This window comes from Lutjanus erythropterus, chromosome 18, assembly GCF_056507025.1.
Source record: "Lutjanus erythropterus isolate fLutEry1 chromosome 18, fLutEry1.hap2, whole genome shotgun sequence".
Taxonomy (NCBI): domain Eukaryota; kingdom Metazoa; phylum Chordata; class Actinopteri; order Lutjaniformes; family Lutjanidae; genus Lutjanus; species Lutjanus erythropterus.
Genome location: NC_139334.1, coordinates 23,895,809 through 24,184,166, shown reverse-complemented (window position 1 = coordinate 24,184,166; position 288,358 = coordinate 23,895,809). Strand labels below are relative to the sequence as shown.

Below are 288,358 nucleotides of genomic sequence, written 5' to 3'. Positions count from 1 at the left end.
CAGTCTCCATTTGTATTCAGCCATGAAAAAGACTCTTCTGTAACTCTGGAGTGTGAACAAGATGATCAGTCATATACCTACATGTTCTGGTACAGACAGAGCAGCAGTATGGAAATGCAGCTGGTGACATTTTCTTCTGGTAAAGAGTCAGTGAAGACTGAAGCTCCTTTCAACAGCTCTAAATTCACCATGTCCAGACCTGAAGTACTGAAATCCTCCCTGCAGATTCATCCTGTTGAAGCTGCAGACTCAGCTGTGTATTACTGTGCGTCTAGTAGAGCACGGTGGTTCAGAAAGCCTCAGCAGCTTTACAATAACCTCTAGAAGAAACCAGGGAGGGAAGACAAGGAGGAGGGATGAATGAGGAGGGTTAATGTGTCGACATGACACAACAACAGATGAACATGAGACATGAAAAAATATATATGTAAAAAACAATATAAAAACTGAGAGAAAGTGGTAATTAATTAAAATTTTCAATAAATGCTTCTCACAATCCATGTTATTTCTGCAACAACACCACAAAGTTGTGGTGTCAGTTCAGATAAGTGAGCAGGTGTTAATATGGCAGATTATTACTGTCACATTCAGTGTTATTATTGTTTGTACAGTTTATCTAATCTGTGTGGAAAGAGTTACATGATAAGATGTTTTTTAAAAAATACAAATTATTCTTAAATTCATCACATAAAACTTTGATTTTAATTTCTCACTCCCTAAAACTTTTCCATAATAACTCAATATTATTGGTGCAAAATTTCAAAGTTTTACAGTCAGTCATTTCTGATTCTTTTAAGGTTTAAAACTACTACACTAGAAAAAATCAACACAATTCACTTGTGAGAAATAAAAGTGCAGAAGGAGGCATAAAAGTATTTTTGACATGATCAGCTGTGAGCAGAGGAAGAAGGTGGGGAGGAAGAGGAGGTGTGACTTATAAAGAAGGGAAGATATATTTGTTCATTTGATCTGTAATAAGTTTGTCAGACCAGAGGAACATGCAAATGCTCCTCCTCTCATACCAGACTTCAGTACATGCTGTAATTGTAAATTTGATATGGAAACAATCTTTGTATATTGATTATTTCTAACTGCTGCACAGGTCTTCATTTAATCAGTTGCAGGATGTCTCCACTTTTATTTGGATTTTTACTTCTCATGCTTACAAGTAAGCCTGACTCAATGTTATATGACTTTTCTCTCAATATATTACAATCTCTGTAACATCTGTACCACTGTGTTTTTATGGTACAACTTCAGTCTTTACCTCAACAATAACATGAATTGATTTTATTGACAGGAAAACTGGAGAGTGTCACATTTGAACAGTCCTCTGCTCAAGTCGTGAGAGACGGGACTGAGGAGGTCAGGATTAACTGCAGTCATGATGGCAGCAGCCTCCAAGTGATGCTGTGGTACCAACACAAACAGAGCAGTGGGTCTATGAGCCTCATTGGGTACACAGTCAATATGGGTGAACCAGTCTACGAGGACCAGTTTAAAGGCAGATTCCAGATAAAAAGAGAAGACACAGTGAAAGGATCTCTCATCATTCACACACTGAATTCATCAGACTCAGCTGTGTATTTCTGTGCTGCCAGCACACAGTGATGTGGTTTAATACCACTGCTTCACTAAAAACCTCCTGGAGACTAACAGCAGCTGTCACTCTGGGTTTTAGTTATACGAGAGCTGAAAATATGCTGTTTATTGTACAATTGTATTGTTGATTGTGTGATGTAAAGAATAACTGCAAAACATAGAAATATGTTTACCTATAATTTTCGACATACAATGTATGAAATCTAAGTATGTGTTTATTAAAGTTTAATTAAAAACTAAGGAGGTATGACTCATTTGGCTTCATCTTAAACTGTCAGACTATAGTTGCTGCAATATATATAAATATACACTGTAAAAATTAACTACTTGTTTCAACCTAAAATAAGAAGTGTGTGCGCTGCCTTTAAGGAACAGTTCAATACAGATTTTCTGACTTGTAGTATTTATCCATCCGTACTATTTTGGTGTGAGTTGCAGCAGGTTCTCATCATTCATGTTTTCCTCAAACTCTCTCTTTTACCTATTTAACTATTACACCATGCATGCAAATTTAGATAGAAGATAGGGGCGGCCAGATGGGACCCGCTGAAAGGTTTCATGTGACCCATGAGGCCATCACGAAAATAACAAAAGTTTAAAATCTAGCAAAAACAGTCAATAGCATTTTGCTTACCATTAAACTGTTATCAGACCTTTATTCTGAAATAAACTGAATCTTTTACATAAAATTGTAACTTCACTCCATGTTGTTGATGTTGTTATTCTTCTACTTACAATCTTTGCAACCTGTGTGCAGGATGCATGGTACACTGTAAAACCTCAAGTTTTGGACAGTGCCAACAAAATATTAGCTCACCTATTATTAGCCCTCCTTGTCCAACTTGAGGGCGTGTCGACCACCATCTAGGCGATGCACTGATTATGAATAGTGCCTCATACAACCCCACTTCAAATAATCTGAACTGTCCCTTTAACCTGCAGTTGCTGCTCAGTGGCCACTAGGAGACTGCAGCTGCACTGAGAAACTCTCACAGACTTTCTGGAAAAAGTCAAAAGAGAGAGAGAGCAGGAAGAGTCAGATCTTATTGGACTGTAGCTGTTCAGTCTGAAGACAGAGCTGTGATTGTGAATGTAGATGTGTCTGATATTTTCACTCTCATCAGTGTCAGGATGAAGCTGCTCATGGTCGCAGTTCTCATTTTCACCAGTGAGAACATTTAAATTCACTTGAAAGATTAATCTGATGTTTTATTCTTTATATATTTCCTCACTGAAGTTGTTAATTTACTTGTTTTCTTCTTTCTTACTCTCTAGATTCCTGCGTTGGTGTGAAAGTTATCCAGTCTCCATTTGTATTCAGCCGTGAAAAAGACTCTTCTGTAACTCTGGAGTGTGAACAAGATGATCAGTCATATACCTACATGTTCTGGTACAGACAGAGCAGCAGTATGGAAATGCAGCTGGTGACATTTTCTCCCGCTAAAGAGTCAGTGAAGACCGAAGCTCCTTTCAACAGCTCTAAATTCACCATGTCCAGACCTGAAGTGCTGAAATCCTCCCTGCAGATTCGTCCTGTTGAAGCTGCAGACTCAGCTGTGTATTACTGTGCGTCTAGTAGAGCACGGTGGTTCAGAAAGCCTCAGCAGCTTTACAACAACCTCTAGAAGAAACCAGGGAGGGAAGACAAGGAGGAGGGATGAATGAAGAGGGTTAATGTGTCGACATGACACAACAACAGATGAACATGAGACATGAAAAGATATATATGTAAAAAACAATATAAAAACTGAGAGAGAAAGTATTCATTAATTAAAATTTTCAATAAATGCTTCTCACAATCCATGTTATTTCTGCAACAACACCACAAAGTTGTGGTGTCAGTTCAGATAAGTGAGCAGGTGTTAATATGGTAGATTATTACTGTCACATTCAGTGTTATTATTGTCTGTACAGTTTTTCTAATCTATGTCAAAAAAGTTACACGATAAAATGTTTAAAAAATATGAATTACAATTATTTACAATTATAATAACTTGATATTATTGGTGCAACATTTCAAAGTTTTACAGTCAGTCATTTCTGATTCCTTTAAGTTTTAAAAGCACTACACTAGAAAAAATCACCACAATTCACTTGTGAGAAATAAAAGTGCAGAAGGAGGCATAAAAGTATTTTTGACATGATCAGCTGTGAGCAGAGGAAGAAGGTGGGGAGGAAGAGGAGGTGTGACTTATAAAGAAGGGAAGATATATTTGTTCATTTGATCTGTAATAAGTTTGTCAGACCAGAGGAACATGCAAATGCTCCTCCTCTCATACCAGACTTCAGTACATGCTGTAATTGTAAATTTGATATGGAAACAATCTGTGTATATTGATTATTTGTAACTGCTGCACAGGTCTTCATTTAATCAGTTGCAGGATGTCTCCACTTTTATTTGGATTTTTACTTCTCATGCTTACAAGTAAGCCTGACTCAATGTTATATGACTTTTCTCTCAATATATTACAATCTCTGTAACATCTGTACCACTGTGTGTTTATGGTACAACTTCAGTCTTTACCTCAACAATAACATGAATTGATTTTATTGACAGGAAAAGTGGAGAGTGTCACATTTGAACAGTCCTCTGCTCAAGTCGTGAGAGACGGGACTGAGGAGGTCAGGATTAACTGCAGTCATGATGGCAGCAGTCTCCAAGTGATGCTGTGGTACCAACACAAACAGAGCAGTGGGTCTATGAGCTTCATTGGGTACACAGTCCTCCAGAGTGATCCAGTTTATGACGACCGGTTTAAAGGCAGATTCCAGATAAAAAGAGAAGACACAGTGAAAGGATCTCTCATCATTCACACACTGAATTCATCAGACTCAGCTGTGTATTTCTGTGCTGCCAGCACACAGTGATGTGGTTTAATACCACTGCTTCACTAAAAACCTCCTGGAGACTAACAGCAGCTGTCACTCTGGGTTTTAGTTATACGAGAGCTGAAAATATGCTGTTTATTGTATAATTGTATTGTTGATTGTGTGATATAAAGAATAACTGCAAAACATAGAAATATGTTTACATATAATTTTCAACATACAATGTATGAAATCTAAGTATGTGTTTATTAAAGTTTAATTAAAAACTGAGGAGGTATGACTCATTTGGCTTCATCTTAAACTGTCAGACTATAGTTGCTGCAAATATATATAAATATACACTGTAAAAATAAACTACTTGTTTCAACCTAAAATAAGAAGTGTGTGCGCTGCCTTTAAGGAACAGTTCAATACAGATTTTCTGGCTTGTAGTATTTATCCATCCGTACTATTTTGGTGTGAGTTGTAGCAGGTTCTCATCATTCATGGTTTCCTCAAACTCTCTCTTTTAACTATTTAACTATTACACCATGCATGCAAATTTAGATAGAAGATAGGGGCGGCCAGATGGGACCCGCTGAAAGGTTTCATGTGACCCATGAGGCCATCACGAAAATAACAAAAGTTTAAAATCTAGCAAAAACAGTCAATAGCATTTTGCTTACCATTAAACTGTTATCAGACCTTTATTCTGAAATAAACTGAATCTTTTACATAAAATTGTAACTTCACTCCATGTTGTTGATGTTGTTATTCTTCTACTTACAATCTTTGCGACCTCTGTGCAGGATGCATGGTACACTGTAAAACCTCAAGTTTTGGACAGTGCCAACAAAATATTAGCTCACCTATTATTAGCCCTCCTTGTCCAACTTGAGGGCGTGTCGACCACCATCTAGGCGATGCACTGATTATGAATAAGAGCCTCATACAACCACACTTCAAATAATCTGAACTGTCCCTTTAACCTGCAGTTGCTGCTCAGTGGCCACTAGGAGACTGCAGCTGCACTGAGAAACTCTCACAGACTTTCTGGAAAAAGTCAAAAGAGAGAGAGAGCAGGAAGAGTCAGATCTTATTGGACTGTAGCTGTTCAGTCTGAAGACAGAGCTGTGATTGTGAATGTAGATGTGTCTGATATTTTCACTCTCATCAGTGTCAGGATGAAGCTGCTCATGGTCGCAGTTCTCATCTTCACTAGTGAGAACATTTAAATTCACTTGAAAGATTAATCTGATGTTTTATTCTTTATATATTTCCTCACTGAAGTTGTTAATTTACTTGTTTTCTTCTTTCTTACTCTCTAGATTCCTGTGTTGGTGTGAAAGTTATCCAGTCTCCATTTGTATTCAGCCGTGAAAAAGACTCTTCTGTAACTCTGGAGTGTGAACAAGATGATCAATTATATAACTACATGTTCTGGTACAGACAGAGCAGCAGTATGGAAATGCAGCTGGTGACATTTTCTTCTGGTAAAGAGTCGGTGAAGACTGAAGCTCCTTTCAACAGCTCTAAATTCACCATGTCCAGACCTGAAGTGCTGAAATCCTCCCTGCAGATTCGTCCTGTTGAAGCTGCAGACTCAGCTGTGTATTACTGTGCGTCTAGTAGAGCACGGTGGTTCAGAAAGCCTCAGCAGCTTTACAACAACCTCTAGAAGAAACCAGGGAGGGAAGACAAGGAGGAGGGATGAATGAGGAGGGTTAATGTGTCGACATGACACAACAACAGATGAACATGAGATATGAAAATATACATTTAAAAAACAATATAAAAACTGAGAGAGAAAGTATTAATTAATTAAAAGTTACAAGAAATGCTTCTCACAATCCATGTTATTTCTGCAACAACACCACAAAGTTGTGGTGTCAGTTCAGATAAGTGAGCAGGTGTTAATATGGTAGATTATTACTGTCACATTCAGTGTTATTATTGTCTCTACAGTTTTTCTAATCTATGTCAAAAAAGTTACATGATAAAATGTTTAAAAAATATTAATTACAATTATTTACAATTATAATAACTTGATATTATTGGTGCAACATTTCAAAGTTTTACAGTCAGTCATTTCTGATTCCTTTAAGGTTTAAAACTACTACACTAGAAAAAATCAACACAATTCACTTGTGAGAAATAAAAGTGCAGAAGGAGGCAGAAAAATATTTTTGACGAGATCAGCTGTGAGCAGAGGAGGAAGGTGGGGAGGAAGAGGAGGTGTGACTTATAAAGAAGGGAAGATATATTTGTTCATTTGATCTGTAATAAGTTTGTCAGACCAGAGGAACATGCAAATGCTCCTCCTCTCATACCAGACTTCAGTACATGCTGTAATTGTAAATTTGATATGGAAACAATCTTTGTATATTGATTATTTGTAACTGCTGCACAGGTCTTCATTTAATCAGTTGCAGGATGTCTCCACTTTTATTTGGATTTTTACTTCTCATGCTTACAAGTAAGCCTGACTCAATGTTATATGACTTTTCTCTCAATATATTACAATCTCTGTAACATCTGTACCACTGTGTTTTTATGGTACAACTTCAGTCTTTACCTCAACAATAACATGAATTGATTTTATTGACAGGAAAAGTGGAGAGTGTCACATTTGAACAGTCCTCTGCTCAAGTCGTGAGAGACGGGACTGAGGAGGTCAGGATTAACTGCCGTCATGATGAGAACAGCCTCAACTATATGCTGTGGTACCAACACAAACAGAGCAGTGGGTCTATGAGCTTCATTGGTTACACAGTCCTCCAGAGTGATCCAGTTTATGAAGACCAGTTTAAAAGCAGATTCCAGATAAAAAGAGAAGACACAGTGAAAGGATCTCTCATCATTCACACACTGAATTCATCAGACTCAGCTGTGTATTTCTGTGCTGCCAGCACACAGTGATGTGGTTTAATACCACTGCTTCACTAAAAACCTCCTGGAGACTAACAGCAGCTGTCACTCTGGGTTTTAGTTATATGAGAGCTGAAAATATGCTGTTGATTGTATGATTCATATATTGTATTGTTGATTGTATGATGAACATGTAGCTTGTATGCATATAAACAATAACTGCAAAAAAATATATGTTTACATATAATTTGGGACCTGTAATGTAATGTATATGAGTATTTTGGGTTGGTGAAACATCCCGAGCACAACAAACCAATGGGAAATAATAAGGAAATACAGGCAGTGTGAAGGGTCTTTACAAATATAGTTGCCACCACACACTTCTAGTGGGTCAGAAGAGATGACTGAATGTGACTTTGGTCAATCTGTATGTTGTTTTCTTTAGGAGAATGTTTCAGGTTATACATTTTATTACATTAAATTACAACTATGACATCATGACAGTTGTTAAATTCTGACCAATAACGTCATAGAGTTTAGCATTGTGATTTTATTGAAATAACCTGCCAATATTGTAATTTTATGGGTTCATTAGTCGGCTAATTACCCCATCTGTTGGTTATGTCTGTTGTATGTTGTTAACTCAAACTGAATGACAAAAGATGGTAACTGCAGCATTGATTTTATTAAAACAACACGCTACTTCTAATCAGCTGGGATTGTCTCCAGCCCCCCATGAACCTTCAAGGATAACATACAACCACACTTCAAATAATCTGAACTGTCCCTTTAACCTGCAGTTGCTGCTCAGTGGCCACTAGGAGACTGCAGCTGCACTGAGAAACTCTCACAGACTTTCTGGAAAAAGTCAAAAGAGAGAGAGAGCAGGAAGAGTCAGATCTTATTGGACTGTAGCTGTTCAGTCTGAAGACAGAGCTGTGATTGTGAATGTAGATGTGTCTGATATTTTCACTCTCATCAGTGTCAGGATGAAGCTGCTCATGGTCGCAGTTCTCATCTTCACCAGTGAGAACATTTAAATTCACATGAAAGAGTAATATAATGTTGTATTCTTTATATATTTCCTCACTGAAGTTGTTAATTTACTTGTTTTCTTCTTTCTTACTCTAGATTCCTGCGTTGGTGTGAAAGTTATCCAGTCTCCATTTGTATTCAGCCATGAAAAAGACTCTTCTGTAACTCTGGAGTGTGAACAAGATGATCAAACATATTTAAACATGTTCTGGTACAGACAGAGCAGCAGTATGGAAATGCAGCTGGTGACATATTCTTTTGGTAAAGATTTGGCGAACACTGAAGCTCCTTTCGACGGCTCTAAATTCACCATGTCCAGACCTGAAGTGCTGAAATCCTCCCTGCAGATTCATCCTGTTGAAGCTGCAGACTCAGCTGTGTATTTCTGTGCTGCCAGCACACAGTGATGTGGTTTAATACCACTGCTTCACTAAAAACCTCCTGGAGACTAACAGCAGCTGTCGCTCACAGTTTTAATGATTTAAAAACTGAAAATATGCTGTTTATTTTATGATTCATATATTGTATTGTATTGTATGTGTTTATTAAAGTTTAATTAAAATTAACCATGATTCCAAAAAAGTTGGGCACTGTTTAAGAGGTAAATAAAAACAGAATGATTTGCAAAAACGTTTCAACCTATATTTAATTGCATACAGTTCATATAGACGAGATATTTCAGTCTTAAACCGATAACCTTTTTGTAAATACACTCATTCTGACTTTGATGAATTCTCTTTTATTTATGTTTTACACAGCGTTCCAACATTTTTGGAAACAGGATTGTATGAAACTAAATGTAACCAAAAACAGCACAAATAGAGGCAACATCAATTTAAGATTCAGTATTTGTCTTCAAACAGTCCTTCCTCATAAATCATGTGATCATGGGAGGATGTGACCCTGTGTTTCCTTTGTGCTGAACAGAGTGAAGTTTGACTGCATCATTCAGCTGAAGAAGGTTCATCACCAACATGTTTGTCACAGTCCTTCATCTGTGGCTTCTTTTACACTCAGGTGGGTTTTGTGTTTTAACTCAGAATGGATGTACGAGCTGACCAGTACTTGAAGGGTCAACTTCACTCAGTGAATTCACTGTTCTGTGTATTGAGATGAGACATAATGAAACATCATCTTGTCTGTGCTGCAGGTCTGTCTGTTGTAGTTCTTCAGTCTGGAGATCAACTGTGTCACTCAGGAGTCAGAGTGACGTTGGAGTGCAGCATGGGTCAAGGGTTCGACATGAGTAGATACACCATGTACTGGTACAGACAAAAGTACTACGGAGCTCCAGTGGAGTTTCTCATCAGAGAGTATGATCAAACTGTCGGCCACTTCCAGTCATTTATTGACACATCAAATAACAACTTCTCTCTTCAAATTAATGAGCTGTTTGAGAATGACAGCAGCACCTACTACTGTGCTGCCAGTCACAGTGATGCACACTGAGCAGACACTCATACAAATAGTCACAGATGCAAACAGACAGGAAGGAGGTGTGGCTCATTTGGCTTCATGTAGATGTATGAATAGCACTACACTCCAGGGGGGAAATATGAATTTCTGGGGTGGGGTGAACTGTCCCTTTAATATTTTAAGTTGCCTGAATCTGAAAGACAAACTGAGGTAATTTGCTAATTATTTGACCCAAACTTTTCTAGTGACATAAACTTCATGTTGATTCAGTTGTACTTGAGAAAAAAATATTCATTAAAGTTAAGATTAAGTTGATATTTAGCTTATTTAACAATGGATTCCTATTGATGAAGCCTATGATATATTTTTAATATAATGCACACTTGACTAGATTTTTTTTTTGGTGGTTAAAATATTAAAATATGCTGGCCCTGTCCACAGTGGTGCACTGCTTAACTTCATCTTTGCTGCTGTGCCTTCTCCAAACTTGGAGGCGTGTCAACCTCCATCTACTGTAGATAATACACTAATTATGAATAAGTGCCTCATACAACCCCACTTCAAATAATCTGAACTGTCCCTTTAACCTGCAGTTGCTGCTCAGTGGCCACTAGGAGACTGCAGCTGCACTGAGAAACTCTCACAGACTTTCTGGAAAAAGTCAAAAGAGAGAGAGAGAGCAGGAAGAGTCAGTTCTTATTGGACTGTTGTTAAATTCATGACACAAAGCTTTGATTTTAATTTCTCATGTTGCTTAAAAGTGTTGCATAATAACTCAATATTACTGGTGCAACATTTCAAAGTTTTACAGTCAGTCATTTCTGATTCCTTTAAGGTTTAAAACTACTACACTAGAAAAAATCAACACAATTCACTTGTGAGAAATAAAAGTGCAGAAGGAGGCAGAAAAAATATTTTTGACATGATCAGCTGTGAGCAGAGGAAGAAGGTGGGGAGGAAGAGGAGGTGTGACTTATAAAGAAGGGAAGATATATTTGTTCATTTGATCTGTAATAAGTTTGTCAGACCAGAGGAACATGCAAATGCTCCTCCTCTCATACCAGACTTCAGTACATGCTGTAATTGTAAATTTGATATGGAAACAATCTGTGTATATTGATTATTTGTAACTGCTGCACAGGTCGTCATTTAATCAGTTGCAGGATGTCTCCACTTTTATTTGGATTTTTACTTCTCATGCTTACAAGTAAGCCTGACTCAATGTTATATGACTTTTCTCTCAATATATTACAATCTCTGTAACATCTGTACCACTGTGTTTTTATGGTACAACTTCAGTCTTTACCTCAACAATAACATGAATTGATTTTATTGACAGGAAAAGTGGAGAGTGTCACATTTGAACAGTCCTCTGCTCAAGTCGTGAGAGACGGGACTGAGGAGGTCAGGATTAACTGCAGTCATGATGACAGCAGCCGCCCAGTGATGCTGTGGTACCAACACAAACAGAGCAGTGGGTCTATGAGCCTCATTGGGTACTCAGTCTTCATGGGTGAACCAGACTACGAGGACCAGTTTAAAGGCAGATTCCAGATAAAAAGAGAAGACACAGTGAAAGGATCTCTCATCATTCACACACTGAATTCATCAGACTCAGCTGTGTATTTCTGTGCTGCCAGCACACAGTGATGTGGTTTAATACCACTGCTTCACTAAAAACCTCCTGGAGACTAACTTATTGTATGATTCATATATTGTATTGTTGATCATATGATGAACATGTAGCTTGTACTCATGTAAACAATAACTGCAAAAAATACAAATATGTTTACATATAATTTTGGACATATAATGTATGAACTATAAGTATGTATATATTAAAATTTAATTAAAAATAACCATGATTCCAAAAAAGTTGGGACACTGTTTAAAAGGTAAATAAAAACAGAATAATTTGCAAAAACGTTTCAACCTATATTTAATTGAATACAGTACATATAGACAAGATATTTCAATGTTAAACTGATAACCTTTTTGTAAATACACTCATTCTGAATTTGATGAATTCTATTTTATTTATGTTTTACAGAGCATTCCAACATTTTTGGAAACAGGATTGTATGAAAACTAAATGTAACCAAAAACAGCACAAATAGAGGCAACATCAATTTAAGATTCAGTATTTGTCTTCAAACAGTCCTTCCTCATAAATCATGTGATCATGGGAGGATGTAACCCTGTGTTTCCTTTGTGCTGAACAGAGTGAAGTTTGACTGCATCATTCAGCTGAAGAAGGTTCATCACCAACATGTTTGTCACAGTCCTTCATCTGTGGCTTCTTTTACACTCAGGTGGGTTTTGTGTTTTAACTCAGAATGGATGTACGAGCTGACCAGTACTTGAAGGGTCAACTTCACTCAGTGAATTCACTGTTCTGTGTATTGAGATGAGACATAATGAAACATCATCTTGTCTGTGCTGCAGGTCTCTCTGTTGTAGTTCTTCAGTCTGGAGATCAACTGTCTCACTCAGGAGTCAGAGTGACGTTGGAGTGCAGCATGGGTCAAGGGTTCGACATGAGTGGATACACCATGTACTGGTACAGACAAAAGTACTACGGAGCTCCAGTGGAGTTTCTCATCAGAGAGTATGATCAAACTGTGGGCCACTTCCTGTCATTTATTGACACATCAAATAACAACTTCTCTCTTCAAATTAATGAGCTGTTTGAGAATGACAGCAGCACCTACTACTGCGCTGCCAGTCACAGTGATGCACACTGAGCAGACACTCATACAAATAGTCACAGATGCAAACAGACAGGAAGGAGGTGTGGCTCATTTGGCTTCATCGTAAACTGTCAGACTATAGTTGCTGCAATATATATGAATGTACACTGTAAAATTAACTACTTGTTTTAACCTAAAATAGTAAGTGTGTGCGCTGCCTTTAAGGAACAGTTCAATACAGATTTTCTGGCCTGTAGTATTTATCCATCTGTACTGTTTTGGTCTGAGTGGCAGCAGGTTCTCATCATTCATGTTTTCCTCAAACTCCAAAAAAAGGGTCTCAGGAGAGTTTTAACTATCACATCATGCATGTATCATGTGTCTTTACAAACTTAATTTAATGAGTTAAGTGATCTGTACAGCCAGTTCATTCAACCCTAAGACATTAAGTTCTAAGAACTAATGTTTGCGAGTTTTGAAGTGTTCTGACAATAAATATTAGACGTTTTAAGTTAATTAACTTGATAAATAAAACTTGTATATTTAGTTTTATGAAATAAGATTAGTTGATTCCACTAAATTCCTGTATGATTTTTCTTACAGTGCATGCACTGCTTCCTGCTGTTCTCACACCTGGTGTGGCCATTTTCACTGATAAAACCTGGATTGGAAAAAAATCATGGAGAATATTCTGTTAATAAAATGAAAGAAGTCTTGTTAGAAAGTTTAGATAGAAGGTAGATGATAATTATACATGGAATATATCCTGAAAAACACATTCTGCAAAGGTTTAAGTTAAATATTAATATTACTGTTCTGATTTCTGTGGTTTAAACAAAAAAAAACACACACACACACATTGTATGTGTTCCCCAGTGTTTAAGATCAATAGACAGAACTTTATTTCTAGAAAAACTAGTCAAGTGGTCAGGCTGTAAAGTAGTGATGTGTTCATTTATTTTGAAATTAACTTGATGAAGATGTCATCACAAACATAAAATGAAATGGACAAATAGAAAAACAAAATTTACCTTACATCATCTTAATATTAACCTCTATTACAATTAATTGGTAAAACTGAAAAATAAAAAAGTAAACCTAGACAGGACAATATGTGAAAAAACTATTTACTTTCTGTCTTTCTTTTTTCCTCCCTCTATTGTTTCTTCTTCCTTTACTGAACCTTATTTATTTCATTTACTTTTTTATGTCATAATTGAATATCCTGGCAATTTGTTTCCTCGTTGTGTTCCTTGAAATTGTTTAAATGTTACCCTTGTTATCAATAAAGCTGCTAAAAAACAAAAAAACTTTGATAAAAGTGGAATCGTAGTGTTGCTCCCTGGACCGTCTACATCTGTCATGCAGAGCCTGTTAAAGCTGCTATAGGACTGTGTCAGTATTAGATGCTACCAGCAACACGACTGCTGGTGGCAAAATACATAAAAAGCTTATGAAAGGAACTTGATCGATTATTGATATCAAATCAGAGCCATATTCATGGTCAGTGGTGGACTCAAGCTGTCTGAGGGGCAGGGATGAATTTTCTTTTGTTTTGTTTTGTCTTTTGCAAGGGCCCTCTAGAGGACGCTTTATCGAGTTTCATCTGTGATTGAAGCAACCAAGAGGGCACTTTAGCATTTTTTAAAAAAAAAAAAAAACATGGAGGCACTGGACTCTTCTTAAGTTAAGTATTTCGTGAATCATGTCATGATGTGTTTGTCTGTTATTTATGCATTTATTTACTTTTACTGTCAAGTATTTCAGCTTGGTTAAGTTACATAGGCCAAGGGAAATGTTTTTATTTATTTACATTCAACAAAAATATCAATGTGATGCTTTTGTTTTTGATCCCATTTCTCATGAGTTGAAGTAAAAGATCTAAGATGTCTTCTATGCACACAAAAGGTTTATTTCTCCCAAATTTTGGTCAGAAATGTGTTAAAATCTGTGTAAGTGAGCACTTCTCCTTCGCCAATATAATTCCATCCATCTGACAGGTGTGGCATATACAGATGTTGATTAAACAGCATGATTAGTGCACAGCTGTGTCTTGGACTTGTCACAATAGAGGGGCACTCTAAAGTGTTTGATTGATGATTGATCAGGAAAAAAAAAAACATTTATTGGACACTGAACTATATTTCACATAGAGCAACAGAAAGTAAATGTTTTTCCTGGGAGGACAAACTCATGACCAGCCTTACTCTGCTTCTGATTGGCTAGTACTCATTGTCTTCGTTGGTTGGGTTGGTTAGGTTTAGGCATGAGGAGGGACTGCTCAGAACAGACCTGGGCAAAATGCAGCCGGGGGCAAGATGTGACCCGCTGAAAGGTTTCATGTGACCCGTGAGGCCACCATGGAAATATCAAAAATTTAAAATCAAGCAAAGACAATCAATAGTATTTTCCTCGCCATTAAACATTATCAAACCTTTATTTTGAAAGGGGTCAGTGCTGTGTTCATTTGTAATGATAATGAGTTGAATCTTTTACACAAAACTGTAACTTTACTCACTCAGTGCTGTACATCCATGTTGTTGATGTTATTTTCCTACTTTGGCTGCTACTATCTTTGCAACCTGTGTGTAGGATGCATGGTACACTGTAAGACATCAAGTTTTGGACATTGCCAACAAAATATTAGTTTACAGTTCATCACACTGCAATTCAGAAAGGGTGAGTAACAGAAGAACACTTCTGACTATTCTATGATTGAATTATTATTACTACTATAATTTGGCCATTATTAGGACCTTACATCATTTGTGTGTGGCCTGGTCAGCCTGTCATTACTTTGCTTCATCAGTGCTCCTCCTCCTTGTCCAAACTTAGGGTGTCTCGACCACCATGTACTGATTATGAATAAGTGCCTCATACAACCACACTTCAAATAATCTGAACTGTCCCTTTAACCTGCAGTTGCTGCTCAGTGGCCACTAGGAGACTGCAGCTGCACTGAGAAACTCTCACAGACTTTCTGGAAAAAGTCAAAAGAGAGAGAGAGCAGGAAGAGTCAGATCTTATTGGACTGTAGCTGTTCAGTCTGAAGACAGAGCTGTGATTGTGAATGTAGATGTGTCTGATATTTTCACTCTCATCAGTGTCAGGATGAAGCTGCTCATGGTCGCAGTTCTCATCTTCACCAGTGAGAACATTTAAATTCACTTGAAATAGTAATCTAATGTTTTATTCTTTATATATTTCCTCACTGAAGTTGTTAATTTACTTGTTTTCTTCTTTCTTACTCTCTAGATTCCTGTGTTGGTGTGAAAATTATCCAGTCTCCATTTGTATTCAGCCGTGAAAAAGACCCTTCTGTAACTCTGGAGTGTGAACAAGATGATCAAACATATTACAGCATGTTCTGGTACAGACAGAGCAGCAGTATGGAAATGCAGCTGGTGACATTTTCTTTTGGTAAAGATTCAGTGACGACTGAAGCTCCTTTCAACAGCTCTAAATACAACATGTCCCGACCTGAAGTACTGAAATCCTCCCTGCAGATTCATCCTGTTGAAGCTGCAGACTCAGCTGTGTATTACTGTGCGTCTAGTAGAGCACGGTGGTTCAGAAAGCCTCAGCAGCTTTACAACAACCTCTAGAAGAAACCAGGGAGGGAAGACAAGGAGGAGGGATGAATGAGGAGGGTTAATGTGTTGACATGACACAACAACAGATGAACATGAGATATGAAAATATACATTTAAAAAACAATATAAAAACTGAGAGAGAAAGTATTAATTAATTAAAAGTTACAAGAAATGCTTCTCACAATCTATGTTATTTCTGCAACAACACCACAAAGTTGTGGTGTCAGTTCAGATAAGTGAGCAGGTGTTAATATGGTAGATTATTACTGTCACATTCAGTGTTTTAAGGCTTAAAACTGCTACAGCAGGAAAATCCACCACAATTCACTTGTGAGAAATAAAAGTGCAGAAGGAGGCAGAAAAAATATTTTTGACATGATCAGCTGTGAGCAGAGGAAGAAGGTGGGGAGGAAGAGGAGGTGTGACTTATAAAGAAGGGAAGATATATTTGTTCATTTGATCTGTAATAAGTTTGTCAGACCAGAGGAACATGCAAATGCTCCTCCTCTTATACCAGACTTCAGTACATGCTGTAATTGTAAATTTGATATGGAAACAATCTGTGTATATTGATTATTTGTAACTGCTGCACAGGTCTTCATTTAATCAGTTGCAGGATGTCTCCACTTTTATTTGGATTTTTACTTCTCATGCTTACAAGTAAGCCTGACTCAATGTTATATGACTTTTCTCTCAATATATTACAATCTCTGTAACATCTGTACCACTGTGTTTTTATGGTACAACTTCAGTCTTTACCTCAACAATAACATGAATTGATTTTATTGACAGGAAAAGTGGAGAGTGTCACATTTGAACAGTCCTCTGCTCAAGTCGTGAGAGACGGGACTGAGGAGGTCAGGATTAACTGCAGTCATGATGACAGCAGCTTCTCTCGTATGCTGTGGTACCAACACAAACAGAGCAGTGGGTCTATGAGCCTCATTGGTTACACAGTCGGTGATCCAGTCTACGAGGACCAGTTTAAAGGCAGATTCCAGATAAAAAGAGAAGACACAGTGAAAGGATCTCTCATCATTCAGACACTGAATTCATCAGACTCAGCTGTGTATTTCTGTGCTGCCAGCACACAGTGATGTGGTTTAATACCACTGCTTCACTAAAAACCTCCTGGAGACTAACAGCAGCTGTCACTCTGGGTTTTAGTTATACGAGAGCTGAAAATATGCTGTTTATTGCATGATTCATATATTGTATTGTTTTTTCTCCCATGTCTTTTTTATTGAGCATTTATAACAAATATATATACACGCTTATACATTCTAGGCTCATTTGTCTACTTATGTGTTTACAGATTAAAGTCCATGACGGCTCAACTAAAGAGATAAGCACATAAGCAGTGTTTTACAAAAACGGAAATAAGAGAAAAGGAAGACACTGTACAAAGATAGAAACAGAGCAAATAACGCACAACAAAAAACACAATACACAAGAGGTTGACTGGGGGGACCATCCCTACCGGCTGCTCCCCTTCAGCCTTCCCATCCCCTAATCCCCATTACTCTAAACCCATCCTTCTCTCTCCCTCCCCCCACAAAGACCTTACTCTTAAATATGTCTAAAACTATGCAGAGTATGCTAAGAGATGGATTGCTGAGCTGAGTTTATATTTGCAAGGTATAGTATGAGGGGATGCCAAGTTTTATTGAAATGTTGGAGTCTATCTTTCAACACGTGTCTTATTCTTTCCAAATGAAGTGTATTAGTTATGCCCTCCAACCACATCTTAGATGTTGGAGCATTTACACTCTTCCATAATGTGAGAATCAGATTCTTAGCTATTATGAGGCCATATGAGATAAAACATTGTTGTGCTTTGGTTAACTTCTTAAAGGTTTCTGATACCCCAAGAATAATGAATAGAGGTTCTGGCTTAATCACAACCTTCATGACCTCAGACATTATGTTAAAAATATCAATCCAGAAAGACTGAATCTTCGGGCACAGGACATAACTATGAAGATGAGTTGCCACAGAACCTTTGCATTTATCACACATAGGTGATATCTCTGGATATATATTATGTAATTTTTCTTTTGAGAAGTGAAGCATATGTACGATTTTAAACTGAATAAGACAATGTCTTGTACTGTATGAACAGGTATTAATCTTCTCAAGGGCCCTGTCCCATTGATCATCTGTAATCAGTTCGCCAAGTTCTTTCTCCCACTTGCATCTATGTATATGGGCAGGGGGGAACTCAATGACAAGAGAGTATTATAAAAATGCGTTATCAACTTTGGTTCATTTGCTGGCAATTTCAAACAGTCCATAAATACATTGTATTGTTGATCATATGATGAACATGTAGCTTGTACTCATGTAAACAATAACTGCAAAAAGTACAAATATGTTTACATATAATTTGGGACATATAATGTTTAAAATATAAGTATGTATATATTAAAGTTTAATTAAAAATAACCACGTTACAAAAAAAGTTGTGAAACTGTTTTAAAGGTAAATAAAAGCAGAATGCAATGATTTGCAAAAACGTTTCGACCTATCTTTAATTGAATACAGTACATACAAACAAATATTTCATGTTCAGACTGATAACCTTTTTGTAAATACACTCGTTCTGAATTTGATGAATTCTGTTTGGTTGATTTTTTACACAGCGTTCCAACATTTTTGGAAACAGGGTTTTATGAAATTAAATGTCAGTGAAAACAGTAACAGCACAAAATACTGTAAATGTCAATTTAAGATTCAGTATTTGTCTTCAAACAGTCCTTCCTCATAAATCATGTGATCATGGGAGGATGTGTCCCTGTGTTTCCTTTGTGCTGAACAGAGTGAAGTTTGACTGCATCATTCAGCTGAAGAAGGTTCATCACCAACATGTTTGTCACAGTCCTTCATCTGTGGCTTCTTTTACACTCAGGTGGGTTTTGTGTTTTAACTCAGAATGGATGTACGAGCTGACCAGTACTTGAAGGGTCAACTTCACTCAGTGAATTCACTGTTCTGTGTATTGAGATGAGACATAATGAAACATCATCTTGTCTGTGCTGCAGGTCTCTCTGTTGTAGTTCTTCAGTCTGGAGATCAACTGTGTCACTCAGGAGTCAGAGTGACGTTGGAGTGCAGCATGGGTCAAGGGTTCGACATGAGTGGATACACCATGTACTGGTACAGACAAAAGTACTACGGAGCTCCAGTGGAGTTTCTCATCAGAGAGTATGATCAAACTGTCGGCCACTTCCAGTCATTTATTGACACATCAAATAACAACTTCTCTCTTCAAATTGAGCTGTTTGAGGATGACAGCAGCACCTACTACTGTGCTGCCAGTCACAGTGATGCACACTGAGCAGACACTCATACAAATAGTCACAGATGCAAGCAGACAGGAAGGAGGTGTGGCTCATTTGGCTTCATGTAGATGTATGAATAGCACTACACTCCAGGGGGGAAATATGAATTTCTGGGGTGGGGTGAACTGTCCCTTTAATATTTTAAGTTGCCTGAATCTGAAAGACAAACTGAGGTAATTGGCTAATTATTTGACCCAAACTTTTCTAGTGACATAAACTTCATGTTGATTCAGTTGTACTTGAGAAAAAAATATTCATTAAAGTTAAGATTAAGTTGATATTTAGCTTATTTAACAATGGATTCCTATTGATGAAGCCTATGATATATTTTTAATATAATGCACACTTGACTAGATTTTTTTTTTGGTGGTTAAAATATTAAAATATGCTGGCCCTGTCCACAGTGGTGCACTGCTTAACTTCATCTTTGCTGCTGTGCCTTCTCCAAACTTGGAGGCGTGTCAGCCTCCATCTACTGTAGATAGTACACTAATTATGAATAAGTGCCTCATACAACCACACTTCAAATAATCTGAACTGTCCCTTTAACCTGCAGTTGCTGCTCAGTGGCCACTAGGAGACTGCAGCTGCACTGAGAAACTCTCACAGACTTTCTGGAAAAAGTCAAAAGAGAGAGAGAGCAGGAAGAGTCAGATCTTATTGGACTGTTGTTAAATTCATGACACAAAGCTTTGATTTTAATTCCTCATGTTGCTTAAAAGTGTTGCATAATAACTCAATATTACTGGTGCAACATTTCAAAGTTTTACAGTCAGTCATTTCTGATTCCTTTAAGGTTTAAAACTACTACACTAGAAAAAATCAACACAATTCACTTGTGAGAAATAAAAGTGCAGAAGGAGGCAGAAAAAATATTTTTGACATGATCAGCTGTGAGCAGAGGAAGAAGGTGGGGAGGAAGAGGAGGTGTGACTTATAAAGAAGGGAAGATATATTTGTTCATTTGATCTGTAATAAGTTTGTCAGACCAGAGGAACATGCAAATGCTCCTCCTCTCATACCAGACTTCAGTACATGCTGTAATTGTAAATTTGATATGGAAACAATCTGTGTATATTGATTATTTGTAACTGCTGCACAGGTCTTCATTTAATCAGTTGCAGGATGTCTCCACTTTTATTTGGATTTTTACTTCTCATGCTTACAAGTAAGCCTGACTCAATGTTATATGACTTTTCTCTCAATATATTACAATCTCTGTAACATCTGTACCACTGTGTTTTTATGGTACAACTTCAGTCTTTACATCAACAATAACATGAATTGATTTTATTGACAGGAAAAGTGGAGAGTGTCACATTTGAACAGTGCTCTGCTCAAGTCGTGAGAGACGGGACTGAGGAGGTCAGGATTAACTGCAGTCATGATGACAGCAGCTTCCCTCGTATGCTGTGGTACCAACACAAACAGAGCAGTGGGTCTATGAGCTTCATTGGGTACTCAGTCTTCATGGGTGAACCAGACTACGAGGACCAGTTTAAAGGCAGATTCCAGATAAAAAGAGAAGACATAGTGAAAGGATCTCTCATCATTCACACACCGAATTCATCAGACTCAGCTGTGTATTTCTGTGCTGCCAGCACACAGTGATGTGGTTTAATACCACTGCTTCACTAAAAACCTCCTTTGAGCAGTCATAGAAATAGTCACAGATGCAAACAGACAGGAAGGAGGTGTGGCTCATTTGGCTTCATATAGATGTATGAATAGCACTACACTCCAGGGGGAAAATATGAATTTTTGGGATGTGGTGAACTGTCCCTTTAAAATTTTAAGCTGACTGAATCTGAAAGACAAATTGAGGTAACTTGCTAATACCATGAAAACTAAACAATCACTGCAAAAATACAAACACGTTTACATATAATTTGGGACATAAAATAGTTTTAAATTTTTGGTGCAACATAATTTAAATTTAATCTCTTTCTCGGCCTCCATCTACTGTAGATAATACACTGATTATGAATAAGTGCCTCATACAACCTCACTTCAAATAATCTGAACTGTCCCTTTAACCTGCAGTTGCTGCTCAGTGGCCACTAGGAGACTGCAGCTGCACTGAGAAACTCTCACAGACTTTCTGGAAAAAGTCAAAAGAGAGAGAGAGCAGGAAGAGTCAGATCTTATTGGACTGTAGCTGTTCAGTCTGAAGACAGAGCTGTGATTGTGAATGTAGATGTGTCTGATATTTTCACTCTCATCAGTGTCAGGATGAAGCTGCTCATGGTCGCAGTTCTCATCTTCACCAGTGAGAACATTTAAATTCACTTGAAAGATTAATCTGATGTTTTATTCTTTATATATTTCCTCACTGAAGTTGTTAATTTACTTGTTTTCTTCTTTCTTACTCTCTAGATTCCTGCGTTGGTGTGAAAGTTATCCAGTCTCCATTTGTATTCAGCCATGAAAATGACTCTTCTGTAACTCTGGAGTGTGAACAAGATGATCAATTATATTACTACATGTTCTGGTACAGACAGAGCAGCAGTATGGAAATGCAGCTGGTGACATTTTCTTCTGGTAAAGAGTCAGTGAAGACTGAAGCTCCTTTCAACAGCTCTAAATACACCATGACCAGACCTGAATTGCTGAAATCCTCCCTGCAGATTCATCCTGTTGAAGCTGCAGACTCAGCTGTGTATTACTGTGCGTCTAGTAGAGCACGGTGGTTCAGAAAGCCTCAGCAGCTTTACAACAACCTCTAGAAGAAACCAGGGAGGGAAGACAAGGAGGAGGGATGAATGAAGAGGGTTAATGTGTCGACATGACACAACAGATGAACATACATGAGACATGAAAATATATATATGTAAAAAAAAAAACAATATAAAAACTAAATGAGAAAGTATTAATTAATTAAAAGTTACAAGAAATGCTTCTCACAATCCATGTTATTTCTGCAACAACACCACAAAGTTGTGGTGTCAGTTCAGATAAGTGAGCAGGTGTTAATATGGTAGATTATTACTGTCACATTCAGTGTTATTATTGTCTGTACAGTTTATCTAATCTGTGTCAAAAAGTTACACGATAAAATGTTTAAAAAATATTAATTACAATTATTTACAATTATAATAACTCAATATTATTGGTGCAAAATTTCAAAGTTTTACAGTCAGTCATTTCTGATTCCTTTAAGGTTTAAAACTACTACACTAGAAAAAATCAACACAATTCACTTGTGAGAAATAAAAGTGCAGAAGGAGGCATAAAAATATTTTTGACGAGATCAGCTGTGAGCAGAGGAAGAAGGTGGGGAGGAAGAGGAGGTGTGACTTATAAAGAAGGGAAGATATATTTGTTCATTTGATCTGTAATAAGTTTGTCAGACCAGAGGAACATGCAAATGCTCCTCCTCTCATACCAGACTTCAGTACATGCTGTAATTGTAAATTTGATATGGAAACAATCGTGTATATTGATTATTTGTAACTGCTGCACAGGTCGTCATTTAATCAGTTGCAGGATGTCTCCACTTTTATTTGGATTTTTACTTCTCATGCTTACAAGTAAGCCTGACTCAATGTTATATGACTTTTCTCTCAATATATTACAATCTCTGTAACATCTGTACCACTGTGTTTTTATGGTACAACTTCAGTCTTTACATCAACAATAACATGAATTGATTTTATTGACAGGAAAAGTGGAGAGTGTCACATTTGAACAGTCCTCTGCTCAAGTCGTGAGAGACGGGACTGAGGAGGTCAGGATTAACTGCAGTCATGATGAGAACAGCATCAACCGGATGCTGTGGTACCAACACAAACAGAGCAGTGGGTCTATGAGCCTCATTGGGTACTCAGTCTTCATGGGTGAACCAGACTACGAGGACCAGTTTAAAGGCAGATTCCAGATAAAAAGAGAAGACACAGTGAAAGGATCTCTCATCATTCACACACTGAATTCATCAGACTCAGCTGTGTATTTCTGTGCTGCCAGCACACAGTGATGTGGTTTAATACCACTGCCTCACTAAAAACCTCCTGGAGACTAACTTATTGTAAGATTCATATATTGTATTGTTGATCGTATGATGAACATGTAGCTTGTACTCATGTAAACAATAACTGCAAAAAATACAAATATGTTTACATATAATTTTGGACATATAATGTATCAAATATAAGTATGTATATATTAAAGTTTAATTAAAAATAACCATGATTCCAAAAAAGTTGGGACACTGTTTAAAAGGTAAATAAAAACAGAATAATTTGCAAAAACGTTTCAACCTATATTTAATTGAATACAGTACATATAGACAAGATATTTCAATGTTAAACTGATAACCTTTTTGTAAATACACTCATTCTGAATTTGATGAATTCTATTTTATTTATGTTTTACACAGCGTTCCAACATTTTTGGAAACAGGATTGTATGAAAACTAAATGTAACCAAAAACAGCACAAATAGAGGCAACATCAATTTAAGATTCAGTATTTGTCTTCAAACAGTCCTTCCTCATAAATCATGTGATCATGGGAGGATGTGTCCCTGTGTTTCCTTTGTGTTGAACAGAGTGAAGTTTGACTGCATCATTCAGCTGAAGAAGGTTCATCACCAACATGTTTGTCACAGTCCTTCATCTGTGGCTTCTTTTACACTCAGGTGGGTTTTGTGTTTTAACTCAGAATGGATGTACGAGCTGACCAGTACTTGAAGGGTCAACTTCACTCAGTGAATTCACTGTTCTGTGTATTGAGATGAGACATAATGAAACATCATCTTGTCTGTGCTGCAGGTCTGTCTGTTGTAGTTCTTCAGTCTGGAGATCAACTGTCTCACTCAGGAGTCAGAGTGACGTTGGAGTGCAGCATGGGTCAAGGGTTCGACATGAGTGGATACACCATGTACTGGTACAGACAAAAGTACTACGGAGCTCCAGTGGAGTTTCTCACCAAAGAGTATGATCAGACTGTCGGCCACTTCCAGTCATTTATTGACACATCAAATAACAACTTCTCTCTTCAAATTAATGAGCTGTTTGAGAATGACAGCTGCACCTACTACTGCGCTGCCAGTCACAGTGATGCACACTGAGCAGACACTCATACAAATAAATGAGCAAGCAGACAGGAAGGAGGTGTGGTTCATTTGGCTTCATCGTAAACTGTCAGACTATAGTTGCTGCAATATATATGAATGTACACTGTAAAAATAACTACTTGTTTTAACCTAAAATAGTAAGTGTGTGCGCTGCCTTTAAGGAACAGTTCAATACAGATTTTCTGGCCTGTAGTATTTATCCATCTGTACTGTTTTGGTCTGAGTGGCAGCAGGTTCTCATCATTCATGTTTTCCTCAAACTCCAAAAAAAGGGTCTCAGGAGAGTTTTAACTATCACATCATGCATGTATCATGTGTCTTTACAAACTTAATTTAATGAGTTAAGTGATCTGTACAGCCAGTTCGTTCAACCCTAAGACATTAAGTTCTAAGAACTAATGTTTGCGAGTTTTGAAGTGTTCTGACAATAAATATTAGACGTTTTAAGTTAATTAACTTGATAAATAAAACTTGTATATTTAGTTTTATGAAATAAGATTAGTTGATTCCACTAAATTCCTGTATGATTTTTCTTACAGTGCATGCACTGCTTCCTGCTGTTCTCACACCTGGTGTGGCCATTTTCACTGATAAAACCTGGATTGGAAAAAAATCATGGAGAATATTCTGTTAATAAAATGAAAGAAGTCTTGTTAGAAAGTTTAGATAGAAGGTAGATGATAATTATACATGGAATATATCCTGAAAAACACATTCTGCAAAGGTTTAAGTTAAATATTAATATTACTGTTCTGATTTCTGTGGTTTAAACAAAAAAAAAAACACACACACACACACATTGTATGTGTTCCCCAGTGTTTAAGATCAATAGACAGAACTTTATTTCTAGAAAAACTAGTCAAGTGGTCAGGCTGTAAAGTAGTGATGTGTTCATTTATTTTGAAATTAACTTGATGAAGATGTCATCACAAACATAAAATGAAATGGACAAATAGAAAAACAAAATTTACCTTACATCATCTTAATATTAACCTCTATTACAATTAATTGGTAAAACTGAAAAATAAAAAAGTAAACCTAGACAGGACAATATGTGAAAAAACTATTTACTTTCTGTCTTTCTTTTTTCCTCCCTCTATTGTTTCTTCTTCCTTTACTGAACCTTATTTATTTCATTTACTTTTTTATGTCATAATTGAATATCCTGGCAATTTGTTTCCTTGTTGTGTTCCTTGAAATTGTTTAAATGTTACCCTTGTTATCAATAAAGCTGCTAAAAAACAAAAAAACTTTGATAAAAGTGGAATCGTAGTGTTGCTCCCTGGACCGTCTACATCTGTCATGCAGAGCCTGTTAAAGCTGCTATAGGACTGTGTCAGTATTAGATGCTACCAGCAACACGACTGCTGGTGGCAAAATACATAAAAAGCTTATGAAAGGAACTTGATCGATTATTGATATCAAATCAGAGCCATATTCATGGTCAGTGGTGGACTCAAGCTGTCTGAGGGGCAGGGATGAATTTTCTTTTGTTTTGTTTTGTCTTTTGCAAGGGCCCTCTAGAGGACGCTTTATCGAGTTTCATCTGTGATTGAAGCAACCAAGAGGGCACTTTAGCATTTTTTTTTTTTAAAAAAAACATGGAGGCACTGGACTCTTCTTAAGTTCACCAGTGTTGATGGTATTTCGTGAATCATGTCATGATGTGTTTGTCTGTTATTTATGCATTTATTTACTTTTACTGTCAAGTATTTCAGCTTGGTTAAGTTACATAGGCCAAGGGAAATGTTTTTATCTATTTACATTCAACAAAAATATCAATGTGATGCTTTTGTTTTTGATCCCATTTCTCATGAGTTGAAGTAAAAGATCTAAGATGTCTTCTATGCACACAAAAGGTTTATTTCTCCCAAATTTTGGTCAGAAATGTGTTAAAATCTGTGTAAGTGAGCACTTCTCCTTCGCCAATATAATTCCATCCATCTGACAGGTGTGGCATATACAGATGTTGATTAAACAGCATGATTAGTGCACAGCTGTGTCTTGGACTTGTCACAATAGAGGGGCACTCTAAAGTGTTTGATTGATGATTGATCAGGAAAAAAAAAAACATTTATTGGACACTGAACTATATTTCACATAGAGCAACAGAAAGTAAATGTTTTTCCTGGGAGGACAAACTCATGACCAGCCTTACTCTGCTTCTGATTGGCTAGTACTCATTGTCTTCGTTGGTTCGGTTGGTTAGGTTTAGGCATGAGGAGGGACTGCTCAGAACAGACCTGGGCAAAATGCAGCCGGGGGCAAGATGTGACCCGCTGAAAGGTTTCATGTGACCCGTGAGGCCACCATGGAAATATCAAAAATTTAAAATCAAGCAAAGACAATCAATAGTATTTTCCTCGCCATTAAACATTATCAAACCTTTATTTTGAAAGGGGTCAGTGCTGTGTTCATTTGTAATGATAATGAGTTGAATCTTTTACACAAAACTGTAACTTTACTCACTCAGTGCTGTACATCCATGTTGTTGATGTTATTTTCCTACTTTGGCTGCTACTATCTTTGCAACCTGTGTGTAGGATGCATGGTACACTGTAAGACATCAAGTTTTGGACATTGCCAACAAAATATTAGTTTACAGTTCATCACACTGCAATTCAGAAAGGGTGAGTAACAGAAAAACACTTCTGACTATTCTATGATTGAATTATTATTACTACTATAATTTGGCCATTGTTAGGACCTTACATCATTTGTGTGTGGCCTGGTCAGCCTGTCATTACTTTGCTTCATCAGTGCTCCTCCTCCTTGTCCAAACTTAGGGTGTCTCGACCACCATGTACTGATTATGAATAAGTGCCTCATACAACCACACTTCAAATAATCTGAACTGTCCCTTTAACCTGCAGTTGCTGCTCAGTGGCCACTAGGAGACTGCAGCTGCACTGAGAAACTCTCACAGACTTTCTGGAAAAAGTCAAAAGAGAGAGAGAGCAGGAAGAGTCAGATCTTATTGGACTGTAGCTGTTCAGTCTGAAGACAGAGCTGTGATTGTGAATGTAGATGTGTTTGATATTTTCACTCTCATCAGTGTCAGGATGAAGCTGCTCATGGTCGCAGTTCTCATCTTCACCAGTGAGAACATTTAAATTCACTTGAAATAGTAATCTAATGTTTTATTCTTTATATATTTCCTCACTGAAGTTGTTAATTTACTTGTTTTCTTCTTTCTTACTCTCTAGATTCCTGTGTTGGTGTGAAAATTATCCAGTCTCCATTTGTATTCAGCCGTGAAAAAGACCCTTCTGTAACTCTGGAGTGTGAACAAGATGATCAAACATATTACAGAATGTTCTGGTACAGACAGAGCAGCAGTATGGAAATGCAGCTGGTGACATTTTCTCCTGGTAAAGAGTCAGTGAAGACTGAAGCTCCTTTCAGCAGCTCTAAATACAACATGTCCCGACCTGAAGTGCTGAAATCCTCCCTGCAGATTCGTCCTGTTGAAGCTGCAGACTCAGCTGTGTATTACTGTGCGTCTAGTAGAGCACGGTGGTTCAGAAAGCCTCAGCAGCTTTACAACAACCTCTAGAAGAAACCAGGGAGGGAAGACAAGGAGGAGGGATGAATGAAGAGGGTTAATGTGTCGACATGACACAACAACAGATGAACATGAGACATGAAAATATATATATGTAAAAAACAATATAAAAACTTAGTGAGAAAGAATTAATTAATTAAAAGTTACAATAAGTGCTTCTCACAATCCATGTTATTTCTGCAACAACACCACAAAGTTGTGGTGTCAGTTCAGATAAGTGAGCAGGTGTTAATATGGTAGATTATTACTGTCACATTCAGTGTATGAGGCTTAAAACTGCTACAGCAGGAAAATCCACCACAATTCACTTGTGAGAAATAAAAGTGCAGAAGGAGGCAGAAAAAATATTTTTGACAAGATCAGCTGTGAGCAGAGGAAGAAGTTAAAGAGGAAGAGGAGGTGTGACTTATAAAGAAGGGAAGATATATTTGTTCATTTGATCTGTAATAAGTTTGTCAGACCAGAGGAACATGCAAATGCTCCTCCTCTCATACCAGACTTCAGTACATGCTGTAATTGTAAATTTGATATGGAAACAATCGTGTATATTGATTATTTGTAACTGCTGCACAGGTCTTCATTTAATCAGTTGCAGGATGTCTCCACTTTTATTTGGATTTTTACTTCTCATGCTTACAAGTAAGCCTGACTCAATGTTATATGACTTTTCTCTCAATATATTACAATCTCTGTAACATCTGTACCACTGTGTTTTTATGGTACAACTTCAGTCTTTACCTCAACAATAACATGAATTGATTTTATTGACAGGAAAAGTGGAGAGTGTCACATTTGAACAGTCCTCTGCTCAAGTCGTGAGAGACGGGACTGAGGAGGTCAGGATTAACTGCAGTCATGATGACAGCAGCCGCCCAGTGATGCTGTGGTACCAACACAAACAGAGCAGTGGGTCTATGAGCCTCATTGGTTACACAGTCGGTGATCCAGTCTACGAGGACCAGTTTAAAGGCAGATTCCAGATAAAAAGAGAAGACACAGTGAAAGGATCTCTCATCATTCAGACACTGAATTCATCAGACTCAGCTGTGTATTTCTGTGCTGCCAGCACACAGTGATGTGGTTTAATACTACTGCTTCACTAAAAACCTCCTGGAGACTAACAGCAGCTGTCACTCTGGGTTTTAGTTATACGAGAGCTGAAAATATGCTGTTTATTGCATGATTCATATATTGTATTGTTTTTTCTCCCATGTCTTTTTTATTGAGCATTTATAACAAATATATATACACGCTTATACATTCTAGGCTCATTTGTCTACTTATGTGTTTACAGATTAAAGTCCATGACGGCTCAACTAAAGAGATAAGCACATAAGCAGTGTTTTACAAAAACGGAAATAAGAGAAAAGGAAGACACTGTACAAAGATAGAAACAGAGCAAATAACGTACAACAAAAAACACAATACACAAGAGGTTGACTGGGGGGACCATCCCTACCGGCTGCTCCCCTTCAGCCTTCCCATCCCCTAATCCCCATTACTCTAAACCCATCCTTCTCTCTCCCTCCCCCCACAAAGACCTTACTCTTAAATATGTCTAAAACTATGCAGAGTATGCTAAGAGATGGATTGCTGAGCTGAGTTTATATTTGCAAGGTATAGTATGAGGGGATGCCAAGTTTTATTGAAATGTTGGAGTCTATCTTTCAACACGTGTCTTATTCTTTCCAAATGAAGTGTATTAGTTATGCCCTCCAACCACATCTTAGATGTTGGAGCATTTACACTCTTCCATAATGTGAGAATCAGATTCTTAGCTATTATGAGGCCATATGAGATAAAACATTGTTGTGCTTTGGTTAACTTCTTAAAGGTTTCTGATACCCCAAGAATAATGAATAGAGGTTCTGGCTTAATCACAACCTTCATGACCTCAGACATTATGTTAAAAATATCAATCCAGAAAGACTGAATCTTCGGGCACAGGACATAACTATGAAGATGAGTTGCCACAGAACCTTTGCATTTATCACACATAGGTGATATCTCTGGATATATATTATGTAATTTTTCTTTTGAGAAGTGAAGCATATGTACGATTTTAAACTGAATAAGACAATGTCTTGTACTGTATGAACAGGTATTAATCTTCTCAAGGGCCCTGTCCCATTGATCATTTGTAATCAGTTCGCCAAGTTCTTTCTCCCACTTGCATCTATGTATATGGGCAGGGGGGAACTCAATGACAAGAGAGTATTATAAAAATGCGTTATCAACTTTGGTTCATTTGCTGGCAATTTCAAACAGTCCATAAATACATTGTATTGTTGATCATATGATGAACATGTAGCTTGTACTCATGTAAACAATAACTGCAAAAAGTACAAATATGTTTACATATAATTTGGGACATATAATGTATCAAATATAAGTATGTATATATTAAAGTTTAATTAAAAATAACCACGTTACAAAAAAAGTTGTGAAACTGTTTTAAAGGTAAATAAAAGCAGAATGCAATGATTTGCAAAAACGTTTCGACCTATCTTTAATTGAATACAGTACATACAAACAAATATTTCATGTTCAGACTGATAACCTTTTTGTAAATACACTCGTTCTGAATTTGATGAATTCTGTTTGGTTGATTTTTTACACAGCGTTCCAACATTTTTGGAAACAGGGTTTTATGAAATTAAATGTCAGTGAAAACAGTAACAGCACAAAATACTGTAAATGTCAATTTAAGATTCAGTATTTGTCTTCAAACAGTCCTTCCTCATAAATCATGTGATCATGGGAGGATGTGTCCCTGTGTTTCCTTTGTGCTGAACAGAGTGAAGTTTGACTGCATCATTCAGCTGAAGAAGGTTCATCACCAACATGTTTGTCACAGTCCTTCATCTGTGGCTTCTTTTACACTCAGGTGGGTTTTGTGTTTTAACTCAGAATGGATGTACGAGCTGACCAGTACTTGAAGGGTCAACTTCACTCAGTGAATTCACTGTTCTGTGTATTGAGATGAGACATAATGAAACATCATCTTGTCTGTGCTGCAGGTCTGTCTGTTGTAGTTCTTCAGTCTGGAGATCAACTGTGTCACTCAGGAGTCAGAGTGACGTTGGAGTGCAGCATGGGTCAAGGGTTCGACATGAGTAGATACACCATGTACTGGTACAGACAAAAGTACTACGGAGCTCCAGTGGAGTTTCTCATCAGAGAGTATGATCAAACTGTGGGCCACTTCCAGTCATTTATTGACACATCAAATAACAACTTCTCTCTTCAAATTGAGCTGTTTGAGAATGACAGCAGCACCTACTACTGTGCTGCCAGTCACAGTGATGCACACTGAGCAGACACTCATACAAATAGTCACAGATGCAAGCAGACAGGAAGGAGGTGTGGCTCATTTGGCTTCATGTAGATGTATGAATAGCACTACACTCCAGGGGGGAAATATGAATTTCTGGGGTGAGGTGAACTGTCCCTTTAATATTTTAAGTTGACTGAATCTGAAAGACAAACTGAGGTAATTGGCTAATTATTTGACCCAAACTTTTCTAGTGACATAAACTTCATGTTGATTCAGTTGTACTTGAGAAAAAAATATTCATTAAAGTTAAGATTAAGTTGATATTTAGCTTATTTAACAATGGATTCCTATTGATAAAGCCTATGATATATTTTTAATATAATGCACACTTGACTAGATTTTTTTTTTGGTGGTTAAAATATTAAAATATGTTGGCCCTGTCCACAGTGGTGCACTGCTTAACTTCATCTTTGCTGCTGTGCCTTCTCCAAACTGGGAGGCGTGTCAACCTCCATCTAATGTAGATAATACACTAATTATGAATAAGTGCCTCATACAACCTCACTTCAAATAATCTGAACTGTCCCTTTAACCTGCAGTTGCTGCTCAGCGGCCACTAGGAGACTGCAGCTGCACTGAGAAACTCTCACAGACTTTCTGGAAAAAGTCAAAAGAGAGAGAGAGCAGGAAGAGTCAGATCTTATTGGACTGTTGTTAAATTCATGACACAAAGTTTTGATTTTAATTTCTCATGTTGCTTAAAAGTGTTGCATAATAACTCAATATAATTGGTGCAAAATTTGAAAGTTTTACAGTCAGTCATTTCTTTCTTATTGTATGATTCATATATTGTATTGTTGATTGTATGATGAACATGTGTTGTATGAATCTGTATGTTGTTTTCTTTAGGAGAATGTTGAAGATTATAACTTTTATTACATTAAATGACAACTATGACATCATGACAGTTGTTAAATTGTGACCAATAATGTCATAGAGTTTAGCATTGTGATTCTAGTGAAATAACCTGCCAATATCATAATTTTATGAGTTCATTAGTCGGCTAATTACCCCATCTGTTGGTTATGTCTGTTGTATGTTGTTAACTCAAACTGAATGATAAAAGATGTTAATTGCAACATTGATTTTATTAAAACAACACACTACTTCTAATCAGCTGGGATCGTCTCCAGCCCCCCATGAACCTTCAAGGATAACATACAACCACACTTCAAATAATCTGAACTGTCCCTTTAACCTGCAGTTGCTGCTCAGTGGCCACTAGGAGACTGCAGCTGCACTGAGAAACTCTCACAGACTTTCTGGAAAAAGTCAAAAGAGAGAGAGAGCAGGAAGAGTCAGATCTTATTGGACTGTAGCTGTTCAGTCTGAAGACAGAGCTGTGATTGTGAATGTAGATGTGTCTGATATTTTCACTCTCATCAGTGTCAGGATGAAGCTGCTCATGGTCGCAGTTCTCATCTTCACCAGTGAGAACATTTAAATTCACATGAAAGAGTAATCAGATGTTTTATTCTTTATATATTTCCTCACTGAAGTTGTTAATTTACTTGTTTTCTTCTTTCTTACTCTCTAGATTCCTGTGTTGGTGTGAAAGTTACCCAGTTTCCATTTGTATTCAGCCGTGAAAAAGACTCTTCTGTAACTCTGGAGTGTGAACAAGATGATCAAACATATTTCTACATGTTCTGGTACAGACAGAGCAGCAGTATGGAAATGCAGCTGGTGACATTTTCTTCTGGTAAAGATTCATCGACGACTGAAGCTCCTTTCAACAGCTCTAAATACACCATGACCAGACCTGAAGTACTGAAATCCTCCCTGCAGATTCGTCCTGTTGAAGCTACAGACTCAGCTGTGTATTACTGTGCGTCTAGTAGAGCACGGTGGTTCAGAAAGCCTCAGCAGCTTTACAACAACCTCTAGAAGAAACCAGGGAGGGAAGACAAGGAGGAGGGATGAATGAAGAGGGTTAATGTGTCGACATGACACAACAACAGATGAACATGAGACATGAAAAAATATATATGTACAAAACAAGATAAAAACTTAGTGAGAAAGAATTAATTAATTAAAAGTTACAAGAAATGCTTCTCACAATCCATGTTATTTCTGCAACAACACCACAAAGTTGTGGTGTCAGTTCAGATAAGTGAGCAGGTGTTAATATGGTAGATTATTACTGTCACATTCAGTGTTATTATTGTCTCTACAGTTTTTCTAATCTATGTCAAAAAAGTTACACGATAAAATGTTTAAAAAATATTAATTACAATTATTTACAATTATAATAACTTGATATTATTGGTGCAACATTTCAAAGTTTTACAGTCAGTCATTTCTGATTCCTTTAAGGTTTAAAACTACTACACTAGAAAAAATCAACACAATTCACTTGTGAGGAATAAAAGTGCAGAAGGAGGCAGAAAAATATTTTTGATGAGATCAGCTGTGAGCAGAGGAAGAAGGTGGGGAGGAAGAGGAGGTGTGACTTATAAAGAAGGGAAGATATATTTGTTCATTTGATCTGTAATAAGTTTGTCAGACCAGAGGAACATGCAAATGCTCCTCCTCTCATACCAGACTTCAGTACATGCTGTAATTGTAAATTTGATATGGAAACAATCTGTGTATATTGATTATTTGTAACTGCTGCACAGGTCTTCATTTAATCAGTTGCAGGATGTCTCCACTTTTATTTGGATTTTTACTTCTCATGCTTACAAGTAAGCCTGACTCAATGTTATATGACTTTTCTCTCAATATATTACAATCTCTGTAACATCTGTACCACTGTGTTTTTATGGTACAACTTCAGTCTTTACCTCAACAATAACATGAATTGATTTTATTGACAGGAAAAGTGGAGAGTGTCACATTTGAACAGTCCTCTGCTCAAGTCGTGAGAGACGGGACTGAGGAGGTCAGGATTAACTGCCGTCATGATGAGAACAGCATCAACCGGATGCTGTGGTACCAACACAAACAGAGCAGTGGGTCTATGAGCCTCATTGGGTACTCAGTCTTCATGGGTGAACCAGACTACGAGGACCAGTTTAAAGGCAGATTCCAGATAAAAAGAGAAGACACAGTGAAAGGATCTCTCATCATTCACACACTGAATTCATCAGACTCAGCTGTGTATTTCTGTGCTGCCAGCACACAGTGATGTGGTTTAATACCACTGCTTCACTAAAAACCTCCTGGAGACTAACAGCAGCTGTCACTCTGGGTTTTAGTTATATGAGAGCTGAAAATATGCTGTTTATTGTATGATCCATATATTGTATTGTTGATTATATGATGAACATGTAGCTTGTACGCATATAAACAATAACTGCAAAAAAATATATATGTTTACGTATAATTTGGGACCTGTAATGTAATGTATATGAGTATTTTGGGTTGGTGAAACATCCACAAGCACAAGCACAACAAACCAATTGGAAATAATAAGGAAATACAGGCAGTGTGAAGGGTCTTTACAGATACACACTTCTAGTGGGTCAGAAGAGATGGCTGAATGTGACTTTGGTGTTGTTTGAATGTTGTTGTTTTTTTCAGAGAATGTTGAAGATTATAACTTTTATTACATTAAATGACAACTATGACATCATGACAGCTGTTAAATTGTGACCAATAATGTCATAGACTTTAGCATTGTGATTTTATTGAAATAACTTGCCAATATTTTAATTTTATGGGTTCATTTGTCCATCTGTTGGTTATGTCTGTTGTATGTTGTTAACTCAAACTGAATGACAAAAGATGTTAACTGCAGCATTGATTTTATTAAAACAACACGCTACTTCTAATCAGCTGGGATCGGCTCCAGCCCCCCATGAACCTTCAAGGATAACATACAACCTCACTTCAAATAATCTGAACTGTCCCTTTAACCTGCAGTTGCTGCTCAGTGGCCACTAGGAGACTGCAGCTGCACTGAGAAACTCTCACAGACTTTCTGGAAAAAGTCAAAAGAGAGAGAGAGCAGGAAGAGTCAGATCTTATTGGACTGTAGCTGTTCAGTCTGAAGACAGAGCTGTGATTGTGAATGTAGATGTGTCTGATATTTTCACTTTCATCAGTGTCAGGATGAAGCTGCTCATGGTCGCAGTTCTCATCTTTACCAGTGAGAACATTTAAATTCACTTGAAAGAGTAATATAATGTTTTATTCTTTATGTATTTCCTCACTGAAGTTGTTAATTTACTTGTTTTCTTCTTTCTTACTCTCTAGATTCCTGTGTTGGTGTGAAAGTTATCCAGTCGCCATTTGTATTCAGCCGTGAAAAAGACTCTTCTGTAACTCTGGATTGTGAACAAGATGATCAATTATATAACTACATGTACTGGTACAGACAGAGCAGCAGTATGGAAATGCAGCTGGTGACATTTTCTCTTGCTAAAGAGTCAGTGAAGACTGAAGCTCCTTTCAACAGCTCTAAATTCACCATGTCCAGACCTGAAGTGCTGAAATCCTCCCTGCAGATTCGTCCTGTTGAAGCTGCAGACTCAGCTGTGTATTACTGTGCGTCTAGTAGAGCACGGTGGTTCAGAAAGCCTCAGCAGCTTTACAACAACCTCTAGAAGAAACCAGGGAGGGAAGACAAGGAGGAGGGATGAATGAGGAGGGTTAATGTGTCGACATGACACAACAACAGATGAACATGAGATATGAAAATATACATTTAAAAAACAATATAAAAACTGAGAGAGAAAGTATTAATTAATTAAAAGTTACAAGAAATGCTTCTCACAATCCATGTTATTTCTGCAACAACACCACAAAGTTGTGGTGTCAGTTCAGATAAGTGAGCAGGTGTTAATATGGTAGATTATTACTGTCACATTCAGTGTTTTAAGGCTTAAAACTGCTACAGCAGGAAAATCAACACAATTCACTTGTGAGAAATAAAAGTGCAGAAGGAGGCAGAAAAATATTTTTGACGAGATCAGCTGTGAGCAGAGGAAGAAGGTGGGGAGGAAGAGGAGGTGTGACTTATAAAGAAGGGAAGATATATTTGTTCATATGATCTGTAATAAGTTTGTCAGACCAGAGGAACATGCAAATGCTCCTCCTCTCATACCAGACTTCAGTACATGCTGTAATTGTAAATTTGATATGGAAACAATCGTGTATATTGATTATTTGTAACTGCTGCACAGGTCTTCATTTAATCAGTTGCAGGATGTCTCCACTTTTATTTGGATTTTTACTTCTCATGCTTACAAGTAAGCCTGACTCAATGTTATATGACTTTTCTCTCAATATATTACAACCTCTGTAACATCTGTACCACTGTGTTTTTATGGTACAACTTCAGTCTTTACCTCAACAATAACATGAATTGATTTTATTGACAGGAAAAGTGGAGAGTGTCACATTTGAACAGTCCTCTGCTCAAGTCGTGAGAGACGGGACTGAGGAGGTCAGGATTAACTGCCGTCATGATGACAGCAACCTGATCCGGATGCTGTGGTACCAACACAAACAGAGCAGTGGGTCTATGAGCCTCATTGGGTACTCAGTCTTCCCAAGTGATCCAGTTTATGAAGACCAGTTTAAAGGCAGATTCCAGATAAAAAGAGAAGACACAGTGAAAGGATCTCTCATCATTCAGACACTGAATTCATCAGACTCAGCTGTGTATTTCTGTGCTGCCAGCACACAGTGATGTGGTTTAATACCACTGCTTCACTAAAAACCTCCTGGAGACTAACAGCAGCTGTCACTCTGGGTTTTAGTTATATGAGAACTGAAAATATGCTGTTTATTGTATGATTCATATATTGTATTGTTGATTATATGATGAACATGTAGCTTGTACTCCTGTAAACAATAACTGCAAAAAAATATATATATGTTTACATATAATTTGGGACCTGTAATGTAATGTATATGAGTATTTTGGGTTGGTGAAACATCCCGAGCACAACAAACCAATGGGAAATAATAAGGAAATACAAGCAGTGTGAAGGGTCATCATGACAGCTGTTAAATTGTGACCAATAATGTCATAGACTTTAGCATTGTGATTTTATTGAAATGCTTACCATTGAACTGTTATCAGACCTTTATTCTGAGATAAACTGAAACTTTTACATAAAATTATAACTTTATTCACTTAGTACTGTATATCCATGTTGTTGAAGTTGTTATTCTTCTACTTACTATACTACTTACTATATTTTAGCCTCACTTCACTGGTTGCCCATCCATTTTAGAATCAGTTTTAAAATTATTTTATTTACTTTTAAATCCCTAAATGGTCTCGCCCCGCCCTACCTCTCCGAACTGCTGCAGCCTTATACCCCTCCGCTCTCTCAGGTCAGCTGATCAGCTGCTCCTGAGTGTACCTAAAACTAAGCGAAAGCTCAGAGGTGACCGTGCCTTTGCTGTAGCAGCACCTAAACTGTGGAATGATCTGCCTCTCCACATCAGACAGGCCTCCTCGCTGCCTGTTTTTAAATCACATCTTAAAACCCATCTCTTCTCCCTGGCTTTTAACATCATGTGAGATGTTGAATGTATTGTATGTATGTGCATATGTATGTGTATATGTATATATATATATATATATATATATATATATATATATATATATATATATATATATATATATATGTTTAATTTTATTTTTCTATTGCTTTAAATTGTATAGTTGTTTTATGTCTTTTAATCTGTTCTTGTATTTTATTTCTGTACAGCACTTTGGTCCACTGCGGTTGCTTATAAAGTGCTTTACAAATAAAGTTGGATTGGATTGGATTGGATTGGATACTATCTTTGCAACCTGTGTGCAGGATGCATGGTACACTGTAAAACATCAAGTTTTGGACATTGCCAACAAAATATTAGCTCATCTATTATTAGCCCTCCTTGTCCAACTTGAAGGCGTGTCGACCACCATCTAGGTGGTAACTGCAGCATTGATTTTATTAAAACAACACGCTACTTCTAATCAGCTGGGATCGGCTCCAGCCCCCCATGAACCTTCAAGGATAACATACAACCACACTTCAAATAATCTGAACTGTCCCTTTAACCTGCAGTTGCTGCTCAGTGGCCACTAGGAGACTGCAGCTGCACTGAGAAACTCTCACAGACTTTCTGGAAAAAGTCAAAAGAGAGAGAGAGCAGGAAGAGTCAGATCTTATTGGACTGTAGCTGTTCAGTCTGAAGACAGAGCTGTGATTGTGAATGTAGATGTGTCTGATATTTTCACTCTCATCAGTGTCAGGATGAAGCTGCTCATGGTCGCAGTTCTCATCTTCACCAGTGAGAACATTTAAATTCACTTGAAAGAGTAATATAATGTTTTATTCTTTATATATTTCCTCACTGAAGTTGTTAATTTACTTGTTTTCTTCTTTCTTACTCTCTAGATTCCTGTGTTGGTGTGAAAGTTATCCAGTCTCCATTTGTATTCAGCCGTGAAAAAGACTCTTCTGTAACTCTGGAGTGTGAACAAGATGATCAGTCATATTACTACATGTTCTGGTACAGACAGAGCAGCAGTATGGAAATGCAGCTGGTGACATTTTCTTCTGGTAAAGAGTCAGTGAAGACTGAAGCTCCTTTCAACAGCTCTAAATTCACCATGTCCAGACCTGAATTGCTGAAATCTTCCCTGCAGATTCATCCTGTTGAAGCTGCAGACTCAGCTGTGTATTACTGTGCGTCTAGTAGAGCACGGTGGTTCAGAAAGCCTCAGCAGCTTTACAACAACCTCTAGAAGAAACCAGGGAGGGAAGACAAGGAGGAGGGATGAATGAGGAGGGTTAATGTGTCAACATGACACAACAGATGAACATGAGACATGAAAATATACATAAAAAAAAAATAAAATACAAACCAAACTATCAGTTAATTAAAAGGTAGACAAAATGCTTTTCAGGAGCCATTTTTCTGCAACAACACCACAAAGTTGTGGTGTCAGTTCAGATAAGTGAGCAGGTGTTAATATGGCAGATTATTACTGTCACATTCAGTGTTATTATTGTCTGTACAGTTTCTCTAAACTGTGTCGCTCTGTGCTTTATTCTGCTGGTTTATTTTAATATAACTGTGAATCCTGGCAGGGTATAAGTATCAAGTATAAGATGCGGTCATACACTGACCTCTGCAGGGTTCATGTGGGATTACACTTAAAAAGAATAAAGTGCTTCTCAGAAGTCAGGATGTCAAAGGGAAGCCAGTCAAATAATGGTGTATAGTATTAGAAGTGCAACTTAAGCAGAAGCAGCCCTTGTAACATAATGCCTAGAAAGTTTGACAGTTACTGGAACAGATTTTTGCAAATATAATCAAACACCAACCGTTTGTTTGCAAGTTATAGGTTTTTATTTTTGAGATGACTTTTTTAAAAGCTTCAGTGAGTTGTATTATCTCAAATTCTTATTTATGTTTTTCCCAGACATTTTGTTTCATTAAATAGCCCAAACAGTATACATAATTAAGTGGATATTTAAAAAAAATCTTCCATAAAAATTATTTTTGTAGGTCACTTGATGTCATCCTACGGCTGTTGAGTGACATTTGAATGAGTTGGCGGTCATCCCGGTCAGTGGAAAGTCATTTTCATCCTCTGCCGGTCTGTAACTTTGTTGTCCTAAATGTCTGCTGCTTGACCTTGTCCTTATGAACCACCGTCTTTGAAATTTTAAGGATGGAAGCAACCAGACACTCACTGCAACCCTCTGCCAGTGAAGCCACAATTGAACCCTTCTCTTCCTCACTCAAAACCTTTCTTTTCAACTTCTTTGGCACAATCAATAGTTGTTTTTCGAGGTACTACAACACTGTTTTTCACATCCAGCTGGTCCTATTGTAAGAGGACACTGAGGACCACAGCAGTGGTTTTTAAACTCTTCCTCATTAAATGAGATTTGGTTCAGGTGATCACCTAATCAGTACCTCATTAAGCAGAAGGTGTGCTTGTGTTGGAATTCAACATACACTTGAATCGTATGCCTGCCATTCATGTAAAGAATTTTTTAAGAAATATTTAAAGTGGTCTCTTAATTTTTTCCAGAGTTGTACATGCACCTTTTCTGCATCAATTTAGAGTGGGAATATGTTTCTTTATGTAAAGGAAAACTCTAAATTCAGGCAGCAGGTGACAGTATAATGACATATAATGTAATGAGGCTCTCAGGGAAGTGGTTCATCAAAATAAAAGTCCTCTGCTACTTTCATGTTGGAACAGAAATCTACGCTAAGGCTTAGGATGCTGTCATAACTTAATTTAAATGGATATAATTGTTTTGAAGTCTGTTAATTTAATGACTGTTCTTTCATAAAATATAAATCTGCAGTAGAAAGTGATGCTTTATGATGTCAGAAGTGATGTAGCAGCTGATGTATAATGATAATATTGATTTTTAATATCATAACTCCCATTATGAGACACATTAGTAATTTATTTAATCATAAGATGAATATTTAGCGATGGATAATTTACACAAAAGACTTATGTTACTTCACATTGGAAGAAAAAAAAATGCACGATTCAAGGATCACCTTCAGTCACATGTGTCAGTGAATGTCACTCAGTGGTTGTGTGTCTGTGGGTGTGACCAGCAGAGATGACACCTCCTTTGAGGAGTGACAAACAAAACACAAACAAAGAGTTTCTCTTTTCCTCCCCTCTGTTCTTGCTTCTTTTCTTAGCCGTCACAGAAATAGCAGCCCGTCAGGTTGGGGCCCGTTTAACCCCGAGTCAACCCGACCTGAGCAGCTGCTCCCGCAGACAGGCAGACAGAGATGGAGGCTGAGATATGGAGGCGCTGGGTGGGGGAGGGAGGGACGAGAGAGAGAAAGAGACAGGAGGTTTTTGTATGACGATTTTTCAACGTGGGGACAGGGGGCCACGGTGATACAATCCCATAGAGCCGCCGTACAAAAACCTCCTCCCATTGACACCCATTGTTTTGACGGCTTCATGCTGCCTAAAACACTTTTTAGAGCAGAAAAATCAATAATCTGATGGGTTAAAGGACAGCAGGGCACTTTGGAAATAAAAAGTCACCTCATACGAAGAAAATCTGCTGGAAAATTTTTTTTTAAATGACTTTTAATTCATATGTTGAGATGTGGATGCCTCTTTTACTCATCTTGACATAAAACAGAATAACTTTGAACAATATGAAGCTCATCCTGCTGGTTTAAATCTTCTTCATCCTCTGGATTATAAAACTGTCTCAAATTGCTGATTATGTAAAGTTTTGTGACTTTTTGGTAGAGAAGACTTTCAGTGTGACACTGGAGCTGAAGCTTACTTTGGGAAGGGAACAAAACTCACAGTTTTGGGTAAGTTGGAGCTTTTACAACCTAAACTCACTAAAAACAAACTTTAAACAGTGTCAGTGTTCGTCTCAAAGCGACGGGAAAAAAATGTTGCTTTGAAAAAGTTGAAATATTGAGCTGAAGTGAAAACACTGTGAACTACAATGATCCTGCTTACTTTGGCCAAGGAACCAAACTCACAGTTTTGGGTAAATATTTCAGTTTATTACACTATTTTGACAAATGACATATTGCTTCAGAGTCTTTATATAAGCAGAAGTATTAGTGAAAATTGTGCAAAGATAATTCTTGTGGAGAATTACAAAGAATTCATGCTCAGTGTTTTTGCACTGTGACAATGCAAACGAAGCGTACTTTGGAAAAGGAACAAAACTGACTGTTTTGGGTAAGTTTGACTTTTTGCAACTTCACTTCACCGTAACAAATTTAAAACAGTTTAAATGTTGGTATAAGGAAAGAAAAAACTTTGTGGAAAGAAAATTTTAAATATTGAGCTGAAGTGAAGACACTGTGGCCAATAATCAACCGGCTTACTTTGGCCAAGGAACCAAACTGACGGTTTTAGGTAAATATGTCAATTTACTGCTTTATTTTTGTCAGATGTCACATTGCTGTAGAGCCCTGATAAGAACAGTATCAGTTCAAACTTTCCAGAGATAATTTTGAGAGAAAGAAACAAGAGTTTCATGCTCAGTGTTTCTGCACTGTGACAACACTGAAGCGTACTTTGGAAAAGGAACAAAACTCACTGTTTTGGGTAAGTCAGAGATTTTTCAAGTTCAGTTCACTGCAACAAACTTAAAATAGTTGAAACATTGATGTAAAAGTGAAGAAAAACAAGCTATCGTGAAAAAGCTGAAATATTGAGTTGAGGTGAAAACACTGTGACCAACACTCAGCCTGCTTTCTTTGGCCAAGGAACCAAACTGACGGTTTTAGGTAAATATTTCAGTTTATTACTGTATTTTGACAGATGTCACTTTGTTTTAGTGTCTGAACATAAGCAGAAGTATTAGTTAAAATTCTCCAAAGATAATTCAGACACAAGAGTTTCATGCTCAGTGTTTCCACACTGTGACAATGGTGAAGCATACTTTGGAAAAGGAACAAAACTGACTGTTTTAGGTAAGTTGGAGCTTTTTTTTAACTTTATTTCAGTGCAGCAAACTTAAAATAACTTACACTGATGTGAAACTAAAGGAAAAAAGTTGTAATGTAAAAGGGTGAAATATTGAGCTGAGGTGAAAACACTGTGACCTACACTGAGCCTGCTTACTTCGGCCAAGGAACCAAACTGACGGTTTTAGGTAAATATTTAATTTTATTTCTGTATTTTACTAAATGTGACATTTCCTTATGGTCATATTCATGTAGGCAGATGTATTAGTGAATAATGTCAAATAATTCTTGCTGAGAAAGACAGAAGAGTTTCAGGCTCAGTGTTTCTGCACTGTGACGGTGCAAGCGAAGCATATTTTGGAAAAGGAACAAAACTGACTGTTTTAGGTAAGTTGGAGCTGATTCAACTTTATTTCAGTGTAACAAACTTAAAATGGTTTACACTGGTATAAAAGTGAAGGAAAAAACAGTTGTTATGAAAAATTTGAAATATTGAGTTGAGGTGAAAACACTGTGACGACCTCTGATCCTGCTTACTTCGGCCAAGGAACCAAACTGACGGTTTTAGGTAAATATTATTTTTTTGTACTGTATTTTGACCGATGTCACATTGCTTTACAGTCTTGCTATAAACAGAAGTGTGAGTAAAATCTTTTCAAAAAATAATTCTGGTAGAGAGAAACACAGGAGTTTCATGCTCAGTGTTTCTGCACTGTGACAACGTCAACGAAGCGTACTTTGGAAAAGGAACAAAACTGACTGTTTTAGGTAAGTCAGGGATGAATAAGATTAATTAAATGCAATGCTATTTGTAATTCGAGTAGTGCAGTAAAAAATCATAATGTGTTTGGGTCTTTCTGGTTTAAGTTCAGCTCAGGGCTTTTTGATGTTAAGCTTTAGCTCTGTGCTGATTATGAAGCCTTTTTCGGCCCAGGAACTAAACTGACTGTCCTCGGTAAGTAAGACGTCAAAATTCCTCTTGACTGATTCACCTGTAAGAGAAGTAAAACATAAATAAGCTGGTTGTTTGTTCAGGGAAAGAAATGTTTTACTTTAAACTAGTAAAAACCAGACTGCAGTGTGGCCAATGTTAGTGCTGTATTTAGAGAATAGTGACATTCAATACAATATACCCTTTAAAAAGCAACTAAATATAAAGAAGCAAAGTAAAAGCAGCATGTTGAGCTGTTTTAAACATTGATCAGCTGCACTGTGTCACCAGTGGTGGTGAACCTGCCTTTGGTGGAGGAACAAAGTTAACAGTTTTAGGTAAGAAAAATATGTTTCCTGTCTTATATACAGTCTATGATAAAGTCTGTGATACGAAATGAAGGAAAAAAATGCAAAAGCACGGTAAACTGGAGTAGTTCTTAAACAAACTCATTGCAGTCAGACTCAAAGTTGAAGCTCTGCTCAGTGATTTTTTGCTCTCAAGCTTGAACACTGTGTCAGGGCGAAGCTTATTTCGGCCAGGGAACAAAACTGACCGTTCTTGGTAAGTAAGATGTCAAACTTTCTTCAGCTGTGTGATAAGAAAATCATATAGAAGCCTGACAGGTTGGTCACTGAGAGAAGCAGTGTTGTACTGCATGTGAAAAAAAAAATTGCAAAACAGTACGGTGCAGCAGCTGTATTTATTCGATAGCAAAGAAGCAAAGAAAAAGCAGCATGTTGGTCTGTTTTGAGCACTGATCAGGTGCACTGTGACTCTGGTTATGAAGCTTTCTTCGGTGGAGGAACAAAGTTAACAGTTTTAGGTAAGAAACTGAGCAAATGACAAAATTCACTGTAAGCTGAGTGTTTTATTTAAGAAACCTACTGCACTGAAGTCCAGTTTAGCTCAGAGGTTTAAAGTTTCGGTCAAGGCACAAAACTGACTTTTCTCTCCAAGTTAAAGTAAAGCCTAGGTGGTAACTGAAAGGTTTTTATTGCATACAACATATAAAAAATAGGCTCTAATTGTTGGTCTTAAAGGAAAGTCACATTTATTATATAATTAGAAATACAGAAGCAAAGTAAAAGCAGCATGTTGGTCTGTTTTGAGCACTGATCAGCTGCACTGTGACTCTGGTGGTCTAGCAGAGGCTTACTTCGGTGGAGGAACAAAGTTAACAGTTTTAGGTAAGAAATCAAACAAATGAAAAAATGCATTTTAATTGGAGCTTTTCTACAACAAACTTACTGCACTGGAGCACAGTTTAGATGCAGCTCAAAGGGTTTTGTTCTTAAGCTTAAAACTGACTGTTCTTAGTAATAAACATAAAGCTTAACAGGGTAGAGTAAAGCAGCGTGTTGGTCTGTTTTGAGCACTGATCAGCTGCACTGTGACTCTGGATCTTATGAAGCTTTCTTTGGTGGAGGAACAAAGTTAACTGTTTTAGGTAAGAAATCAAGCATTATAATTTGACTGTTAATTCAAGAAATGTATTGCATTTAAGTCCAGCTTAAATTTAGGTTTTTAAGTTTCGGCCAAGTTAACATAAAGGTTTACAGGGAAACCAAGAGGTTTGTGTTGCAATGAAATGAGGCTGTAGTTGTTGTTTTGAAAGTTAAGTTTATGTTCATTCCAAAATTAAATGTAAAGAAGGAAATTAAAAGCAGCATGTTGGTCTGTTTTGAGCACTGATCAGCTGCACTGTGACTCTGGTGGTGGTGCTAATGAAGCCTACTTCGGTGGAGGAACAAAGTTAACTGTTTTAGGTAAGAAATCAAACAAAATTTAAAATGCGTTGTGATTGGAGTTTTTATTTAATTCAGACATGTACTGCACTTCAGTCTAGTTTAAGTTTAGCTCATAGGTTTTTGTTCCTAAGCTTAATATTTTGGCCAAAGCAAAGACTGCTCTCAGTAAGTTAAGAGAAGATGACCAGGATGGTAACTGATTCTGAGGTTTGTGTTGCAGAAGACAGATTGTAGTTGCTGGTTTTAAAAGAAAGCCACATTAATTACAAAACTAGAAAGTAAAGAAGCGAAGAAAAAGCAGCATGTTGGTCTGTTTTGAGCACTGATCAGCTGCACTGTGACTCTGGTGCTGGTTATGAACCTGTCTGTGGTGGAGGAACAAAGTTAACTGTTTTAGGTAAGAAATCAAACAGTTTTTTCTAAAAAAAAAAACATGTGCGTATAACTTGTAAGAAAAAGGGTGTGGTTTTTTTTAAAGTAAAGTTTATGTTAATTCCAAAACAAATTGTAAAGAAGCAAAGTAAAGCAGCATGTTGAGCTGTTTTGAGCACTGATCAGGTTCACTGTGACTGGTGAGCGAGAAGCTTACTTTGGTGGAGGAACAAAGTTAACTGTTTTAGGTAAGAAATCAAACAATGTTGATAAAGTCTCATTTGAGTGTTGATTTAATTAAGAAACTTACTGTCCTCGAGTCCAGTTCAGGTTTAGGTCAGAGGTCTTTGTTCCTAAACTTAGCCAAGGCAAACAAAAAAACTGTTTCAGTTTACTGTTCTCAGTAACATAACATAAAGCGTAACAGGGTAATTGAGAGGTTTGTATTTCATATAACTTGTAAAAACAGACTGTAGTTGTTGCTTTTTAAAAGAGAGTTGCATTTATTACAAAACTAAAAGTAAAGAAGTAAAGTAAAGGAGCACGTTGGAAAGTTTTGAGCACTGATCAGGTTCACTGTGACACTGGTGTTAATGAACCTGTCTTTGGTGGAGGAACAAAATTAACTGTTTTAGGTAAGATTTTTTTTTTTTTTAAGTATTGTAATTTACTGCTCGTAAGTCCAGATTAATTTTGTTCTGAAGCTTAAACTCTGTGTCAGTATGAAGCCTATTCCAGCCAAGGCACAAAACTGACTGTTCTCTGTTAACATAAAGCCTCAAAGTTAATGGAGAGGTTTGTATTGAATTTAACTTAAAGGAAAGTTGTTGTCTATTTCAAAACTAAAAGTAAAGAAGTAAAGTAAAGCAGCATGTTGGACAGTTTTGAGCACTGATCAGGTTCACTGTGACTCTGGTGGAAAGGAAGCTTACTTCGGTGGAGGAACAAAGTTAACTGTTTTAGGTAAGAAATCAAACAAATTACAAAATGCATTTTAATTTGAGCGTTTATGTAAGAAAATCACTACATTCAAGTCCAGTTTAGGTTGAGCTCAGAGGTTTAACATCTCAGCCAAAAGCATAAAACTGACTGTTCTCTGTATGTCAACATAAAACAGTTAATTGAGAGATTTGTATTGCGAATAACTTAAAAACAGGCTGTAGTTGTAGGAGGAAACTTGTATTTATTAAAAAAAATAAATCTAAAGCAGCATGTTTTAAGCACTGATCAGCTGCACTGTGCCACTGATGGCAGAGAAGCCTTTTTTGGTGGAGGAACAAAGTTAACAGTTTTAGGTAAGAAAAATATGTTTCCTGTCTTATATACAGTCTATGATAAAGTCTGTGATATGAAGTCAGAAAGAAATGTAAAAGTCTTGTAAACTGGAGTAGTTCTTAAACAAACTCATTGTAGTCAGACTCAAAGTTGAAGCTCTGCTCAGTGACTTTTTGCTCTCAAGCTTGAACACTGTGTCAGTACGAAGCTTATTTCGGCCAGGGAACAAAACTGACTGTTCTTGGTAAGTAAGATGTCAAAATTTCTTCAGCTGTGTGATAAGAAAATCATACAGAAGCCTGACAGGTTGGTTAAACTTTGTATTCTGGCCAAGGCACCAAATTGACAGATATTAAATGTTAACCTAAAGCTTAATAGGTTGGTAATCAAAAGGCTTGTATTGCATAAAACTTGTTAGAACAGACTGCAGTTGGTTTTATAGAAAAGTTTCCATTTATCACAAAATTAGAAAATAAAGAAGCAAAGAAAAATCAGCATGTTGGTCTGTTTTGAGCACTGATCAGCTGCACTGTGACAGTAGTTTTGGCTCAGAGGCTCACTTTGGTGGAGGAACAAAGTTAACAGTTTTAGGTAAGAAATCAAACAATAAAAAAGTCATTTGAGTGTTTGTTTAATTAAGAAACTTACTGACCTCAAGTTCAGTTTAGGTTTAGCTCAGAGGATTTTGCTCTTAAGCTTAAAAATGGTCTGTTAGTAAGTAAGTTAATATCATGTTGTGTAATGATGAAGTTAAGAGGTTTGTATTGCATATAACTTGAAACCAAACGGGCTATCTTTTTTTTAAAAGTAAAGTTTATGTTTATTCCAAAACTAGATTGTAAAGAAGCAAAGTAAAAGCAGCATGTTGGACAGTTTTGAGCACTGATCAGGTTCACTGTGACAATGCTGGTAATGAAGCTTTCTTCGGTGGAGGAACAAAGTTAACTGTTTTAGGTAAGAAATCAAACAAATGAAAAAAAGCAGTGCAATTGGCGTGTTACAATAATGAACATATTACAAGTCCAATTTAGGTTCAGCTCAGAGGTTTTTGTTCTTAGGCTTAATATTTAAGGGAAGGAAAAAACACTGGCTGTTGTTGTTAACTTGCCATAAAGCTTAACAAGATAACTGAGAGGTTTTTATTTCATATAACTTGTAAACACAGACTGTAGTTGTTGCTTTTTAAAAGAGAGTTGCATTTATTACAAAACTAAAAGTAAAGAAGTAAAGTAAAGCAACACGTTGGAAAGTTTTGAGCACTGATCAGGTTCACTGTGACTCTGGTTCTGCTTCAGTTGCTTACTTCGGTGGAGGAACAAAGTTAACAGTTTTAGGTAAGAAATCAAACAAATTACAAAATGCACTTTAATTGGAGTGTTTATGTAAGAAACTTACTGCATTCAAATCCAGTTTAGGTTGAGCTCAGAGCTTTAACATCTCAGCCAAAAGCATAAAACTGACTGTTCTCTGTATGTTAACATAAAACAGTTAATTGAGACGTTTGTATTGCAAATAACTTACTTACCAACTAAACTAAAAGTAAAGAAGTAAAGTAAAGCAGCATGTTGGGCTGTTTTGAGCACTGATCAGGTGCACTGTGTCAGTGGTGGCTTTGAAGCTTTCTTCGGTGGAGGAACAAAGTTAACAGTTTTAGGTAAGAAAAATATGTTTCCTGTCTTATATACAGTCTATGATAAAGTCTGTGATATGAAGTCAGAAAGAAATGTAAAAGTCTTGTAAACTGGAGTAGTTCTTAAACAAACTCATTGCAGTCAGACTCAAAGTTGAAGCTCTGCTCAGTGATTTTTTGCTCTCAAGCTTGAACACTGTGTCAGGACGAAGCTTATTTCGGCCAGGGAACAAAACTGACCGTTCTTGGTAAGTAAGATGTCAAAATTTCTTCAGCTGTGTGATAAGAAAATCATATAAAAACCTGACAGGTTGGTCACTGAGAGAAGCAGTGTTGTACTGCATGTGAAAAAAAATCAAAAAACAAAACAGAGTTTTAGGTCAGAAATCAGAAAAATTGTACTTTGACTGTTGATTTAAGAAATATATTGCACTAAAGTCCAGTTTAAATTTAGGAGTTTTTTTGCTCTTAAGCTTAGTATTTCAGCCAAACCACCAAACTGACTGTTACAAGTATGTTAACCTAAAACTAGGGTAGGTAGTATATGTAGAGTGGTAATTGAAAGGCATATAACAGGCATATGTTTTGCATATAACTTGTTAGAACAAGCTGCAGTTGTTGATCTTAAAGGAAAATTGTATTTATTATATAACTAGAAAGTAAAGGAGCAAAGTAAAAGCATCATGTTGGTCTGTTTTGAGCACTGATCAGCTGCACTGTGACTCTGGTGTTGGTTCAGAGGCTTATTTTGGTGGAGGAACAAAGTTAACTGTTTTAGGTAAGAAATCAAACAATTTTTTAAAAGTATTGTCACTGTTTTGTTTGTTAAATTAAGAAACATACTGCACTTAAGTTTAGCTCAGAGGTTTCTGTTCTTCATCTTAAACACAAGACATATCTGACTGTTGTTGGTGTAAAGCCTAGCTGGTAATTGAATGGTTTGTTTTACATATAACCTGTGCTAACAGACTGTATTTGCCGATCTTAAAGGAAAATTGCATTTATTATATGACTAGAAAGTAAAGAATCAAAGTAAAAGCAGCATGTTGGGCTGTTTTGAGCACTGATCAGCTGCACTGTGACTCTGGTGGTGGTGCAGAGGCTTACTTTGGTGGAGGAACAAAGTTAACAGTTTTAGGTAAGAAATTTTAAAAGCATTGTGTCTGCTTTAATTTTTTTAATTAAGAAACATACTGCACTTAAGTTTAGCTCAGAGGTTTCTGTTCTTGAGGTTAAACACAAGGTACAAATCTGACTGTTGCTGGTATAAAGCATAGCTGGTAATTGAGAGATTTGTTTTGTATTTAACTTGTGCAAACAGACTGTTTTTGGTCAATTTAAAGGACAATTGCATTTATTATATAACTAAAAACTAAAGAGGCAAAGTAAAATCAGCATGTTGGTCTGTTTTGAGCACTGATCAGCTGCACTGTGACTGGTTTTGGCTCAGAGGCTCACTTTGGTGGAGGAACAAAGTTAACAGTTTTAGGTAAGAAAGTTCATTAAATATATTAAGTAATGATTTTGTAGAGATGTTTTTATACTTCAAAGCTCAAACGATTCCTCAACACCTGTGTTTTACCTATTCATAGAATAAATATTCATAAAATAATGACCAAAGAAAAACATGAGTACATGTGTAGATGATGAAAATAAGTCTAGGAGGATCTGACTGTTTTGTAAACTAAAAGTTAGAATCTTTACATGTAAGAGTGTCAAAATTGGAATAATTTCAAGGTGTCACAGATAAAGAGAGGCAGTGGGAAGAGGTTTTTGTTACAGTAGAAAGTCTCTGTGCTCCAACAGAGAGGCTTACTTTGGAGCTGGAACTAAACTCACTGTTTTAGGTAAGAAAACCTGCACAAAGAAAACTCTCTCACAGTGTAATCCACAGGTTATTTGCAATATGTGACGTAGAAAAAAAATACATAATAGAATTTAGACCATTAATTTGATGCTATAAACATAATATTCTCTGTATAAATAGTGAAAGATAGATTATGGTGGAAGTTTGTGCTTTAAAAATCAAGCTTTCCCTCCAGTAAAAAGTACTGCAGCAATGAGACATCTGGCTGTTGGCCCAGATTCTTACTCTCACTCGAGTTCTTATCAGCTCGGTGAAACACTGTGAGTTCACAGTCTGAAGCTTACTTTGGAGCTGGAACTAAACTCACTGTTTTAGGTAAGATAATTAAAATCTAAGGAGTAAGGAATCTAATTTGAAATGAATGTGTATCGTTATTACATTGTTGTAAGTGTGCATGTGTTTAGGTTATCTAAAACAGAGCACAAAGACAGTTTATGTTTTCAGTGCTGAAAGGTTGAGTAGTTTTTTCTGTAGCCTTGATCACTGTGACCAACTACGACCCTGCTTACTTTGGAAGCGGCACCAAACTGACGGTGCTCGGTAAGAAAACTATGAAAATCATACATATTAATGTTTCTTGTGAATCACTGTCGAGTTGAGTTTAGGGTTGTAAAAAACCTATGAACTGACATAAATGTCTTTGTTCTGTGGCAAAAAGTCTGGTGCCGGCTCAGTGCATTATCTTTAAACTGTAAAAAATGAATGTCCTAAAATGACCAGGTTAGAGTTGAGGGTTGTTTTTTAATTTCATGCTCTCAATCTGACCTTAAACCAAAAGTTTAATGCTGTTAATCGCAACAAATCTAATTTGGTTTGCATATTATTTAAATGTAATATAAATGTGTGCATGTTTTCAAAAAAAAGAGCATGAAGTTTAAGCTTTCAGTGAAGAATAGGTTGAGTAGTTTTTTCTGTAGACTTGATCAGTGTGAACCAGTACGACCCTGCTTACTTTGGCAGCGGCACCAGACTGACAGTGCTGGGTAAGAAAACCATAAAAAATCACACGTATTTATGTTTGTCTTGTGACTAATTTTAACTTAAATTTGACAATAATCAAGCTGTAAAAATAAGCATTCAGAGGATATCATAAAATAAGTTTAGTGCTGAGAAACTGATGCAACTCTATTTTGGCATGAATATTATATAAATGTAATATATAAATGTGTTTATATTACTGAAAAATGAGCACAAAGACAGTTTTCAGCTTTCAGCTCTGAAAGGTTGAGTAGTTTTTTCTGTAGCATTGATCAGTGTGAACGGCTACAACCCTGCTTACTTTGGCAAAGGCACCAAACTGACAGTGCTGGGTAAGAAAATTCCAAAAATCATACATATTAATGTTTGTCTTGAGAGCGTCTATAAGCCTAAATGTGAGGATTATTGCTGAGGTAAGTTTAAGGGTGTAAAAATTGCTGTTTTTACAGTCCTCTTCAGTCATCAGCACAGAGCTGCATTGTGTTTCTGTGTAGATCTGCAGTCAAAGCTGCAAAATAAAATGTAAAATTTGTTAATTCAGATAAATCTATTTGTTTGATGGGGGAAAAAAGGCTGTGTTTGTTCTCAATCATTAATTTCAAGCTGCAAAAATTGGCACTCAGAGGATGTCAGCAAATAATCAGTTTATAGAGTTGTTGAGGGTTGTTTATTTTAATTTGGCACAATTTGTAATATGTGTACATTTTGGCAAACATAAGCTTTTTACGTTATTGAAAAAAGAGCACAAACTTACTCTGCTGAAAGGTTGAGTAGTTTTTTCTGCAGCCTTGATCAGTGTGAACAACTACCCTGCTGAATTTGGTAGCGGCACCAAACTGACGGTGTTAGGTAAGAAAATTATAAAAATCATTTAATTGCTCTCTTAAATCTGGTGACTAATTGTTACCTATCTGAGAAATATTGTTCAGTTTTCTCAGTAAGTTTAGTCTTGTAAAAAAAAAAGTCCAAATTTGAAGTCCAAAATGCTGCAAAACAAAATTGTAAAATGTATGAATTGAGACAGATCCTTTCCATGGAAAAGTTTTGTCTCAGTACCAAACTTAATGCATTATTTTCAAGCTGTAAAAACTTTCAGAGTTCAAAAAACAATCAGTTTGGATTTGAGGGTTGTCTTTAACCTCATGCACCTTAATTATTCTTAAATTAGAAGTTAACTGTTATTAGCAACTAATCTAATTTGGTAAGACTATGAACCAGAAATGTGTTTTCAAAACAGAGCACAAAGGCAGTTTAAGCTTTCAGTGCTGAAAGTTTGAGTAGTTTTTTCTGTAGACTTTATCAGTGTGAACAACCTCGACCCTGCTTACTTTGGCAGCGGCACCAAACTGACAGTGCTGGGTAAGAAAATTCCAAAATTCATGCACATTAATGTTTGTATCATGACCTTCTTTTAACATAAATCTGAAAAATGTTGTTCAGTTTTCTTAACAAGTTCAGGCTTGTAAAGAAAATGTTTAAACGTCCTGTTTGCAGTCAGAACTGTGAAAGAAAAGGTAAAATGTATGGACTGAGATAAATCCTCAGTTCTTTGGCAAAAAAAGGCTGTGTTTCGTGTATGTTTCAGACTGAAAACATTATTTTAAGGTGTAAAAATCATGTAATTAAAATATTTATGATAGCCAAAGTCTTCTCAGTCCCTAAACAGCCGAGAAAATGTCCTTTCTTGCATCTAGAAGAACAGAAAGTCTTTTTAAACTGCATTAATGGTGATATGGTGATTGTACTTTATATGTAGTAGCCTGTGAAAAACTGCAGTAAAATGTTGGAGCAAAAGTAAGTTAGGTTGTAGATCTTTGTCAGTTTCTTACATGCGAGACAGCAGTGTGCTCAGCCTCTTATTCTCCTGTTTTTGGAGATGGAACCAGGCTAACAGTTCTTGGTAAGATCACTGTGATAAAAACTGATTATTTATCTGAAGAAATTGAAGTTGAATGACTGTCAGTGTGAGCTCTGCGAACTGTAATGGTCATTTTTTATTTGTTGTCTAATGTTCAGTGTGAAAATGTTCTCCTTTGTCTTTCTGTACCCTGATGTTCACGTCTGCATTCTGGTTTAAAGGTGTCACATTTACATTTTATTACACTGTAAAAAAAAAAAAAAAAAAAAAAAAAAAACATACAGGAATTTGTTGTTGAAACTCCAACAGGAGCAGCTGCGGTCAACTTAAAATTTTAGCCCAGAGACTATTTATTAAAGTTAAAACAAATAGTTTCACTATTTTCATAGTGATGCAGATTTAATTTAGTTATTTATGGCTTTTGTCCTTGCAGGAAGAGAAGTCGCCGAACCAACGGTGAAAGTCCTTCCACCTTCAGAAAAGGAGTGCCGAAACAAAAAAGACCCTCAGAAGAAGAAGAAGACCTTGGTTTGTGTGGCCAAGGATTTCTACCCAGACCATGTCAGTTTATACTGGCAGGTCGACGGGAAGAATGTCTCTGATGGCGTGGCGACGGACAACTTTGCCCAGCAGAATGAAACTTCAGAGCTATACAATATCACCAGCAGGTTGAGGGTCCCTGCCCAAGATTGGTTCACACCTGGCAAAGAATTCAAGTGCATCGTCAGCTTCATCCGCCCCAATGATACTCAGGAAATTTATTCAGCTTCAGTTGAGGGTGTAAAACGTATGTTTCTTTAGAGCTCATAAATGACTTAAACTGATCTTTTCACTATTGAATATCCATGCAATGTGCTAATCTGTCCTCTCTATCAATTTCTCAGCTCCAGACACAGGAGATGTCATGACAAGAGGTAAATATGTGGTTCTGTACACGTCAATGCATCAATTCTACCCTGGTTATCATCACACAAACAAACAATGTCCTGTGTATCTGAACAAAAAAAAATACACTCATTATTGTATTCACATGTGTATACAGTATGTATAAAATGAACACTCTCCACAAAGTGCACCAGATGTGTCTTCTTTGAATCAGTGTCACTCATCTGAATGTTTGAATTTTTTGCAGAGAAATTTCTGACGATATCACAGTCGGCCAAACTGTGCTACAGTGTTTTCATCGCCAAGAGCTGCCTCTATGGAGCCTTTGTGATGTTTTTGGTGTGGAAGCTTCAGGTTTGCATAGTTACTTATTTAAAAAAAAAAAAAAACTTTTAAAACTTTAAAACTTTTAAAATTTTATTGCTCCTTCAGAGTCTGTGATCACAACTGCATCCATAGGAATGGTCTGGTTGTCATAGTAATGGTCCGTTATTCAGAAATAACCGACTTAAGAAGCCAATAATTGACCAGTCAGAATCAACAGAAATCATTTTATAATACATGCAGATGCCATACTATACATTCAATATGATATATATGTAATAAGTGGTGAAATGTACAGTGAAGCGGTCATTATCGCAAAATAATCCCCTTCAGGGTGATTAAAAAAAACTCCTCTGCTTGCATCACCTTGACCTGCTCACTGTACATTAGCCCTACCTGTCTTTATATATATATATATATCCTTATAAAGAAAATCCACTGCATTTATATTTATATGGTGCAGTTATCCTGCTCGTACACTGCACAGTTTTACAGGAAAATATTTTTATGTTGCTATTACCATTATGTATGCAATTATGAAATGAAAGACGTATGTAGTGTATATGACTTATATGTAACTTTTTATACAATTTCTATTTTGTTTGGATTTTTTGCTTCATTTTCATTTATCTTATTTATAAGTACAACACACAGTAATCAACATTTACTCCTCTGTGACAGTGCTTTCAACTGCAATCCTTTATGAAGATGTTTTTAAATCATAAAACCTGTTTTTATTTAGCACTCACTCGCTCTACTTTTGACTCTTGAGCTGCTGTAACGAGTGAATTTCTGCAGTGTGGGATCACTTATCTTAATTGTGTTTTTTTTTTCTGTCTGTTGCAGGGTTCAACTGGAAAGCAGAATAACTGACAGCTGAGCTGAGGCCTGAACAGATGAGTTGTAGGAGATCAGTAGCGTTGGTGACTGTAAATAAACGTTTAAAACTTTGGCATCATATATCCATAACTTTGTACGCTGCAGTGCATTTGTATTTGTTACACAATTATATGATCTTGCCTTTGCATATCTTTACTTCATTAGAGGTTCCATCAAATGTATTTTATTTGCTGTATATCGATTTGTGTTCTGAATAGAAGGGACATTGTTAAATTAGACGATCTTGTTAAAATCTTAAAGCTTCTTTGGCATCACATTCTTAGTACTTATAAACATTATTTTGTGTTTGTGGTTTGTGAATTGCTTGTTTGCTTAATAAAAGTATTTCAGAGGATCTTGTCAGTCATGTTCGTCACTTCATAATGCTTGACAGAAAAAAAAAATCAGTTGCTCTAAATTGTTGCCAACTCCCCGTTTCTCACTTATCTCATCTCATGGGGTATTTTTAGTTGCTCGCTTATCTGCCTGTTTTCTGAGAAAGAAACTATTTTTCACCTACACACAGTTATCTTGAAACATCTCATTTCAGGAAAACTTCACGAAAGGCTTCATTTGGGTCTTAACAAGTTTTTCCAGTGAGCAAAACGAGAGGTGACTAAAGTTTCTCCAGTGACATTTGACTGATCAGTTAAATTCCATTGATTAATCTGTATCTGAATGTTCATTTTAAGAACTCATTTGACCTTATTAAAGTGTGTTTATTCAAGTCATATCTATCTTTACCATTTAGCTCAAATGAAAACAGATTATTACATTTTACATTTTCTTTACGAGGAAAACTCTCTTTAGTTCAAATACTGTCAGGAGGAAAGTAAATGTCAGAGTAAATGTGTGACTCTAACAGGAAATCATGGCTGTCATCCGTGTAGAGAAGAAGGTCAAAGCTGTTTTTGGCGAGGAGACAAACCTCCTGCAGAGGCGTAGAGAGCGACAGCAGAGGAGAGGATGTGGTCACAGTGCAGCCTGCAGAGCGGCTCTCTGTGCTGAGAAATGAGCTTCCACTTCACCGCAACCTCCGGCTCACACCTGCCCACACACACACACACACACACACTGCACATCTCTGAGCAAACAGCTGGGAAAACTTTTCTGTGTCAACTGAAGCTACACGCTGAACATGAGTGTGGGTTATATCTGGTACAACAGCTGCATCTTATTTTATTTTATTTTTTTAAGGTATGGATGAGAATGGTAACTTTAGTTGCAGTAGAGATTAAAACATTATTGCATAAACTTCAGAAAACTATCAACAGATTTTTTTTTAAAGAGACTGCAGAAGGATTATGTTCACTTGTAGTCCCATCATTTTCATGTGAATCACTATCTACTATATATTATAGAGGATAACTTAATTTATTAAATGCTTCTGTCTAAACAGTCCCTCATCAATAGTGGTGGAATCAGTATCCAGATCTTTTACTTAAATAAATTTAGTCATACCACAGTATAGAAATACTACATAAATAATACAATTTGCTTATTATATTTTGTATTCTAAATCTAAATCTCCAAAGTAACGTTATCAAATTATTGTGATGCAGTGAAAAGTACATTTTCCTCTAAACTGTAGAAATATAAAGTAGCAGAAATTGAAAATTGTACTTAAGCACTTTAGTAAATGTACTTAGTAACTTTGCACCACTGCTCATCAAAATCTGAATCAGAATTAAGTTTTAGGTTTTCAAATTCAGTGAATTTGCTTTGCTATATTTGTACATAACATAAACATAGTACAAGAAAAACATAAATATGAATGAAAGCAAGTCCTGACACTCAAGAAGCATGAAAAGAAAACTGACAATAACACATGAAAAAAATATAAAAACGACATGATGACAATATGTGCAATATGACAACCGTTATTCAAATGAAACACCTGCACAGTTTGTGCAGAAATGTGCAAAATATTGTCCAGGATTTATGTTTTGAGACCTCAGAGGGAAAAACATTGTCTACTTTTTCTTTTTTTTTCTTTTTTTTCCCTTAAAACACATGTTTGAGCTCACTGGAGTCACATAAACAGGAAACAACATCTGTGAGACGGCAACAGAAACATGACATGTTTGACATCTGTGAGCTAGATAATTATGTCTCCTACTGCAAATCCTCATCTTTAGATTCATTTATCATCTCTGTTCAGAAATAAAAAAAAAAAAAAAAAAAAAAACAGAATTTATTACACTCTTAAAACTCAGCTGTGGTTGTTTAAAACTCTCAGACAGACAGCAGTATTTGTACCAAAGCTTAAATAAACGTAAATCATAAAAACAGGAAAAAAAATAAAGTTTATTACATGTCTATCTGTGCTAACACGACAACATGCAGTACAAAACAGAACACATTATTTCTCCCAAAACCATATTGTGGGATGTAAAATCGTGCACAATATACAACCTGAGAATGTCCCCTTATAAATCTGAGATGTCCATATGTGAATTTAGCATTAAAGCAAAACTCAGAACCCTCTGTAGTTCTGTACTTGTGTTATACAGCTGCACTGAGCTGAAACAAAGACCAACAACCAAACAAAATGACCTGATGCCTCCAGTATAAATCAAGGTTGTCATGAAAATGTCTATTTTCACTGATATTCAAAGGTGAACAAAGAAAGGTAAAGATAAAAATATAACTATTACTGTGTAAATGCAAGCAGTACTTTGGAGTCATGAACTGCCTGTAAACTACAAGTTTAGTTCTGTTAGATCAACTACAGTCACAATTCCATAGTGATTCAAGTGGTTAAATTATGTTTTTTCTATGTTTATGTAATTAACTACAGAAACTACAGACAATTTAGGCCATAAAAGGAAAGGAATGAGTTTTTATTTTGACATTTCTTCCACTTTACCATGAATAGTGGGGTATTTATTTACTTTTTTGTTTTGTTTTGTTTTGTGTTGTTTTGTTTTGGTGTTTGCAATATAATTTGTTATAATTTTGTATCACATTTACAGTGTAAGTTAGCTCATTTCTCAGTGTAGCTTTGCTATAGGTCATCTCATTCCAACACTGCAGACAAGTAGGTGAAAATCTGTTTATACTGTAAAATTATATAATCCAATTGTTTCTGCATATTGTAATAAGAATAAAATAGTAAAAACTGTGCAGAGTGCAAAGACACTTCTGTAATAAATAATGAATGATGAATGTAAGGTTATTTTACATACATGAGGTAGGTGGTTATGTACAGTATGCATGTCTACATACAGATGCATGATCTATATCAGGCAGTGATGATGCTGATATTTACTATAAAATACATAATTTAATTAGTGTTAGACGGTTATTGCACAGGGACTGTTTTCAGACACTATATGACAGATATAATTGTTCATTATAGTGATGTCGAGAGGAAAGAAACTGTTGTCTGGTTATTTTGGCGTTCAGTGTCCTGCAGCGCCAACCAGAGGAGAGAAGTTGGAACAGGTTGTTGTCAGGGTTTGATCTATACTGTAATGAGAGTGCACCTGCCTTATATTACATTATTTCTTATATTTGCATCTTTGTTTATCCTCTATTTAAATTTCACCTGCCTTATACTGTCTCACCTTATTTCTTCTTTCTTTATATACAAACTTATTTCTTTTATTTAGCTGTATTGCTAAATACAATGGGAAACAGTCACTTAAATACATTTAGGAGTGTCATGTAAAGTGAGAGATAATTCTGGAATAATGAGTTAACAGAGATGAGCAACTGAATGCAAAGAAAAACTCATCCAGATGTTCAGTATGAAGCATTTGCATGAGACATTTCATTTGTCATGTTGAGCGACCCCTTGTGGTGCAAACTGGAACATCAAGTCATTCACACAATAATTCAAACCACCAGGAGCTTTTATCAAAATATTATTTTAATATCAAATAATTACATAAAATAAACAGAAAATACAGCGCTTTATCAGTGAAATGCCAAAATATAGATTTTTATAAAAGCAGTGGTCAAAACAAATCAGCAGGGATGGAATCATTTCACACGTGAAGGATGTACTGGATTTACCTGTTAAATCCTTTTACTGGTCGGAAAATAAAGTTATCATAATTCTCTAGAAAACAGAGAACGTGTACAGTAGGTCCAGTGAGTAAATAACTTATTTTAAAAACGTGGCAGAGGAAGAACAACAAAGAAAGTTTGACTTTTGCTTCATCACATTCAACAAACTTGACAGGTTTTCATGGTATAGTTAATTTTAGGCCGCCTGTTTAAAGGGATAGTTCAGAGTATTTGAAGTGGGGTAAGAGGTACGTCTCCATAGTCAGTGTATATTTACCTACAGAAGATGGTGATCGGTTTGGAGAAGCAGCAGGAACACTAGTGTAGAAAGCTGAGCAATGTACTGCTGTGGACAGGTCCTGCAGCAAAACAAATCTTAGCCACTTAAAAAAAATCAAGCTTAGTCAATCATTTTAAGTGTCTAGTATATTTAGAATATTTTCATTGTTTTACCTTGCTGCCAGACCTCTGTTATATAAGCCAAATATGACTCTCCAAAGCCGCTGACAGAAACAGCAACTTTACCTTGAAGAATATGGGAGTTGCTGGTCTGCCGCTGCCTTGATCGGTTAGTTTGTTTGTGTTATGTGTGAGGCAGCTGTAGACCAGCAACTCTTATGTTCTCAGTGGAGTCTGGTGGCATTGGAAAGAGTGACATTTGGCTTATATGACTATGGTTTCCTGTCGCAAAAGGCTGTCTGACATCAAGGTAAATTGGTGAAAATATTCTATATATAGCGTACACTTAAAGCGATACTGATTTTTTTAGGCGTCTTCAGTCCATTTTGCCGCTGACCCTGTCCACAGCTGTACATTGCTCAGTTTAAGCTGCAGCGTTAGCTCAGTCCATAAGGACTTGGCCAGGGAACTGAGGGGTTGCTGCTTTTTAGTCTAGAGGTGCCGAGGTGCCTTAGAGCCCTTGATCTAACTACTCAGGGAACCTGACTATATGTACTTGTATGTGTGCAGCCCTGTTAATCAATATTCAAGGGATAAATAAAGTACGCCTTCTTCCTACACATGGTATTCCTGCTGCTTCTCCAAACTATAGACAAGTCAACCACAAACTACTGTAGGTAATACACTAACTAAGGATAAGTACCTCTTATAACCCCACTTCAAAACTCCAAACATGCCTTTACTGTTTAATATTCAGTGTTTAATGCAGCAGTGTACCAACAGGCTCCCTGAACAAAGTGTTCACACTCTGTGACCTCCTGGTTCACAGCACCTACATCTACAGTCATCAGTCCCTTTATCGTCGCATTCTTGACTTGCTGATTCTGCACAACCTGGTCGGATTTGAGCGTTTTGCATCATTTCGGCAGCTGCAGAAGCTCAGCGTTGGAAGGTTTCTTAAAACGCGGTCCTCCGAAACATCTTCAGCGTTTGTCACACTGCCCTCCCCTCTCCTGTCCCCTCTCTCGCCCCCCTCTCCCACCCACATCCCAGAGTTTTCGACCCCTCTGCGGCCTCAGCCTAGCCGACCAAACCTGTCGTTCCTCTGCGAGTGCCTGGTGCAGCTGGCGCAGCAGAAGCTGGAGTAGTACGAGTTGGAGCAGAGTCGGGCGTAAACGATCAGCTCGCAGTTGGCAAGCTCGGGCTGGTCCACGCATTCTGGCGGTACGTCAACGCCTGAAACATCAGAGATGAAAGACAGAAACATTTAGAGTCTTTTTGTGCCTCATAAAATAAGTTCACAGAACATTGTGTGATGTTCTTCAAGATACTTAAAGCACAATCATTTTTTTATACTCTGTGTGTTTGCCTGCATGGTACAGATCTGAGAATGTTGTGTTGTATGAAAAAGTTTTTTGTTCCAACATCACTGAAGCCATCTGCTCATGAAATCTTTGTTCTGTGCCAAAACATCAGGATTATTATTCTCACCTTGTTGTGTGTCTTTTGTGACTCTGACTTCGGCCGTGGCGCTCACAGAGTAGATGCCAGTGTAAGCGTTACAGGTGTAGGTGCCCTCATCTGAAGGCTTCACATTATTCAGAATCAGGCTGCCGTCAGAAGACATCAGGATGTTACGACCGTCTGGACGCACCGGCACGCCGTTCCTGCAGCAAAAGAAGAGATTAGATAGATGGCAGATGTTTTGAGTTCTTACCAAGAATCAATAGCCTATTAAATGTGTTGTTTACAAAAAGCAATTCAGATCCACCTCAACTGAAGAAAAAGACCAAGTCGACATTATAAAACTCATATGTCTACATGAAAAACTCCATTTCCTCCTTGAATAACTCCATAGACAATATAACTTTTCAGAAGTTCAAGCTTCACTTATCGTATGTATATAACAGCTTCATGAACTTTGTGATCATGTAAATGTTTATGAAGACAATTAAACATTGTTTAAACATTAACTTGCCATTATTGATTTATTTCTTGATATTTTGAAAGGCAAATATCACCTACATCCTGCAAATAAAAATGATCACAAAGACCCTTTAAAGGACTTAAAAGGTATTTAGGTACTGCTGTCCTTTAAAGAGTAAAATTATTTTATTTGTGTCACTTTAACTGTGTTAAGATATTTGACTTTGAAACCAAACTCTGCACTTTGAGTGTTGTTCCTCCTTGTGTTGATTTTTATTGGGTGCAACATTAACTCTCTATGCTACAGTGTTGTATCTAAGTAACTCCCATTTTTGACCCTTCATGCAGCCTTTCAGACACGCTTCATCATCTCTTGCCACAAAAGCAGCCTGAAAATGTCCTTTTATGTCATTTTACAATCTGGAAAAAAACTGTTCACATTAATAGATCAGTAAAGTTCATTTCTAACTGTTTAATGTACTTTATCAGACATGGAAAACTGACATTTTTTGGTACTGTTTATAAGTTTATATGATGTTCAACCAATATAAGATGTAGAAGAAGGTGTAAAATTCAGTGATAACTATTTAATTTTCTTTTAACTCATAAGATCTAAGCCAAAGATGTCAGGAACACAACAACCTGCTATATGTCAGGAAAGATGCACACAAAAATAAAAACAAGCATTTAAATGAAATACAAATGATCAAACACTGAAATGTGACCCACTGTCTTGTTTTGAGGAGTTTGTGTTCATGTAAAATTTGCTTAAATATGCTGACACTCATTCATTCATAAGATGTTCCACATCCAGACAAACAATTCCAAGTGGCATAAATTTTAAACTGGTGAGGCAATAAAATATTTTCCATTACAACCTTAAACATTATTTATAAATTATGTTTACTTGGTCTACTTCATGACAAAAAAACATTACCAGCTGGCATCATAATTTGTATCATAAAGGGTTAAGCATCAATTGATCATTGTGTCTAACAGGATAAATATTTGAGATTGATAATTAAAGTTATTACCTGGACCAGCCTATATTGACGTTGTCTCCTGACACCACACAGGGGAGCTGAGCTGTGCTGCCTTCAGACACCTGGATGTTATTGGGAGCTGTGGTGATCTTCAGGTCCGCTGGACAACAAAACGACAATTAATTTATTCCAACCTAAAAATCTTTACACCCTCATACATTTACACTGAGTTCTTCTGGATGCCAGATACACTGACCTCTGCTGGGGATTATGTGAAACTACAAAGCCATGAACGAAACTCACTCTGGACTTTGAGTTGCAGCTGTTTCTGCTCCAGCTGCTGCTGATTGGAGGCTGTGCACGTGTAAACACCTGAGTCATCAGACTTCAGAGAGAGGATGACCAGCGTCCCGTCTGCGAGCTGTGAATACCTGCAACACAGCAGTACTCAGTATTCACATCCTTTACTTAAGTAGAAATAACACACTGCCAAAATACACTGAGAGTACAGTCAGAAGATGCTTCTGCTGCCTGGTGGGGATCTGCACTCTACTGAGTGACCTCTTCTACTTTACTATGCTAATTTACTAGATAGTGTGTATTTAGTGCAACTTAATTCTTAATAGAACACTTTGCACATCTCAAAAATACGTTTTCTTTTCTCTGGACTTTGACACTTCCTTCACAGTCTGTGCACAGATCAGCAGAGCAGCAGGATAATCACCTGGAGTCACTGATGATCTGTCCATTTTTAGTCCACTGGATGTTGACCGACTGAGCTGCTGACGGAGGGACGATCTTGCAGGGCAGCCTGGCAGTTTGTCCTGATCGCGTTTCCAGCAAAGATGAGCCTGACCGCTCAATACTGAACCTGAGACAAAAAAAAGACAGGAACAGAAAAATTATATCAGTGAGTGTTTTACAGCTTCACACATTTAGTATATATTAGGATGGACGGTGGAAAGACTGCAAAATATGAAGCTTCTCTGCTTTTCTCCCATGTTTTCAGGTGTTTTGTGTCTACAATCATCATTTTCATCTCTTTACTTTTGATGGAAAAGTACTCTTTTGTGTCTGGAAAGAAAGAGAGCGTGTCCTTACCGAGGGAAGGGACTGTCTCCAGGCAGCGAGGTAGGAGTCAGTTGAGACGATCCCTCTATGAGACGCACAAAAAGACGATTGGGTGAATGATCCTGTCATAATTCACTCACATGTCACATTAACATGTCATGCGTAAAGACTTCCTAACTTCTCAAGGTCAGCGTGTTCTGACACCACCTCTGACATCATCTATGACATCAGGGCTTCACGTGTGACGGACTAATTGGGGTTGAAGGCGGTCAAATTAAGGTTTTGACCGAAACTGGCCCCAATTAGCCAACTGCTCACCAGATGAAAGTTGTTTTTTTCCCCAACAGCTGTCTGATCTCAAAAGATACAGTTTGGAGTTTAACTAAAGAATCGAAACTCTGTTTATATCCAGGCATGTTTTGAATTCGAAGATAGAAATTAAAAAATATTTCTTCAATAATAAGGAACAATGAAAACATGTATCTGGAGATAAATATTATTTGCTCATATTAAAAAAGAAGCATATTTTTTTAGAACGAACAAGAAAACAATTCTTTACACTTTACTTGAAGGGGTGGTATAATGATGACTGTTATCACTAAATGTCATTTGGTCATTCATGTCAATTTTAATGCAAATGTGACATTGTTGAGAACCTTGACCTGCAGGTGTGGTCATTAGTCTGCACCTGGGGAATGTGACTGGTTGCAGACTAACAACCACTCCCTATTTAAGATGGCTTCTCCTTGTCTCTAACTGTTTGCCAGATGGAGGTCTAGTACAAAAACATCGCAAATAAATGTTATATTGCAAGTCAGACTGTGCAGGAGTCCTTTTGCATCTTCTAGGTCCATTCGCCCCTCTCCTACTCACCTGTCTTAACAAATAAATGTGCAAAGAGTTCTTTTGCTCTATGGTTATGATTTTGTCATGTCAGTCTTAAAGTGTAACTGCAGATTGTATGGTGCATCACAGCTTTGAGCAAAAAGCTGAGGGGACCCTGAATATCTGAACAAAATTTAATGAACACAGACCGACACTGCAATTCAAATACGACCACACTGCAAACAATAATTTTTAAATTTATAATTAGTTATTAGATAGGTTGTTAACACTTTATAAATCATTAATAAGCCAGATAAAAAGGCAACAGCGAGCTGTTGGTTGCCAAATTGTGAGCCTACACTGATCTATACTATTAAGCTTAGATCTCATTGCTTATTGAACGTACTTAGTCTTCTCCATCAATATTATTTAAGTCTGCCTCACCAGATATTTGTTCATAAGTTACTGCATTTATCCAGCATATCTTAATAGTCATTAAGTTTTATTTGGATATTAAATTAACGTACCAAATGACCAGATTCAGACACAAAACTCTTCCATACATAAGTCATTAAGAAATACTTATGTATCTTACAGTTTACAACAAAAATGTTAGTAACTCATTAATAAGATTAATCAGTAATAACAGATAACTTGATTTTGACAAATAGAGAGCCCACATCACTCTGTGAAAGCTGTGATTTCTAAGTGTTTACCACCTAATTTATAACCTTTTATAAACCATTTATAAATCATTAATCAGGGCAGTCTTTTGTAAAGTGGTACCAAATGTTAACTAGCAAAATACAAATTAATAAATGGTGCCTCTTTCAGCAAATTAAATTATATCATACAGATGCTGCTGCATTACCTGTGACAGACAGGTAAATATAGCGGTGGTCTCTCTCCTGTTCACGAGTCGCCAAGCACAGGAACCAACCAGAGTCTGACTTAGTGACAGGACCCACTAACAAAGAACCATTCGGCTGCTGGTGATGCCTAAAGAAAATATAAGTAAGAGGTGGAGAATAATCACAAATTTGACAGACAGATTGATTAAATGTTTATTAATCTGCTGAGCGTGTGTGTGTGCATGTGTTTCTACTGACCTGTGAGTCGACAGCGGGATGCCATCTCTTCTCCACTCGACAGTGATGGTGGAGGAGGGCGGCGGGCTGACTCTGCAGGGCAGCACGACGGTCTGGCGGACCAAGGCCTCCACTGTGGAGGGGTCGGTCTTATCGATGGTCACTCCTCCCAGGGTCAAACTGAGGACACAGGAGGGGATACAAGGAAAGACGGAAGGAAGGAAAGGAAGAAAGGAGGAAGGAGGATCAGGAGAGGGATGGAAAATTACGAAAGAGAAGATTGAAGGGAGGAGGAGAAGAGAAAGTCACTTTATGCTCTACTGTTGGTACTTTCATTAGTAGTCACCAAAGCAAGCATAAAGATCGCCCACAACCTGGCTTGAGAGAAAGCTCAGAGAGAAAAGACAGAGAAGAAACACAGCTGTGGCACAAAGGCGGCCCATGCAATATGAAACTTTACGAGACAATGAAACCTCCACCCACAAAAATCACATAATTCTGCATGTTAAAGATGCACAAATGTTAAAAATCAAAGGTGAGACAAAGGGCAGTTTTTGTTACACCAGAAAAAACCCAAACTAAGCTCCCAGCAAGAAGCGATGACCCCCAAAGAAAGCTAAAATATGTGATGTAGCTAAAACACACAACTAAACACATAAAAGGTGAGGACAGACAGGGTTTAGTGACCACACACATACGACGAAAGGTGAAGCATCACAGCAGGACCTTTATTAGTTTGATCTAATGACATCAAGGGGACAACACGAAGCCCGAAGGTGTTGGCGAGTGACACAAGACGACTAACATGAACTCCAAGACAGACAGTGAAAAAGTCCCAGAAGCGTCAGACATCAGACAGAAGGAGCTGTCCATTTAGGGTCGCTGTGAGGTCAGCAACTTCTCCAGACATTTTTGTCAGGGGTTAAAGGAAGAAACAAGGTGGAGCTACTTATGCAAGAGTCTGTGGAGCGAGAAGCTGTGGTGTATTTTACAAAGCAAGGGTTTGGATTATATTAGCATGACAAGAGTGATGTGAGTTTACACGCTGTGAAGAGAATGCAGCACAAAATAAAGCAAAACACATGAAATATTCTGTTGAACAGATGATTTAAAACGGCAATGGTTGTTGAATATAATGTCTTTAAGGAGTAACTTCACGCCAGGCCGATTGGCTATTTATGTAGTCCCTACTGTCATTTCCCTGATGTTTTAAACTACAGATGCTTCACTAGTAATTGATAAATTTAACAGAAGACATTTAACAATCAAACTGTGAGAACTGACCCTTTCTAAGCCCCACCCCTTTTTTGTACTGTGCTCCAATAACAGTTGAGCAAGCTTGGTCCAGCTTAGCTTAGATCTGCTAGCTAATGTGAGCGAAATGTTTGCTTGTGGGGAAAATACTCGTACATTTGTAGGCACAATGCAAAAAATAATATTTTGAAATAAAATAAAATAATGCACCACGGCTACAAGTGTAGAACTATTTTCTTCCACAACCTGTTCTTCTCCATGGTCTGCACCTCTACAATACTGGTGTGCAATCCTTGCTCCTACCCATTTGGAAAGCAAAATCCTAGCTAACTAGCTAGCTGATCAACATCATTCCTAAGCTAGCTAGTTACATCTGATACCTAACATTAGCAAAACGCTAGTTTGTGGGTAAAATATGGTCACACTCAAAGCCGCAATGCAAAAACTAATATTTTAATGTTTCACCAATGTTTCTAGTGAAGGACAAAAAGGATTTGTTCTTCGAAATGTTGGTAAAACATTATTTTTTGCACTGTGTCTATCGGTACTATTGACCCTCGCAGCCTGTTCTTTTCCATGGTCTGTACCTCTCCAATATTAGTGCACTTTCCTCCTTTTTATCTGTTCTGAAAACAAAACGCTAGCTAAGGATTGATGTTGATTAGCTAGCTAGTTACAGCTGATAGCTAATGTTAGCAAAAGGCTAGCTAGCAAGCTAGTTAATCTACATCAATCGCTAGCTTATTGGAGCACAGAGTAGAGTTCCAAACTTAGGAAGGGTCAGTTGTGCAAACCGGTGACCTTCACTTTTTGACTTTTTGTTGTCTTATTTAAAATGTTTGTGCTTAATTGCAGAATTGTGGAAATAGTGAGCTTATAAATATTTGTCCTGTGTGATTTGTAGGACCATACACTCTGGAAATACTTGATACATACACAATGATAAACAAGTTTAACATCAACTTCATCATCATTTTTGGGGGCGGGGGGGGTGAATGATGCACACGTTTCTCCTTCAGCTCACTCTTTGGCCCTACTCATTGGGGCTCCTTCTGCAGGGGTAGGAAGGCTGTAAACAGCATTATGAGGCCAGTGGAGGTGGGGCTGGAGCTGGGGCGGTGCTCCCTGGGTCTTCAAGGTCTTACCTCGCTGCTGGGCTGGTGTGCTGTGCAGCAGTAGCGTAGGAAGGCCGGCGGGGGCGCAGGTGGATTCTAGCTCTGTGGGCATGTGTGGCGGCACTCGTGGCCTGTCCGCCGGTGCCAGTGGTCGAGCCTCCCTGGACCGTGAAAGTCCTCCCCATGCTGCGTGACCCTGTACCTGTTGACCCTCCAGATGTAGATCCACCTGCTCTGGATCCTCCTCTAGAACCTGTGCCTGCTCCAGATGCGGTTCTTCCAGGGGTAGATTCTCTTCTGGGAGGAGCGGGAGCGGCCGGTCCTGGGACCTGCCGGTTCGGTGCAGGACCCTGGCAGGACCTCTGGCACTCCTCCCGGGTCAGGAAGTTGTTGCTGTTGCCGTGGCAACTTCCGTACCAGAACTGCAAACACTTGGAGGTGAGGACGTCAAAGTGGTAGCGTGAAATCCAGGTGCTGCAGGAGCCGGCAGCACGAGGCAGAGAGCAGATAGAGCGCTCGACTGCAGCAAAGGAACAGAACAGGTGAGGTTACCAACAAGAAAATGAAAGTTTAGCATTTTCTGTGTTTTCAACTGTAACACGGTCTTAATCAATAGACATCATCCTCTGATGAAGACTGTGTCTTTCAATTTAAAGCTCCTGAGAAAGGAGGGCTTGAGTAGGGATTGTTTTGTCATGCAACTCCTTTTATGATCAAGAAATAACTTTAAAGCATAATCCCAGTATTTTACACCTGGGGCCTGTTTTTATATATTTTGTGCTCTAAATGATAAATATAAATAAATATTGTGCTTACACGTCATTTAAACCCCAAAATATGTAAAAGCCAGGCACAGGTTTAAAAATGACCCTTTAAAGAACACAAAGCCAGAGATGAACATTTTCAGCTTCTCAGTCTCTTACTGTGGTTAGGTGGGTCGGGGCAGTTCTCCCCGTTGGGTCCTCCTGCAGGTGTGGTGCGATCATAACAGCATCCATAGGTGGTCCTGCGGCACTGTACGGCGTTCTCAGTGGGAAGAGAAGGAGCAGCCTGAGGAAACAGCAGTATTTTTTTCTCATTGATGTTTATTAGCTGGCATTCCTAATCTCTTAAACCCACAATATGTAAGTTCTGTCGCTCTCATATTAAAACACCAACAAGAGACGTAGTTTAATGACATCACAAAGTCGCAAGAGATCATGGGAGTTGTTGCCTTCATTGTTCAACAACCTCCATGTCCAATATTTTTTTTTTTACATGACTAAGACAGAAATCATGTTCATAGATGAGGTAATGCATTAAAATTTTATTCTCGTTATGTTTAGTCATGTTTGCCAACTTCATTCCACACTCTCTAATGTATCTGGAGTATCCCTCATTTTCCCAGAAGTTGTAGGAACCACCGTTACCTTGACAGAATTATTTAAGTACAGAACTGAACAAAATATATAGCAGGTCTAGTTGTTTTTAGACAGTTTAATGCAGAAATGCTATATATTTTAGTTTTAACTGCCATGAAAAACAATAATAATGATCATGATAGCATGCACAAAAAACTTGAAGAAACCTGAAAAATGGTCCACAAAACATTTACACATTATATTTTTTTTGTTGCTCTTGTTTCTGATAATGTTTGACTCTGGGCAGACGATAACTCACAGATGCAAACGGCTGATCTGCTGAGAAAGTTTTCACCACTGTCTCCCTTATATAAACACTAGTAAGAGTTTGTCCTCACTGGCAAATGTGTACAAAAACTGTGAGAATGTCACATAAGTTTGCTTACAGTTGGTGCAGGGGCCACATACTCCACGCAGCCTTCACTGTTAGGGCCCTGAGCGACTGTCACTCCGTCTCTGCAGCAGCCATAACTGACACACAGAACAAGAAGGGAGAAGGTACAAACAGTAAAACACTTTGTACTGAACGTTTGTGCCAAAAATAACAAAAACGTGCAACTTGACATTTCTAGGAAAACTTTAGCCTCACTGCGGTCACTTAGTGGGAGTTTTGGTGTTCATGCGTAATCCCAAACAACCTCTGGTTAGCGCGGTCACACAGACATAAACGTGACACCCAAACAAAGACTCTAAACAGACTCCATTATGTAACCTCAACCACAGCGTAATAACAGGTTGGATACCTGGTCTGAATGCAGGATGGCTGGACACGAGTGGGTGTTTGTGTCTGTGGGCAGCCCAGACCCTGGGGGCCTCCAGCTGACGTGCGTCCGTCTGGACAGCAGCCATAGTAGGACTGGCTGCAGTGGAGGGCCGGGGCGGAGCTGTGAGGGTCGTGGACTGTGTTCGTCTGGGTCGGATCGGTCTCAGGCCTGCGGCCTGAAATGAAACCAAGCAGGGGGGAGAATTCACACATATGCAGACTAGACCCCACGGTTCAGGGTGCACAAAGCAAAGCAATAGAGAAGGTCACACGCTGCTTTAGAAATTTACAATAGAGTCTAAGCTATTGTGCTTGAGACCACACATGCTTCACAGGAGGCTCAAACACAAAAGAAAAAAGAAACTGCTACAAATGAACCAATAAAACGTCGCCAAACTATTTGTTTGTGGGAATATAAACCTGGGAGCAGTGGAAAACGAAGTGGGAGAAGAGGGCCCTGCAATCATAATAATTATTCTCACAGGAAATTAACACACACAAGACCTCCAACTTGAAATTCCTGACCACTGGGTCAGTGCTGCAGAATGCCAGAACATGCCAAAAACACCACAGCCAGCACTTGCACACTTCAGTGCTTCGGAAATATTTTAATCAGGCTGACAGTGTCCATGGACCCCTGAAAACATGTCAATCAGGCCTGGATAATTAGTGCTGGGACAGGGGCTGGATGGGGATAAGGAGGGGGCTGATGGGCACAAAGTGACAGGAGTTATATCAGCAGAGAGGAGGCGGCGCAGGGGAACTGAAGGGTAGTCATTATTAGGGTGCCACCACACCTACAGTTTGTTTTTTTTGGTGCAAACCAGAATAGAACAGGGTTTTTTTTAGAGAAAACAAAGTTGCAGCCATAAATGTTAATATCTTGTGAACAACGAAACCAAAGATTTTGATCTTAAATATAAGTATAATGATGGCTTATGGGTAAAATGCTTTTTGGACTGTGAGGGAATTTTTCTGAGCAATGCTGCAAGTGGCCACTGAGAAAAACGCAAGGCGCACACATGAGTTAATGAGCAAAAATAAGAGCTAGAAAATTAAGACAAAGAGATAATAAAAAAAAGAACTAGCAACACAGAACGAGTAAAAAATAAAGGGCAAGCAAACTATGAATTTTCAGAAAGTGGTGCCTCAATATGGCTTTTTGAGTAACTAGTAGTGGCTGAAACCCGCTTCATTTTAGCGACTTCGTGATGATACTACGACCTGGGCATTATTCAGCAGATAAACTTTTCAAACCTGTTGTCTGGTCTGGCACGTGGGGCTGGAAAACAGTCTGTGTGTTGTCGTGTTCTCGTGGGTCCTGAACGCTGGGAACAGCTGCACAAAGAGAGCGGGTAGAACAAAAAAAAACAAACATAGGTGGTGTTTTTTTATTTTCATTCATGAATTTTCCGCAGGTGGCTGTGTTCAGCCAGTGTTCCTACTGTTGCTAATGCTAACTAGTTCTGATTGATCGTTTACTGCAAATGGAAAACTTGAATTTTTATGTGTATTACTATTCATTACTCAGAAAGACAGTGAAAGTAAAGCAAAATATTAATAAGTAAGATTGCAAGTTAACATATAAAACTACTGGAAATTTAACATGTGCATGACGATATAAGTTGCAGGATCAAGGATCGATTTATGAGCCCGGGTTGCCTATGCTCACCCTGTGGGCTGTAGCAGGGCTGGGTGTTGCAGCGCTCCACTGTGGACGGTTTGGGGTTGGCGTTGCATCGACCAGCAGGGTACAGGTTCCCATCTTGGTCCGAGCAGATCACCTGTCTGTCTCTTGAACCGGAGGCGCAGCTCTTGGAGCACTGGTGGAAAAAGGAGAGAGGTTACAACCAGTAAAAGCTATCTAACTGAAAGCGTAAGCGAAAGGGTCTCTGTAATTGTTTGTGCTTCTGCCGTTCTCACCAGTCCCCACTCTCCGACGTGCCAGCTGATCTGTGTTGGGCAGGCCGCCATCTGACAGGGTCGGACTGCAGTCGGACGGACCAGAGAGCTGCAGGCTGTTTCCTCCAGCCTCATTCCTCCTGAACCAATGCAGGTGATGTCCCTGGTCTGTTCACCTGCACCGCAGGTCACTGAGCACTGAAAAACAAGACAGCGCAGGTTAAACCTCTTCAATGATGGCAGAATTTTGGTAAAGTGCAAGAAAAAGAAAAAAAACCCCTCAAAACTGTGGTTTATATCAGACAAATGAGGACAAATCTGGACTAAAATCTCCAGTTTGTGGTTCTCAGGAGTCTGTAATTCAATCCAACACACTCAAATATGAAACATCGAGTGTTGTGCTTCAGGCTTAAAGGACTTTTCTAGTTTCATTTTGGCTTTACATCTAAGACTTTTGATCTGATGAAAACATTCATGTCACAGTGCTGAGCGTCTGTTCTTCCTCATAGATAAATACAAGACAAACTTGGAAAACCCCTCAACAATTAACACATTTACTCCTGTTTTGAAGACAATTTAAAATTCCACAAAGCTTTCCAGCTGAAGTGAAGAGTATTTTGTCTGCTACTTAAATAAGATTTCTAACCTGTTTTACAAAATCTTTCCTATCCTCTCTTCAGCTAAAAAAGATAGTAGCAAAGTCACACAGTGCATTGCTTTTTTGTATGACCCATTTGTTATTTGTTAGGCTCATTTTGTTGTCTTATCTTCACTTTCACTTCATAGTTACTTCCAGCTGCCTTTTTATGAAGCCTCAAATGATAAATTAGTTAAAAATATTTCTTCATTTTGCAGCAGATACAGTACTTTTCACTGGAGTTGGATACAAGAGTCAAGTTAGTTATTCTGTCTGGCTGATCATCGGATCCAATGCGATTAGCCGGCTCATGAAATGCACATTTTTGACAATTCCATAACATGAAAACAAAGTATGACTGAGGTCCTAAAAGAGATCATTTAAGATAATTTAATTTAAAAATGCGTTACTTTGTCTCTGATGCACCTGCCTCTCTGTTGGTGGGCATTTCAGTGCAAATTTCAGTAAAAATACAAGTTTTTTACTTATTTACTTTGTAGAACTTGAGGAGCTATTTTGTTTATTTTTTAATTTATTAAAATTTTCATTTAACTTTGAGAAATGGTGCTGGCACCTATGCGCACTTCTTGTTTTAAGATATTGTTGAAAAGTTATATGGAGTTTGTGTTATTCTAAATTTTGACACCAAGATTTGTTTGTTTTTGCCTTTTATTCTTCTGGTCTTTTAAATGCATTTTTAATGTACTCATATTTTCCTATAAAGTGCTTTTTTGGTTTTGTTCATCAATGTTATATTTTGCCCGCCATGTTTGTTTATTTCATTTGAATCAGTTTCACCTCTCTGTGGTAATTCACTCACCGCGCTCCATCTGGATGCACGATACTCTGCACACTTGTGCATGTTGCAGGTCTGCAGAGTGGGTGGTGCCTCGGCATAGGCAGCGCAGATGGCATCCTCCACCACACGGGGGCCAGCGGCATCATGGGAGATGCACTCCACGGTGCGTACCTGAGAGCCTCCGCCGCAGGTAACGGAGCAGGTATTCCACTCACCGGTTCTCCAGCTGGGAAAACCCACCGGGAGAGAGAGAGGAGACAGGAAGCACAAGTCAGGAGATGCTGCAATGTCATGCAGAGAGTTTCATTCCAAAAAAATCTTTAAAAAGTGCAGCATTCATACAGATTTCTGAATAATTCTGCTCAAACTGTACTCTCGACATAATTGTTAATGTGGGCGCCACTTTCATGATTCCTCAAAATTAAATAAAAGTTGAAAAAAATATATTTCTGAACAGCTACAATATGATGTGAGCATTTTAAAATCTGGGAGAAATTTACAGCTTCTCAATTAGGGGGGAAGGTTTTCTATTGAAGCCCCACTTTGTATTTCTGGCCAGTGACATGGAAACTTTGACAAACAAAGTCTTGGCAAACAGCATTAAAGAGCAACCCTGAAAATCTTGTTGTGGCTGACATCCAGTGGTGTAAAGTGGTGTAAAGGGTTAGTTGGGGTTTTTTTGAAGTGGGAGTGTATGAGGTACTTATCCACAGTTCATCAGCTCATGTTGCATTTTACTTCATAAACCACTTTATATTATAATTTCTGTTGATTTATGTTACTACTAATTGTTCTTGTATTCTTCTGTCTGTATTTTATTTCTTATGTTTGTTGTTGAGTTTTATGTTTTTTAAAGGCGTATCCCAGATGGGCATTTTAAACTTGGTTATAAATGCTGTGGTGTGTGACACTGGTTTATGCTTCATACTTTTCCTCATAAAAAATAAACATTAAATAAATAAATAATGGTTTCATTCAATAATTAAACACCAACCTTCAATATTTCAGTAACAAACATTAGCTCAGATAATATAATAAAAATATCAGAGTTTTGGAATGAAACCCTTCAAATGAAATGCACGCATATGAAAAGGATGCATCATTTTAACAACACAGCTACTAAAATAGACTACTAAACTACAAGACTAGATTATGTTAAAACAACACATCCTTTTGCAGTGTTTAAGAAGCCCAGCTCCCAGCTGAAAAGTTTTTTTGTCGCCTGCTGGTTAGTTTGAACAGACACTGATTATTAAAAGCAGAATGAAAAGCGGGTCTGAAGATAAAAAACTACGACCAGCAAGCTCACTTTTATCTCTCAAATCTCTGCTCAAACTTGAGCAGCGGTTTTCCATGCAGTGCATCTTTGATTTGAGGCATAATGAGGGTGCAGTTAGCGTCACCCGAGCTTCATAAACATCTCAGGTTTCTGAGCAGCAGCAGCATCAAAGAAAAGAAGCAGGAAATACCAGAGAGTCACTGACTGAAGCCCCGGCTCTTTACTACCACAACACCACCGCTGCTGCTGCTGCGTCAGATTCGGATGTACACAATCTCCCAGCACCCCCCCAGCATGACGACCTTTAACCTACGGACACCTCACAACACAGCAGCTACACTAACAGACAGGGACAGACAGTTTGCTAAAGCAGTCAGGCAGCAGCCCAGCTCAGGGATCAGGTACAGAGAGGGGGGGGGGGGGTCAAAGGTCAGAGGGTTAAAGATGGAGGAGGTCTTTGATGGAAATCTGCCATCAAATCACTGCTCCCCGGAGAGAGCGTTAAGTGTGTCAGAGACGAATGAGGATCGTTAAAAGTTTGAAAGACGATCTCTGAACTGGACAGTTGCCCCACGCCTTCGTTCTCACCCCACGTGGAGGAACAGACGTCGAGCTAAACACAGACGCTAGAGCCAAACACATCTGAAGGGGGAGAATTTGTTTTGTGGCATTTCAGTCAACATTTAGTACATTTCTGATCTATTTATTGACTAGTTCGGCATGTTTTAGACACCAGTAGTTAAAGATTTGTCATTTTTTCAGGTGTAAAACTGAAGGACTGCTACAGTAAAATTATATTTTTCAACCTATTTCTGCATGTTTTTGTGCCTAAGTGACTAATGGGGACACCAATTTTTGAAACTGGTGAAACTGGCAGCAACGTAATCCCTTCAGACAACTGTGTGTCCGATACAAGTTCTTGTTTTTGCCACTGAAAGGCTCAGATTGTTATTTAAAGTGTCTGGCAACATTATGGAAAGGATCCCTACAGAGACAGAGCTTTTTTTTTAAAGAGTAAGATCCTTTTAGTTTAACCACAAACAGCTGATTTATTGCCCTTTGCCAAAGCCACCAGACTTCATTTACAAAAAAAAACAGCAATTTTACCATTGTAAAACACACTTCATGCAAATTCAACAGGACCAAAATAAAACTCACTCCTGGGTACAAAACATGTAAAAAAGCCCCATCATCTCTCCTACATAGTTGCATGACAGACTTTGTGTTTGTTTTCCCTCTTTCTGTCTTGCACTTCTTATATGAAAGATGCTACACTAAAAGCTTTCTTCTTCTTCTACTTCTTTGTCTTTGTCTTCTTCTTCTTATGATTATTATTATTATTTGTGTCTCCTTGTGGTCGTTTTGTGTCTTCTCCAGTTGTGCCTCTCTCTTGGTTGTTTTCTGTCTCTTTGGGGGTTTTCTGCATCACGTTTCTCAGTGACATTTTGCAGGGGAAGACCACCACTTGAACCCCTATGCCTGTGCCTGTTAAGCCAATTCAGTAATCCATTCATGCCAAAATCATCTTGGTTTGCCTTTCCACTGTGAAACAGTAAAATCAATAAAAGTATAAACCCTTAATTCACTGCCTTAGATGTGAGAAGGATGAGACAGAGGCTGGGATTTAGAGAAACGAGATCAGCCAGAATATTATCACATTGAACAAAGTGAATTAAGGGTTTATTTTTACCAAACAAGAGCTGGTGATTGTTGGGGCAGTGGAATGACTAACCCAGACAGTTTTGGTGAGTTTTATCTGGTTTTTGCTGAGTTTGAACGACTTGTGTTTTACGATGATAAAATTACTGTTTCTGTAAATGAGTCTGGTGGCTTTGGCAAGAGCGATAAATCAGCTGTTTCTGGTTAAATTATAAGCTTGTTCTTTAAAAAAAGGTCTGTCTCTGTAACGATGCTTTCCATTATGTTGTCAGACACTTACAATCTTAGCCTGTCCGTGGCAAAAACAAGCACTTTTAGTTGACATACTTTGAAGGGTTATCAAAATTGATTTATTTCAAAAATTCTATTCCCCTTTATGCACTTGGACATAAAAACATTTGAAGGGTCAAAATTGAAAAAAGCACCCAAATTACCCTTTAATGATTTAGATCTCCCCCTGTGTTTGCTGTCACCTAAAACGTGAACGTCACTACGACCACAGATCCGGGGTTACCTGAATACATATATGGCTCTGAGTCTTTCTGAAGGACTCCACAACTTTGGTGGATACAGGTACGCCATCCTTTCAGACAGTCATAACACACCGACAACAGTCAAAAAAAGCTGCTCTGAAAGTTAGTTGTTTTTTTTTTTGCACTGAAGCAAATTTATGTGCACAAACAAAAAAATTCCTTTTCATTCAGTGGAACAAAAACTCTGGATGCTGTTAAGCTTATAAATACCTGCTAAAGTCAACATAAATGTCACATTTTACCAGTGATAGTCGACATTACCTGCGGGTCTGTGGGCATGGCTGGGGGTTGCATGTGCGGTTGGTCTGCGGCCTTGGCAGAGATGCACAGAGATAGTCAGGGTAGGACTCGTTATCAATGGTGCAGAAGACCAAACGAGACTGGTAGCCTAAACAAAAGAAGAAAATCACTTGTTTCAGGGAGCAACAAACAAGTACAGGTCTGCATTCAGGCATGTTTGAATGTTTCTAAGCGTTTTTTTTTTTTTTTTTGAGACTCTGACCTGATCCGCACTCTTTGCTGCAGGCAGACCAGGATCCAAAACTCCAGTAGTAGCCCTGTCTGGAGCGTCCATTAGGGAGATAAAATTCATACTCCACTCCTTGGTTTGGCTCCTGGCTGATCAGCTGAGAGGAGAGGGTTGTACACAAAGATTAAACTCCAGTTACAAAGATTGAAATTATTCCAAAGGCCAAAGGTCTTAGACGCCAAGTTAGTCTTAAAGACCGAGCTAATACTGTAGTACAGTGGTGCCCAACCTTGGTCCTCAGGGACCCCTGTCCTGCATGTTTTAGATGTGTCCCTGCTCCAACACACCTGATTCAAATGATCAGCTCATCATCAAGCCTCTGCAGAAGCCTGACAACAGCCTGATCATTTGAATCAGGTGTGTTGGAGCAGGGAAACATCTAAAACATGCGAGACAGGGGACCCTGAGGACCAGGGTTGGGCACCACTGCTGTACAATAGTTGCACCAGACCAGAGTAGGCATAAAGTCAAAACCGAGCTGTTTCTTTGGCTTGCTCAGGAGGTCTCTCCACTCTTTTCTGTACAATAGCCATAATTGCATGGGCATTTGCATGTATGTGCATCTGTAAGGCCAAGCATAGTTAAGACCAGTCTTCAGTTTGGTTGGTGCATCTGACATAAGTAAATTTTAAAGACTGGCTGTAATGAAGACCAGCTTAGCAGTTAGGACCAGGCTTATTAAAGACCAGCTGGTGCAACCCATCCCAGATTCCTGAGTTCTTGGAGGGTGAATCCTGTTTTCTTGACTCCCCAACCTTTCCTCTAACTCTGTAACCTCTCTGAAAACAGGCTCAAATCCATACTTGTTGGCAGGATTTTGTCCTTCCTCTTCTTTACTGCTCCTCCCCAATTAGGGACTTATCATCTGTGTCTCCGTGGCAAACCGAGCCTCACCCAACCCAGCATGAGAATCTGATTTTTATCCAAATTTTTAATGGGAAATATCTTGTTCTTTAGCAGCTAAATGCTGCTTATAAGTCAGGTGACCATATTGATTAAAGCTGCTTTAAAGAGGGATTTGGAGTTACATAATGTTCTCTGTATATGTTCAATCTTACCTCAACAACAAGGGGTTCAGTGGTGGGGCCGCGGCCGATGATGGTTTCAGGGACATTGTCACCCTCAGCTCCACGCTGGTAGTACAGCATGGTTCCAGCAACAGGTGTTGCCCTGGAAAACTCAATCACCCAGTGTCCGTTGAGGTAGTATTCACCACGCAGGTTCTTGATGGCTGGCCACGCAGAGAGGATACAGTCATTGCATGTACAGAAAACAGTCAAACAGAACTGAACAAGCTGTAAACTGATTTTTCTGATCATCTTCTGAGTTGTCTTCTACAGAGTCAAACACTCACCAAGGTAGTTACGTGTGGCAACTGTTTCTCTGATGCTGATGGTGGTGGCTCCAACAGGGATGATGAACATCTGGTTGTAGCCTGAGATGAAAATGAGACACAATAATTCCTGTCACATCTAGAAAATCAACTCAGCCTGAAAAAATCAACAGCTCAGATGTTTCTCCTTGAGCATTCTGCTACTTCTGAGATGGGGAAATTTGCTGCTGTGACAGATGTGGTGATTGAAAACATCTGGTAGAGTGTTGTTAAGTTAAAACAGTGCAGCGTACCTGTTGGCAGGTTGTTAACAGTGAAGCTGTTCTTGACACGGTGGCAGGACTGTCCGTTACCCCCACACTGCAGGCAGGGGTCCTCCTGCTGAGGGGACTCCAGCATGTTGTCACAGCCCAGACGCTGAAGAGGAAAAAAATAGAGAAATATTTCATTAACTAAAAGAGAATCATTCAGAAATTCAAGAAGTGTTTAGTAATCATGGATGTGGGAAGTAAAAGTGCTGAGGAGGCTGCAGCACCTTCTAAAACAAGGTATTATAAAAACCATCAGTTGACAAAAAGTATGATGCATTTACAGTTTTAGAGATGACCAAGCAAGGAATACGTCAACCCAAAAATAAAAGTTACACATACAAAATGCTTTGCCAGTGCTGAGTTAGCATAATGACATAAACCCTCCAAAAGGCAAAAGTCCGATCACAGAATTGATGGTTCAGGAGCCAAACCACTGCACCAGCTCAGGGTCCAAACCAATACAAGACCTGATTTAACATTTAACAAGGTGCAAAAGACGGGTAGACCTGTGGACGCACGATGATTCTGTGAAAGTAGCAATCCCCAAATACCAAGCAACTAAAAAACTCTGCTGGAGCTGGAGGTTAAATACACAAAAGTTTAAAAAAGTAAAGGCCTGAGAACAGAGTGGGTTTTGTAAAGATGCTGCCCACAGAGGAGGTGATAAAGACATGATGACAGAGGTTAAATAGAGGAGGTGTTTAATGAGGAAAAGGTTGCTGTGATAATTACATGAGAAAAGAAGGAGAGCAGAAGAAATGTTTGACGTTACCACAAAGTGAAACTAATCCTCTGACTGTGTCCACTCTCATTAATGTAGTGATCTGAACCTCTGAGATATTTTACTCCTTACTATTAGATCAAATCTGCAATTTCTTTAAATGTCACAAGAAGTATTATATAGATAATGTTTTATTATTATATATTATATAGATAAACTGCACTTAAAGGGATAGTTCTGACTTTTTTTTTAAGTAGAGTTGTATGAGATACTAATCAGTAGCCAGAATTACCAACGATAGGTAGTGGTCAACACTCACTCACTCAAGTTTGGAGAAGCAGCAGGAGTACCATGTAGGAAGCTAAGTAAAATCTATCAATGTATGTTACATTTATAATATTTTCACTGCTTTACTTTGCTGCAGTCAGTAGAGCTGGGCGACATGTTAATATTAAAAGTGAATTCACTATGTTACGCATGCTGCATACGTTCACTATGTCCAAAGAAAAAAACTCACAAAGAGTCTAAAAATTACATGTTCTCACACGTATTTTCCATTTTAAATTCACCTTCCGTTCACCTTCTGAATTCAAGTTCCTCTTTTTTACCGAACTAAGATGAGCTTAATTGGCTCGTTAACTCAACAGAAAAACATTTAAAACTCACCCAAACTGTCTATGTTAGTCTGTCCACTCTTCCAATAATCACCAGCTCTGGTTTGATCAAAATAAATCCTTCATTCACAGCGTGAAAAGAGCGTAAAGAGTCTGACTCTGCAGGCTGTTTTCCTCTCACTCATCACCCAGCTCAGAGCACTCATGGTCGGCTGAGTGGGTGTGTACTGCGCCGCTGGATGAGAGCGCGGTGCAGAGCAGAGGCCGTCACTCTGCAGACTATCATGTTAGCAGAATAAAATGACAAATATCACCCTAAAAATCAGCCAAAAAAAAAAGCAATCAGCGATGGATTCAGCCCATCGTCAATAGACGCCCAACCCTAGCAGTCAGACAGCCTTTTATGATGGAAAACCACCGTTATATAAGACAAATATTGCTCCTTTTATAGCCACCAGACTCCATCGGCAAAATCAGTCATTTTTTATTGCAGAACACGGGTTCCTGGTCTACCACTGCCTTCATTTACTTTGGTGAATCCGAACTAGACTTTTAAAACACGCAAGTCACAATATAACACAAACAAACTAGCAGATCAAGGTATGTGGTTTGGCGAGAGTGATTTTTGCCTTATATAATGGGGGTTTCCTGTCAGAAAAGGCTGTCTAACAGCAAGGTAAAGTGGTGAAGATATTCTAAACACACTGTAAACTAAAACAGATATCAGATTTTTCAGGTGGGCCTTTAAATGCTCCATGTACATGTAATCTTTGTCTGTATTATGACATCTGATCCACTAAAGACAAAAAAATCTCTTTCAGGGTACCAAATCTGAATTTATACCACATTTATGTTGGGAGTGTTCAGGACTTGAGAGGACAAAATGCCCCTCTACTTGGCTCAAGTGTCCTGCTGTTGCAACCACTGGACTATCTGGAAACACATATAGTGTATCTCGAGAATCAATAAATATATTAAGTTGCATTTTCAGATGGTAAAATCTGCCCACTAAAGCTCACCTGCTGGAAGCCTTGGTGACTGTCGTTTTAGAGATCACCATCTCATTTCGCAACTACTAAATCAACCTAAAGTTTTTTCAAATGATTGTTTTGTGGCATACAGCCTACCTTGCAGACTCCCTCCACACAAATATCCCTCCGCCCAGGGTGGCAGGGTGTACCATCAACCACGGAGCTGCGGTGACGATAGAAAAAGTTTTCTCCTCTTGGCATGCAGTTCAGCTCGCAGGGGTTCTCAGCTGTCAGAGAGACAGGTTTCATTTTAGAATAAATGTAAAATCTCAGTTCATTTCCAGATTTGATGCCCATCATGTGGTTTCACAAATCCGCAAATATTACTGATTCTACTTTGCTTCTGACCTCCATAATAAGGCAGCCACTTGTAGAGTTTCCCCTGGAATTCAGTCCCATCAAACTGGGAGCACTGCTCTTCACGGAAATCCCTGGATCCCTCAGGACAGTCCTGAACAACAAGACGCAGCAGAGACGTCAAACGACAATTAATCAGAAATATTTAAAGGTTTAAAACAAAGTGAAATAGCCTGTCAACAGAGGTAGTCCTTCATTTTGGATTTATCAAAAGCAGCAGCATGTTTATATGCATTACACAGAATCCAAAACGATACAGAGCCTTTGCAAAATGTCAAAGAGAAAAGAGCTGAAAAGTTGTTTCAGATGTGTTTGCTCACCTGGATGTTGCAGGAGCGGTAAGACTTGTCTGGTCCCACACAGTTGTGTCCTCCATCAGTCCTGTGTGCAGAAAACAAAGCAGAAGTGTGAGACGCTGTTGGACGATGTTTTTATAGCTGAACCCTAATGTAGAGATAGAATTTTCCACATTATCATCTCGTAAATCCAAGGATAAAGCAGCTTCTCTCAAAGCTGAACCGGGACTAAAAGCAATCTGGGATGTTTTATCTGCTGTATGTTTGTCAAGCTACAAGAGCTGAGTCACATAAGCTTAAATGATCTACGGAGCTACTCAGTTTTAAAGTAATTTACTATTACACAGTGTATTCTGGGTGAAATGGAAGTTATGATTATGTTGATATGTATGATTCCGGTGAATAAGCTTCAATGAGAAGCATGCTGTCTTCACTTAGACACTATCTTTCCGGAGAAAAACAGACTGATAAGGAGCTTTATCACATGGTGAAACAACATTGGACACTTCATAAACATCTTCAACCTGGCAGCACAGAAGATACAGTCACCGCAGTTTCAAGTTGGACACCTGAGATTAGTGTCACCAATTCAGTATCCGACCAAATGAGTTATGGCGCTGAATAACAGCTAAAAAAAAGTGTCAAAGGTTGTGGGTTTGAATTATGGTTCAGTCAGAGTGCTGTGGAGTTTGTTTGTTGTTGTTTCTCCCCATGCTTGAGTAAGTTTCCTACAGCTGCTCCGGTTTTCTAGGTCGACACATCAGATAGTTTGTTACACAGAACTACCTGGGAAATCGTCCTTAGAATCTGTTTGGAAAAGGGCAGGCACTTTGCAGGTCTAACACGGGCTAACTGGACGTACTACAGAGAGTGAGGCATGTCACGCGTGTCTGCAGTGCAGCTCAAGTTGACTGCCTGAACTAGCTCGCAGGCGTTGCTACATATATGACAATAACGTTTGCCTTTACGTTATCTTTTCATTCTTGAGTTATGGCCTGCAAAGTCACAGTGACTTTTGACTGCCAAATTCTAATCAGTTAATCCTTTCTAGCGAACATGTGTGCCAGATGTAAAGTAATACCTTAAGAGTGTTCCAGAAACACTGCATTCAAGACGATGGGATGGATGGACAGGAGGCATAAATAAGGATACTCAAAAGTAAAGTTCACTGGATGCTACATTTTCCAAAATGAAGGATAGTATCTTTCACTAGAAATACCCTTTAGTCACACAGCTGCCCTGAAAACTCCAGATTGCTTTGACCATGTAGTTTTTTTAAATTCTCAATTTTTTCCACCCAAGCAACAAAAGTTCGAAGATTGTCTTCAGTCTCTGTTGAGTTGTGAGTCTGCCTCCAATCTGCCTCCTCTTCCTCCTCCTCCTTTGTTAAAAAAAAAAAGTCTAAGGCCAAACTGAGAAAACCCTGATGCCATGAGCAGGGTTATCTTTTCAGACGTTCAGATTTTAGAAAATCTTCTTCAGAGCCACAGAAGACATCATTAACTGTTTTCACATTCTGAGTAAAACTCCTCATGGCGAGTAGTCTGACATTCATGTGAAACATCATGGGAGTGCCCCTTTAAGCCACAAATATGTGTTTTCATTAGCTTTATCTGAGCTGTAAAAAATCCCCTTTTGCATCTTTTTTGACTTAAGTTCCATTAAAACTTTATGGGTCATCATTGTAACGCAGAACCAGTTAATGACTAGGTGAGGCTGCAGAGCACGTATGCAAATACAGCCCAGACTGTAAATAACAAGTTCCAGCTCTGACATTAAGTGGCATTCCTCTTTAATCTGTGCCTTTTAAAAAAAAATGAGCTCTCAGCAAGAGGAGCAGCCTCAACATCATCACTGTTGAGCCTAAAACTCACACAAACATCGGCGATAAACCGTGAGACAGCGGATTGTTTTGCCTCCCTCCCTTCCAGCCATGCTGATAACTCATGATTAAGTCACCTCCAAAAGTACCTGCCCTTAAGCCTGAAAACAAGACACGCTCCTGTCAGCATGCCAAAGCTGGAACTAAAACATGTCCAAACACTCAGTGACAACATGCAGCCTTCAACTTTTCACCTGGGAGCGGAAAATAAACATTTGGAGCATCAACCAGCACTTTCAATTTAAAATAACAGATAACAGAAAGATGTGAAAAGTGACGGGTATTAACGCAAAATTATTTATCACACTGAATATAAATAGATTATAGACTATGACTGGAAAAATAACAACCTTAATGTCACTTTCAACACGTTAAAATTTAAACTCCTTTGGAGGGAGGTCAGGAAATTTAATACTGAAATGAGTGTTGGGCAAAATGGGAGTTCCTGTAAAACACACAATGAGTCAACAGCTGTCTAATCATAGTATTTAAAGGTGTGATCCTGGCAAACCTGGCAGACATGATATGACAGAGTTCACCTTACCAGGTAGCAGCGGGGTATTCATCATTCAGCTAAAGAGGGGAAATAGACTCACTGACTGACTGGCTGACTGTCTGACTCACTGACTGACTAAATGACTGCAGGGACATGCTGGAAACCAGCAGCTACAGTAGATGGATCGATGTGTGAAATACAATCCCACACGGATCCGCTAGAGCTGTTTCCTGAAAAACTATATTTTCCAGCAGTTTACCCTCACATAAAAGCAACAAATCACCAAACAAGTTGAATCATAAAAGTGTTTGGACATGTTAAAGAAGCAGCTCATCACAGGCATGTTCTGTCTGGTCTTCCAAATAAATGAAAAACAAAATAAACTTAAAGAATAAACCTGGGGTTATTGCTCAATAACTGAGACATACCTCAGTTCTGTGGAACACTCTATGACCAGACAGACAGCGAACGCAACAAACTCACCTGATGAATGACAGATGGCATTTGGGGTAGAAAATTTAATCATGTTTGACTGACATGCAGCAGTAAATATGAGAAGAGGCACCAGATTGAGGTGCTTACACTTTGCTGGATCTTTTTACATTTTATGCTACATTATAATGTCATAATGAACTTTTTGTCATCATTAGCATATTCAATCCAAAACCATGTTTATCAAGGTCACAGTAACCTTTGACCTTTTACTACCAAATCTAATCAGGTAATCCTTCAGTCTCAGTGGACCATTAAACCAAATTTGAAAAGGAGGTGTTGCTGAGATATCACGCTCACCAGAACTGGACAGACATGAGGTCACACTGACCTTGACCTTTGACCTCCAAAACCTAATCAGTTCATCATTGAGTCCAAGTGCAAGTTTGTGCCAAATCTGAAGAAAATACGCCGAGGTGTTCTTGAGACTTCACGTTCACAGAAATGGGACAGACATAAGGTCATAGTGACCTTGAGTTCTGACCTCTGATCGCCAAAATCTAATCAGTTTATCCTGGAGTCCAAGTGGAGGTTTGTGCAATGTTTGAAGAAATTTTTTCCAGGTTACTTTAACAAGAATGGGATGGATGGACAGACGGACAACCCAAAAACATAATGGCACGCAGGCATGAAAACATTTTGTTTTTTAGATTAAACCAGGGGCTTCCAACCCTTTTGGCTTATGACCTCTTTCTAAAAAAACAAGTGTCAAGCTGGAGCTCTTTGTCACGTTTCAGATGTCTTTGAGTTTCTAGCAGCTCCACCCTGGAGAGAATTCCCCTTTTAAACTTGTCAGATGGTTTCACTTGAAGGAGCGAGGAATTAGATTAAAGAAAGATTAGAGAGGAACTTTTTTTTTAGAATTAATTTGTGGCCCACTGAAGGAGGCTGTACCTTCTGAGAACAACAGGACTAAACTACCAAACTGTATTAACGAGCAGAACTCGCCCACTCAGTAAGTTTTGATACTTCACATAGATTTTGCTTTTGCTTTCACATGCTAACTTAAAGGGCCAGTATGCAGGATTTAGTGGCATCTAGCTGTGAGCTTGCAGATTGCAAACACGTCGTCTCACTCTCCCCTTCCAAGCGAGCAGTTGACTGAGACACTTGTGCAAAATGCCATAGGCCCAATCTGGAGCGAGTGTTTGGTCTGTGTGTTCTGGCTTATTGTCGAAACAAGGCAGAGCAACATGACAGACTCTGTAGGTAACAAAAACACAACTATTCTTATTTTCAGGTGATTATACACTCAAGAAAACATACATTTTTGCTATATTCTGGCAATAAATCCCTGTAAATCTTACACACCGGACATTTAAGTAAGGTTGTGAGTGCGGGACTTTTGCATTTAACGGAGTGTTTGCATTTACTCTGAGTCTCTGGTGGTAAAGTAAAATTAGTCACACACCATTTGCAACCTCAGATGACTTTATGTGTTGCATGAGGCAACATGCAGGCTGATTCCAGCAAATGTACAGTGTGAGCTGGAAACAACAGCCTGCATGACCTAATCACTCCTCACTCTGTCTTGTTGAGTAAAGAGAATCAGCTTAAAAAAAACATAAAAAATGTAATAAATGTTATGTGTGCAACAAAGGCTGAGTTTTTCAAAAAACTACGTCTGATGTCTTTCCTGCCTAATAAGGACTAATGGAAATATTCACTCCTCATCCGATCCTCTTGAGCAGCCAACGGGCAACACCCTGTAAAGAGAGGTCCTTTTAATGTTAAAGGGCCCCTCCCTGCTGTGTGTTTTGGATGTAAGACAAGCCCACGTCCTCGTGACTTCAAGGCATTCTTTTAAAATCAAGATACAGTCTGTGCCCATGAACCTCACAATTAGCTTTATTCACACAGGAGAAGAAGAGTGTGTGTGTATTCAGGAGCTCACAATGAGCTGAGTCTGTCAAAGAGAGGCTCGCTGTGACTCCATGTGCAGTCTGTGTGTTTACACATGTGCACAGGCATGTTAGGTGTATTAAAAATAGATAATTATAGTGGGCATACCTGTGGGTGATACAGCGTCTGGTTCTCATGGTCACACCGCCGCCGCAGCTCCTGCTGCATTCTCCGTAAGGACCCCACGTGTCCCAGTGATCCACGCCAGGCACCTGCACACGAGACAGCAGTTTATACACGCCACAAAGTAAAATAGCAACATTTACTCATAGTTGCAAACTGTTTCCTTTGCTTTCAAACTAAATGTTATTGAGTTTGATTCCTTGCCTTAGTAACAGCAGCTGTTCTCAAGGTCAAGAAAGAACATAGTTTTTATGCAAACAAGGAGAAGAAAAATCAAAATCTGAACATCTGCAATTCCATGACAACTGGTGAATAATGGCCACTCAAAAGTGCAAAACCTAACCCTCACATTTTGGCACCTGTAACCATCAATTTCTTTTGGCACTCTGATCAAAAAATGACTTAATCGATTAGCAAAATAGTTAATTAATGTTTTTTCAATCAAGTATCTACTCTACACACATTTAAAATAGTGTATTAACAGCACCAGTTTAAGTTAAAACAGATTGATGTCTCAGGTTTTGATGGTAAGGTTGTCAAAACTATTGAAACTTTTCGATACCACGTGTTTAAAATGATGCAATCTCCATTAATTGTACATTTAATAGTAGTCTATCAACCGTACAGAGCTAAAGAAAAATCATCTAATTCCTTTCTGCAGACCTCAGTTCAGTATTTACCACCCTGCCTGATACTTGACTTGCAAAACCAGAGACTTCAGTGACTTCTTCTGTTAGGTAATTTTAAAAAAGAACAAAAAAATACTATTTTGTATGCCTAAGACTTTTTTCTTTTTGTCATGCATTCAAAAAAGGTGTCAAGTATCGCTTTTTAAACTACTCTTGTGTCAAAGTTTAAAATGCTGGATAACATTAAGGCTTTGTCTGCAGCTTTCATTGTTTCTGTGTTCATGATCAGTGGATCCTCTGGGAGTTTACCGAGAGCGCCGGAGCCAAGAGCAGCTGAAGGATTACCAGAGGCAGCAGCATCTTCATTGTTCCCTGGAAGAGGAGAAAGAAAGACGAGACATCCAGAGTTAGTCACTGTGACTAATAGAGTCTATTACACATTGAGCAACTTTTCCAGAAACAATCCAGAGTAACAAGAGCGGAAACTGTAATTGATGGGATTTCAGGCCAACATATACAAGAGGACTGCAGAGACTGAGCAAAACCTCCTCTTATCTGATTCAACAACAGTAAACACCAAGAAAAATCAATGTATCTGCCTCAGTTTTTGGCTGACAGCCTGTGGACATCAGCATGTTGCCCTGCAGCGTTTCCTCAAGTGTTTCCAAGAATATAAATCAGTTTTATGTGGGAGTATGTGCTAATAGTTTCATTGTAGGTCTTTTAAACAGATCATCAGCAGGTTCTGCGGTTTGGTCTGCAGCCACCAACCACAGCAGATAACGATCAACAGCTGGATCTGCATCTGTGTTTATGTCTAATGAACATCTTATATGTTGAAGATGTCAGTTTGGGCTTTGGTTGGTCTGACCTCCACACACTGCTGCGTTTATGTGGAGGTTTTGGAGAGTTTAACATATGTTTCGATGATTTTTTTCTCAACCCACAGAGGAGGAAGTGATCTAGAGCTGAAACGATCGGGGTCGTGTCGAGATGCGAAACCCAGACCTGCGAAAGATCTTGCGAAAGGGATCTTTTTAATCCAAACCATGATGTTTTCCCAACCCTAACCAGGTGTTTTTGTCCTTAAATGTAAGCATTTACTCACAGCACTGTCTCATTATTACACATAATTAGTTTTTAATAACATGCACAATGAAGAAACAAGAATTTCCGAAATCTAAAGTTACCATTTAGATGAACGATGACCAACAATTTGTCAATTAATCAATTACTCGATCAAAGGAAAATAATAATCTGCAGCATCTTTCATAATTTATTGATTTTTTTAAGGTTTTTATATAATTCTGTAGCTTCCCAGTAGTGTTGCTTATGTAGTGAAATTTTGATCAGATGTTTAAGCATCAAAATGTTATTTTTCTGAGCCCTTATAAAAACATTTTCCCCATTGCATGATGACGCTGTCAGCCATTTTCGCTCATGGCTGACGTGACGTTGCTAACACTGAGAGGAACGCAGATGGCGTACATGTTGTTTTTCTCAGTCCTTCTTATATTTAACTTAATATCTTTACATTTTGAATACTTTGGTATCTTGGCTTGGATAATAGTGATTGGTATTTTCCACTATATTCTGACTGATATAGAACATACCTGCCAGTTTAATCAATAATGAAAATAATTTGTTAGTTATTAGTGGTTCCAAGTGGTCCGAATGATCAACACCACTTTGAAAATAAGAGAGAAGAAAGAAGCATGTTCACTGAAGAGGTACACTGACATTGTCACGTTTTTATTGAATTTGGGAACATGCAAAAGCTAATGTAATGCTGTGCACTGCAGTAATAACAAAGTATTAGTAACGTTAACTTATATCTTGCCACAAACAGGTAACAACTGCAGGAGTTTGCGTCAGACTGAAGGGGAGAGTAAAGTTAGAAGAAAACTTGAGCGGAAAAGGCATGATTCTATAGGTATTACACTGTGCAATCAATATTTACTTCATAATGACATGTTAGAGCAAAAAACACCAGCCTTATCATGTCTCTCCTCCGTTTCATCACTTAATTGCTTAACTGAGCTAAAAATGTACCCTTTGTTGCATGCGGAGAGGCTGTTTGTTTGTTTTTTTTCCAGGGCAAATGGAGGGTTTCTTGCCCCCCTGCTGGAGCTGTCAAACTACCTCTGACCCCGTCTGCCGTGACGACCACATGTCCCGGCAGCGAGGAGAGTCGCCCTGCGGCCATGAAAACCCGACGGTGAACAGGCGAGGAGTCAGAGGGAGGATTGTGTCAGAGAGGAGAGAAGAAGAGAGGCAGTCAGCATGTCTGATCATCTGTCTCTCTCAAACACAAACACTCCTCTCCAAACACCCAAAATTGAGCAACTTCCCCGGGTGATGATAATCTGGGACTGTTCTCTTCTGTCTGGGCCAACAGCATTCATTTACATCTCAATTACTCTGGACAGATAAATGAAACAAGCCGCCCTAATGATTATTTTCATTACCAATTAATCTGTTGACTGTTTTTCCCATTAATGAATTTCTTGTTGAGTCCATACAAATGTAAAAAAAAATCATTAGAAGTTTCTAGAACCCACATTTTGTAAAGACAGCTTTTAATTAGGCCGATTAATTGATTAGTTGTTTCCCAAAGCAGGGTGACAGGGTGACGTCCTCAAATGTCTTGTTTTTTCCACAATCCAAACATATTTAGTTTACCGTCATAGAGGAGCAAAGAAACTAGAAAATATTCACATTTGAGAAACTGAATCAAAGAATTTGGCCACTTTTTCTCAAAATGATTAATTGACTATCAGAGTAGATGGTAATTAGTTTAATACTAATACACAGTAGCTCTACTCTTGACAGTATTATTTACAGAGACCCAACAATTCCTTCCATGAGTAAGCACTTGGCAAGAGTGGAGAAAGAAAGTGAAAGAAGGAAGAGATGGCAGAAACCTCATGTCCAGTGGATCAAAAATCCAAAGATATTCAACTCACAATGACATAAAACAGATAAAACTAGCAAATGCCTAAATTTGAGGAACTGGACTGGGTTAACGTTTGACATTTTTGCTTGATATATGACTTTAAATGATAATTTGAATGCCAAAATTGTTGCCAACTCATCTTGTCTCCATCAACAAATCCATGAACCGACTGCTCATTTCAGCAGCACTGTAGCCTAACTGAAAATTTACCTTGATTACCATGAAATTTTGGCAGGGCAAAACGGTCAAAATCAAAAATAGCAATATATTTTTTGACCAAATATGCTGAAATTGATATTTATCCATATTGTGACAATATTTGACAAAATTTTGGAATAAATAATCATCAGTTTTGTGGATATAAGGACTAACAGTGTAAAGGCAAATAACAGCTACATCAGTCTGATAAGATGAGAAACTTACATCACTTCATGCAGCCTTTGAAACCAGGAAAAGACTATATATCAATATACTGATCAGCTCTATGTGAAATTCTTAAAATCAAGAATGAATGGTTTTAGGGGAAAAAAAGCTCCTCAGCAGCACAGAAACAAAAAAACTTCTGAAGCCATATTGTAGACATGATAAAGTCAATGCTTTGAATACTTCACAGCACAGTTCACCCACATCTAAAGTTTCCCCTGGCCTGTGGTGCGATTTATCCATCCAGATTTTAGTAAAGATTTAATAAAGTCATACTAAGCAATAAAACCCAATCAAAGCCACCAGTTCCTGCAACCAAGAACAGGAAAATATTTGGCACTTTTGCGCCAGATAAATGACTTGAATAATTAATCGATTGATAAACTCATCTGAATGAAAGTCACTACAGTCAACTGCTGAGCCATTGAGAAAAAAAATCCCTGTGAGATTCCTGGATCCCTCACCTTTAATACCAGCTCATAAAGCCTTTAGCCTCAGGCTGTACAAACTTTTATCCAACCAAATTATTATTCGTCAGTAAGGTGGGGCAAGCAGTGTCTTGTGTTCTGTAGGCTGTACATGAAGCATGTTTGCAACATGTGGGTACCTGGTCAGTCTAGGAAAGCATCAATGAATCCTGAGGGAAAAAACTATTACATAATAATTCTATAAATATTCAATAAAAAATCTGCTGTGTTATTATATTTTCTCTGCTTAGATTGTAACTGCAGGCTACTCTTTGTGGTTTACATTGACTTTATAAAACTTACAGCTTTATTTGCACTCTTTTTATCTCCATGACAGTCATATGATATTCCAGTAAACACACTATACCTCTTTTTATGTTGCCTGATGATCCATCATGTAAATGTTGAGATATTTCACTAAATAAGTCAAAACTTTGGCTTAATGGTGATGCTGGGTGAAAAGTCAGAGGATCACCAATCCATCAAATAGTTGTCGAGATATTTAAGTCGGTTTTCTCCTATTAAAATGCCTCTGTGAACTATTCATTGTGGTTTATTATGACTTTATTAAACTTACAGGCTCTTTTATCTCCATTATATTCCAGTGAACACATCCACACCTCCTGTAATGTTCACAGGTGGAGTATCCCTGCCTTTACGCGACTTTTTAAAACAATTTCCCGTAAAATAAATACTAATGAGAACTATGATTCAATAAACAAACTTTCTTTTTAACCCTTCTCTCAGGATACAACCCATTCTCAATCCCATCTAGGTAATATTTCGGTTTCGCTCTTCCAAAATTCAAGAATGGGATTTTTCCTGAAGAAAATCGGTAATTTTAAGGAAATCTGGACATTTTAGGTGAAATAAATCGCCTACTCACCCTGTTGAGTGGTTAGAAATGCGGTTTCTTGGAGTCCAAACCGCCGGTGGATCCTTGCGGAAGGACTTTGCGGGACTTGACTGACAGCTGGTGTCTCTCCGGAGCTTTGACTTGACTTGAAGATGAGTCTGAAGCGTCTGGAGTGTCCTGGATATATGAGGAGGGCTATTAGCCTGGAAGCCTTTGTGTCTCTCCTCCCTCTCTCTGTCTCTGTCTGTCTTGTGTCCAACAGGAAGCCGAGCAGCAGCAGCAGGAGCAGGAGAGAAAGTCCCGTTGGTTAAACCTCCCCCGCGGCGTCATCAGCGCGCTTTTTAACCATCCAGTCCAATTACAGCCCCTCCTGTCCTCACAGAGAGACATGCTGGTCCCCTTAACCCCAGTCTGTAATTTCAGACTGTAAAAATAACAGTTAATCAACGTGTTCGTTTGTTGTATGGCCCCCATAAGCACATCCTATAGATGGGGTTTTGAAAAAGTTTATTCCCACTTCGCTTTTACCAACGCGTCATTATATTGCGCTCCCACAGTCCATACATGCAGGACTGTACATGTAATAGCAGGGTAATCATCCCAAGTCATCTCCCTTGAATATTTTTGGTTTAATGGAAAGACAGGGTTATAATTTTTAGCTGAAAATGGGCCCCAAATGTTACCTTTCTTTGTCCAAAGAGAAGCTTACTGTGTTCTATGTTTTGGAGTCAGTATGATGTTTTGTTTTGTATTTTGTTGACACTGGCCTGATTTCAGACTTGGTTATAAAGGCTAGTCTTTGAAAAGTAACAAAACTGACGCTGCAGAACAAAATATATCTTTTGTTTTATATGCATATTCCTTGTCAAACTCTGGTGCCTGCATTACCCACAATGCAACGCGTTTGCTCATAATTCAGTGGGAGATTCAGGTGTATAATGCTAGTACCAGCTAGTTAATGTAACCTATATCTTCAAGTAGAGATGATAAGCAGGCTACAGAAGTCTGTTAAGCTCACTTCTTTCTAACTTCTAACTTCTAAACCCAGATTTCTTTTTTTGGTTTCAAACTTTTTGTCTTCAGCTCCAACTGATGCAGACTCAAGTGACATCACTCGAGGTAATCTATCACATTTCAAGCAGCTCCCATTAGAGCATGGGTCGGCAACCTGTGGCAATAAATAACATTTATCATTTTTGGATCCCTAAAGTGAATGACATTGTAAAATAAAAAATAAAAAAAAAGTATAGCCTATACATCAAATAAAAATGTTTTCATATTTTATCAAATTAAATGTTGAAATGAGTTAGCTAAATTTTGCCGGAGGCTAAACTTAAGTCTACCTGGATGCCAAATCCTAAAAAGAAAAGTCTCAGAGGGAAATAGAGATCTGTGATTCCAGAGAGACTCTATTTTTATTATTGGCCAAAAATGTCTCTTTTGAGAGTACAGGTGCAGAACCCTGCTCTGGAGCCATAAAGCCATTTTTACGGTGGGTAACACACAAGTACTTTTCATGTTCCTTTTTATTGTTCATCATTTCAGTTTAACACATGCTTACCTTTGCAAATTAGTACTAAACACAAACACAGCAGCTTAGGCTGGTGAAAAAAATGTTTTGGAGGTATAAATCAAAGAACTGGACAAAGTGAAAGTTTTACCTGATGATGACACATCATGAAAAGTCAGAAGATCACTAAAGTCTGTAGGATTCATCCTCTGGGGGCCATGAATATCTGTTGGCAATGAATTTGGTGCCAATCCATCATGTAGATGTTGAGTTATTTCACAGAATGCTGAAGCTAGATGAAAAATCAGAGGATTACCAAAGTCTGTAGGATTCTTCCTCGGGGGACCATGAATGTCATGATGAACCATCTAATAGTTGTTGAGACATTTCAGTCTGAACCAGAGTGGTGGACCAACCAATAGACATTGGCATTCCTTGAGCTGTGCTGCTAGCATGGCTAAAAATAACAATAACAGCTGCAAAAATGGCCATTTTCCTCCTTTGTATGTTTTCTTTTCTTCTGACCGTACAAGAAACTAAAAGTAGACCCATCCTTTTGTCATAGACTGAGCTGCACATTTTCTGAACAAATACACAGTAAGCCTACATTCCTTTTGTTGGCCAAAATGGTATTTACAGACAGAAAAATGTAGAATAGTTCCTGCATAGTAGAAGTTAAAGTTTGGGGTGTGTTAAACCTGTTATGAACTTCAATGACAGAAATTCAAACACACTCAGTTGGGTTTTGGGAGCATAAAAAGTACAGTCAACACCAATCATTATTTTTAATAACATTTTACAGTTGTCTCTGAAACAAACCTTTAAAATATGTTATCAGGTAAAAATTGTTTGTATGGAATTTTCAGAAAAATTAATGAAGTGTCAAAATAATAAAACAATGTTAAGAATGTATTTAAATTGTCAAAGAGGACCCACAGTCTCCAGAATCCCCAAACTAAATAAAAAAACTGGGCTTAAAAAAGCAAGCAACAAAAATACATCAGCCTGTCAGACTGACCTTTTATTTTGTGAATAAAGTCTCAAATAAATAATAATAACAGAGCTGTATCACCCTCAACATGTTAAAATTGTACCGTAGCAACATGGAAAGTGATTATTTTAGGTTTTAAAGAGGAAACCACTACAGCCACCACCAAAGCTGTGTTTACATGTCTGCCAATATATATTTCCCCAAAAGATTTTGGGGATTTTAACCCCACCCCCTTCTGTCATCTCTTGAGGGAGTGAGGTTGTGGGCTTTTGCAAAAATACATCTTGGGTGTAATGTGTACTTGTCTTGAGTTAACGTACTTCTGTTTACATCTTTGATGATTTATTTTAAATTTTATTTATTTGTTTGTCTAGGATTCATTCAGAAAGAGTATGTGAAACAGCTGGAGAGACATTTTTTCCATCACTTTGAAAGAAAAACTGTTTTCATCCACCAAAACCCATTCAACCACATGTTTATTTATCTGGTTACACTGAAGGATCGTTTTCCGTGTCTAGGCCAGACTGAATGACTCACAGGCTTTAGCATAAATGTTGAAAATCAAAATACTTTACAGGTAACCATAAGCTTTCGAAACGAGGCGTCCACTCGGCCTTATGTCAGTCGAAACACCACTTAAGTTCAATGGACCATCAAACAGACACTGAGTTACCTTCTGTCGTCCCATAATAACCTTCTTATGGACACAGTCAAGTTTGCCATTTATTTATAGCTCCCTGAAAGCAGATCAAGCCCATCCAGTTTCTCCAAAACCGCTTGTGCAGCATAATCCAAGTGGTTTTCCGCACATGTGCAATATTTACCACGATATACAGTATGTTCTGTTCAGTGCACAAGGTTGCTTTCATTCACAGTATGAGGCAGTGGAAGAGGTAGTACTCCAATCATTTCTGTAAAATGTATGTAAAGTATCAAAAGAAAGTACTGAGGTGGTTTGCGCTAATTAAGTGTGCCTTTCTAAAAACCTGCTTCTGAATGTTTTAAGGCCTTCCATGGAGTCTACCAACTTGTGTAAACAAAGGGCTCAGTGTGGCGCAAGACTGTTGAAAAATTAAGCAAATCAGCAGCAGTGCTGAATAAAGGATGGAACAGATAGACAGTGAAAAACAATACCCACTCTGTCAAGAGATACAGAAGTATCCACTGCTGTACCACCAGACTGGAGAGCTGCTTCTTACCTGAGCCTTTGAGACTCCTCAAATCATCCTCTGCAGTCCACCATGAATCAAAGTTTATACTGTATGTATGACTTGGGAGAATTTGGGGGAAAGCAAGCGATGTGGGGCCTGTTTTTGCCTCAGCCCCCAAAATGACTAAATCCAGTCCTGGTGACATTTCCTTTTACCAACACTCAGTCAGTAACTGAGTGCACTAATTGTTGAAGTTTTGAAAGTGAAATTCTTTCCCATTCTTGCTTGATATTCGACTTCAGGTGGTCTTAATTTGTAAAGTAACAATAACAATAATGGATTTCATTTATATAGAGCTTTATCTTAAAAACTTGAAGCTCTTCAAGTAGATAAATGTGAAAAGTACAATATTTACCTCTGAACTGTAGTGGAGTTAAAGTTGAAGTTCCTCAGATTTGTAAATAAGCACAGTAGTAAATGCACTTACAGTCGTTTCTATACACCAGTAGTGTGGAAAAAGTCAGGCGATAACGAGGTAAACTGGACTTCTAACAGAAATGTTAAGGATATTTATGTTTCTCTGAACTGAAAAAAGACTGACTCCATCTTTGTTATTTCCAGGTTTTTCAAATTGAAACTGCGCCTCAGCCGTTAGCAAAGAAAAGTGACGTGTGTTACAGCGCTGATGCCCTCCTCTCTCCTCCCTCAACCTGCAGGGTTCACATGTGGCAAAGTCACCATGCAGAAACCTACACCAGGTCACGTGGGAAAATGTTTTTTAAGGGCTTGGGAAAATAGCACTAAAATGTATGTACTTCAACCATAATTTGAATGTTCAGATTTTTAATATATAAGGAACACGACTGGGAGGGTGCAGAGTGATATAAAAAACCCCAAAATAATGGACCCGCCCTTTAATCTGGGTTGATTCGGTTTGTGTTTGATGGTCGTACAAACTTCACCTTCACCTCAGTTTCTGACTCTGCTGTGTGAGTAAATAACAGCTGAAGTTGTGGTGAGATTGTTTTGTGAAGTTCTGCTTCCGAGGTCAAAAATAAACTTTGAGTCCTGAAACCAAAATGGAGAAGAAGCTCCACAAGTGCTCTGGGGAACAAACAAAAAAAAAGAAAAAGACCAAAAAAGAACATCTATAATTCCTCTATGGTGACTGGACAAACTGCAGCTGCACGTGATGCAGACTGGAGATCAGACTGGAGATGGACAGTGAGGAGCGACTTCAGTGAAGGACAGAACTCAGTACTTTATCCAGATATTCATCCATGGCGAGCAGGTCATGTGATTTATTTTTGTCGCCTGTGACTAAATCTGATTTTAGTTCCAATCTGGGTCTCACAAGTCTCTTATTGTGTGTTTTATCTCCTCTCTTGTGTTTGTTTCTGTTATCAAAGAATGATATAAAAAGTATTCAGGTAGTAATTTATATCTTCAGCAAATAAGTTTTGTTATTTTCTGGTAAAATTTGACACAGTAAAAATACTTATTTGCTTCCTTGCTGGGACTACAACCACAAGACTTTAGCTTTAGCTTAGCATAAAGAGTAGAAGCAACCATAACCTGCCATTTTATTCCTCTGTCCTTTTATTTTTTAAAGAACTATAATAATTAGCAAGCTTCAGAGGTGGTGGTGTATTATGTTGCCACTGGACAGAGCCAGGTGAACTGTTTTCTTCTCATGAGCCTAAGGTATGCTAATAAACTGCTAGCTGTAGCTTCATATTTAGCTACCGCACAGATGTGAGGGTGATATCAATCTTATCATCTAAATCTCAGCAAGAAAGTAAATAAAATGTGTAACTATTGCTTGAAGATTTGGTTCTTTCTTTTTAGTTCTTACATATTATGTTATTTAGAACTCTTGTTAAAATGTTATTCTAGAACCATGAAAAATTAATGTTACGTTACTGAGCTGCAGTATTGGTCCAAAAAAAGTTGCCGTTACAAAATATGCAAGTTGGAAATTACAAACAGAGAAAATGGTATAGCTAGCAAGCTAATGCTAATAATAATAAACAACAATAATAATACAATAACAATAATGCTCACATTAAAACAATAACAAAAGACGTAGTTCGATGACATTGTGAAGAAACGTGGGATCATGGGAGTTAAAAGCTGAAATGACTCAGAAATTATGTTCATGTACAGAAAGTTTTATTCACGTTACACTGTGCCACTTTCGCTGACTTCCTTCTTCACCGTCTCTAACATATCTGACGTATCTCATGTTCTCCTAGAAGTTATAGCTAGGTAGCAACGACTAACAGAAAACACACCATTACCTTGAATACATCACAAATTTTTCTATTTGCACATTGTTGGAAACATTTAGGATAATGTGCACAACTCAACAAGATATGTGTAGTGTTTTTAGCTGCACATTACAGCTTTAACTTCAGACTTGAGGGCAAAAATGTGAGACATATACTTGCAAGTTGCAAAATATGGACTTGGTCCCACCTCTGCCCATATGTGTATGAAAAGGCATTCAAAAGGTTTCAGATTCAATAAGCACATTTAATGCTGAATTCAGGTTGAATAACCCCAACTTTAGTTGTCATAGTTTTGACTATACCAAGAACAATCAAGTTGCACATGCTGCAAAAAGCTTTCAACATGAGTGATTGTCAGTTACAGAAATCTGCTTTGGATTTAAACACACTGAACATTAGCAACACTTTATTTAGGTGCACGAATAACACACGTTTTCTGTTTTTCTGTATCATGTGACTCAGGCACCTTAGAGTCTCACAAGGTTGAGGGCAGGGAGGGATAATCAGGTATTTTTAACACTTTGACTCGAACGTAAGTGACCACCCACTTCAACTAAAAATAATATCCAATGGCCGTCATCAAATAAAATCTTTACAGGGGCTGTGCAGTGTAGCTTCCAAGGCATGTTCTTGTTTTAATTATAGAAACCTAATGAGCACAATGCCTTATGCAAAATCTTTTCCCACTTTTGAAAAACCCCTCTTCAACCGGATTCCAAAGTTTCCACATCCACAGACCTCCAGTTTTGATTCCTGGTCATTAAGTCTAGCCATGGCTTTAAAAGGAGCCCTAAGCCACAGGATTTAAGTTAACATTCAAATTACTACGCTTTACATCCATCCCCTCCAGACCTAAAATGTACACATACGCAGACAGAAAAAACACTTTCTTTCTATATGTCAAAGAAAACAGCTGTGCCCAGTTTAGCCTCCATGCCCACCCAGTATTTAGAAATCTTCTGCAACAAGCTGTTCTTTCCATCCGCCTTGTCCACTCTTGTTTTCCTCCAGGACTCTGTTTTCACTCCACCCAGGTCACATCCTCGATGGCCTTCAGAGCTGCCGGCTGAGCTTCTGCGCCTGCCTCTCCTTCGCATTAAAGGCATATTTCGTGTCCTGTAGCTGTTCTATAATCTCTTTGGCCTCCTTCATCTCCGCTGCGAGCTGGTTGTACTTCTCCACCAGCTCCTGGTTCTCTCTCCGGAGCTCCACCACCAGCTGGCTCAGCTCCTCGCTCTGCTTCCCGCAGTGCAGCTTCAGCTGCTCCATCTCCGCAAGCGTCTCCTCCATGTGCTTCACCAGGCTCTCCAGCTTGTCCTTAGACATCTCTGAAGTGCTTTTATTCACCTTCACAGGGTTTTTGTTTGAGATTCGGCTCCTTTCACCTGCGTGGTTGAGTGTCCGTGCTTGTTGCTCGTCTGGAGTGATTATTAAGTCTTACATGTCTCACATGGAGCAGATATCCCTCCCTGCACACTATAATCCCCTTAGCGGAGCTATCCTGGGAAACCTCTAACGCACATAAGAGTGACACATAACCACATCGTCTCCTGCTTAAGTCCCCTCCATACAGAGGATGAAAGTGACTGACAGATTACCTCAGTTCACTCTGTAGTCTTGTCACTGAACAAGCTTAAAGGCCTATCAAGAAATGTGACGTCTAATTTAACGTCTGCGAGGAGAGAAACAAAACAGACACAGATTCAACTTTCTTTCAATGGGAATTCTTCTTCGTGGAGGGAAAAATAAGTCTTTAGGAGGGTTTAATCTTTTCTGGGAAAGCAGCCCAAACAGCTTCGAGTGGTTCATGTAACCTAATCTGAACAGAGCAGGTGTCTGGAATAGATGCAGGAGAAGCCTTATGGAATTAACTCTGTAGTTGTTCAGCAGCCAGAATGAGGCCTCGCCGAGGGCTTGTTAGGTAAGTCACAGTATGAGGCTAAACATTCTGGGTAGACTGCCATACTGTGCCACTGTCCCGGCCAGCCAGGCCAAACGGTCCCCATGGTGACAACTAATGCATCCATCGCCCCCCGGCAGGGTGCCAACTGCGCCCGTCAGCCAGTTGGCATCGGGGGATGGCGGGCGCGGGATGCCAGTGTATCAGCACGCCGAGGAATTTCCACAATGTTCCCACCGTATGCAGAAATGCTTTGCGTCAATTCTCGGGGAGGGTTTGTTCGCTGGAAATCAGTGCAGATGATGCAGGAGAGACAGACAATGGTGTTTTGTAACTGTGCTTGAAGGGAAAAAACTGCTCCAGGGGTGTTGCCCCCCTGACCTTTGACCTTTGGGTGGAGGAGGAGGTCAAAAGAAAAAAAAAAATCAGTGCAGTTTTACACAACTAAAACCTCGCATCATACAGCTTCATGTTGTTTGGTGTTGTTTATCAACTATGCAGTGGTGGAATGTAACTAAATACATTACAAGGTACTTTGAGGTACTTGTATTTCACTTGAGCATTTTCTACTATTTTATACTTTGATTCCACAACATTTCAAAGGGAAATATTGTATCTGAATCTGTGGTAATAATGCCAAAAAAAACCAAACATATCATAATCTAACTTGAGCAGGTACTTTACTTTTGAGAAAAGCCTATCATGCTAAAAATAGTTATTTTAGTTTAATAGAATGTTGAATGCATAACTTTTACTTTTTCCTAACAGCAATGTATAGACTTATATAAAAATAATCCCTCAAAATCATCACTTATGACAAGTTAGAAGTGTGTGGTGGTGTCTGTATCTGCAGAGGCTCTGCCCTCTGATTTTCTCATATTCTGCAGCGTTCGGAATGCTTCTGGGTTTCAGCCTGTTTAGCACTGGTGTGTAGTCCCAAGACAATACAGCACGCAGGTTTTGAGACCAGGAACGTGGTGAAAAATGGTTACATCGCTCTCTCCGTTTCTCCTCTGCTCTCTGTCTCTGAGAGCTGCAGAGACACAACACTTCAATATTCACACAAAAACTGGCGTTCGACATTGTGCAGAGGTGCGGGTGTGTTTATTTGTGCTTTAGAACATAGTCGCTGTAAAACAATCAGAAAATAAGATTTTATTTCTCTGATTCACTGCTTTATTCTTGCTAACAGTGGTGTCTCTTCCTCTCTCTTGCGGCGGGGAGGAGGGGTCAACTTTGAATGGTGCTTTTACAAGCAATCCTGCATGTTCTGTGCACCTTTAAGTACAGGATCTAATGCACGAGCAAAAACTTTCTTTATGAGTATTACCTCTGCATTATTGATGTGATAATCATTGCAAGCACCTTGCCATGCCATCTTAGTAAAATTCTGTACATTATACAGATAGTTTGTGGAAACCCCTCACTTCCATAAAGTTGGAGGTTCTGGCAAAAGACCGATTTTCTTTCTTTCTTTTGTTTTTTTTAATAAAATGCACAAAAGCCCCCCCAAAAAATTTAGTCCTTAGTATAAGTTAAGCTCTACAAGCACTGGATCCTACACTTCTCATACTTCCTGAGGTAAAAACATGATTTTTTTTTTTTTTGGTAGACCCTCCCTGTCTGCTAAATGCACACATCTTTCAAACTCTGCATCTCAAGTTTGTGACACAGACTTCCTGTTCTGAAATTTTTACTGTCTAAAATTAAGCTGAAATGACATCACTATGACACCACCACCACAAGAAATGTCCCTGCTGAACCACAGAAGACATGACACTATTGTTTTTGCAGACTGAGAAGACAAGTAAATTGACTGTGACGAGTTAAAATCAGTGGAATACGATGGGAGTATTAGGGCCACGTTAAGGAAAAAAAAATGCCAATTTTAGTCTTTTCAATTTTCATTTTTTTCAAATTTATTTTCAAAATGCAAAATAAAAAAAAACTCTTCCACAGAGGGGAGCCCCTTTAAATTTGATGATGCAACAGTCTGTTGTCTTGTAGCTGTTTGTGTTATTTTGGCTTGTCTGGGAAAAATAAAAACAACTGGAAACTGAGAAGTGAGACTCAAAATGGCTCAACAGAAAAATATGCATAAACTCTCCCCAGGCAAGTAGGATGGTTAACCACATCTGTCATCACAGGACCGACTGGCCTACAGAGATTGACACCACACGGGTGTGGTGACTATTTCTAAATATCTTTGATGAGATAAAGATCAAAACATTCACTTGTGCAGGCATCACTCTTTTCATATATGCTGATTTCCAGTAGCCTTATATTTACATGTGATGTTTGTATGTGTGAACGGAGGTTAGCTGCCTCTCTGAGTTCAGGACACACCCATATTCTGATTGACAGTTTAACTCTTAGTTAAAACACCACAGAGTCACCACCACCACAAGCGTTATATTGTGGTCCACACTGGCTCCACACGCTGAGAAAAAAATAAAATCTGAGAATCTACGTGTCAGACTCAATAAACAAAACAAAAAAAAAGAGCATTTCGAATTTCATCATTTATTAAAAAACAAAATCTGAATTGAATAACCTTGCATAACACACATATGCATGTGAAGGACAGAAAAAAAGCCAGTCACCCAACATATTCCCTAAAAACAAAAAGGGAAGGGAAAAAAAACAGATTCAGAACAAATATTATTATATTGTTCCCTCTTGGTTTCTTCTCTGCAAGCATGAAACTCGAGTGCAACAAGAAAAGAGCAATCAGTGCAGCTCGTCACCCTCCATCAGTCAGCGTGATCTCATATAAGAGAAGCCATAGAGATTGGGTTCATACACATCTCAATATTTTATACAAGATCATTTTTTCTTTCAACTTGCTTTAAACTTTTTGGTTTGCTTTTAACTTGATTAAAACAGCCAGTTAAGCAAATAATGCTTGGTAAGAGGAGATTTCCAAAAATGTTCACAAATTCAAGTATCAAATTAAACTAAATCTACAACTCCCTCATTCATCAGGATTTTATCCTCAATTTCAGTCAAAAGTTTTCACACTTTACCAGATTTTCCTGATCTGTGTAGGAACCCCGTTAACATTTACCCCCGTGTTTCAAAAAGTACAAAGTTTCTCGTCTGCATATGTTGAAAAAACACAACAGTATCTGTGTATAGTCGAAACAACTTTAGTGTTTGATGTAGCATAGTTCCAGACAGCACCAGGCGAGCGTCATGAGGGCAGCTATAGCCTAAAGGTTCAGAGTTTGTGACCAGATGATCACAGGTTACAATCCCTGGACAGGTTTGAAAAAACAAAATGAAAATCTCAGTCAGGGAAGAGAATGAAAAGCACATTTCTGTCCCACAATGACAAGAACGACATCTACTACTGAAATGCCCTTGAGCAAGGCACTGAACCTCCGACTGCTCCAGCAGAACTGCTCAGTGGCTGACAGTACGTGACTGAAATGGCAGGCAAGTCTCAGGTGTGTGTCAGTGTGAGTGTTAACTTTCCTCCCTCTGTGGGCTATGAGTTCAAATGTGATGTAAAGGACCAGTGTGTAGGATTTAGTGGCATCTAGTGGTGAGGTTGTAGATTGCAACCATCTAGGGCTGCCCCCTAATAGTCAGTGAGAACAGTCTCAGTCCAAGTCACGCACTGCTCAGTTAGTGGTCCTATAGTTTCACTCACTGGATGTACACTGTGGGTATAAGTCTGTCATTGGACGCTGGTTTCAGGCAGCATCGCGGAATTCACTATCCGCTGTCCGGGAAACGAAAACAACCTCTGCGATAGCAACCTACACGCTGCAAATGGCAAATTAGCACCTGGTCGCTAATGGTATGAACATAAACAAGCTAGCAGCTGTTACCTTTTCTTTTGCGGTTCCCCCTTAATGCTATTTTGCTGTGGCACGCTGGCTGCATTGTGGGATTAGCGCCACCCAAGTTGACCGCGATTGGTTTAGAGCAAGGATTATCAACCTTTTTAACTTAAGGCTCACTTTTTCAATGCACTTTTCTGATTTCTGAGGACCACCTTTCAAAAGCTGATCCATTTTGTTTGTTGTGATGATATTAAAACGTAACTGGTGACTGAATCAGATATTTTCTATTTCTGAGAATTTTTGAGCACACTTTAATATAAAAAGAACCAGTTTCCACTTATAATCTAACCATTTGGCAGTATCGCTGCCTCCGGGGCCAACTAGATGGCGGTCTGAGAGCTACCAGTGGGCTGTGATCTGGGCTGGTTTAGAGACATTTTTAATCTGGGTGCTGTGGAGATAAATCTTGTTATGTGAGACTAGCATGCTATTAGACTGCGACACAACCCCGGGACCAACAGAGGCCTGTCTGAAGACCAGGAACACAGCAACGTTGATGAGGTGACATACAAGACTATGTCTGACTCTGGAGATGATGACGACATGGCGGGGACAGGAGGCGTGAAGCGGAGGAGCAAGTTGTTGTTGGTTTTTCCAACACAATCAGAGTCATTACCGCTTTTGGTGTTAGCATTCAACAGGCTACGTGCCCCAAAAATAAATATTTAAATAATTAAAATAATATCATAACCTCGCAACGACAAGACGGCTACAAAAAGTCAGGGGCAGCCCTAACCAACTTAATGCTGCTTGCCTCACCCTCCCCTTATAAAAGCTTGAGAGAGAGACAACGCTGGCCGTGAAACTCACGAAAAACGCCACTCTGGAGCCTGATTTGGGTTGGTCCGTTCTGGGCTAATGTAGCAACATGGCGGTTCAACATGGCGGCCACCATGGAAGAGGGCCCACATCGTCTGTAGATAACGGCTCATTTGGTTTTATTTTACAGTACACTAATAAAACGTAACAAGCCATACTTTATATCAAATTAGATGAAGACTAGAAATATGTTAGAGGGTATTAGAGGGTAATTAGGGACACATTACAGCAGAACTGTACTGTCAACCAAACTGTATTATTAGACCCTTATTAGACTTCATAAGAGGGTAATCGGTCTTAGCTACCAGCCAAAGAAGGTGTGGCTCAAGTAGCGGATATAAGTTGCAATTTACAGTTCTGCTGTAATGTGCTCCTAATTACCTACCTCCAATTACCCTCTAATGAAGTCTAATAAATGTCTAACTTAGACACTTTAGTTTGCAGTAAAGTTCTGTTTTTATGTCTTCCAAATCGCCCTCTAAGAAGGTCGAATAAGGGTCTAATACTGTCTAATAAAGGTCATTATTTCTAGTTGTTGTCTAATTTAATACAACTTATTAGTGTACTGTAAAATAAAGTGCAACCACTCAGTCTGAGGTAACGAAACAATGATTCTTTTCAAATGATTTTACGCAAATGAAAATATAGTTATGAATATAATACTCAATTTCTGCCATATTCAGCTAATATATCTCCCTAAATCTTACACACTGGACCTTTATGGTGAAAATGAAGGGCAGAGAACACGGTAAACTCTGATGAATCAGTGATATAATAATGCGCATATATTTTAATGCTAGAAACAACAAATTCTTCCACTTTTCCCCTGTGAGAAAGATTCACGTGTCATATTCCGTGTGAACCGTTTCAGGGTGTGAATCGCTCCGGCGTCAGAGCTTTGGTCTTCGTGTGTCTAAAGTGAAAAGAAAAACACGTCTTAACCATTCTTAACAGCGGTGAGGAAAGCACGTCTGGTGACTGACAGCTCAAACACAATCAAACTACACATTTACCAATCTATTTTCAATATCATCAGAGTGTCCATTAGTTTCATGAAGGCTTTTGAATGTTGGGTTTAGTGTGTGTGTGTGTGTGTGTGTGTGTGTGTGTGTGTGTGTGGGTGGGTGGGGGTGGGGGCGGTGGCAGCTCACGAGTCGGAAAAAATGAAGATAAAAGTCTTTGAAGGGAGATTTAATGAAACCTCCTCCCTTCGCTCAACAGCTACCGCCAAGGTGTCCCTGAGCAAGGCACCTACTGTAAAGCCCCGGTTGTAGAAGACTGGTTATACTGGGTAGCCCCCAGGTGTGGATGTGTGTGGATGTGAAGCAGGGAGCTGCTGAAAAAGGAGCAGACGAGCTCTTGTAAAGCCTCCCTGGATAAATAATGCTAAAATACCCCCTCTGACTTCTTAGATTGAGCCTGAGACCGGTGAACGATTTGAAGATGAGGTCCCAAGTCGAGCGAGAAATGTCACTTCTTGGTTTAAAACAGAAATTTTAATATTTAAGAACAGCCGTTGTGGGGAATACCCTCCGTTGGTGCCGGAAAATAAAGGCAGAACAAAAACAACTTGTGTCCCGTCATCGTGGGTTCTTAGGAGGGGATGTGGGGGCGGCAGGGGCCCCTGCATCGCCCTTTGTTCCCCGGCTGTGAAGGGACCGCTTTCATGTTGTTGGCCGGAGGGCTATGTGGGTGAGGGTTATCAGGGCAGCGTCCTGCTAAATGTAGAACTGGTGTAGCGCCAGCTTGTCCATGAAGGGCTGTACCAGGTTGTCTGTGGCGAAGTAGAAGACCAGGCCGAAAAAGATGGAGATGGGCAGAGCGGGGAGCGCTTTCTTGAAGATGGCGAGGAGGAGCAGGGTCAGACATAGGCCCTGCGGAGGTAGAGACAGACAAAATAAAACACAGATGAGTAAATAGCACATTTTAAGATTGTGTACCAAACAAAATCAGCTCTGAGGGGGAAAAAACACTGGCTGTTATACAATCAAGCGGTTGACATAAAGTGGGGTTAGGTAATGTGCTGAGAAACAGAGATGAGGTTGCGGTGACTCCAGCATGACACCAAAATAAGCAGCTGTGGTCACTCACAATGAGGATGGCTACGAAGCAAGCGAGCGTGGTGTTCCAGTCGCCACTGGCTGTGGCCGAGGCCTTTCCCACCAGCATGCTGTAGAAGATGAAGTCTCCGAGGCCGAGCTTGACGCCCCCTGAGAACACAGGAGGACACCACAGTCAGGGTGGAGGCAATTCAAACACGAGATCCACTTCAGCCCCACGCCCTCGAACCCCCATAGAAATCTTTTCTCAACTGTAATTACAGTAGAAACAAGAGCTCCGACCCCGTATTTACCAAACCTTTATGTTAGAGAGCATAGGCACCCCGAATAGTGTGGACATGAAACCTAGCAATTGCCATGAATAATCGCTTCCTAATCTGCTCTGACTAAAAACAGCCTGCAGCCAAAACATGTAGGTTGTGTTCACATACATGCTAATTTCACAGAAAGGGGAACACATAAAAACATTCCCAAAATGTTTTATGTGTTCAGAGAAGAGGGAACAGAAAGATGATTACACACTGAGACAAGGCACTCAAACTATCTGGGAATTCACAAGTTTGAATTATAGCTCTTGGCATCATATTAGAGCTGGGAGGTGAATCTAAAATGTAGCACATAAATAATATGGACACCCCCCACTCCCAATATAATACATAACACTGATGATAATACAGGATTTCAAGTGTATAAAGAGATATATGGAAAGGCAGACAAACATTGGGAAAGAAACTCAGTAACTTCCATTTAGACAATAAAAACATTAAAGCCTCAATAATCCATATTTTTTAATCTTAACAATGGATCAAATGTGTACTGACAAACCCAGATAATTATCTCCTCCTGACTCTGCAGTTTGCTTCAGCTCTAAGAAGGATTTTTGGATCTTTAAACTTATTGTTTTGGTTTTACAGCTTGCACCTTTACTGTTTTGGTTCACTCTCACTCAGCAGGCAGCCGTTTCCAGTGGAAAAGCTCCAACAACCCCATAATATGAGAAACTATAATTAAGATATTGCTGATGGGCGGCACGGTGGCGCAGTGGTTAACACTTCTGCCTCGCAGCAAGAAGGTCCTGGGTTCAGCGGGGCCTTTCTGTGTGGAGTCTGCATGTTCTCCTCGTGCCTGCCTGGGTTTCCTCCAGGTCAATTCTCCAGTCATTACCCCTGACCAAGGCACTGACTTAGAACTGGAGTTGGTCCCCGGGCGCTGCACAGCGGCTGCCCGCTGCTCTATACTTAGACTCATATGTAACTGGACACTTTTTGATATGCTGTATATTTATGTTGTCTTCTGCACTTGCATTTTCATGATTGCTGTGACTGCACCGTCAGTTATATTGTGTTGCCCTATGTATGAAATGTGCTATATAAATAAAGTTTGAGTTGACTTGAGTTAAGATGGATTATATCTCACTGTATATTATACTATGTGTAACTGTTTATGTAACAATGAAGTTGACCTTTACCTTTAAGGTCAATGGCCTACATCTAGCCCACAAGCAAAAGTATTTGGGCAAAAATTAATTAATTTCTCTTTCATAGGTTACAAATATTTAAGCATGTTTTTATGAATGTAGTGTAAATAAAGCTGTATCATTATTAGGGGTGTTCTGATTTTCAAAATGCACGATGCGATTTCACTTTTGATTTTAACATCATGATTTGATTTGTTAAAGATCAACAGATCCTTGGTCTTACGCAGTGGGGCTGAGCGCATAAAGATCATGTCATTTACATTTTCAAATTAAAATTTTACTATTCTTGTAATATTACTTAAGTGTTCTTGTGCATTTTTCAAAGCAGAATAGAGCTGCAATAACTGATCGATTAAGAATCCATTATTAAATTAATTGGCAAATATTTTGCTAATCAATCTGTTTGAGTAATTTTTTCGGTTGAAGGAAAAACAAGAAATTTGAGGATGTCATATTGGGCTTTGGGAAAAACTGATCAGCATTTTTACCATTTTTTAACATTTTACAGACAAAAAAATACTGAAAGAACGTCTGATGCTCCTTTTTTATTTTAATTTATATTTAATGTAGAATTGAAAACACCCCTAATCAATATAAAAACAATGTGAAACATGGCTTCTGTTACCAAACAATAATCAAAACTCTTCATGCGGAGAGAGGCGTGCGCCTTGCTGTGAGCCAAGCTATTAAATAAGTCATACAATGGACAGCATGTAATGTTGAAATTAATTTTTCATGACCCTTCTGTCAAACTGTTAAGAGAGACACAATGTCTTTTAAAGAGCAGCTGTCATTGACCGTAATCCAGATAAATAGAAGGCCCGATCGATTGACAAAGATGATTCAATCAATTAAAGAGATCTGCATCTGTCATAACTTGAAACCTGATGGTTATTAAAGTGGTGTGGTTTATGCTGCTGCACAGGCCAGAACAGAAACTGAAGCTTCACTGACAACAATAACTGAAATAAATTATGAGAATAAAGCTGAAAAATAGAATTCCAGCTATCTATGATGTTAAAAACACTGCATATGTAAAACTGTGATGCCCCTGAGTGATTAAAATGTTTAATATTCTGTTCGCGGCACTCACTCTCCTCATCGTCGTCTTCAACCGGAGGACGAGCTGAGGGCATATCCTGGATCTCCCGTCTGGTCTGCTCGGTGGACTGGAGCGTCCCCAGCTGGTGCTCCTGGTGGCTGATCCAGGAGGGGGTGAAGCCCCCATCGTCCTGTGACAGACTGGAGGGAGCCGGCGACGCCACGGCTGCAGACGAGTGATAACAGTCAGACTAAACAACAAGCGCGCTGTTTGAAAGACAACCACCAGACTGAACCCCACTCGATCACTTTGGCCAAACACTCTGACACCCCGCTCACCTTCTTGAGCCTCTTGCTGAGGTGATGCTGCCTCTGTCGAGTTCCTTTTTGGCCTGTCGGTGTCGGCCATGTTGACGAGCCAAACCATTGTAGCTGAGGAGGAGGTGAGAAAGGTGACCAGATTTGTGTTAAAAGTAGAACCAAGAAAAACTAGAGAAGGATAGAATTTCCAAAGAAACTGCTTGTTTTCACAGAAAACACAAGACAAAAAAGTCAGGATGGTGCATGTGACCACATTAACAGATCCCGTCTTGGACTTTTAAGATAAGATGAAGTGAAAGCGCTGAATGGCGTAAAAGCGTCAACTTAAGTTGAAGCACAGACAGAGGTTTGAGTTACTTAAAATGAAAACGCTGAAAGGAGAGGAAGTGTCGTTTTAAGTCGAAGCACAGAAAGCAATTCTTTTCTGAAAGAATCTGAAGCATGATTTCTAAGAGAAGTTAAAGCATTATTACATCTAACATGTAAGCAGTTTTTAACACTACAGTACGTTGAGGTGCAGGAGATTAATTGTAGCTTCTGCATGTTTACGTAAAATCTGGTGAAATGTTAAGGGTTTCATGCCCCCACCTCTGTTTTATTACAACATTATGTTGATAATTGTACGTCTATAATCAGTGTCTGTCTTACAAGAGTAGATGAGAGCTGGAAAGATGGGTTCGTTCCTCTCCTGAGCCGTCTCCACCAGGATCCTCAGAGGCCCTTTGGGACAGAGCACCGCTAACAGATCTGAGAGAAGAAAAAGTCCAGACAAGTGATGTTAGCCACCCAACAGGAGGCTCTGTGAGAGACCAAAAACAGCACCCTGACACGACAACTGTGATAACAAGAGGCAGAGACTCAGGTGAAAATACACGGTTTCTGGCTCTGACAGAGTAGAGAGTCAGTCACAAGAGAATACTGAGCCCAATTACAGTCCCAAACTCTCTCTTTCTTTTAGTTTACTCACATGTTCAATCAAAATAGGTCCACTGAATTTCTGAGAATCACCGTAGACTGTGATCTAATATCTATTTCCACTAAACTCCAGCTACCAGTTAAATATTTCTTCTTGGAAAATGAACTTAACAGGAACAATGAATGTATATGTCACATGAACTAGAAATTCTTGGTAATACAAGATAATTTAAATACACTGAATATAATCTCTCTGTCCCTGATGGCCTCAAAAGCATTGGATAAAACAAGCTGTTGATTGTGCTGTATTCATACACCATGGCAGCAAACTTAATGCCCACTATACTGACCAAGTACATTACTTATTTATTCCTCTTCAACAATAAGAAAAAAAATCCAGAATTCCTGTGACTGGTACCTAATCTATTTGAATCCCATTCTGAGTTCCCATCTGAGTTGTCACAATACCAGAATTTAGGCACACAAAATATTTTTTCTACTGTCTTCTTTTTTGCATGAACAACCTGCACACTAAGCTGGAGGAGAAAAAAATCACTGAAAGCTGTCTGGTTTTGCTATGCTGCAAGCAAAATGTTAGACAGGACAATATGCAGTGTTTAACAGTCAAATTCAAGCACTTTTCAAGCATTTTCAATGTGACAACCTAACAAATCCAATATAAAACAATCACTCAAATAATCTCCAGACAAAGAACAATAAGTCTTTCATTTTCAAGCCAACACTTATCGCAACTGCAACCTCCTGGCATGTTGTTGGCTGTTCCATCAGTGGACGCACATCAACAAAGACTGACAGATCACCAAATGTACCCACACTTGTGCCAATCGAGGCTCAAATGGAGTCATTTTCATTTTGTGCAAAAGGTCAAAGCAGTTAGGTTCTCTTTGACTTAATTTATGTATCAATCTATAAAGTGAACTACTCAGTCGGAGAGCAATTCGTCATGAAAATAACACACTTATAACATTAAAATTCAAGTGTTTTCAAGGATTTCCAGCACCCATACGAACCCCTGAATAAAGAACTTAAAATAAAAAACTGAACTGAGGACTTAAATGAGCACATGGTTTTGAAAAATGTATCAATAATTAAATATTTTTGACAAGCTCATAAATCGTGTCGAGATAAGAAGCAAAAAACTATAAATTCTCAAATAACGTGAATTTCAACAGTTCAAGCAACCGCCTCTACCCTCTGCCCATCACAAAAAAAGCAGCTTGTGGGAAGTTAACTGCTGTTTTTGATGGTGTGGTGTCTTACGTTCAGCTTTTTTTCTCCCCAAGACTTCCTTTTCTCATAGATTTGTCTATAACCCCATGTTTCCTCAAAGCGGTCGTGTAACGGTTTTGAGACACATCCTTCCTTTAGCCCTCCAATGATGACATTTACCAACACTTATTTCATACATACACCTGGAAAGAAAGCAGATCCTCACAATAAATTACAATTAGTGTTTATGTTTAAAGTTCTATGCCATCGTTTTACATGTTAATAAGTTTGGCTTCCTTTTTTTTGATTCAAGAAAATGTTGAAGAAGTTTTTAACTCTCACTTCTTCCTTGAGCACTAAAAGGAATCAGATGACTGCACTGGTGCATATCACCTTTTAAAGTTGGGAAAGACTTCATCTTTTTCTCCTTAAAAGCACACAGAGGTCAAAGGATTTACCGTAGACAGATATGACGGCTAATATGAGCCAGGCGGTCCACTCTGGCAGGTACTTGATGAAAACCAGGGCCATGAGGGCGCTGATCATGATGAGGTAGGCCTGCTGGAGCCGCAGCGGTCCCTTCCAGTGAATACACATCATGCCCACCACTCCGAAGTTCCAAATAATTATCGCCAGGGTGAAATAGTCCATGGCCACGTTGTAGGTCTTGAAAACCTCTCTGTTAGACAGAGCAGAGACATGACAGAATTACCTGGACAGACTCCATCTAACATCGTAAATAATAAGGCAACTTGACATTTATGTGAACGTGTGGGAACCAGTGACTGGATATGAAGATGCCTGCAAGTCTCCACTTCCTCCCACTGTACAGTGTCCAAGTGAGTTGATCAATTGGTGTCGTCCATCTTTATATACAGTCAATGGTGGGAAGCTTGTAAAATGAGCTAAAATACTGAGGGGTGTGACTTACTTGAGGTAGATGTAGGAGAAGAAGAAGAGGAGGAGGAGGGAGGAGAGGAAGAGCCAGCCTTGGATTACCTGCAGAGGCAAAGATCAGAGTCATGGGATATGACGAACAATGTTCGAACAAATCAGTACTTGCAAACACTTGTGGTATTTGTTTTAAACTGCCTGGACAACCAGGCTGGGTGGGGTTACAGCAGAGGGCAATACAAAGAGCATCAGAGAGTTTGGACAAAGTGAAAATCCATTATCTTTATGCTCTCAGCCCCACCTGTCTGGTGCTTTGGCAGTCTGGTTTAAATAAGAGTTCAACAAGAGTTTTAGGGTGTAAATCATTCAATAGTCTGAGCCAAACAGGCATCATTTAAAGCTCCTAGAGTTTTCACTTATTTTGCTGATTAACCTACTGTTGGGACAGTCTAGGCTTCTGTGTTTAATACCTGAGCCACCAGATGCTCTTCTGAAAACACCCAGCTGGGAGCACTCAAGAGCACTTTGGTTGGTGTGATATGAATATCTGCTGAAGTGACAATTAATTTACGTGTTCAAGTACCTAATTTTGCAGATGGTTTGTGTCACCAACAAAAGGAGGAGGACACAGTCTACATACACACATATCCTCCATGGTGACTGGATGGCTGGGTGAAAGTGGTAGTGATGAGCACAGCCTTTTACCCAAAGCAACAAAACATTTACTAAGTCTTGGAGACCAGAAAAAAACACCAAATCTGCACACTCCAAGAAGAATTGACACTCAGCACCTTGTCACATTGTTGGCATTTGTAGCACAGTCTAAACTGAGGATATGATGATATCACACAAAAAAAAATATCTCAATACCACACAGAACTATGACAATATCAACAGAGATATTATGCAGTTAATTATTCTATTTTATTTTAAAGGACTGCTACTGAATGCTGCGTTGTTGTTGTTGTTGTTGCAATTCATGCCAATTTTTTGCACATGCTTAAGTCATGGCTGGCTACTTTTATTTTATTTTATTAAAGCAGGAAAGCAGAAGCACTTTAAATTAAATGGAAAAACAAAAAAAATATTTCTCAAGGGGAAATTTTTTCATGTCTTTTTTGTGTGTCTTTTAATACCAGGATGGATATTATACCATGGACTTTTTAGTGTGGTATTATTGTATCTTGAATTTTTAGTATTGTGTTTTGGTTATAGTTAGTCCCTAGTGTACATACACCACACACAACTGAAATAATACGCTGGTCTTGGGATGCTTTGGTGGACACAACCCCTTAATCTTTGTTTATTGCACCTGCCTGGGCAGAACAACTTGCACATCTAATAACATTAGTGAAGGCTCTGTTACAATTAAGTGTCCCAGTAAGTCATGACGATGTGCCAGCATGCAGAAAGAACAGAACAGAACAGGGGGCTGGAACTGGCACACCTAAATGGAATGAAGCCATTTTAATAGTAGGTACACCTGTGCTCAGCAAGTCAAAACGTCCCCTGTGAAAACAGTTTATTTGAACATGGAGTCCAACATAACTCCGTCCAAGAAATCTAATGATTAATGGGAAAACACCCTGAGTTTATTAGAAACCACTCCCTATTTACTAGACAGCACATGTGGGAACTCTTTGCTGACTAATACACTTGAATAAAATAATTTTTATTATTAGTTACAACAGTGCTTCCACTACTATAACAGCTGTGAAAAGGTTTAAACCTAGTTCAAACAAACAATCATTACATTATTCACCTCAGCTCTGCAGTGATTGAAACTACAGCGTGTGTGGTGCAGTGCGGTGTGACATGTTACAGCCTGTACCTTGTAGCAGCGGTACTTGTATAAGAGCACCAGCACCAGAGTCATGACGATGATCACAGTGATCATGATGGTGGCGTTCAGGATGGAGTTGAGGGCTCTCTGTGCTACTGTGTCTGTGTCTTCAGGGAACGGCGTGTAGATCCTGGGGAGACATTTCAAAGACGCATCTCAGTCAAACAGCAAAGAATAAAATGTACAATAACAATAAAGGAAATACGAATTAATCTGTCTCACAGTACCATAACATTTCATACATGCAATAGTATTTTTTCCTATGATGAATGTGTGGTTAAAAAATAATCTACATAAATATAGACTCTCTTGATAAGTAAAACTAAAAATCAAAGTGTTGTTAATAAAACATGTAGTTAGACTCATGCACATCTATCCACTTGCTATAATATGGTATATGTATGTTTTTTTTCCTTTCTTCAGTTGTTGTTCGATGTTTATTTGTTACTCCTATTATTTGCTTGCTCGTTCATTTGCTCGTTCTTTGGAGACACCTGATTGGGTGTCTGTAAAAAAAAAAAAACTGTTGTTTTGTTTGTTTTATTCTGATTATTTGCTCTTGCAGTGCTAAGAATGTTTTGTTTAAGTTGTTTATGGTGAAAACCGGGGGAAACAAACTTAGAATAGCCATGTTTCATACCAAGTTTATTGATGAAATATGAAAAAGAACTTGATAAGTATTCACTTCTTCCTTCTCCTTTTCTGACTTGAATTATTTATGGTGAGCTGGCTGATTGTTTGCTGTTCAATTAATTTGTTATCCTCGTTTTGTTTATTAATTACCTAGATACGTTTTTTTACATGTTAGTATGGTTGCAAATAGAGATTATTTTCCTGTTGATAATTTTTTAATTAATAAAAAATGTACAAAAATTGTAAAAAAAAAAAATGCTGATTAGTATTTCCCAAAATCTACAATAACATCCTCAAATGTCTTGTTTTGCCCCAAACCCAACAATATTCAGTTAAGTGTCATAGAGGAATAAAGAAACCAGAATATTTCTCATTTAAGAAGCTGAAATCAGAGAAATTTGTAGTTTTTCTTTGTGAAAAAAGTGTTAATGAGCTAAACTTACTGCTATTTCACAGGGATTATTTTGCTCTGGATAAGCGTTAAAGATATAACATGTTAGGTTTATGTGGTCTGAGCCAGATTCAGACTCTTCCTTAATGATCTTATTGAATCACAGCACTCTCTTGGTATTCAAACTATGTAGGTATAAAACAGTGTATTACAGTAACTCCACCTAGTGGCACTTTGGCCTTGTTGCACTTCATTCACACTGCAGACCTAATGAGCTCTGGATCTGGCACTGGTCCCATCTTATTTCCTGGTCTACCCCGGTTAGTCTGATAAGTGTTATAACACTCACAATCTCTGCCCGTCATTCTGGGTGTAGAAGCTGACAGACTTTATGGTTGCCACGACAACAACCATGCAGAGGGTCACAGGAACAAACAGCATGATGACGTGCTTGGCCCCGTATTTCAAGGTCAACTCTTCGTCCTCGTCCTCCTCGGTCTCCACCACACGTGGAGGACGAGCGGCGGGGGGCTGTCCGTTCTGCTCTGGTCCACTACCATTGCCGCCGCCGCCGCCTCCTCCTCCACCTCCACCTCCACCTCCACCATCACCTCCTCCTCCTCCAGCTCCTGAGCCTCCCCTGGACCGTGCTCTGGTCACTGCAGCCTCCTGTGGCTGCTGGGTGGGTTCAGGGGCCACATTGGTCTCCTGTTGGTCCTTTGGGTATGAGAGAAGAAGAATCACTTTATTTTAAGTGTGCTTAATGTCCACAAATGTGTGTGACACTTGTGTAGGGACAATGGAAATAGAATATCTCTATAATAACATGCACACAACTTACATGCGGAGCAAAACACACAGACGGTAGACAGAGCAAAGAAAAACTAGCTTCAGGATTTCTCAGAATCAACAAGAACATGCCTGTTGATCAAAGCTTCCATCTAGGCGTGGTCCAGTACAGCCACATCAAATGATAAAATAAGTATTTTTTTAATATCCCGATGGAGCAATGATCTCAGGCATACAATACGGTACAGCGTACAAAATAACTGTGATAATGCTGGCTCAGCCTCTGTCACTAGTTGGGGAAGGTACAATTGCTTTGCAGTGTAGTAATGTTGTGCTGTAGCCGAGGACACTTGCATCATCATCTGTGCAACATTTGTTTATGCTGTTGGTAGCGCCTGCCAATTCCAAGCTCCCAAAAGCAGTTCACTTCCTTTTTTTCATATGGTAGTTTTCACACCTGTTGTGAAGAATACCTGAGCGCACATGAACCGTACTCTAGACCACCTTTTCAAGTGGATCCTGGGCACCAGACCTGAGTATGGTACACAGCGTTAACACTGATCAAACAAACTGTACGTTGGGGTCAAGTGTACTTGGATCTGGGCCTGAGTCCCTGATGTGAAAGCCTCCTGATATTTCCAGTCACTCTCTACTGTTAACCAGCAACAGACATTAATATTTTTAAGCACTGGTCCCACGGGCCACAAAGCCCCACAATACAGTACATTTTTGGTGGCCCAGATGTAAACTTATGTAAAAAAAAAAATCAAAAACAAAAAAAAAAACAGAAAGGCAATTTAACAGAACTTAACACAGCCTTCTTTAACTGTGCCACCTTATGTTGTTCATTTTTCTTTTCCCATGAACTGTGATGTGGTGTTTCCTGATGGGTCTGTTTCTGATGAAAACAAGCCAGACTTCTCAGCTAGTTGAAGAAACCGGCGGCATGCACCGCAGTGCATTATGTCCTTAGATGTGACAAATTCTGACACTTTTAATTCCTGCTTCCTTTCACTCCAGATTTTTTGGTGCACATTCACTTTTTCATCCTCTGTCTTCTGTGTTTCTGGTTCTTCTGTAAGGACTGCTTCAGTAGCTCTGACAAATCAGTAGGCAGCTGGTGACGATTACTGTTAGCTGTTTTCGGGATCTGGATGTTTTTGGAACACTGAGGTGATGAAGATTTGCACCGTGGGGATTACAGTAGAAACTGATTGCCATAGAGTATCGTTTTGTGACAACATGGGCCATGGTTAACATCAAACCCTATAAACTATCTAATATAGTGTTGGCCGATATCTATCAAATTGGCATAAGACCATATCCACAGTGAAAGATCAAAATGAACAACGATGTTGTTGTTGGATCTAAAGGGGTCTTTGTCTCTGCACCACATGTCTGTAGCTCATTTAACTCATGTAACTCACTTACAAAGAAAATAACCATGACATGAAGACAAAGGGCAATGAACAGCAGCAACAAGTTCTTTTTATTTTCTCCCACATGTGAAAAAGGGAATTCAGGCATCAACTCTATGGCAACTATGAGGGGCCACCTAAAATACAGAACACTTTTAAATCATGACACTACGACGGGAGAGGGCTCAGTGATCGATGACTGTCAAGCATCATGACGGACGATGGCATCATCCATTGGTCTGACCCTAATCTAATAAAAGGAAAAAATTCCAGACAAAGATAATAATAAAAAATTTGCAAGCTACAGTCATTTATGAGACAAGATCTGCAATGTACATGCAAGCAGTGCTTGCATTTGCGAAATGAGCCGCAGACTCAAAAAACAAATGTAATCCCTATTTCAATTTACTCTATATTTAAAGGCCACATGATCTTGAGAGAGATGTTTCTGAAACATCAGACCCATGAATTTGCCATATAAACGGTCCAAATCTATCTTCTTTGCACTCTCTGTAGTCATTCTGGATCAACACATATCTCAGCCAGACCATCATATTATCAGATGAAACACTAACTCAAGAATTTCATTTGTTTTTATTGGCAGAAATGCCTACAGATTGGATAAACACCAAAGCAAACTATTATCAGGATGTCCGTATTTGCACTTCAGAGCTAAACTGGCACATTTACACTCACTAGACCAGTTCCTCAAAGGATAACAACACTGCTCTCATTCCCACTCAGACTGAGAAAATAAAAAGGCAAATCAAGGAGACTGTGTGAACCAGGCGAGTCAAGGCATGCAGCAGCCGAGACATGCAGCAGTCTCACCAGGTACACAGAAATGAAGACGGGGGGCTTCTCTAGAGACTGGTGTGAATAGTGAAAGCAGCCACAGCTCTTAAACAGGCTGCTGTACAAAATGACCTCACTGTGTGCTACAGTACACCGCATTGTTCGTCAGTCGTGGGAATAAGGCCACTGTTGGTCCCAAGGACACAAGAGATGCAACAATACAGGTTACTGAATTTGTGTTACATTATCCTGTTACTTAGGGTTATAACACTGTGGTAGTAGGCCTATAACCAAACGTCTCTCCACACTGGCCTAACTCAGCTGTCTGACCTCACTGATGATCTGATTATATCACTGATGATCTGGCTGACATCATACTGGCCTGACTGACCATAATATGCTGCTCAAGACAGAAATTACATGCTTTGTGGTACTCCAAGACTCAGAAATATAGTTGTAATGTACATATGCAGCTGTTATGGGGTAAACAAAACACTGTGACAGTAAAGAGGGACTTTGACTTGTCGACTAAGCTAGGGAGGCCACACCTTTATTTATAGCAAGAGCCAAATGCAGACAGCAAAGTCGCACACTCACATTAACACTCTTAATGTTTCTATCTTGCTGATTCAAAGTCTAATAGCTTTCCTTATCAGAAAATAACCATCCATAACCATATTTAATTGCATGAAAGGCCAAATAAAACCAAAGCTGTCAGACTCAAACTCCCCCAAAGTGTGTGGCGTCACAAACTGACTAAGAAACACATGTCTCTTTCATCACTGACCTGACTCAGAAACAGCGGCTTATTGCACTAAAAGAGTTTGTTAATCATTACTCAATACAACAATACGGACAGAGATGTGGATGAAGTGTTAGAACAACTGGAAAGTTCTTCTGTACTGACCATATTGTTTTCAATATCCTCTGCATTGTTTGCCATGGTTGGCTTGGCAGACACTTGTCCTCACATGCAAACCAAATTCTTTTGTCCTGGTGAAAGAGCACAGGAGACAATATTATGCTAGTGGCAGAAAATGAGCATGATGAAGGCATATCAGTGACAACAGGGACTCAAATCAAGATTGCAAAGATAGGGGGGGTGCAAAGCCCTGTGAGGCAAATAGGTGATCTTAAATTAATTTAGTGATTTTAATCAACCCAGAAAAAAAGAGAGACAGCATCTTATTCTGAAGCCTTTTCTATTGTAAAATTGTTGTTACAAGAAATAATATTGATCTTAGATATAAAACAGAGCAGAGACTTAATAGTAATAATCCATGTTAACCTCTATCTAGAACACTGTCATTGGTTAGTGTTCATCAGTTATACTAAAGGAAAGGTCTGTCGTAATTACCAAAGATCCTCTGATATTTAAACCATATAAGATTTGAGTAACTTTTTCTAATTAACATCTGCATATCCATAAAGAAATTAAAAGAGTTTCCAGTCACTGTAATCATTCCTCATCCTGTTGATACTGGCAACAAAGTGAACCCTTCCTAGGGTGACTGTCCACTTGTCTGGGACTGCACAAGATGTTTAAAAAAAACATATTTCTATTATTTTGACAGACAAAGCCTGTTTTCTTACGTCTGGAGAACAAAAATTTGGAGGCCTGGGCATCTCTGCAGCCCTACAGCACTTCATAAAAATGCTGTTCAAGTCAGGCATTTTTAATTGATCAAAAATAAATAAATAAATAAATTAAATTAAATAAATCAGCCTCTGCAATTTGGATATTACAATTGGCTATACTGTGTTGTCGATAATCCAGTCCTCGTTCTGTGCCATTAAAAACCAACCAAAGAATCTAATGGGTGTGTGTCAAAGTTCTTTTTTTTTATGTGAAATTCCTTCTCTGTGTTTTCCACAGTCTCCTTGCCAAGCTGCAGTGGATGGATAGTAACACAAGGAAGGGGGTTTTTGTGTGTGTGTGCGGAAAAGAAAATAACTTTGGGAGGTACCCACTGCTGAAGAAGACTAATATTAGCTTTGGCTTAACTTAAAAATCCATCTTTGCACAGAACAAGGACTGTGGGTGAATTCCTCCAGCTCTTACATTGGCGTTTCCCTCACAGGAAATCACTGCACGGCCAGTGTGGACAGGAGGAATGATTATAGTGACCAACATCAACTCCTTCAATGCACGTAGGGACTAATGACGACTTTAATAAGGTAGATTTGAGCTTGAACCTATCATTTAAAAAACGCGAGCAACTCTGCTGATAAGGTTACATATCGACAACGGAATGACAAATAATGTTACGGATCAAAAGTAAGATATTTAACCATTACCCTCAATGGGAGTGTAACGTTCACGCCACTGATAAAACGCCGGTAAATAATAAATAATTATTATTTGTCGAACAGCTGATGATTAAAGATGACTTCTTCCTAGCGTAGCTTGGTAATTACTTAAAAGCTAGTGTGAGGCAACGTTAATTATCTCATCGTCTTCATTACAGATAGTGAAATTTTATCACAAGCGAACGGCTAAAATGGCTAGTTAACGTTAGCCAATAATGTCACAACGGCAGACCAGGCAGCGGCCGCGCTGGGTGGCTAACAGCACATAACTTACATTAGCCCAGACAAAATATAGATATTGAACAGCGGGCTTAAAATATTGGAACTTACCTACAGGGAACAATTGTTAATTTCCTTGGTTTTGGGTTCTGATGTGTTCTCAAGTAGGTTTAAAACCCGGGCACTTTCTCTTCTTTGTTGTTCCTGTCTGCTCACAGAACATCCGGTCGCTGCAGTAAACTACTTCCTGCTCTCTCGCGCTCGTGTATGTAGTCATAGGAATCACATTTAAAAGAACAAATCTGTAAATGAATAAGAACATTAATGTGATAATATAAAATAAATCTGAAATAAATAATATATAAAATAAATATAGATATATAAAATATAAATATAAAATTAAATAAAAATGTCTATATACATATAAATGAATAAAACGTAGATAGAGATATTAAGACAAAAAACAAAATTTAAAATAATAATTCTACGATTTTTTCAAGTTATTTTCACTGTTATTTGTTCTTTTGTTTTAATTTTGCATAATTGATTAAATTACTCTATTTATCTGTATGTTTTAACATTTATTTGTCTCTTTAATTTTCCTTATTATTTTCCCTATTGCTTTTGTTATTCTGCAAAGGCCCTGTCAATCAATCAGGCCACATTCAGCCCCAACAAAACAGCTAAATGTTTATTTAAACATGAACAATGGTGCATTTTATGCAAGCGAACTGCACTGCAATGCCTTTTTAATATGGTGGCGGTTATACACACATCACTGCTGAACAGGTAACACCTTCGACACACTCCCCAAATGAGAGAAGATGTACCTCAAAGCCTGTTGCACACCATTTCGAGGAAACATGAAGTTTCAAGCCAGAAATCATGGCAAAAATGTGCACACCGTTTTTCAGATTGAACCCCTGCCCCTGGTTTAGGGCTGACTTTTCCAAGATTCTGCCCAGGCTGAGTAATAGGGAAAAGTAGGGGAACAGAAAAATACAGGGATCAAAATAAATTACGTTGTATGAAAATTTATATTAAAAAAAACACAGAAAAAAATGTAAATGGATAGACAAATTTTATGAAAATAAATTAAATTGCTTACAGATATGATTTTATATCGTGCTGTTTTTCCTTATATTTTCACATTAATTTATTTTTATTTATTTCTCTTTATATTTCCACATTCCTATTTATTTTTTGAAAAAACTAATTATTCGCTTGGCACTCCTGTGACTCCATACACAGGGTGCGTTCAGGATCAAAACGTCGTTTTTACACAATTATAATATTTTTAGTTTAAATAAACGACACTGATATGCATGTGATATTTTAACTTTAATATTAGCTTTCAAACCGATAAAAATTTGCAACAAAAAACAGAACCGTTACAAAGTAAAAGAGCTCCGTTAGTTTCACCTACATGAGTTGTTCTTCCGGTGACAAAGGTCAGCTCGTCCGAGAAGAAGGCAAGGATCCAAGAAAATCGACCGAAACCAACTTAAAACCTATTGAAACATGGTTAGTACGTCGTGATATAATATTTAGAGTACATATTTTAGTGTATTCATGAGTAGTATTATTAGCTAAAACAATATATTGTCTGTAACGTCTTCTTTCAGCAGAAAATGTGTTTAATAAGGCTACAAGCGCTATGCTAACGTTAGCATGAATGTGGGGGGACGTTTGGTACTTGAGCAGCTGCAAGGAACCACACTGTCTGACTCAGACAAATAAAGCACAGTTTTTACTACTTATCAGCCTTTAACTTGTTAGTTAACACTACTTTCTTGTCACTTAGTGTCAGTGTTGGCTAACGCCGGCTGATTCAGCTCAGGTGTGCATCTGTTTTCTGGATCATTGATTCATAAAAACTTATTTGACTCTTAAAATATGCCGAAAAACACTGATTCTTTTTGTTGAGTAGCTGCAAACTGTTGTTTTACAAATACACATATTAGCTACATGTCAACAGAACGACAAATAACAATGAATTAAGTCAAAGTTTACCTGTCGTTAACTACTTAACTGCTAATGTCCCTCCTTAACATCACGATAATTACGCATCTTTTGTCAAATAACCATCAGAGTTCAAAGTAATGTCTTAAAATGTCTTAAAAAGTTTATGCATTGATATAACAACAAACAAAAACAAAACATCTACATCTGCACGTCTGTGGCCACAAAGTGTTTCATTCAGTCATCATATCCGGAATAGATTTCTTTTTTCAGCTATTCTGGATTATTTTTTCATCAAGGCATAGAAATAAATACTCAAACCACAGTCTAAAAATATGTGTCTATGTTTTTTTTTCCAGTCCCACACCATCTTGCTGGTGCAGCCCACCAAGAGGCCAGAGGGAAGGACATATGCAGACTATGAATCAGTCAACGAGTGTATGGAAGGTAAGCTTATGGTGCTTTTGTGCTGTGTACACTCCTACAGTAACAACATCTCCACTCTTCTTTGGCTCGCAAGTAAACACTCCCTCCATAGCAACACAAACAAGAGTACAGGCACAAACGTTGTTTGAAGGCACAGTTCACCATAAAATCAAATGTTTCTCCTCTGCTCTGTACTGCTGCTTATACATGCAGATTGTCTTGGTTTGAGTTTCTACATTTTGGAGATATCAGCCATAGAGATGTCTTCCTTTTCTAGAATATAATGGAAATAGATGCCACTTGGCTCATGGTGTTTTTGTCTAGTTTGAGTTGAGTATTTGTTTATATTCACTGTTGACATGTGTGCAGCTTGAGTGTACTCGCATGATGAAATCATGGTTGTTTCTTGTTAAGACGGTGTACATTACACCTCCTGCCAGAAAGTAAAATTAAATATAAAACATGGTCAAAATTGTTATTTTTTTTGAATGCTGTTATTTTGCACAAATATTGTGATTCTAGTAGTAATTGAAAGATGTTTGTGTGTTTAGTTCTTAACAAAAATAAGAAAAAAATGATTTTTTTTTGTTTGTTTTATCTTATTTTTTTTGTTGTAGCCATCATCATGTCATTTTCATCATTCCTTATCATAGCTTTTTAAGTTGGGTTTATGATTTTGATGATTTGACCAAGTTCTAGAAGTGAAACTCTATGACATTTAACTGACAATATGATGTGCAACAGTCAAACAAGCAGTGTCCTGTCAGTAGGAAAATGTTTTGTCACTCTTTTTCATTATATTAGTCTTGCCTCTCTTAATTTACAGTGTTTGTTGAGGACTGTAATATATTGCATTTTCATTCTTTTGCACAGGTGTGTGTAAGATGTATGAGGAGCATTTAAAGAGGATGAACCCCAACAGTCCATCAATAACGTACGACATCAGTCAGCTGTTTGACTTCATCGATGACCTGGCTGACCTCAGCTGTTTGGTGTAAGTTTGACAAGGAAACAAACTCATAACATTATTATTTTTTTTAAAATATTGAGTGACAAGAGGTAGCTTTAAATCTGATGTGATTGTAAAACAACACTTTGGATGGACAGGAATATAGTGATTGTATTTTAGGGTTATTGAGCACAAAATATTGTTGGCTGTCATATAACAAAAATAGATAATAATACACATTCATTATATGTATAGTGATTAGGGGTGTAACGATTCACTCATGCATCCAATGTATCAGACATTAATATGTAAGATACGAGTGCATCGGTTCAGATAGCTGAACACGAATGGGAAACAAATCGATGCAGCACTAGTGTATTGATACATCTCATTAGGACGCGCATACGTTTCATTTTTGGCATGAGGGAGCTGCCACTGTAAGTTTCCTCCGGTTTCTCTCTCGTCCTGCCTCTGCCTGCACCGCTCGCGCCCAACGCCTGCTGCCTCGCTCACAAAAACAAGCGCTCCCTCCTCCCTCTCCTGTGTCTCCCCTTCATTTCATCAGAACAGACTGAAGTGACATTTTACCACGTTGCACCACCAAACTTTCAAAAAGTGCAAGTGTAGAATAAGTTTGTGTTTTATAAGAAAGATGAGAAACGCTGCTGCAAATCATTTATGCAAAACGTGTCTGACAGCAGAGTACAGAGACACGAGTCTGACCCACAGAGACGTCATGTCACTGTGAGAACAGGTAACACGGAGCATCACTGTTCCTCCACACTAATCAAAACCACAGCACCCTTCATATGGAACAGAGCAGCAGGTCATTTTAAACAGTTTTAAAGTTTGTTCACAGATTCTCATTTAGGCTACAGTGTCTCATTTACACATGAGACTCACAATAAGATGTTAACACCGCTGTAATGTCTCCTTCTCTCTCTGCAAATGTAGCATTAATTGAATGAAAATGTGAAGATTCACACATTGCATTGTCTTGTATTACATCATATCGTATCGTATTGTGACAGAGCTGAATTGTATCGAACCGAATCGTTTAAAAAATGTATAAGATATATTGTATTGTTGAACATGTATCGAGATACGTATTGAATCGGTCTCAGTCAGTGAGATACACACCCTTAATAATGATGTACTAAAATAGGAGAATACTCTATATAAATGCATCAGTTTTAAAAATGATGCAATCCACACAATTCACTGTACAACACAAGCTCATATTTTTTGAGGTATTTGCAGGGAAGTGGCACAAAACACAATAGCAGGGTGAGCTGTGTGTACATCAGTATCCATGGTAACTGCTGTATCTTGCACATCATGGTAGATGATGGCACGCGTGTCCCACAGTTTACCTGTTACTTCACACCCTCCCTCTAGAAGTGCCTCCGAAGCTGTGAGTGTGACTTCATGTGGAGTTACTCCACAGTGAGGAGCTGCTGGTGGGGAAGGGACCAGTTTGGGAAACGGTCTGAATCCATTCAGACCATAAGACCCAGAGACACAGGAAGACCTGGTTAATTGAATGACAGATGTCATAATTTAGAAGTTTGCAATATTACTATTGGTACACACTGGTGTTGCTCTGTCTTGTCTTCTAGTAGATGAATCACTTCGGGCCAAAAGGCTTTCATATAATTCTTCAGAACCTGATAACTTTTTTCAGGGTTTCATCGGGTCCTTAAAAAGTTTATAATCCAAATTTTCCCACTGCACTGTGTGCAAGAAAAGACTCAAATTAGGAACTTTGGGTATAAAGTAAATAAATTACTCTTCTGCACACACAGTTCTGTGTAGTCATATTAAATCAAATGCAAATACATTTATTAATTTACAAGTAATTGTGGGACTACAATTTTCCTCCATATACTTCATACTTCTTTGCCAGTTGGATGTGAAATAGGTTTTAAATTGCGTTCATAATGGTCTTGAAAAGTAAATGTAACTTGTTGAAACCTGCAGAAACCCTTTTTATGATTGGACTCCACATGATGGCGCACTGCCCTGTTTTTAGTGTCTTGTTAGTCTTTATCTGTTGTCTGTGGGATCCAAAACATGTATATTGTGTAAAGAAACCACATAAGGACATCATCAGCATTTTTCTGACATAGTTTGATTTGACAATTACATTTATAAAACAATAGTTCACTTGCAAAAGGTTTCTGGTACATTTGATAGAAATGGGAAGATCTTAATCTTTATTCTTAGTTCTACCTGTCCATCTTTTTAATCCATAATTTATCTGCTTTATCATATTGTTCAAATTTATATGATCTAGTAGGATTTCTCCGATGTTGTCTTGTTTTCAAGGGGTCCCATTTTTATTGTTGCAGAGAGTAAAGAAGATGTAGAACAAGCCATTATTCAAACCCACACTCTGCAAATATTCTAGCCTGGCACTGATATTTACAAATGTCTGCCAGAGTAAATGAAAACATGAGCTTGGCAGATTCATCTGGTTTCCAGGCTACAAATATCCAGCAAAAGCAGATGAAACTTGCTCTGCCTGAAGCCCTGTCAATCCTTTTTAGCATTTTTGTTAGTTTGGGCGATTAAAACCCCCATGTATCCAAACCAGCACTCTGCTTAAGTGCCCCTGAGCCGTGCATGTGGTTCTATTCTTTCTCCCAATAGCTGAACTTGACTTCTGACCTCGAGCAAAGGGCAAGCAAAGAAGGAACTCAAGAAAAAAAAAAAACACTGGAACCGAATAATATAATTTTTCGTGCTGCTTCAGGTATCGTGCCGACACACAGACGTACCAGCCATACAACAAGGACTGGATCAAAGAGAAGATCTACGTGCTGCTTCGCCGTCAGGCCCAGCAGGCACAGAAGTGAAGACTCTGAGGACGCGGAGGGTGGGTGGGTGGAGGGGGGATCAGTGTCATTTTTATTATCTGTAATTTGTGTTGTTTTGAGAAGTTTTTGACTCACTTTTTTTTCTCATGGAGGGGAGGTGTATTTTGTATTGTAATGTTTGACTTATTAATAAAGACTTTCTTTCAATAACAAAAGATCCTGAATTGTGTTTGTTTTCTCTTGTTCTTATTGCTTCTTGATGTTCGTCCCTTTTATTCCCTCCATTGGTGTCTTTTTTTGTTTCTGTTTTCTCAACCCCTGCCATAGTTCTAATTTCTCTCTGTTTTTCTGTCTCTATCTTTTCTGTTCTTTCCCTCCTTCTTTCTTTTCACCCCAAAATCAAATATAGATGTGTTTCATCTCCCACATGGTGCTATTTATCCATCTAGATTTGTTTAATTCCTCCTTGGCTGAGCTCTTCTGCACAGTGATACAGTTAGCAGCTGTATTTCGGTAGGAAGACAATAGTTCTTATGTGAAACTGCTCACAACAAGGTCCGTTTATTATCTTGAGTAAGCAGGTCATGATTTCTAGAAAGAGACATTGCTGTTGAGTTCTTCAAATCTATTTTTTGGTGTTTTGAGCGCCACAAGCCAAGTGACGTCTAGTTCCATTAAACTGGAGAGAAGGCAGACAACTCTACAGCTGATATCTCCAAAACTCTGCAACTCACACCAAAGCGATCAGCATGTAGAATTAACTCTACAGGCCAGAGGAAAACACCAAAAATTTAATTTGGGGTTTGACTGTCCCTTGTAAATGCAACAATAATTTTGTAGTATCTTTAAGAAGGAAATTTAATCTAATGTATTCAATTCTTCCATTTGTTTGCTTTATTTCTTTTCTGTCTTTTCTCGTTTTGCTCTTCCATTTTGTTCATTTTTTTCACATTTTCTGTTTCTGTCTTATTCTTCATTTTTGTAATTTTCAGCATCAGTCTGCTGTTGACTAGTAAAGAGCTTTAGGGTGACAGTTTGCCTTTCAGTCTTGCACAAGGTAACTTCCACAGTTTTAGGAAATAAATAATATAAATTTGTTTTTTTTTTACTTCCTCTGAAAAAATACAGTTTTATTAAAGTTCTAGTATAGTTTCCTTTCTGCCCTGTCATTTCTCCTTTTGTGCTTCCTTTTTTTTTTTTTTTTTTTAAGGTTTTTCCTTCCTCCATCTTGAACAGTTTACTGTTGCCTGTAGATTCGTGATTCTGAGCAGGATGTCAGTTTGTTTTCCTGTAGTGCACATAGTGATTCCTGCCTTTTTCACTCACTACAGTGGCAAACAAGCCATCTCCAATTATTGATTTTTTGGTTTCTTTTATATGTTTCAAGAGAATATCTACAATTTCCTGGATGTTAATAGATAGAATATATATGGTCCTTGAGGGAATAAGATTAAAAACTTGTCTTCTACCTTCAATTTTTGCTGTCAATTTGCTTTGCAGTTTTCAGTCAAGACTGTGACAAATAGCAATGTTTTTTATTACTGCCTGAGAAAGAAATGTTTATTTTCCTTGTGGACCTAAAAAATTTAATTTCTTTTTTTTAGAGTTTCCTTACTGCCTTCATTTTTCTCTTTTTCCTTTCCCATTTCCTTTTTCAATCTTTTGCATCCTTCACATTTTCTCCCTCTTGAACAGTATGTAAGAGTTCACTTCAAAAAGTGCTTCAAATTGTGACAGTTTGCCTTGGTGCACATGATAATTTCCCCATTTTTGCTCAATACAGTGCCAAATAAACAAGTCTGAAAATATTGGGGTTTGTTAACTCCCTAGAAAAAATATAGTAGTTAAAGTATTAAAATAGTTTCCTTGGCTTTAGCTGAGATTTGTGGGATTAAGTTTTTTTTCCATTGGTTTCTTCTTTTTCCTTCATCTTTTATTGTTTCTTATCCACCATTTTTTCCTTCTTTTTTCACTTTCTCCCTCTTGAACAGTTTGATGCTGATGGCAGAAAAGTGCAACTAAGGATGACAGTTGGTGCATCTGGAATAAAATGGAAAAAGTTAAACTTTTTATCTTCCTTATTTTCTGTCCATTTGTGCTTTCTTTTCTTTTTTTCTTATACTTTATTCCTCTTTCCATGTGTTTGTCCTCCTTTTGCTCATCCTCTCTCCTCAACAGCATAGAAAAGTGCTTTCTAAGGATGACAGTTTACTGTGCAGAGGTGCATATGGGAATAAAAAATAAACACTACATCATTTCTTTCTGTCCTGTTTTCATTTTGCCCTTTTTCTTTTTTTTATTGGTTGTTTTTCCTTTCATGTTATATCGTTCCTTCTTTTATCCTTCCTTCCTCCTCAACATTATAGAAAACTGCTTCTAAGGATGACAATTTGGCTTTTCAATCTTGCACACGGATGGTAATTTCCTCCTTTTGGCACAATCCGGTGCCAAATTAGCGCGTCTCTAAATATTGATTTTAACATCCCTCCCTGGGAAAGTATTTACAGTTTCCTGGACTTAAGGGGATTTAAAAAAAAAAAAAAAAAAGAAAGAAAAGAAAATCAATAAACTGTAGGGGGAAAAAAAACATTTGTAAACGTGTCTGACGGGGCTCCACAGTGAAGTGCAGGGGGACATGTGAAGTGTCTGCCGCCTGGCGGAGCGCAGGAGGCGGCCACAGTCTCCTCCTCGCCTCCTCCTCCTCCTCTCACAGTTGTATTCTCCTCCACCTTTGTGTTGTGATCGGCTCTCCCCCTCAGTCTGTTTCTCACACCCGCCCCGGTTACCCCCCATCCACACCCCTCCTCCTCCTCCTCCTCCTCCTCCATCCCACCCTACCCTACCCCATCCACCACCCCCTCCACCACCGCCGCCCCCCTCTCCTCCTTTTAGCATCTGAAAAGACCACTGAGTGAGAATCGATGGCGCAGAGGCCCGCTTGACAGGACAATAAACCACAAAGAAGGGGTGAGTTTTTTTTTTTTCCTCCTCTCGGTTGTGTTTTTTTGAATTGCGGAATTACTCTAATGGCACAACGATAAGGGAATCGCTCGGAGGCTGGCAGCGTGGAGATGATATTTAACACCAGGCATCTTTTGTTACCGCGATATGATTTACAGCAGGCGTCAGCTGCCGTGGTCCCATCCAGGAAAAATAAAAAATAATTAAAAAAAAAAATAATACACCAGAAAAGGGAGCAATCAGCAGCCGCTCATCACATTTCACATGGACACACATTCACCTTACGTAACCTATAAATGCATCACTGGATCCTGCTCCTGTTATTGCACAGAGAATAGCATGATGCACTTGCCGCTGCTGCAGGTTTAGATGAGGGTCGTTTGCCTGGATTTCATTGGGCGATGCGTTATCTTGAGGGTGTTAATGCGGTTGTCGTGTTGTAAACAAAAATATGTCAGCAGCGGCAGCGACGGAGAGGGAGGCTTGTCTCGTTTTTCAAGGGACCTCCCCGAGAAATTGAGCGCAAGGCAGCCGAGGCAGTGAGTAATGTTGTAACTGGCTTCAAGCTTCTCCACAGTGCATCTGTTTTTGCAGCCATGAGGAACGGAGGAGAGGAGGACAAGTCACATCCACAGGCGCAGATGAGGCGTTCAGATGTCTGTGATAGCCACAACAATAGCTTCCATTTTCCTCATCAGCCTCAGGCATGATCAATACAGTCCAGAGAATGTGATGCTGCTATTATTGGTAAAGATTTAGTCCAGATGTGTGCACCAGCCTGCCAGGATCAGATATTGATCTTATGTCTCAATGTGTTTTGGCTGCTGGTATAACCTCAAGTGACCTGACAGCATGTGGTGGTGTGTTTGTGTGCCCCCTCCTTCCTTCACATCCAGCCTTTCCACCACCCTGAGGACGCAGCGATGCCCCAGCAGCAGAGGGAGGACCCCCCGTCTCCGTCCCGCCGCCTCGGCCTGGCATCCCTCCTACACAGCCTCCAGACACTGAAGCCCGGCCACGACGACTTCCCATGAGGCCACCACCAGAACTCAGCTTGACCGCTCTGTATGGGGCCTCTCACATATGAAGTAGGTTCATCATAAAGTGGTCTGTGGACACATGAATGAAACTCATGAGGAGGTTCGGGTTGTGTGGTGTGCTTGGATGGCAGCCAGCGACTTGCTCAGTTTACTGGTGGGATGATGACAAACTGCTTTATCATCTTATTTTCCTGTGATCTGCTTCTGGACCCACAAATTTGAGGCGTTATACAAAACAATACTGTATAGTTTCACCTTTTCTAGCCCCTAAAATCTTGGACTTCTCCACACTGAGGCCTACAGCTGTAACAAGGTGCCACAGGTAGACATTACTTCATTTTATGGGGTCCCAAAAGGTTAGGAACCACTGGTCTGGACATAATACTGAGGCAATTAGTCGATAAATCCACACTTTTTTTTTTGGATAATCTTCCAGTCTTTCAAATGTGACGATTACCACTTTTCTCTAATTTATATCACAGGGGTCACAGAAGTCCTAAAAGCCTCTTAAATAAGAGGATTTCCCTTTTTTCTCTGTTATATATCATCATAAATTAAATTACTATTGGTTTTGGACTTTTGGTCAGACACAAAAAGCAATTTAAACATGTCACATTGGCGCCTGGGAACATATAATGATTTGCGTGGTTTTCCCTCAAATTTTGGGGTCTAGAGGTGAAATAAAATAATACTGTATACTTTCACCTGTGCTGGCCACTACAAATCCTACAAATGAAATAGTCTGAGAGAGAAAATCCGCAAAAAGCAATCTAAATACATCATGTTGGGCTCTGGGAACTTTTGCCTCGTCTGCTCTGTATGGGGCCTCTCACATATGAAATAGATTCATGTTGGGGTTTCTGCCTCTCTCTCTGGAAAGTGGTGGAGTTCTGGTTGTGTACTGTGCTTGGATGTCAGCCAGTGATTTGCTCGGTTTATAGGTGGGATGATGACAAATCGCTCCACCATCTCATCTTTAAAATGTTCCATCCAGTGATTCCCATCCTCTGGTTCCTGACCCACAATTTGAGGGGTAAAAATCCTGCAAATGAAACAATCTGAGAGAAAAAAAAGCTTTGGTTGAACTTCTCACAACTCCACACTGAAACCAATAGCTATAATAAAGGGCCACAGGAAGCCATTTCTTTATTTTAATGGTTCCCAAAGGTTTGGAACCTCTAGTCTGACCATAATACTGAGGCAGTTGGTCAATAAATCCACATTTTTTGGACAATCAGTCATCTAAGTCAATATTTGCTGCTCCCAGCCTCTCAGATGTGAAGATATCCTATTTTCTCTCTTTTTATATCACACTCTTAGAAGAAAGGTGCTAAGTAGAACCATAAAGGGCTCTCTGCTTTGTCCCCATAGGAGAACTTTTTTTGGTTCCTGGTATTTTATAAAGGTTTCACTTGGAACCCTTTCAGAGAGTTCTACATGAGACCCAACATAAAGGGTTATACTTAGAACTATCTGTGATAGGGTCCACCCAGAACCCCCTATGAGAGGTTCTAAAGGAGAGCCCCTCAATGGTAGAATGGTTCCACTAAGAGCCCTCTCATGGAGTTCTATCCTGAACTGTTCCTCTTTCAAATGGTGTGAACAAGAACCCAACCAGGGGGTTCTATCGTAAGCCCTTTTATACTCCACGGGTTTTATTTAGAAACTGCTCAGGAGGTTCTAGTGAGAACCCTTTCATATTATGGTACAAGGGAGCCTTGATGGAAGAGTTCTTCAAGGACCTCACCAATCCTTGAAGAACTCTGTCCAAAAAAAGTTCTTTGGAGAAAAAAATCTAAACTAATTTTGAAATGATTTTTTAATGGAACCCTTAGTCTTACAAAGTATCCTTGAAGCAAATGGTTCTGGATAGAACATCTACCCTTCAGGAAGAACCCTTTTGGAACCTTTATTTCTAAGGGTGCACCGTAAATTGAATGTCTTTGGATTTTGGACTGTTGTTCGGACACAAAAAAATCAATTTCAAGATGTCACGTTGGGCTGGAACCAAGATAAAACACTGTGTACTTTCACCTCTTCTTGCCTCTAAAGATCCTTCGAATGAAACAGTCTGAGAGAGAAAATCTTCTTACAACTCTGCACTGAAGCCAATAGTTGTAATAAGGCGTCACAGGTACATTTCTTCATTTTTAGGGGTCCCAAAAGGTTAGGAACCACTGGGTTAGACATAATATTGAGGCAATCGATCGATAAATCCACACTTTTTCGGACAATCAGTCTTCCAGCCTTTCAAGTGCGAGGATTACCACTTTTCTCTGATATATATGATTAGAAATTGATTTTCTTGGGATTTTAGACACAAAAAACCCAATTTGAAGATGTTCACAATCTGAGAGAGAAAAGCACTGAGCACACTGAGGCCAATAGCTGTACTAAGGGCTTACAAGTAGATATTACTTTATTTTGAGGGGTCCCAAAAGTGTAGGAATCACTAGTCTGGATATAATACTGAGGCAGTTGGTCCATAAATTGACACTTTTTTTTTTTAAGACAATCAGTCATTTAATTTCATGATCACAGCTTTCAGTCTCTGAAATGCAAGAATTCCCCTCTTTTCTCTGTTTTATATCACACAGAACACATGGTTCCTTTTCAAACCCTTTAAAAAGGTTCCACTAGACCCCAACATAAAGGATTATACCTGGAAACATCTGTGAAAAGGTCCACCCAGATCCCCCATATGAGGGGCTCTAAAGGAGAACCCTTCCATGCTACAATGGAGTCCTCTCTGCAAGTTCTACCTTTTAAGGGTATTAACAAGAATCCATCCAGCTGGTTCTTCTGAAAATTCCTTTGTATTCCAATAGTTATGTCTAGAACCCACCCAAGAAGTTCTACTGAGAACCCTTTTGTTTTATGCTACAAAGACCCCTTGACCAAAGAGTTCTTCAAGGATTTCAACAACCCCCAAAGAACTCTTTCTTCCAAAAAGGGTTCTTCAGAAGCAGATGGTTTGGGTAGAACCTCAGCCCTTCAGGAAGAACCCTTTGGAACCCTTCCTTCTAAGTGTCCTTTAAACTGAATCTGTTTGGATTTTGGGCTGTTGGTTGGACACAGAAAGCAATTAAAAGATGTCACGTTGGGCTCTGGGAAGGAAAACTCCTCAAATTTTGATGTTTGGAACCAAAACAAAACAATACAGTGTACTTCCATCTGTTCTGGCCTCTGAAATCCTTGAAATGAAACAATCTGAGAGAGAAAACTCTTTTACAACTCCACACGGAGGCCGATGGCTGTAATAAGGGGTCTCCAGTAGATATTACTTTATTTTAAGGGGTCCCAAAAGGTTAGAAACCACTGGTCTGGACATAATACTGAGGCAATCAATTAATAAATCCACACTTTTTAGGACAATTAATCTTCCAGCCTGTCAAATGCGAAGATTTCCCACTTTTCTCTGATTTATATCACTTTAAATTGAATTTCTTTGGATTTTGGTCTGTCAGTCAGACCGTTCTGTACGGGGCCATTCTCATATGAAGTAGGTTGATGTTGTTCTCTGTCAACACATGAATGAGACTCATGAGGAGTTTATGTTGTGTACTGAGGATTAAAGAGGTTTAAATTTAATCGTTTTTAATTTTAGGTAGTTTAATTTTGATGCAGCACAAATTAAAGTTAAATTATGATTTCATCAGGATTAAAATGAATCCCTGTTGATGCAAGCCAGCCTTAGAGATTATCTGATAATAAATATAACCAGTAGCTGCTGCCAGTAACAGTAAAAATGTGTATAATGCATTGGTTTCCCTCGCTGATTGATCTTTCATCCAGTAATTATATTGTTTATTTTCCTTTTAGTTGACATGGAGGATGAAGATGGGACCTGTCTACTTGATGTTTTATGGTGAGTCTGTCTGATTCTTACTTGGATGCAATTGAATAAAATAAAAAAGTAAGCAATAAAATAAACCGGACAGGTCTTTGTTAATGCTTGCTGTATAAGACTGAATGTAGCTGAATGTCCTTTTAAACTTGTACTTTGTCATCAGGTGTTTTGCACAAAATATTCACTAAGGTTTAACTGATTTTGATTGAGATTTTATTCTCCACCCTCTCTTCATCGCAGTGACCCTCAAGCCCTGAACGACTTCCTTCATGGCACCAATGAGGTAACAAAAGAGTCTTAAATAGAGAAGGACTCAAATAAGAAAATCAATAGTGCAAATGATAAATTCGAGAAGGGAATATTTCTTGGCACACGGTAGTGCAAGATGTGTGGAGGAGGCCTAACAGTGCAATAGGGAGTCGTAATGTAACACTAAGTGCATTTCTCACCACGACTTTGCGTGCCCAACCTAAAATCGTCTGATTTCATCCCACCAGCTGCAGACTGAAGACCTGCTCATTAACTCCTCCTCTGGGGAGCCCTCCCTCTTCACAGATGCCCCGGTGAGTGTCTGGATCCACAGCCAGCAGCGTCACAACAACCAGCATTTTCCCCAGGAGAATGATTTTTTTCTTCTCCTTCTGTGCCTGAAACTGCTTCCTGTTAACTCCTGCTAATAACACACTTCTCCCCTCTTTTTCACTCCCACTCCTCCATCCTGTTGTCTGCACCCTCTGTGTCTGTCTCCCACTGTTTCTTCCTCCAGAGCCCCGTCTCTCTGCTGGGAGATGGCAGGGATTCCCCAGACACGCCTCCACCTGGGTGTGTGGATCTGTCCTTCCTGGAGGAGGCCCTCCTGTCATCGCCGGAGGGTGGGGAAGACCCACAGGTGGTGCAGGGTGGGACACCTGTGGAGGCTGGATTTGAGGCAAAGAAGGGAGAGGTGGAGGAAGCGGAGGAGGCAGAGGTGGCGTGTGATATCCTCCAGCAGAGCCTGCAGGAGGCAGAGATCACAGAGCAGACCATGGCTCTGGAGGCAGGTCTGGCCCAACCTGGAGACAGCCTGTCCCTTTACTCACCCGCCCCTCTCCTCTCTCCACCCACCGTACCATTTGTACCCAAGTCTGTGACCCTGCCCATCACCCCAGCGTTGCCTAGAGACACCCAGGCAGCGGTGGAGCCTCCCCAGCCGTCCCTCCTGGCTGTCGGGCCGGGCTGTCCTTCTCTAAAACCTGCTGCCCCCCCTCAGCTGATGGGACTCCTGCCAGGAAACGTGTTTCCTGCTGCTTCTCCAGAGACCTCCTTCTCCCTGAGTCCGGCTCAGGGGTCCAGTATGATCATCCACAAGGCTGTTCCCAGTGTGACCAGTCGTCCTCTCATCACCCCCACCCTGAGAGCCGCAGCAGCAGCACCGGGCATCGTCTTGCAGCGCGCTCCGCTTCCCATCCAGCCCAAGCTGCCCATCAGCATTCAGCCCAGACTGGTTCAAATTAGCCCTAAGCCTTCTGGGCAGAAGCACCCTCCAGGTCTCACATTTGTCCCTGGGACTGCCTCACCAAATATTTTACTCTCCCAACCTCCCGGCCAAAAGCCCGCAGCTCCACCGCAGCAGCCCCCCCAGCAGCTCCCCAAACCAGTCAGCCTGCAGCTGGTGAACCAGGGCGGCTCCTTTGTGCTCCAGCCTCAGGGACTCTTCCAAGGCCAAAACCAGTTCCTTCTTCCAGGCCAGTGCCCTGTTACGATCTCCCAGCCTGCCACTGCAGCTCGACCTCTGCTGACCCCCAGTCACCAGGCCCCGTCGGTCCACAGCCTGACCCCCTCCACCGGGCAGCTTGTAGATGGCTCTCAGATCCTAACTGTGCCCCAGAGACAGCTGAACTTCAGCCCCGTCTTCACCACCCCCACAGGGCAGCTAGCGCTCCGCCAGGCCACTGTGCTTTCAGGACCTTTGCAGCTACAGTCAGCGCCCCCTACTGTCTTCCAGATGCCAGCACAGCTGGCTGGAACCTACACTCCAGGAGGACAGGGGCACCGTGCCACCCTGGTCCACAGTCCCGCTCTTGGAAACCACATTACCTTGATCAACAGTTCAGGGGTGCTTCCCCCAGATCTCACTTCCATCTCGATCGTTAACGGTCCCTCAGTGGTTCAGGGGCTGCCCTTTGCTGCCCAGGCCCCGGCTCCTCAGACAGGAGTGACAGAAGGACAGTTGAGCCTCCAGCAGGCGTCTGTGGTGCTGCTGCCAGAAAGAGCCATTCAGGAGGAGAGGAGCAGCTCAGAGGAGACTTTCCACCAGCTACCACAGGTGAGCTGCCAACTCTGTTGGCAACATGGATCAAATCTTCTATCATTGTGTGATATTTAGCATTGTGATAGCAAACCATGCTGCTGTTTTAGTAGTTGTAATGTATTTTGCTTAAAGGGGCAGTTCACCCCAAAATCAAAAGGACATATTTTTCCTCTGGCCTGTAGTGCTATTTATCCATCTAGTTTGTTTCGGTGTGAGTTGCAGAGTTTTGGAGATATCGGCCATAGAGATGTCTGCCTTCTCTCAAATATAATTGATCTCGATGGCGCTCACCTTGTGGTTCTCAAAGGACCAAAAAATACATTTGAAAATGAGCATCACCATGCAGAAGGAAGCGTGCATCTACTCATGGATGAGAAGCTCATGCTCATAACAGTGTGGGATGTAAACATTAATGGCGTCGGCTCAGGTGTCACACCACTGAGCTAGTTACCATGGTGATACGGTTGGTGGGTGCAGTTCGGTGGAAAGAAAATGGTTCCAACAGGAAACTGCTCATAACACGGTCTGTGGATTATCTTGAATAACTAGGTCATGATTTCTGGAAAGACATGTTGCTGCTGAGTTTTTCAATTGTGTTTTTGTGGCGCTTTGATCTTGTCCAATTATTTTCAAGTGAATGCAAACATCTCTATGGCCGATATTTCCAAAACCAAGAAAATATACGCAGATAGATAGCTCTACATGTAAGAGGAAAAATGTGTATATTGAATTTTGGAGTGAACTGTCCCTTCAATGTTGCATTCTTATAATATAATGCTGGTTTTAATTCTGTGCAGGAGAAAAATGAATTAATTAGTGAAACCTTTATTGCCAGTAAGGAAATTTGTTTTGCAGAAGGAGCATGACAACCACATCAACAACCACGCACAACAACAATTAATGTACCATATTCATCATAAGAAACACCATTAAAAGAAGTATAATTTGGGAAATTCATAAAGGACATCAAATGAAGTTCAAGAAAGTGCTAAATTCAGACCATGTGATCAGAACTTGTTAAGCAGCTGAATGCTGCATGGGACAAAGGATGTGATGTGAGTCCACATCCTGGACATGCTCTGTGTTCACCCTGAAAACCAGTCAGCAGACTCCTGAAACTTGCTAGGATTGCGTAATCCATCACAGTGGTCATGAAGTATGCATCAATGTATGTGAATATTCTATTATCACGGTGAGATAAAACAGTTCAAACACACACATCAGTTTACTCATCACAGTGAAGACTGCTGAGCCTGTGAAAACAGTGTCCTTTGTTGTCGTCTGTAGAGGGTTTCAAAATACGAGAAAATAAATTACCCTAATGGTTTCATCAGAGCCATCTTGGCTTGGTCACAGAGAGAAAAATTAAACAGAAAGTCTGTATTACAAACTGGGAATGTGGAGTTTTGACAGATGTGGGCATTTACCAAATGCAGGACACGGGTTTTAAAGCTTGACCATACAAGGTACTGAAAGTTAGATAGGGTTCTGCACACATGCATGCACATATATACTAACATACACTAAAGCACACATACTGTCACTACATTATTTTATTTATTTTGTGTTTTTGCTTGTTTTATGTTGCCTGCTTTATGTTTGCTCTTTGAGCCTATGGTTGCTTGTTTGCTTATATGCATGATTGCAGATTAGGTGTTAACTATGATGGATACAAGTTTCAAGTGTGAGTAAGTTTCTGTACTCCACAGAAATGAATGGTAAATGAAAGGTAACTCAAGGATGAGTGTGATGGTAGAAACAATAGACCAAAAATTTTAAACTGTAAAGCATGCATTTGCAAATGGTTAGAAAAAAAAGAGCATATACAGAATTTGTTGTGAAATAGCTGAACTTGCAGTCCACACTGAATTACACAGGACAAGATAGCACTGCTTTACAAAAAACCTAATTCAGTTTTACCGATCTGCGATTTCTGTTCTCTCTCATGCTGTAGCCCTACGGACATGTTCTCCAGCATGTGTCGGTGCAGCCCACCTCTGCAGGGCTGCAGTCCTCCTCTCCTCCTGTAGTTACAGTCCTGCAGCCTCCTCCCGAACCACCTCTGGCCCCTGATCCGGCTGTGGAGATCCCTAAACTTTTGATGCCCCCAGCAGACATGACCCAAGTAGTGGAGGAGGTGACCCAGTCGATGAGTCAGAACGAGGCCTTTATGCAACATCTGCAACAGGTCAGAGCTTCAACTCCTGCAGATTTTTCCTAATTCAGTGACGAAATGCATGAGCCAGTTTACATTCATATTTTGGTGTGACAGTGCTCCTCCTCAGTGATGATGCTTGTGTTTCTAACAGTTTTAGTGATAAGGCAGGGTGATAAGGGATAATGTACAGTGAGCACGTTGTTATTGTGAAATAAATCCTGACAGGATAATGCAGGACTTGAATCATAACATGATTAACAGCACATTAAATTTCCTTTAATTTCTCAGCATTGCTTGTGTCAGTGTGTTAGATTTATGGGATTTTATTGGCAAAATTTGCCAGAAATGTAATATAATATTCACAAATGTGTTTTCATAAAGGTGTAATCACCTGAAAATAATAATTGTTCTGTTTTTCGGCACCTCGAGTGCTGTTCAGACCAAAGATTTGCAACAAGACGAGTCAAAACTTGAAATGCATCAGACAGCAACATTCTGAAAACCTGCAGGCTGACAGTATATCGTCTCCATGGAAACGACTGTCTGTACTTACGTTCTAGCTGCCGACTGTTCACGCTTTTTTTTATAGCTGGATATAATTTGTAGTGTCTTAAAATATGAATGTGATAGCGACTTGTTACATTATAGCATTGATTTAATGGCGAAAACATAAACGGTGTGTGTGTAGGGAGTGTGTGGTTGAGCAGAGTGATGGAGAGTGACTGAACGCTACCAGAGCAGAGGAAAAGCAGCAAGGCCTCGTGTCATACAGACAAGGTCGATCCTCAGACAAATTGATGAGGTGATCTTCTCCTGTTCCTTCATCTAAAACTCTGCCATTATTGACAGTTCGTACTTGACTTGACTGTCTGAGTTTGCTATGAGCTGATTGGATGCTGAAACAGGTGACTTGCCTTACGTTCTAAACCCAGCCTCTGGCGATTTGTGTTGCAGGCAACACTGTCAGCTGGCTTGAGCTGAGCCAAGACAAGCAAAATTCAAAAACAGTTTTGTCTCATCATGAATCTTTTGTATGAACGTGGCTTTAGAATGAGCCCTCTATATCTACAGATGGAGGTCGCCATGTTGCAACGCTGTGTATCTGGAATATTCCAGAACAGACAAATCAAACACTGTGTTTTGTTTTTGTTTTGTTTTTTTTCAGAGTTTTGCAGCCACTGTACGTTTTCCTACGCGCTTGGAAGGAGAGAATAAGCTATGTTTACAATCTGCAAGTTCACCGCTAGATCCCACTAAATCCTACACACTGGTCCTTTAAAACTGACAAATTCACTTTACATGTGGTTATTTTATGGGTGAATTTGTCTTATTTTGACATCAGAAAAACATTCCTGTTAATATTTCAGAAGGCTGTTTTTACAAAGTCTTTTTTCCAGCTGTGAAATGTGTAATTCATATGGGCTTATGTTATGTAATGTTTTTGAGCCACTAACAACAGTTGCTACTGTGGATGTTATGCAAGGCAATGCAACTTTATTTGGATAGCAAAAAGGCTATACAGAAATCATTAGAACACCATTCTGAAATTAAATGAAATAAAGAGGAAATAAAATTAAAGTGGAACAAAGTTAAACTAATTAAAAGAATGTAGACAGCTTTTTAGTGCAGTTTCATTGCAATTATGGTGTAAATTGTCACAAATTTAATAAAGCGGGGAAAATTAATTAATGTAAAAGAACAGAAAAACAGGATTTTAGTGTTTCCAAAAGGATCTAACAGCAATTCTTCATCTTCTTTCTTCATAATTTCTACCACAGCAAGCACTTAGTTCTCCTCTTACATCTGAACTGTTGGTCGGAGCGCTGCCGGTGGTGCCGATGGAGTCGCTCCCCTCCCCGGTCACCAGTGAGAGAGAGACGCAACCACAGACCCACCCAGTCTCTGGTCAGGACACCTGCTCTGTGATGTCTGACCAGTGTGTGGAGGCGTCCCCACTTCACTCGGATCCAGAGGACACATCACTGATGTGCTCCACCCCTCCCGTCCAGGACACAGAGAGACCAGCTCCGACGAGTTTCTCCCCTCTGGCCGGGCCCCAGATAGCGCCACCTGAGACTTCGCTCCCCCAAATCACAGCTCCCCAGCCTCAGATCGAGCCCCAAGTCCAGTACCAGGTCCCTCCTCAGCTCCAGGTCTCACAGGCCTTATTTGCCCAGAACCAGGTGCAGATTCAGTCCTCTGTTTCCCAGCCTCTGCCCCAGGTCCAGGCTTCGGCTCCCCTGCCCCAGGTCCAGGCCTCAGCTCCCCAGCTCCAGGTCCAGTTGTCCGTCTCCCAGCCTCAGTCCTCAGTCAACACTTCAGTCCACAGCAGTCCGTCCCCTCTGTGCGTCAGTGTCTCCGTGCCTCAGCAGCAGCATGATCCCGCAGCTGCTGGTCTCTCCAAAGGAGGAGACGACTCTGCTGTCCAACAGCACACACAAAACAGTGAGTTCCAATTAAAATGTGACACAGAGCGAATAATTCTGTTCCTGCCTCATCATCACCGTAATCATTATTATTATGATCTGCAATACAATCATCATCATCACCTCTGTCCTCATTGTGTCATTTTCAGAGCCAACAGCTGCCTTGGTCGTGGAGAGTAAAGCGTTTACTCTCGATGTCCATCCACCCTCTCCTGCAGCCCAGGGTGTCCAGGTTCACGGATCCCAAACTCCCAGAGAGTGTGGCCCCCTCCAGGCGAGCCAGCAGAACGCCACCAAGGTGAGGAAAACATCCGCTTCTCTTCCAATCTAAGAAGCACAATATGTTTTTTTTCTGTGGATGTCAATTTCAGCCAATTTGATGAAAAAAAAGACTGTCTCAAAATATTTTGTTACTATCTCTAAATGATGTGAAACATTCTCAAAATAATGACTCAGTATCTAAATCATTATTTTGACAAACTTTCTCTTGACTTAGAGGGTTTTTTTCCCATCACATTGGTGGAATAGACCTCTATATATAAGAGCCCGATATAGCTCGCTATTTTACAAAATCACTGTGATCAACAGTACAATATTTTGTCATGCGTAAGTGTTAGAGATCATTGAATAATTCACTCTCATTGATTTCAGTGCAGTTCTTTATCGATTGTATTCAGAATTAAGGTTATATTTAATGTGATGTCTAGGACAGCTGTGTTGTCCTTATGATCTAGTGGTCTAAAGCCCTGTAATCATAAGGTCACACATTCAATTACCCAAGTGCACAATGTGCCTGACACTCATTGAACCTTGAGGAAATGTTGTAACATCAAGTTTTAGCAATTATCTCAAAAAATGGTTTGGCAGAGAGCCAACATTTCAAGTCGTCAGCGTCTGGTCATCTGCTCTAAAACCGTCTTTTTCACAACCTGCTTGGACCCTGTTAAAACCCGCTTGCAGGTCTTATTTTTATTCTGTTTGTCTTGCGGGTCGGTTCAGGACTGGGAACGGTTCACTCTGGAATCTGATGTTGGCGACATTTAAAAAAAAAAATATTGTAAACAGCCAGACAAAATTGTTGAGAACTGAGGCTTGCAGTGTGAACGCAGCCTTACGCTCCCTCCACTCTCTCCTCATTGCAGGAAGGTAACCAACTTCAGTAAAATACTGGAACCTTTACTGAGGAATGATTGTCTTGTTTATTGACGGCACCTGTGACAATTATCTAGTGCTACTCTGATTGCCTGGCCGCTGACACCAGTCTTATTATACAGTATCTGTGAGCTGCAGCTTGTTTTCACATGCCCTGAAGAAGACTGCGAGTCAGGGAGAAGCCTTGGTATTTTTGAGTTATGACTTATTGATAACAAAGAAAAGTACAAGTCTGACCTTCCTTCTCCGTCTCATGATATCCTTGGATCCCATGTGCACCTGATTTTGTGAGGTAGCACTCCTCAGCCAATCTACTGGCATTTTCCTCCTCTCATTATATTACATTACCTTGTCGATTTTGTTTTACACTCTGAATAACAGATATTACAATTAGTGTGATGAGTGAAAATAATTTCCCCTGTGGATTGAACTGAATTGGCTCCAGTTTTGAATCAGAAATGGCAGGCTTTGAAAATTATTATTTGTTAAATGCAGCAAACGTATTATTAATGACTTGAAAATGCACCCCTGTCTCCTCCCTTTGATCTCATCCAAAATGTTCTGTGGCTGCCAGCTGGCAGGTCCTCTGGAGCAGCAGAGAGACGAGAGGCTCACACCAGCAATGCGCAGGCACAGGTAAGAGAGCAGCAACTCACACTCGTGTTCTCTGATAATGGATGCAGGGCTGCAACTAACGATTATTTTCATCGTCAATTAATCTGTCAGTTATTTTCTCATTTATTTGTTTTTTTAATCTATAAAAGGTTGGAAAGTTGAGAAAAATATTGATCAGTGTTTCCCAAAGCCCAAGATGACATCCTCAAGTGTCTTGATTTGCCCACAACTCTAGGATATTCAGTTTACTGTCATAGAAGACGAAAGAAACTAGAAAATCACCACCGCAAGGGAACCTAACAGGCAACTTTGAACGAGTCAACTAAATTTAAAACCATTTGTAAGTAAAAAAGAAATTTGATAAATAGGATTTTTACTTTTATCCTGTAGTCCAAAATTTCACTTTCACCAAGCTGATGAATAGGAGCCTGATGTTCAACAACTCGGTGGTTTATTCAGGATCGTACTTCTCATCCTGCTGGATTTGATATCCTGCAAAGAAGCTTACTTTCTTACCTCCGTAATAATCAGCCAGTTAATTCATTAATTAATGAACAGTTGGTTGGTTTCACAGACGTGGATTAAGTCTGATCCTTCACTAATGTTTTTTAATCCGAGTCCTCTAGGAATCATTTCACTGTTTCTACTGCTGCTGATCCTATTTACTACAACTTTTACAACAACTGCTGCTACTGTCTCTGCTGCTGTTGCTATTGTAGCTGCTAAAACTAGCTGTGCATTAGAGAACTCACCACTTACAGGTCGTTTTCCTGATAATTAAAAACATGGTTTATAAGCCAAGAAATCTGTCAGCGTTAGTTTGAACTCAGTAAAATACTGGAAAAAAAATCAGATTAAAATTAAAAATCTAAATCAATAACAAGTAGACTTTTACTATTTCAGAAACGACTGGCATGACTACCATGGCTGGATTACCAGCAGGGTAACATAGTGCCACTACCCTAAAAGTTCACTGTTTGTCGGTTGCTTTTTGGTAATGTGATTACTTAATTTGTTGAGGATTTTCTACCACTGAAGTACAAGCTGTGTTCTATAAAGGGACCCCTTTTCTATAATAAAACGTATGGCCCCTGACTACTGTATGTGACATTTTATTTATACTTCTTATTATATTTGATACTTCTTATTATATTCAATGCATACTGTCAGTACAGAACAATTCATCAACTGTACAATTAACTCAACAACACAATAACTGCAGGAATGTATAAAATGAGCAACTTGAGCAGATTATTTCCTGTGAAAGTTGCATGAAAGATGAGTTTTCCTGATATTTTAGGAACTTTTTACATAATTCTCTATCTTCATTATCTATTTTTTTAATTTTTAAAACTCTTTCATACTTAATAGGTGTCTTTTTCTCCATTGTTCTATTAGGTCTTTGGTTGTTTTAACCGTGTACTTTAAAAAATAATGTAAACTTCATAGAATAACAGCTTGATGTAGTTTTCTCCACATGAATAAAAGGAATGCTGAGATAACAGTCAACTGCTTATTTAAAGAGAAGTTTTTTCTGTTTGCTCATATGGTGCAATTTCCTCAGTGAAGTTATGTTTCATCTAACTAGCTTAAACTAACTCACACACACAAAACCTTAAATTGGTTAGTCTACTACTTAGTGCGCACTACCTATATCACTACTAATATTTCCACTTGCTGTTGTTTTTCTCACTCGTCCTACTTTCATACTAACCGATGGACATGTAAGTTACCATGCTAACATATAAGAAACCTGTGATTTACAACAGCAAATGTGTAACAACAAATTCAGTAAACTTTGAATAACTATTGGATTACATCAGCCAGTAATCGAGTAAATCATTTACCAGTCCGTTTCTCCTGGCTGCTGTTGCACGTAGCTGTTCAGACTAACACCGAGTTTCTTCACTGTGTTCTTCAGGTTCCAGCAGCAGATTTGTTTGGACCACCGAGCGGTTCAGAACCCCTTCACCGGCCCGGCCTTTTCCACCCTGAAGGACGCTGTCAGACACCTGCTGCCATACCACACCTGCGCTGGTCACCTGCCCACTCAGGATGACTTCAGTTTAGGTGAGTGAGCTCTGGCCGATGACTGTCCAGTGATTCATGCTGGCCAGACGCCACCGGCCAAAGATCCAAATAGAACCATCTGCTTTAGTTTAAAAAAAAAAAGATGGCAGCTGGTGACTAAAAAAAAAGACATGTTACTGTACAACTTAATTAAATGACAAACATAAATCAAATTAAGGACATGTGTTTTATCAGCTCTCAGATTTCGCTTTGGATAAAAGCATCTGCTAAATGAAATTGTAAATTGTAAGGAAATTCTATAGATAACTTTTGTAATTTAATTAAAATGCTGCCAGTCGATGTTCCCCGCTCTGACATATGATGGATAGTTTTATGTCTCCAACGTGGACGAGGCGTCCTGGAGATGAAAGACGACAACCTGGACAACAGAATGACAGACAAACTACTGGATGAGTTAACAGAAAAATAATTGACTGTTTCCAAAATTCCCAGACCAGGGGGCAGCAGGGGTGCCAGGAAATGAACCTGGTGTTTTTAAAACAAAAGTTTTTGTACCATCTCACTGTGCTTTATCTGCACATAACAGATAGTTGATGATTTTACTTATTTATTATGTAATTAATCAGTGCTGTACTTGTGGCTTGTGGAAAGCCTGAATATACTCAAATGCAACATTGTATACTATTTTTAACTTCCTTTGTTTGTATGTATTTATTTCTGTCCTTGTGCTGCTGCAACAACTGAGTTTACACTCTGGGGATCAATAAAGCCTCATCTTACCTCATAAAATTTAAGAAATTAATAAAAAAAAAAAAAACTGCCATAATTTCAATTAATGTCATCAAACTGAATATTTTGTCAACCAGCAGTCCAAAACCAAATAATATAAAGTGCTGCAGGGATGGTGTATTTTTGTAGGTCAACCCAGAAATCAGCATCACTCTGGTTCCCTTGATGAAATGGATTTTGGATTAGTGCAGAAAATAAGCTGTGTGGCAAACAAAAGTTTAAGATACTGACACGTATTGTTCAGAAAGATAATCTTAACAACTTTTAAGATTTTTGAAACGCAAATGCAGCCGCTAGAAGTAAAAAGCTAACGTCCTCACCTTTGAGAAGCTGCAACCTTGGAAATATTTAGTGTATTTGCTTGAAATGACTTAAGCAAGTTGTCATTGATCAGTTATCTGCAGATTTATTGAGTCGTCGTCTCGTGTCATATTTTAGAACTGCATGAAACATTAAACAGCTCTGTAAGTTCTTCAGATGTGGTGTAATTTAATTTTATTAACGTGTCTCATCCCCCAGTGGACCAGGAGTTTGACACTGTGTCCGGTTTCCTGCTGAAGCGCACGAAGGACATGGTCAACAAATACAGGCAGCTACTGGTTAGAGAAGCCCAGGTAAGACACAACGACTTTCTCTCTCTTCATCTGTATTCATAAGCTTTAGTATCACTTCTATATCCACGCTGTGTTGGGATATTTACTTTTTAGTTTGGTCAATTCAGAAAAAACTTTATCAGCGAGTTAAGCTCGTTTATCACAGGTTCACTGTGACGTGTTCAGTAAATGAGCTGTTTTTGAGAGCAGGCAGCTTTTGTTTATAAGGCCTCATTTATTTGTGATTTGGCGGTGAGAAATGTAGATGAGCTGCAACATGAGTCATCTTCTCACTCGTTTGGAGCAGACAGATGAAGCTGTGTGTGTGTGTGTGTGTGTGTGTGTGTGTGTGTGTGTGTGTGTGTGTGTGTGTGTGTGTGTGTGTGTGTGTGTGTGTGTGTGTGCGTGCGTCCGTGTGAACTGGTTCCCACAGCAGGAGAGTCCGTCAGCCGAGATGGTGATGCTGGAGCGTCTCTTCCTCCAGGCTGAGCGGTGTGCTTTAGCGGAGGACAGACGGAGAGTCCGCAGAGACCCAGGTCAGTGTCCCAGCAGGAAACACAACCATCATCACCAGCACCCACTTTATTACGTACGTGTGTGTGTGTGTGTGTGTGTACATAAACCTGTGTGCCAAGAAAGATGCTGTTTCAAATCCCAGGACTTCAACAGAAAATATGAATGGGAAAAATGAATCAGTGACACCCTCTTGTTTTTTTTTTCTTACAAACTAATTTGGCAGTGTCTCAGACCGCGGCACTTAACCTCCATATTTGCTCCGGAGCAGCTCCCAGGTGTGAATGTGTAATTAAGCTGTATAAATGTGGAGCAGGGTCGTGCTGAGAAAGGCTCCGTGTGATGACGAGAAAATTACATATGAGAGGTTAAGAGCAAATTAAAGCTGGGTTGTTATGTTAATTAGAAAGTTGGAAAAGGGGAAGGAAGCTCTTGAAAATTGTTAAATGTCAGACTGAGCTGCTGTTAGACCTTGAGACTAATACAATATAAATTAATAACATAGAAATGGAACAGAATCTCTTAATAATAATAGTGATAGTTGACAATAGCCAAAACAAATCACTTAGATTAATTTATTTTATTTGCAGAAACGGTGCATGTTTAATACACACTGGTGCAAATGTGTTTTTCATCCTTAGTCTCTGAACAGATGGTATTTATACATGCTAATCAAATTAAAAAAAGATTTGACAACCTAAAAAACAGAACCAGACTCAAAGCACAGAGGCAAGGGAATCCTCATCCATGATGTAAAAGGTGATACATGTCTGAAAAGATTTAGATTTGAGTCTTTATCTTCTCAAATTTCCCCTTAAAGTTAACATTAAGCAGCTTCAGGGTAAACGCTGCTCCAGACTACAAATGGAAAATTCTCTGTCCTGTCTTGTAAGTGTCTGCGCTTCGTTATTTTTTCTTTTTTTTTTCCTGTAATTTAACGTTTGGAGCTTTTAATTACAACCTAAATGGTTGCTTCAACTAAATTATAAAAAAAAAAGTTCATAAGGAATATTTCTGTGAGAGAAAGAAAACCCAGTAAAGGCTGTTGACAGTGAGGACTGTGAATAAAATTTGTTTTTCAAATCTTTTTTCCTTCCAGAGTCGTTCATGATGGCCTTGGCTACATCAGCGTCTTCCCCTCACGGCGCCCAGTCCTCCGGCCCCTCCCACCCCTACTCCTCCAGCAGCCCCTCCTCTCCACCAGCCTGGACCAGACTGTCGGATCGGCCCCCGGGACTGAAGACGTACCGCTCCAGCTCCCGCGGGGCTCTCAGGCTCACCATCAAGCAGGAGTCCGGCTCCCGTAAAGTCGTCCACAACTCGGCCTGCGACCCCGGACTCAAGAGGGACCACATGGGCCAGCTGACCAACGGCGGCGGAGCTATGAACGAACGCCACCCTCAGGCACCCAACGGAGCAGCACCCCAGCATCCTCAGCACGACGAGGAGATCTCCAACGGAGACCACACCGCAGAGGAAGTCCCACAGACAGCACTCGCTTCCAAAATAAAAGCCCCAAACCCTCTTTCTATGCCAGAGCCACAGGCCGGTTGCTTCGAGTTGAGAGATGTCAGCGCCCCAAAACTGAAATGCTACAAGCTGGATACGTCGCCACGGCCGGAGCAGCGGTTCAGCCCGCCGCCTCCGCCCCTCCAAGAGGACAACATGCTCAGTGAACATCTACAGAGTGCCATCGACAGCATCCTGGAGCTCCAGCGCCTGCAGGGCCCCTCTGCAGCCCCGACCAGGGCCACGTCAGGCCCGTCACTGGACCAGGCTGTCACCAGCATCCTGGAGGGACACCTGTGAGGTAATCTGCCCTGACAGATGTCCACACACATCCAGAAACATCTGTCCGAGGCGGGATAAACTTCTTATCTGGTCCCAGAGCTAAAAGAGATTCAGTTTCTGGGGTTCAGAGATTAATTTTAAAGAACTGATTGTTTGAAAGACGAGTGAGGGAGGAGGAAAAAAAAATAAAGAGGCACTATAAAGAGATGCATACCAGACAACAGCACTATCTATAGTCCGATAGATGTTAGATACTTCATTTTGATGTACGTTTGTGGAAAAAAAAATCTATTTGAATAGGAACTATATTGTTTCAGTGGTAGTCAAGTCATTCAGAGGTTTACGACACTGGTGTAACCTTCATCAGCATATAGTATATAAGTAATAGTGAGGAAAACGAAAACGTGGAGTAGACTGAGATTATTCAATAGTTTTTTATAAGATTTCTTTCAAAAAATGTGAAGTTTCTTTTGCATAGTGCCAAGCTTCCAGGGTATTTATTTTGATAATCTGTGCCAATTGTGTTTTCAGATGAGTTGCATTGAGAAAGGCAGTGAGAGTGTGTATGACGAGTGTGTGTTTATTTGGATTAGTTTGCGTGGATCTGAAGAGAGCGAGTGCGTGAAAACATTACACCCTGCGACGGGACAGTACATAAAACCCCCTCCCCGCAGGCTCCGTCATCTCGGCTTATCGAATGAAAAACTCCAAAGAATTTGTGACTTGCTACATCCTGAATACACCAGCAAACGTCCATGTTGTGTCTCTTCCCACAAACTGGAGTCTGTCCTCGTCGAAGCAGAAAGAATCGCGGAAAAAAACAATTAGGCAGAGTCGTGCTCTTTTTTTTTTTTGTTGTCATTCATGCTGGAGTCTGACTGTGAAATATTTGAATGGGTTCTCATTCTCTATGTATTAACATGCAAAGCAATAATGAGTTGGGGTTGTTAGGAGCAGTGGTGGTGCAGTGAGGAGGAGGAGGTGGTAGAGGAAGAGGAGGGAGATCTTTGCCCATCATTTGATGAAAACCAAGATGGTTTTTCAGGAATGTGAGACGCTTTTTCTGTCATTGAAGCCTGCATAGTTTAGAAATACATGTTTCAAGGGGTTGAGGGTCACTTAAAGGGATAGATTAGATTATTTGCTGTGTGGATGTATGAGGTATTTATCCATCATCAGTGTGGAGAAGCAGCAGGGAAGCTAATCAATGAACGGTTGTGGACAGGATCAGCAGCAAAACTTATTTTAGCCACCTAAAAAAAAAATCTTTCAGTTTAAGTGTATATTATTTTAACAATTAGAACTGAAACAATCAATCAATCGACTGTCAGCTCCTAAATTAATTGCCATCTTTTTTTTTTTTTTTGAGTCATTTTTTCAGGCAAAATTCTGATTTCAGCTTCTTAAATGTGAATATTTTCTGGTTTCTGTACTGTACTCTGACAGTAAACTCTATATCTTTGAGTTGTGGACATTTGAGGACATCACCTTTAAGAAATAGTGATCAACATTTTTCACAGACAGCAACATTTAATAGACCAAATAATTAACAGATTAATCAGTAATGTAAATAATCATTAGTTGCAGCCCTAGTAATGATATTAAAGTACAATAATAGCCTAAGAAAAAGTCCATGATAAAATGTTAATTGCAATTCTAAAAAACAGAAAAATGTCAGCTTGAAGAAATGTCCTTTATTAAATAATAATCTGATGTGTACAGACTTTTTTTTCCCTTGTTCCTTTTAACTTCAAGTGCTTCTGCTTTCCTTCTTTAATAAAATAACAGCATCCAGCCATGACTTAATAATGTGCAAAAAATCAGCATGAGTTGTTTGGCAATGACTGTTTAAATTAGGGCAGCCTTGACTTAAGATTTGCCCGGTCGGCTAGTATGCATTAGTTAAAGCCTTTAGTTGACTAGTTGTAGCATGTTTATGATATTAATTTAATTATTTAAATGTGTATTTTTCAGGCACAAGGCAAGTCACCTGTTAAATGCAAACAGAAAAAGTAAAAAAAACAGCAGGGAGAGGTAATATTATTACCTATATATTATTTAATATATATTATTTCTTATAAAATAAATAATACTTGTGGTCTTAATAACACAGTGGTCTACTGCTGCCTCGATCTGTTTGTTTGTGCTGTTGTGTGACTTCTGTGATTCCAAACTAACCCTTTAAAACACAGAAGTCACACAATAACAAACAAAATAAATGATCGAGGCAGCGGCAGACCAGCAACTCCTGTGTTCTGTGAGATAAAATGAAAATGTAGTCTGGCTGGTTTGGAGAGAATGATATTTGGCTTATATAACGGCAGTTTCACGTCAGAAAAGTCTGTCTGACAGCAAGGTATTTAGAAAATAATCTAAATAAACTAATGTTTTTTAGGTGCAATACATTGCTTTGTTTCCAACACTGATACTCCTGCTTCCATGGATCAGTACTTCATACAATCCTACTTCAAAAATCTGAACTATTCCTTTAATGGCATAAATGATCCAGTTTGAGATAGAAAGACACCAAAACCACAGTAGTTTTCCACATCACACTGTACAGAACTTGAGCCTCTCTGCATCATCAAACAGCCTTTGACCAAAAACTAAGAAGAATCATCAGTTTCATACTTTAAATTCTCTTTTTATTTATGAAATTATTGGTTTGAAACCCGCCGAAGATTTATTTTCACGCAGCCATTGTGGAGCAATATGATTTTTTTTTTTGCAACATTTTACGTTAATGTGACAATCTTATTGGTCTGTGTGAAAATGTGAATTCTGTTCATATAAAAATATGTGAGAGTTGAGGTCATTTGTATCGGTTGTACGACTCTCCCTCATGAAACTTGTGCAAAATATTCTTTGTGGATGGATTTTACCTTGAAGGTCAAAAAAAAAAAAAGTTAAAGCTGCAAAATATTTAGTTTTTGTAATATAAATTGAAAATGGGCTTCAAAATTTAGCTTTTGAAGATACCGTTAGGGGTCAAGGTTTGACTTGCGAATTGGAAATGTTTAGAATATGCCTTATTGTTAATTCAGCGTACCTTTAAGGAAACAGAATCTGCAAAGAAAAGATAATTAATGTGATGCTTAAATACTGTAACATCTGGTGTTCTGAAACGTGAAAGTAACCTGTCCCTTCAAAAAAAAAAAAAAAAAAAAAAAAAAACTTGCAGAGATTTGGGGCTAAATCAAACAGGCCTTCTCATTTCTTGAATTGATTGTCATTTTTTTTTTATATGTAAAATTGTCTTTTGTTGGAACGAACAAAAGGAGTTATAATATGCAGTAATTTAGTGTTGAAATCCTCTGCAGTGGTACGGGTGGACACACACTGGAGGATTCAGGAAGGACTTTTTGGAAATACACTTTGATACCGCTCTCATGTCTGAATGTTAATGCAAAGGAAAGGATTCAGTTAGCTTAGCATAAGGAGTGGAAACAGCTAACCTGCCTCTGTCCAGGTGTTACAGAATCCGCCTAGCAACCTCTCTAAAGTACGGAAGCTGAGAACGGCTTTGCTTGCAGTTATGTTCTTAAAAATGCCAAAATCTTAAAATTACAAGTCAGTTATTTATGACAAAAATGAGCCTCGTTACCTTGAGATAACGAGATAACTCGTATTCTTTCAATAGGAACAAAAGTTCTAAAAACCCCTCTGAACACCACCTGCTCAGCAGACAGTTATCTGGCGAACAGGGAGGAGCACTTAGCAGCTAGACAGACAGATATTTCCCTCAGGAGTTGGTAGATACCAAAACCAGAGCGAAAAGTAGCGTTTTTCACAGACACAAGTCACTACGTGCTTTAAAAAGCATTGCAGAGCATACAGGAAAGATGTTTGCCAACATCAAGGGTGGTAATGTGTTCTGCAGGAAACAGCTCAGCACATGCTCAAGTTTTTCTACAGATTAAACAACAGAACAGTTTGTTCATTACTGAGCTGGTTGGTAGATTTTGTTACCTTTCAATAGAGGCTCACTAGTCATTTCCCATCCTTCTGCAATGCTAAGCTAACCAGCTACAGGAGCGTATCTGTGTTCCCAAGGTCCTTTGCTGTATGCTAACTCCTAACCTATTATGTGCTATAATGAGGTGGGGAATATCAGACCCTGGGAACTCGAGAATGACCTCCCAGCTACAGGCGTCGACGTTAGCTTCATACTGAACAGACATAAGAGCGGTATCAACGCTTATAACTGTGGACACGAGAGCAAATCAGCCCAAGTCAGCACGTCCCCAAACTGTGTATTTCTTTAACAGTTTGTGCCGACATAAATATTTGAAAACTTTAAATCTTCAGGTGTGTCTCCACCCTCAGAGGTTTCACTGTAATGCAGTAAAGATGTCAGAGTGTCTTTCACAACACAGGATTGCACTCCTCGTCACCGCTAAACTTCTTAAAAAGGGAAATTCCACCAAAATGTTTTTATTTTTTAGAAAGTATTTCCTAACGTTTGCCCAGATTTCTCCCTCTTTTAATACTTTTAAGATGAAAGTAAAATAAATTTGGTGGAATCCCTTTGAATGAAGCAGCCTCATGTGCCATTGTTACTGTTGCATTATGTCTGCGGTGTCAAACACTGACCATTAGAAATGTGCTTAGTTTTGTCAGCATCTTAGGACAAAGGGATTATTACATCTGCATGTTGAGCCATTTTGGTATTTATTTGTAAATGTGTTTTTTTTAATTATTTATTTATATTTTTCTGACTGAACTGTGAAACCAGGGGAGCTCATAACTCTACACTAATTCAACTTCAGATACAAAAAAACATTTGACTGACAGATTGTTCTGATGCCAAAATCAAGAGGCCTTAATTCAGCAAAACTAGATTGTAAAAAAAATGTCATTCCTGACAAAAAAATCCAACTGAAGACTCCTTTGACCTGAAAGTCACGAGTGATTCATATATGAAATGTTAAGAAAAACCGCTTTTGTACTCATTTTTACAGACTATTTATTAAACTGTGATTTTGTAAGAAATAAAACAAAAACAAACAGTGAACGTGGTCGTGTCTGGGTGTGTGTGTGTGTGTGTGTGTGTGTGTGTGTGTTCACCAACAAAAACAAGTCACAGAAGATTAATACAAACATGATTTTTATTTTTTCATTCACAATTTAGGAAAACAAAACTGCTTCAGGGCTTACATCCAGGAAATGAAGACAAAGCAGCTGTGTTGTAAATAAATTCATCACGCTCTAAACGATAAATCTGCCTTGCAAAGAGGGGGGGGGGTTTAGTTTTAAGGTTAATTCTCAAAATCTCATTAGAGTTGGCATCTTTTCTCCACTGTGCAGTTTGGATTCTGTGAGACGACGTCGTGGTGAAACGGCTGTAAACTGAAACGAGGTCATGTCCTGATGCTGCGACTCCCGTCAGGTTTTAGGGGATTAAGAGGCACATTAAAACATGAGCCATGGAGGTGCCCTGAAAACATCTGGAGAGTCAACATCAGGAGGTTAAATGATCAACTGAAGCAGCCAACTTTACGGAGGTTAGTGCTCGTCTCCACCTGCAAAACTAACATTCAGGCCCAAAAACACCTTGAGACCGAATTAATCTTTTCAAAAAGGGAAAAGCGCAAAGATTGAATTTGATTTCAAGGTGCTTCTGGGAAACTTGTCCTTCATCTATTGGCTTAAAACAGACAACAGACTGAAAACAAAAGCAGGTGGAGAGCAAATAATTTAAGCTCATATTAAAATGACCCTCTCTCTGCAAAGCAGGTCATTTATTCTCAAACTGATGGAGGTAAAAGCTGCAAACCTGCAACGGGGGTGGAAGTCGGGGGGGGGGGGGGGATTAAGAGCAGGCTGCAGCTTTTACTAGAAATCAGTTCTTAAATTTCAATATTTTAACTTTATCATAAATAATTGTACATATTTCTTATTAAAAAAGTGGCCATACGCAATCATCTCATGACGTCCACTGTGGCGTTGTGGCGTTAGTGTTTCTCAGATTCAGTGCTCATATCTTGTTGAGTCTCTGCTCGAGTTCGTTTAGTTCAGTCAGGATCCAGGTGGCGACCGAGCAGCATCTCAATCAGGTCACCGGAAATGATGAAACCGTGTGCATCGCAGATCGAGTGCGTTCACTCACACACTCATCTTGGCCTTTTTAAACACCGGAGTGGTAACATTTCGGCCCCGGCTGGTAGATTAGTTCATTCATCCTCACTAAAAAATAAGCGATTTGGCTTGTAAAACTGACAAGAGTTCAGTCTCCTGTCCTGGTCTGTAGCTGCTCTTCGTGGTCCTCGCAGAGACTTAGCGGTCAGTTGAGTTTGATGGGCAGGTCCTCTCCGTATTTGCGGAGGAACTTGCTGTGGTTGTGGTCGACGGACCAGAGAGGGGGGAGGTGGCGAGGCTGCATGGTGGTGAGGAAGTGCTGCCTCCAGCGACGCTCCAGGTCCATCAGGCCCTGCAGGCCCTGCTCTGCGTGGGCTTGCACCACCTTCAGACCGTGAGGCACGTACGCCTCGTTGAAAATCCTTCAGGGGAGAGAGGAGCAGTCAGAAGGAGCGCAGATTCTGTACAAGGCACTCACTGCCTGGAAATCAGTTAGAGGGAGAGTGCAGACTGCATGCAACCTAAGAGATGAATCTGATGGTGTTACCTGGTGTTTGGGCATACACCAATACATTCCCTGGCCACCAGCTCCACCATCTAAGCATGTTAAGAAAGCTGATTCCAGTGACACTGATGCAGCTGCTGCACAGAGCAAATGTTGCGAACAGGCTACTCACAGCCTGAGGTTGACTGACAATTAAATACGATCGTACTGACTGCAATTTGTTGTAGTCGTATGGAGTCTCAGCATCACCAAACAGTCGTGGGACGACATAAAAGTGAGTCCTCTGTTGTTCAACGCATTACCATGAGACTAAGGCTAAATGGGCTAATCCAAGCTAGCCTTCACAAGGAGCCAACATTACGTTATGTTGGCCAATACATTAGTCAGGTTCTTTAAACTCTGCAAGTATTGGTATTTTCAAAAAATAAATAAAATAATCACCAAGTGCAGCCACCACAAACTTGGAGTAAGGTGCCAGCTTCATTTAAAAAGAGACTGATTTAATGAGCTGAATGTGACAAACTGACTTAAGTTCATCATTAACAGGAAAAAGTTTGTGGCAGAGACAATCAACCCCATAAAAGTGAATGATCAAAAGACTTTTGACATGAACGATTCATTTTGTTTCTTTACACAGACATGGGTTGATGTTTATCTTGTATTTATAACCAGTTTTACTGTTTGTCTGTTTTACACGTGGGTTCTGCTGGTATATACATTACGCATCACATAAACTCGTGCCCTTTTATTTTAGCCTCCGGCTTTTATCTTTTCAGGAGCCTCACGATGCACAGAGCAAAACTCAAGCCAACATTAATAAAATCTATCTATCATTTTTATAATGTCATTTATGGGCTGTGTGGTCACTTATGGCTCATTCTTTCTTTAGTTACAAGCACCTCCTTCTGGTACAAGCTGTGCACAAATCTCCTTATTCCCGGTATAAACGCTTTCAGTTTTCCCAACTTGACTGTATTTCAATTTTTTGTTCCACATGTACTTTTGTTCTGGACCACATTAGTTTTAATTTATGCCACAGTGCTCAAAAGGATCTCTATACCGTTTTCCCAGTTTTATTTCTAGTCTTTAGTTTGTTTCAGGTGATGAGAACTTTGTTTTAAACTCAGGTGGGACCAAAATTAATCTAAATGACACTAAGAATAATATGTTGTTTTGTCTGAGTCAAGCTGAAACTCACCTCGTCTCCAGTCCGGCAGCCTGCTGCAGCGCCTCATCCGTCAGCTCCTGCTCCTCGTTCATGTCGAGGAAGCTCTTGATCAGAGCCTGCAGCTCCTCTCGCCGCTGCTCTGGCAGTCCCTGCCCGGCGGTGAGCAGAGCCCGGGCCGCCGAGCGTACACGCCGTCGGTCCGAGTCCTCCAGCAGGCGGACTCCCTCCTCGCAGCCCTGAGGGGCGCCGAACTCCTCAGCCAGCTGCTGCTTCAGGAAGCTGTCGTGCACGTTGGAGGCGCCGTGGCAGCTGGTGCAGAGCAGCAGGATGTCGTGGGAGTTGTGGTCCTTCATCTCAGTGGGAAAATGTCGTCGGTACTCATGTGGCACGATGTTTTTCCTGAGGGACCAAAGGAAAATATGAGTTAATCTGTCATTTAATTAAGTGTCACTCCATAATTAAATAATAACCTTTAAAAAAATAAATAATTATATCGCTGTCAGCAAAATATAATACACCTAACAGACTTTAATTTTTTTTAAATACATTGTGCTTTTATTGATTTTATATCACTGGAAATCAAGTCAAGACTTTCCTAAACAAACACCCTTCAGAGAACAACACCCTCGATTTCATATAAATTGAGGAATTAAAATGTAAATACGTGTCAAACCTGATGTAGGACTCCGCTTTGCCGCAGACCACGCAGAGATTCTCCTTTGCAGTGAGATAATAATCCTGTTGGGAGTCGGGACGTCCTGACGGCTCAAACAACAGCCTCACTACAAAAGGATCTTCACTCTGCAGAACTGGATCACGAACACAGATAAAGTGCACCGTGACTTTAGAGACAAATACGCAGAACAATAACTTGACAGCCACAGTGAAGCATGACACCCTGTTTTCACCAGACGTGTTCGAGCTGCTTTTCTTAGTTATTCAGGCTAAACAGATGCATTTCAATTTTATTAAACTCAGGTGTCTTCAGTAGTGATATTGTCATTAACATAAACTATGAAGAAATATGCGTAACAACCTTTTTTCCCCACAAACTGCGACTATATCAACATGCAATATTTTTGACGAATAAAGACAATAGTAAAATGTAGTTTTAAAATAAAAACTATCGAATTATTTTTACTTTCATTGTTACAAAAGGGAGACGAAATATTATACAGTTTGTTCAATGCAGCACACTCCGGCCAGACTCGGAGTAACTTACATCAACTATTTTACAGAAAGCACTTTAAATAACAACAGACCTTGGGAGAAAGAAACAAGGCTAAATAAAATATAATAGAATAATACGCTGCTTATGTGGCCATGAAATAGCTGGTAAAAATACCAGAAGCCTGAAGGGACACATTACATTTCACTGCAAGAAATTGAGGTAGGTTCATAAAACATTGGGGGTTTTTTTCAAGCGATTTTAAACCAGGTTGTGAAGGCTGTATTGTGACCACTGACCCTGGGATTTTTATTGCGCAAGATAAAATCTTATGTGAAACCATGTTTGACTGAAACAACAAAGAAATACTGTTTTTTGCTTGACCAGATTGACTGAAATGTGTTCAATATAATCAATAATATATGGAATAAAACTAGACAAGAGTAGTTTTCTTTGACCAAGATATGACTAAATGCCTGAACTTTTAATAAACTAAAATTTCACGAGAAAACAGGATGACTAACAATGACACTTGACTAAATTTAACAATAGCTGACAAAATTCACATTAGCCCTGTAACACAGCAGCTTGTGCTTCACCCATTTTCTTCCTACTTGATTAGATAACTACCCTGACCAAAGCTACGAAGAGGAATGCAGCTGCCGCTCACTGTGCGCCTTTTGGCCTGCAGATAATAGCATTCTGATTTCTACAGATTGTGACAATGAATTGAGTGAATTTAAAGCAACAACATGCAACTTGTTTGTTTTTTTTAACTTTGTTATCCTGTGTGTACATACTTAACTGCTCTGTTTGTCTGAAGCAATCATGTCAGTGTTCCTGAGACCCTTTAGTTGCTTTGTTTCTGCTGCAAAACAACTGACTTCAAGCAGCCACAGAGCGAGACATGAAGGAACTCGAAGGCTGCAGAATACAAAGAGCTGCACAGCTAGACATGCAACAGATACCTGCTTCTTCTACACAAATACAAGTTATTTCATTAAATAGCCTGCGACTGTTCCAACTGAATGACTTGGAGGTATTTGAACTGGGGGATAAATGCATGTTGCATGTTGTAGCTTGACATATCGAGACATTGTGTTTTGATGTTGACACGTTGGAGTTATCCAGTGTACCTCCTATTCCTTTATCTAGGTACCATTTGGCTTTCTTCTTGTCGCAGGTACACAGAGGCTCCCCATCTGGAGCATGGAGGAAGCAGTTATCATACAGAGGAGACTTCCTGTAACAGAGAGAAACAAGGAGTTACTGTTACTGGGTTACTGTTTTTCTGTGACAGAACTTTTATAAAACAATATAAAGCTGGAGACATTGCATCTAGCATTTTAAATTCATTCTTTTATAAATAGACAATAAAGCTGCTTAATCTTTAGCTGCAGAGGCCTTGATATTGTGTAGCTGGTCCTCACCTGGCAGAATAGCCCACACCCAGCGGTTTCCTCTTGTTATTCTTTCGAGGGTCTGGGACTTGCTGATCTCCAGACTCCGGGCTTTCAAAAGCAGGCGGCTTCCGCGTCCTCCGTCTCCTCTCTCCGTCAGCGGCCCTGTCGTCTCCGTCTCCTCGGCCCCTGAAGGGCACGTCCACCAGGCCCTGGCAGCGGGCGGCCAACTCGGAGTAAGAGCTCCCGCTGGAAGAGGCGGGACCGGTTTCAGAGCGGAGGCCGAGGAGATGGAGGAAGAGAGCGACGGACACCTGGGCGTCTCTTGCAGCGTAAGTCATCTAGAGTGAACCGGGGACAAACATTTAGAGGAAAATAGGAACAGTATTACAGAGAAACTGTCTTGAGGCTGACTGATTATTGGCCTGGATGATTATCTGATTATTATTGGAATCGTCCCCCGCTTCGTTTTACTATTAGATAATAAAACCAGGAGGGTTTCATGGAGCTGTGGACTCCAACTGTCAGACATTTAATGTTGTCTATGAAAACAGTATGATTTCAAGCACTGTGAGAGATCCCAAAATAGCTCCTCCCACAACTCTACATTATATTAAATTGCTGATTTATTCGCTGAAGAAGATCTGAAAAATATAACATATGAAAAATGTGCTGTAATAAAATGAATCATCACCTGCTCGAGAGTCAGTTGATCTGCCTCCCAGTCACTGCAGCGCAGCTCCAGAGATTTATCTAGAGATACATTCAACAGATCTGCTGCCAGAGACTTTAGACTCAGGCCGTTATTCACTGTAGCAAGCCTGAAAATGGAGACAAGAGGATAATTTGCAATTTACATGCATATCACAATGTGACAAATATAAAACAAACAAAAAGAAAAAGCCTTTTGCTTTCCAAGAACACGGGCACAAACCTACAACAATCAGACTGTACCTTTGTCTTAAGGCCAGGTAGCGCAGGTCAACTGTGCATGACAACGACAGACCGTAGTCACGTGTCAGACGTTTGCCATCTTCATAACAACCGACGCCAACTTTCAAGACGTGTGGGTCTCGGAGGACTTCCATTAAGCTGAGAGGAAACGGCTGCTGGCCGCTGCGAAACGCCAGCAGCCTCACCAGGACACACAGACCTGAATATGTGGCCATCTGTAACAGGGAGACCGCAGAGGCTCGGCCTTTAACGGACACCTGCAGGACGAGAACAGCAGCCAGATCAGAGAAAAACCTGAGCAACCTGAAATGTTAAAAGAAGATGTTTAAAAGAAAATTCCACCCTTCTGCTCTTCTTTCACTAATATACACTGTCAAAAGCATTTTAGGAATTTATAATTGCACCAGGCAATAGGCTTTATTTTTGCCTTTGCCTTGCCTTTCATCTTGCCTTCTTGTCTGTCAGGTAAGATGATTGTTTAGAGACTGTTTACACCTGGTATTAACATGTGACTTGGTTTATCAAATCACAATGGGGCAGCTCCAAGTACGCAAGTTCACACCTAGCATAGCAATGAGCCTCAAGTGACAAACTGTGACGACTCAGATGAGTCAAATGAGATCTCACTTCCCCGCTCTATATGCAAATTCATCCTAGGGCCATTTATTTTGTTGGCTGAATGTCCATTTGATTTGTGCCTTTTTCTCTAGTTCAGCTCTGTGGTGCACTGGGATTTTATAGTTGAATTATGAACAGGACGCACTAAATTTTTCTGACTGTGTGGAAATCTGATGTTTTCACAACACAGATGAGGAAGACGGGCATTATTGACAGAGTAAAAGTGCACACCAGCACACCACAGAGCATCTCCTGTGTGCTTTTAAACAGCAACATAATATGTAAAGGAAATAAATCAGTGTTGCATTTAATGCCAAATTTACAAGAAGGCACAAATGATTAAGAATTTGTTATCAACAGAGTTACAAAAAGTTTGTACGTTTCTTCTAACAGCTCTCAAAAATGATGATTTGTTTGAAGGGAGTTCACAGACGACCGCTGCTTATCCTGGCAAGGAGCTCAAACATAAGAATCTGTATTACAATGAACCAAATGTACTTATAGGATGTCAGCTGTGTAGGCGGTCCTTCAGTCTTGCCTATAACACATTGTGTGTACACTGGTGAAAGAATGTGGTCACATGTAGCCCACACGACCTCTGAATGTGGTCCGAGCGACTGGATCTCAATGCGCCCTCAATGTGTCTTGGGAGCTGTCCATGTGTGACTAGGTCACCAAGGATGCGTGCTATTACCAGGTGTAAACAGGCTCTTAGATTATTTGATTGTGTGGAAAATATTTTAAAAAGCTATTCATAATTTCCTAGAGCCAAATTAGATTAACTTTCTGTCAACAACTACCTGTACATGCTCTAACTGTCAAACTCTTCATTAGTTGAGATTATCTGTGTGATTTTGTGCTTATTCCTGTTGATACCTGGCCTCATATGGACAAAGTATACTAAAAAAAAGAAGTCCTAACAAACAGGGAACAAAAGTCATTTAGGGTAGACTTTTCCTTTTTTTATATAAAAACATGCAAAAGGTATTTCTTACGGCGTTGGTCTTTACCCATTCACAGTCAAGCCCCAGCACAGGGAGGAATGACAGCTCCTTTTCCATCAGCGGCCACACCTGCTGCCACTCCTCTTCAGAGCTCACCATCACTGGTTTCACCCCCAGCAGCTGTTCAGAAGACGGTATCTGCACAGGAGGGGGCACTTGTGTGGTCTGACACTCCACAGCCTTAAACTCTTTCTCCAGAGGGCGCGGCGGTTCGGTGTATTGACGCTCCACGGATGGGAACTCCTTTTCCACGGGACACGGAGCTTCCACAGGATCAGCCGCCTTCTGGACGAAAGGCAGCCTCTTCCTTTTTGTTCGGTAAACTCGCCATATGAGCAGCCCTCCTAAGGTCGCCCCTAATACTGTTGTTATGACAGCAGTTAAAGGCCCTCGATGAGACATGTTGACTTGTAGTGATTTTCAGCTGGCTGAGAAGTGCAAACCTACAGCCAAAAAACACACAGATCAGTTGAGCATCAGCAGCCAGATCTGCATGTCCTAAATCAGGTCTATACAGCTAATGGCCTGCAGGGGGATACAGCCCTTTTGTATTTTTCTATGGCCTGCAAAACAGTCTGGCGTGTGTGTGTGTGTGAGATAAGTAGAGATGTATCAAATTAGGCCTGAGCAATACAGCTGAAAAACCTAGCGCTATAGCGAAGATAATAAGTGATCATGTAGGTTGTGACTGACTACATGCACTCCCAGAGGTGGAAGCAGTTCAGGTGATTTCACTTGTGCTTTCACAAAATATCAACCCAATGAAATCTGTTTGATAAATAATCATCGGTAATGTGGATATAATGACCAAGTGGGTAAAGGCAATGACAGAACAACTAGAACAGTCTGGTAAGTTCAGAAAATGACATCACTTTACTGAAATGTGCTTTAAAACCAGGAAAAGACTAAATTTATGCCAATTCACAACATGGCTATATCCAAAATGCAAATCGCAATACAATATAATTCTGATATATTGCTCAGCCCTGTAACAAATTATTCAAAGATTTGTTTGTTGATGATGGCTAGATTAGAATATGACTATTCATACATAATAGATTTCTCCTGATAGTTGCTCGTGCTGACATTTTTTTGTCGGTCTGTGCAAAGCTCGCCTTAAAGTTTGTGCTTCTTCAAGTGCATCTCAGTGCGAAGCACCGCCTCCTCCTCCTCCTCCTCCTCTCTGTCTCGGTCTCACACACAGCAGACGCTGCGGGCGCAGCTTCAGTCAGTGCGAGCATTATTCATTGCGCTGGCCTTGGACCACCCCGCTGCTTCCTCTGTGTCTCTCTGACAGAGAGAGACCGCAGTTTCAGTACGATCTGGATGCGGACCGACAAAACACTGGTAGCATGAGCGGTGACACCGAGGCGGCCAGCAGGTCAGAGAGGAAGAGAGGACAAGGCACTGATGCTGGGATGCACAACTCCACTGCAGCCAATTTGCATGTATGTTTGAGAGAGAGCCAGAAGGAGAAGAGAGGATGGGCAATTGCAATGTCAGTGTTCAGGTTTTAACAAGTTCTTGCTTTGTTGTTTGACCCCACCTGCCTGAACCTGTGATATTTTCCCGTGATACAGGCAACGCTTAATTGCACAGTGAAAAGGGCACTGTAAAAATCTGACATGGCACTGAAGCTTCAAAGCCCAAAACATGGCATTCTGGGTATGGATAAACGATGTAGCCATTAACCTGATAAAGTATTGTGTGTGGACCTCGAACCCCCAGTGACGTTTCCATTTGGTCCTTGTGCTACTGAAGTTGAACAGTGCAGCCAAAAACAGTGCATTTTTTACTAAAAGGTGAGTGATGTTTTACCTTTCCTGTGTCAGTGGGATCCCATGTAAACCTGGCTCTGTTTCTGTGATCTGGACAGGCACTGCATCTCTCTGGAACAAAAAAAGCAACGCCACAGGTCCTCCATTCATTAACAAGCAGTAAAGTTGAGGTTTTATCAATGTTTGATATAGGGATATTAATTAAATTGAGCAATTAATCTGTCTTTTAGAATTAAAATTAAAATTCTAAAAAAAAAAAAAAAAAAAATTTAGAAACTACATAAGACCACCAGATACTGATAGGGGAGGTGTTAATGTTGTGCATACAGACCTATAATATTACATGTTATATTACGTATGCGACCCTTACTGTGTCATGTGGTCAGTTAATATATAATTTACAGCTATAAAAACGTACGACCACATCTACTATAAATACTATGAAGGCACCATATCTGCTGACAGCTAACAAAGTACAGTATTTAAGAAATGTTAAATAAGTAAATCTTGTAGCTAATAAGTTATGATTTTTAGAAAGTTTACAATGTCATAACTGGCAGGTCACTGAATTTGATGGGTCACAAAATTTAGTGCAACACCGGTCACAGGTCAAGTTGTGTCATGTTAGCTAGCTTGCTAATGGTCGTTTTGCCATTGCCATGTGAGCTATCCTCATTCAAAGCAAAAGACTGTCAGCAGCCCTCCTTCAACTCAGTTGTTATATGAGGTTCATAGGGTCAATACACAGCATGAAGCTCGTGTGTATGTGTTGTGTTTAAGTGAACGACAAGCTATCATGTAATAACTAGCGTTAGCTTCTGCTCTGCTGCTCGCGTTAACCGTTTCCTGCGACACAACAGCGTCAAAAACTTAACTTTTACGATCAGGTGGATGTTTGTTTCAGAGACAAGATTGGCGAACATTATTTCCGGTCACTACTCTTGTTAACTTTTAACGTCACGCCAAAGTTAAACCAAAACCAGCCTGGTTAGGCATTATAGCTAGTCGGTTAGCTTGCTAGCTTGTCACCTCTGCGGCTTGTACAGCCCGGCGCACTCGCGCAGAAGTTAATACATTAATGCATAACAGCAGGATAGTATATCTGTGTACTAATATGTGCAGTTTGAGTCTTACCTTTACGTTTTTAACCTACACAACGCCACTTTCACACACATGTATACTTGGTTTTCTTTACTGAACTGAACCATGTCTTCCGGGCTGTATTTATAAGGACGCTGCTGCTCTGGGACACAGCTCTTCAGCCGGCGCCCCCTGTTGGAAGGATGGAATAACAACAGAGTGCGTCCGCACAAGACACCGTTCATATGGAGTCATAGGAGTGCCATAAAAAATACATCTGTAAGAGTAAAAAACACATGAGGAAATATTAACACAAATAAGAATAATATATATTAATATAAAAGAGTATTTTTAAACAGTTTTATTTATTTAAAATTTTTTGCACATAAATGTATCTTATATAAACTTTATCTTTAAGTTTAGCTTTATAAACTTATTTTTTCTGTATTTAATTTTCTTTTTCTCCCATACTGCTTTTGCTTGAATGAACACTGAATGAAAAATAAAGAGATAAAAATAAATAAATTACATTATATAAAAATATAGCTATGTTAAAAATGTACAGGAATAAATATGAATAAATAAATACATAAATATATTTAAAATGTCTAAGTGGATATATACAGAAATAATGAACAACCACAATCACTTTCTTATTCTTTTATAGATTCCTTCTTTTTTCCAACATCTAATTTGTCTGGAAATGGTTTAATATAATTGCATCCTACATGCTTTGGAAATGTGTATTGTTTATGTGTAAAGGCGTGAGTTTCCAATGTTGTCAACAGAAAATAATCAGTCCACTCAAGCTGTACCAGTTTCTGGACCTTGCAATTAATTCTTTTTCTTACACAATTAATTATTTTTATTGAAATCCATTCAGTAATTTTTAACATATTATACATAAGCTTGTACTAGGGCTGCAACTAACTATTATCTTATTATAGATTATTTAACCAAGTTTTTCCTCAGTCTCTGAAATGCAATAAATAAAGAAAAAATTCCAAGGTGACATCTTGCTTTGTCTAACAACAGTCTAAAACCCAAATGTATTCTATTTACAATCATATAAAACAAAAAAGCAGCAAATTCTCACATTTGAGGAGCTGGAAGTATTGAATGTTTGTCATTTTTGTGTGATAAATATAAAAATTCTCAACCAATTAATTAGTTTGTGCCCCCTAAGAATAGTACCTGTTTCACTGTCAGTGTTAGCAGATTTCATACATGTTCCATACATTCAAAACATGACGGTATGCAGTCAAGAACACACACCACTTTTTCCTCTACCACCATCAATTTATTCAATCTTTTAGCTTCAATATTTCTCCGAAGAAGTGGAATAAAGTAATGAAATAATTACAAAATGGAAAAATAGATCAGATAATAGATCATATTCACAGGTTCGATTTAAAAAAATAAAAACATGACAGAGAAATCAGACAGTGAGAGATGAAACCGTTTTATCTCCCTGTAGTTTTTCTGCTGACCGTCAGAACCACAGCAGGCTAACGGAGGTCAGGGCAGGTCAGCACGCAGCCTCTCAGCTGCTGCAGCACCACAACTGACAAACCCATGTTGATCAAGGTCACCTGTGAGGTCAAATCATCTACTTTAGTGCTCGTGCAAAATAAAAATTGAGAAATCAACTACTTAAAAAAAAAATAATATAAGAAGTGGAGAAACGGGAGATGACTCATCCTACTGTGTTAAATAATAATAATAAAAAAAAAAACAAGATTGTTACCACACAAAAAAGAATGACAATGAAGACAGAAGAAGTAAAATGTTAAGTACTGATGTGTACTAAACTATTAAAAACTGAGCACAGGTAAGAGAGGCAACCAGTTGGGCACCACCACCATTGCTAGGTCCACATTGATTGTTGCTGCAATGATACCCTATTTACAGTGAGATGCTCTGCATCCAATCACAGGATGCAACAGACGGAAATAAAGAGACTTTTCTTCAAAAATAAAACAATAAAACAAACACAAAAGTAAAGCAGCTGTCCCTTCACAAAATCTCTTTACATCACATTAAAAATTAGCACTGCTGTGAGCTGTGTGTACAGTATAGATTCTTTATAGATATATATATATTTATGTATAATATATACGGTCATTTCTTGTATACACGAACATAAACTTGTCTCATTGTAGCTAGCCTGTGCCTTTGGCACGATTACTTACAACTCTTCTGTTAGATTCCAAAGCTATTTAAAATATACTTAATGCATAAAAATAAAGATTTTGGCATTGTCTCACTCTATTCTTCTGATTGGGAAGTTATTAATGAGAACTTCTCTTCTGAAAGCTGAGTTCTCTCAGTGCTGCAGTTCCTCTGCCAGGTGAGGGAGGTCTCGTCCTGTCAAGAGGGGGAGCTGGGAGCTGGGCCGAGCTAAGGCAGGCGGGGGGACAGGAGCCACCGCACCTGGGTGGGTGTTGGGGGGCTGACTGGGGGCTGGGTGTGGCTCTGCACAGATATTCCACAGGGTTATAACGACCTTGCGCTCCACAGCACAAACAAAACAATACAGACGATGCTAATGAAATGCCCGGGGAGCTGCACCCTCGTTAACAGCAACCTGTTTTGTTTTTTTCTGCCCTCACTGCTGTGTAGAGTTCTGCTCCCTGCTGATTCACCTGCCGCTCTCCACTGTCTCCCAGTTCTCTTCGGCCCTGCTGAGCTTGTCCACTGAAACCGAGATGAAGAGAGACAGGAGGACATTCCCCTCTGCTTTAGTCAATCAAAATGGCCTCCTTATTGTCCAGTCTTTTCTAATCTCAAACACACTCCTCAGAGCTGGATCTCAAAGGTCTTGTGCAGCTCAGTGGAGAAGGGATTTGTTGGGGAGGGTGTGGTGCGCTGGCGTGAGCGGCTCTCCAGGGCTGCCCACTGGGCCTCAAAGGCATCTTCCTGCGGCTGCGGGGGCGGCTGGGTGGCCGGGGAGGAAGGAGCGAGTTGGGACGGAGCAGCCCAGCTGTCTGCCCCGTTGAAGGTCACGCTACCATTGGATGGCTGGAGGGGAGCAGGGTTCACCATGGTGGGCTGTGGGGGTTTCATGAATGGGCTGACATTGCCGACAACTTGGGCGTCGTGCTGGGGTGTTGTGGAGGTCGGGACAGGGAATGGTTGGGGTTGCGTGGCTGAGCCGAACACGTTCGCCACCATCTGTGAGGGAGTGATACCAACCACAGGCACGCTGGGCTGGGGGAACGGCAGCCCGTTGGGCATCGGGTACGAGGCCGGAGCTTGAGCGTGGAAGGCGGGCTGGCGAGGGGGCAACATGGGCACTGCAGTGGGCAGAGAGGGCATGAAGGCCACCGGGGGAACAGAGGGAACAGACGCCACGGGCACGGGCACGGGCACAGGGGCAGCGAAGGGCTGGGAGGGAGGCGGGGCCGCCGCCATGATAGGATTGGGCTGTGGGGCTCGGACAGACTTGGAGACTTCTTCTAACCACCGGTCTGCTTCTGATGGTGTGCGTTTGTGCGAGGGCATAGCCGGGGAGGATGTTGGGGGGACCACGATCACCGGAGCAGGTGATGACCAGTTACTTGCTGTTGGCAGGAAAAAGTACACAGAAGACAAAAGTGAATCAATACACGCCAACGGTTGCAAGTTGAAAATAACAGTAAACATTCATGACCCCAATTCAAAGCTATTGCTGTTTTAAAGGGCTAGATTGATGATTTGGGAAATATGTTTACAGGCTTTCTGGCAGACAGTTAAACATGAAGATCAATAACACTCTGTCTGTTAAAGTCTCTGGAAATTTGGCTTGAAATAGTAAAAATACATATATGACACTGTCCCTTTTAACAGCCACAAAAATCTGACTAAAAATAAATGTTCATAACTATTAGAAAAACTAGTTCAACAGCTCATCTTGCTGTTTAGACCATTTCTCAAGACTGTAGGTGTGGCAGATCATGTTTTGATTACCTGAAAAAAAAAAAAAAATCAATATCGGTTTAGTTACAATATTTTACTTTATTTTATTTACTCTCCTTGCCATATTTTATATATGTTTTAGTTACTTGTATCTGTTTTTTCTGTCTCTTTCTGAGTTACAGACGGGTGGAGTTTTGTAGTTTGTGTTTTACATTTGTACAATACATTTTTCCAATAAAAAAATATTAAAAGAATAACGCCATGCAAGGATAGGAGGACCTTCAACTTTTACAATAACTCAATGTCCCTATGACTCATTTTTTCTTTCAACAGTAAACTCTCAGTGCACCCTGTGACATGCAAACTCGTCACCGTGGCCTCTCTGAAGTGCTTCTTACCTGGCTGTGCTGAGGCCGGGGCCCCTGCTGGGGTCTTAGCCCAGGGGTTAGTGTCTCGAGCAGGCAGAGCGGGGGGCAGTACTGGGGGGTTAGCAGTAGCAGCAGCAGCAGCAGCAGCAGCAGGAACAGAGAAGGCAGGAGCTGTGCCGTTCACTACAGCAGATAAGAGACAGAAGCTAGTACTGTAGAAGCAAGCTTGTGTGTCCGGGTGATGTGGAGTCTTCCTCTTTTGTTAGACATGCACAATGTTACCGTGCAGTTAATTAGCAGTCTTACCAAGTGTTAATCACACATATAAAGTAAATGTGTCAAATGTAGTTATGAGAAAATGTGAGCGGGCAGGCACACATTCTCTAACCGCAAATTTGCATTACAAGCAACACAATCATCACCGCAAGTCAATTAATTTCCTACAGAGCTGAATGACAAGGAAATGCAGCCAAAATATGGACAATGAAAAAAGTCTGTTGGCCAGAAAAGTTGGCAACAGACAACTTTTGGCTGACTGTGACTGGCAAACGCAAAAAAAAAAAAAAAAAATTACTGTCATTTTAAGATAAGGTTCATAAAATTTGAATTTTATAACTACAAGGAGCTTAAAAACTGCTGTTCAGGTCAGTGGTATCATTCTGTTAGTTTTCAATTAATGCTACATAATTAGCCATTTCTAACACAGTGAACTCATTTATTGAAACCCGATGACAGTTAATAACAGAACAGCAAAAATATGTTATTTGTCTACTTAAAACTGCTGTTCAAAACACAGCAACCCACAAATTAAGTTCATCACAGTGTGGATGCCCAGTTACACATGCTAGATGTTAAAGGAATAGTTCGGACAATTTGAAATGGGGTTGTAGGAGGCAGTTATCAATAGTCAGTGTGATTCCTACAGGAGATGGCATCCAGCACGCCTCCAATTTGGGAAAGAAGCAGGAATCCCAGTGTAGGAAGCTAAGCAATGTACTGCTGTGAACAGGATCAGCAGCAAAATGTATTTTAGCCACCTGTCCTGTTGGAAAAGGCCGCCTGACAGCAGGATAAAGTGGTGAAAATAGATTAACCTTTTTTAAGCAGCTAAAACACATTTTGCTGCTGACCCTGCTGCGTATTGCTTAGCTTGTGCCAACCACCATCTACTGGAGGGAATACACTGACTATTGATCAGTATCTCATACAATCCCACTTCAAATAAATTAAACTGTCCCTTTAAGGGTTTAAGAAGAGGCTTTCTTGGTGTTACCTGGTGCTACCGGAGACTGTGGGGATGAAGCTGGTTTGGGCATTGGAGCTGAAGAGAAGGGGTCCTCCGGGGGTCCACTGAACGCTGAGGTGATCTGAGTGCACAGTGAACTGATGCTGTCACCTTCGCCTTCTACCTCTGGGACTGGAGGGGAGGGGACACCAAGGAGAAACAAATATAAAATACAACACTGCAGAAGTAGAGGAAGAAACAAAAATCTCTGGGAATTTGTTCATGCAATAGTTGCTCAACAATTACAATTTTTGTTTTTTTGATTTTAATTTATCTTGTGTAGAACAATGAAGGAGCAGAGGACAGTTGGACAGTTTTCAGGACCCCAAACCCACCCGTGTTCTTGATGGGGAAGTCAGACTTGCGCTGCATAGTGGAGGGCAGCTCATTCATGCGCAGTGACAGCTGTCGTTTGAAGGGAGAAGTCTTCTGACTGAGGGCCGGGAAGCCTCTGAAGGAGCCCTGTCTGGCGATAACGTCGGCCGGTGCATGTCTGCGTGGTATCGCCTGGGGTCCCAGGGTGGGCATGGAGAGTGGCGGGGAGGACGTTGGGGATGGCGAGCCTCCTGTCTGCTGTGCTGAGGAGTTTGTCACACTGGTGGCTGAGTTCCCAGCAGCGGTCACATCCGTCTCTGCTGTTAAGAGGAGGGCAACGTTCAAGCAGTGGAGCAAAACTGAACAAACAAGCAGTTACATTAGCTGGAAGTGGGAGGATAAATAAAAATTAATGAGGAGGTTGAAGTGCCCGAACCATTTCCCAGGTCAGAGAATATCAGTCTTTAGGTGGGACTACGTTTACAGACCTTTTTTAGCATCCTGTAGCTGCCTCATGACTTCCTCCCGCTCTGCTGCTTCTGTTGCTGTAGTAACACGAAATGAGCCCTCGCGGGTGAAAGTGGTTCTGTTGGCATCAAAGGTTGCCGTGACCCCACACTCCTTCTCCCGTTTCTGTTTTCGCTCCAGACATGCGGCGAATGCACAACCCACGGCGTGACTAAGACGCTCTCCCTGAAAGAAACAATGAAAATATGAAAGGGATGGTTAGACCCAAAATAAAAAATGCACATTTTATTTATTGTTATTTATCAATGTAGATAGTTTTGTTGTGAGTTTGTGAGTTTGTGAGATATCCTGCCTTCACTCTAATGTAATGGGACTAAATGGCGCTCCACCTTGGATGCTCAAAGACCCCAAAAACATTTGAAAAACAGCAATGGCTCGTTACAGAAATCAGAACCTGATTACTCAAGATAATCCACAGACTTTGTCCTGAGCCATTTCATGTACTTTCCTCCTAGTAGAAAGAAAGTAGTTCTGGTAGTTCCTACATCAATCTGCTCACACAAAGGTCTGTGGATTATCTTGAGTAAACAAATTAATCAAATCAAATGTATTTTTTAGGGCTTTGCCATCTAGTTCCATTATCTTTAAGAGCAGACAGATGCCTCTACAGCTGATATCTCCAAAATTCTGCAACTCACACCAAACAATCTAAATGGATAAACCGCACCACAGGTAAGAGGGAATGTATGTTGATTTTAGGGTTAATTGTCCCTTTAAGGTCTATTCGACCAAAGCATTAAGTTAATATGATGGTTTAAATCACACAAAGCTCCTTGAAAAGTACTGATGCACAGACACAAATGTTTTTCATACTTTAAACATGGCGTAAAACCCATTAAACATGGTATAAAATCCATTATAAACATAGTATAAAAACTATTACAAACATGGCATAAAACAATTATAAAACTGGTGTAAAAACACTTAAGTACACTATGCAATTCAAACACATAATGCTTGTAAAGATCAAAACATAGTGAAAGCACTACAAGGCAGAAGGACAACAAAGATTGTCTATGCACTTCAGAGACTGTGATTTTATTTGGAAGAGTGAGCAGTCGAACTTGTACTCAGTATCAATCATTATTAAGTAGTATTGTCGAATTAGAATTAGGTCTTACTGAGTCTTTAATGGCCATAAAACAGTGGCAGATCCAGCGTCGCGTGGTGCCATCCCTGCAGATGTAAGAGAACGCCCTCTCGAAGTTGCGGTCCGGAGCGCAGAACGACACCTTCTCTATTGTCTGGTCCAGAATCAGGTCCTGCAAAAAGCATTTTCATCTCATTATAATGAGCTTTAAAAAACTTGGATTGGGGTGAAGTGACACTCAGTCAAGTCAATTCAAAACGTGGGCTGAATGACTGCACAGTGAACAGTACTTCAACAGGAAGGATTGGCTTCAAGAGTGCTCAAATAAGATTGAACTACTACCAGCTACAGAAGCCCTAGTCTGTACCTCTGACCAAACTGTAACCCTGAAAAGCAACACTGAAAAATAATAATGCCTCTCTGAAGGAGGGATCCTGGATGCTAACATCTTTATTCTTTATTACTTTTAAGTGAACATAAAGAAAATAAAAATGCAACTGCATAAAATAACACAACAGACCGGGTCACCAGGTGTACGGAAGAGCATTAGTGCCAAGCATAAGAAAAGATCAATCAGAGGGGGAAGTTTTCTATTGTCTTCTTTTTTTTTTGCATTTTGAAAATTAAATGTCAAGAATGAGGTTCAACTACCGGCTGTATTGACTTTATTCTTGAACTTTATTCGTTGACTATTTCTCAAAATGCTAAATAAAACATTTCTTCCTTCTCTTATATTTTTTACTCATGCCTGGCCCTTATACTATTTCTCACCAGGAAGGATCCTGGACTTATTAAGAGTATTTTCTTACAACCTACAGACTTGACTTGATATTACTCAGTGATTTTCCTTGACAGTGCAGTTCAAAATTCCTCAAATAATAGCTGATTAAGTAAAAATAATAAACAACAATCAACAAATGTGTGGTCGTCTGCTTGACTCTGTAAGCAAAGTTAACTAATTGATAGTAATCAACACTAAAACAGTTAATGACAAACTTAAATAGCTAATAGATTAAGAAATAAAGAAAATGTATATGCATGAATGTAAACTGCTCAGACCACCAATGTTGTGTCTCCTTGGGGACAGAACTGTTATGCAACAGCTTAAAAAAAATGAGCATTTTAGAGTATTAAGATGTTGGAAAGAGCCTAAAACTCCTACACTGAGAGTAGGGAGGGAACAAATGATGGAAATAGCTGCTGAGAAGATGCAAGGAAGACTGAACTAGAAAAATTATATGGTTAAAGAGCAATGGGACAGCTTTAGATTGTATATATTTGGAACCTTGACAAGAATCCGATGTTTGAGTTTAGTACAGTATTATATAAATATTGCCATGTACTAATGCCCTCCATATTATCTTAATCAAATAAATATACAACAATATATTAATGTCTGTTTGGTTGCTTGTCTGTTTTTTTTATCTTGTTGTAGGATATTCTTGTAAAATTCCATAAAACTTCAAATTCTATTTTTAAAAATGAAGTTGAAGAGAAGATGACAAGTTTTTTATCTAATTTTTCTATTGCATAACTTACAGCTGTCATGAAATGTTAGTGCACAAACGGAAGTAACAGCCTGACAGAAACCATTAAATACCAGCAGCACTGATGATCACACAGCTCTCCTGAAGTTATCTCTGGAAAAAAGTCTTGGTGTAGTACTGGTTTATTCCAGCAGGGGTCAATGTAACCTTTACTGTTTCCTCTACTCATATCCGCTCCTGCAGGTGCACTGAGCACATATTTCTAAAGAGGGCCTTTTGCAGGTCACTAGAGCAGAAGTGTAACAGCTTCACTATCATTATTTACTGCAGGAGCTCAGTAGCTGAAGCCACGTGTACTTCCTCTGGCTGCTCTTTCTTTTTGATCAAGATGTGTCCGAGCCTGTGATGGAGGACTGAGGGGGCTTATTATTACCTTTGTTTTGTCGTCTACGACGCGAAGACCATCTGCCGACACCCACAACACAGCTCGCACTGGCTTCTTCCCAGCCTGCAAACAAAAACACAACAGGAACAGGTACGGGTAAGAAACGGGGAAACTTTTTCACATCTCTCTATGCCCCAGTAAAGTTCCTTTGTACCATTCCTTGGTACCTATTCATAAAAAAAATAAATAAATAAAAATCAGTCAACACACACACAAAGCACACCTGTAAATAAAGAGAAAGCACCAGGTAAGAGACAAAAGAGAGGAAGACAAAAGTTGTTTTTCTGAGCGCTGTGTCATTCAGTAGTACCCAAAATTTAATAAAAGAAACCAGAAGGTTGGTATGAGACTTGGTGCTCTGATGCAGTCAACAGTGGCGGCCCCGTTGGTTAGAATAACAACAATAAAATATTTGTGTGTGTGCACAAGAAGGAAACACTCATTCACTCAAACTGTTCATTGTTCCATTCTTGATTCATGGAAGAAGGGCTGAAGGGAGAGAAGGCACGTCTGTTAATACAAAAAAAAAAAAAAAACACTCACACACAAGGAAACACAAAAAAAAAGTGCCCCGCCCCATCCTAAACCACCCCACCTGCTCAAAGACACATGCATCATTGTGTTTTTTCTCTCTCCAGACAGATCCCACCCCTACCCTGTGTAAGAGTGTGTGTTTCTTCCAGCCTTCAGTCGTGATCAAAGGGTGAAGTGTTATGTGAGAGGAGAAAAAAATAATAATAATGCTCATAATAAAAAGAGACACTCAGACACACAAAGCAATAACTTACTTTTGCAAAGAATCCTTTGAAGAATTTCCTGTCCTGGAAGTGGATGTGGTAAAAAGGGAGGGTGGGTGAGAGGGGGTGGAGGAGACGGGGGGAGGAACAAGGCATGAAAATGTTACCTATGAAGTCTAAAAATTGTCTGGAGCCCAGAGGGAAGGGATTTGATTTGTTTGGGGTTTTTTTGGTGGAGGAGGTGAAGCTGGGTTATGAGTGAGTGAGTGAGCCAATGGATCAGGTAGCTCCACGTGATTCCATACTGATGGAGGTTTCATAGGGGTGTAACGGTACATGTATTTGTCCTCAAACGTTTGGTACAGGACCTTCAGATTGATACACAACTTCCTCAGTTCGGGTGATTCGTCTGTTTTTATCTACAACTTGCACATGTGGAACAGAAATCCTTGAGTGCAGGTTTTTCCCAGAATGTTGTGGAAGTGCACCAGTTGTTGTGTATCAGCTATAGTGTGTTAGTCAGCTTAGCCTGGTTAATCGAGCTCATGTAGTGTCACTGCTCCTAGTTAAGGCTCAAATGCACTGAAAGAAATAATTGATGCACCAAATTTAATGTGTATCAATTGATGCTCCTATGGCGGACTGAAGGCATCAGATTTTAAATGCCAACAGCACTTTGGGAAAAGACTGACATTTATATGTATCTGTTTATTTGTACTATTATTATTATTATTACTGTATTTAATTAATAAAACATTGTCCCTTGGGGGAAAAACCATACCCTTATTCTTGTCAGTCTATATAATGACTAAATGTTGTGCAATATTAATATTTTTTGTATAAGGCGGCCAGGATAATTTAGTTATTAACAGCAGGAGTTTGAGAACATTTCACACTGCAGCAGACACCAAGAAGATGAAGGAGGAAAGACTGGGGTTGCAGCTAATGATTATTTTTATTATCAGTTAATCTGTAGATGACTGACAGGATTTATCGAAGTTGTTTGGTCCATAACATGTCTGAAAACTGTTGACCAAAGCCTAGGATGACGCCCTCAAAGGATTAAGAGATAGAGATAGCTGGCAAGTAATTTAATAGTCAATTAATAACAAATTATTTGATTAAATGTTGCAGCTCTACAGCTGATCATAGTTTATAATGATGCAGCGCAGTGACAGATGTTTCACAGAGGAGAATAACACTGATCTGTCTGTCACTGTTAACAGAGACTCCAGGTGAAACTATTTTCTAAAAAGTTTTGTATGTACCGAACCGTGACCCTAAAGTCAAGGTACATACCATAATGTGAATTTTGTGTACCGTTCCACCCCTAGTGTTTTAATGGGTGATACTGAGATTGTTTATGATGAGAACTGTTAGTACTACCACACTGGAAGCCAGTAAACCATAGTGTTGTTGTTTCCAAGAAGGCCCTCTCACCAGCAGAAAGTGATTCCCCGAAGTTATTCTGTGATTTCAGTCAACAACAACCACCTTCAAAGATTACAACAGTCCCATGGCTAAGACAGCGTGTCAAGCTGCCTGGACAGAGGAGATCAAGATGGCAGACTTTCAGGTGTGCGACTGTGCGAGTATGTGGACGGGATAATCCCAAATCCCATTTTATTCTTTCTCCACTGATTCCTGGACTGAGACGTGGTCATTCCATGGTTTTTCTGCAGACAGAAACAGATTCCCACGGACGGCAGTTTGACCTCTGAGTCAAACCTGTGACTGTTCACCAAAGAGGGCCTGAGTCAGGGGTCAAGTTTAGGCCGCCACAACCACATAAAGAAACCACAACCAGACCAGGCCTAATCTTAATCCTCCCCGTCTTCCCCCAACTCCCTGAGAGTTCCTCTCCTCCCCATAAGCTGTGAAAAGGAGTGCCACTCTGCTCCTGTTACACAGCCGTGGTGGAGACGGCACTCTGAGCACCATGTTAATGCATGATTTAACGTGTTAACCAGCAGTGGAGATTCATTTGGAATGAGCTAAGCGTTTGTTAGTGTGTGTGAGTGTGTTTGTGAGAGCCACACAGACATGCAGATGATGGAAGAGCCTGCACAGCTAGTATTAGTAAGCTATGGTTAGGGGAAAAAAAAAAACCTCTATAGGGTTGAGATAACTAGAATCACGGGAGGGCAGTGTGGGGGAGGGGAGTTGGAGATATTTCTCTGCAACACCACAATAAAAACCTGCTTAAAAAGACAAAAAAAATAACGTATAACACGAAAAAAAATACAATATTCAGGCATTCAATGTGTGAGCTGTGATGAAACTACAGGAGGGGAGAAAGCTTTCTGGGCAGAAAGGAGAGCCGAGTTTAGAAAGATCAAGGTGAAGCCAACAAGGCAAAAATGAAACAACTGAGGCAGAAAAATTACTTTACAGCCAATGAACTGTACCTCTGTGTTGATAAAAATGCTACATGATGTTGCGCATTAAGGGTGTAACGATTCTCAATAAATGTTCTCTGATATGTGCTGATATTAAACTTTTTTGGATATAAAATGATGCAGATTTTTGTTTATTTATTTCAGTTTTATAGACAGTATATAGTTATATAGACATGTATATTTTAACCCCTTTTTCACGTGGGTACTCCAGCTTCCTCCCGCAGTCCAAAGACATGCAGGTTAATGGGTTAATTGGTGACTCTACATTGCCAGTAGGTGTGAATGTGAGCATGAATGGTTGTCCGTCGCTATGCGTCAGCCCTGCGATGAATTGGCGACTTATCCAGGGTGCACCCCGCCTCTCGCCCAATTTTAACTGGGACAGGCTGCAGTCCTGCTGCTACCCTTCAAGGATAAGCAGTTACGGACAATGAACGAATTAATGAATCTACCTTCATAGTGCGGATTAGTGTTCTTGATATTCAAAATTGTAGTTGATTCAATAAAATCCAACAAACAAAAAAAATGTGATGTGATCTAAACTGTGCATTTGGAGAATTGTTACACCCCTACTGTGCATGCTTGGTGGCTTACAGTCTTTTCTGACCCTGAAACAACTCTAACCACTAGCAGGATATGCAACAACGAATCATGCATCTTGTGTAACATTTGTGAAGGGCCTACTTTGTGCAACAATACAAACCTTGCAACATTTGCTACAAGCATGAGAAAACTATATCTATAGCAAGAGAGAGTGTACTTTACCTGACAGGTTGTCAAAGAATCTTAAACCATAAACCTGCAGAGTAGCTATAGGGAGGAGGATGGCTGCCTATAAACACACATTTCTAGTGCTAATAATAAGTGTTCTTGGGTTGCGTTCAGGACTGGAGTTATTTTGTGGTTTCCCACATTTGGTGTTTACTCAGGAAATATCTCTAGTTGGGGCAGAAAAGTGTCGAAGACAGCTTTTCATAGCATGTGAGAGGCCCGGGCAACAAAACAAATAGTGATGTTTACCACCAATGGCAGTAAGAAGATTGGGGATTTTTGAGATGGATAGTGATAATGGTTTTAGAGCGGGAAACTTCTAATTAAATTTAGATTATAGATGTGGTGGCTGATATAACGAATTTCTCAACTGTAATGAAAACAGACCTTTTCTATGTGGACTGTGTGCTGATTTTTCATCAATATGAGAATTACTTGTGTGCCTTGATAAATAAAGTGGTTAAATTCAAAATAAAGTGGTTAAAGTCGGCCTTTTTTCTCATGGTCTTTATCAAAATAGGTCATTAAAAATTATCAACAATTTCAATATCAACTGAAATGAAACAATTTTTCTTTTGAGATGGAAAAAATGGTTGAGTCATTCAACACGCAATACTTCTAATGACCTTAGATGAGATGATTGCTAAAACAATAAGACAGTATTACTTTATTTTTCTTATTATTTTTTATTATCATTTATTTTCTGATGTTGTTGCTGTTTTCTTGTTTTTTTTTTTTAATGTTGGTTAAGTAAGTAAATAACATAACAATAAAATAAAAAAATAAATAATACAAATTAAATGTAATAATATCAGAAAAGAAGAAGAAATGAAAACAGTTTACCATGACAAATTTTTCAGCTATATTGTGAAGCCCTCCATGTGACACTAATAGTCTTAATTGAAAGCACCAGCTGATATACACACTGTCTGATGGACTTTGGTACATTGTCAATGATGTAACCTGAGGCTGTGGGGTGTTCATTACAAAATGCAATTGAAATTCTTTCAGCATGTCAGCATCTCCTGCTGAGCTGCCCCACCCAGCCTACACAGAGGAAATGCACAGGCCTCTGTGAGCTCCTGAGTAACAGTGAAAACATTCCCGCTGTGAGAACACAGAATACACCTCCAACCCCGGGCCTTCGGCCAACAGCAGCGGGAAGTGACGTCATGATGACTAGCAAAAAGGGTAGCTTGGAGGTTGACGGTGCCGTGGTGCCGCAGTGCAGCCGCCTCCTCCTCCTCCTCCTCCTCCTCTACTCGCCTCCATCCTCCTCTCTGAGTCACGGGTCGCGGAGCTGTGAGAAAACTCTCATTAACGTCCCAAAGGCTGCTGGGAATACAATGGAGTCGGCTCAGAGCTGTAGCTGTCGCAAACACATGCTGACTGACAGCTGGACCACCAACACATACCCTCCAGCATGGGGAAACCTAAATACATACATATACTTTAACTTCTTCCTTCTTATTCATCAGAGAGTATCAGCTCAATGTTGATCTTCATCTCTCCAGGCCGCTCCAGGCTTCTGTTGGTGTTGTGGCTGCTGTTAGCTAATTTTCAGGAAGCAGCCCTCATCAGCTCTTGCCAGATATTAAGTGCCTACAGGTGCGGAGCCTGGTTCCTGACCAATTTATTTATTAGTTCCTGGAAGTAGAGTTTACTGCTGAGCAATATTAACTGACTCTCTCTGCTGTTAGGAACTGTATTTATTGTTGCCTGGCAACAGTTGGCTTATTAAAGAGTCAGTGAGGATGAACTGGGATCTATCAGGGGCTCGCTAATTGTATATCTGCTTAAAGGGTGTCCCTCGTCTAGTCTGGCCAATTTAGATTTAACAGGGATAAATGGCATCAGGGGCACACTGTACAACACCACTATCTCTGCTCTGCTCTGCTCTGCTCTGGGCAGCAGAGTCATCCTTGCTGTCAACACACCCTCCCTCCAATTTCCCATAAGCCACCATTATAATAAAAATGCCTGTAAAACTGTTCGCAGAGACCTGAAATGTCATTAGGGCTGAATGTCTGTGATTCAAATCATCAGCGGTTAACCCTCGAGTCTAACCTCATTTTGTCGGTTGGATCCTCACACTTTTCTTTTTCAGTTGTGTCATTGTAGACAGAGCAAGACAGCATAACAGTAGAATCAGTATATCGGCCAACCAATATCATCGGCCCGATTTTAGCCTAACACATTTATATCTCTCTCTAACATAATGCAAATTGTTTTTATTTTTTAGCTTTATGGGCAGCAGTTTATTCTTATTTGATCATTTTCTTAATTCAAGTTTAATAAATCTATAATTTTTTTTCTATTTCTGTTTTTTATTTATTTATAATTATTAAAAACATAGGTGATAGTTTATAGTCCAAAATAAGATCAGGCCTAAAAAGCAATAAAGTTTATTGTTAACCCTTTGAACTCTGTAACAGAAATGGTCCATTTGTTTCTTGGAGAATCTTCAAATGCCTCATATCCCTGCAATCTGTACAACCTATGCTCAAATGTTATGACAGCCAATAAAACATTATAATTGATAAATGTATTGACACTGCCATCTTGTGTTGTTGCCACAATCTGTACCCTCTGTAACGTACTGAGGTCATCATGAGCATGTATGATGATGCAAGAGGCAGAGGCCTTAGCTTTCTGCAACAACAAGAATAAATACAGTAGCTGCTGTGGTTTGTATTTTTAGATTGATTTAAACAGGATCATGATCTCCCACCAAAAGGAGTTTCTCGTGAGAAGTCAGTTTTCATTGGGTCAAACTGTAAAATACCCTGTCTCCATTACATATGTTGGTCACAAGTATTTCAGAACCACGATCATTGCATATTCTGTATATTACATTTTGCGTAAAGAAAATCAGAAAATAAATTGATATCAGAATTTTTCTACTCCCTGATATCAGTATCTGCACATCCAGCATTTGTCCAGCTTTAGATATCAGCATGGCAGGCTATACCCTGTTCAGTCCTACACTTGTCTGAAAATCATCCAGCTACAAAACTAATCAGAAATGAAGGGCAGAGCGACACAGTGACAGCGCAGCGTGACTTCTGTTCCTGTTTGCTCCTTCACTGCTCTGAGCACTGGTGCTGCTGCGTGTTAGCAAATATTAACTCCATTTAGTATTCGTGAAGCTTTCTCCAAGCACAGAAGCGGCATTTTTCCTGTGTGGTGGAATCTGTATGTAAAGTTCAGTGTCAGAACGAATGAGCACCATCTTGGAACACATTCAGTTCTCAAACGCCAATGACTGTTTGGTGGCATTTCCTGTAAGGTGAGCCGCTCAGACACACAGGTAAACTGCCTTGCCCAGGCCAGGGCTCAACTGGATGGAGGCTTTTTAGCAGGAATGTAACCACCAGGATCAACGGCCAAAACCACAATTTTTTCCAGAAAAACAGTGTGCAGAAAAAGACCTTGAAATGCCTGACTCGCATTTTGAATGTGGCAAATGTTAATTTCTCACCCTTCTTATAATTGTGGATCAATAAAGCCCCGCCTGTGCTGGCTTACAAATACGTCCTCTGGATGGTGAGAGAGCGAGGGAGTGCAGTAGTGGAGGAGACTGAGGAAGAAATGTCATCAGGTTGAGGAGGGTCAGATCGTCGCGGCCTGCAGGAGGACACGAGGCAGAAGTACCCGCCTCTCCTTTTGAGGTGGCTCCATTTTGTCCGCCTTGTTAAAATGACTGTAACTCAATAAGACCTCACAGCCTCGGGCTCTGTGTATGCCATGTGACCTCATCAAGTGCCACTGTGTACGTGCTGCTGTGTGTGTGTTTATTACGCTTGTGTATATGTTCAAGCTTTGTGTATTCACTATATCAGTATGTACAATATGTTTGTATGTAGTTTATCTGCAGTGCCTCAGGCTGCACTTCTTCCTGTGTGTGTTTTTCCGTGTGCTACTTGCCAGTGAGCCCTTTTTGAGTGTGTTACACAGTGTGCCTATACGTTGGACCTCTGTGTGCTACAAATGCGTGCTTGTGTGACCGTGTGAGGTTGTGATAATGTGTGGAAATTCGCACACATGCTGCTATGGCTTTTACGAACGTGTGGGTAAATATAAACACTGCATGAAAATGCGCGCATACTGCATGGCGCTCGTTTTCACACAAGTGATGTACGTACCAGCACTTCTGTATCTGATATAAAAGTGTTTTATGTGTGCATGTCTTATACTGGAATGTGTCAACACAAGTGTTGAAGAGTGAAGAGACAAGTTTCTGTATTAATTAAAGGAGCAATATGTAGCATCCAAAAATGCATACTGCAGTCCAAATATCGAGTTGGAGCCATAGACGGTATATTAAATAGGTAGAATCCCTATTTATTATATGATCTATAGTTGAATGAGTTATTCCCCCCCTCCAGAGGCTCTCCTGATGCAAAGAAACTCAGGCAGGCTGAAGCAACGCTGCAGGAGTGCAATACGAGCGCAACATTGTAAACTGACAATAACGGGCGAGGACAAGTCCAACACTGTAAGATGATCAGCTGTTTATAACTGTCAGTTGTCTGCCAATGTAGATCTAAGCCTATTATCTTAAAAACAAAAGCCAAATGCTCTGAAAATACACAGGCTGGTGATGATGTTTAGTGGCTGCCCGTCTTCCTGCTGCCAGACTCCATTAACATATCGCTAAATTTAACAGTTGTAAACATCTAATCTATCTAAAAGATTAATAACTATTTTTGACAACTCATAAAAAGACACTAACTCATTCTGCAAACATTCTGCAACAGTTTGAACTCTAATTAACATGAAAAAGGCAGACTAAAACAGTTATTCCATCCCAGAATGAAAAATTTCAAAGGACACTATTGCTCTAAGAGAGCATTTTAACTTAGCATGTTTTGTTAATATCTGATGATATATTATGGTCATTATATCAATATATCAAAATATTACAGATTTCTCCTTTGAGAATGTGTGTGTGTATTTTTTCTTGTGCGTTATATAACTTGTGTTTCATTACACTGTTCTGTTTTAACGGATATGGAAATCTAAGTGTTTTACTCTCCATTAAATTGCACTCATAAAACATGAAATTATCTTCGAGCATGTTCTACAGTGTAATCAAACTAACAAATGGCTCTCAGTAGCTCAAGAAGTCTTCAACAGCTCATTGAGTCGAACATGCAAAATGACTTAAGGGCCCTTTACAGAATCTTATGGCACAGGAAGAATAGACATTGATAACAGAAGAAACAGGGTGGGAATTCTCAATTAGTCTGAGTCATTTAAATCGAAACCGAAAGCTAATCACAGACACTTCGAGCAGGAGTTTTGTAACCTTTGCTGGAACAGAAATCAAATTTAACTTGAGACTGTGGAAAGACATGTTGATCCTCCTGAATAGACGCAGAGAAAGACCCCAGACGTGGACCTTCCAACTCAGGTTTGGCCCTGAAAAACCAGCCTCATTTACAGACAGGAGTTTATGACCTGGGTGGGGCCGTGGCAAACAACTGACAGCATGGAAAAGCAATTGCTCCATGGTTTCCCCCCTTGCCCTCCCCTGCTCCCCAAACTGGAATTTGTTCTTTTTGCGCAACTCCACCGGAATCTGCTGCAGCAGGAAGTACACGCCGGCCTATCTCCTCAGGCTGAGCCAGTGTACGAGAGAGGAAGAGACATCCAGAGCAGACCCCAACACCCCTGGAGGTTGTCTGAAGGTCAAGATGGGTGGAGACCCTCACTGACAAAACAGCAACAATCAGCCACACCTCAGGCTTCAATGTACAGAGTAAACTATGCAGGAATAAGAGAACTAAACTGCTTGGTGACAGATGAAGGAGGTCTGCAGTGAAATAGAGGAAATGTTAGAAGGAGTCAGTGGGATGTTGGAAGCACAGTGAAGGAAACTAACAGAGGAAAAGATAAGAGACAGATAAAAAGAAAAGAGGGATGTCTGGTATTTAGCAGCCTCATTCCTGGAAGTCCAGAGAGGTTTTCTAGAGAGACCTACCGTTTTGAGCCGCTTCACTGCATCCTCGCAGATGTGCATGCCTCGGGACTCCTCCACCTCCACATGTCCCAGGTACTGCAGAGTAGAGATAGATAGGGAGAAAGGAAGAGAGAGCGTGAGTAATGCTGTGACAAACCTGTCCTGTGGCGATCGCTACTGAAGTTTAAGTAAGGTTACAATAATAAACTTCAGAATGAGATTTGGTATTTAAATGAGTCCAGACTGTCTGATATCCCCTGGTAGGCAGGCGCTGGTGATTTATACACCTAATTAATTACCATTTTGAGGTCAATCGCAGTCCAATTGCTCCCTAGTTGATTCCTAATTTAGTCTATGGAGAAAATGCTAAACACTTTCCTGAGAAATATAAATGGGCAAGTGGGCAAATTTAACAGCAAGTGTGTGATTCTTTGAGGAAAGGATTACATGACAAACGCAAACACATTAACGGGTAAAAACAAAGCTGCTCTCTCCTTGTACACTCAGCATGGTCAACATGCAGCCAGCTCCTTTGTGTTCCTGTGAACTAGGATGTCTTTTTTCTTTTTTCTGAGTGGCTCATCACAACACAGCTGAGATCAGGCAAGATAATATTGTCAGTTGCAGAAACGTGACATTTCTGGTGGTTGTGTAATCTTTTTGGTATGATCTGTAAATTATTGTGCAACATTGTAAGTCCCAGGAATACAGTACTGTCCTCTCACAGCAATATATTATGGCGGGGGCAGGTTGTTTGACATGAAATAGACTAGAAACTGTCTCTACCAACATGGATGAAGGCCAAGAGCCAAAACCCACTGTCTCACAAAAAGCTGTTTATACAATAAGTGCTGATGGAGTTTTGACATTTCAAGACTTTTTCCCTTCTCCATGCAACATCTTCACTATATAACATTAAAGCCTCAAGAAATTTGGCTTGGAACAGCAAAAATGCACACATAATATCAAAGCTGACTGTGTCATTAAGGATCCACAAAAATCAGAGTGAAAATAAGCATTCACAGAGAAAACCCAGTCCAAAAAACAGCCCACTTTGCTATTCAAACCATTTCTCAAGTATGACATCTCTCTCAAGGGCACTGGCATGGACACTAGGCAGTGTACTGCTGTATACTGGCAAGAATCTGCTGCATACGATACACATCACGACACAGGGGTTACAATTCAACATACTGCAATATATTGCAATACTGTAAGCAAGGTGATATATGACAATCTTTTTAAATCTAATTTTAGGTTAAGTAAGTTTATATTGTTATATAAATAAAATGGCTGAGTACAGCACTGCCATAAATCTTTGCAAGTAAACTGCTAATTATAAATGGTGATACTCAAGTGTGTCCATATTGTCTTATACCCCTACTGCTATGGACGTGGTCAGCAGCATAACGTAGTTGAGCCACCTGAAAAAAAAAAAAGAAAACTAAAAAAAGAAAGGATTAGTTCAGATTCACAATAAATAAAATATTCTAAATACATATTTAAAGTGATATTTATTTTTTTTAGATGGACATGTCTAAAATACATTTTGCTGCTGGCCTTATCCACAGCAGTTCATTGTGTATCTTCCATGCTGGTACTCCTCTAATGCACTATCATTAAGTACATCATACAACCCTACTTCAAATAATCTAAACTATGCCTTAAAGACTATTTTTCTTCTCCATGCAGCTTGGAGGTCGATACATTTGTGCCAGAATTAACTGCACTGCTTCCACTAATGTCAAAAACAATCAGTAAAGTTTTAAAAATATACACTATAAAACATTAACGTTCAAGGATAAAGACAGGAGGCGCTTTATCATCATACATGCCATTAATTTAACGACTGAGATAACTGTTAAAGATAGTCATCCAGGGACTAATTAATCAAGAAACGGGACGCATCAGGATCTGTCAGGCTCAGCTCAGAAAATCGCAGTGAATTATCGATCACAACATAGATTTGCTCCAATTCCCAATTTCCTGGGGGAGACCCTGCGCTCCAGCCATGCAGCAACCCACATTCAGGAATTACACGGTAATCCTAAGTGAGTGGGTTTATCTTCAAATGAATGAACGGAAAAGGCTGTCTCCTCCAGCGCCATCCTCCCAGTCCCCTGCTCCCCTCCTCCCCTCCTCCTGGACCTGAAGCAGCATCTCACCCTGCTGTGTGTCGCTGTGTGTCACAACCCTGACCGCCACAGAGGCCATTGTGTGTGCGGAGCTGGAGAGGAAGTCCTTACCCTTTCCTTATAGATACACACACCAAGTGACGCTGACCGACGCCCGTCTCCCCCGCCCTCCGGCCCTGCTATTTTGAGAATGTGACGCCACAGATGTGAGTCACATTGTCGGCGTTTGTGAATACACATGTGTACACACACAGGCACGTAAACACGCGGGTATGTACACAAAGGGGATCAGCCTGAAGACGTAGCTGAGGTGAGATGAGTAAACGCAGGGGAGGCTTGAAGTGTCACAACTGATGCTTTATTGTAGCATCACTGCATCCTGTTAGTAACTAATTGCTAGCAACAACAAGTGAGGCGGAAAGAGTCGCTTTTAACAGATGTGCTCGGTTCAACCAAAGCAAAAAATAATAATAATAACAGTGTACGTGAATTTGGTTCTGAAATCCTGGTTTGTTTGCGGGCTCATTCAAGGATTAGTTACACTTGGCACTAATCCTAAAGTGGACCAGGATTAGATGCAGTTTATTTATCATGATATTTGTATTATTGTGCTGTTACAGCCACCGCACTGCAGGGTGTCCCTGAGTATATTACAAGTCCAATGGGCCACCAGGCTTCAGTTGACCCCCCACCAGGCCTAAGAATGCAGGACTTTTATTTTCAGGGGATGTATTTTAAAATACAGCAGTGCTCATCAATAAGGATTGCCCGCTTGCCTGGGGCAAGTAAAATATCATGACGGGCAAGTAAACCTGTCAACTCACTTGCCCAACCACATATGCAGTAAAAAAAATAAGTTAATTTTTTACACTATTTTGCTAATCGATTTATCATTCATGTATTTTTTTTCAAATTTTTGGGGGGTTAAGTGACATGTATAGTTACAGTGGGGCGACTCTGTCGGACACATGGATATAGTGGTTGGAAAGCACATCAACATGGTGAGAAAAATGTGTTGAATAACTGACTAATTTATAACACATGACACTGTAATATTTTCACAGTTTAGTCAGCTTTTAGCACTGATTTAATATAGGGCCCTATGAAATCAGCTTTATGGGTTTTTTAAATTCTCAACTCCATGACTCCAGCTGTGATTACTTTACCACAGAAATTACAAGGCCAACATTAATGCTGCCATCAGTCTGTCACTGGCCCATGCCGGGCTCCAATGAAAAAAGACACTTGGCTGTCCCTCCCCCATCAAAAGAAACTTGCCACCGGGCCAAACAGCTTTACTAGGGGAAACCCTGCACTGCTCGTGTTTGATGAAGAACCACATAAGATGAGATCTTGTATTTGCATTTCCCTGCCCCTGGGGTGGATTTTCCAGCTGTAATGGGCCAGCAGAGGTAACACAATGGGAACGCCATGTGACACCCTGGGTTACGCTTAAATTCACTTGAAGCAACCGATAGTTATGTTTCCATCAAAATGTACCACAAATTTTAAAAGAGTTTCTAAGTAAATCGAGAAACAAAATGCAAAGGAATGCTTGTTTCCATTCACTATCTTTCTCGTGAATCAGTTACTGCACCTTTAAAGTGAAGAAGGCTACGTCAGCTCTGTGTGGAGCATTCATGGATATATTACACAGCAACGGAGAAACAGCTGATCGGTCATGTGAATCAAATGTTTGTTATGTCCGAACTTATTCAGAAAAGGTGCATAAACGCATTAATAGAAAAAAAAATTTGCAGTTTCCATTAAACGTTTTTAATGTGATAATTAAAAATGTCTCATAGAAACATGGCTACCGAAGATTGATACTGGTCATACGTCTATACGGTAAATATCTTCACCTGTTAGCTTAGTTGAATAATAATGACTGGAGGGAAACAGCTATCCTAGCTCTACCCAAAGGTAACAAAAAAGCACCTCCAGCTCAGAAGCGCTGAAGGTGGCACGGGTACAATGCAGCATATCAAATCAATATCAATTAAGCGGAACTGGTTTTGTTGATGCAATTCTCTGGATGTACTCCAGATGGATTCCAGGAATTAATTCCAGGTATTGGCCATAGATCAGCATCAGTGAAAAATTCTGTCAGATTCGATAAAAACTCCATGCTGTACAGAGCATTACAAACTCCTCCTGTCTTATGTGTGAATAACGGCACAAAACAAGCTGACACAAAAAACACAAGCATTCATTTCCATACAAATAAGCCTACATGGTCTAAACCAAGGATGTATAAATACTTTTCCTTCTCATCTCTTCTGGTTGATAAACACACACAAGCAATCTAATCTCACACCCATTTCCAGCCTTCATTTCCATACAAAAAAAGCAAGTCTACATTTTTATGCCTCTGACAATCACCTTGAATCATGAATAACTGTCTGTCACTGCAATTTCAGCTTGAAAATAACATACACAAGCATAAATGTACACACAAAAAATATGAATGATGCTTAACATGACACGCCACTAACAGGCTCAGCACAGTTCGAGGTGAAAACTCAGTGGTCAGTGGAGAACTGGGTTTATACCATGCTTATTAAAGTAGCTTTGTAGTGGGAGAAGCCCCAAAGCACAGCCCTAAAGGATCATTTCATCCCGTCTTGACAGCTCCACCTGCCCTCCTTTTCCCTCCACACCAATTTCAAACAGCCTTTCTTCTTCTCTTTCTCCACTGCATCTCCTCTCCTACCCTCTGTTGGTTACTCCTCAGTGCGGCAGTCAGTGATAATCTCACCGCAACTATTCCAACCCACACAACTGGGCTCCTCTGAGGCACCTAGAGCGGGAGACGGGAGCAGGAGGGGGAGGAGGGATACAGAGGAGTAGCATGGTAGGTTGCACCGGCATGATGAAAGCCAGTGCAGAGTGAAAGAAAAAAACAAAAACGGCTGGTGGAGAAGTGTGTGTGGCTGCAGAAGTACAAGAAGGAAAGCATGACAATAAGAGGTTAAGTTAATTGTTCCTTTGCACAAAGTGGCTGACCTGTAATTCACTGACTGTTTTCACCACTTTAACAGTTTACCGGAAGATTTTTAGAGCAGAGCAAGATTTTGCAACCCAAGTTTAAAATGTGGCAAGTTTACAGTTACACAGCCTGGTGTGCTTTGTTCCTTTATTCCTTCATTTTTCACACTGGTAATGTACGTGAAACGTATGTACAAATAACTTGAAGCCAGGATCCAAATCTAGTGTCTATATGTCCAATTTAAAGAAATAATCCCAAAGATTTTCATTCAAATAAATGTCTCTTAAGATTTTGATTAAGATCTTGGTCTCTGTAAGTATGTTTTGGCCTCAAAATGTTTTTTTCCTGACTAACTCCAAACAAATGGGGCAGTTTATCACCAAAGTGACTGCTAACTGAATTTCACTATACTCTGCTGTAACTAGCCTCCGAGCTGCCGTTAGCTCAGTTAGCTGTGTAGCTAAAGGCCCTAAAATGACTGGAGTCTGGCCAGACTTCAGGACATTTGCGGGACACTGAGGAAAAGTTTATTTCGAGCCCCGGCATTGTGAATAAATGGTCACTATGGCTGAACAAATTTCAAAAACAAGCGCAAATCCAAAGACAAAGCAACAAATCTGACATTCAGATGAAGGCAAAAAACAGCGAAGCAACTGTCAGCAAGGAAAAACCAGAGCAAGCATCATCAGTGTTGTCTTGCCAAAATGGAGAGCAATGAAAGAGGAAAAGGGACTGAGGGGAGATACAGATGTGTTTCAGATACAGATGTACCACTAACATTTACAAAAAGAAAATCTACTCCACCTTAACTGCAGACAAATTTAAAGGTCAGAAATCTCAGATAGTATTAAAACCTGTCCGCTACCTTCCTTTACTTTCTCACCACAGTCACTTCCACCTCCCTCCGCTTACTGCATTTTCAATTCCTGTTTCTTGCTCAAGAAAAAAAAAAAAGAAAACAACTAGATGAAGCCAAACACACAGGCGGCATCAAACCACAAACTGTACACTGAGTAATGTACAATCCACATCAACTGACCAAAGTTTAAATATTCAGAGGAAAACTTTCTCTTTCTGGACCCTGTGGTTTTCAATTCCTCTTTATTCTGAGTGAAGAGAGTTTTAGACCCATGTCATGAGAGGAAGTGTACCGTTGCACTTCTGTTTGCAAAAGTGGAAGGTTTTGTTGCCAAAACATGGCGAACTCTCCACTCCATCAACTGCAGCACAGCAGGTCCAGTTTGGACAATGAAGATGTACCCCGTGTGCAGACAGATAATGCATCGCCTACTGAGTCGCACGTCACTCAATTGTTATTCATTGGCTATAATGAAACATATTCTATTTTTATGTTTTAGTAGATGTTTCGAGTGGTTCTCTACTACTTGCGGAACAGAAATCAATTGTGCACACACATCCCACAGGTTTGGAAGGCTCCAGCAGATAATCTTGCAACCTAGATAAAAGGTGTGTTCACAGTCTCTGAATGCTTATGATTAATCACAAGCAGCGTCCTTGGGGAGCCAAGCAGCCTGCAGGTTTCTCAGAGGTACGAGTGTGCTACAGTAAGGTCAGCGCTGCATTCTGCGTGTGAGAGATTGCGTGTCTGTGAAATGTGTGCGTGAGTTTTTGTATCCAGGTACATTTATGTGTGAGGGAGAGTCACCTTGACTGCAAAGCTACATTTGCCGCTGCGGACCGCCTCCTCATCTGTCTGCCACTGGTGCGGCCGACTCGATTCCGGGACGTAGACGTCTTTCTTCCGGCGGAAGCTCTGCCGTAGCTTATTCATCGCTGAGCTCCCTGTGAGTGGTGAGAGACATTTGATTAATCCCAGGGTGAAAATTGGGCTGTCAGCAGCAGCTAAATAAAAAGGTGCAGCACTGGCTGGAAAGCTGGAGAAATAACACAGAAAGGCAACAGTTAGAAAGGTGACAGCAGAACATATCAAGTAATAAAAAGTCTGGGAAATGAACCAATTCACGTACAGTCTGTAATGTATGTCAACACAGAAATTAGTCAACTTCCCGTGGTTGACAGCAGATAAGAAGCTGAATCACAGTTCCAGAGTGCCTCTTTAATACGTCCTGTTTAATGCCTGTAAATAGTAATGCTTTAAATACTGACATCAGTGTACATCATAGTGAACTGGTGTCTCTGACTCACAAGGAGGAACAAAAGAGTTGGAGCCAGAGTCTCTGTAGTGTTAGGAGTCAAGGTGGCCCAAATAAAAGGGAACAGAGGACACTGAGGGCAGTCTGTTGCTCCTACTGAGAACTTTTTACCTAATGATAACACCAGCACTACAAGATTAAAAATAAGTGACAATCCAGATTATTACCCATGACCACAATAAATGTTTTAGCATATTAATACTAATGTGCTTTACTGGGGCTGCAATTACATGTAGGTCAAGAGCATATTCACAAAACTGGGGTTAACATCCAGTAACAACTGTTTTCCTCACTAACGCTGCCTCCAGTACAACATGTACACCGTGTAACACAAAGATGTTAAAGGTAACGTTATAAGCAAGGCATGCCAATTTCTTTGTTGTTAACTGCAAGAACCATCACATAAGTCTTAATCTAACATTACTTCCATCATCTGAGGAGGTGATGACCCAGTGAATAAACTTTACTTTTGATGGAAATGTCTCTGCAGCAACTGGAAAACACTTTAAGGTGCACTAAATTAACCATTTTACTTCTGACTGCTTTCTTAACGAGAGTCAGAACAAAGCAAGTTTCGCTTCAAAATTGAGCACACTGATTCATGTACTTATATTTATATGCTTTGGGTTTTCTGCCTAATAAATGCTGCTGAGATGCCAGAACCCAAACCCAAACTGCCCGCCAGTAAGTTTCCTTAAAAACTGTGTCTTCATGTTCAGTCTATTTTTTGAGCCTAGGTCTCGCATTAGGGCAGATTTTCAAACACTAATGGTCTCCAAAAACCTTAAAACAACGCAATTAATTAGGCTGAAAGCATGACTTTAAACAGTGCATGTACCTTCTTGGCCTTGGGAGGAGATTAGGAGGCACAAAAAAGCAGAGACCTAATTAAAAGTTGCTGATCCAAACTAGAGCTGAGAGGTGCATCCATCATCGAAAGCCTGGCTCACGTCTCCCATAGCAACTCATAACTGAGGACCAGAAGTCATTCAGCCATGCAATTCTAACTTTTAACACGTGAGCAGAGCATATTCCTTGACTAACAAGTTGTACCCATTAACTTCTGAGCTGATGAGGATCGGGCAGGATTAAAGGTCTTTAATCCAGAAGAACTGAGTGTCCACACACACACACACACACACACACACACACACACACACACACACACACACACACACACACCAAGCGCAAGCAGCAACATAGGAGCGTTCACATGCACGCACACTCACAGCGACCACACACATATGCACCTACTTAACTACAGACACACTCACAGGACTGAGCTGTCTGTTTGCATAGTGAAACCTGTCCTGTGTGCTCTGGCTGGGGGTAGAAAGTGTGCTTGAGGTGAGGCTCTTTTATCTGTCCGTGTCAGGCTCCTGCTCTGTTGGCAGCACAATGAAGCTTTCAGCTCTGACCAGGCCACCGAAACACACATAAACACAGCAAACTTCCTACTGTCACTAAAGGGCAGGGGACTGGAGTGGACCATTGACTCAGGAAATGTCTCAAGAGCCTGAATCTGCCATGTGCAATAGCATATTTCTGCACTTTAAATTGCTTTATTGCTCCAACAAATCACACATGACAAAGTTGAACCTTGGCCTGGGCAATACAACAGTGTGTATTTATCTGCAGTAGACACTGCATCGATAGCAATATGAAAACTGTTCAATAAATATCAACGGTTTCCCTTAAAATCAGAATCAGCAGAATTATTCCGAGCTGTTCATAAACACACAAGCAAGGTATTGTTGAATTGTTCATTCCCAGGATGTGAAATACCAACATTTTGGGTTGGTACAGCATCCTGAGCACAGTAAAATAATGAGAAAATTAGAAAATTCAGGCAAAGGGCTGCAGGGTCTCTGCAGATACAGCTACCACCACACACTTGTAGTGGGTCTGAAGTGATGATTGACAAGGATTATGTTCATATGAGTCTATACATTTTTTCTTTCAGGAAAATGATGCATTTTATGACTTTAAATTCATTAAATGCAAACCTCTATGAAAGCATATAATGAACATGCCCGGGCTCATAACCATCCTGTCATATCCCTTGATAACAGAGCGTGAGTAATATGCAGCCAATCATTTACAGGTGTGTTGTTCAGTTGAACCATTGACATGTGACAACAACAAAAGCAGCATGGAGTGAGGAAAACAACTGCAGACAGAGTGGAAACTGTCATACTAAAGGACAGGTCAGCTCACCTGTATGGCAGTTTCAAGTCTATTACTTACATGCCTTAATAAATCAAACTCAAAGTCAGGTTGTTAAATTCAAAATAAATTGGTTAAATTCAGCCCTTTTCTCCTCGTCTGCATTATGGCATTCCTACACCTCAAATTCAAGCATTTTTCAGGGTGCATTTTCAAGCTTTTCCACCACCTTACAGCTGTGGTAAATTAGGCATACATATTTATGTCCATATACTCAAAATGATTAGGCTATTTCATGTCTTCATCACACTGAATCAACTTTTTAATAAAAATAAATGTTTCAGCTAGCCCAGCCATAGTTAAACATGCTGCAATTTTACAGGACAACTACATTTTATGAACTAAGTACGACTTCTAAATGACATCTAGTCAGCTGTCCAAATGAGTGGTAGTGTGGCCAAACTTGCAACCCAACAACCCATATTCAAGCAGAGATTTTGGCTTTAGGTAGTGGATTTTTGTCTCCCTTTTTCCCACGTGTGCTGTAATGGAAACTCTTGCTATTGTGTGGTGCAGCCAGCACCTCTATTTTCTATTGTTTGTCGTCTTCATCATCACTGACAGAAAGACAATCATGGCCTCTGAGTCTTACTGTAGGTAGAGATACAAATTCACAAAGTGAGCCATTTTGGAAATAAAGGGCATAAATGACAACTAAAAAGGTGTAAAACAGGTGCTTAGACGTGTTAAAACACCTGCTTTGTAGTATGAGCCAAATATCTCTGCAGGTGTCATGATAAAGTACCCAGGCTCACTCCAGTGCATATAAAAATGTGTGCTTGTGTGTGTGTTTGTGTGCGTGCATTTGACTGTGCACAAGTTGTAGCCTGCAGTAGAGTGAAGTGTTTGAAAACAAGACGACTGAGTGAGAGGGAAAAAATATTGCTTCATCCCTCACTCCCGCTCTCTCATAACACACTGGTTTATTTAGGTCATATCATGTTTGGGCTCACTGCAGTGCCAGTGACAGGCTGCATGCTTCTTCCAGCCTGCAGAGTGAAGAGGAGGAGCAGGAGGAAAACAGATTTGTCTGCTCCTGAGCACCTCGTCTTCGGTGCGACAAATTAAGGCGCTTGTTTCCAATATGCTACGCACGCATTTTGAGTAAATGTTGTCGCCTTAAATTTACTTGTCATATTCACCAAACACGAAACACCACTGAGTGCCAGTGTTTATGAACATCTTGTGAATATGTAAACAGAGCTAAATCTGTAAGAAAATAGTTTGCGGCACTGTAGAATGATGTACTTGTATGTAGGCAGTGCTCTATAAAACAGGTTTTTCAGAATGTGAAACAGCTGTGTTTTGGCACTGGCGATCAAGTTTGCCATCTTGACAACCACACATTTTCTGTGAAAAACAACCAGCTGAAGGTAGTTTTATAGCTGCAAAGATTGATCATTTATCCATTAGTATGTCACCTATTTTTTCACTTAATCTATGTATGAAGTTGATAAAAATGACAGAAATACGTGAAGCCAATAGTGGAGAACTCAAAAAGACTGAATTTATGGTATAACATTTGCGATATAAAACAAAATCACAGCACATTTGAGAAGCTGGAACGGAAAATATCTGGTCTTTTTGCTTTAATTTAAAGTTGTACTATTCAATCTCAATGAATAAAATATTTTGTATGTGAAATGGTTCATACAGTGACAAACCCACAGACGAGAATCATTGACTCTACAGTTCTCCTCAGCTCTACAGAGGGTTTTTTTTCTACATCTTTAAGCCCATTATTTTGGTTTTCTGACCCACAAACTGTGCTCTTATCAGCCTTGTTTCCAGCAGCAAAAAAGCTCTGATAAAACAGCCTCCACTAAAACGCAGCCGAACAAAGTTAGTCACTAGCTGGTGAAAGCAGTGGAGTGTTTAGCAGCTAAGGAGTCTAATAAAGCTAATAAATGTTGCTCTGTCTCTGCTGCATGTGTAAGTCGGTAACGGTTTGCTTCACCATGACAACTTTAACAGGTGATAATATGTCGTAATATGTTGTATTAACACCTCGTTCCATTTTTCTGTTAATGGTTTTTTCAAACAAGTTTTTGACATGAAATTCTGGATGAAGTAGCCACCAACTCAGACTTGAGTGCATAACAAAGGATGTTTCCTTTCCTGGGGACTGACAGAGGAAAAACACTAATATGCAACGATTCCACTGATGAAACATTCCCCAGGAACTACAAACTTTTAGAGGAACTTTCCACCATAGGGATCTGGATCTAAATTAAGTTCTGGAGACATTATTTTACCACCCCCAAAAGTCCCATGGGTTTGACAATAAAACCATGGCCTGATGGCCCATGGCCACAAAAGGTTACTCTGTGGCCACCAAATATACCATGTAGGTGGCCACCAAGTTTTATCCTCTTACTGCAACCCAATTCTTTTGCACCTTTTAGTTGAACATTTTAAGAAAACAGTGGACAGTAATTGTGGCCAGCTTGCTACCGATATCTAAGGGGTACTGAAATATAGGTTTACTAAGCCAACTGAAACTGCTAACATGATCCTGACAGAAAAAGCAGAAACACAACAGATATAAAAAAACTGAAACCCAACTAAACCCACAAGCGTCACAGCTAAAGAAGGTTGTGTAGCTGTGTGAAGTTGCATTAAACTGCCTATTTTGTATTGTTTTTACATGAATTTACCACCAAAAATTGTCTTTGGCCACCAAATTTAAAAAAATTAAGTATAAAAACTGCTGTCACTTTTTCACACAACAGCGGACTAATCTTTGCGGGTCTTTAGATTACAGTGGAAATGCAGACAGAGACAGGCCTATGGAACCTTTTAGTTCCTTGAAAAGTAGTTCATGGGACTAAAAGTTCTGGGTACTTTGGGTGGAAACACAGCTATAGTCTGGGATTTTGGGGGATTTTTTTTAGTTTCAGGGTGGGGGAGCGATTCATCTCACAGCTCCATTAATACCCTATAGTTTTCAATGCCTCTTCTCACAGCACCTTTGAAAACTCACCTTCTAAATCACTTAACACTTGTTCTACTGCCAGCTTACATCCCACACACCTTCTCTCCAGTGTACTGTGTCTAAGAGACACAAAATAAGGAGAGAGCAGGAATGTACTGAAACCACACATACTCATATGCGTGGGAAAGGAAGCGTATGTTTGAAAAAAAAAAGTGTATATATGATGAGTGCTTGCACCTGCTGCTTGAGTGTACAACATGTGTAACTATTTGCAGCAATTTGATATGAGCAGTGTTGCCAAAATTTAACACATTTGGAATGAAAGACCTGCTAGAAAATCTGAACACCCCAACAAGATGTTAATACTTTCTTCTCCAAAGCGCTCGCCTCCAACTTCCTTTTATTTCGAATCAGAGGCTGCTTTACCATGATTGATAGTAGGGCTACACAACATGGAAAAGGCATATTGTGATTATTTTGACTGAAACTGTGATTGCAATATGCTACACTATTAGTAGGAATGATCATTTCTTAATTATTGAATTAAAAATACTCATTTAAATTGGGATGACCTGATATTTACTGGAGTCTACCAAACAATCGTGTTTTCTTACATCTGAAGAACAGGACATCTATGCAGCATTATAGTACTTCAATATAATGCTGTTTTCTCACACGTTTCCCCTTTTTCAAAAAATTCTGATCTGGCTCTGCAATTTAAATACTTATGATTTCTACAATGTTGTGATTAACTGTTTAACCCTAATGGGCTTATTTCAGTTTTTGAATATGAATTCAGTTTTTTTTTAGAGGCATTTCTTCATCAAAGGTATCTTGGGATTTACTGTGCTTCTCTGTGCAACAGTACTGGCACCAAAGACTGGCACCAAGCGGAGACAAGAAGACATGCACAAATCCTTATTTTGTTTTTTGTTTTTTGTTTTTTTCACATGGGCAGCAACAGGAAATTGTGGCAATTTCAGTATTTTCAATACTCAGCCCTGCTTGGATTTCTTAAAACTTCTGTTATAAATTACATATTTATGAGATCAGAATGGATGAACAGAACAGATAGCAATTCGTTGAGGTCATGTAGTATAGTGCCTGTACTACTTGAACATTTGCCACTGATTTGAACCAGCGCATATCTGAACCTGGGCTCCTCGATCCTGCTCTCAACCTCAGTTTAAACCTTGTCTGTTGATGGCTTGGCTTTGGTGTGACAGCAGTTATGATAAATAAAAAATAAAGCGTTCATAAATTCAATCCACATATTCATAAGTATTTACACTATATTTATGCATATTGCTGAACAATAAAGTGTGTCTGTGTCAACTGCAACAGCCAGGGATTAACTGGTAAAAGCAGACTGGTAGGTCAAGCGCAGGTTGAACACATGTTCATTATCCCATGTCAAACAAGGCATTTGTGTATGAAATTTGCATTAGCAGCAGTACCACGAGCATTAGGTAACTCTATTGTGTGTGTGTGTGTCTGTGTGTGTGTGCGTGTGTGTCTGTGTGTGTGTGTGTGTGTGTGTGTGTGTGCGTGTGTGCGTGTGTGCGTGTGTGTGTGTGTGTGTGTGTGTGTGTGTGTGTGTGTGGTGTTGGCAGGAAGGTGAGCAGTGACCGGGATGAAGGCCAGGCAGAGTGGACCAGAGGGAGTGCAAAAGCACAGAATGAGCAGTGAGGGGGAAAGTCTGGATGTGTCGGCCTGGTGCAGAGTGCTGGGGTGGGTGGGTGGATGGGTGGGGGTCATGTGAGGTGGGTTTAGCCCTTGTTTTGGCCGGGAGCCAGAAAAAAAAAAAGTGGCATGGAGGGAGGAAAGGTGAGAGACAAAGATGGAGCAGCAAATTCAGACAGGGTGAGGTGAAAAGAAGGTTAAGGAAGGGAGAAGTCGATAATAAGTGGCAGGACGGACAGAGGGAAGAAAAATAATTAGGATGGAACAGAATTAACATAGAGGGAGAGAAAACAGGGCAGAGAAGCTGAGCGGTAAGGTGGAGGTGGAGGAGTCAGGGGTAAAAATGAATTTGCACAGTTTGCCTTAGGTTTGTATTCCAGACTCATTATAAATAAGGATAATGTTCCTCAGAGCAACAGTACATCTTCAAAAGTAGTTTTTAACTGGATTAAAAAAATCAAATCAATGAAACCGTGTGACCTCAAGCAGGTAAACCAAACCTGCAGTAGAACAGACACTTATAGCTTCTGACTCTGGCAAATACTTCATAGACATTGTTATCTTCATAGGCATTAATGGCAGTAGTACAAAGAATTACACTGGTTTTATCCTTTGAAGTGAAGCTGACAAATACAGCTAAATATAAATGGAGTGACTTCTAAATTTTGCTGTTTGTACATCTACAAAGCAAAACACTGTTTCCCAACTGAGGAATGTGAAGCAGCACCCTTAATGCAACATGCGGTTTTTTGTGTCTGTCTATTTTGTGACTCCACGGCTGAAATCAGTGATTTTACCTTGCAGAACACATGAGTTGCTGATCTACTCTTGCTTTAATTTGTTAATTTGTGCTATTGTGTTAATTTAGTATTTCAAAAGAATGGGTCAGATTAACCAAAGTCATACAAAAAGTGCCTTAAAAAACCTTTTGTTGTGAACTCCATCCACAACAGGACATTGCTTAGCTTCTATGTTGGTGGTCCTGCTGTTCGGCACAACCGGCATCTATTCACTGGTTATCAATAAGCACCCCATACAACCCCACTTCAAACAACCCAAACAATCCCACTAATGAAGTTACTTGCTTTGGATTTATTTCTCTGCCTCTTCAACTTCTTTCTATTCTTCTTCTTCCATTCTGAGCGACCAACACTTTAGTCTTAGCTACTGCTTTTCATAGATAAAGCTTTTCTGTCAACAACAAATATCCCAGCATAACATACTTATTTTGGGCCACTTAGGGATAGACCAACCAAAGTAAGCCATAAATGGGGGGGGGGGGTATTTTGTTTTTGTTTTTGTTTTTTTTGTTATTAAGGCTGCTCCTTAATAGTCAACTAAACCGTCAGTGAAAAGAGTCTTAGTCAACTTCTTTCAAGGACTGTGCCTTGCCATTACACCTGGTACCAAAGTATTAGGGGACTGCTGAAACAGTGACCTATTATAACACTAAAGTCTTTAAGTCATTTTGAATGCCCCAAAAGTACATATTTAAATTAGGCACGGCAGACGTAATAATTACTCAAATCAGATTTTTCATTCACTGACAGCATTAAAACATGTTTGTCTAAATCTTGTCAAAAGGAAACGTCCATGAGCCAGCTCTTAGAGCATCAAAAATAAAATAAAATACTTGGGCAATATTTAATTTACTTTCAAAAGTACAAAGGGAATGAATAAAGGATAGAAAGGCAGGGAGGGGGATTGGGGGGCTGGAGGGGAAAAAAGCGGGTGGGGAGGTAAAGGCTTTGGTTTAGGAAAGCAGGAGCTGAACCCTGCTGGAGCTGTCACAACTCCTATAGTCTGGTGCCGTGAGGATCTCTGGCTGTTCTCCTACCAGCACTAATGAGGACAATTACACAAGGACCATTTATACGCTCTCTCTGTTCATATACACAGAAACAAGCAACAGTGAATGAACAAAAAAAAACAAAAAAAACATGTAACTCTCTGAAGACTCTCACATGCAATATCATCAATGTACTCAGCGGACAATAATGGACATGAGCACACAGAGAACAATGGTGAAGAGAGACACAGGACAACAACAAAATAAAACCAAAGAGATAAAAGAGAAAGAAACGGACTTTTCCTTCATTCGGTGCTGTGATGCTGTTCTGGAAGGAGGGAGGGGGAACTGCTGCTGGCTGTAGATGTAACAGTATTTGAATAATCTCTCCAGGAATGGAAAACTGATTAATCCTTGCAGAAGGATCCTAGGGATGAGTACAGCGGTTGGGTTTCAAAGAAGAGATGGGGAGGGAGGGAGAGGCTAGGACAGTGAGTGAGCGTGAGAGCAAGAGACAGAGGAAGAGAAAGAACGGGCAGCAATTCAAGTCAAAAAAAAAAAAAAGCCCCACTGTCTCCTTTCACGACTTGCCCAACCACTTTGCCAGCCGTAACTCTTCATCCTATTTTATACTTCTCGGTTCAGGAAATTCCATGTTATCTGTGTTCAGACTGAATTTATAGTTTTGGAGAGCAACAATGGGATAGGATAGACTCAATCAATAAGGCCAGCCAGCCATCCGTAATGCAAAGCATGCCTGGCCGTCGTATCTGCTGGGCCCTGTTATCGGGGAGAAGGCCGGCTTGAGGTGATAGTGCGTCTGTTCTGCACCCAAACGGCCATATGAGGAGAGAATCTGAAAAATGCTGTTCCGTGGTAATCCAATTTTCCGGGCCCCAGTTTGTAGCTTGGCATGCTTATGTAAAAAGAGGGGTAGAAAAAAAACAAGGAGGAAATCTGGATGAAAGTGTGCAGTGCATCAAAAGAAAAGCCAAGCCAGGCCACATGGGAAAGGCTAAGAGAAGCCCAATGTCAGGGCAAACTGTGGTACCAGGTGAGTAGGCCGGGGCATCTGTACTCAATAACCTTACAGGTATCAACTGAAATAACCCAGTACCAAGTGGTACGGATTTTCCTGGCGGCTAATTTCCCCGTTGACTAAGCAGAAATTTGTATTTCGACTAGTCGACTGGTAAAAGTAAGAAAACACTCACCAAACAGTCAAAATTGAGTTATTAAGCAATAATGTACTTATTAAAAGCCATTCATCACATTCTCCAATAATGAAATCATATTTTAAATGCCACTGAAATATGTGCCACTTTACAGTGTACATTATGAAAATCATCCATTATCATGCAAAACATGGCAAGAACTCACAGAATGCATTATCTTTTTAGACTAAACATGATCACAGCATCAGCAAGTAAACATTAGCTGCCACACAGCGTGAGTACCATTAGCAGTGCTAGTCCTAGCAGCTTGCTCTGTTTGCAGGTCCACATGCCTATGCTGAATGTGGTTGCACATTCTGGTCGAGTGGTTATATGCAGGTTAAGTCTGACACAGCCAACACAGAACTTTATTTTCATTTTCTAGATCAAAATACTGTCAAACCATGCTGGTTTCATGAGGTGTCATCTGCCCCACTTTGCTGTTTCCGGCCCATTCAGGCTTTGGCATGGGAAGAATGGCTGGTGTCTGCCAGTGCTGCAGCCATGGCTGATGGTAAGCCGCTTTCTAACAACTTACAGGCCACAGTCAAATGGTGTTGTGCATTAATAAAATGTTAATTAACAGTCTAACCAACTAGTATTTCTGGTGCTGACTAGCAAGCGTAGCAACATATAATCATTCAGTTGACTAAACACACATCTCTAATAGTATCAAAACTTCTCCAGTCAAACAAAACCTGCATACGATCCTTTTTGTACTCAGATCTAGAAAAAAGCCTGTTTGTATGGTTTTGCTCGCAGGCAATCAACACAAGCACTGTTCTATTTAATTCAATGTGTGATTTGCCCACTACCACAGCAGCTACAACCCCTACAGTCTGTGGTGTGGTGAAATCAAGCATGGTGTATTTGATGGACTCAGCAGTGCTTTGGTGTCTGATTAAAATAAATGCATAAATTGCAAGATTATTTCAGGGATGTTTCCATTAACATAATGGGTAAAGAATAAAGTTAAGTTTTTTTCCTTTTCTTCAATGTTTACGTGTATAAATCTTATTTATTCATGGACTTATAAAATATAAGACTTTTATTACACTTTGCTTGACTTTTATTTTAAGTAATATATAAATTAGTTTTTTGTGGCCTCACTAGTTTAATATTCCTACCTGATGTCATCACTGGTCTCCTCTATAGCAGACACTGTCACTGACCTCATATCTGTCTCCTTCACCCCTTGCCTGTGTTTTTCTCCACTAATTCATATGGTCAGACAAGCCTTGTTTAATAGCTTTGAATAAATTACACATCTTGCTAATGCAATTTTTCAATATAAATAATATTTAGAAATTAATCACTTGATATCAAGTGACTGTTCCTACACTTCCACCACTTCCCCTGTCTCTCCTGATTCTCTTCTCTCCTCTCTCTCTCTCTCTCTCCCTCTCTCCCTCTCTCCCTCTATCCCTCTCTCCCTCTCTCTCTCTCTCTCTCTCTCTCTCTCTCTTTCTCTTCTTTCTCTCCATTCTCACACCTGAATCACATGAACTTTGTGTTAAGGAGGTTTAAAAAATACAGCAGTCAAACCACATTTAAAAAACATGAAATTTTAATTTTAAATTATATTCGTATTGGATCAGTTAGGAAATCCTTTGGAGAAATCAGTTTTTAAATAAACTCAATAATATCTCATTGAAAACAAATCTAAAATGTCACTAAATGAAATCATATTCCTGACATCTAAATACTAAATGATGTTTTGAACGAATGAAGAACATATTTCAGTACCAGACCCTTCCTCCCACAGTTGCAAGACCTGTCGTTTTACTAGTAGTAGCTTTAGCTAACCTGAATATTTACAAGCCTCATCTTGATACACTGACATAACTTACCCACTGTCTTTCAACCACTTTGTAAAGCTTTTTTTCATCCCTTCGAAAGATTTCTCCTTCTCACTCTTCCATTTTCTATTTTGTTCCCCCGAGAGCTTTCTTTTCTGCCTCTCCATCTTTAACTCCGTCATTTGATGTGACAACACGAAGCAAATGAAGAAAAAAAAAAAAAGCTCCAGCGCGTGCTCGAGGGGGCACGCACTGGAACGCCTATAGTGTGTGTGGGAGGGGGCGAGAGGAGCGGTGCCTAATTAGTGACATGCCCCTCTGTTATTGATCATATCATTTACACATGCATAAACAGCTGTTAAATACAGAAAATGCCGACTCGAAATAATTTTTCCCCCATCGCTTTGGCGCCCCCTCTAGTGTGGCGCCCCTATGCGCCGCATATAGTGCTTACCCACTTTTTGCGCCACTGGCTGTGGTACTGCAGGAGGTACCAAGAGGTGCAAGAGGTAATTTTTCTGTATTTTCATTACCAATAACTGCGAAACTAATACAATAAAACTGTTAACAACAGGGGATGAAAATTTTACAACAGACATGTAATGTTATTGCTCTGGACTACAACTGATCTAATGACAGTCTGCTATTGACATTCAATGTTCAAGTGCATGAGAACAATGAGAGATGGGAAGTCCAGCTGATTCCCTTCATTAATGCTAATCATTAATACTAACCCCTTAATGTGATATTCTGGGTCACATGCATCAGTACAGAATTAATTACTGTATCCTAGTTTGCCACTTGGGTAGTTTGACCTAAATTCAGGCTATTCAGTGTCCGTATACTGTATACATTCAGTAGTGGCATGCTATATACACCAAATAATGGGATCTCTGCTGGAAATGTGCAGAGTTTCTCCCTGTACCAGAGTCTATTTCTCTAGCACTCCTCTATCTGTGCTGAGTTTTTTTTCTGTTCAAAAAGATAGCTTTCCCCAGAGAAAACACATTTTGGAATACCCAAAATAGAGAAGGTTTATAAAGAGATTTGTCTTTCTCAAGAGAGACAAATTTGGTCCAGATGTCTCGTATGTACTGTGCATGCATGGCCCAGTTAACACTACTGATGTGAGAGATCACTTCAGTGATTAAGCTGAATATCCATCAAAACCACACAAAAACTGACAAATAAGCTCGCTGGCACTCTAATGATCCTGGTAGTGTTGTTTCAATAAAATTATGTATTTCTGTACTAAAATGTTATTAAACATACAGTAAGTAAAGGCAACATTATCATACTAAATAAAGGGATTGAGTTTGAGTAGAGATTACTGTATTATTGGACATAAATTGACAGTGTCTGGGTCAATTCTGGAGGAGATGACGTTTATTATTACAGATGATGATTATTACGTTTATGGTAGAGATGCAGCGATTGCAATTTTCTTAGCTGATTCCAATTTCCAATTTTTATCAGGGTCTGACTTGCCAATTCCAATTTCTTTCTAAGAACTGTAATTGACAGCATTCACAAACATTTTTGCAACTTTTCTTGTAAAATATTAGATGTTCATAATAAGACACTGACTATTAAATATTCATTAAATACTATTTAAATTTTCTCCAGCCAGGTTACAGCCAGGGCTTATTATAGTTTTACATTAAGATTATGAATCAGCTGAATGTGATCTCACGAGATCATGGAATCTCGCAGGATTTCGCGGGACATGATTTCACATGATCTCCCGTGGAAGCAGATGTAAACAAACTGGAGACGGACACTGTGCAACAGTTTGCTGCAGTAAAACTTTGCCGTGAGAAAAATAGATGCAGAAGTTAAACGAGTCTGGACGAGAAAATGTTTGAGGAGACACATCAACACAGGTTCTTTATTCTTCAGCCAGAACAGGAGGTGAGATTTTAACTGTGCCTCTGTGAACAGCAGTCTGCTGGCTAACATTAGCCTGAAGAGCTACAAGTTTACGGCCGTTTTGCAACATTATCAGCTGCTCTGTCTCGTTGTAGACTATCTGTCTTCTCTTTATCCTGTTCTTGGAATCTGTCACTAACACCATCTTCAAGCAAGCATGTGTCTGAGTGTGTGTAGCTGTCGTCAGCGCTGTGTTGATATCACAGTCAGTTTGTCTGCTGCATGCATGACGTGACCATTGTGCAGAACATGTGTGACAATGACGGGCACAGAATCGGATATGTGACGCTGAAAACTAGCCGATTCCGGTCTCTGGCCGGTTGATCGGTTCAAATTCCTAGTTGGTAAAAAATATGATGTGGCATCAGTGTTATGTCCAAACTGTTTTGTTTTGTTTTTTTAAACTAATCGGTTCCCATAAATGTGCACAGTTGTGGTCTATCTCTGTCACCAGATTCGTTTGCACATTCACAAACATATTAATGACGATTTTCAAATCGCACATCTACTTCAGAGAACATGATTATAAGTGAGCACTATCTTATGGCCACTTACAAAAAAAACTGCACTTATACTATATAAAATAAGTTCAGGGAACAACTAGCAGAACTGCCACGGCAGACCAGAGTGAGTCAGTGAAGTGATGCAAGTAAGTGAAACAAAGTTATTAAACTATAGGGCTATTTTTTATGTGAAATTAAAAAAAGAAATCAATTTGGGGTATAGTTATTAAGTCTGGGACAGCTGAAAGTAAAATTCCTGACACAGAGGAAAAAGTTCATTTCAAGTCCTCTTTATATGTGAAGGTTCTTAATCAGTTCAGTTTTAAGCTTATGAAAGTCTTGCGTAATTTTGAGTTACAATTCTCTTTTTTTAACCTGGCAAAACAGATTTTTAATACAGCTGTAACCCCCAAATTAGGATTACTTCTGGCTTCATCATAGCCAATTACTATAATTGACTTCAAAAGGCTGAACTTAAAATAATAACAGCAGTGTGTCCACGCTGGTGGAAAGAGAGACTGTTAGTAAACAAGTCTAACTCTTTGCCAGCTGCTCCGGTTCAGCACCCCGCTCTCCGCTTCAATGACCTGTATACGTTGGACCATGTGTCCCCACAATAATCAGTATCACTCTATTTGCCAGGTACAACACGTGTCCGTACAGTGATCCAAAGACACAATCTGACAGCAATGTCAAAAAGATGGCAGCAGATACAAGAGAAGTGCAAAACAAACATGATCTGGAGGCTACAAGGTCTTGACCTGCAATTTAACCCGTTCTTTGCTGCAGTGCACAACTGTAAAGATCAGCTAAAGTTAGAAAGCATCACTAGTTTGACAGCAAGCTGAACGAATAAAAATAGGGCTGCACAATTAATCAAAATATGGCCAAGTGTAATATCTAAATTTCAGAGGGTGCAGTTCTTTGCTTAAGGTAAAATGTGTGACATAACAGCACTGTAATGTAATGCTGCAGAGACGTCCTGGTCTACAGATTATGTCCTCCAAATGTAAGAAAGCATGTTTGTTTGGTACAGACCCTGACAAATGTCAAATCTTCATGATTTTAGCTGATTTTTTTTTTTTGTGAAATTGAAAATTGTAATTAAAATACTCAAAGAAGTCTCGGGCTGGGTACTTCCAAAAAAGTTTTGACAGTTATTTATATTTTTTTATATAGTGTATAATGCTGTACAGATATTCCATCGTTTTTTTCATTTTAGTCCAGTTATTCAGGTTAAGTGCTCAGAGTAAAAACCATTTCCCCTACTGGTTTCATGTCTTTGAACAGCTTCTTCCTTTGAAGTGAGTAACTGTACTTTGTCTGATGTATTTTCTTTTTGTTAGAGTCAATTTTTCAAAAATTGTTACTGAAAAAGTATTGGTCAAGAACCAGTATTAAAGCTGCGGTACTGGTGCCGGTATTTTATTTTTGAACAACATCCAGCCCTCAACAGGTCAGCAGGAAAATGAGTCGGTATTTGTATTCCTGAAAAGCATCTATTTTAGGACATTCAAGAGGTTTGAGGGACAGAACAAGAGCCAGAGAGAGAACGATGAGGTACAAATGGGCGGACCTGGTACAGGGGAAGGAAACAGTGGGAAAAGGAGTGCTGGCTACTGTTTGCATGGCTCACTCACTCCCTGTCTGCCACTGAATCATTTCAGAGTCCTTCAATCTGTTCCCTGCCCCCAGCAAGACACGATGACCTCCGTTTCCTGAGTACACATGACTGACCGGGGTTAGAGTTGAGACAGAGTAAGAAAAATAGGCCCCAGACTGCTGCACAGGGGATATTGAGTTGCTTTTCTCTCCAGCCAGTCTGAGTGTGTGTGCATACATCAGTATCTGTCTATCTGGCTTTTTGTGTGTGGTCAAGCTCGTGTGTGTGTGTCTAGGAGCAGCCAGGCGTGGTATTAAGGGGGACCAGCCCAACAGCAAGTCAACCAGCCAGCCGGCCATTCAACACGGAGAGCCACAGATCACTTTGGGCAACAGCTGAGGCCACATTTAAACGACCAGGGCAGTACCCTGGCACCAGGGAGTGGCAAATCACTGTCACTGTATCATCTCTCCTCAGGCATGCCCCGGCCATGATTCACAGACCGAATCAATAGGCAGGGTCTGGCCCGGTTTCCACCAAAAGGAAACGCCGGGAATCGAGAGGGCACCCTTAAGATTAATGTCCCTTGCATTTTGCCCCAAAACAGCATTTTTGTGATTGTTTCTGAAAAAATTCTTGCCAGAGGAGATGTTGTGCCAAATGGAGTGGAGTTTCAATTAAATGAATGGAGCTGTAAACATGCTGTGGAGAGGGGCTGCTGACTGAAAGCACTGGCCTGCTAGGAGGGGTTTGATGTAGTGGTCTGAGTGCCCCAACTCCATCAATTCTGGTCCCTCTTTATGGTGGAGTGCTGCTGAGAACACAATGGGTATCCACTAATGTGGTAGCCATGGGAAGATGTCTTTATAAAGTGGATGTGAGTAAAAATCATACGGATTCAATGACACAGTTTCCACTGGAATTGGGGTTCAGAATAATGATAAAATTACAAAATAAACAAAGAACAATTCTGCTAAAAATGGGTAGCATTTGACAGTACTTTTAAACCAGCTGTGCGTAATACAGCATTCAAACAGTGGGTAACCAAGTGAATCACAGCATGGTGCACTTTAAAAAATGATGAGGCACTGGAGAGTTTGTGGAATATGAAAGATAAATATGATTTGGGCAAGCATATGATATGAGACCAGATATCTTGGATTTTAGACATCATTATATTATGATACAGCATAAGTGCTGCATTACAGTTGAGTGGTATAATTTTATGAACTTTCCAGTGCCTTAACATTTTGGGAAAGCATCAATAGCCATCCCTACAACACTGTCCCAATATTAAGAGATATTTCACCAAACTTTTTGTGATGTTAGACAACAATGCATCATAATTCAAGATCATCAAATGTTGGCAATATTAGAGAATTTCTGCTGTCATTTTTAGCAAAAATGTGGATATTAGATATATATTGTACATTGCTGCATAGCGTAAAAATACTGAGATATTATTATTTATAAACCATAAATCAGCCTTACAAAACTATGCAGAAATATTAGGGTATGATATCCCTATGAACTACATGGTCATTCTTGATGGCTAATTTTATTTTTACTTAAAAGAATGTACAAATAAGATTGGTATGGTTAATTTAAAAAAGAAAGCTATAACAGGAAACGGGGCAAAGTGAACCTTCTTATCCAGGAATAATGGATAAGAATAGCAGAAGAAATCTACATAATGGACAAACTGACATAATCTGAGATTGCAAGAAACACAACTAGAAGAAAAAAGGGAGAAATAGACAATCTGAACCTTCATTAGAACCCAAAACAGTGACAAAGTCTGTTTTGGGGTTGTTTGTGATTTCATCTGCTGCTTTTACATGTGTATAGGCCTACAGGTTGAAAAGCATTAACAAAAACTAAAGTGAAAAACAGTGGCTTTGAGTTTGTACATTGGATGACCTAAAAAATTGTGAAGAATCATCCATAAGTATCTTTCGTCTTGGTTGGGAGGACATCGGTGTTGTGCAAACTGCGGGACAGAAGCTTAACCTCCTCACAAGCGATCACTCAGAGTGAGCTGCATTACATTGTCCCTGACTCCATAAGTGACTTCTGCTGGGAAACTTTGAGTAAACCTCGGAGCAAAAAAGCTACTCATGGAAACCATGTTTACTTTTTCCCCTTGACATCATTGCATTACACACACACAGCAGCATCGACAGCAGAGAGCACACACAGGCAAAAGTGGATACACACTTGCATGAACCCAACCTGCCATACACCCACAAATGTAAAACACAACACACACTCTTTTAAACACAAAGCTCTTGAAAACACACTGTCACACACACATGCACAAGTGAGACAGACGACTGCAACGTCTCAAGGCCCCCAAGCCCTAGGCTCTATTATTAAGGTTTGTTGTTCTTGAGGGAAGTAAAGTGCTATTAGCAGACTTGTAGAAAGGTGGAGAAAATCAGGCCAAAATAACACACACACTGCACTGACCTGAGGAAACACAGACAATGTTACATATTCACCCAGGCTGCAGCAAAGAGCTGTTAATACATGATCTATTAATCCTACTTATGGCTTACCCACAACAAAAAAACGAGCATTAGCACATTTATAGAGTCTCAGAGGGGGAATGCTGATCTAAGATTGCAGTTTATATCCCTGTGCTGTGCCTACACTCATATATAATAGCAAAATAATCCGGTATAACCTCTGCTGACCAAATACTGATACCTGTCCGTTCTTGGCTAAGTATTCCTACTGTGAGTTTGTAAACATGGTGCGACCCTGACCCTGGGGTACTACGTGGTTTAGTGAGCCAATCTGAGAACTTTGGTTAAAGTCCCATGTGATAACAATTCACTTTACGATCAACCACAGAAAATATCAAACTAAAACCCTGTCATGGTTAGGAAAAGCTGGGGACTCTACCGCAAACTGACAGGCCATTTCCCCAAGAAGGATAGTTTAGACCGTATCATGTCATATCCAACACACTGTTCTTGTCAAGTTAAACAGGTCTGGTTGTCCTAGTGTGAGCCAGTCAGCATACGGGGCAGAGACATGAAAACAGACAGGCCACAGAGTGCACTTCCTGCAGAGCTGCAGATTAAGGGGGGAAAAAAAATAACATATCAAAGAGGATGTTATCAATAGTTGAGCAATGTGTTTTGGGCCTAAGCAATCAGCAGCCAGAGATCGCACTGGAGTTAACACTGAGCACTTCCTCTGCTCCAGCAGCACCGTCATTTCTGATTTAACCGCATCAGAGCAAGTGACAGTCTATGGCTGGGTTTTTGAAACACAGTCATTACTGCTGACATCCACGGCCTGCTACCACCTCCCTGCTCCAAACTGTAACAATGCTTTCAATTTAACCACCACTCCAAAGTAGAGTTTCATTCTTGAGGAAGTGATCAAGACCACAAATAGCACAGAGGAAAGCAATCACTGTAAGCAAAGGTCTAATAAAGTATTTGAACAGGACTGAGGGAAACCTTTTGCCAGATTACTTTGCGTAAGTATGACAGATTAATTAAATGAACTGACCTGAAAGGAAATAACAGTTAGGTTCAAATCTATTTTACTTGTGAGCATGTTGGTCCTTTAGTGGGGGGTGTCACAATTTCAATATTAAATCAAAAGTCTGTGATTCTTCTTCTTTTTTCCTTTTTTCTCTGTCCCGGCCTACTTACAGCGGCTCGCACTTGAAGGAAGAAAAAAGACAACACTTCAATGTTTAAATTGAAAAATCAACTTGTAACCTTAAAATCAACAGCCAAGTCGGTTTGTGGATTTGGTGAATAGTGACATCCCTGTCCTTTAGCTACTTCTGTAGGGTTGGCACGTCCTAGTCAGTTAGTCAACTGATTGGTTGTTATGCTCTTGTCCAGCCAAATTCTCATTTTTCAGTTGCCGGTGCTGACAGATGATACAGAATGATAGATCAATACCAGCTGCCTATGACCTGACTTCAAACTCAAAAGCTGTAAGTTTTTCCATACTTTATGTTGTTTAGTGTTTATTTTTGCAGGTTATTCTGTTGAATCTTTTGAATCTTTAGCATGCTGCATGGCTAATGTGGCTATTCCCGCAGGCTAGAGCCATGCTGGACTAATGTAATATTCAAGGATTGTCAAGAGAACAGATCAGATGCCAGTGACTGGTCTCTGATGTTGCTTTTTGTTGAAGTTTATACTGCAGTCCAAGCTGCGTCAGCATTAGCTTTGTTGTTACATGCAAGGCAGTTCTACTCTGTGATCCTCGTCACCAGTGTGTGTCTGTGTTGCTGCTGTATCTAAATGTCCCTGACAGATATTAAACGATAAAGCGAAACCAAAAAGGAATGGTCAAACTACAGGAATTCATTTGCTTGGCAACATTGTGTAACTTTGATTAGCACCCATTCAGGCTACCAGGGAGAGATTACTCAATGCACTGCAGCTGACTGAGTTCATCTAGAGTTAAGTTTTTTTGTTTTTTTTTCCTCCCATCCACCAATCGACTGGTTGAAGAGCAGGTAGAATTTCAGTCAACTATGATTTTCCTTGGGTGACTACAGCCTTACAAGTCTGTCAACTTCCAGTGAGCACAGACAATGCTGCTAAATGGTTACTCTTCTGTGATGTGGAAGTGTTTCTTTAATCGTGAGGAGTCACAGGCCCCTGTTTGCCCCACTCTACTTATCCTCCTCTCTGTAGTCCTCTCATCCTTCTCCTTTCCCTTCAGTTAAAGCGACCCAGAGGAGATATCTGCCCTGCAGCTGCCAGATGACTTTGCCTCTTTAAAGAACCAATGATTATAGGGCACCGGCTAGCAGCAATGTAACTGGCCTGACACAGCCGCAGGCAAATGCTCGGTTAATATCAACATTTATCGATTAAACATGGCGACTGTTACATTATCACAAATTTACAAAGAAAGTGAGTCCATTTAGACATCAAACAAGACATACAAAGAAAGAAAAATTATGCAGTGATCAGAGTCAATTAACTTGCTCCCCAAATGGGTTTCTGAGCCAATCCAGGAGGAATTTAACTACATAGAGATATTTTTTCTATCCAAAGGGAAAGCTAAATCAGGCTGTCGGTGGTGGTTTGCAGACCCTTTACAATATGCTTTTATGTGGTGGCTATTCAGACAACAGTTTTTCTTATTATCATAATTACTATCCAGCTTCTTCGGTAAACAGAGACTATAGAGTAGAGAGACACATTTCACAATAGCAGTAGGTTAGCCACAGTGTCACTACATACGATGCAAATGAGTCTGTATACTAATTTGAAAACAGAGTAAAGACAAGATGGGTTCTGAAAGGTGCAAAAGGACGGCAAATCAGATTTGTTTCTTAAATCTCCAGCTTTGCTTGTACAGAAGCCTACCCCCAAAGTACCAGCAGACTATTTATTTCAATGTGTATCCACAGGAATGTTTCCCATACATTTATTTATTTATTTGTGGCAGCCCACCACAATACAAGAACATAGGCTGCCACAAATTACACATTAAATATTTGACCAGCATTTGGCTGGTGGAAATGTAGAAATAATAGAAGTGATTGGAAGAAATAATCATACAATGATTTTTTTTTTTTTCAAACTGTATTTTGCAGTCTTACTGGCTGGCAGTTTGTGCTAATTTGTGCCCTGCACACAAATCATCAACAATGCCTTCCAACTAGCAGGTATTTCTTCAATAAACAGGAAACACCCCTGACAGTTTGTTTTAGTTTTATTTATAGGGCCAGAAACCTCATTTAGGCAGGCTGTCTAAGTATATGAGAGGCGAGGAAAGCCCCGCAGTGAGGAATGGTGTCAGCATGTGTGTTCACTGAGTGATGAAGGCCTGTCACTCTTCACTGCTCTCCCAATCATCATCCAGAGATGGCTGCAGGCAAAATTCTGCTGGGACTTTAAATGCTGCACTGCTGACTTCTGACATTCACACACACTTTTGACACTTTGCAATACATCACATATACACTAGAGAACATGTGTGTCACTTCGATATGTCCAACCACAGATGCACAGAAGGAGTAAGAGAGAGGGGGACACACACAAGTGACTGAAAAAGTTAAAGGTAGAGGAGCAGAGACAGAGAGGTGACAGTGTGAAATGGGTTTGAAAGAGGGTGAATGATATACAGAGATGAGTAGAAAAATAGCACCGTGAGACAGCAAGAAAACAGATTACATGGAAAAATACTCCAGAAGAAGAATCAATATCACACAGAGAACCCACTCCATGGTTCCAGCTGCTGAGTCAATATACAGCTTTTCATCCCAACAACACCATTGGTAAATGGCAACACAGTACCATTGGTCATTGTGTACGTGTGTGTGTGTGTGTGTGTGTGTGTGTGTGTGTGTGTGTGTGTGTGTGTGTGTGTGTGTGTGTGTGTGTGTGTCAGTAGCAATGTTTGTCCAGCAGCAGGCGTGATGAGAGGACGGAGTGGAACAGGAACTTCCTGCTGAGTGAACAGACATGGAATCACTACTCTGCCCCTCCAACCAGGCCTGGACACACAGAAACCCACACACACACACCTCACTCACCCTCCAGATTAGGCGAATTTATCTTAAAACATAGTGAATTATGAAAAAATAAGAATAAAAACAAATTTGCAGGGTTTGAGGCTTCAAGTTCCTTTTTAAGACCATAATTGCAATAAGACCTATTTCATGTCCATACTGACAATAAAGTACAAATGATATGAACAAAAGCATGATCAATACACATTTCTTTCCCAAAAAAACATTTAAAAGTGACTGTGATGCAACTTTACAAAGGTAACATTAACTTCATAATCCAATCAATTTTAGGACCTGTCAAATCACATTTAAAAAATTTGAAGGCCTAAAATTAAGAGTATTGGAATTTAGACTGAGATACACCCATACTGATACCAGCATCAGGTATAGGTCCAATGTTGTGCTCAGGTACTCGTACTTGTACGAACATTACTCCAATACCACCACAGCCAATAGCCTACCAAATTACGAAAAGCAGCCTCTTAAACACAAGTAATTTGATAAAACATGTAGAGAATCAAGACGATGCAGAGATGGACGACTTCGCTAATGATTAGCCTCTTGTCCTCATCCACTAATGACTGCAGCAACATGCTGCAAAGTACTGTCCAACTTAAATGTAAAAAAGAGTGCAATGCCACTGCCACAAGTTTGTAACCATTTTTTTAGTTGTTAGCATTTTCCAGTCTTTCTGGTTGTGGTAAGCAGCTTTTAAGTCATTGTCAGAACTGTAATGATACTGTTAAGTACTCACAGCAGTAAGTACTCAATTGTAAGTAAGTGTCATCTGTCTGTATTGGTGCATCCTTAGTTTTATACTTTTTAAGGACGCACGGACACCCCGTTTCTGTGACCACGCAATTGTTTGAATCTATTGGATTATTACTTAGTCACCTTTAAGGGGGAAAAAGGAAACAGACTGAAACAGTAACAGGAGTCCACATGATGCAAGGCAAGTTGTATTGACGTCAGGAATCAGCCAACCAAACTGGTCTTGTGAGCATGAATGTAAATGGAGCTGTAGTACTCAGTGCAGCTGTTGAACTGATCACTCATTTCAGGAATTCTTTCCACGTACCTGAGCACCGCTCTTTGTGTCTTGGTTGGGCTATCTGTCTAGCTGAGGATGACTGCAGAATATAAAGCTACGCAACAGATATGGCCAGACTGCTAGTGCTACCTGGCTATTTACCTTTCAGATTTATGGCGCAGCCCAGGCATGGGTGGAGCAGGACTTTATTTCTAGAAGATGACATAGAAGAAGTTCTTTAAATATGTGGATTTACCCTCTGAGACTGTGCTACATTGCCAAGCAATACTGGCTGAAGTCTTAATGGCTAGAATTGTGTTAGCTGTGTAGTTTAATTAGATTAGTGAACACAGCACTGGCTTTTGGAAGTACAAGAGCCAGTTTCACAAGGTATAGGAAAATCTACTCTCTACTAGAAATTTAGATAGTAAAAGGTGTTGACACTCCAATATTTTTTCAATACCATGTCTTTAAAATGATCCATTAGGCCTATTAAAGAATTAAAGGTACCAAAGTCATAAAACTATGACCCAAGACCCAAGTCATTCAAGAGCTCATTTCAGTTCACTTCAACCTTTATCATTATGGCTGAAATTTGGCTTGCAGCATAGCAAACCCAGATAGTGTTCAGTGACTTTTTCTGTACCAGCAATGAATGCAGGCTGTTACTAAAAGTATGCCATGTTCAATAAATAGGTCTGAACAAAACAAATAAAATAACAAAAATCACCTGCGTTAACAAACACTGCAGCTTCTGAAAGCTGAGAAAAGTCTTGGAGGTTGAAGGGGGTGAGCCCAGAAGTAAACTGGGCAGGAAAAGAAAGGGAAGGCTAAATGCTAACACTAATGCTAGCTTTGTATATTTTAAAAGTCATATCCCTTTTAGGAGCTTTTAAATGCAACACTGAATGTCTTCTGTAGTCATTTACCCATTCTTCTGTCAGAAAATCACTGCCCACTGGCAATCCCAAGATGCCTTGGGTTATGTCTGTCAACCAATCAGAGGCTGTGTTCCTGACTTGGGCATCACAGCACTGATCCATAGGTGTATTAATAAATCAATGTACTGATCTCAACATCAGACTGACCCTTTTAAACTAAGTTTAAGGTGATGACAGTAATGAGTTAAACCCCGTGGTAGGCATCACGTGACTGCAGTATTGCAGTAATGCTGTTATCGTTACAGCTTTACATCCAATGCTATTCTGTAGTGTAAAAGGAGCTTCAAAAGCACTTGTGAAGGTGTGACGGTGGACTGTGAACTCTAGGAATCACAGTAAGAATGAAATTATATATATGTTTGTATCACGTCTCACTCCAAAACACTGTGTAAGTTTCTAGCCTCTTAGAGACTAATGTTTATGTAAGCAATGGTCTCTAAATAGCAAGCAATGTATTCCATGGTGCAGTTTTATTATAGAGCCAAAAATGATTCAGCAGTCATGGTAGACGCCTTCTTTTTCCGAAAATGCTGGACTGTAACATGAACAGAAGAAGTGATTTCACCAAGTCCATTCACACTGCCAAGGAGCCGGGCAATCAAGCTCTCTCTCTCTCTACAGCCAAAGATGGAACTCAGACAGGAAATAAAACCATTTCACATTTTTAGGACTTGGGCAACCTTTCACCAGCAGGAATGTGAGGCTGTATTGTTTAAGCATGCTTGATAGGTTAGTATGAGGCTTATAAAGATCCAGGTTTTCATACCAACCAATGACTAAACCAGATGATGTCACTGATGAACACGCCTTCAAACAGAGAACAGAAACTAATCAGCAAAATCAGCGCATGAAGAACAAAGAACCTGCATGGCACATGACTGAGGTGTAGGTTCCTTGTTCAAGGAAGCTTTGCCAAGTCACATGGCTGTTGGAAACACTATGGCTCCAGGGCTTGAACTTGTGACCTTATATTATTATCTGTTGATTTTAGAAACTTATTTTGATGCCTACCCATATTTCCATAGTTCTAAACTAACAAGGAAAAAGATGTTTTTTGAGAGGGCAAAGAAAGGACAGCACTGTCCTGTCATCTCTGATGAGAAAAGCAGGTATAATAAAGCTGACAGACGTCAAGCCTTGGCCAAAGATGGGGTCTGGGCAGGCAGGCAGGCAGGAAGGGAGACGAGCAGCAAGGACTGCAGAGCATCAGAGAATGGAAAATTACCAGGGCTCTACAATCAGCTGGGCACCTTTGATCAGCCAGAGCCAAGGCACCAATTACTGTGGGATAATCGGCAGCCCTCAGAGGCCTGACGAGCAGCAGGCACTGTGGGCACAACGGGTCAGTGACCAGCAGGCAAAGGCCTGGTCAACAAGGCTCACAGAGCCAAAAGCCGGCGGTGCCCCTCGCTGAAATGCTGCATGAAGGCGGCCAAACGGACAAGCAGCACAGTGAAGCAATTGTTCCCCTCCTGTCGACTCAGCACAGTGGCACTCTCACAAGCCAGACATCCCTCTCCGCAGACCGCTCAGTGGTGGAGGAATGGTGCAATGGTGGGGAGTGTGTGAACCTGCTACTGCACAAGCCTTTTTCACAGTCTTTCCTTCCCTCTGCAATGAAACATACGCAACATACGTAACAAATGTGCACACACATGCTGCTCACACACCTGGCCCTATAATTCTGTGGTAAACAAAAAGCTGCAGTGCTCAAGGCAGCACTTGCTGCACAGTGATGCAACACACAGGAAACATGGTCCCCTCCGCCCCTCTCCAACGATAACCCCTACCTACTCAGGAAAAGGCTTAACTACCTGTTCTTGACTTACTTTGCATTATCTGAGAGGAATGTAGACTGACAAAGCAAAGTAAATCTAACTGTTGACCTATTCAACGCAAGTGTTGCATTTTTTCCCTCTCACTTTCCTTCTCTCACTAACAGTCTGATGTGTGACACAAAGGCAAGCTAGCAGCAATGATTTATAAACAAAAAGCCTCTCGACTTGAGGCAGAACATGATATTCAGCTCATTAATAATTGACATGGTTCTTGTGCTCAAGAACGTTCATCATCGATTAGGCTAGGCTACAATGTTGGCTGCTGTGCTGCTCCTCCTTCCATTGTCAACAACACAGTGAACCAAAACAGCTCAGAGACAATACTCACTGCTGCAATAACATAACTCAATTATCAAACTTGAGTGTCTCATCACTGAATCTTTCGCTTACTCATATTGTACAGTTATTTAACAGAAACACAGTAGCCAGGCGACTTTGGATCAGACACATTGCAGTTACACAACAGCCAGTGCCGGTCCAAGTAGACCCATATGGGCCAGAAGGAGCTTCCCTGTAAACCACAAGTCAGCAGAGAGTCTGATCCCTAAGCAGTGAGGCCTGGAGTTATAAAGAGACTGGAGAGAGAGCTTCTTTATGAGGCCATTTTGATTAAAGATGGATATCAATAAAAAAAAATCAGACTTCTAATTCTCTCAAAATCTGTTTTTTGGTCTAGATAGCAAAGCTGCAGTTCTTTTGCTGTCTTATTTTTGCTGATTGAAAACAGATTTCACTAAAAACTTTTTTACATTAAAGAAAGGAAGCCAGGCACCGTAAATGCACCAGTATAAAATGCTCTCTTAACACTAGGGCTGGACAATTAATTGAAATATTATCAAAACTGCAATATGGCAAAGTGCAATATCCAAATCGCAGAAGCTGCAATGTCTTACTGCAATTGTGATATCTGTCAAAATAATCAAAATTTGTTTTTTTAACCGTATCATGCAGCCCTACTTGACACTATCAACAATGTCAAAACTTTGCCTGAACAATCAGCAGTAAACTGACAAAATTATCATCAAAGAATGTGTAAACATGGCAAAAAATCTAACCAACGACTTTCAGTGTTTGCAAGTTTTGGATCAAAACTACGGAGACACAAACTGTTAAGGTTCAATACAAGGCTGAACTTCTGATTCTAATTCCTAGAATGTGAACTGATAATCAAATCTGATCTTTAACATTTCAATGCTACTGCACAAACACCCTATCCCTACACTTTACTTCTTACCTGTCTTATTCCAATATGGTGCATTACTATCAGTGTCAGTTAATTTCTTATCGCAAGTTGTTCAGCAGAGGGGAAATGACTGGTTGGTTTAAAGGGAGTTCATGACAAATACAGTAAGACAAACAGGGGCTTCCAGACACACTTAACAAAAAAAAAAAAAAAGATTAGAAGCCCCTCACTTGCAAAAAATAAAAAATAATTAGTAAAGATTCTGATGTGCATACATTAATAAAAGAGCACACAGAGCTTAGGCAGCACACTGCCTGAGGATGAGTTTGAACGGTGATTCCTACCCATCTGTATTTTGATACAGACACTCATCTATTGCGCTGTGTCTGCTTTTGTTAATGTATGCATATCAGAATCTTTAAATCTTTTCTATCTTTTTGACAGGAACCAACTTTGAACATTTTGTTGGGTCATATTGTTCTTATTGCTGCATCGCTCAGCAACCGCCATGGTGGTTACTAGGGAACCAGTGCCACGGCAACATTGATACACGTCGAGGGTGACGACGGTAGATGGGGTTAAGAAAGACCAGGACCATACTACAGATTAGACAGAGCTATACTGACAACAACATGCAGCTTGTGTGCTCAGCCAAGTTTATGGAAATTATGCACAATGTGTGAGGGAATGGAATCTGTGTGACCCGTGCTATGGACAGGGAGTCATTAGATATAAACACAGACACACAGACACCAGTTTTCAAACAGGGAGTTATTACACCAACCACACACTGAGATGTTCACATCAGTGCATACAGAGGAACTCAGATGCACCGGATTGGTTTTATAAAGCTGATAACACAACCAAATCTTGTGTTACCTACATCAGACAAAGGTTTTAGTAACACTGCAAATGCACAGCAGGTTAAACCTTGTACATGATGTGCATATGTTTAGGAAATTCATGTTTTTAACAGGTACCAAAAAAATGCATCATCAAGTAACAAACCTCTAGAAAATATCACAAATACATCAATTCTAAAGCTGAAGATTGGTGGTTAAAACAGTATTGGAGGACATCAGAAGCCACAAAGACGGACCCAAAGAACAGGGAGTGGTGGGAACCCACAACTCAAAACCAAGACCAGTGCCAGTGGAAGATAATACAATGAAGTGGCTAGCAGAAAAGATTTCTGAGAAAAGATTTTTAGTGAGGTCAATGTATTTATAGACATTTGGCAAATTTTTAGGTCAACCTTTGTTTTATAAACACGCAAGTCTTGGTGAGGTGACAAAAGGTTTACATGTCCAGTGCTCTGTCTGGCACTGGTAGCCAGTACAAAGTTCTCACCCTGTGAGATACACCACTGATCACTCCGTCCTGGGTCACTCATAATTAAACCAGAGATCAGAGGGCTGAATAAAGCATGAGCTGTTCCAGCCCAGGAGGCTCAGGTATCACTCTATATAGGAGCCCAGTGAGACAAAGGGAGTCCCTGAGCCCCATACCACATCCAGGGAGGAGTGATACCGACGCAAACCTGAAAGGCAACTCCTTGCATACAGTGACGCACCCCCAGCCCTCCCAGCCCTAATCTACAGTTTAAACAGCCAGGGCCAAATGAGGAGCTCAATGCCCCTTGGACCTAATTAAGCTAAAGATATTGTCCCAAATGGGGACACTCAAAGAACTGCGTTCAAAGCATTAAAACACCGTGCAACACCCACCCTTGCACTGTTATTTTTCATTTTTTAAATGAGCGCTGACACAGCTAAATATTAAGAGTACGAAATAGCCGACAGATACAAATACTGCACAGTTTGTATAAAACAACGAAACTAAATGCATTTTACTATTATAACCATTCTTCACTGACGGGAGAGTTGCGGTTTAAAAAACATTCTTGAGAATGCAAAACTCAGTTTGCTTTATCAGATAAATGGACTAAAATGGTTCTCATGAAACAGGTATTGCAGGTATTTATTCATGTGATCATACAATAAAAAAAACCCCTCAGAGACAAAGAATGTTGAAGTCATGCTAAAAAATGTGCAAGTGGACAAAAAATATTACAAACCTGCTGTGGTTGTGACTGCTAGTGATCACTAATATTGTGGGTTGAAAGAGAAAGGGACAAACTTTTCGATTTCTTCTTATTTGCATTAAATTCAAATTTAATTCAGACCACTTTCTGTCATCTCAAATAGTTCATGTTTTATTACAGGTGTGCAGATAATTACCAGATCTATTTTTGGGGGTTGGTTAGGGCTGATTTGTTATGGGGCTGCACAATTAATTTAAATATTATAGAATTTGCAATGTGGCCAAGTGCAATACCCAGATTTTCTTAATAAAGGAAAAATGTGTGACACAAAAGCATTATAACTAAGTGGTGTTATGCTGCAGAGATGCCATAACCTACAAATCCTGTTCTCCACATGTAAGAAAACATGTTTGTTTGGTACAGACTCCAACAAATGTCACATCTTCATGATTTATATAGTTTTTTTTCAGTGAAAATGAAAGCTGTGATACAAAAATTATCATTTCCTCTCATCATGAATCATATTGCAATCGCAACATCTGTCAAAGTATTCATATCATGCGGCTCTAATTGCATGGGGAAGATTTGTTCTATTAGCTAAACACCATGGAAATGAAGGTTTAAGAGTGGTCAGAACAATACAACAAATATTAACATGTTTCCTAATTTGACCTGATTTGATTCAGAATGTGCGTGTGCATCTGAACATAGTCAACAATGCTCAGTAGTCTTCAGCTTGTGCATTTGTGTTTATGTACTATCTGTTTCTGAAACAAATCTTCAAAAGTGGCTGATTTAATGTGAAAAGGTCATGACCAACCACAACAATTTCTATCTGTGGAAGAGGATAACACAGCTTACCAACAAACACATCAAAGATACAAGTTCAAACCAACTCTGCGGTTCCACCGAACCTATTTTAGGCTACTTATGTTGAAATGGGGTCAGCTGCACATTTGAGATCCTGATTCTAAAACCTCCCCTCTGGTTGAATCTTCTCAGAGTGACTCTGTTGGATCCAGTCCCAATCAGCTCAGAATATAGAGCTGTGTGTGTGTGTGTGTGTGTGTGTGTGTGTGTGTGTGTGTGTGTGTGTGTGTGTGTGTGTGTGTGTGTGTGTGTGTGCGTATCTACCAAGTGCAGACAGTATGTCTTCAATGTAATGATGCAAAGGTATACATTGCCACATGAAACTGGACGTTAATAATGCTCACATAAACATTTGTGCCCTGAGGGGACATCCATTTTGCAGGTAATTTTCTCTGTGCTTAACCACAGCAGAAAACTTTACTTTGGTGCATTTTGTTGTACGCAATTCATCGTGAATCACCCTGCCAATTATAAGTGCACTGGGGCTTGTAAGTAAAAATCTCCAAACTGCAAGCAGCTCTTTTACTGAGCAGTGTTTTGGTAAATTCATCATCCCAAAAGGTTAGAGTTTCTGGCACAGGAGAGTGTCAAAACAAATCCTACTCTAGTTTCTGAAACTTGTCTGCATTATTTGTCATAATCTCTGACATCCTTGCCATTAAAGCACAAAAACGTGGCTTTCGTTCTCACTCCTAATCAACGACACAACTCTAAACTTGGACGAGAACCAGACTCTCAGGCATCTCAGCGCACATGAGTTTACATGTCCTTATTCTCACCTTCCCACACAAATCAAACTGAATAAGCAAACATTTGAGCATTTTATTAAATCATTCCAAATACGCTCGGTGAGCCCACACTTCTAGAGAGCTGTGATGTTGACAAAAAGCGCAGGTTATGGATGACAACAGCCAGCACATTCAATGGTCCGTATCAAAACTGCAGCCAAAAGAAAGGATTAACATAAATAAACAGGGCAGGTGAGCAGTCAGGAGATGGTCACAGACAAATCGCCCTGATCCAGACCATTAGATGTTGTAAAAGAGGAACACAAACACAGAAGCATATCTCCCGTTCTTGTCATCTCATATCCCTTCAGTTACCACTGGAATGAAAGCTAAGCTGACACTGAGGCTCTCCCTGCTTTCACCATCAGTGGCAAGAAGCTCGGCTATCTCGCTGCTATCAGGGGACAAAAGTGAAGCCCTTTGATTGCGTCGTCATCGCACAGCAAGTTTATCTACCCATGTTGCATCACTTCTCAACATTCACATGTACAGCTCAGTGCCAAGAAAAGGGCCTCTCCTTTGAGAACAGAAGTGCTGAGAGTAACGCGAGTTTCTCCCACAGAGTGAATCACAAAGCTTCGGACGGAGACATGCTCTCGCGTTCTCCTCCTCTCTCAAACAGCTGACAGTCTTGCACAGTGGGTTTGGTGGCAGAAAGCCAATTTTGCCTCCCTCATTCGGTGGGATGAGCTAAGCCATGAGGTACTTTCAGAATTTGGGAGGAAAAAAACTCCCAAATCATCCTTCTTCTTTTGTATGGCTGAGACATCAAATTCCCATCCAAAGAATTAGAAACCAGGGTGGGAAATTAGCACCAACCACCAGCCAAATGCTGGTTAAATAGAGAGTGGCTGGTTGATTGATAGACAAAATAATGATTTACTATTGGCTGGTAGATGTTCACATTTTAAACAAGAGATTATATTAATGACATTAGAGCTACGGTTACTAGTCAAGTGAACTGTACTAGTAAACTGATTAGTGGATCAACAAACAATCCATTAGCAACTATTCTTATAACCAATTCATCATTTCAGGCCTTTTTTAAGCAAACATTTGCCTGGTTGAGGTTCTCTCTTGAATACATTTGGGTTTAGGGATATTGGTCTGTAAAGACAAGTGATATAAATACTAATATTTGGACTCTGGGACAATATAATGGACATTTTTCACAGTTTTCTGGCATTTACTGAAAAAAAGAAACAATTGTTTAGTTGAGAAGATAATTGGCAGATTCATAAATAATGAAAATAATCATTGGTTAGCGCTACATGCTATACAAGTAGCTAGGGTTGTTCTGATTCTGATAATAGTGTCAGAATATGTCTCTGGTACTGCCTCTAATGCATGTTTATGATTGTACACACTGATCTGATACCACAAACTTTATTAACCCAAAACAGGACCCTGCCACTTCCAATCAGCATCCTGTATGCCATAATTCCCCCAGTATAGCAAAGTCATATTAACCCGATCCAGGCCAAACAACAGTGATACCAATCACATCACATCCATACAGGGTTAGTCATATACAGACATTAAAAAAATAAGAATATATACTTTTTAACACACTAGTATCAGATCAGTCCTCTGTATCAGCTGATATGCAAAGTTCATGTATAGGAATTTGTATCAGGAAGGAAAAGGATCAGTTTTATGAACATCAAACTGTTCATTTCTAGCATGGATTTTGACACCATTGTCTCTTCACAAAGGAAAGTATAGTCACGTGTACAAGACAGACACATACTTCATGCTGACAACTAAGTAGGCCAAAATAGATAACTCAGCTTGTATTATTCAAGTCACAAACCTCATCACCATCCCATTAACAAAACAGTAATGACTCAACATTTTTGTCTAATGAGAGCACCGAAATGTGGTTGCTGTTCAATAAGCAGGATGTTTCAGTCTAATGGGTGTGCTGCTGCTGTGTCTATCACACAGTCTATCAGGGATGGAGCTATCTTTGTAAAGTCTGCATGTGGAAGGTAATCTGACCACTGATGTTTATCTGATCAGGGATGGCAGACCAGAATGGAAATCTCTTGCTCTGTGGTTGTTCCAAGGAGTAAACTCCCCACACAAGCTAAACGTCTAGCAATGTTATCATTACCAAATAAGATAATCTAGGGCACATTATCACACTTCACAAAAATGTGTGAGTGTTAAGACTGAGTCACACTTTATATCTTCAGGGCGATCAACCTGTCTGTGGCTGGGTGCTGAGCATCTCGGCAGCTGTCTTTTTAACCATATGTTTCAAATGACGGATTTTTACAGATTTGCTAAGTCACTAAACTTAAATGCATCCAAAATATTTTGGACCAATATGCAGAACTTCCTACCTACAAAAACGGGTCAACTGATCATGTTTTAAAGAAATTATGTTTTAATTCATTTTGAAAATAACTTCATGGACAAAGATGCTAGTTAAATCCAATTGTTAACAATTTTTGGCAAAATTCACACATGAAATTAAGTGGACTATCCTATATGAAAACATAGTGCAGATTGATTTTATTTCCTAGCTTTATATCTATGCTTACATAGTTCAGGTTTAAAATATGCATATATTTTGCTCTATTTGGGGGTTTTCGTTAATAATTATTTATAATTATTAAAAACACTGGTGAAAGTTTACTGTTTCAGTGCCCTATTTTGGATTACAAAGTTTACTGTTGAATACTGTGGTATACTTTACGTACCTTTGTCAGAAGTGTTAACCACCTTTCAGGGATCACTGCAAGAAAAACTGCAATGCTTTTATGCATATATTCTATATACTATATTCTGTTTAATAAAATCAGCTAATAAATGCATCTGCTTATTCGTAATATCTGCATCGCCCCTAAAAATCCAGTGTTGGTCTGGCCCTTTAATTGACCATCAGAAAACCAAACTTTGCCTTAATCTATATTACAACTCCCTAATCGAACAACAGACAATATTTGACACACGTACAATTTTCGACTAACGTTTGCTACTCATTTATTAATCTGTCCACCTTTATTTATACAAATTAATTTTGTCATCTTGCTTTCATTGAATGTCAAATTTCAATATACTTCATGTTTTTAATTATATACCATAATTGTATTGTTCTTATGCTGCTGTTACTATTAATAATGTTCAGGAGGAAAAAAAAAGAAAATAATCTTCATTGTAATGAATAGAGCCTCTTAATGCCAGCTTACATTAGTAGCGACGATATTACACATGTGATCCGTGTGACAGTTTGACAATTATACGTCAAAAAATGTGCTAACTCATAGCTATTCCATCATTTTAGTCTGGGTTGGGTTCATTATTTTGCTGAGTAATGTTCATCTTTCAAAGTTAACCAGGTAAGTTAAGAGTCGTTAGCTACTTAACTAACGTTAGCTAGCTAACTAACGTCTTAGCTCACTCGGGAGGGCAGAGACAGACCTTTCGTGATGGATGGCAGACAGCCTCACATCTTACATTTTACTCAGTCTGTTTTCTCCTCAGGTTAGCAATGCTAGCTGACCTAAAAGCCATGTAATTGGGTCTACAGGGAGCTAAAGAGCCGTGGAGCTAACATAGCTGCGTGTGCCGCATCCGAAAAACACAAGCTAGTGCAGCTTAGCTCGGTGAGCTAACAAGCGTTACCGGGCAGCCGGATTAAAATACACGTTTCACATGTTTCAACCTACCTGTGATCACCGCTGCGACCCAGAAGATGCCCCGTTAATGCCGTCACCTGTGTATCACGAACCGTGCAGTGCCAAAATAATTCAAATTCCACAGAAAGAGTTGGGGGAGACGCTCGCAGTCCAATCGCTTCAGCCACCGCCGCTGAATGGCTGCTACTCGGAGACTCAACCAAACTTCCTCCTTAGCAACGGACCGCCTCCCTGACAGCTCATTGGCCGCCGAGTGCAGATCGGAGGTGATCGATAGACGACAGTGCCTCGATCAAACCGGACTTTTACTGCAGTTTTTACCAGTGGTGAAATGTAACTAAGTACTTTCACTGAAGTAGAAGTTTTAATTGTACTTTCTATTTTATGATACTTACTTTATGCCCCGTTTTTTTTCTGGGATTTTTCAGTACTATAAAATAAAAGATGCTTCCAAATTTATTTCTGACATCTTGTGTAAATATATCACATTATTCTAGGAACACATTTTGTTCAGATTCTTTAACAATGACAAAAAAAATAGGAAGATGCATATTTTATAAATGTTTTGATTACTGTCTCCAAATTCTATATTGCCTACGTAAACCTAAGTTTACAAGCCGGATGCCCCTTTTTAGTGTTTTTATACAGATTTTAGAGATAGATTAAAACTGTTAAATCTTAAAAAGACCATAAAAACTGTAAGGGCATTTTACTGATGCACAGCTGCTTTGTTAGGACATTTTTTTAAAAAAAGAAAAAGAAGTGTTCACAGCTTGGAAAACAGTAATAAAAAATATCAACAATAATGTTATCTTGTACATCCATAAAGCAAGGAAAATAAAATAAAATAAATTTAAGTGCACATTCATTATAACCTGTCTTGCCACTGATGTAGGGTGGTTTGAGCCAAAACAAAGTTATCATCTTTTTAGCCACCAGTAAAAGGTTATGCAGAAATGAGCCTTTTTATCCAAGGCTCCACCAGGGATTGTTCATATAATATAATACAGTGGGTCTCCACTACATTATTTGATAAACTTTATAATTATTTGACAGCTTTAGTTCATAATTACATTGCAGATTTAGATTATTAATAGAAAATATAGGCAAACTAATCAATTAAACCTCTGCGTTACCCCTTGCACTACCTGTAGGCACTTCTCACTGTGTTGTATTATCTCTCAGATGGGCATCACTTTGGATAAAAGCGTCTGCTAAATGCAACTGTAAAATGTCATTGTAATTATGATGTATTATTATAGGTAAAGCTGCCCACAGTATAAAGTCATTAAAAGAAGCTCCACCTTTACCAGCTGCAGTATTAAAGTGATTTACAGCCCAATGCATCATTAATTATAATCCAGTACTACATGAAAGAGGCCATTCTGCATAATGATTGGTTTTTAGTTTTGGCACTGTAAGTATATTCTGTTGTACTCAAATAAAAGATCTGAACACTTTCTCCACCATTGCTGTAGACTTATCACTGCAAGAGAGAGATCAGCTGTTGACAGAGTCCATATTTTTTGATGGTTCCTTAAAAGAACTTATCAAGTTGTGTGTCTGGCCGGGTTGTCCAGACCAAATACACCACTTTAGATCCTAAAGCTCCTTCCTCATTGGAAGGAATATAGACGTAATACTGGTGGACAGAAGAATAAGAAATATTCAGATCTATCAGATGTTAATGCATACATATTAGATCAAATAACACAATGTAAAATTAGTCGGCTACAAGATAATGTCCTGCATTTGAAATTTGAGGTAATGAAGTTTCATCATTATATGTATAATAATATAAAAATTGTGCATGCAGCATGTGTCCAGTACCTGACTGGTTCTTTATTATAATCTCTATCTGACTGATATGCAAATATCCCACTATCAGTGAAGGGACTCTTGAAACCACAAAGCTTAAAGCCCCATTTTGATAACACCACAGACTTTAATGCCCTTCCCGTTTTCACCTCTTCTTGTTGTCTCTTACATTTATCGAGTCTTGATCTGCAGCTCCATTTGGCAAACATGTTTTAACACTCACTATCCTGTATTTAAAAACTGATCTGACTTGTCATATTCATTGTCCGTTTTAACTGTTTTCACAGTTTTTCTCCTTATTTTCCCCTGCACCCTCTGCCCCTGATGATGAAACCTTGGCCCCTTTAAAAGGCCAGAAGTTTATCAGCATTTAGTCACATTCCTCACATAGCTATGAAGCCGACTAAGCTGCAGTGTGGCATGTTTTGTGGCCTAGAAGGTTGCAAAACCAACAAAGAAAAAAAACTCTGGTTAACAAAGTCGTCAAGCCTGTTATGATGATTATTGTCATGCCAGTGTGCTTCTTTTCACCAGCCAGCTGTGAGTAAATCTCTCTCTCAAACACAAACACTTCTTTTCACTGACACTCTTCTTTTATTCCTGATTATCTCAAACAGTCTTCTTTATGACTCTCTTTTTTTTACTACAAGCATTCATCCATCAACCTGTCAATGTCACAGAGTCATAAAGTGTAGCTGCTGAGCCTCTCACACATCTGTGAGGATATACTGCCTCCTTGTGGTCACTTTCTGTAACTTCAGTAACGTGGCAGCCAACTTTGGTGGCTTCTCACAGGTGTTTTCACTTACTGTGCTTGATTAATCTAATTTATCAGCCCCATCTGCACCGATTCTGTCATCTCCTCATATGTTCCTCATATGAAATCTGCTTTCATGACATGTTTGAACTTCTCAGTGGGACACACACTTTATTCTATTAATTATCTACTAATTATCTCTATTTCTATGTCTCAGCAGCATGAATGAACGACAGCTTTCATTGCGTTGTGCAACTCTCTGTTCTATTATTACAAATAAATGACCTTGATATTATGCATAATGACCCATTTCAGAATATATGTTCTACAACTGGATTATAATTATTGATGCATTCATGGGTAAACAGCAATTTAATGTTTCAGCTGGTAAAGGTAACTTCTACTACTTTTAATTCTGCTAAGCAGCTTAATCTAAAATAATACATCAGAATTTATTTGTTGATGAGCCTATATGATTTGTATTTTGTATTAGTTACCTGAAGCTGCAAACTAACTGGTAACTATAGCTGACAAACAAATATAGTTGAGTAAAAAGTACAATATTTCCCACAGCATAGTAATATGCTATGGTCATACATATATATACATATTTTTCCTGCTGGACTACACCTGCAGACTGCTCTAGTTAGCTCAGTGGTGCGAACATTACAGCTCAGCTGAGGAGGACAGTTAATGTGTTTACATCCTGAACTGTCACAAGCCTCTTGTCCTTGAGTAGATGCACGTTTTCTTCTGCGCGGTGATATGGTTGTGGGGTGCAGATCAATAGAAAGAAAGTAGTTCCCACATGAAACTGCTCACATTATCTTGAGTAACTGGGTCATGATTTTTAGAAAGAGACATTGCTGTTGTTTTCAAATGTATTTCTTTTTGGCTCTTTGAGGATCACAAGGTGAGCGTCATCTAGTTCCATTATATTGAAGAGAAGGCAGACATCTACTTGTATCTTCAACACTCAATAACTCACAAAAAATAATCTAGATGGATAAATAGCACTGCAGGTGAGATGAAAGTTCAGAAAAGTTCAAAGTTCAAAACTCAGTTTTACTCATATCAGAAACAGACAAGAACAGTAGAGCAGTCAGGAAAAAAGGGGAAGAAGCCCAGAATGCAGGCAGGGATTCATGCAGGTCTGCAGAGGTGATGGCCGGTAAGTTGAAAGCACATAAGACAAACTGGCAGACAATAAAAGGGATTGGGCCGATATAAAATATACTACAGGGCTAATGGGGAAGTGGGAGCAGGCGTATAGGTGAGTGGGGGAGGTCAGGTGATGCAAGATGTCTGGAACACAGGAGTCTCTGCAGGAGGGAGGGGCAGGTATGGAAAGGGAAGTGAGCAGATAAAAAATGTGGAACTAGAATCAGGTTGACAATATGAAAGTTGATCTCAAAGCACTGCTGAGGGTCACAGGCTTATTAATTGTTTTTACTAAGTTAATCCATAATGAAAATGGTAGTCCAATACAAAATAGTTCAAAAAGAGCTCCACCTCAACCAGCTACATCAGTAAAATTCTGCTTCAAGTAATAATAATCCAATTCTATATATAAAAGCAGTAGTAGTAGCAGCGGTAGCAATCTCTGCATTAATTATCTTTACTTTTAATACTTAAAGTAGGCTACATTTTCTTGATTATGATTGAATTCTTTCACTTGCATTGCAGGACTTTTACTTGAGTATTTTTACAGTGTGATATTGTACTTTTACTTGAGTAAAGGACATAAACACTGCCTCCACCATGATCTGTTGGTGGCACTAAATTAAACGTCACAGAATAACCAATCATTAGGATTTATCTTCTCGACACCTTCAATGTCTGAGCCTGATGTCAGGGTAGTTCATGTGATAGATGTTGAAATATTTGACTCTGGCCATTACAAACACACAGCTAAAATATATAAACTTCTGCGGTACATATTTAAAATATTTCTTAAATAAAAACAGAATATTTAGCTATCAATAATATATGTAATTAATTAGAATTTTGGGACATTTTCACTGTAAACATGTATTTGTAACTCAAAATGTCACATTATGTGAAGAATATTTGAAAGTAGTGGTGTTGGATGGTCAGATGATGTTTTGTTTCAGAAAGGCAAAATTAATGTAGGAAAATCAAAATCAAAATATAACACCAAACAGCACAACATTCTGACTTATTTTACAAATAAATAGGGCAAAAACTTCTTTGTTACCACATTTTATTTTTCAAACAACATATAGAGTACTTTACACAAAAACCAAGCCAGTATCTGCTTCAAATATTTACATAAAACTTTGTAGAGAGTCAGAAAAAAAAAACATTCTTTGGGTCTGACCATGCAAAACAATAAATAATGTTCCTGACGGTGCTTTGCATGGTGCTTCAAGACTGCTGTTCAGCAATAATAATAGTTAAAAAAAAAAAAAAAAAAAGCTCAGATTTTAGTTGGCTATACATAAAGCTGCCCTGGTCCACACAGTCATCAGACATGCCTGAACCTAAGACTAGGCAACAAGACAAGCAGTGACTTTGACTCAGAGTAGTTCAGGTGCACCTCAACACATTTGCTACAGTACAGTATGCTCTCATTTGTTTTGAGGCTCACTACTCAGGTTTTAAGCAAATTGTCGACCAGGATAGATAGAGAAATGAAAAAGTGAGATGTGCAACAGTTTTCAGTGAAAAGCTTAGATTATGTAGAAGAAGGACTGCAGCATCCTCGAGGGATGAAGCACTGTACACAAAAGACCTCACATGTTTTTGCTCAGCAAGGCCTTCAAATGTTTTCGGCGACGCTCTCGTCACCAAGACACAATGAGCAGGAGCGTGAAGTTGACATCACATAAAGTACAGTTCTCACTCCGTTCATCTCTCAGCAAGGCGACAGACAGTGTGCAGATGTGATCCTCTGAGTCCCTCTGCAGGCCGGGTCCAGAATCTGCTCCTCTCCTCTCCTCCCTCCTCCTCCTCTCCCTCTTCCCCGTCCAACTGTGGCTCAGGTGATAATCTGTGGCTCCCAGGACTGGCTGGCCATCTGGGGGCGACACTGCGCAATGACCGGAGGACCAGCCGGGGTCTGACTGTCCAGGCAGAGGCCGCTCACCATGTGCTGCAGAGCCGTGCCTTTAGGTTTCCACTTCTGCAGCAACAAAGAGAGAGAAAATAAAGATGAATTTATCTCTGTCACTTAGTTTTAAAAAAAGCATCGATGTCCTCGCAGAGTCTCTGGTTTGTATTATCGCCTGCTCATAAATGATGTGTATCAGCACAGGAGGTTGATGTTAGCAGTGAGTAATGGTCTGAGTCAGACCTGGATAACAGTAATCACATGAATGATTGACTCGCTAAACCCACAGTGGAAAAATCAGAGTGCAGCCAGCTGCAGTGCACGGCAGCCTGCCATCCCACAACACAAGAAACAATTTGTTTTAGCTGATAAAGTGAACTTTACACCATTTGTTACTGAGTACTACACAAGTACTGTGCAGTCAATGTACAGTAAAGTACATATTTGGAGTAGATGTCCTTTAGTTTTCCTTTTCCCTGAAGAGAAACGGGGGACAGAGTGTACAGGTCCAACATATAAGGAGGCCCCACAAAGATACTAAAACGAAAAGCTGTGGATGCAGGGAGGGGCCCATAGAGAATAACTATGTACATGGTCCAAAATGATGTGCTACACCCCTGCTTTTCACTCTCCTTTATACTTCTATTCTACTACATTTCACAAAGAAAATTTGTGGTTTAGTTATTATGGTTTTAGTTATTAGTTACTTTACTTTACCAGTGTGTTGCTGCCATGCCAGAAATAGTAAAATGGATCAGTATCACACTATAACCTGAAAAGTTTGTTATAAAAATTTGTTTTTTACATAATAACAAGATTATTTTACACTATTATGACATACAAACATATCACACTATTACAATGAAAGCCAAATACCAGGGCAGCAAGGCCTTCAAATAAAAAATGATTTTAAGTCCATGAAAATAATGAATTTAATTCAATAGTTAAGGATGATTTCATTTGAAATGGATGAATAAATGTTTCATTTGACGTTACCCAAGAGGAAATCAGAATCTCAACAAAAGACATTGTTTTCTAAAAAACTGTATTGACAGGAAAGAGGCAGACAGAAAATGGCAAAATAAGCTGGGGCAGTGAAGGGAGGGCGTCAAGGCCACTGTGGCCTCAGGGCAGATTATTTTTTCAGCAGCACAGCGGCCATGGCCATGGATGAAATTCCTGCCCTTGTTACAATATAAGTTACATTCACATTTTAATACGGAATATTTTATGTTAGAACAATAACTTATCATGTTATAACATAAAATGTTATAATAATAATAATAAAATACTAACAAGATTAATAGTAGATTGTTATAAAAGGAAAAAATCCTCAATATAATGTTTTATATTGTAGTAACATGAAAATATCTTGTTATAACATGAAAAACATACTGCTATTATGACTTTTCATGTAAAAACGTGAAAATGATCCAGTTATCTTTAAGGATTTAAAGTAGATACAAAAATATAAGTTTATAAATGATGCACTTTCATATATTAAACTACCCACAGTACATAAAATTGATAAAATTAGTACAAACTACACCATTCAAATGCTACTTACAAATTAACATCATTAATAATTATAAAATAAAATAATGTATAACAGTATAACATTCACAGAGGTCACTCTTATCTCAGGTGCATTTTGACTTTTACTTTTAACTCACATATGTGAGTAAACTCATTACTCAAATAAACTTGATACTGATCCCTTTGATTTGCTTTCTTAAAGGACATTTTTGTAGATTTAGTGGCATTTCGGTGAGCTTGCAGATTGCAACCACCTCATCTCATTTCTAAGCTTGTAGGAGACCCACAGCGGCCACAGCACTCAGGAAAAACTTGAAAGGCCACATCCTGAGCCAGTGTTTGGTTTGTCTGTTGTGACCTACTGTAGAAATACGGTGGTGCAGCATGACGGCCTCCATGGAGGAGGACTTGTGGCTCATTCTAAGGCGATGAAAAACACAATTTTGTATTAAATTTCTGCCATATTTTGTCAATAAATCCCCTTACACAGGACCTTTATGTGAACAAACCGAGTACTTCTTACACAACTGAAGTTCTGTAACAATGCACAGATGTACATGTGACTACAGGCTAAATCTTAGAGGACTCATCTTATCACAAGAGGCCACACAGGCTCATATTACCACTAAAAAATGTGGTGAAAAGGCTGCTGTATTTCATTTTTATTGTTGTGCTTTCTCCTAATATCTATTTATGGACATCTTTAAATGATTTACACTCTTTCCCTTGCCCCACAAATCACACCAGAACACTCTGATTAGGGGGATTCGAATGTTAAATTGAAGGGAGCCACATTAACTCCAGTTCTTTCTTGCAACCACATCATGTAATGATTTTGTATTGTAACATGTTTTTCCACAGACTAACAAGTTAACCTGATTTCTCTGACTGTCCATAAATCTAATATTGTTTCAACAGAGACTCTCTGGGGTCTGGTCACTGAGTGTAAAAGTGCCAGAACGAGTTTGACCAGAAACTTGAGACTGAAGTAAAGAGGGAGAGGAAGCGTGTTCTCCATAAACACACAGTCTATAAATCACCAGGTGTTAGTGATTTGTTTATTAGACCGCTGATTAAATAATTAGAGCTGAACTTGAGGCGCAAGCAAAGCATGAGAGAGCCAAGTACTGGTTTCTGGAGCCATGTGGAGGCTTGTCAGAGTCTGGAGGTGAATGGGGGGTTAATCTTAAGATGCCAGAGGAGGGAGAGTGTGTCTGTGTGCCGCATACGTATGTAAGTGTGTCACAGTGTAAATTTGTACTGTTACATATTTGTGGTGTGCCTTCAAGTGTGTGCATGTTTGTGCAACAAAGACAAGGATGAAATTAAATGTCAGAGTGAGAATGTCAACAGATTATTAACAATGGTTAGCAGTCTACATTAAATGGATAGTTTGGATTTTTTGAAGTGGGGTTGTATGAGGTTCTGATCCATACTCAGTGTATAACTGACAGTCTATGGGTACTGGTGCAGGAAGCTCAACAATGTACATTGTAAGAAATAAGGGTTCCAAAAGGTTTCTTCCTGAAGGGCTGATGTTCTACCCAACTTTTACGATCTTTTAAGAGTTTTTCAAGAGTTCTTTGTGAGACTAAGAATTATTTTTGGACTTGCTGGAAGGGTTGGTCAAGGGGTTTTTATACCATAATATAAAAAGGTTCTCAGTAGAATTGTCATCACCCTTAGAAGATGGAGAGGTTCTGGATAGAACCCCCTATTTGGGGCCCTTTTCCATCAAATTAGTTCTTGCTCTTTAACTGGTTCCATTCAAGATTATTGGAACCTTGGTACTACCTAGTGAACTAACCCATGTTTCCACCAGTTCTGAGTGGAACCATTACAGTCATTGATGCTCATCAACAGAGGGCGTTACACACTGCACAATGATCACGAGAGACATCAAGGTGTTGGAATGAATTGTTGGAGGTTATGTGGAGCAAATAGCCGAACATTATCATTCATGGTGGGACTGCTCAAAACTTACTTACTACTGGTGGAAAATTCATAAGTGCTTGGAAACTGTATTTCAAACCAGTATTACATTTGACACTCTGACAATGTATATGGATACTATATCTCTGAATATTCAAACTGCAGCAGACAAATACTTGATGAGGACATTATTTGTCAGATAAAAAAAAACCCTGACTAGGAATTGCTCCAACATCAGAAAATCGGTTATATTATTTATGAAATCTACATAACGGAGGAGTCATTATTTGTATCTGTCTCTGTTCAACCATTAAAATGATCTGTCTCTGTGTCTGTATTTGGATAGAGGACCAGAAGTGGGGAAGATTTATATCAAAAGTCATGTTATGATGGGCAAATGTAATATTCTCTAACCTAATATTCATTGGCAATTGTTGTACCTACAAAGCATCAACATGATTTAGTATTTGGTATACAGTATATTATAATAAATCAGTCATCATTCTCTTCATTACTCTTCACATTTTATGAATAGTCTGAAACCCACAGCCACCTCCCTTTAACTGGGGAATAGTGTAAACTCACAAACTGAAAAAGTTTTGTGAATCAGAAGATTCAGTTTTGCATTGGAAATAGAAAGTCTACAGTAAAAATATGCAAGTATTTAAAATCATTCCATTGAATAATCTTTGTGCATTAAATCAGTGATTGATTAAGGTAGATGTGACCTTTTTAACAATGCTGAGGTAATCATGGAGCTGACTTTTTTTTCTGAATAATAATGAACAACTTTGGATAGAAGACATGTCAGTTTCCATTGCGTTATTTCTGCTTTTCTGAATAATGTATTCGGATGCATCCCTAACCTCCTACTACCTCACTTCAAAAAATCCAAACTTCAAGTGCTTATGTTGTGCAACATGTCCCAATGTTCATGTTAGATTCACCTCATTTTGAATGCAGATATAGACTGCAATATATTTGTGATAAAGTTGCTGATCAAACATTTTGAGCCAGTTTTCTGTCTTAAGATATGGCTAATTCATACCAAAAGTATTTCATCAAATTTATTTTCATTGGACGAGTTTTTAAAACAGCATTAACAGCAGCATTGGATGTAATATCTCCTGTGAAATCCAAACTAATGAAATTCTTTCAGGATTAGATTCAGAATTAGATTAAGAGGAACCGAAATTTTCAATAAACATTAATGCTGAGAGAGTAAAATGTTGCAAAATTGTTCCAGGCTGTTTTTATGCAGCAGTGAGCAAGGAAAAGCCCCTCTCATAGTGGTGATGGATGATGTGACTGAAAAAATATCCAATACTGAATAACAGCACAGGATCATATTAATGTCAGTAAGTTCACAACATCCACTCTAACCTATGTTTGGGTTTGATATTTACATGTTTTAAAAAGGTGCTACTATCACTTGTCACTCCAAGAATTAATCACTTACGCACTCTTTCATTTAGAGAACAAAATCAAAAACACCAGGACTTGTTTGCTTTCCAGGGGATTGAACACTCAAGACAAAGAGGCCAAATGTCTCCCACAGCCAAAAGTAGTTGCTTGTTGATGGGCAGGGTCCCAAAAAACTCTCAAAGGATTGCAAAGGGCCTGCAGAGAGATGAGAGGATGACCTGGCAGGAGTCCTACACACTCACACACATGGTTTGAGTTAATAACTCCCCTTTTAATGTCATAAATCAACCACAAAGCCAGCACGGGTCCACATGGGACTCGAGTGTTCAACATTCACAAAGGGGAGATGGAGGAAGGAACAGGGTGGGGTCTGAAGTTATGGGAGCGCGTGTTCTACTGCATCTATAAAATCTACTGCTCTTCCTCTGGCGTGAGCGGCATCAGTCAAATAACAAGGCCACTCAGCTCATCTGAGCCTGCTGGCATCAGCAGCAGGCAGGCTGCTCAGCATCTGTCCTGGAAACATCTCTTATCTCCACATCTGTCATGTCTGACTTCTACGCTGTGAGTGGCACATCAAGGACAAGTGAGAGAACCATTTGGAAAAACTAAGACCTCCTATCAAAATGACTGAGAGGGCAAGATTAAAGCAAATTCCAGCTCCTTTTCAGCAACTTTTCTGGCACTTTTCACGGCTTGTTCTTTTTCTCAGCATGTCAAAAGTAGCAGCTTGGTCAGTGGCCATGCACATCAAATTATGACACTGTAGGTACCCCTCTGGAATTATGTTTTGATGTGCTGTCAAAGTCTGATGATGTAGTGTAAGAGCGAGTAAGTCTCCATATGGATGGGATCCATGTGAAAGCATATGGGCATTGACTTACTAACTTTGTTTTTAAGGCTTTAATCACAGGACAGCAGCTCAAGATATGACAGAAAAAGCGTAAGAGAGCAGGGGCTTGACACGTAGCAAAGGCCCACGGGCCAAAACGTAACCCACAGCCGCTGCAGAGGACCCACAGCCTCAGCACACGGGATGCACAGCCCACCAGGACGCACACGTATGTAACTTAACTTAATGTAAGTAACTCACGTAATATAAGTTACATAACCCAAACCATTATGTTTTTCTAAACCAGGGGTCAGTTACCTGTGGTTCCATGCAGCATGCAGCTTGTTTGTCTCTCTCCAGTGGCTCGCTGTGGCTTTGGCAAAAATTCTTAGTTCATTTTTTGTATTTTAATTTTTATCTATTATTGTTCTAGGTCTAAGGTGGGTCTTACATCCACCAGTTGCAAAAATGTGTGGGCTATACAGCAAATTTTAAAATTTCAGCATCTGTCCTGGAACCACCTCTTATCCCCACATCTTTCATATCTGAGTTGAACACTGTGAGTGGCACTTCAAGGAAAAGTGGGGTAACCATTTAGAAAAACGAAGAGCCACTGTTAATGTTTGGTCAACAACAATGTGCGTTGTAGCCTCCATCCACAGCTCTGTGCCTTTTCTTCAAAAGTTTGACAGTTGTTAGTCTGGAGTCTCTCTAGTATAGCTATGGAAGCTAAATCCATAAAAAAAACAGTCTCCAAAGGAAAAAAAAAAGAATTTAGCAGTTCCAGATAGAATTTTTAAAATGTTTTATTTGGCCAGAAATTGATCGTTTGCTGACCCCTGTCCTAAACCTAACCAAAGACCATTTCACTGCAACCATTTCATTTTAACATTAACAACATGTTTAATTTGTCACTCAGCAAGCTTTATTTTGAAATTCCACCTGGACATTGCATATTTATTATTGCTAACTTGACCAGGTGGGTCTCAGTACTGGCACACAGTGCTTCATGATACACCTACTACAAGACACCCCTGTCTGCTCACCTGTCTTGGCTCTTTTGCGTTGCAAGGTTCCATCTTGACCTTTGACCCTGCTGTGAAGGCTGAGATGGCCAGGCAGAGGTCCTGCTGCCGGATCAGTGGCTCTATTAGTTCCCATCTCTGCCAAATACAGAAAAACTCAATGAGAGGTTTGAAAGGATTTTTAAAAAAATATCAAGTAGAAATGTTTGTGCTCATGGGATTTTCAGTGGAATAGCCACCACACTACAAATTGAATAATTAGTGCCTTTCACGTTTGTTTATAAAATTCACAAGGGATCTGTGTTAACACTGGGTTTCAGTTACATGCTACTAACAAAAATGTTACAATTCTGTGCAACTGATTTAAATTGAAGCAGTCTGAAGGAAGGAACTTGTCTGGATTTATTTCCTTGAAAGGGAAGATCTGTTACAAGTTGTCTCTCATATTCACTGGCTTTAACCACATCTTCTTGTCAGCAACATGCTCTTGAATTTTTTGTATCACTTGCCTGCCTTATTCTGAATCACAGGTTTGAGGCTACAAACATAAGACCTAATACTAACTGTAATGTGCAGCTCAGTTGGTATGCATCATGATTACTGTAATGGTAAAATCATTACAGTGACTAATGCTGAAGAATGTGACCAAACTTAAATTAAGGTTTGGAAATGCAGTTCTTAGTGTGATTGTGTTTATCAGCTCTGTAACCAGGCAACAGAGGGACAGTTTTTTCTTCATTTAGGCTTCAGAATAAGAAGACTGAGGGATCTTGGCATTAACATGTTGATAAAAATGTCATACTTTCGGGTTGGTGTCCATCATTTATAATGATTTCATCTCTAAAAATGCCAAACCTCTGGGCACATCAGTACATCAGCTCATTCGCTACAAATTTGTGAATGACACACCATACAGGTGCTTCAAAATAAAACTCACAGATCGAAACTGTACCTATAGAAGCCAGAATACTGTTGGTTCATGCCTTCATGTTGTCTGTGAATGCCCTTCTGTAACTAAACTAAGGTGGTCCCTAAGCAGCCCAACTAATTTTTAGTAAACGGTAACTCTGCCGTCAGTGATATCACCAGTTTAGCCCTTAGAAAAATCATGTTTGCAGGTTCAACTGCTGCCAAGAAAACTATACTACACTCACGGTTCTCCCCCGAGCCTTCATCGATAAAAGAATGGTTGGGCATTGCCCTTGTAGAAAGATCATTAGCTGTAAATCATGTTTAAAAGACAATTAACTGTATGACCACACTTACTTGAAAAGCTGGAAGTGTGCTTTGTTTTATGTTTTATTGTTATTAAGTGTGCTCTGCTTTATTTGCAGCCTTTTATGTACCCTGCTGAAAAGTAGCCAAGATGGCTGAACTGGCACATTTACAAAAATGTTTATTAATGTGCACTTATGTGTTTTTTTTTTGTTCTGTTGAAAGTTATGGTGAAATGTACAATATGTGACATATAGTTTGCGTTAAATACGGTTTGTATGTGCAAGAATCATTTTCTTTGGTACCTTGCATAAACTGATTTTCATGTGATTAATTCAATAAAAAGTTAATCACAAAAATCTTATTTTCTAAAAAAAAAAGTTCATTAAGGCAAAATGTAAATTAGCCATTTATGCCACCATATGTTATGCTGATACCTCTTTGAAATCAAAGAATACATGTTTACTATATTATGAAGTCATACAGTAATTTTTTTACATCCAAGATTTATAAAGAATCTGAAGTCTTAAGTAGTCAAGCGTCTTCTATATCCTCTAATTAGTGTATTAATTTTTAACACGCTGGTGTCTTCGGGTCAAACTCCTGCACATTTTCATATTTCTTGGCAATCACTCAGACTGTAAGTGTCCGACCCACAGTCTCCCCCTAGTGGCGGAGTCCTGACCTGTGACTGTGGCCTGTTCGCGCCAATGCCCCTGCACTCTGCCAGGCCGAGGCCGTCTGTCCCACGGGTCTCCAGACACAAACCCCCTTGTTTCAGCACACTGGACACCGCTTCCTGCTCCGGGACCCTGAGGGAACCATTGACAGAGAGGAGAAAGGGCCAATGAAAGATCGTATTACAACAATAAAGAACAGATGGATTGAATTGACTGGTTGCCCTGTTGAGTAATTGAATCGCACCACAAGTAATGCGCCCTATTACAACACAAGCTTATAAAAATATACAATTACAATTCGAGAGACCACAACTATTTGGAGGCATCACACGGAGCAGATGCAGCCAGAGAGGAGAGGAGAGGAGGGGCCTGAGCTGATGGGATACACACTGACACCCCTCTCAGAGGTTCCCATCCAAATCAGATATATTTAGATCTTTGGTTCTGAACTTGGGGGTCACCACACCCAAAGGAGTTGCTAGATGATTTCTGATTTAAGTGCTTGGGAAAAAGAAACTTCTGCATTGTGACTTTTTCTGTCAATGTGGTGCTTTTCTCTTTTTGAGATGAAATGAAGGCTGAAAATCATTTCTGCTTCATTGCAGCCTCTCATCCTCCTCAAATAATCAATCAAAAGGGGACACAGAGTTCTCCATTTGTTGGAAGGACACCATGGCTCTCTTTGGTGTTATATAACAGACAGCACAAAACAAATATTAATAAAACATACCGTATACCTGAACTCAAAAATACTTCAATGTTTGTCCTTCGCTGTCCAAAGTTTGAGATGAGAAGGTTGTTCTAATATTGAGCAGTTGAAAGTTTCTGTGCTTCACCTTAAATCTGAGTTTAAGAGATGAACAATTTTGTGGTTTAAAGCAATTATGATTCAGTAAAACATTTAACACAAATGTGATGTGGAAACTTGAAGCCTCCAATGCACAAATGCAGCAACATCACAGGCACAGCACACAAAATAAGCACACATACGCTCACCAATAATAAGACATAAAACCAGCCCACGTAATTATTAAAAGACTGTCTATTGTGTTACTGGCTGTAGTGACACACCAAAAAGGAAGCAGGAGCAGAATCTAAAAAGTACAGTCATAATATACTCCTTTATCACCTGAGGAGAAAATACAACACTAAATCTCAGAGATTTGTGAGTTGTTGAGTTGGGGGAACTTTATCAGCTTTGTTAAACACTGTCTATGACAAATTCTTAATCATTTTCCCCCTTCTGTGAATTTGGCAAAGTAATACGTTGATTTCATTGTTTGTGTAAAATGTGGCTGTAACGGCATGCAGGCTCCTTTGTGTATAAAGTGTGTTTTACCTGCCAAGATAAGGAGCAGATATTTGTGAAGCTGAACACACTTTTTCAACTGATTTAACCAATATTTTAAGGAAGAAGTCAAATTTTACAAAAAAGGGAGCACTGTTGGAAGAGCCTTCTTGTGTTTTGGAGGCGTCTTCATGTCATATTTTTTTAACCATCATATCAATATCATACTTTAGCAGCACAATGTTCTAAGTTGGCTGATCTGTCGGGCTGGCCTGATAGCAGCGATAGTGCGACAGTGATACATAGCAGCTCAGTTTGAGTGTCGTACCTCAGCTCAGGATAGACGTTCTCCATATACCAGCGGAAAGGTTTGCAGTTCAACTTCCGCCGCAGTGTCAGACGGTCTGCGATGCTACAAAAAGTAAACACACGAGGATGTAGAGACAGAGAGATCAAGTTAAGAGAAGAACGTGAGGAAAGGGAAGGATGGAGGGAGGAGAGGAGAACGTGAGACAAGGTAAGAGAGAGAAATGCTAAAAAGTGAGCATTATGCTGATCTTGGTGAACCTACAGTGTTCAACCAGCAATACATGAAACAATGACTCCAATAACTGATTACTTGATTAATATAAAATTGGAAAATTTTGTAGATTAGTTAGCACATTGTCACACAGTGGATTGGTTTACCTCTAACTTCAGTAATTTGTCAATTTTGTCATTTTTTGTCCCCAGCTTCTAAAATGTAAGTTTTTGCTGCTTTCCCTATATTCATATATGGCAGAAAACGCGAGGCATTTTCCCTATTTCTGATATTTCATAGAAAAAAAACATTTGTTACTTGCAGCACTAGATACAAATGATATATTAAAAAAATATTGCACATGAGAAAATGGAGAAATGAAGAGATCTTGCTACACCTATTATCACACAAGTTAAAATAACCACATTAAAAATTAAACAAGAATGTATACAACACATGAAAAGAAGAAGAAAATTTGTAAATTTCTAATGTGTGAAACAATCCAACCTGTATGTGAGCTGCCGTCTATGCTGTGCGATGAGAGAAGAAGGTGACAGACAGTGATAATGACAAACCTGCCAAAGGCCTTGCCCTGGGCTGACGGCCGCGCCGAGTAGTAGTACTGTTTATACTCGTCCATCCACACCTCAGCAGCCCGGCGGGTGTTCCTGCGTGGACACAGACACAACACCGGCTCAGACACAGTAATGACACTGCTGCTGGCAATCCTGCAGGCAACTCTAATGACAGTGTGACACACACACGCAGGAGCCTTAAGACACAAAAAAACTTCTCAGGAATTTCGTCTTCCTGAAATTGTAGATGAATCTGTGAGTGAAGACAAATAGGCAGATGAGACTGTTCGAGACAAATCTGACTTGTTTAAAGGATCTGACAGCAGAAATATATTTTAGACAAGATATTTATACAAAACTACAACCTAAGTTGACATATGTACAGTATACTGGTGGTAAATCTTGTTTGTATTCAGGAAGTGATGAAACAAAACATAAACAAACAATATAAAGTCCCTAATCCAGGGGGACCCAGCAGTTTTGCACAGATTTTATTATAACTGTATTGCTGGAGACGAGCCATACTTAACTTTATTTGCTCTGTATTTTATTTTGGTTACTCTGGCACATGTTTTGGCTTTGCCCAAACTCTTTATCAGATGTTTTAAGGGAGGTAATAAAACCTGACTCTTTGATTGCCATAATCAGGAGGACAGTGCTTTTAGAGCAGCTAATTATTGTAACCTTAATAATGTCATTAACAAGTTGGCAAATTATCCTAAACTGGAAAAAAAAAAGAGATGTCATAAAGCCAGGGTGCAATTTTTGAAAAACTCAGAGGAGGCACTGTTATTGAAATGTTTTTACTACTGTCTTAAGAATAATTATGAGCTTTGATGAGACAATTTCAGATCCACAGATATTGCATGAATATTTTAATATTTTTTTTTATTTTAATTCTTCAAGTGGGGCAATATTTTCACTCTCATGACTTGGCCTTTCTCATGCAGACACATAAGGGATACGAACATGACAACAAAATGTTAACATGTCTGAATTAAATCCCCTTTTCAGCAACATGCATCTCAAAATGCAACAGCACAAAGTTCTGTAAACATTAAAATGAAGAAACAGGCTGCAGTATGTGCCTACTTGTCAGACTAAGAAAACAGTCTGGTTTGATGACAGACTTCTGTCTTCTTTTTCTTCTGTTATAAGGAGGCGTCATTTGTGGCACATTTGTCCCTCTTTCACGCACATCTCTGCAACTCTCTGACCAGGGAAGGAGGCAATCCTGGTTTATTTACTAATATGAAGAGCAGGCTGTTCAGTGCAGAGATGTTCATTCTGTTTTTACCGTCTGCAGAGTCATCGTGCATGCTGGCCAAGACACAGTGTCATCCCCACTGTCACATGAGCGCAAGTGATGACTATGAGTCCATTTCTGATTTTGAAGTATTTTTGATGGTCTTTTGGTGACTTGGAAATCACTGGGGGGCAGGGGGAAAATTTTGTCCCCAACAAGAATAAAAAATAATTCGACAGAGGCAGGAATATTTAGAGCAGACAGAAGGAAATCCAGCCTGGTAGAAAAACTCCAGGTCCAAAAGTTGGAGATCTTTTGTCCGTGTAGTGAAAGCTTCATCTTTGTTAGTCTCTCCATCCATCCCGGACACTAAGGACAACTGTCTGGGTGAAGATATTCTGCAAACTTTTTCAAACTGCTGTTACCTGCTTACTCATCTCTCACTGCAGCTTGAGTCAAAACATGTGAGAAGTGTGAAGTTTGCCCGGTAACTTACCATCTCACTGACCTGCGCTGAATCATGTGACACGTAAGATTTTAAAGCTGACTAAAAGATTAACCCTCCTGGCGGATGGTTAATAGTTACGTGGTGTAATAACACAGTGCAGCAGACAGGATGTCAGGTTTTCTAACAGATCAACCCACTCACTTAATGTAGGTGAGAGCGTTGCCTTCTGGGAAGTCGTACGGGTGTCGTTTCCTGAACACATGACCCACGCGACTGCAGGGAAGAATCTCAAGGCTTCCTCCGCACATCCACACCCGGAAAGAGAGCTCTGCAGGAGGAGAGACAGACGCAGAGGGTGAGGTCGACTATGTAGGCATATAGTCTGTCTGTCTGCAGCATCACAATATCAGCCTGGTTCACCTGCTACATTTGTTATGCAGCAGATGTCTCTAAGCTGTAAATCAGCAGTATGAAAGCTGTTGTGGTGGATAATTTAACGCTCTGCTGCCTTCCAAATTCCAAGGACACAATTGGCGTTTCAGTGAACTCGTAGACCTGTGCAGCATCTGAAAGCATCTGCAGTTACCCAGAGCCAGGCACACCACAATGAGACTAAATACAGGAAATTAAAGGGATAGTTTGGGTTTTTAGAAGTGGGTCTGTATGAGGCATATAGTCAGTACATTACCTACAGTAGATGGTGCTTAACACGCCCCCAGTTTGGAGCAGTAGGAGGAGTATCGGTGTTGAAAACTAGGTGGTGGACAGGGTCAGCAAGAAAACAGATTTCAGCCATTATAACTGTAATATTTTCATTGCTTTACCTTGTTGTCAGACAGGCTTTTCTAACATGAAATTGTATAGGCCGTTTTATCACTCTCTCCAAAGCCACCAGACTTCTTCGGCAAAAACAGTGATTTTACCTCACAGAACGCTGAAGTTGTTGGTCTCCCACTGCCTTGATCAGTTAATTTGTTGGTGTTGCTGCATGACTTTGGTGAAATAACCTTTTAAAACATGAAAGTAGTACATTAACAAACTAAGTAAGTGATCCAGGCAGTGAAAGGAGTCTGGTGGCTTTGGAGAGAGAGGATATAACAGCTTGTATAACAGTAGTTTCCTGTCAGAAAAGGCTGTCTGACTGCAAAGTTAAGAGGTGATTTGAGGTATACTTGAGAAATATTGTAGAATTAGCTAAAATGCATTTTGCTGCTGACCCTGTCCACAGCAGTATTCTGATGCAAGTAAAGGTTAAAAATCATCAGGGAGCTCACCGAAGTTCTCCCCTCCCCAGATGTCCATATGGGTGTCATACTGGCCGAGGTGGTTGAACCAGCTCTTGTCCATAACGAAAATCCCACCAGCGATGACAGGAGTCCTGCAGAGGAGGGAGGAAAGGAGTCATTTACATGACTCTTGAATCCATTTTAAAATCTTGGTGCTCACTTATAGAGCCCTATATGACCAGGCTCCGCAGTATTCCATTAGTATTCCTCTGACACATTTCAAGACTTGGGGAGATCGCTCTTTGCAATTGGCTGCCCTTTAAGCTTTGGAATGATCTCTCAGTAAGCTTGAGATCTCTGGACTCTGTGGATTCTTTTAAAAAACTCCTATTCAGAAAGGCATTTGGGCAGCATATGGTATTTTATGTTTTAACCCTTTGGTTTTATCTGCTCCCCTTGTATATTTTCACTGGTGTTTTATGTCAGTTTTATTTACCTGAATCTATTTCATTTTGACTGTAAAGCACTTGGTGACTGGTGTCTTTGAAAGGTGCTATATAAATGATTTTCTCCTGCTTGCTGGCATCTCACAGAGACTTACTAATGGGAAAGAATTGTCAGTCTCAAAAGTGATCCAGCTGTTTTCAGATTAGCCACACTGATTTTATTGCACCCAAAGGACTTTGAACCACATCCTTCCATGCACCCTACTATTTCCTGCATGTATTTTGAATATTTGTGTGCGAAAAAAAATCAATAAATAGATGATCATGACCTCTAATCTGCAGAGAATTGTCATACTTCAATTTAAGCTACAATATAAAACAAAATTGGTGTCGATGGGAGAGCAACAAACCAGAGTAGGAATCTGAGGTTGAATTATCACCAGTATCTGCAACACTATGATGTGCAAGGCTGCAATTCCACAGGCTGCAACAGCACCAGGATTAGTATTAACTGTTTTGTGCTAATTTATCACCACTAAAGCAAATTATCAACTGTAAAAAATACTGGCCCTGCTTTATTAGATAGTCCTTGAGACTTTATGGAGGTTTCTTGTGTCAAAATCTAGTTTTATGGCCATAAAATATTAGTTTTGTGCCAATATCTTGCACATTCCTGAAACAACCTGTGTTCAATCACTTTATCAATCTCAAAACTGGGAACCAGGTAGTATTTTTGCATAGAAAAAAAGGAAGAGCTAACTTTAGCTTGGGCATAATTTGACCTTTTTGTGGTCTAGGATAACTGAGGTGAAGAATATCTACAAGGAAGAATATTCTCTTTGTATTTTAGGGTATTTTCAGCGTCAAAAAAGCATGTTTTTGCTCACGCCCTTTATACTTTGATACACTAATGCATATGCATAATGTTTTATACACATAATGTATGTTTGTAATGAATTTGTTAGGTCTGGAATCAATTCTTCGGCACCAATGAGCCCTACACCATAAAGGAAAAAGAAGAGGGGTGATGATGAGCATTGAAGACACACCTGATTGGCTGTGTGGGGTCGCTCCTCGCCATTTTCTGCTCGATGGGAATCTGCTCCCATTTGAAGTGGAGACTCCAGTCAAATCCTGAATAGAAAGGGAGTGAAAAATAGAGACATACAGTCAGATCCAGCCGGTAAATTTACAACCACTTTGTCTTGACATCAGTTCTGAAGCTGCCAAGGAGTCAGATGAGAGTATCACGCTCAGTTTGGCTAAACTAAGTCTAACATGCAGATTTTTTTTTTTTTTCAGTTCAAAGTTGTTAAATGAAAACTTTGTATCTTCACTCCCAGACTGACTTAAATCCATTTAGGAATGTCACTCATGTGTTTTGAATTGATCTGGCAGGAATCGTGATGTCATATAATGGTTGTTTTGTGAAACAGGGGTTTTCCAGCTGCGTGTTGTCAGCTGTTACTGAGCATGATTTGTGTTGGGTCCTGACCTCCTCTCAAGTCCGCAGAGGCAGCCAAGTAGGCAAAGTTATCCAGGCTGATGACGTCAATGATGGGGCTGACCACTCGCGTATGGTCCTGTGTGAGGAGGAGGACAGACGGAAAGACACATTATCATTGAGACTGCACTTAAACATGATTGAGCATTTTATTTTTGAACTCTTAAAAGAATATTTATTTGCTGTTTTGTAACTGCCCTGCAATGATGGGAGTAACAATGTTTTATTATAATCCATTACATTTAAGTCACAGAGGTGATATGGTGGAAATATAGTTAACATCAGTCACATTTATCCATGACAGCAGATCCAGATACAGTAATTATCTTTATGTTAAGCGGATTGTCAGTTAAATAGCTTGACATCCTTGTGTTTCTGAGTAATTAAGATGGGAACTTAAAGCTGTTTTTAATGACAGATGAATTGCAGATTAGGGAATCCTGGCACAACTTTAATTACTGCCAAGGTGCATGGAGAAGGGAAATAAGTCTTATAAGAGGTAATAAGAGGTCAAAACTCTTCTAACAGGGGGAATGAAGTAGCTAATCTTGCTGCGAGACGTTTCAATGAAATAAAGCATCGCTTTTCATCCTTGTTTCTCAGAGGCATATCAGTGATTTTAGTCCAGCTAAAGAGGCGGTGATGACAATCTTATCTGGAAATAGAGGGATGCATTTTAAATACTTAAATACTTTTCTGAAACACTTTAATTTAGCCTTAGTAAGCATCTTCCTAAAGGGCTTAAAGGATAGTTTCATCATTTTTTGTTATCTTTAATTTTTATATAATTCTGTAGCTTCGTAGTAGTGAAATCTGAATATTAAAATTTTGGTTGAATTACTTATGTTTTTGCATCAAAATGCTATTTCCCCAAGCCCTTCTAAAAGTGTTTTCCAATGACCCTGTAATAATCGTGGATGACACGTGTATTCATAATAAGTGCAATTTTGACTGCGATTATCAACAACTTCTCTTATGATGTATCTGCAACTGGTTTTTAAACAGATGATTAATGTTTGATATCATATTATAACATTGTTGTAATTATAATACAGTACAGCCCTCATGACATACAAACACATTTATAAACACCTTTAAGCCCATTTGTGAACGTTTTAACCTATATATAAATCTGTTTATACACAGCTACTGATGCTTCATAAGAGAAGGTATAACTGTTTATGGATAAATGAATGGATGAACACTGAAAATATCCTTTATAGTGTGCTATAAACTATTAATTATGAGTTTATATACTGCTTATAAATGGTTGTTAGAATAATCTTGAGTAACTGGGTAATGATTTCTAGAAAGAGACACTGCTGTTGAGTATTTCAAATGTATTTTGGTGCTTTTAGCACCACAAGCTGAGTGCATCTAGTCCCATTATATTGAAGAGAAGGCATCTCTGCAACTCATACCAAAACAATCTAGATGCACAAATAGCATTACAGGTAAGACGATTTGGGGGTAAACTGTCCGTTTAATGATTATGGTATCAACCCACGCTCCTCTTCCCAGTGGACCGGAACAGTACACAGTGCAAATACAAGTATTCCCTTTTTGAGTTGTGTGGTTTTGTTTGTAGTTTGCAATGGGTTTTTTTTTGTTGTTTACTGCTTATGCTGTGCAGAACATAACCACTGTTGAATGTGCCAAACCTCCCTGTTATTCCCACAGATCAAAATGAATTCATGACAAACTCTGAACCATTAAACTACCTCCTGCTGGGGAAGTAACATGAACCATAAAGTAAACACAGTGGAGAGCTGTTTGGTTGGTGATAGTGTGTGCGTGCATGAGTCTGCATCCGTCTGTGCCAACATCGCTGTTTGCCCATAAGGCATCTGTGTGTGTGTGTGTGTGTGTGTAGCTGAACAGCTTAAAATTGGGACAATCCAAATGACTGTTTCCAATTAGAGCTGTCCCTCTCTTTGCTCAGAGCCTGAACCCCTCGTGAACTTTGTGTTCACTGCATCAAAGAGTGCGGGGGAAGAGCGAGTGTGAAATGCCACTTTGCCAGAGAGCAATTTGGAAAGTGATGCTCTCAACGGCTTTCAGCAATAGACAGTTATTGGGCTTTTAATGAGCCTCTGTGATTTGGTAATGCATGAAGAGGCTGCACTTCCAAAATGGATGTCACCGATGATCTCTCAATATCTCTGCCCTCTTTTGTTCTCTCTGAATTTATTACCGTGTCAGAGCGCCAGGATTTTGTCACTTGCATCTGGCTGCTTTTAATGTAGCCGATAGTAGAATTTAAGCTCATTCTGGTGCATTTCTGCTCAATGTGAACGTGTGGAAAAGTGACATGATTTACATGATAATGTGAGCAAAAGTGAAGAGGAAACAGATCATTGAAATATGAACTGCAGAATAAAAAGCTTTATGCACCATGACTGAAAAATCTCTTTGTGCTCACTGGCTTTCATAGTTTCCACATGCCATTTAACATGGGTACACTCTAAAAGTGCTGATTAGAACCATAACTTTTATAAAGATTCCACTTGAAACCCTTTCAGAGGGTTCTACCTAGAACCCAACATAAAGTACTATCTGTGAAAGGTTCCACCCAGAACCCTCTATGAGAGGTTCTATAGAGAACCCTTCTATGGTGAAATGATTCCACCCAGAACCCGTTCTGGGGGCTCTGTCCATCTTTCTATCATCTAAAGGTGTTAACAAGAACAAGAAGTGGGTTCTAATAGGGAATCCTTTTATATTCCAAGAGTTGATGAGCAAAAACTCATCCAAGGGTTCTACCAAGAACACTTATATACTCTGAGAGTTTCATTTAGAACGCATTCAAGGGGTGCAGAACCCACCAAGAGGGATCTAAAAATATATGTAAGGGTTTCATCAATAACCCTCCTGTGTTCCAAGGGTTCTGTGAAAGAACCATATTGTATTCTACAGATTAGACCGATTTAAACAATCTGTGTTACAATTATCAAAGTTTAAACTGAGAAAAATTCTTTAAACAACTGTTTTCACCAATCCTTGAGGTACTCTTTCTTCCGAAAACAGTTCTTTGAATGAAACGGGTTCTTAATGGAACCCATGGTCTTTCCAAGAACCCTTGACAGATAGCCTCAGTCCAGACCTTTCAAATCCACCCACTTCATTGAATTGGCTGTTTCTCTGAAAATGAAGTTGACAATTCAGTCTGATATCAGGCTACTTGGCAAACCATTTCTTCAAAAAAGGGTTCTTCAGAAGCAAATGGTTCAGGGTAGAACCTCAGGTCTTTAGGAAGAACCCTTCTGAACCTCTTATTTCTAAGCGTGTAGATCTTTATTCCTTGACTTCATCGCCCAGTAATGTGATGTAAGTGTCTGAGTAAGAGGCCAACAGAGGACACAGTATCCGCACTTTAATCATGTTCTCTACTCTACATGCTGGTCACTCATTAACTGTGTGAAAATATGTTGTTCTTTGTGATACAGATTAAACTTTTCACTGAACACAAACACAGCAGAAATATTCTCTGTTGATAAGACAATGATGAGCTCCAGGAAACAGTCCACAGTAATGTGAATAATATTGTAACATCAGCTGCAATAAATTAGTGTTGACTTCTTATATATGATCTTATACTCCTGTGAACTGTTGTACATTCCTGCACAAAAATGTGCAGCTCTTTCATTTAAATAACATATTGTCTATTTTCTGTTTATGCTTCATGATTGCAGTACTTGCTTTTTATCTTTCTATTTAGATTTTTCTACTTAGTATACCACTTACACTGATCGCTCAGAGCCTAATTTGATAAAAAAGTGAATAACCCAGTTCACTCAGAGCTCCCTGGTCTTAAAAAATCCTCCAATTAAGACACTGACTAATCTGCCTTTTTTCTTTAGTGTTAACGACTATCATCTTAAGTGATTAAGAGGGAAATCTGGTCAAACAATACACTAAATCACAAGTGTAACAAATTGGCATTGCAAGTGATTAACCAGCTAATTAGCATATTTGAATAGCTACAGGCATTGGCATACTTATTATTTTGACATTTGTATTATACTTGGGTGGGCTGATTTTCTGCTACTTTATATTTCAAATTTAATGCAACACAGGAGGAAATATTTTTCTTTTCCACATGACGTGTAATTGGGACCTACATTTAACTGTCAACTGTCAATGCGTCAAGTGGAAACTTTTCAGCCCTCCAGCATTTCCAATTGGTGTTACTGTGTGCTGCTATGGCAAAGACAACAGGTGTAATGTCAAAATCTGTTTCTGTATCAATATGTGTTCCCCTAACTTTACTCTGTTATGCCTAACCATAACCTACACGTCAACTGTGGAGGGCACTGCTATGGGAAACACTACAGTCAGAGGCTATCTTCGTAAAGAACTTTCAATACCTTTTGGGAAATAAGAGAGAAGACAGAAGCAAGTTCATTGATGAGGTATATTCAAATTGTCACAATTTTATTTTTCATCTGGGAACAGGCAAAAGCTGTAGTAATGATGTGAAGTGCATAGTAATAACATAGTTTGAGTAATGTTATTGCTTCACACCATCAGGAGCTGTTGCCTGACTGGAAGGGAGAAAAGTGTGAAAAAGTGTGATTTTTGGTTATTAATTTAATCTGTGTTTTGGGCTACTGTAGAAAAATGGCGGTGAAACGTGAATGAGGACCCATGCCCCCTGCAGATAAGTTTAAAACACAACGATTTTTATTTTATAAAAACTACCAAAGTTTATATTAAGTAGTTGAATTAAGCTCCACCTTGACAACATTAGAATGCTGCTTTATACATTAATGTATCAGTAATAATGACTTAATAATATACTGCCTGGCCAAATTTAACTAAACAAATGGGTCTGAACCTTCCACTGGATAATTACTGCAGTGGTTAAGGTGTTTCAGCTGACAACAAGTTATTTAATCCTAACTGATGGAGTGAGTAGCTTCTCATTTCTTAAACAACCATGTCAGAAGACATATGCTGTGGTCGTGGAAAAGATGTTACACTGTTTCAGAAGGGTCAAATTATTGGCCTGCATCAAGCAAAGAAAACAAGTGAGGAGATTGATGAAACTACTAAAACTGGGTTAAAACTGTCCAACGCGTTATTAAAACCTGGAAGGACAGTGGGGAACCATCATCTTCCAGGAAGAAATGTGGTTGGAAAAAAACATCTTGAATGATTGTGATCAGAGATCACTTAAACGTTTGGTGAGATCAAATCATAAAAAATCAATAGTAGAACTCACGACTACGTTGAGTAGTGAAACCAAGAGCATTTCAACATGCACAGTGTGAAGAGAACTCAGGGGATTGGGACTAAACAGCTGTGTAGCCTTAAGAAAACCACTTATCAGTGAGGCTAATCAGGAGAAAAAGGCTTCAATTTGCTAGGGAGTATAAAGATTTGGACTCTGGATGAATGGAAAAAGGTCATGTGGTCTGATGAGTCCAGAGTGATGGGGGCATCGGGGTAAGAAGAGAGACAGATGAAGTGAGACTCCCATCATGCCTAGTGCCTACAGTACAAGCCTGTGGGGGCAGTGTTATGATCTGGGGTTGCTGCGGTTGCTCAGGTCAAAGTTCAGCAACATTATGAGCCCAAAAATGATTTCAGCTCACTACCTGAATATATTGAAAGAGCAAGTTTTTCCATCAATGGATTTTTTTCTTCCCTAATGACACGGACATATTCCAAGATGACAGTGCCAGGATTCATCGGGCTCAGATTGTTCAAAGTGTGGTTCAGGGAGCATGAGACATTTTTTTCACACATGGATCGGCCACCACAGAGTCCAGACCTTAACCCCACTGAGAATCTTTGTGATGTGCTGGAGAAGACTTTACACAGCGGTCCGACTCTCCCATCATCAATACAAGATCTTGGCGAAAAAATTAATGCATCTCTGGACAGAAATAAATGTGGTGACATTGCAGAAGCTTTTGAAATAATGGCATGGCGAATGTGTGCTGCCACCATGTTATTATCCTACTAACACTTTCAATGCAGACATTTTACTTGTAACAGATTATTCTTACATTGTGGTGTTGTTACTTTAACTAAACTAAATGACTGCAATATTTCCTCCACATCTGGCTATACGCCCGCCTGACTACAGCACGATTTAATTTCTCTTTTACTTTTTAAATTAGATTTCATGCTAATGTCAGTATCAAAAACAGTTTGGCACCAACTTTTGCTTAATCAGTTATACTGTTTCTGCTTTGTTTCTGAGAAACATCTCTCCGGTAAAATGCTAATTGTTTCTGGTCTATTAAACAAATATGGTTCCCAGTCGACTCCTAAGATAAATATGAGGGGGCAGAGGGATTGCATAATGATCAACAAGAAAGAAGAAAAAACACACTTCTGCAGAAGAATCTATGCATTTTCTTATGAATTACTGGATAATTTTACTTATTCAGGGCTCTAAAACGATCCCCTCCAAAAAATTATTAGCTACTTGGACTAGTGTGTAGGATTTAGTGTCAGATATTATTATAATATTATATGAATGAGGTCAAAAACACAAGCATTCATATTATAAGTTGATTATTAATTAATGAAAACAATAAATACCTGTAAATCTTACACACCAGACCTTTAAGTGTATAACTGCTATGGCAAAATGCACTCAGCACATTACAATTATTCTCCATGGTTTAAAAAATGAAATTACTTCTGAGAAATAAAGTCACCCAAGAGGTATTAAAAAGTCATCCTCAGAGAATGAGCACACTGGACGGAGTGCAGTGATAGCAGAATATACCTTTCACTGAACTTATATCTCTAATCCCCCAACACTTGTGAGCTCATTACTGATACTTCCTCCCTAATTAAATTCAAGCACTTCCAATTGCTGTTTTAAATTAGCAAACGAAAACTGTCATTATGTTGCATTAAAGAACATTGTGAACAGCGATCCTTCATCAGTATTCCTGCTCTCTGAGCCCTTTAGGAACTCAGGGCTGGGTGCAGCTGGACTGAGCAACTGGTGAATTATCAGTGAGGCCGGCGCTCTCGTGAAAGCCAGACTAAAAGATTGTAATGCAAGCTGGATGAGTCACAGCAGCCCAGAGCCAAGGGTGAGCGTACGGAAACACAAACACAATGTGCATACACTCACAATGTGTAGAGTCTTCTGAATAAAACATTGAGGAGTTCTGTACAGCAGCGATTTCTGAATATGTGAGTTGAATATGAATTTTGCTGCATGCAAAATTTTGAACGAGTGTTTGAGTTTGGGTTGTTGTCTGGTGTACTCTCTGAACAAACTGCAACTGTCCTGCCTTCACCGAAGAACTGCTTCCTTTTTATACTGAAAATACACAGGTATATTTCTTTTAAAGGAATAATTCATGAACAACCATTTTGGGAGATTTACTAGCTTGTTTGCTCATATTGTTGCCACTCTCATATCTTTACAGTGAAAACTGAGCTACAGTCAGGTTATCTCAGCTTAGTATTAAGCAGCATAAAGACTGAGCTGAGGGAAACAGTTAGTCAGTGTCTGTCCAGCACTCCTATAGCTTACTAATTATCCAACCCGCTATAGACAAACCTGGCGACACTTTGTGTGTTCCGCCATCTAGAGGCGCTGCCATAATTGCACTGGCATGCCATATTGTCTGTTAATCTGTCGGCGTCGTGTCTAGAGGAGAATCCAAGACTCGCGAAAGCTGCAAGATTTTCTTATAAAGGTGATAAACTGATCACTCTTGCAAATTCTTCCGTGGGTCTAGGGTTACTTTCTTGACAGTCTGCTGCTGTTGCCTGTTGACAGTGACAGCACAGCTAATCAGATTGAGATATACTTCAGGTATGCAAGATTTTCAGGAACAAAGTCCTTTCTGTTCATATTCTTGCCCTGTGGTCTCAGACAGGAGCACCTTTGATGAAGTAAAGGCTTGTATTTTTTGCAAAAATGTGGAACTATTTTTTTTATTTAAATAGGAAAATAAAATAATAAGAGTAGGAAATTCATAACAGAGCTGAATGTTTGAATAAAGCTGTTTTTGCATTTGTTATAATAGAGTCTTATGAATAAATACTATATTGAATGGAGACAGGTGAGACAGATTCCTGTGGATGAAGAAATGAGGTGAATTGGAAGCAGCTCAGTCTGAGTGTCAAACTCCAGTGAGAGCAGACATGAGAGGAGGAGAAATAACTGAGAAAAATAAGGGAAACAGCTCCTGCTACAGAGTCAGTGGGACTGTTTGTGTGTGATGGGAGATGGCAGCGGATTTGGGGGAGCAGCTGTGCTGGTTAGAGCCCAGTCACAGGTTAGTAATGTCAGGGGAGGGAGGAGACAGCCAGCAAACAGCCTATTACTCATTAGCGATGAAGGGATGAAGATCTCTGTTTCCACAGCTACATCTCTCTCCTTATCAAAAACACCAGACACTCATGCCTCAGTGAGTGCACACATTCATCTTTGCAGAGGCTCTCATGCCTCTGAATCATATATTTACATGCTGTGTGCGCTTTGCCTGTATGAATTTGTGAAACTGATACAAAAAAGCACTCTGGGACAGAATCAGCGAGGGCTCACAGCCAAAATGCCCTTGAAGGTTTGCATGAAAATACCAGTGAAATTAAAAAATGAGTAAAAAAAAAATCCCCCTGATAATGAGAAGAGGCTGGTTTTGCATTTCATCCTGTTCACATTCTGAATTGCGACATGTTCATGCGTGGATGTGATGGCAGTGTCCCTGGTGGGCTGCATAATTTAATTTGCTGGATGCGGTGAATGGAGAATGGTGAATCTTCTCGCTGCATCAAAAAAGACTGTTTTTGATCAGAAAAGAACCCAGCGTGCAGCCTGAAGCAAAAGCTAACACTGCCACCACCGTGCACAATATAAACCACTGCAGCAACACAAAACAGACCGGCTCATCGTGAAACACTCCACAGTGAAGTGGAAAAGGGATTGGTTTGGAAAATGGCACCATGCTCTTTCCAGCAGTGGCAGAGTGGAGTGTGACATCTGGTATAGAATGACTTAAATCTCAGCTGAACAAATTGAGTGTTTATTTAACTACATGCAATGCCAATGTGTTACACACAGCCAATAAAATCTACCCTGAAATGGAGCAAAAATCCCCTGGGGTGTTACATCACAGAGGCAGAAATGCAAATGTTCCACCTTCAAAATGGATGCATGTGTCTGCACAAGGTGGGCTCAAGGGGTGGACAGGGGTCACAACCATGTTCAACCCAGTGCCCTCTTGGATGTCCCTATGCAAAACATGATAAAGTGCCCTCTACAGTGCACATCCAATGGACAAAACATGATAAAATGCCCTCTGGAATGGCCTTCCACTGGAAAAAATGTGAAGTGCCCTCTAAAGTGCACAACCAGTCGACAAAAAATAATAAAGAGCCCCTCTGGAGTGGCCCACTGTCCAAGAAAACATGATAAAGTGCCCTTTAGGGTGCCCTTCCAGTGGAGAAAATGCCCTCTAAAGTGCTGTGTCAACGGACAAAATGTGCATGACAACTTTTGGAACACTAGTGACCCTTTTATTTTTTTTCACCCCTGCCCCTCAGACAACCTGAGTCTGCAACTGTGTTGTGTGTGTGTGTGTGTGCTGCATGTATTAAGTGTCTAATTGGAGAGTGTGAATGATGGCAGTCTGTGTTGCCTGCCTGTGGGTCTGTACCTCCTTGACTCTCTGGATCATCGGCTGCAGCCAATCAGTGTTGACCTCGCAGTGGCTGTCCAAGAAGGTCAAGATGGAGGCCGAGGCCGTGTTGGCTCCCCGCACACGTGATCGGATCAGACCTGAGGGGAGCACAGGGAAGAAATGACATTGAAGTCTGCAAAAGGTCAAATATCTACAATTTGATTAAACTGGATGCTGCTTCACTGCACGTCGGGATGTTTTTGATGCTCGGTGTTGCTTTGGGACAGCTGGCAAGAAACTAAAGCACACTGTGGGTCACTGTTAAAGATGCATTCCACTGATTTAACATGTTGTAGTTAATTTATTTGTCACAATATCTTCTCCTCTGCCTGTTAACAGAAGTATAATGTTGTCTGTAGGTCTGTAAAAGCTTTGTCAAGTAAGAAAAGAAACTTACTGATTGTGAAACTCTGGCTCATTGTGTCTTAATCTAAAATGAAGATTATTCACACTTTTATTTAATCTTGTCTCAACTATTCAATCAACTCCATCTTCGCCTGCCTTAGTATAACATTCCCGGACTGCTGACATGTGGTCCAAAATAATGATACTTATCTGTTTAGCATCTTGCATCATCTTCCCAACTGACTTGACAATGCTCTGTTGCTGCCTTTATGGGGTCTGTAAATTTTAGGCATCACATCACTGGTTTAAAAACATCTGGCTAAAGGACTGCAGTTGTAAATTACACAGCTGGCTAACACTAGCACATTCACAAAAATGTCAATTAATGGTCCAACACTAAATGACTGGAGTCTGTTTTAAAAGAAAAAACTAATTTGCTTTCCATCAGTACCATGCAACATATGGACAGGCGTGAACGTGTTGCATCCTGTATGGTATGCATGTATAGGTAGAGGGAATAATTGTCAAAGTGTAGTCAGTTTTTCCAGACAGCTGCATTGCATTCTGGTCTAATCAGGAGACTGCTGACAGTCTCTCTCTGCCTCTCCAGTGGATTTTATCCCTGTTTTATTATTGAACAAAATAAAACTGAAAGAAGCTGTTGATCTTTGATTGCAAGTGACTCACAGCATGTTTACAAGGGATGTTTTTAAAACAGCTAAAGACATCTCCGCTGTCAGACTCCATTTAAACAGCATTCAAAAAGGTTTTCACGGTTCATATTGTCTCTGTTTCATAGAAAAATATACAAACAAACAACAGAGTGGGTGAGAAATGCACGTCACGTCTCCGTTTTTTAAATAAGTTGCAATTTTCTTTTTAAGTTCTGAACAATTTGAAGCCCTTTGCTCATGAAGATTTTCTTTCTTCTTTGTCTGTGGGAAATTTACATTTGACTTTTAGCTTGAAAAGCTTCTACAGAACAAACAGCCTTTTGAAATGAAACCGCTTAATTGGATTAGTCTGAAGTAGATACCAGAATGTGTCTCCCTTTTTGCCCTAACAACCACTCTAAACTGCTTGTAAAAGAAAAGAAGAAGAAGAAAATCTATTTTTAAGGACACCAAGTTAAGAACAGAATCGCTACAGGCAGGCAGAAGTGGCACTGACAGTGTCGTTTTTCATCAAAAGTGCAATCACAGTGATTTGCATTTAATACAGAGGACTGTGGAGGAGGTTAATTGTCTTTTTTTCTACAGCATCTACAGTTAATTAAATGGATGCATCTCATCATCTAAATTGTTTTGTTCCAAAGTCAAAGATCATTAAAATACCAGAAACTTGTGAAACAGTTTGTGAGCTAATTTAAAAGAGGACAAAAGGCAGCCCTGGAGTCTACCTTTCAGATGATTATTTGTGCCTGATTTGTATTAAACTTGATGCATCATGGGAAGGTCATGTTTCTCAGACTCATTTAGAGGATTAATTACAGCCTCTTCTTTTTGTGCCCTACTTGAACACCTCACAGGATCAGCACGGATGAAAATATATTTGTACTACATAGAAATATGAGTCATAGGGAAGCAGTGATTATTGTCTACATCTTGTTTTAAACTTGCAGAGATGCAGCTCTGTCTCAGACAGCCTTAAAGAGATAGTAAGGATTTTTTAAACTTGTATGAGGTACCTCCATAGTTAGCGTCTTTCTTCTCTTGTGTTTGTTTCCTTCTTGTGTTCTGCATTTCATTTGTGTTGGTTGTAAAGCACTTGGATCAACTCTATTCTGTGTGAATAAATAAAGTTAATAAAGTTGAGTTGAGTGTATTACCTACAGCAGATAGTGGTTGCCAAGTTAGCTCACACGCCACATCACGACACACTAGCTGGGTGTGTCTGATAAATTGTGTTAGTGGTTATTGCTTCCATGTTGGTTTCGTTTTGTAGTTATTACAGCATGTGGGGTTGTATGAGGTTCTTATCCATAGCCAGTGTATTAAGGACAGCAGATCATCCAGTTTGGAGAAGCAGTACTGGTGTAGAAAACTAAGCAATGTACTGCTGTGGAAAGGATCAGCAGCAAAATGTATTTCTGCCTAAAAAAATTAACCTTAGTTTAGAAGTATGCTATATTTAGAATATTTTCACCACTTTGCCTTGACATTAGACAGCTTTTTCAGATGGGAAATGGCCGTTATATAAGCCAAATACTGAGAAAATATTCCAAATATAGTGTACACTTAAACTGCTGTTTCTACTGTAGATAATAGACTGACTATGTAAGTATCTCCTACAACTTCAAAGAATCCAAACTACCTCTTCAATCTTTCATACATAAGACGGTGCAAGGTGCTTCAAATAGAATCACAAAACAAATAAGATTTAAAATAAAAGAATGTTTGTTGGTCTATTCCATAATTGTCATCTATCACAACAAAAGCCTCCTCATGCTTTTTTTTTTTTAAATGTTTGTACATTTAATGTTCTGGTGCTTGACACATTAAAGGAGAAAAAGTCAACGATGCCTGAAGGCGTGACACCATTAAGAGCTGTGTGAAATCTTAAAATCAATTCTTAATATCACAGGGACAGGGACAGTGATAAAAACATCTGAATTTTATGGGTGATCCAGTTATAAAGAAATAGTGATTCTTGCACAATTTTACCTGATAGAAGCTAACAAAATTAATAAACTTAATGGGTTATTCTGTGACATGGGTTTGGAGGCAATTTTAAAGTAACTTGAGCTCACTCTGGCTCGAGTAACTCGGATGCCAGTCGGGGACCGCTGGCCTAAATCCAATCTGCTTGTGTTTTGTCAGCATGTGGTTCATAAGCCCAAATGAAGTCTAACGTGTGCAGTGAGAGCAGCAAACCAGGCAGCAACCTGACTAAGAGGGATTATTGTTAGACATCCAAAGAAATAAACAGCTCTGCTTCTTTTGGCTTTTTGTTTGGCTGAACCTTCTTGTTTTGTGGATCGAGGATTTCATCTAATACAGGGATTAATTTAATTCAACTCAGAAAACTGTGGGTGATCTTGGATGTTTTTCTACTTTTTCTTTTTTTTACATTTTGTGGTTTTTAATACAGGGAAGAAATGGAAAAACTGACAGACACTTTGTAGAGTCGATATCAAAATTATTTTCTTATCAGGTTTGTGCACCTGTCAAAAGCAACAAATCTAAATGGACTACTTTACTTAATAGAAAAAATACCAGTCACTTTTTCTACACTTTCATTTGTATTTCTATTGTTGCTCTTCTCTCTTTCTTTGATGGGCTGCTCCTTTGTCTTATTGATGTAGACTTCGGTTGTTTTGTGTTGATTTAGGCTCTGATATACAGGCGACACAGTCTGAAAACTAAACAATTTTAAGTCAATTATCAAGCAGATATTCTCTTGTTCTGCTTCGCAAATGTGACAGTTTTCTGCTTTTCTCTTTATACATTTTATATTTAGGGTTTTACTCAACAGAATGGGCTAATTGAAGATATCACCTTGGGCTCTGAATTTGCAATTTTATCCTTATGGATTATCTTTGTAAACCGCCCACTAATAATTAGTCACTCTGATATTATTTAATTACTTTGTGTACTTGTATATTAGGATGTCTGCTAGTGTGTGCAATCTTATCCTTTGTCTTTTGTTTTTCCGCTCTCTCTGTATTTCCCATCCTTTTAACATTTCTTTCCTTTTTATTGGATTACAGTATGCACCAGAGAGTGCCCTGATCAAGCTCTTCTGTGGGTTTTTTGCACATCTTCTTTACAATTTGTTTTTTATGTATATATTAATTTGTGTCTTTTGTACGTTTAAACAAATTAAACTGTGCTAAAACCGTATTTATTTGTCTTTTTTTTGTCCTGTTTTTATTTAATGTCATTTACTTTTACTTTATTATTATTTATCTATTTGATGGTTGAGTTCATGATCCTCCACATTGTTTTTAAATGTAGTTCTAATGCATTTCTTTGCCTTCTGTCAAATGGTTTGAATTGCCTTTGTGCTGTAATAATATATATATTTTTTTAATTTAAAGGAATTATTCAGATTATTTGAAGTGAGGTAGTCAGCTGGAGAAGCAGCAGGTATACCAAAGCAGGAAGCTAAGCGATGGGTTTGTTCAGATTCACCAATGTCATAGTCATGGTCATAGTCAATGGTTGCTTCGACAAGAGTGATAATAGACTCACTGACAGCAAGGTAAAGCGTTGCAAATATTCTAAATATAGGGTACACTTAAACTAATATTGATTTTTTGCTGCTGACTCTGTCCACAGCAGTGCATACCCTAGCTTACTCCTGCTGCTTCTCCATAGATAAGTACTATATGGCTATAGATAAGTACCTCAAACAACCACACTTCAAACAATGTGAACTATCCCTTTTAAACACGATGTGTAACAGTTACGCCTTCATGTTGGATTGCTTAAAAAACATACCACGTACAGCGGCTTTAATCCCAGTCTCTTTTCCATTAAGCCAATTTGTGCCCCCCCCTCCATCTCCTCCCATTGCTCCACACTCACCCTCTCTCCTGCCGTTCCTCAGGCAGCGCACTTTGGGGATCTGAGAGAGCAGCTGGCAGTCCTCAGCTGGAGGAGGAGAGCAGAGGAGATGGGATGTTATGGTGGAAACGGAACACACACAGAGAAAAACATACCTCCTCATCAGCTCGTCTCACACTCTGTCACTCACCAGCCCACAAACACACCACGCTGGCTGCCACACGTGCACAGGGTTTAGTGCACTTAGACGTGGGGAGATAGTTACATAGATGTACACCTTCAGAACAACATGACCCCAAACACATCACATTCAAACACAAAATCTGTCAGTGCTCCATCACAGTCCTGCGAATGATCAGAAACACATAAACACAAAAAGCACTGAGTGACTGAGGGCTCAAACAAAAGAGCTTCATTTCACTGGATAATCAAATTCAAAATCCTTTTCCCATAAACAAATCCAGCGAGCAGCCCATTCCCATCACCCCCTCCCTTTTTCTACATGAGCAATCTCTGGCACAGACTTTTGTTGATGCGTACGGATGGACAGCATTACAAACAACATGCAAACACAGGTACACACACACACACACACACCTGTGAGAGGATTAGCATTAGCAGCAGAGAGTGAGTGTGATCTTGCTGAGGGGATTGTGGGTGGATCAGGCAGACCCCCTCCTCAGCAGACATACAGCCGTACGCTGACAGAAACAAGCGTGACAAGTTGTAACCCTTCTTGATTAAATTTGCTGTGTACAAACCTGTTTGTTTGCATTTAAGCTGTCGAACCACAGGGGACGTGTGTGTGAGAGTGTATTAGTGCTTTAGTGTTGCTCATAAGGACGGGACAGCTGGCGTGTGTGTGTGTGTGTGTGTGTGTGTGTGGAGTGAAGAGGAGGGGGGCTTTAACCGCTCAGGGAAAAAGAGCAAAAAGTCACAGATCACACCCACTGAGCAGATGTTGTATACTTTTAGCCAGATTGTGTGTGCATGTGTGTGTGTGTATGAATTACACAGTCACATGCATGTCATTTTTATCCATGTTTTGAATATGAAGTGCGCTCATGGCGGAAAAATCACTAAATGGGGTATCATTTTAAATGCCAGACTTCATACACAGACTCCGTAATGCCAATCCAATCCGGTAATGCAGTGCACAATGGAAACTAGAGGAGGACACTCAGTAGAGTGCAGATCTCTACAGGCAACAGATGGTGAAGCACCTACTGCAATGCCACCAAAACTGCCATATGCAACCAACGGAGCTTTGCAAATTTTTGAACAAAGTTTGTTTAGTATAGTCTCAATTTTCTTTAAGGTGCATAGAGTGTAAAGGTATTGTTCTGAGTTCACCTTACTGTATAAACATAAATGGAGTGATGAGTCTAAACTTCTTAATTTAAACATGTATTAGGTAATTGTTTAGATCATTTCATTATTCATTTAAAACATTACAAGCAACCGCTGCTTTACAACAATATAGATATCTACATTTTGAGAGGAACTCACAAAAGCTGAAATTCAAAATAATTTACACTTGATGTTGCCTATTCAAAGGTCAGAGCCTGAATGTTCCAGTGTCTATTTAGAAGATCCCTCAATAACTGTACGTAATACAATTATAAATGTGCACAAAACTTTAGGCTGAGGGGTCGAGTGGTGTCTGAGATTAGCTAAAGACAAACTTCATCCCAGTTGGTCTCACACACGTACATATTAACTTCTCCCAGCTGATGAAAACTAAAACAAACAAAGTAATAGATATAATGTATACAAAAAATGGGGAAAATTGACTTCTGTGTGTGAATTTGCAAAATTAAAGATCAGCATTAGTGATCTAAAGTTAGAGTTGGACTCAAGTAAGTCAAGTAAGTCATACCACACTGTGATTTCGTGTCAGTACAACTTTGTAAATGCCGTTAATTTCTTGTACACTCACTGCCAGTTAAAAACAGCTCACAGTGTTTACTGGGTTGTATTTTCATCTTGATACTATTCGAGTCACATGCTATTGTCTGAACTCGCAGCAAAGATCACTGTCCTTGATCGAGGACGGTGTCCTTATGATTAAGGAAAGCCTTAATAGGATTACTCTCAGTCAGGACGATCCCTCCGTCTGCTGCTGACCGACATCCCTCACCACCAACTCCTCCATCCGTCTGACCAATAAGCTCACACTCTCACTGCCTTATCTGACTGCTGCGCTCCTGACTTAAATATGTAATAATGACCCATGCACCGTACATTATCATGTGACTTATTATACAGCTACTTACTAAAAAAAATCAATAATTTGACATAAAATAATAATTTAAAGTCCTTTAGACCCCTCCAGAGTCTATGATCAGAACTGTGTCCATAGCAACGCTCTGTTATTCATAAAACATGATCAATTTCTAGAACAGTCCAGTGAAACAACAAAATATATTGTATTAAGTTGGTGTAAATTCAGACATTGCAAAACATGGGAAAATAAAAAAGTTCAGCAACAGCAATTCAGTATGTTTTAGTAATTTGGGTGAAGAGAAGTTTCTCACCACTAAGATGTACGGGGTGTACTTTTTCAGCTGAAGTGTGTGATTATCACTCATACAGAAGAAGAGTTATGCTGTTAAAGTGTTTGTCTGCTCTGACAGTATTGCATCCAGATGGTAAAATTAGGGATTTACTTTAAAAACAAGCCAGTCATTGAAAAAACAGTCTTTGAAATCTTTTACAGAGAATCTAATTTAGTAAAATTAACATTTGTTTACGCCTGACAGTGTGGGAATCCCTTCTCACTTAAATCAAGGAGTTTTTAACTGGTAATGAAAATAATTCTTAGTGCCTGCCACTGGGTCCTGTTCCCTGCAAAATCAGACAAAATTATTTGAGGCTTGGAGACCTAAAGAGCCTTTGTTTACAATTTTCCAGGCGAAAGTTTCACAGTGAGTAGTATTTTAAGCTCTATTCAGATCAAATCAGGCGTTGCCGAGTTGTGCAGCAGTGTGGGTGTGTTTATTTGTGCTTATAGCAAAACCACTTTGAAAAATTAAGAAAATAACATTTTCATTTTCTGATTCACCAGCTACCTCACTACCACCGCCCCACTCCTCATTCAGTCGCCTGCCTGCTCTCTCTCTCAAACAAACAAATGGATAAAAACAAAAAAAATGTGTCTTGATGTCCCTATTTTGTAGCTTTTAGTGCAACCAGGCCCAGATGGAGAAGCTGGAAATAAACCAAGCAAGGCCACAACTAGGAGTAACATTGGCTGGTCCATGAGCTCTACCTGCAAAGCACCAGTTTCAGAGATATATAGAACCCTAGAGATTGCTAGGGGTCATTTTATATAAATATCGTCATAAGAGGGTGTATGCGTAGTGTCTTTGTGGACATCCGCATACCCCAATCTTGCACGTCAACAAAATCAGGCAGGCAAAATGCTCTGCTTGTGAAATGCTGTTGATGGGGCTTGAAGCTATGCGTCACAGGCCAGACATGCCCAGAGGAATCAAGGTGTAAAGCTGGCTGTGGAGCAGTCTTCTGCTTATGTGATCAGTTTGTGTTTCTTGAAAAGTTTGTCTGTTTCAATTCCGTTCTGCTGTGTTTTTTGTTGTTGTTGTTTTTTTTCCAGCATGCCCTGTAGCCCCTACTGCCACAGCCTAAATACGCTAAGTACATCCTTAATACACAAAGCATTAAAAATGGAGCAGAGCTTGCACCTCACTGCATGTGTGAACTCAAAGAAAATAATCCATGTTCACTTAACATCATGCAGTGATTTGGGGTTTTAGGGAAAATTCTCGACCACCTGCCTTTAACCCACAACTAAAACAGCAGTTTTATTTTCCTTTTCTTAGTAGGGATCACTGAGACTTTTAATTAAACACAGCATTAGAAAGTGGCAACACAGGGAGACCACAGAGGAGAGCTGGAAGAAACAAAATAGTCAGCTAATGGGAGGCTTATTGGTTCACAGTCAGACTGAGTCAAAAGCCACAAACCAGCGGTTCCACATGATTATTGATGCTGAAAATCCTAAACAAGGCGGAGGTTAAACATCTTGCTCAAGGACAATAAACAGTTATGAGACAGTTTCCACTCTGACCTCGTGGTGTGTCCAGTTCAGGTGGACTAGCTGCAGCAGAGGGAGAATAAACAAGGCATTATAGTAAGCTAATAGAGCTCCTGCTGCTACCGTCGCTGAGACACTACTCTTTAGATGTCTGGCCAGCTCTGACACCTCTGAGTGTGCCTCTGTGTGTGTGTATGTGCGTGCACTGAGAGTGTGTGTGTGTGTGTGTGTGTGTGTGTGTGTGCTTGCAGTGAATGTAGGTCACTGTGCTGTTCCCACAGACACAAGATGCATGTGGTGGTAATTACAGAAAGCACTGTGGACAGTGTGAAGCATGAGCTCATGCTGACGAAGGGGAATAATTACAAAAATATGGTTATCTTCTTATTTCACAGTTACATAAAAAATATAACCCGCATTTTAGGCTGCTATTAACTGATGTTATTTCTAAATATCAGGGTCAATTAGACAAATAATTCTTCAATTTCTCATGGTGGCAGCAGCTCTAGCCCTAATTTTTGCTGCTGCCTTGTTGTTAAAATATTTTCATCCCTCTGCAGCATCACCGATAAGTTACATAAACCCTCAGGATGCTCTCACCTCCGACTCAGTGTCTGATTTTCTGTGATATGAGACGTCAGTGTGACACAGCTTCAAAGCCACTTCTGTCTCTTGACATTATTATCCGCCACCTACATTTGCCTATTATTTGGCTTCCTCGTTTGCTGGGACATTCCTTTGACATTTGCATCACGCATATTCAGAGCAGATGGCAGAAAGAAAACAGCTCAACACCTGGTACCCAGGGCTGCAGCCAGGACTTTACAAATACAGAAATTACAGGTGCAAAATCCCTCTTTTGACAAACCACCTGTCTGTCAAATTGTGAAACATTTAATTTATTATTTTTTCAAAACTGTTCTGTTACACACTCTGAAAACGTGTCTTCTTACACAATGGTCTAAAAACTGTTTCATAGCCTTCTCCGAAGTGCCAGGGTTACAAGTAATTCTAAAAGAGACACTCTAAATTCATTCATTTTGTTCTATTCAATTATATTTCTCTGGCTACAAACAAGATATAGAGCTAAAAAAAAGAATAAATAATTTAAAAATAAATAAAATTATAATAATAATAAAAGATAATTGGCCTCATACAAGAACATTTTCATATTCTTATCTTAAATTTCTCTTGCTTTTTTATTCAACTGTGCGTATTTAAGTGCACATGTATGAAACTTGTAAATGTTCATTCATGAAAATGGCATCAAACGGTAAAAAGAAGAATTTTACGAATCTGGACATTGATGTTCTGCTTTCAGGGATTCATAAAAGAAAATCTGTCATTTTAAGAGCGTCGGCAGTGGAATTAGACCTGGTAAAGCCAAGAATGGGATAAACAAGTGCTGTTAATGTTGTGTTACCTGAAGGTCATATTGTCACTGAAGTAAAGAGGAAATGTCTGAAATATGAAAACATCTCGCCACCGCAAGGGGCAACTGATGACTGTAACAGGGGGAGGGGGTCAAGAGGGAAGAGGACAGAATAAGTGAGGACATTGCCCTGGACACCAATTTCGTAAGTCTCTACTCACTCACGAGATAAATATCTGACAACTTAACCACTAAATGCTCTGCTGTGTTCACCTGCTGGACGCTAACTTCCTGTCTGCTGTTTGGTGTTGTGCCAGTCACTTTTCAAGCTTTAGTCTGTGAATGTAACACAGTGATATCAAAATACATCTACAGTCTCTTTAGCTGTGCACTCCAACATGTTTGTGAGAAACCCTTGCTTCTCTCGAGAAACTGAAAACGAGGTCACTTTCACCTGAACCTGGTCAGGAGCTTTTTCTAAGTCCTTAAGCCATAATGACCTTTAATAAAGCAGCTCAGAACAAAGCTTCATACTCTATTTTCATTTTCTCTTTTCTCCCTCCATTCTCCCATCTGTCCATCCTTCTCTTTGATGAAGGTTTCTGTCACCTGCTTTTTTGCAAGTTTAAGTAAGTTTTTTTTTTTGCTCAGACCCACTGCCTGCAGATGCTGATCAGAACAGTGAGAGTCAACCAAAACAGTAAAGTTGGAGGCTGTAAACCAGTACAATGAAGTAAAAGGTGCTATGATGCTCAGCAAAGCCAAGGGGAAATACACAGCTATAAAAAGCTAACATATGTAATTTCTGTAATTGTTAAACTCCAGATTTCTTCCAGAAACAACACAGACAACAAAAACCTCAGTGTGTTGAATGTCAGCTACACCTTAACCACAACTTTCAGCAGCATTAATAAAGCAGGAACTCACGGTCAGTGCTGAAGTCATCTATCAGGATTATCTCTTGAATCAGAGATGGAGGACTTCTCATCAGGACACTGAGAGACAAAAAAAAAACAGAGAGATGGAGATCAGAAAACACAAGTTGCGTCATTGTTCTGTCTCATCAGGCCACCTGTGTTGTACCTCGTTACCTTTTGATGGTGCGAAGGAGAGTGGAGCGAGCCTCATTGTGGAAAGTGATGATGATGCTCGTGGAGGGCAGGTCTGTGTCATAATTCAGAGAAGCACACCTGCAGAGAGAAGAGTTTATCACAGAGTCAGAGCAGGTTTAACTTCTGTTTCTTTAGAAATCATGTGTGTGTGTTAAATGGTATGGCACACGCTGTAAACACACAGCATTCTGGGCAGCTGTGATATGCAGTGGTGCCCTGTGGAGTTGCCTCAGCATTGTTGCCGTAGTGACATGGAAATAGCCAGTTACCAGGCAACAATTTCACAGGATTTCTGACCCTCTGCTTGAAATCTGGTACCTGTTGCTGGGAGCTTTAAGCTCAGGTCCGAAGACATGAAGATGAAATCTCACACAGCACTGATTCTGTTTGTTTGGTTTTTAAAGCAAAAAGAAAAAAAACAAACATTTGTTTCATTCATTCAATTTTCATTTTAACTCAGAAATAAGTTGAGGTAAACCTTATTTATAATGTAGCTGAGTAAAAAATAAATAAAAGCTCCTAGACACAAAGAAATTGAATTAAGGTGGTGATAGCAAGAGTAAGTAAGCAAAACAATAATAAAAAAAAACAGTAAAACATTAATGCTAAATAAAAATACAGCAAACAATTAAATTAAGACAAAAAGGATCTGGAAGTGTAATGTGACAAAGTTAAAGGTTTAAATTGCCCTTTGGCTAAAAATGAGGGAAGCTTTAGATTGTTCTACATGTTATTCCATGTTACGGGTGCACAATGAGAAAACATGGATTCAACAAGGGCCCAGAGCATCGTTTTTTGCTTCATAGTAAAGAAAAATTAAGACTATAAACTGACTACACTGAGGAGTTATTATTTGTGTGATGATGATGATGATGATGATGATTTGCTTAATGCAGTAATTGTATACTGGTACATACATGGGTCAAGATATGTTCACAATGTTAAGGAAGATTTGTGGAGCCTTCATAGATGCCTCCACTCAAATGTGATCTCGATATTTTTAGGCTGATATAGGAACTGATATTTGAGCTAGTTAATTTTTGTAACTGTGAACTTAGTTCAAAATTCACAATTGTAGTTCATTTTAATCCGTGTGAACTGAACTTTGAGCTAGTTCTCTTTAAGAATGAATCTGCACAACACTGTAATTGGGAGTAAAGTTATAACCATGGTCTTTGAAGCTTCAATTTTTTTTATATATTATTTTATTTCTCAGTGTTCCTTTTACTTAATTCTACTGACTGTCATTTATCTTTTTAAACATTTAATTGTTTTATTGTTGTGCTTTTACTCCTGCATTTTTTTTAATTTATTTGCATTTTGTTTTTACTTGTTTCTGTCTGTTGTGAAGCACTTTGGACTGCATGTGTGTATAAAAGGTGCCATATTAATAAATCTGAGTTGAGTTGAGTTATTTGGCTCTGCTTATGACTCACTTAAATTTGTTCTAGTTACTTTATTTCGCAATGTTTTACAGGCTGTTACGGTAAAAGAGCATGCATATTGAGCCAACCTGCCCTGCCTGTATAAATACAGGTTAAATTAAAAAAATGATAGATTGCCAGTCTGCTACATTTGTCAGCTACACTATAAATGAAGTCTCTCAATCTTTTATATGCAAGTTTTCTAAAGCAATATGAGATGTGTGACCAAGATCCAAAGACACCAAATGTGCAGCTAAAAAAAAGCACGATCATTTCCTATTTAAAGATTCACAATATTATGCCCAACACAGACAGACTGCATCAACAAAGAGTAACAAGCTGAAGATAACCAAAAAGAACTTGAGGGACAAACTGTGCATACTTGTTTCTGAGACCTTTTTGTTTCTTTTGGCCTGCCTCGGTTGATGGAGTTTCTCTAAATAAACTTGACCTTCATTGAAAGTTTGTTTTGTGAAGCTGCTGTGGCCAAGGTCAATAATGAACCTTCAAACTCAATTTTTTTGTTTACTCTGTATTAGGATGACCTCGTGGCTGGTGCACTGAATACCTAAAAAGGCTCAAATGATTAAAAAACACTTCCTGCTAAAAGGTCTACAAATTTGAAGTGATTATTATTGCTTGCTATAAGTGACATTTCTTGCAAGCAATGCTACAAGAGCAGTCTTATTATGTTGGGTTCTAGTTTAAAGCATTCAAAATCCTCTTATAGGTATATTTCAGACCTTTTGTTGGGCTTATTTTTGGCAAAAAAAAGTGTTAAAAAGCCACACAAAGTCAGATGAAGAAACATCACATACTGTACTTTCAGTTATTGTTAGAGTCTGAAGTCCGTGTCTTTATCCAAATCCCTCAAAAATGGATCCCAAATGTTTTTGCATTTTTCACCAAAGACACTTCTATTATAACATTTTTTCTCAAGGCGTGGCAATGAAGTCATTTCATCATCCACTGTTTGAAAACAGACAGAGACACAGATTCACAGTTCTTCAACATAAGCCCCTTGGTATCTGTATCTGGACATCAAAGTCTACCCTGTGTCTTTCAGTGCTCAAGATCAGATTTTTGTCCAAATCCACGTGCAGCTCAAGTAAGATTAGTCCTGGATCTCCTTGTGCAGATCAAGCGGTCAAACTCCACCTGGTCTGAGGTGTTAACTCTGCTCACCTGTAGTGTCGGGTGTCTCTGATGGCTCGCTCGCTGCCCAGCCGGTCGCTCTCCTGCAGGTTGAAGGCGTGGTCTCTGTACGGGTCGTCACCTGGCTTCAGCTGCTTGCCGGCCAGGTAGGCCTTCTCATCGAGGGTGCCGAGGAGCTGGCTCTGCTGCTCCAGCCGCGGGGACTGCGTAACCTACGGGGGACACAACGAGGTGTTTTTACAAGCTCACATCAGCCAGAAAAACAAGGGTAAACATTAAAGCAAAGTAGAAATATAGCCAGCGAAAGAATAAATTATAAAACTGAGGGTTTTAAATGACATGAAACACAAAAGCACAAGTTGTTTTTGGTGTCAACACTCCACTCCTTCGCTGCCATCTCTTCTGTCAACAAACAATTCTTCTGTCGCAGCTGTTATTACAGAAATGGCTGCATGCCACATCTACCAACATGATCATAAAGGAAATGTCTGGTTTGTTGTTTTCAAACGTCAAATGTGTTATATATTTTTCAGGAAAAAAAGACAGCATTTCATTTTTCAGATCCCACTGTTGGTTTCAATAACTTTCATAAACCTTCGGGCCAAAAATCTTTTCTCAGCATATAAAAGAGCAACTGAAGTTTGAATGAGACAGGAACAAAAATATTGTTTTTGTTGATGTTTGATGATTTCCCATGAAAACTGTTGAAACTGATGTTCCAGGACATGGCTTCATTCATTCACAGTGCCACATGTATTGTCTGTAAAATGATAATTTTGGTGGAAACAACACCAACACACTGAAATGTCATTCTACTAGGGCTGTAATCAAGATTTTATAAAAAAAATTGCAATATGGCTTTCTCATCATTTTAAAATGTTTTTCAACCGAAATTAGAATAGTGATGTAAAAATTATCATCAATTATCATCATCTCTAATTTTGCAAATCATATCACAATTCTAGTATCAGTCAAAATAATTGCAATTTGATATTTTGTTTAAAATCATTCAGCCCTACTTTCTATGGAACATTGGCTTAAATTCCAGGGAAGACATGTATTTGACACTCTACGCACAAGTGCCCCCGCTACCCAACCGGGCAGCACATCCGTTAACAGCAGTAAATATCCTGTTATAATAATATTAGTGCCAAACAGGCAGACTGAGCCAAACATGTACTCGTCAAAGGAAACCTAAAAGAAAATGAATGCTGTGCAAATATTTAGGGATGGGAAGAACCGCTTTCAGTTGAGAATCTCTTCCAAATTAAACAGCAGTTAAACAGCTGAGCTTTTTTCACATGAAGGCCTTTTTTCTACTCTGTTCAGACTCAGAGATAATACAACAGTTGTGTTGACACTGAAAACCTGTGTAGGCCTACTTTAATTCTACAGAGAAAATTGAACAGGAATCCATAAAAAAAAATCACACCAATAGGCAGGATTGATAACTGCATACACACAGTTGACTATTGGGAGCAATGTTGCACTCAGTGTCTTGCTCAAGTACACTTTGATGTGGACAGGAGGAGCTGGGAATAAAAAAAACAACAACCCAGAGATCAATAGACAACTCACTCTTCCTCCAGAGGCTCAGCAGCTCAGAGTAAGACAAAAACAGTTCCACCTCTGTATCAGGTAATGCCTGAAAAGCCTAAAAGCCACATGTAACAAGTCCTCTGCCGTGGCCCTGCCATGCAATCCTGCTGCAACACTGCTCATCCGAGAATTAAACCTTCTTTTTCTATTTCACAGTTTTAAGCCAGTCTGAATGAAGATGTATCAACCAAAATGATTGAAATGCAAATGCTACTTTCTCATTCAGGTCATCGTGTCAGTGTTAACAGGGCAAAATGGGACGGGTACTCATCAAATCAGAATACACAGTCTATAAATCCTCAGTAATTAATGGGTTTCCCCCACGAGGAGCTTTCGCACTCCTGAGTGGGAGGTTTAAACAGCCAATGAATACATGAAAGCAGATGAGAGTGGCATTCATCAAACAGAGTCAACAATGATGGATGATGGAAGGAGAAAAGGGAAAATGAAACGAGAGGATGGAGCTTTGTTCTGAACTGCTTTATTAAAGGTCGGTGTAGCTGGAGGATTTAGAGAAAGCTCAGGTGAAAGTGACCTCATTTTCAGACTCTCGAGAGGAGCAGCGAGAAAGTCTCAAGGATTCACACACAAACATGTCTGCAGCGCACAGAAAGAACTGAAGATGAATTGTGATATCACTGTGTTACATTCACAGACTAAACTCCTCTGAACTCTCTGAACTCGATCTGCACAGCACCAGACAGCAGACACAGTTAGCATCGAGCTGGTGAGCATAATAGAGCTTTTAGCAGCTAAAGAGTCAGATATAAGAGGTGGCAGACCAAAACAAAAGAGAACTTTAAGTTAGAAGCTGTTTGCAATCAAGTTTGCCATATCAACTTAAAAGGTGATCATACTGAATGTCAGTGTTCTGTTTCCCCTGTGGCCAAAAAGGCTTACTTTAAGGATTAGTTTGCTTGTTCTTCCTAGGTGGACACCAAATAAAGAGCTAAAAGTGTGAATAAGAGCTGCAACAAATAATCAATTTGTGGATTAGTTGCCAAAAATTAAATTAAGCACCAACTATTTTGATAATCGTGTCACTCTTTAAAGGAAGAAAAGTCAAAATTCTTCCATTTCAGCTTCTAAAACATACATTTTGCAAAATTAGGGTGTCTGAGGAGGTCGTATGTCTTAACACCTGTCTTTTATTCTGCTTTTCATGAATTAAGTTGAAATGTTGAGAATAAAGTTGAAATAGTAGTTTGCTGGTATGTACTCGACTTCATCAACATAAATAAAAAGTCATATTTTCACTGAAATTCTGTTCATATACTATGATAGGCCTATCATATTTTATGTGCACCTTGCAACTTGTTTTGAAAGTTGTTGTATAAATTAAGTTTACATAACCACTTACACTGTGTGCCAGCAGATTAAGCATTGGGAGTCTAACACATAAAGAACAGCTGCACTGTGGCAACTCAGTTCAATACACTTATGCAAATTAGGCTTTTTATCTGGGTATTTTATGGTGCATTATACAGCACATTTTAATCTTGTTTTAGAAAGTGCACATAAAGTTTACTGTAAATAAAATTACATAATGATGACTTTTGTCGACTTTATTTACTAAACTTTATAAAAATCTAACTCTTTAAATACAGTTGTTCCTGTGCAGCTTTGGCTGCTCTCTACCTCAGCCAATCGGCACATGCATTTATACAAAACTTGGTGACATGCTTTGTCCGTCAAATCAACTGAAAAATGATGGCAAAGATGTTCAACCTCACTGCTTACTTCAAAGGTATCTCCACTTAAGCATAATTAAGAAATAATTAGATGAAAAGAGAAGTCTAATTACATTACTCTTCTGCATGCTAAAAATGGTTAATTATAGTTTAATTAGCAAAGACACAACTCTTTTCACAAGAATTTTACTGCCTGCACATGCTGACTATGTACAGATGAAACAAGTATGGAGATAAAATCACATGCACCATGACTCCCTTAATTACATGGAAAAGCTGAGGTCCAGCTCCAAAATACCTAACCTGTACGGTGTGACATGCAGACCAATACACAATGATTTAGAACAGATTTTCAAGTACTCCTCTAACACTCATTCAATAAAAATCCTACAGGCAAGAAACACACAAACATGCTGAAATTAAGACTTTAACTATGGTTTTGTTTTGACCACAGACGCATAATTTTGTAGTGTGCTTACTTTCAAGGACTCAGATCTCATTACAACCAACCAACATCCCTTTAAAAACACAGAGTCACACTGTAAGACAAACAAACGCTAGACCAGGAATTAAATAAATGGGGTTTTTTTTAACTGTTTTGGTGGCTTTGAGGAGACTGATATAAGTTATAAGTTTCTGGTTCAACAAAAAAGATCTTACTCTTTAACAAAAAGGTTCATCTCTGCAGGTCATTTCCATAATGTGGTCAAACACTTAGAATAACAATCTGTGCCTGTAAATGGGAAAACCAAAGCTTTTAGTGGATGTACTGTGACAGGTGCATCTGCCCTCAAGGATTACACTGAAGCCATTGCAGCTCATTGTGCACTAAAACTTTTTGTGCTTAATAGTAATTTAGACACCAACATATAAAAAAACAAAACAGAAACCACATTTAAAAATCAATCATTACCCTCAAAACCTTCAAACACTGTTGTGTTTATGTGTAAATTATTTCAAAACTGGAGTCAGCTTCTATTCAAGACTGTTTATTCCTTACATGTTTCCTTTAAAACAGGCAGATAAGGAGGGACTTGTTGAGGAAACTGATTGATGTTTATTGCAGCCAATAGTTTTGTGTGTTACACCCCACTAAAGAGAGACATTGGAGTTGATGTCCTGTCCCAACATCATTCACGTTATTATATATCTAAAAAACTAGCTTATTGTTATTATGATTCCTGCTCTTATTGACTTTTTTTTTCTAGTCTGGTGATGAATTGTGAAACTGACTTCCATCCCACAGGAATCCTGCATCTCTATACCCCCCTGCCATGCAGCTAAAGCAGTCCACTGATGTAGGAGACTCTTCCTGGACTGAACAAGACCAGGACCAAAGCTGGAGAGACCAACGGAGGACAGTTGGACGACAGGGAATAGACTACAGTACAGGGGTGTTGGCTAACTGAGCTAACCAAGCTAACAGGAGTTAGCTAAGTTACTTTAGCAACAAGTAAAGTTATCTTTCCATCAGGAAACTCCTTAAACGACCTTGGTAGATATTCCCTGTCTGTCTCAGAGGCTCACTGGGTGGCTGCTGAGCCCAGTTCTGTTGCCCGCTAACAGCAGCTGAGCAGCCTGATTACATCAGAGGGGAAACCAGAAAATATCATTTTTACATAAAATATGATCCAGTTTCATCCAAATGAGTGAATAATGTCATAAAGTTGTACTTTTGTACAGCGAGGCCCCAAGAAACACTCAAGTCCGCTCTGATGAACAAACGTATTTTCCTCAGCTCTACTGCATCATAAGGGAGGAAGCGTTTTTTTGGACACAAATTTAGCATATGCCCCCGGGTGCAGGATGAGTCATCAACACTTTTAAAGGTTTTCCAGGAAAAGACGAACTGAAATACCATTAAAAACACCCAAGTGTATCTACAGAACAAGTTTTTTGTCATTGTTGGGCCAGATAATGCCGTATAGGTAGGAAGTATAGCACAATGCACGTTATAAAAACACTTAAACAGATTTTGACTTAACAGGAACTCCAAATCACCTTGAACAGGACACTAGCAGGGCTACAGGCCTATATTTATCACTTCTATTAATTCAAGCAACTTTATCTTTTCTGACAGGAACCAAGAGCACAGAGATGACAGAGTCCAGAGATGAACTAGAAAGCCTTTAAAAACAGTGGCAAGAAGAGGAAACACAGCACAGTAAATACAGTAAAACACAGTAAACACAAATAAACAAGTACTTTCTTCACCCATAACCTAAATGCATCTAGACTACACACACCAGCAACATTAGATGGCAAAGAGGTTTTCACTGTTATTCATAGTTGGGACCTCTTTCCAAAAGCTTGTATCTTATATCCCCTGGTAATCTGCAAAGTATCATCATGACTAAATATTAAAAGCTACAAAAAATGGTACTCGGAAGATAATAAGACAAAAATAACAGAAGGCACTCCGAGGCTCAGTCCACTGAATTAAATATGAAGCTCGTCTGGAGGATGAACACGTCTGCTGCCTCTTTCAAGCCGCGTTGTAAGACTCAACAAATCACATACAAGTCAAATCTGCCCGATTGGCTGGAGATGAAGCCCCGCTGTGACTCGGAGGCTGACAGATGATGGTGTCCCACAGAGGACACAGAACAGTATCATCCTATCACGTCGCGGTGGGATTGAGTCCTATTTGTGATCTTTCTACATATTAGCCAGACAAGAAACTACTTTGCTCTTCTTTGTCATTCCAACCGTTTTCTCATATATTTTTATTAATTTACCGGGGGGGGATTCATACTGAGACTAGGGATGTTCCTGGTGACTAATTTCCCTGTCGATTCAATGCAAAATTTAATTTAGACTAGTTTACTAGTTAAAACACTGTCAAACCGCACTGGTTTTACAAGCATCGTGGGCATACGTGCTTATAGCTTACGGCGAGAGGGTCTGATGGGGCTGCAGCTCCAACTAGTAGCGGGCGGCTGCGTAACATCTTAGAGGCAACAGTTAACTGGCATTGTGCATGAATGGTAAAATATATGTATTCCTGGTGCCAACTGGCGAGGGTGGCAACGTTTAATCGCATAGTCGACTAATCACTCACATAATTAAGAGCTCTTTTTTTAAACTTGACCTCTCTCTATATAATGACCTATAGGATAATGGTGACCTCATGAAACCTCACTACCACAAACTAGAGACCTGAGGCATTCAAAGGATATGGCTTTAGGTATATTGACAATAAGGGGGTGTCTGAGCAATTCCCAGAACAAAGTAAGGATGATAAAGTTTATCTTATATTCTTATATTAGAAGCACTGGCCATCTAATCTAATTCTTTACGCAGGTAAATGGGAAGCCAACATGCTCAGTGTGTTCACAGCACCTTTCAGTGCACAAGGATATAATATTCAGTCTGGACTCATCATGGCGAAAAATACAAGAACTTGCAAGGACAACTGAGAACAGATAAGATAAATGATTTGTTGGCCCGTTTGAGGAAACAGCAGTCTGTTCTTAGTTGTAGCAGAGAGAGAAACAGCATCAACAACAGTAAACAGCATCAGAATCAAAGCCACAGCCTACTCTGAGGGTGAGATTGCGAAGACATGCATGCTGAAGGCTGAACAAATTTTTTGTCCAGACAAATTTTGTTGTCAGAGAGTACTTGTACTTATTTACACTAAAAGAAAAGGAAGGCTTCATCACAATATGATATTATTTCAATTCTCTGGAACAATACCATATTTGCTGATATCACAAAGTCAGGGGACTGCGATCGATATCAGACAATATCATGTGCCCATTTGACACAATCAGTTACATTTACGTCAACTTACAAAAAGCAACAGAACTATAATTTGACAAATTTATGTCTGAACTCTTCCAGACATCTGAGACACAGACATTGTCATGAGAATTTCAAAATAAAGGTAAATACAGATTGACATTTTCACTTTGCCTCAATAATGCTGGATCACTGAACACGGAATCAATATATCAATCTAGTAGGGCTGAACAATTCTGGACAAATGTCTAATTGCAGTTATTTTGACTGACACTGCATCTACGATATGATTTGCGATATCAGATGAAAGGATAATTTTCACATCATTATTCTCATTTTCACCCAAAAAAACACATTAAAATGATTATGGTGTGTTTTTTTCAGGGATTTGTAGTAAACAAAGATGTTTTCTGAAGACTAGAAAATGACATATTGGCCAGGACACCCCTGTAGCACCACAATATTTAATTTAAAATGGTACTGTGACACAAATTTTGCCCTTAAAAAATATTATGCATCCTGCAATTTGAAAATCGCAATAGTCTATATTGCAATTTTGATACTGTTCAGCCCTGCTATCTAATTTGATGTATCATTACAGCCTTAGTTATTTGTAGGTGATTGTGCGATGGCTTTACTGGTAAGAGCCACCTGAGATCCAACTGGAAAGTATGTGGTCCATGAACTAACTGTGAAATTTGCATAGGCACCTAGTCAAAACCCAATGTTCTTTAATTAATCTTCAGGTTTCCAGTTTTCAGATGATGTATGCCACCTCTATGTGGCATTTACTGTTGTCCTGCTATCTTCCCCTAAAGATCCTGTGTCCCCTCCTAAAGAACAACAATGGGTCTGTGGTAGGGAGGGGCTGAGTGTAAGAGGATCTGAATAATTCTTCCACCTGTTTTTATTTTTGAAAATAATGGACATGAAAGCTCAATGCTAAATAAAAAAATATATTTACAAGGGAAAAACAATAATTAAAGACAGACTCAAATCAAAGCTTCAATGACAAAAAGGGGATTATGTGTTTGGGTGCAAGAAAGTTAGAAAATTGTTCCACGTTGGTGGATGTTTAACATCTCCATGTTTGTATATTTCACTGTGATGGAAAATGTAGCTTGTCCTCATTCAGACAAGATTGTTAACGGCACATTTAAACCAGTTCTCTTATGAAATGTTTATGTCACATGTCAAATCAAGAAATTGTTGCTGGGTTAGTCAAAAGAAAATACCAAAGAGTCTAAAGTCTGACGATTTAAACCAACTTCCACAGCCTGATCTGAGAACATAACTACTTCATATCAAATAACAAAAAATGATAAAAGTTCATGTTTACGGTAAGTTGTCAACTGTCTGTCCTGGAAGAACCTGACCACACACATGAAAACTGGTGGGAGAATAAAGACAAACTGACAAACTGATGATCTAGCTGTGGACGTGTTCAGATGTTTTCAACATGTCCATGGCCGATGTTGAGGTCATTACAACAGCTGTGCAGGTCAGAGAGAGACTGCTGATTACTGTGAATGTTACAATAGAGTTAGACTGACAACAGTGTTCACACACACACACACACACACACACACACACACACACACACACACACACACACACACACACACACATACTGGTACAGAGAAAGACTGAAGAGTGGTGCTGGGAAATTAGACCACTCAACAGAGGAAATGGGAAAAAAGCAGAGCCAGTGCAAACAGATTTCACGAATGATGTCATTAGTGAATCAAATGCTGCTAATGAACAAGGGTCTGAAGGGAGAAGAAAGAGGGAGAGACAAGAGAAAGAGAGGCAGGAGGGAGGGGACTCACAAGGAAAGCAATGAAGGAAAAAAAGTCAGAAGGAAGGGAGGGACACAATAAGAGACCGAAATGAAAACTAAGAAATGAAATAAAAAAAGAACAAAAGTGGAACAGTGAAGGAAAGGATGAAAATAAGTGAAAGAAAGAGACTGGGAAAAACAGACTGATTAAAGAAAAAATGGATAAAGAAAGAAGGACAAGGGGAAAGAATTAAAATAGAAGGAGTGACAGAATGACAAAGGACAAGGGATAAAATTGAGACATAAAGGAGGGGAGAAAGGAGGGAGAGAATAAAAGAGGGAGGGAGGGAAAATGAAAAATGGGAGGACAGAAGGATGAAATAAAGAAGATGGAGCCCAACCCTATGGACTTATGGAAGAAGGAAATAAAAAGGCAAAGGGCAGAAAGTAAGACAGAATGATAGAAGAAAGGCAAAAAGTAGACACAGGAAGGAAAGGATCATGGAAAATGGAGGGCAGGAGGATGAAATAAATAAATAAATAAAGAAGAGAAGAGCTGACAGACAAAGAAATAAAATAAAAGGGAAATGATAAAAAAAAAAAGTGGGAAGGACTGAAGAAAGTAAAAAGAATAGAAGCAAGGACTTGTTGGAGGTTGGAAGAAAGGAAGATGGAAAGACAGAAGAAAAAAGAAAGAACCTTATAGGAACAGCCATAAGGACAGCAGAAATGAAGAACGGACAGAAAAAATAAGGACAGAAGGATCAAAGAAAGAAAGAAAGACGCAAACGAACAAAAATAAAGACTGAAATGAGCCAAGGCAGGGAGAGGGAAGGGAAGACAGAGGGAAAGGGAAAAATGAGTGAAAGACAAAATGAAAAAATAACAAACAAAAGAGAAGAGGATGGATAAAAGGAAAAAAGATAAGAGAGAGATTTAAACTCAGCTACACACCTGTGAAGTTTCATTACTGTATCTTGCACAGCTTAACACTATAGTTATGACAAACTCTGTCACAGACATAAAAACCTGGTAAAGTCCTGAAAACTGTCTCTGTGGTAGTTCTCACTACAATGGGCATCTCCGGGACCACACACACTCACAAGGTGATCATTTTTTAAAAAAGAGGAAGAACAGAAGGAAACAACGGAAGAAAGAAGATGGATGGGTGGGTAGATGGAAGGAAGATGGAAAGCAGAACAGACAAGAGAAAAGAAAGAATAAGTGACAAACAGATCAAGGAAAGAGACAGAGAGAAAGAGAGATACAAAGAAACAAGGCAAACAGGAATAAGAAAGAAAAGAAAAAGAAAATGAGGATAAAAGTAAGACATAAATGATGAAAGGACAGGATGGAGGAAGACGGAGGAACATACAAGCACGAAATAAACAAGTAAACAAAAGAGAGGAGGACAGGCAGATGGAGAAATTAAACAAAAAGGGAAAATGATGGAAAAAGAGAGATGGACTGAAGGAAGGAAAGAAGAAAGGCAGCAAGAACATGTAGGAAGATAGGAGGAAGATGGACAAGAGAAAGACGCGGATAGAGTAACAGGCTGAAGGAAAGCATAACGGAAGAAATAACAGACAGAAACGACAAAATTAACACAAGAGTAAAGGACAGCGGTATTAGAGCTGTAATAATTCATCAATTAATTTATTATTAATCAATTATTAAATTAATCAGCAACTATATTGATTCTCTGATTCCAGCTTCTTAATTTTCTGGTTTCTTTACTCCGCTATGACAGTGAACTGAATATTTGAGGATGTCATTTTGGGCTTTGGGAAACAATAACAGACATTTTCCCTATTTTGTAACATTTAATAGACCAAACAACTGCTTAATGACAACAGATTAATCAAGAAAATAATCCTTTGTTGCAGCCTTAAGAGAGGGAAGGAAAGAAAAAATCAATGAAGAAGAGGGGAAGAAATATACAAGGGGAGAGACAGAGGATAAGGGAGAGAATGAGGGAAGGATAGAAAGAAATTCTTCTGTTTATGTACATTTTATTTTGTTTTTATTTTACACCTGCTTGGCAATTTAATAATTTTTTCCCCATACCAGTAAAGCCCTTCTGGATATGAGTTTCCAGACTAGAAGAAGTACAGAAATTTCAATAGAAATGCAGAAATCCAGAAAGAAATAATAAAAGGATTGCAGAAATGTAGAAAGAAATGCAGAAATACAGAAAGAAACTAAGATATACAGAAATAAAGAAATAAAGTAAAATAAAGAAATGAGGAAAGAAACAGAAAGAATGGAATGCAGAATTACAGACAGAAAAAGAAAGAAGGAGAGAAAGAAATGCATAAAGAAATGAAAGAATGAAGGAAGAAAGGTAGGAAGATAGAAGGAAAAAATAGAAAGAGAAAAAAGCAAGAGAAAGAAAGAAAGGACAGACAACGGGAAAATGGAGGATTGAGGGAAAGACATAAAAGATAGGATGAAAGAAAGAGAAAGAAGGAAAGAAAGAATAAAGACCCCTTCAGTGGTCTTTCTGTACCAGCCTCTGTTAAACTCTGTATTGCAGAGCTGGCAGCTGCTGAGCTGCAGGTCAGATTACAGGACAAACTACAGAGAGGAAATCTCAGTTTGGTGACAAAGGTGAACGACCCCGCTGAGCAAATCACAGATTACAACAGAAAAAAAAAACCTCCACAACCATCCAAAGATTTACCGTTCAAAGAACAATCTGATTAGACGTCTGTTTGTGGTTCACCAGCAGTTTACTGCCTCAAGCTATCCTGGAGAGATGATAAATCTCTCTTTTCACTACAATCAAACACTCCGATTAGTCAAAGTGCTTCCATATTTGTTTGCCTGCATCTTCTGATCATCACCATACTCTTGGCCTGCGTTCATACTCTGATGCAGACCACAGTTTCCTCTTTCTTACACCGCGAGCAGGAGGAGGAAGGCCTGCCAGCATAAATGCCACAACAGCTCCACCGTTCGCCCTTGAATTATTAAAACTTGTGAACAGCGTTTTAATGAACGTGCTGCTGCTGCTGCTGCCGGAGTGAAACATCCTGACATGTTGGCACACATCCTTGGCCACAGCTGAGACTATTTTATTGGTCTAGTAAATTGAGAAAGAAGCTCCAGTGTGCTGCTGCGTTTCCTCAACAGTGCCTGTCTACGAAAAGTACAAGTTTAATTGATTTGTCTGTCACTTTGGTTATGGAGGGACAGATTATATTGTTGAAGGATTTTAACCAAGAGTTACACTCACTTTTATGTTCAATGAAACTCTCTGTCTCACAGATTTTTAGCAGGCTAAAAAGTTGGGTATATACAATTTAAAAAGTAAAATACACAGGGCTTATTTCAGAGCTAGAGCTGACTAGATCAAATTCAAATTACGCCCCATTCCCTTAACCTATTCTTATTTCAGTAAAAACTTGTCAGTTAGCTTTCTTGGAGTGTTATGTGTGTAACTTCATGATGTCCAGGTCTTTTTCAGATTCTTCTCTCTGCAGTTGAGCTGTCAGTTTCTCTTGGTGACTCGGAAAGAAGGATAAGTCTAATGCAAGACAAAATTACATTTTTTGATCAGATAACGTATTATGTTAGATATATGGTCCACCTGGATTGGTTGAATTGTTGTTTAGGTTGTCATAAAATCAGTTAACCAAACTAGCTATCGATAAATCAGACTAATGCTAGCAACTATCACATTTAATAAACTAAAATAACATACTAAGGTTATTATTAAAACTTCCTTTCCTGAAACCATACTATTAGGTTGTTTGGGAGCCGCATTTTACTTTTGGCAAAGCAAATAATTGTGTTGGAAAATTGGAAACTAATTGGAAAAAATAATGATTTAAGTTAGTCTGATAATTCTCTTTTTTTCTGTGTATAATATGTAACATTTCTGCATAAAAATGTCTACAAATGCTAAACATTTGTTACATATTTTGTGAAGCTGTTTACTTGTATTATCCCAGATGTGTTCAACAATGTTCAAACGCAGAGAAATCCATAATTTATTCAAGTTAACGTTACGTTTCCTATTAGCTGTTGCTATCTAGTTGTTAGCTGCTATAACTTCCAGGAAAACACAGGATATGTCGGAAACCTCAGAGAGTGAGGAAGGAAGTCAGCAAATGTGACTAAATGTAACTCCTATAAAGCTTTAATATTACCTGGTTCATGAACATGATTTCTGTCTGAGTCACGTTGGATAGATTTTCATCACCTATGTTTACTTAAAAGTGAAGCTAAGAACTCCTATGATCTCACGCTACTGCACGACAGCATCAAACTACCTCTTGTAAACCAATACTTTTGGAGAGACAACTAGCAGCAGAATTAACATCCAGATCCACTTTGTTAGAGCCAATCCAACAGCATCCAGTCAGACTGCAGGGCAGAACCATGCAGAGCAAATGTTACATTACTGAGCCCCGCTTGGAAAAAATGATACCAAAGGTAATATCAAGCAAAAACTATGCAGTGGTCAGCAGAAAACAAACTGCAGTGTGCAGAACATGCAGGTCGGAAATTATAGTCAGAGCCACAACAACTTCCAACTTTGTTCGACATTTGAAGTCGCACAAAGGATGCTAATTGTTTAGCTATTGTTTAGCTAACGTTGACTTAACAGTTAAGTAACTGAAAAGCTGGAAACTCACTGTTAGATTGTGACTTGTTTAGGACTTGAAGCTCTAAGTATAGGAATGGGACTTGGCTTGGGACTTGTCAGTCTTGACTCAGGGTGCATCGTTGCTGATTGCCAATTGAAACATAAAATCTCAGATAATGGTGAATCAAATGTCTTGTTTATCCACAACCCAAAAATATTCAGTTTACTGTCATAGAGGACTAAAGAAACCAGAAAATATTCACATTTGACAAGCTGAAACCAGGGAATTTGGACATTTTCTCTTTAAAAAAAAAAGCCTCAAATGTTTAATTCATTATCAAAATAGTTGCCAATTAATTTAATAGTTGACATCTAATCAATTAATTAATTAATCATTGCAACTCTAATTTGAACACATCGCCTTGAGCTGCAGGACAATATAACAGGCAACTTTGACTGGTGTGTTACATTTGACAAGACAAACAGTTAATCAATTAATAAAGAAAATAATTAGCAGAGTAGTTTATAAGCCTTCAGCTATTATTTTCATTATGCAGTCAATTTACAATTTAGATCACTCAGTCAAGAAATATAAAAACAAAAGTCAAGAATGTCTCGAGTTTCCAAAGCACAAGATGACATATAGGCTATTGTTTGCTTCGTTCACAGACTTCACACTTATTCAACTGAACAGCAGAAAAGCATCAAAGCCTCCCATGTGACAAGCTGGTATCACAAAAAAATTTAATTTTCTTTACATTTTTGACTGACAAATGACTTAAATCGCCGTGACCAATAGTCCTCCAATGGACAAATCAATTACCCTGCAGAACTAGAGTCTATAGAGGACTAACACAGCACAAGCTACAGGTCTTGTATTTCTTTACACTTAAATGCAACAGAAAAAAACCTTCAGCAACCAGATCACCTAATCTGAGCTGGCATGGACCCAGGAGCTTCAGTCCCAGCATGCAGCGTTCAGACTGGGTCTCTAGGCTGTGTTGCAACATGGAGCGGCTGATGACCACCACACCTACAGTTACTGTATTTACCACCAGAGGTTATTTTCACTACTGCTCCTCCTGCACCAGGCAACAACAGACAAACCTGATCTGACTGAAACAGGCCTGTAATGACACACTGAGGTTCAAAGACGCCTGTTTTTCACCTCACATGTGCAGCCACAGAGAGGTCTCAGCAGCAATAATGTGGTTTACGAGGCGTTTGCGCACGACGCACAGGACTTATGGAAAGCCTCTTACGTGTGTGTGCTTGAGGTTCTCGGGGAAGGCACGGAAAGGCTGGAAAACACCGATAAACATGAGCAGCTGCTGGTAGTGCAGTCTGAAGAATAATAATGTGATGTATGTCTGCACAGAGGAGGAGGAGGTGGAGGATGGTGATGTTAGAGCCAAACATGTCAGGGGAAGCAACATATTCCTGCAGTGACACCCAGCTGTGCATCATCACCGACACCTCTAGCATCATCACCTCAGCTTTATCTCACACACACACACACATGCACATCAACATGCAGCACACACTCTCCTGCAGCTCCAGCTCCCATCTCCTCCTCTCCTCCTCTGTCTCACTCACTATGAGCGGGATGGTCCTGTCGTCCCGGTGGATCTCAAGCCGACCGGGCACCACCTTCTGCCCGTGGCCCCTGCCGCGGGTCTGCGACGCCGACGACGACGCCGACGACTGTGGCTTGTTGTCCTGCCACAGGTAATAAAACGTCCCCAGGATCCACGCTACGGTCAGAATGGCGATGGCGTTGGCCCGTATCCTGCGCATGGTGAGCCCATATGGAGGGCTGCGGAGGCGAGCCCGGTTGCTTCAGGTCCGTCCTCGGCACAAGGTGATGGTTTGAGTCGCACAGACAGATGGACAGGCAAGACAGACAGACAGCCTCTCGGTGTCTGTCTCTCCTCGAACAGCCTCCTCTCTTCTGCCGGAGCGGAGCGCTGCTGCCTCTCTGCTGCTGCTGGGATTTGCGCACTGACAGAGCCACGGTCCTAGCGCCGAGGCATATCACACCCCGATACACACACACACACACACACACACACACTCTCTCTCTCTCTCTCTCACTCTCTCTCTCACTCACACATACACACAATCCATCCACTGACTACAATAAGGGGAGGATGTCCAATCCGCGTCCAACAGCTGAGGTCCTTTCAGCCACATACATGCAGATCAGATCAGAGAAGAGGAGAGAAGACATATGCGACACATTTCTCCACTTCTAGTCATTTTAACCTCTGATCCACATTATTATAATCCTTTGTTTTAACTCCCTCAGCGTGTCATTGAAGACTGAGGTTGGTTTTAGTTACAAGAACATCACCTCTTTCCCTTTAAAGCACAAGCCCTTCCCTTTGTCCAAATCGCCTTGTGTAATATCTGCATTAAAAGCAATGGTACAGACTAACTGAGTACATTTACATAAGATTGCACCTAACACACATTATATTGATGCATATTGGACAACATACATATCTGTCTGGCTCTAGGGAGACCAGTAGCAGTTGTAGTGATCTTTACATTTTCCTTCATAACTCACAGAAATATTTCAGTGATTTTTTGATATAAGACACACAATATATATGGACACTGATTAGTAATATAATTTATATGCCCTACACTATAAAAGTCTCTTTCTATTTTTGCAGAAGGAAACTATGCCGCTGGTAACTAGAATGATATGAGTTGAAACTAATTTTACATTAAAATTCAGCAAAAATGTTCATTTTCTAACAGAAAAGTAGCTTATGTCAACATAAACAAACAAGGAGCTGACACTGAGTCATTTTGCTCTTGTTGCTGCCACAATAAAAGCTTATCTGCTAGCTAGCAACACCTATGCTAGCATAGTTTCTCCGTGTTAATTTTTGAGCAATAAATTGGAGATACATTGACTTAAGTTTAAATTTACAGACAATTTAATTGTTGTTAGCAAAAGAAAAATACTGTATGTCCAAAAAGAGACGTTCATACCTCAAAATCGTGGGGGTTTTTGTCGAGATTCCTCGAATTCCTCACTGGAGTCTATTTTCAGGTCTTTTCCGTCAGGTCAGCTTGTAGCATGGCTAATGTCAGCTGCGTTAGCCTCACCTTCTGCACGTTTGCTGGTGGTTTCTGAGGTAA

General features: G+C 39.4%; 7 protein-coding genes and 1 gene segment (V, D, J or C); 3 read left to right on the top strand and 5 right to left on the bottom strand.

The window, feature by feature from the left end:
• LOC146311109 (T-cell receptor beta-2 chain C region-like) overlaps nucleotides 1–54,941 on the top strand; it is a 93,946-nt gene extending 39,005 nt beyond the window's left edge. Inside the window, 4 exon segments of the C gene segment in view lie at nucleotides 50,485–50,525; nucleotides 53,815–54,159; nucleotides 54,266–54,295; nucleotides 54,514–54,941. Coding sequence covers nucleotides 50,485–50,525; nucleotides 53,815–54,159; nucleotides 54,266–54,295; nucleotides 54,514–54,662 — 565 coding nt within the window.
• A 4,390-nt stretch (nucleotides 54,942–59,331) lies between these two features.
• On the bottom strand, nucleotides 59,332–92,795 carry paplna (papilin a, proteoglycan-like sulfated glycoprotein). Its single transcript, XM_084742516.1, has 27 exons — nucleotides 92,565–92,795; nucleotides 88,142–88,204; nucleotides 87,189–87,292; nucleotides 82,333–82,393; nucleotides 82,004–82,106; nucleotides 81,752–81,882; nucleotides 79,272–79,395; nucleotides 79,000–79,080; nucleotides 78,704–78,876; nucleotides 77,619–77,742; nucleotides 77,378–77,504; nucleotides 73,667–73,871; nucleotides 72,231–72,407; nucleotides 71,980–72,130; nucleotides 71,565–71,645; nucleotides 70,288–70,483; nucleotides 69,931–70,015; nucleotides 69,068–69,194; nucleotides 68,175–68,664; nucleotides 65,797–65,955; nucleotides 65,559–65,686; nucleotides 63,893–63,947; nucleotides 63,516–63,662; nucleotides 63,095–63,222; nucleotides 62,843–62,951; nucleotides 61,374–61,549; nucleotides 59,332–61,118 (listed from the first exon to the last, which is right to left on the bottom strand). Exons 2-27 carry the CDS (start codon nucleotides 88,196–88,198, stop codon nucleotides 60,958–60,960), a joined length of 3,660 nt encoding a protein of 1,219 aa, XP_084598642.1. The 5' UTR covers nucleotides 88,199–88,204; nucleotides 92,565–92,795; the 3' UTR covers nucleotides 59,332–60,957.
• A 13,021-nt stretch (nucleotides 92,796–105,816) lies between these two features.
• On the bottom strand, nucleotides 105,817–121,614 carry psen1 (presenilin 1). Of its 2 annotated transcripts, none has more exons than XM_084742701.1 (11): nucleotides 121,495–121,614; nucleotides 119,762–119,847; nucleotides 116,202–116,569; nucleotides 114,817–114,958; nucleotides 113,023–113,090; nucleotides 112,550–112,770; nucleotides 110,595–110,693; nucleotides 109,965–110,057; nucleotides 109,678–109,851; nucleotides 107,139–107,257; nucleotides 105,817–106,921 (listed from the first exon to the last, which is right to left on the bottom strand). In XM_084742701.1, the coding sequence occupies exons 2-11, from the start codon at nucleotides 119,795–119,797 to the stop codon at nucleotides 106,766–106,768; spliced, it is 1,476 nt and encodes a 491-aa protein (XP_084598827.1). In that variant the 5' UTR covers nucleotides 119,798–119,847; nucleotides 121,495–121,614; the 3' UTR covers nucleotides 105,817–106,765. The 2 variants fall into 2 exon arrangements, with proteins under 2 accessions (XP_084598827.1, XP_084598828.1); XM_084742702.1 differs by having other exon boundaries at nucleotides 121,499–121,611.
• Nucleotides 121,615–122,749: 1,135 nt separating this feature from the next.
• Nucleotides 122,750–127,754, top strand: LOC146311106 (enhancer of rudimentary homolog). The gene is made up of 4 exons (XM_084742341.1): nucleotides 122,750–122,907; nucleotides 123,705–123,792; nucleotides 124,645–124,765; nucleotides 127,476–127,754. The coding sequence occupies exons 1-4, from the start codon at nucleotides 122,905–122,907 to the stop codon at nucleotides 127,576–127,578; spliced, it is 315 nt and encodes a 104-aa protein (XP_084598467.1). The 5' UTR covers nucleotides 122,750–122,904; the 3' UTR covers nucleotides 127,579–127,754.
• A 2,651-nt stretch (nucleotides 127,755–130,405) lies between these two features.
• Nucleotides 130,406–151,106, top strand: LOC146311105 (BRD4-interacting chromatin-remodeling complex-associated protein). The gene is made up of 14 exons (XM_084743160.1): nucleotides 130,406–130,506; nucleotides 131,397–131,588; nucleotides 135,363–135,408; nucleotides 135,631–135,673; nucleotides 135,888–135,953; nucleotides 136,157–137,695; nucleotides 139,635–139,868; nucleotides 141,617–142,283; nucleotides 142,414–142,562; nucleotides 143,991–144,052; nucleotides 145,953–146,101; nucleotides 147,371–147,465; nucleotides 147,878–147,980; nucleotides 149,057–151,106. Exons 3-14 carry the CDS (start codon nucleotides 135,368–135,370, stop codon nucleotides 149,764–149,766), a joined length of 3,858 nt encoding a protein of 1,285 aa, XP_084599286.1. The 5' UTR covers nucleotides 130,406–130,506; nucleotides 131,397–131,588; nucleotides 135,363–135,367; the 3' UTR covers nucleotides 149,767–151,106.
• A 3,736-nt stretch (nucleotides 151,107–154,842) lies between these two features.
• exd2 (exonuclease 3'-5' domain containing 2) lies at nucleotides 154,843–165,687 on the bottom strand. 2 transcript variants are annotated; one of them, XM_084742711.1, is made up of 10 exons: nucleotides 165,556–165,687; nucleotides 164,462–164,532; nucleotides 162,635–163,086; nucleotides 161,022–161,278; nucleotides 160,762–160,888; nucleotides 160,098–160,408; nucleotides 159,804–159,910; nucleotides 158,173–158,308; nucleotides 157,530–157,898; nucleotides 154,843–156,248 (listed from the first exon to the last, which is right to left on the bottom strand). In XM_084742711.1, the coding sequence occupies exons 3-10, from the start codon at nucleotides 163,043–163,045 to the stop codon at nucleotides 156,032–156,034; spliced, it is 1,935 nt and encodes a 644-aa protein (XP_084598837.1). In that variant the 5' UTR covers nucleotides 163,046–163,086; nucleotides 164,462–164,532; nucleotides 165,556–165,687; the 3' UTR covers nucleotides 154,843–156,031. The 2 variants fall into 2 exon arrangements, with proteins under 2 accessions (XP_084598837.1, XP_084598838.1); XM_084742712.1 differs by having other exon boundaries at nucleotides 162,650–163,086.
• Nucleotides 165,688–166,779: 1,092 nt separating this feature from the next.
• numb (NUMB endocytic adaptor protein) lies at nucleotides 166,780–226,802 on the bottom strand. 5 transcript variants are annotated; one of them, XM_084742084.1, is made up of 11 exons: nucleotides 226,644–226,802; nucleotides 191,579–191,715; nucleotides 184,810–184,884; nucleotides 175,705–175,737; nucleotides 174,905–174,979; nucleotides 173,016–173,156; nucleotides 171,855–172,059; nucleotides 171,387–171,686; nucleotides 171,040–171,183; nucleotides 169,797–169,949; nucleotides 166,780–169,064 (listed from the first exon to the last, which is right to left on the bottom strand). In XM_084742084.1, the coding sequence occupies exons 2-11, from the start codon at nucleotides 191,702–191,704 to the stop codon at nucleotides 168,301–168,303; spliced, it is 2,016 nt and encodes a 671-aa protein (XP_084598210.1). In that variant the 5' UTR covers nucleotides 191,705–191,715; nucleotides 226,644–226,802; the 3' UTR covers nucleotides 166,780–168,300. The 5 variants fall into 5 exon arrangements, with proteins under 5 accessions (XP_084598210.1, XP_084598211.1, XP_084598214.1 ...); XM_084742085.1 differs by having other exon boundaries at nucleotides 171,387–171,683; XM_084742088.1 differs by lacking the exon at nucleotides 169,797–169,949.
• Nucleotides 226,803–231,395: 4,593 nt separating this feature from the next.
• galnt16 (UDP-N-acetyl-alpha-D-galactosamine:polypeptide N-acetylgalactosaminyltransferase 16) lies at nucleotides 231,396–287,218 on the bottom strand. The gene is made up of 15 exons (XM_084742245.1): nucleotides 286,802–287,218; nucleotides 271,828–272,009; nucleotides 269,198–269,296; nucleotides 269,034–269,101; nucleotides 262,699–262,764; nucleotides 257,801–257,922; nucleotides 248,151–248,238; nucleotides 247,705–247,789; nucleotides 246,258–246,361; nucleotides 245,185–245,311; nucleotides 243,290–243,382; nucleotides 242,523–242,606; nucleotides 240,912–241,038; nucleotides 239,033–239,149; nucleotides 231,396–232,333 (listed from the first exon to the last, which is right to left on the bottom strand). The coding sequence occupies exons 1-15, from the start codon at nucleotides 287,000–287,002 to the stop codon at nucleotides 232,190–232,192; spliced, it is 1,707 nt and encodes a 568-aa protein (XP_084598371.1). The 5' UTR covers nucleotides 287,003–287,218; the 3' UTR covers nucleotides 231,396–232,189.
• Between the last annotated feature and the right edge of the window lie 1,140 nt (nucleotides 287,219–288,358).

Coding starts and splice junctions, on each gene's coding strand:
- numb (XM_084742084.1), bottom strand. CDS start 191,704: ATGAATAAGCTACGGCAGAGCTTCCGCCGGAAGAAAGACGTCTACGTC. Junction 174,980..175,704: donor TCAAAGGATTCTTTGCAAAA/GTAAGTTATTGC, acceptor TTTTGTTTGCAG/GCTGGGAAGAAGCCAGTGCG. Junction 169,950..171,039: donor ACAGTCTCCGGTAGCACCAG/GTAACACCAAGA, acceptor TATCTGCTGTAG/TGAACGGCACAGCTCCTGCC.
- galnt16 (XM_084742245.1), bottom strand. CDS start 287,002: ATGCGCAGGATACGGGCCAACGCCATCGCCATTCTGACCGTAGCGTGG. Junction 272,010..286,801: donor ACAGGACCATCCCGCTCATA/GTGAGTGAGACA, acceptor TGTCCCCCGTAG/GTTACGCAGTCCCCGCGGCT. Junction 239,150..240,911: donor CGAACAGGCCACAGTCACAG/GTCAGGACTCCG, acceptor TGTATTTGGCAG/AGATGGGAACTAATAGAGCC.
- psen1 (XM_084742701.1), bottom strand. CDS start 119,797: ATGGCAAACAATGCAGAGGATATTGAAAACAATATG. Junction 109,852..109,964: donor TCAGCAAGAGGCTCAAGAAG/GTGAGCGGGGTG, acceptor ACTCGTCTGCAG/CCGTGGCGTCGCCGGCTCCC. Junction 107,258..109,677: donor TGAAGACGACGATGAGGAGA/GTGAGTGCCGCG, acceptor CTGTGTTCTCAG/GGGGCGTCAAGCTCGGCCTC.
- LOC146311106 (XM_084742341.1), top strand. Junction 123,793..124,644: donor AGTCAACGAGTGTATGGAAG/GTAAGCTTATGG, acceptor TCTTTTGCACAG/GTGTGTGTAAGATGTATGAG. Junction 124,766..127,475: donor GCTGACCTCAGCTGTTTGGT/GTAAGTTTGACA, acceptor GTGCTGCTTCAG/GTATCGTGCCGACACACAGA.
- paplna (XM_084742516.1), bottom strand. CDS start 88,198: ATGAAGATGCTGCTGCCTCTGGTAATCCTTCAGCTGCTCTTGGCTCCG. Junction 71,646..71,979: donor GCCCTGCTACAGCCCACAGG/GTGAGCATAGGC, acceptor CTCTTTGTGCAG/CTGTTCCCAGCGTTCAGGAC. Junction 70,016..70,287: donor CCATCCTGCATTCAGACCAG/GTATCCAACCTG, acceptor TCTGTGTGTCAG/TTATGGCTGCTGCAGAGACG.
- exd2 (XM_084742711.1), bottom strand. CDS start 163,045: ATGTCTCATCGAGGGCCTTTAACTGCTGTCATAACAACAGTATTAGGG. Junction 161,279..162,634: donor AATGGGTAAAGACCAACGCC/GTAAGAAATACC, acceptor CTCGTCCTGCAG/GTGTCCGTTAAAGGCCGAGC. Junction 156,249..157,529: donor GCTGCCGGACTGGAGACGAG/GTGAGTTTCAGC, acceptor TCTCCCCTGAAG/GATTTTCAACGAGGCGTACG.
- LOC146311105 (XM_084743160.1), top strand. CDS start 135,368: ATGGAGGATGAAGATGGGACCTGTCTACTTGATGTTTTATG. Junction 135,409..135,630: donor TGTCTACTTGATGTTTTATG/GTGAGTCTGTCT, acceptor TCTTCATCGCAG/TGACCCTCAAGCCCTGAACG. Junction 135,674..135,887: donor TCCTTCATGGCACCAATGAG/GTAACAAAAGAG, acceptor TCATCCCACCAG/CTGCAGACTGAAGACCTGCT.